This window comes from Mirounga angustirostris, unplaced genomic scaffold, assembly GCF_029215605.1.
Source record: "Mirounga angustirostris isolate CCGP_5_RB_7025 unplaced genomic scaffold, mMirAng1.0.hap1 SCAF_13, whole genome shotgun sequence".
NCBI classification, from domain to species: Eukaryota; Metazoa; Chordata; class Mammalia; order Carnivora; family Phocidae; genus Mirounga; species Mirounga angustirostris.
Window position 1 is genome coordinate 85,975,827 of NW_026991721.1, and position 228,398 is coordinate 86,204,224.

Consider the following 228,398-nt stretch of genomic DNA (forward strand, 5'->3'; position numbering starts at 1 on the left):
AGGTCCTCACAGTAAATCTCCATCAATACTGTGTATCTTATCAGTTCTTTTTCTCTGGAGAACATTAACTAATACAAACAACAATAAAAACCACACAGATTTTGTGCTTTCTGCTTTCCAGCAGCACATACACGTGAAAAAGTCTTTACGGTGCAAGAGTTTCAATCGGGAACTTCCCCTGGGAAAACCTTTGGCCTAATGAGGGGTAAATAAGAAGACGATGTCCTCAGTTCTGAGAGAAGAAGGCACAATTTATTTAGTCAAATTATTTTACAACATAGTCTTCATTGACAATTGTCAGCTTAACACTTAATATAGTTTTAAAAAAGTCAATGATTACCTGAAAAATTATATATATTTTAATATCTAAAAAATATATTGCATATATAGGGCAGGAAAATCCCTCGTATCCACAAGGGAAAGTTTGCTTGTTCTTTTCAAAGTTGTGATTATTGCATTATGGTTATTTACAAACATTTCCAAAGCATTAAAGATTTGAATGGATTGCCTTTACCTGCTTGTGCAAGCCCATTAAATACTGCACGGTGCTTCTCTTTCTAGTAAAGTCAGTGACTCAAACGTCCTGTTTTCTTTTTAGCAATAGTCACATTATGCTTTTTAAAAACCAGCTATAAAAACGTACAAACAGCCCAAATGTACAGATTGACAAAAGATGTACAAATTACATTTAAAAAAATAACGACTGATTTGATAGTAAAATTGTCTTTGTGACCGAGGTCAACTCGTTTATTTATTCTTTTTACTTTTTTTTAATTATCTATTTTTAATACTGTGAGATATAGGAAAATAACTCTGCATAATTTATACAGTAAGTTGCCTTCTGATTGGTTGACCCTGGACTGGTGGTCTGACAAACGCACAGCGCTTGCGAATCTGTTTGTGTTCAGAAATCCCTAAGACTTTTCAAAGTTCTGGGACCCACTGTCATTACTTAAAAAAAAAAAATTATTTAATTCTCTGTCTTTCAGTAATGTCTGCATTTGCATTAACATTTTTTAAGTTCATATCTTGACTATTTCTAGAGAGGATGGTCAGCCTAGTGCATACTGCCCACTGGGAGGGATTTTGCAATGCCCACGGCTTCTTAAATACACACACGTTCTTTCTTTTAAATTCCAGTTGGGTGAAAACTTCACTGGCCTTACAACCAGTGTTCCAGTTGCCATCCACTGAATCAGGTCCCCCTAAAATAAGGTTACATAAGCTTCCTGCGTCTATTTTCACTCAGTCTCAAACCAGAGCATTAACTGGTTAAGTCCATGATTCTTTATCATACTGAACCCTACAGGGTCCATGATGAGACCCGTGTGTTGATAAGAAACTGCTTTGGTCATAAAAATATAAAGAAAATGTACAGTTTCTTTCCTAGAACCATGATACAACCATTCCAGTAATCTAAATATTCAACTCAGAAGATGATAGCAGATTGAGAATCCAAACTGGTGTACTGGCCCAGAAAATCATCCATCTCTTTGTTCAAGGTAGAGGAAGCAGAAGTTACCAACATTAAAAAAAAAAAAAAAAAAAAAGGATTGTTTTTAAAGAACAAAGGTTCTATCCGACAAGAAAGAACATCCAGTTTTGTTTTCTCTTCAAGGCCACGTATGTCCTTTGGAGTCCAAAGTATCCCAGGAAGTGTGAGGAATGGAGGGGCTTCAGGTAGAAGGCCACCGATGATTAAGCTTCTAGTAGTAGCTGCCTAAGTGGGAGGGCACGTGGGTGTTGGGATGGCGGGGGACATTGGGGTTGGGGTAAATCCCACCCGTGGGGGAGGTCCAGTATTGTGACGCTGCTCCGAAGAAGCTAGAGGAAGTGACAGGCATGGAGGTCGGGTGGGGAGGGACAAAGTTCACCTTCTGCTGATGTGCGTGGTAGGAGGGCATGTAGGAGATATCAGAAGGGTACTTGTACATGGATGACTCGGTGGGATGTGGCTGCAGGGCCTGCGCGATGCCGTGGAAGTCAAATTTGTAGGCATACCTCTTGCCATGCACTTTGGTCATAATGTTTTTGTCGTAGTAGTATCTGAGGGCCCGGCTCAGCTTGTCGTAATTCATGTTGGGCTTGCTTTTCCGCTCCCCCCAGCGCCGGGCCACCTCGTCGGGGTCCGTCATTTTGAACTCCCCATTGGTCCCCTCCCAGGTGATACAGCTTGCGTTGGCACTGTCGGACAGGAGCTCGAGGAGGAACTGCCACAGCTGGATCTGCCCGCTTCCTGCAGGCGGTGAGAGGCAACGGGAGAAAACAGAGCAGCTCAGCCCGCGAAAGTCAGGATCCAATTCCCTAAAACGCCAGGCTCCTCTCGCCCTGTCAGAAACTCATCATTTCCTTCCACATTCAGGATCTCCTGCTTCTGGCAGCCCCTTGGCTGTATGATTTGGGGCAAGCCGCTTCCCTCCCCTTTTGGCAAGAGTTTTGAATCTCTTCTTCTAGAAGGACCTGAATCGCTGTCTAGTCTCTACCCACGGATGAAGTACCTCCCCCCAGTATTCCCTGTCAGTGTAAAAGGGAATCGGGGCCCGGAAACCACAGCGAGGGTCACAGGGAGAAGGTGTGGCCCTGGTGTCAGGCTGAAGGGACATGGAATGTTCCTTAACAGAGCCCTAGTGCTTGGCTCTCAGCTCTAAGTCCGACAGAGAAGAACTTGGGCGGAGAGGAAAATAAGAGGAGAGGGAGCTGCGTGGCTTCTCCCTGCCCCCTCCCCCGTCCCCAAGACCCCAAAACAGGAATGGCCAGGCACTAAAGAATGGGCCTGCAGACATTGGCAACAGGGGTTCCCTGGGATGCGAAGATGTGGGCTTTATTACCGCAAAGGGCCAGTTAGCTCACACGCTTGGTGGCCTTGGTCTAGAACTCATTTGAGGGCTATTTTTAATAATGAACCCATAAACGACATTGTCAGATTTATTTCATCTGCAACTTTTCAGGGACACAGCTCTTTCATAAGGCCAGAAAACTGCAACACTTTCTAAAGTTCAAGAATAAAACGCCTTGGGAACATCTATTCACTTGTGACTTCCATGAGGGCCATAACTGAGAACTCACTGGAATTACTCCCCTGCCCGCCCCCATCTTTCCCTGCAAAAATTTCTACCTGTGCCATTTATTACTGATCTAAGCTTCCATGCAGATAGGCAGTGCTAATATGTTTGTTTTCCAGAAGAAGCCTCAGCTAATGGAACATAACTACCACCTAATAACAAGCTCCAACCTCTCACTTGTATGCTAGAGAAGCAGATGTTGACCATTTCAAGGGAAAGAGTGCATGCTACTTCCTAGTCAGGTGTCTGAACTTAGGACAGAGGTCTCTGTGACCTCACAAAGCTATGGAACATTCTGGAAAGAAAAACCTTGCAGGCCAAAGTAAACTCACCAGGGTTGGCTAGGCGACTGCTGGTCGGGCCCAGGATCTGATATGGATCTAAGGAAGCAAAAAAGGAAATTAGCTTCACCGTTATTAAAAATATAAAAACAACAGTATTAATAATAAGAATACCCCTGGGGTTTATACTTTTATTTCAGTATCATAGAAAAAACTGATTTCAGAGAACTTTACTGCTTTTATGTGCAGACCTCAAAGATCTGGAGCAGTTACGGTTTTCATCCCTATAATTACAGAAACATAGGATACTAGCAGCATCATTTTTTTTTTCATATTCGGTGTCCAAAATTTGTAGATAATGCTGTCATTGCCTAAAACAGAATCATGAAAGAAGCTGGCTAATATTCAATCATCATGACTAAGGTGAAGGATGCCGTATTAAAACGAGTTTAAAGAAAGGTCTAGTGATTCCTGGTCTTTGCAGCTCTGTATACATCTCTGGATTTGTGATGTAGCATAGTGCCTGGAAATCAGGCAGCCTGGGCTGTAGTCCCAGTTACGTTACAAACTAAAATGACTCACTGGACAATCTCTGCTCCCTTCTAGCACCAAATTCCAGCACCTTCAGCTTCAAAATGACAGCCAGAATTTGTATTTTAGCTATAAAATGACTGTTCCTTATATCTCAGTCTCCGTAAAACTTACATGATTATTTAATTATAAAAAGAATCTTTGCAGTATTGATTACATGAGGTTGGTCTTCTTTTTCAGGTTGGGAAATCATGGTACACACTCCGCCAGGTTGTCGAATGTCTGATACAATTTTACTATTTTTGCACTTGTCGTTGCAATTTTTAAAAAATCAACATGATTTGGGGGTTTCTGCTTACAACCATGAATTAACCTGAAAAGTCCTCAAGGCTGCTTCGTCTACCCTTTTGCATCCATATACCCACACAGTACGACAACTGAAACATTTTTAGCAGGTAATGTCTAATTTTGTTGTCGTTGGGAATTCTTTAAATCGGCTATGTCAAATCCTGTTTGGCTTGTGTGTTTCACTCAGCACATCCTTTCTCAACTTTCCCAATGACATGTAGGTCAATTCTCTATTGTTCTGCCTTCGACAGAGATGGAACACAATGTTTATCTGTCTTAAAGCAAGTGGCTTGTCCAGAACTTAATCTCAGCTGTGTCACACAGAGAAAACAGAGCTGGGCTTGGGAGTGGACATGACAGCCGTCTTCAGATACAGGACCTTCCTACAGAACGGGAGGAAGGTTTTCCAGAGGGTAAACCAGAAAGCTGGACAGCAGTTACAATGAGGGGGACTTTGGCTCCAAGAGTGGAAATGAGCTTAGCGAGGTAGTGAACTCCTGGTAGCTATAAATATTCAAGTAGAGGTGAGATAATCATAAGACAGGTGTCATAGAAGGATGTTATAGACCTAGTTTCACTCCAATACCAAGAGTCTCCAATTCCATGGTTTGAGAAGTTCCCCTGCCTAAATTGTTACGCAGATCCATCACGGGATGAGGGTAGTTTTAGGAGAAAGGTTTTGTGAAGCCTAAAAGGTTTGGACAGCAGCTCTGGAGTCTGAGGATTAGAGCTCTAGTTCTCTCATAAACCAGCTGCATGACTTTTGGCAAATTACTTTCCCTCTCTGGGCCTCAGTTTCTTTATTTTACAAAATGAGGCGTTGGAACCTTTAATCTTTACATTCATTTTACCTCCGGTATTTAACAAATCTTTGCCTGGTTCTAGTGCCTGCTACTTTTAATTCACAGAGCTCTTACAGGGAGTCAAATAGGGACCCTCTGTGAAAGAGAAAAATGAGGACAAATACTGTGTATTGACTCAGTTCTCCTCACTTGACCAAATGGAATAAAGAGCAAAGGAGGGATTACCCATCCCAGACAGGTACCTGGTTGGGGCCTTTGTTCGGTATTCTTACTCATTGCTTGTGCTCCTGCAAGTGGGGGACCTGTGGTGGGGAAAGAGATAAGGTGAGTTGGGCCACTCTCCATGAGGGAAGAGAAACGTCTCGTTCACAGCTCTCCACAAGGTGCTCCCTCATTCATTCGCTCATTCACCCACTCTCCAGTCACTCACTTATTCATTTTGTTTTATAAATATTTATCTAGAGGGGCGCCAGGGTGGCTCAGTCAGTTGAGCATCAGACTCTGGGTTTCAGCTCAGGTCATGATCTCAGGGTCATGAGGTCGAGCCCCGGGTCAGGCTCCATGCTCAGTGGGGAGTCTGCTTGAAAGATTCTCTCTCCTTCTGCCCCCCCCCCGGTCTCTCTCTAAAATAAGTAAATAAATCTTATAAATATTTGTCTAGAATCTACTAGTGCTGGCAGTATTCTTGGTGCTAGAGATTTAGCAATGAACCAGCATTTCCAGTAGAACTTACATTTTCACGGGGAGACAATGAGAAATGGCAACAAACATACAGCACAGCATGCCTAATGGTATTGCTGCTGTGAACTGCATTTTTAAGTAGGAATTTTGAGGTTCTTAACGGGATGGTGACATGTGAGTGAATGTCACCTGCTTGTGCGTTTCCATGCTTTGTGAGTTCTCCTCATGGAACCTCTCACATACAGCCTTTCGGCTTCCATCATAGCTTCTCCATCCTAGACCTTTGTGGCTTCTCACACAGTTTATGGCTTAGTCTGACTGTATCCTCACCACTCCCCTCTCTTCCCACTGGTCCACCATATGATATTTAGTCGGTTTCATTTCCCTAAACCATTTCCCTCTACCATCCAAACACCTTGGTGAGTCCTCACTGACTAAAGAATGAAGGTCTACCTTCACAGCAGCCTTTGTGCCCCTTCCTTGCCCTTCCAGACTGTTTTCCCTCTGAGTCCTCCCTAACCATCAGACATGTAAACCCTGATATTGTTCCCTGGTCCCCACCTCTCCCGGGAGGCTCTGTCTTCCCCATCTCTGCAGGGCCAAATCCTGCCTCTCCTTCAGGAGTCAACTCAAATTGTGCCAGGTCCACAGGCCTTCCTTGATACCACCCAAATGAAAAGAACTGTGTGTGTGTAACCCCTCTCCCCAGCTTGACAGACTGGCCTGTGTCTGATTCATCTTTGTGAACCCAAGAGTGCCAAGTCCTGGGCACAGAGGAAACAAATAATGAATACACAGTACTGAAAGAGATCCTAGTAATTGCTTGGGTATCAATTTGTAATCCCAGCCTTCTTGAAAGAAGGCCCTTCACCACCCATGTGCTTGACCCTTTGCTTCCTACAGATAGCAAGGTTCACACATCCTGGTTAGGAGTTTATAGTCATTCTCTTTCCCCACTCCCTGAATGGGAGATTTTGGGTGGGACTTGAACACAAACTGATGTGTCAGACCCCCACCATCGCCTCCAACCCATCCTCCATCCCAGCCCTTCACGAAACCAAGTCAGGGAGGTTGGTATTTATGAGTGAGCTTCAACACTCAGAGGAGGAAAGTCATGAAGGACCATTATCATGACAGAAATGGCTAGATCCAAATCCAGCGACCTTCCATTCATACAGAAAACCCAGTTCTGAGAAGCCTTCTAACTTCAAAAATGTGACAACCAAATGCAATGCAACAAAACCAAAAGATCTGAATGAACATCCCACACCATCTTTCAGGGAACAGGTATCATTGATAGGCCCTACCCTGGCAGTTAATTTTGATGTCCTCCCGACAGGCAAGACAACAGATGCTCACTCCTGCCCTGTTCTAGCTCATGACCCTGTTCTCCATCCGTGTTTGTAGAACAAGTGTTTTCCTCCAAATAATAGCGTGACATTTACTTACTTTTGTTGAGGCCAGAATTCATGTTATTGCCCCATCCTCCTCTCCTGACTGAGTCATAAGAAGGGTCTAATGAAAAACAACAAGTAGAGGTATATCAGCATCTCCAGCTTTTCAGACAGGTGCCATGAGGATTCTCTTTTAGTGATCAGGAGAAATTCGATTTAATCAGCCATGACGTCCTAAGCATGACTAAGCTCCAGAAGAGTACTCTCCTCCTGGGGTATGGGTGGGAAGGAACATTAACACTCATTGGAAGCTGGAGTGAATGGGAAGAATCCTGAATCTGAAGTCAGAGGACTGGTTCAAGTTCTGCCCCTCACCCCTGTTTGTTGTGGGACCTTGGATGAATCACAAGACTTCCCCGAGCTTCAATATTCTTGACTCTGGACATGAAAATTTACACCATTTATCTATTTTATGGAGTTGTAGTAATGCTGTGAGCTGAATGTTTGTGTGGCCTCCCCCCTCTTGCCCCCAAATTCACATGATATCAACATGTGATGTGTTGCAATGTGATGTGATGGTGTTAGGAGGTGCAGGCTTTGGGAGGTAATTAGGTTATGGGGGTGGAGCTCGCATGAAGGGGATCAGTGGCCTTATCAGAAGAGGCCCTAGAGCTAGCTTGCCCTCTTCCTGCCATGTGAGGGTACAGCAAGAAGTGAGCAGTCTCTGATCCAGAAGAGAGCTCCCCACCAGAACCCCACCATGTTGGCGCCCTGATCTCAGACTCCCGGCCTGGAGACGATGTGGTAAATATCTCTTGTTTCTAAGCCACTCAGTCTACGGTACTTTGTTATAGTCGTCTAAGACAGGCAGTACTCAAACGAGGTAACGTATGTGAGGCAACTTATAAAGTCTTCTACAAATATAAACGAATACAAGCTTAGAAAGAAAAAAAAAAAATGCCTGTAGTTCTGTAGCAGAGTCCTTTAAGCAGCTCTGAAGAGATGAGCTAGGTCCAGATTAAAGACTCTATGGGAAGAAGGTCTCAAAGACCAGGCTCGTGATGTTCCTGGCGGCCGACTCTGGCCCCATGCTTCAGCACACTGATATCTCAGACGCACGAGCACATTCTAGGCTCTCCGTGCTCTTCCAGGGAGAGTGGAAGGGCTGGGCCTGACCACCACAGAGAAAGAAAGGAGGCCAGAGTGTGGCTGGAAAGGGGGCAGGAGCAAGAAGCAAGGGCACGGAGGAGCAAGGCTTCACACCTGGAGACGCCTACTGGCTTGCCCTCAGGGTGCCTTGGAGAACCTCCCACTGAACCTGCCCCTTTGTGATCACAACCTCTTTCTTGAAAGAGTCCATGTGCCTCCACAACCGTGTTCAGGACCTGCATAACTAACTGTCTGGAAACTTCCTCTTTTCCCTTCTCGTGGTGTGAGTCCCGCTGAGACACTGAGCAGAAAGGGTAGGAAAGTTGGAGGATTCAGAATGATGACTTTCAAAGTCTTTCCACAAACAACAAAGAAACCATAAAAACCATCCGAACAAATGGAGCTCAAACCTCATCAAGCAGCAGCCTGACAGGGTGGAACACAACACACACCACCCCGCGCCCCCGCCCCCCCAACACCACCCCTCTGAGCCTCCCCAGCAAATTAGAATAAGAACTGAGGAGATGGATGGGCTCATCCCATTGCTTGTTCTCATTGGTTCTGGCTAAGAAGAACCAAAAGACAGGGACAGTTTTCTTGTGGAAAAATCCACGTGCGGATGCACATTCCTCCTGGCTCTGGAAAAGCCAGGGCAGTTTTTAAATTACCATCTGTAGCAACTGGCATGAAAAGCAAAACAGAAAGTGAGGGGGAATGGGGATGGGGAGGAAGGGCAGAGAAGGGGACAAAAGAGAGACAAAGTTCCACGCATTTAAGGCGTCTGTTTTTGGTTTTATTTGGCTTTCCCTCCCCCTTCCCAATTCTCCTGCAAATAGATTCTTCCTCTTGCTTAAAAACAAAACAAAACAAAACAAAACAAAACAAAACAAAACAAAACAAAACAAACATGAACAAAAATCCAAACTTGTTTAGGGGCCTGGAATGCTCTCATGAGCATTGGCTGGGATGTCTTGCAGGGGTCTGCAGACCCCTGCAGTGTGCAAAGCTGGTATAAACAAAACAAAAGGCAAGATTCCTCAAGATTTCTCTTTGGGGCAGGGGCGGGGAGCAAATGCTGCTTAGGCCTCCGGTGATTTATAGTTGGGCCTTGAACCCCACTGTCTGACTGCGTGGGTCTACTTATATGTGGATCATGTATGGTGCAGTACTATAAAGGTCTTCTCTCTTTCTTATGATTTCCTTACTGACATTTTCTTTTCTCTAGCTTACTGTGTTGTAAGAATACAGCATATAATACATCTACCACACAAACTATGTGTTAGACGACTATTTATGTTATTGGCAAGGCTTCTAGTCAACAGTAGACTGCTAGTAGTTAAGTTCTAAACAGTCAAAACTTGACACCGATATTCAACAGTGCAGAGTGTCGGTACCCCTAACCTCCATGTCGTTCAAGGGTCAACTGTAATTGGGAGTGACTTCTACATTGGGTCGCGTGCTTGGCCATAGACTGGGATGAGAAAGTTCCCTGTCCTTGCATTTAAATATGAGAAGAGGAGCAAGACTATGGGGGAAATGCAGGCCATGTGCCAAAGGAGTGGTGGTGGGATATTAAGGTCTACTGGAGGTTAAGGAGGGAGAGGTGAGTGTAATTGGGGCCATCTGCCTTGATTGGGATCCCTTTGGGGAGGATAGAGTGAGTAATGAAGGCAAGCACAAAGCAGAAGTGTCTGGGGTATGAGAAAGTGATGTCTGGGGAACAGCCATGGGTGTCATGAGCACATGACTGAGGTAGAGGGAAGGGAGGGGAGAGAGGGCTGGAAGCGTGAGCGAACGTCATGTTCAAGGCCATGGTGATGGCAGCTAAGCAGCTAGACAAGGGCAGTGACCTTGGGTGGACACCAAGAGAGATTGTGGGCATGCAGCATTACCACGAACAAGGGGGTGGTGGAGAACGGAGCTTGTGAGGATGTGTAGGATGGATCACAGTACCTGGGGAAGGAGGCGATTCTCATAGGAACAGAACAGAAAGTGGGATAGAAAGTGACAAGTTCATGCCAAAAGAAAAAAAACAAATCAGTAGTTCCAGGAACTGGTGTGTGTCATCTGCAGTTCTGACTTGGCTTATGATTTACTGCACTGATAAAATCTCTGGCTCAAAGTTTACTTAGTGTTCTTTTAGTCAGTCGTTACTCTACCGAAGGCTTCCATCCTATCTCAAAGCTATATTCTATCCATTCCGAGGACCAAATCATGACCATGGCTATAGCAACTTATCAACTTTTCCTTCTGTTCTTTTTTACCAGCTCCAGGAACAGACCAAGCACATAAAGGTTACAGAATGCATGGATGAATTCCCTCTAACCAACAGAGGGTGGGTGATGGTTGGATTCTTCTCTAACTCCAAGGGCCCCATCCTGGTTTGAAGTTGATGCCTTATCAGAGAAGTGTTTGGTAGCCCCATCTTTTCTGCCATGTCTCAAGGCCTGTGGAGGGCTGCTGTGGAATGCAATTCCCTCACTGTCCTACCTTGGGGTAAAGCCTGGCTGAGAAGACTTTCGAAATCCTAACCAACCCCCAAGTCCTCTAGTAGGTAAGAAAGGAAGTGACAGAAACAGAGATGTCACCAGCAATCAGCCTGAACTATGTCCTCACTGTGCACATGACAGAGGAATAAAGAGCAAAGGCCATGCCATAAGCTGGTGTCTTTAGCCAATGGTCCCCGAGCAGTGTGTGAACTCAGAGCAACACAGACCACAAAGCCCCTTCCTTTTGCTTTTTCATTCCTATCTACCTACATGGAAAATCCCACCACAGGTACCTGGGTCCACTAAGGATGCCCTGGGTCCGTTAACTGAAGAGTTTAACAAATGCACTCCGGGGGCGCCTGGGTGGCTCAGATGGTTGAGCGTCTGCCTTTGGCTCAGGTCATGATCCCAGGGTCTTGGGATCGAGCCCCACATCGGGCTCCCCTTGGCGGGAAGCCTGCTTCTCCCTCTCCCTCTCCCCCTGCTCATGCTCTCTCTGTGTGTATCTCTGTGTCTCAAATGAATAAATAAAAATCTTTAAAAAACAAAAAGAAAAAAAACCAAATGCACTCCGTGGGCACTGGGGCTCACAGGGACAGTTGCTACATGTAACATTTCAATGAAGACCAGAGTTTTGGGAGTAAGTCCTATTGTAAAGACAAAGGTCCGCTGGAGAAGACCAACGCTAAGAATGAAGGTCTGGCACTTGGCCTCAGAGAGCTGAAGAACCAGGGTAGCCTTTCAGATGAAATGAGATAGCCAAGTAAACGCCTGGTCTAGTGAGAGCATGGAGTCAGCCTCAGCACTTGTTGGCAAGTAATATTATTGGCATCCTTATTATGCACCTAAAAAATGATTAGCCCCAGAGACATGGGTTCGCTAGCCCTACCAAATACTCATTCACTTCTCCTCCCCTCCCCCGACCCCCTTATTCTGCTCACTTATTTATTTGTCTACTTACCACCTAATTTAATCACTGACTCATGTTTGTTGCTTATGGTCTGCATCTCCTACCTGAATGCCAGGTCCACAAGGGTAGCAATCTTCTGTTCCCTGATATAACCAAGCACCTAGAACAGTGTCCTGCACAGGACAGGTGCACAATAATTATTTGTTGAATGAATGAATAGATGGGGCCAATATTTTGTTCTTGCTAAGTATATGCTCTTCCTCTCATTGTTCACTATTTCACTAGTTGAAGAGAACTCAAGGCCCCGACCCTGACTTCTCCCCACTGAAGTCTCTTAGGAGATTTAAGTCTGGGTGATGAGGTGAAGAGACCATATTAGCCCTGGGTACCCTTGAGAAACAATGGACAACAATGCACATATTACAAGGCATAGGCTAAAACCTTGTCCCCACAGCAGACACCACACATTTACGTGCCTGCATTTTATTATATATATTTTTAACAATGTCATTGAAATGAGGGTTTGTTTTTTCCCACCCTAAGTCATGCAAGGGAAAACTTAGCGGTGTGGCAGTTCTCATCCCAGACACACAAACTGAAATATGTCTATAACCCAAATGGAAAAGCCTGGACCTGGGAGTTAACCCAGCAACTCACATTTCTGCGCCAATACCAGCCCTCCCGGGGCCTGAAGCCTGGCTACGTCAGAGTCCCTGACCAAGGCTGCCGGTCAGCACAGGGAGGGTTCTCTGATGGCCTATGCTGGGTCCACGCAGCAGCCTGAGTGTGCGCTGACCCCCGCCCCTGCCCCACAGGCCCCCACTATGGTGCATGCTTCTGCTTTCTGAGAACTGTCTTCTGAAAAGACAAGCTTAAGGTAGCAACAGAGAGCAAAAGTTCCAAAAAAGTGACCGTTAGGAACCAGCAGACTGATTGACAGTCTTCTATGTGGTGGCAGATGGCTTTACCACAGAAAAATCACTCTGACTCTGACCAACTGTCTTTTTGCTTCGGTAAAGGCCGACACTCCCTGGCCTTACAGAATACTGAGATGACACATCTCATTGTGATTCCTTCTCAGACACGGCACCCAAAGGGCTCCAGCTGGAGTCCACGGTTTCGGGAGCTCAATTTTTGCCAAAGCAAAGAGAGACCAGAAGCTCGTTCTGGAGAATCGGGGCACTGGGGGCATTGTAGATACTTCAGCCTCACGTATATAATGGCCCGAACAGTATCTCCATTATGTGATACTCAGTGTGGCTGAATCGGACATGAAATGGCCTCTCAGACTCAGGAGAGCCTCCTGGAGTAGAAAAGGAACATAGAGATTTTTTTTTCTTTTCTTTTCTTTTTCTGAAAAGTCTCTGCTAGAAGGGGAAAGCTCTTTCTGGACATGACCTTCTCATAGACATCTCAGTGTTAACTCAGTTTCTGTGTGAAGCTTTTAAATGGGTTCTAGAAATCTGGCCAACTGACTCAGGAAAGAAAGTTTCTTTCTGCCCTGACACCCACGGTTGGCTGTCTGAAGGCCTTGTGTCCCAGGGAACACACAGCTCTCTACTTTGTCATGACCTCACCTGGAGGCTGAAGACGCAGGGACGCCAGCACACAAGAGCCTCTCTCTTGATCTCTTATGACACAAGGCCATGCTCTCAATTACTTAATGGAAAAAAGATGAATTTTCCCTGAACCTTCTCATCGAATTTCTGGTTGCTGCTGAAAGAGTTGGCAGCACGTAACCCTGTTTATCCGTGGAAAGCCCGGCTTCTGAGTAGACCTTTCAGCGGAAGAATGGACAAGGCTGCTTCTCTCAGTCAGATTCAGACTTCCTTTCTTGAAAGCTTGAGGATGCCAAAGGAGACCCAGAGCCCCGGACTTCCCAAGAAAAAGCCCAACCCACTTGGAGGAAGATTCATCCCCTAGAAGCTCACAGGGAAGAACCGTAGGGGAGCGACCGTGTTTGTCGTGGGTAAACGTTTGGGCCAGATAATCCTCCAAAGTCCCCTCTCCCTCTGAGGTCCTGGGCTTCTGACAGGCCCAGTCTCTGAGGAGCAGGCCCTACTGGCCGACAACCCAGCTCACACTGCTTTCCTCTGGGCTCCCCTTTGTGTTGCCCATGACGCTGCACCTGACCTGTGAAAGCCTGCTCTGCTTCCTGAACCTTCCCGACCCCCACCTCGGGACCAGCTTCTTGTCTGCCACTGTCTCGGCCACAAGGCCTGCCGGCGACCACGCCAGGTGTCTGACCTTCCGGCCTGGCCTCCCGCTTCAAAAACCCTGCACAGGCAGCTAGGACCTGAGAGGTAGCACTTTATGGAGGATGCAGGATGCCCCTGTGGAGGTGTCCTTTCTCTGTGGGAGGCCCTGGCTTTCTTTAGCGGTTATATCACGGTGTGTAGAGTCAGTTAGCCCTGGGTTCAGACCCCAGCTCTGCCATCTACTCATGAGTGATCTTGGCCAAAGGGCTACTCTTCTTTTTTGAACCTCAGGTTCTGCTTCTCTAAAAGAGCTGAAAAACAAGTCCCTTAGAGACTGCCCTGAGGACTAAATCAACATCTGATGATTTAAAATCTACACCGTAGACCCATCACCTATTCTCTCTTCCTTGCACCTCTAAACTGTTTCTCTTGGTGAGTCAAGGTTAAAAAGTTCAAGGAAGGCCTTGAAAAGGAAGAGAAGCCATAAAGGAGAAAGAATCGTTCCACTGCTATGCTCCTAAATCAACGATCCCCCATCGGAATCACGTGTGGCCCTCTTTTGACACAAGAAGTGGATTAGCTGGGACCCCAGTTTGAGAGACACGGTGCTGGGAGACGGTGAGGGACAGTGGCCAAGGGCTGGCTGAGGGTAGAGCAGGCTTGGGTGGTTAAGAGTCCAGTGTCCACCCGACTGCCAGCTCCCCCAGTCCCTTGCCCAGCCGGCCCTGATGCTCAGAGCTGTGTCCTCTTACCTCATTTCAACCCATGCTACTGGGGCAGCCCAGACTTCACCTCGGGGGTATCTTCTGCTCCAAAGAGCAGAGGATCTTGGCTTCCACTGAGAATTCAGGAGGAGGGAAATATCTAGGGAAGGCTTTCCTCAAACTTGGAACTCACAGAAAAAAAAATAAATAAATAACATCCTGGATCAGATTTCCTTTGCTCAAGGATCTTGTCCTGGAATCCAAACAGCCCCTCAGCCTCAGCACCAGCCCTTGCTGTGTGGAATATAATGGAGGTACTGTTTAAGATATTATATGTGCGAAGGGGGAAAAAAAAAAAAAGGACATATGAGAAAAATGCTTGAAAAAAATGGATGGTTTTTAAATATGAAAAGTTCGGACAGGCGAGTGGCACATCGGCCACGCACAACGTTGCCACAGTCACGCGAGGCTCCCCGCTGAGCCTGGACCCTTCGTTCGCTTTGTGTCTCCCATGGGCTCTGTGTCCGAATGACACAGAAGTCTAAATGACCTATTTATTTTGATAAGGCCTCAAAGTGGGATTTTCGGGCCAGCCTTATGTGGAAAAGCAATTCGTACTGACTAGATTAATTGGGTGTTTGCCCAAATTCCCCTCCGCATTGGGCCATGTGGACACAACTAAAGTGCATGCTTTTTGGTCAAATCCGCCTCAGGTTTAAAAGTATTCCACATAGGAAAAAGAAACCCTCACTGTTCACTTAGGTAACAGGGCTTGAGGAGAAATGAGAGGTCGTCTGTGTTCGACTCCCTCCACTCTGCTGAGGACCCCGATCTGAATGGCCGGCGCTGACATTTTCACAGTGAAGCTCTCTTCACTCACTCCAGCCATAGGAGACACAATCCCGTGTCTGCTCCACAAATCAGGTTTTGCATCCTTTTCTTTTCAAGGTCTGCAGGTCAAGGCTCCCTGGTGATAGTCTGACGTTTATTGCCCTGCCCTGTTCTGTCTTCTCGTGTAATTCTATGTGCACATATCCCCCCTTGCTTGGTGATGATCTTTTGGAAGAGAGGGACTGTGTCTTAATCACCTTTGTTTCCCTTGCCCACCCCGAGATTCCTCCCCTCCCCAACACTAGCTTATTGGACTTAATCAATATCTCCTACCCCACAATACATTCATTCATTCAACCACGTTTTAGTGAATGTCTACTATCGTGCCAGACAGCACTCTATGTGCTGAGAACACAACGATAGCTAGACAAACATCCCTGTTCTGTGGGACTTACATTCAAAACAAACAGTAAACTACATTGTATATGAGAAGGTGGTGAGAGCCATGGAAAAAGAGAAAACACTGAAAGCAGAGCAGGCAGTCGAGGGATGGGGAGGGCCTCCCTGAAAACACATCATTGGAGCAAAGACCTGAGCTGTCTGATGTGAGAACAGAGCTCTCCGTAGAGCCATAATTTTCTCACGAAGAGTGACCGGCTCACCCTACGTCGATCTGAAAGCCCCCCTGGAAAGTCGACCCTCTTTATTTAGTGGGAATTACTTTATGTTGGAAGACAACAAAATTAGTGAAAAAACCTGACAGTATCTTTCTGGTGTTTTGGGGTGAGGACAGTACGAGGTGAGATGAATCTAGTCTAGTAAAAGGGTTCACCAGTTTCTGCAGACTTAGAATCAGGCTAATTGGCAACTCTGAGGTCTTCCCCTCACACTGACTTAGGATTGCCATTCAGATCAAGAAACTTAAAATCCCATCACTGCCTAGGATTTTCCTGTTGAGCTGCATCAGAAATGGTTTGCAGGAAAGGGAGATTCTCTGGGGTCAGTGTAGGAGGAGTGGACAGTTCATGGTGAAGGAATACTCCATATTTGTGGCCTGGTAGGTAAGCATGACATGCTTTCATCCCTGTGTCCTGCATCCACACAACAAAAACACAGTAGTTTTAAAGAAAAAGAACCACCAATTCTTGGTAGCTGGAATGTGATCTCACTTATATAACAGAATCAGAAGCTTCTTTTCGGACTGGAAGAGACCTCAGACATTATCTAAACCAGACATGCAAATTAGCACAGGCCTGGAGGCCCAAAGCCTGAGAGAAAGCATATGTGGCCATGTAAGAATTTTAATAGAAATTGAAAGTATGACTCATAGCATAAAAACTGCCATTCTCTAAACTCCTCTAGGATATTGGGCAGGGCTGATAATTATTTTACAGGCAGACTGAAGACTTTTTAAGCTCAAAGATTTTTCAAAATTATGCCAAGAATGATTTTCACCCCTTTGGAAGAGTGGTACCCAAATCTTACCAAGCATAAGGTTGCTTGTGGTGTTAGTAAAGGTGCCTAAAGATTTTCATTAGAAGGAATTCCATAATTTCTCTTTAATCTATTCCATGCAGGGAAACAGCTCATTGCAACGGGAAGAATTCTGGACTGGGCTTCAGAACTCCTTGATTTGCTTCCCATCTCTGCTGGTTACCAGCTGCATGAATCAAGGCAAGCGACTTAATCTCTCTGAATCTCAGTTAACCTGTCTGTAAAAGGTAGGTACTTGGGGGAAAGAAAATGATTCTTCTAAATTTAAGAGTTTGGAAAACCAAATGGCTCCTTTAATCCCCACAGGGTTCTACTGAGGAGAAATGAGATCATGTATGTGAAAATGCTTTATATACTCCGAAGTGTCCTATAGAATTATAGCTGCTATCTTGTTCCAGAGTTTAATTCATGGGAGATAGGAAGTTAATCTTTCTTGTGTCAACCAAAGCTAATTTCTTTTGGTTCTTTCTTTAGTGAAGCAGAAGGATTGGGTAAATATTTAATTAAATTGTCAAAGACTAGATTTTTCTTCCCCAGTGAACCCATCAGCTGTCAATGGTATTTACTAATATCTACAGGGCTGGAAAAAAAGGATGCAGGACTAAACTCACAATTAAAGACTACGAGGTAATCTTACAATTAGGTAATTAGGCTCATAGATAGCTTGTGAGTGTGCTAGGGGTTTGAGAAGAGATTGTCTTTGGGAGTAATGAAGAAATATCTTTTTTTTTTTTTAAGATTTTATTTATTTATTTGGGAGAGAGAATGAGAGACAGAGAGCACGAGAGGGAAGAGGGTCAGAGGGAGAAGCAGACCCCCCCGCTGAGCAGGGAGCCTGATGTGGGACTCGATCCCGGGACTCCAGGATCATGACCTGAGCTGAAGGCAGTCGCTTAACCAACTGAGCCACCCAGGTGCCCAATGAAGAAATACCTTAAAGGCAGGACTTGAATTGGGCTTTGAAAGGTATGTTGAATTTTGTTAGACAAAGTAATAATCCCATTTAATTACCACTTTTTCTTTAGAGTATGCCTGACACGAGAATTTGAACTTTATTGAAGAGGCATGTTTAAACTTTTTCTTGATCCTCCCAGGTGGGAGCTTATAGATCCCTGAGATGAGAGAGGAAAAGCCCACACGAGTCCTGGTTAGTGTTTCTAGCTATAGTATTTCTTCCTCAAAGACTTGATGTTCTCCAAAAGGATAATTCATGAGAAGTAATTTCTTTATTTTCTTAGATAGAGGCTTCTCTAAAGAAAGTTGTTAACATTTATAAAAAGAACTTGGGAAAAGTTTTTATATTAAAATAACAAATGATACTATTGATACTTTGGCTTTTCACTAGAAGATGCCCCAAACCCCTACACCTCTATCTGGCAGGAGAGAAATTTCTCTCTCTCTCTCTCTCTCTCTCTCTCTTTCTCCAGATAGAGGGATAGATAGATAGATAGATGATAGAATTTGGTTTATGAGCATGAGACTAAGCAAGCTTCTTTCAAATACTTTCCAACAACTACCACCCCCCAAACAACCTCCCTGTATAACTTCTCTATCAGTATGTTTTGCAAAACACATGCATTTGGAATATTGTGTGTTGAGGTGGCCACCAGCAGGTCCTCTGGAGCCCTTGTGGACCTAGTATTTTCTTTCCCAAGTACTTTGGGACCTCGCTACTCAAAAATAGCCAACAGGGGTCACTTCTAACTTCTATTACAGACCGAGATCACACGGTAATAGAAATGGAGTTACATCAACCCAAGCCAATCTCACTTTGAGTCTGAGCTCTGTTACCTGGAATGGGATGAAATGTCTGAGTCAAAGTGAAATTTGGTAGAGATGAGAGGCCTAAAATGGTAATAGTCAAGAGTCTGGAGATGAATTGGAAATTCACAACTCAAATGGCCCGCTTAGTAAGTGTGAAATGCTACTAAGAAACTGGCACTAATGGTGGTGGGGGCTGCACCGGCCCCTCCCCCCAGCGCTGTCATGGGAGGCCCCTCCCTGGTGGCGGGGGGGTGGTGGCGGGGTAGGGGGGGAGTTGTTGTCTGGCTGAAGGATCGGGAGGGTGCTCTTGAGGTCAAGTGGCCTCCAAATGCCTTTCCCACAGTTTTGCCCTCTCCCCTCCCCCCACCTCCTGGGCTTACTTAAAGCCATTTTCTCCTCTTAAAATGCAGCAGGGCTCATCCATTCATTGTCACCATCATTAATGTTGCAGGACAAGTTGATGCCTATCCGGTTCTGGATTTCTCCAGGAGCACCTAAGAGCAGCTTCAATAAACATAAAGATATAAAGACAAAAGACATGCCCAAGGAGGGCAGGAAGGCCAAAGTTGGGGGAACTTGTAAGCAGCCAGGAATAGGACTAGGGGCCTGAGTGCCTTCCGGCACAGGGACAGGAAAAGGCCAACACTGTGGTGGCAGGAAAGGGTGCCCATGCAGAGCAAGGAAGGCACATTTCTTCTCCCTTCAGTAGCCAAATAAAGCTCCAGCTCCCAATGGTAGGGATGGCGTCAGGGGACAAGAGTTCAGAAACAGTGGAAGGTGCTTATTCTAAGAAGGCAAATCTCAGCTCTGACTTCCTCTCGGCCTCCTTTGCTCAGCACAGGCATATAGGAATCAAGGAGGGTATGTGGGCTGGGGTGGCTGGAGCATCCTGGCATGTGTCTTTAAAATGCTCCCAGGCAATTCTGCATCTTTCTTTCTCCTCCTTGAGCACCGTGGGTCAATGTAGCTTACAGAGGCAAGGGATTGCTTACCTGTTGCAATGTAAGGGACATTTCACAACTAGATTTACTAGCCTTGTGTCTATCCACCCTCATTGTAAAAATTAAGTTTACAAAACAGAGGAGCATAGGGGAAGGGAGGGAAAGATAAAAGAAGACCAAATGAGAGAGGGAGACAAACCATAAGAGACTCTTAATCATAGGAAACAAACTGAGGGTTGCTGGAGGGGAGGGGGATGGGGGCGGTGAGGTAACTGGGGGATGGGCATTAAGGAGGGCACATGATGTCATGAGTACTGGGTGTGATATGCAATTGATGAATCACTGAACTCTACCTCTGAAACTAATAATACACTATATGCTAATTAACTGAATTTAAATTTAAGAAGATACATTAAAAAAATTAAATTTACTGCAATCCTCGTTGATTGACAGAGTGTTACTCAATATATCATTCCCTTTTCTAAATCTCTTCTCTTTTTCCCTTTATTCGTTTAAGTGTCATATCGAAAATGAAAGAATGTGTAATGTTATATAGATGATAAAGCATGATAATGAAGAGTGCATCTGTGAAACCACCTCACATGCTTCTGGAAATGCAAACACTGAGGATGCCAAGTCAGGTCCCTGATTTTTTGGACCTTAGCCGGAATCCATCATTCTCATCTCATCCTCTCAGCAGCTAGGTGACATCAGCTGCCTGGAAGAAATGGGCCTTTCCGTGGGGTGACGTAAGGACTAGAAGAAGCAAGTGTGGAGCCTTGTCCCCACCTGGCGGGCAGGACGCTGCTGTCAAGGTCCCTGCTGGGCTTCCTACCAGCTTTGTGATGTGGGGTTAACCTCTCTGTGCCCCAGTTTTCTCATATGTGAAGTGAGAAATAACAATAGTGCCAACTAAATAAGGTTGCTTATTTAGTGTAAACGAGTGTAAACGAGAGTGTAAACTAAGTGTAAGCGAGAAGCGAATAGAAAGTTCTTGGCATGTGTCAGACCTCAGTAAGTGCTGGCTCTTATCGTCATGGGGGAAGGCGCTAAGAAAGGAACGGAGGGTTGAAGTGAGCAGGAGGTCCATTTTCCCTGCGAAATTACCTTTCCTTGGCTTGGTGCTCCTCTGCCTCTCTTTGCAAGGGAACATGTAAGCAGAGGGCCCAGATCTGAAGGGTCCCCAAGGGGAATTTGAGCTGATCAAAAAAGGGTGAAGGGGAGCTATCATCTCATGACTGGAATCTGCTCCCGGCAAGCTCTTCCCTCTCCTCACGGATGGAACTGAGCACAGCTTCAGAGGATTCACCTTGGGGTCAAGCGCAGGGGAAATGAGAGGCAAGGGAGAAAGAAAAGGCAGGTTCCATGCCACCTCTGCAGCAGATGAGGCCAAAATATCGCTCTCATATTGGGAAACACCACAAACGGTTAGTTGTACAGCAAGCTCTTGGGGAATAATTGAAGGCACTTTGCCTATAATTTTTATCCATCGACCCAGTGGCCTTGTTGAAGACACAGTCCCCACCTCCGAGATGCTTCAAGTCTTGCAAGAGAAAAGACTATTATGACGGAATCTGTTGAATACTAAATTGGGAAAACAGTGGGTACAAGCAAAGCGTGGCGGGTGTGGGGTCAGGGGAGATTTCAGAATGTGGCTTTCTAGGACATAGACTGGGCTGGGGGTGAGACAGGGAAGAAGGGTGTGTGCCACTGGGCAAGCCTGTCATGTCCCTGCACCCTAAAGGACTGAGACTGTTCTGGGACTTGTGCCTGTGGATCCTGCCTAGCTGAACCTGGACAGCCTGCAAATACACACACACACACACACACACACAGAAAGGCTGGCTTTTGCCGCACAATCCCACCGTGCTGTGGTGGCAAAATCAACTGATCTGAGTAAGTAGAGGAGACAAGAGTGAGAAGCACCCGCTTGGAACTCTAGAAGGTCACCCTAGCCATGTGTGTCTGCCCCGTGCAACCCGGCGGGGGGTCCCATGGTTGACACCCATCCACCTCTGAACTCTCTCCTGCAGTGTGATGTATGATGGTCTCTTTCTCTAAAATAATCAATCAATCAATCAAACACAGACACCGAGGAGAATGATCATGGGAAGATATCTTTGCTTGAATACATTTTTTAAAAAAAACCCTCAAAGGAATAAAACATATAAAATTTGAATTATTCCTGCGACAGAGAAACTCCTTCAAATAAGGGAATGCAGTCCTTAACTGCAACTAAAGGAAAAAAAGAAATGTCCCAACAAAATTCCTCTGTACCTTCCTCCCACAAGGCAAGGGCACAATATTGAAAGTCGCTGGCCTCGTTATTCTGGAACAAATTTACACTTGTCTTAGGAAACAGGCTAAGTGTTTCCAATAATTTAGAGAAACCATGTCTTAGTCGCTGTGTGTAACCCACACATGTCTGATAACAGTGCACGCAGCACACCCACGGAAAAAAAATAACAGTGCTTTTACTTAAGAGAAAGGAAGGATAATGGTTACTTAGAAAGTGTCCCAGACAAGCTGTCAAATTGAATTCAGAGAGCTGGAGTCTGACTCCGGGACAGGGCTGGCTGGCTAAATTCCCTTGGGATTGGGGTTTCCTGCCTGCTACAGTTTGGAGACAACCATTCTTTGTTTCCCAGCTCACTCGCTTTCTCTCTCTCTCTCTCTCTCAATCTCCCTCTGCTGAACACACACACACACACACACACACACACACACATACACACACAAAAACATGTAGCTCTCCAAAGAGGGTCAGATCGAAAGCAGACAAAACATTAACTCTGGAATTTCAAAGAAAAACAGTTTGAAAAAAATAAAATGGAGAGAGCAAGCTACTGTCTATTCTAGAATCATAAATCTTGCCTCTGGACCACAGAAACAGCACAAGCTCACACACACACACACACACATTCAGCAATCACCCCTGCTTTGCTAAAAATGGATTAGGGGTATTCCATCATAAAGGAAAAACATAGAATGACAAAGTTCTTAACGGGCCCTCCTGTGAGGCCTTAATACCCTCAAATTTTAAGTGTACATTAGTTGACACAGACAGAGCCTGTTGGAACCATATAACCTGCTCCATAAGGGATGTTATTTACTCCCTAAAAATAACAGGAGATTACCTCACAGTATTACAGGCCTTTTCCTATGGGTACACATGTTCCAGACCAACCCCCCATGTGCTACCCTATCCAGGGCATGCCCACGCTCAACACCATGCTCACCCACCCTCCTGCAGAGACATCACACTCAGGATGCTGCCCAAAGCCCACCGTCCCCCAAATGCTGAACTCGAACACACATCACCCTCATTCACGATGCGATACACACCGTGCATAGCTTTAGGAATAAATATTCTGAACTCATCTCTGCTTTTTTTTCCCATCGAAACAAAGTTTCTCAAGGCAGCTTTTAAATTATGGAAAATTTCAGAGGTATAGAAAAGCAGAGCGAAAAGTCTATGGAACCCCGGAGGGCCCTTTATCCTGCTTTAACAAGCATGGACTCATGGCCAATCTCATTTCAGCTCTACTCCCACCTACTCCCTCTCTTCAGCCTCCAGTATTTTGAAGCAAATTCCTGGCTCTGGGTTCCTTTTCGGAGCTTCCTGTCCCACAGGGAGACCACCCAACCGGACTCTGTCTTTCAGTTTCACGTAAGCCACCAAGAGGCCACTCAGGGCTTCCGCTTCCCCACACCCCTATCATACACTGAGGCCTTGGTGCTTCCCCAAGGCATGCTCATATACCCCCAGAGAAGCTCACCTGGGCCCCTCCCCCAAATCCCAGCCTGAACCCTTCCGGTCCCCGCACTGTAGCCCCCACAGGTACGCGACAGAGCCAGACACACTGTCTGGTGTCTTTGGGGTTGACCACCTTCCCCTCGTCTCCATACCCACTCCCAGGACTACTATGCTGCATATCTCCAAAGGCCTCCTATCTTTCGCTCCAACCTCTAAAATTCAATCATAAAGGACACCCCAGAGAGGATGTAAATGCAGGGGGAGTGTCAAGATTTGGTGCTATATTCCCCATACTCCAATATACAGCATTTAATGACTTACTGACCTTATCTGTAGTATCTCTGATTATGAGCCCCTTGACGGTAGGTGCTGGTTGCACACCGGATTTCTGGGGCTCAGCCTAGTGTCCCAAACACGGTAGGTTCTTAATAAATGAAGACGTGATTGACTAGGGTGGAGGAAGGCATGAATCACAGAATTTTGGTCCATTCCTGACGAAGGTCCTGAGTGACTTCAGGCTCTGCCCCTTGCCACTCACTGCCTGTGTGGTCTTGGCTGGACCCAGGCTTCTCTGGCCTCACAGCTCTTCTGTCACATGAAAGGTTTGGCGGGGAGGACGTGCAACGTTAGCACAGAATGATTTTTCATCTCTCCATTACTCTCAGAGAACTTCTTGGATGTAGCATGTATTTTTCTGATTGACTATATGCAATTTCCTTTTATTCCTTAAGAGTTCCACGTGTACCTCCTTAGTAAGATTTTAAGCAACTTGGATGTCCCATTGATGGTATTACCGTGCCATATGATGTAGTAAGGTATCCTTCTCAATGTTTGGCACAGTGTCAACCAATGGTCAACCCTCAAAACTATTCTAATTCTTTTGCAATAATACTAATTATTATAATTCATGGAGCTAACATATGGAGCATTTATTGGTGTGTGAGATACCATGCTAAGTGATTGGTGAGTACTGTCTCAGCCCTGAAGGGGTGCTAAAAGTGTCCTCATTTTAGACAGGGGAAATTAATGCAGCAAAAGTAAGTGACTTGTCCAGGGTCACAGAGTCTGAGTCCAGAGCTCGAGTTCCTAATCAATATGTTACAATGTTGAAATGAGAGATGAACACCTGCCTTGGGTAAATTCGGGGCACTAACTGAATAATTTAATTGATTTACATTTAAAATATCATTAGATGCTTGAATTAAATATGTTGAGAGGACGATGTGAGAAACAGCGTGGTGGGAGGAAAGAACCCAGAGACCTATGTGTGAGCCTACTCTACCCTAGGACCTGGGGGGGGACTTCCCATGAACCCCCGTAATCTACAGAATGGGAATAATAATAATAATACCAGCCCTGCTGTCTCAGGGTGATGTTGTGAGGGCGCAAATGAGATAATGGATGTGCAAATGCTTGGCAAACAATAAAGGGCTGCAGAAAAGGGGCTGTTGCTATGTGCGCGAAGGGGGTAGGGGGCGGAGGCTGCCATCTGGAAATCTCCTTGAGAGACACCGGGCTCTTGTTAGCATGATCTTCAGCGCCAGTTAGGCATTTTTCTACAAAGGACGTGGAAAGGTAGTTGCCCACCCCCCCATACTTAGAGTGTAAGCAGACAGACTTTTTTTCCATTAGCCAAAGCAACTGCTAGAGATGGCTACTGTACAGGAAGACACCCTACCCACACTCAGGTTTTGCATTCAGCAGCAGCTTCGGAAAGCCTTCCCTGGCTGGAGCAAACAGCTCAGGGCTACATGGGCCCTTGGCAGGTTTATGAGTTCCAGGAGTTAATAAACAAGGAGCTCAATATCCTCTGACTTTTGGAGAGTCCGAGGTATTTAAACAGATCCAGCATGAGGAGCTAAGGAAATGAGGGTTTAGGCATGCAAAGCAGCTCCAAAGGAGAGATGGTCTGATTATTGCATGCTGATTGTCAGGCTGAGAGCACTGGGAGGCCCTAGGGTTTACCCCAGAAACAAGGTGGAGCTCTGACCTGCACCCCCAAACACATTCCAACCTCAGTGTGGAGGGCAGAGAGAACAGGTTTGGAAAGTCAGCGGTCCTGGCTCCGGGACTCATATGTACTTGGAAAGGCCACTTAACTTCCAGACCTCCAATGTCCTATAAAATCAAGGTACCAGGGCACCTGGGTGGTGCAGTACATTGGGCATCCGACTCTTGATTTTGGCTCAGGTCATGATCTCAGGGTTGGGGGATCGAGCCCTGCGTTGGGCTCAGGGCTGGGCTTGGAGTCCGCTTGGGATTCTCTCTCTCCTTCTCCCTCTGCCCCTCCCCAAATAAAATCAAGGTACCCATACCATGTCTATTATTTAGGTACGTATAATGAGGGCGTATACGAGAGGAGTTTCTGAGATGTGAAGAGAGGTGCTAACGTAAATCTGTCAAATTCTGCGAAAATTATAACATCGTCAATGACAATGATGAAAAGAACAAGTCATGATCACATGGTCCCTCCACTCAACCCGCATCTTCATTGGTGAACCAACAGGTTCTGCTCTTCCTCCACTAGGGGTCAGGAAAGGTCAAGATCACGGCCCAGTGTATCGCTAAGAAAACCTGGGGGCGCTCTGAGCTGGGTCTCCTCCCTCCAGTTTGTGATTGCACTATAGCACAGGGCTTCTTGATTTTGCCTGCAGGTTATGAGAGTAACCTGGAGAGCTTAAAAAAAAATTCCCAATGTCCACGTGTCACTCCTAGCTATTCCGAACCAATTGGTCCTGTGTGGGGCCTGGGCATCAGTATTTAAATAAATTCTTTTAAAGATTTTATTTATTTGACAGAGTGAGAGAGAGAGAGAGAGCACAAGCAGGGGGAGAGGGAGAAACAGACTCCCCGCTGAGCAGAGAGCCCAATGCGGGGCTCGATCCCAGGACCCTGAGATCATGACCTGAGCCAAAGGCAGATGCTTAACCAACTCAGCCACCCAGGCTCCCCTTAAAATTTTTTCAAATGGAAATGTTTCATTTTTTATTGTGATAAAACATCCCTAACAGAATCGACCATTTTGACTATTTCTTGGTGAGCATTTCAGTGGCATTAAGTACGTTCATTATGTAACTAACCCCCACCATCGGAACTTTTTCATCTTTCTCCAAAGTGAAGCTCTGCACCCATTCAACGGCGACTGCCCATTCCCCTCCTCCCAGCCCGAGTAACCACCATCCTATGACCTAAGATCTCTATGGATCTGCCTAATCGAGATGCCTCATGGGAGTGGAGCCATACATTTGTTCTAGGATACCAGCATTTTTAAAAAGCTCTCCAAGTGATTCTCTGTGCAGTGCAGACCAGAAGGTAGTGCCACACAAGAGCTGTGTATGAATTCATCTTTGGGAACAGAGAACAGCACAGGGCGTGCATGGAGACGGTAGGGGGAAAATTGCGGGCAGCAGGGCAAAATAATGGGGGACATTTCAAGGCTCTGCTGAAACAACACTTAGGCCAGATATTGTCTGCATGGACGTCCAGTGAGAAGGGACGAGCTGGACGTGTCAGGGAGACCATCTGGAGCAGGAAATTTTGAACCCTACATCCTGGGTTTGAGTCTTTGCTGTGCGGTTGACTAGCTGGGGGTGCTCTTCAGTGAACTGCTTAATGTTGCTGAATCTCACTCTATCTGCAAACTAGAGAGGATCTTAGCTACCTCTCAGGGATGCCGCCAGGTCAAAAGCAGAGGCAAAGCATGTAAAAGTGTCTACGGTATTACAAAATCCTATCTAGACGAGAGTTGTAGCTGCTATTATAAATGGGTCACAATTGCTTCCATCCTACTTTATTTTTTAAAGTGCGCTAGCCTTTGATAAGTAAAGGTCAAGAGAGCACCACTATTTTAACTGGGGCCAACCTGTGACTATAGAATACTTAATTTAAAGGGGCTTAAAGACTGTTATAAATTAATTTCTAAAATCAAGTCTTACTTCCTGGGCACAAATAACCCTTTGAGAGTGCAATCATTTTCAAGAGACAAGCTGGAAGGGTGATTATGTCATTTTAAAGCAAAAAGGCATTCTAATTTGATAAGTGAATTGAAGAAGCACTAATAGACATCATCTCCTCAACTTCTTTCCTTTGTGCTTGATTCCAGCACCTGCCCTTTGTGAAGCACAACACACACACACACACACACACACACACAGCTCTGGTGCTCTTGATGTGCTCTGGATTTGTTTGGGGCTATGCATGTGTCTTATTCAAACAAGATGGAGCCAGGGTTAAACTGTGTCTTCTCTTTATTTTTCCACTTAATATTTTAAGTAATAAAGATAGCCATTAGAGAAAAAGCATGCACGCGGGAGAGAGAAAGAGAGAGAGAGAGAGAGGCAGAGAGAGAGGGATATGGGGAGGAGGGTGAAAAGGAAGGAGAGAGAAGCCTGATTAGCTTTGTCTTGCTAATGCACTTTGTTTTGTGGATGATGGGCCTTTCAGACAGATTCAGACCACCTCACAAGTGGGGAGGCAACAGAGATGCAAGACAGCTCAAGTGGAAAGCTTTACTGGGGACAAAAGATGCACCTGCAAGCACAGACTTAATGGTCTCTAGAGGCCAGGGCCGATGTTGGGAGATAAATGCCCCGGCACCACCTGAATGAGGTCCTGGCAGCGTGTGTTTGCCTGGATACTACAGTTAATTTATTTCCAAAGACGGTGGTTGCCCAGCAAGAGCGAGCTCTTCCTGCAATAAGCCTGAATAAGCCCAGTGGCATTACAAATGCACGGCCACCTGTATACAAAAGGGCCAAGGGAAGGAAATGCAGTGTGGTAGGTAGAGGCAAGAGGCTGAAAGCTAAGACCCCTGGAGGAGTAATGAGTTGCTTATCAACGCAGTTCAATTCAGACTTGCTTCTAAATGAAAATCTGTATTTTAAGCCCAGTATCAGATATTCTCTCCTTGGCTCTGTCCCAGAGCCTCACTGGTCACCAGCCAGCTTTAGCCTGTAGAACTAAAGAAACTTTGAAGGATCCCCCTTCCTTCTCCTTTCCTCCCCTTCCCTTCCTCCATCCTTCCTTTCCTCTTGCCCGCTTCCTTCCAAGAACCAGATCCCTATCTGCAAATGAAATTAACTCATAGGTACACCAGATCCAAACAGAGGGACCTGAATGAAGGCAGAGCCCTCACCTGTGGCCCTAGGACCTCTCTTTAGAAGCCAAGAGCTCAAGAGCCAGGGCTTGACTCCTCCTGATTTAGTCCTTTTGTTTGACAGGAAACAAAGATTCAGGGCATGAAGTGATTTCCCCAAATGAAACCAAAGGTGCCCTGACCTCCAGTCTAACGTCTGTCACTATAATATATTTCTTTCATGATAGACGTCTGCAACATGACATTAAACAGGTCAGCAAGTAAAATGTGGCTTGGACCGTAGAATGGTCAATATAACTTTAGTTTTCATGGCAAAATCCAAAAAATCTGATTTGGAAAGGAAAAACGGTAGCATAAATAGGACTGACCCTGGGTGGGGCGGGGGGCGGGGGAGAGGAAGCAAACGAAACCACAAAAGTTTAAAAGCAGATTCACCATGTCGTATATTCCTTCCCCCACATTTTCTGGTCATCGTCTGATTAGAAATTGCTAACAGTGAACACAAAGTCCTGTGTAATCAATGGTGTGACCACGGCCAAGACACCCAGGCGTTTTGGGTCTGCTTCCTCCATAACCCATGAGGATTCTTAATCAAATGGTCTCTAAGGCTCTTCCCTTAGAAGAGCTTGAAGTTTCTCTGAAAGATTATGCTGTGCTCTACCACATGGTACCCATATGGAGAACTTCTGCCCTCATTCATTCTCTATTAGAGCAGATGGACATTAAAGAAAAAGTAGTAAAGTAGGGAGCCAAGGAAGAGAGCATGCCTGCCATACTCCTATTCGTTCTTCAAGCCTCCCCTCAAAATTCCCCTCCTCCATGGATTTTTTTTTGCCTTGGGCAGATTTTTTTCACTTAACATTTTTTCTCCCTTAAACCAGGTACTAAGAATTATTCACTTGTTTAAATGCCTGGGATCTAACACAGTATCTGGAGCAATAAATCCTCACAATGTTCCATAAATAAGGTGCTGAGAAATGCTATTATAGTAAAATCCTCACTAGCAAAAATCATTTGTTGAGGTTGTTTTCTGTCTCTCTCAACCAAACCAAACCAAACCAACCAGACCAAATCCCCAAATCACCACTTTAAAAATGACTTGGCATTGCTAAAATTTGTGAGGGGGGAAAAAAAAACGCTTAAAATGTGGCATTGCCAGAATCCTTAAAAAATCTTCATTTCATTATCTTCAGTGGAGGAAAGCCCTGACTTACAGCTCTGAAAGGGAGCAGTGAGCTGAGAGCAACCCCTTTTATTCCATGGTGTAACAACTTCAAGTCCTATCTTTTATATGATTACAAGATATTTAAAAACCTTGCTCTGTTTTTGCAGCTAGTGCAAGTGGGATAAGCTTTGGTTTCTTGCCTTGTATGCTAGAAAAAACAAGAGATTTGGTGCTTGAAAATTCACAGAGGGAAACCTCAATAAATTGAGTTGGGAGGCTAGAAAGGGGAACCCAGAGGAGGGTCACTACCACTCAAATGCCAGCTGCAGGAAGAACTGTCAATTACAGACTTCAACAGATGTGTCAATTACCTACCACAACAGAGGACTCTCCAGCAGGAAAGAATCATGAATTACAGGCCCCCAACAGGGAAAGATGTACCTTGCATCTGTCCTATAAGAAATCCACTACCCCTGCATCTCAGCCAATGAGACAAGCCAGCACCCTGAGCTCTTAACTTTTCTCCAGTGGACTTCCATTCAAACAGCTCCTCCCAACTTCCTCCATCTCCTCCATAAAATGATGTTCCTCTCCTTTGTTTGCTGGGCTTACCTATGGTTTTGCCATAGCTTGTTTATCCAGAATTCCTATTCTTTGTTATTTCCAAATAAACCCATTTTTTTTCCTCGTAAAATAACCACCTGTTCTATTTTTATGGTTAATGGTGCACAGAGTTGGGGTTGCCCGAACCAGTCGTAACAGCACGAAACGGTGCCAAGCCTGGGACTGAAGAAAATGCATGAGAGAACAGACTCACCTTCTTTGACACTCAGTCGTGAGGATTGGTCTGTGTGGGAGGTTGTGTTATAGGCCAGCAGTGAACCTGCAAGGCAAAGCAAAAGCCGGTTATAACAAGATGTTCTTCTGAGATCAAAGGTAGAAGATGGGATGAGAAAGGATGGGGGTAGGGAAGAGGGACAGATGGCTCCTTGAGAGAAAGAAAGAGTTACTGGAATCCATCTTGGGGGGAATGTACTGGATTCCTGGAGTTCCCGTCAGAGTAAGTTAGGGCAGAATACTTGCGGGTGGGACACACACAGCCCTCCCCCAGCAGCCACGTTTACGATTCCGAAGTTCTTGGACATCCCATGCAGGAGCAAGGACGGGGAGTCTCGCTGTGTGACCATGGGTGAGTCTAGATTTTGATTTCTTCAGTCGAAAAATGAAGGAGTTAAACTACAGCCCGAGTTGGTGAGCTTTTCTTATAAAGACCAGATAGTAAATATTTTAGGCTTTGTGGGTTAAATACAGTTTCTGTTGCACATTCTTCTTTGTTTTTGTTTTGTTTTGTCCGTGGGCCAGAGTTGGCCAGATTCGGGCAGGTTTGGCCTGCAGTTTGTAGTTCTACCACACCCTGGAGGAGAAGCTACACAATTCCGGCCTGCTAGGATACCCTGTGGGTTCACAGGCAGGTCCTTTTACTGGTGGGTGAGGTGCTTAGATATTATTCGTTGTCAGTGGAGGGGAGTGTTGGGAAGGGGCAGGGGGTGGCCGGAGTTCCAGTAGCAACTCTTGGCCTTCCTCTGTAAACGTCTAAGAGAATACAACTGAATGCAAGGCATGCTACATTGACTTTTCTGTCATCCCAGAGGGCTGCTATGCAGTCTCTAAAAATTAAACTTGAAGGCGTAACTACTCATTCCACGCCCTAGTCTAGGCATTTTCAGGGATGATAGTTTTTTTTCTGCTGCATGTAAAAACTCCCCCTTGCCCCTAAAACTAAGCTCGTTCCTTAGTTTCAAAAGAATTCAGGAATTTTGTTTTATAAAACGTAGGCATTTTTGCAGTTCTCCTTGAGGTTCTCCGGAAGGGGGGCGGGGAGGACCTCTGAAGGGCTTTCAAAGACCAGGGCTGGAATATGCTTTTACAGCACACGTGATAAGCCTGCCAGAGGTGCTTGAGGCTGGGGAAGTCTTTGAAAATTTTCCCTTCTCTCTGCAGACGGGTGGCTGACTTGGGTGCCAGGGCTGAGGACAGGGGATGGGCTGTCAGACACTCCTATTTTTAGTCTCCAGTCATGGCAGGGACGCCGGAGCGGAGCTGCTTGCTGCCTCACCCAGCTGTGGGCGTTTGGTTGTGTGCCTCAGAGAAAATGTGTCCCTTCCAGGCCAGGTGACGAGGAAGGGAATTGTATAAGAATGCCCCAACTGCCCGGCACCGATGACTTCTGGCTTGGGCAACTGTCACTGCTAGCCCCGAGAAGGGTTCCAAATAAAAAAGAAGAGGAGTGGAGGTGGTATTGAGACCACAATACGCCAAAACGTGGACATGCAGACCGTTTTAGAAATGAGCCAGTCTTGGGCGCCTGGGTGGCTCAGATGGGTTAAGCGTCTGCCTTCGGCTCAGGTCATGATCCCAGGGTCTTGGGATCGAGCCCCGCATCGCATCGGGCTCTCTACTCAGTTGGGAGCCGGCTTCTCTGTCTCCCTCCACCCCTCCCCCCTGCTCTGCTCTCTCTCAAATAAATAAAATCTTAAAAAAAAATAGACACGAGACAGTCACGTGCATGTAATATCCCGAAAACCAGATGCATTTGGTTAGTCCAGTCTCAAAAATACCAAGGACCAAGTGAAGCCGGGACAACCTCATTTCATTATAGTTATTATGCAAATGAGAGTTGAGTTAGACCTGCCTCTTACCACTGACTAGCTTTGTGACCTCCATCAATTTACCTAATCTCGCTAAGCCCCAGGCTCCTTATATATAAAATGGGCTAATAATAAGATCCACTTAACACAGTTGTTGCGAGGATTAAATAAAATAATACGTGTCAAGTGCTCAAAAAAGATCTTGGTTGCTAGTGAGTATGCAGTAAATGCTAGCTGTTATCATTACTATTTTTACATCCTATCTCCCACAGACACCACAATGACATACAATAAACCCTTTATAAAAGAGCTTGCTGAGCATTCGTCGTGTCCTCTGGACCTGGAGTTATGAATGGGTTCTGCTGCAATAAGAAATAATCCTCCATGACTGGAAGGAGGTTAAGAAATAGAACCAAACGTTCCAAGGGAATAGAAAAGTAAAAGTCTCAGCAGTAAGACCAAGAATGTCTGCCTCTCTGTCCCTGACATTCTCTCCCTCAGGCTGAAACCTCACGGCTGGAGCAAATAAAGAAAAATGATGGTCTCAGAGGAGCAAACTGCCTGAGTCATTAGTGTAGATTTAGCTGAGAGCACGAAGCTTAGATAAACCACATTTATTAAATTTTCCCCTTGCTGAAAGTTCTTCTTTGGGCACATATGAATTCCACAGGAAACTCCCAGAAAGCCAAGAGAAAGGGTCGTTTGACCCCTGCAAAGCTTGCATGAAATACATATTTCATGGTAACCTAGGAAAAGGATTTCGCCCTGAAGACCGTTTTGGTTCAAGTTTCACTCCTGGAAGGAGGGGCTGGTTAGGAGCATCTGGCCTCCTTCCCAAGGGACCAACATCCGCTTCTCTTCTCCGATTTTTATTTGACAAGTTCTTCAGGCTACAGAGGATGGCATAGCACACGCTTTTCTTACGGGAATTTGTTCTGATACAAGAAGGTCCTTCCTGGAGTCTGGCCTCCCACTCGGTGGCTCTGGATTTTTTTCTCCCGCTTTCAGGCTCCTTCTGTGCGGGGCTAATGTGAATCCTAATCTTCCCTGACACCATCCTGTCCGAGCGAACAGGCTGTGATGGGCAGAGGGAAGCCAACACTCCTGAATGCAGGAAGCACCACTTTGTATCTAGTCTCTCACTTAATCCTTACCCGAGCCCTGTGAAACCAGTATCATGTGCTTCTTCTTTTACAAATGAGAACATCAGCATTCAGAGAAGTCAAGTAATCTGCTCAGGGTCACACAGCCAGAAAGCCCAGGAAGCAAGATTCCCATTCTTGTCTATCTGCAAAACCTGTTCTCGGTCCAGCAGACCCCGCGGTCCTCAGGCTAAGTCTAAGAAACAGACAAAACTCACGTATGGTGTTGGGAATCAAGACAGTGGTTACCTTTGGGGAGGAAGAAGGGGAGGTGACGGAGAAAGGGTACAAGGGGCCTTCTGATCTCTTCCTTGACCTTGACCTGGGGGTGCTCATACAAGTGAATGGATTCCCTTTGTGATAGTTTCTTGGGTTGTGCATTTATGATTCTTGCTTGACTCTATACTTCCATTAAAATGTGTATTTATTTGCTTATTTACTGTTATTAATGTATGCATGCAGGGATATATATATACATATATATACACACACAGAGTGGTGTATATATACATATGTGTATATATATAGTACACATACACATACAGATACAGGCATGTACATATACACGTACATATATGTGTGTCTGTATATGTATTTATCTGCTAATTTGGGGCCCCGAAAAGCACGAAGTGGCCGCTGCTGAGAATGGAGTGCCCCCCCAACAAGTTGAAAGCATAAGGAAAAAATAATTTTCCATTTTGGAGTCCATCCGTCACTGGATATTGTATTAGGGATCTGAAAGAAGATGGAAATGAACAGAGTGAAGCTCTGCAGGTGTGAAGCAGAGCCCCAACAATGGGGCTTTCTTCAGCTCTCCAGTCCCCCAGCCTAACCTGCTCTTCATCTGGGACACCTGGAGCAGGGGAGACAAGGGTCTGGCCCATGCCAAAGCCTTTGTCTCCTGCCCCGCAGCCTACTGACTGTGGGTCTCCCTTTCTCTGGGCTGCAGTGAGCAGCGGCGGGGGTGGGGGGGGGGTGGGGGGTGGGGGAGGGGGGGTGGGAGGAGGGAGCAGGGAAATAAGGCTCTATGTTCCAACCATAGACCCGGCTGACTACAGAGTCCAGGGGAAATCTGACCTTTTGTTGTGCCCAGATCCTGTGCTCTTTTACTGGTCAGACCCTGGCCTGGAAGGGATAATACCTCACCAGCTTAATTGCCAGGACCCATCACCTTTGCCCGGCCCTCTGAGGCTGCCGGGGGGGAATGCCACAGAATGCAAAATGTGTTTTCCATTAAGTTTAAATTAAAAATGGGAATCAAGATAGATACCTTTTCTGCAGTCTCCCTGTCACGCAATATATTTCTTTCTCTGGTGCCACCACAATTGAAAAACACAGGGTCTTAGTATTTTTCACAGGTCAGACTCAGAAACACTCATGGAGCACAACTTTTTGTAAAATGAAAAAAGACTCTTCCTTCTGCCTCTGGATGCTCCAAGCCCAGGACCTTCTGGGTTCCCAGAAACCCCAAACTCCCCCCCCACCCCGAGAATGAACTGCCAATCCGGACGGCTGTCACTTCCTCTGGGGTCCGGCCCCACTGTGTCTTGTGATGGCCCAATCTCACTTCCCTCAGCCCTCCGACGGTAAATACGGCTCCTGCCAACCGGGGTGTGCCCGACAGAGATACTGGCCGGGCCGCCGGTCAGCTCCAGGGTGTGGGGCGGCGCCGGGAAGAGAGAAGGACAGGGTTAGTGTGGTGATAGGTTTGGCTTTAATCTGCCTCATTCCAGGAGGCCACGGGGAAGTTTCGGAAAGCTTTTATCTCTTGGTACAAATGAACACAGAACATGCTGTGGGGAAAGTGGCCTGGCCCTCCACAGGAAAGCCCCAGGGGACAGAAGGGAGCTCAGCTCGAGGTCTGTCTCGGGTCCTCTCACGTCTGCGCATGAGGCCGTGGGCCCGGCTGCAGACTGGGACTTAAGAGGCCTGGGTCTTACCTACCAGGCTGCTCTCCACTGGCTGTGTATGCCTTTGAACCAGTTTCTAAAGCCCTCCAGACCTCAGTTGCTTTGGCTTTAAAATGGGGATTAGACATGGTTGTCCACGTGGTGTCCACAAGGGGGCGTCCTGCCCATGTGCTGTGAATGCACGCCTGAGTTCTGGTGTCCCTGGGAGACTCCAGAATCATCCCAAGTCCTATGGGCATCCTCCCTGGGCCCCGCCCTCACCAACCTCCTCCAGGGTGGGTGAAGTTACAAAGGGCGGGTGTAGATGGTATGGCCATTCTATCTGGGACTGCTGAAAAGCCAAGGTATGGAGCATAGGCACCTCCAAGGGGGGGGCAGATAAATCCTAGCATGTCAGGCCATTGAGACAGGGCTTAGGGGCACCCGGGACATTGCTATTTTTTCTCTTCCCTGGAAAATAACATTTTAAAATTTAAGTTTGCTATTTAACATTTAAAGGTAGCGCTCGCCTCCAAGGCAACCCAAATCAATACTCAAGCACTGTTTGTGAAAGTGTGAATTGGATGCCCGAGCTTCTTATCCTACAAGGTTTCCCTTTTTTCTACGGAAGTCCAGAAAGATCAGATACTCTGGAGGGACGAGAGGGCCTCCAATGTTCTTCCGTTGACTTTCCTTAGCCCTAAGCACCTCCTCCAACTGTGTCGAGGAACTCAGCTCTTTTCTTTTCACCTCTTGCCAAAGTGGACGTGTTTGAACCCCAACCCCCTCCTCGACAAAAAGACGACAAAGCACAAGGAATTAGCACCCCTTTCCCCTGCCTCAACTCAGCTGCCCCAGCCTCTGTCCCCAAAGCACTGGCCTCCCTGCCTCAGCACAAAACATCCGCTGGAAGTAAGTCTGGAAAAACAATAAAGTGTTTGAAGGCAGGGAGTTCCCATCCTGAGAGCAGACAGCCCCCAGGCACATGGCCTGCTGGCAGGGGTCTCAGCTGGCTAACTACCACCCAACACAGAGGGTCCCAGAGGCTACCATGAGAAGCTAGACACCAGTTGAAAAGAAGCAGAATCAAGTTTTTTTTTTTTTTTCCCCCCATGAAAGTGGATCATTTTAAGTCCAGGTTCCTCAAAAGGTCTTTAGACTATGACAATACTGTGCTGGGGCACGTTTTTTCTTGAACCTTTGCACAGGATTTTAATTTTTGCCTCTGCAGGCAAACATGGTTTTTATATCAACGCTCTCGAAGCACTTTATATTCAGCTGTTTCGTTCAACATTGTATCACATATGTACTTTGTTCCATCTCCTCTCCACCCTGTTTGCTCCACTAATTAGCTCCTCTCTGGAAACTTCATATTTTTATTGCTTTGGGGCATCTTCCTCAATATCTACAAATATTTTTAAAAAAAGAAAGAAGGAAAGCTGCAGCAACACATACTTTTTCTTGCCCTGTTGCCTGTTCCCCCAAAACACCAATCCTCCGGCCTCCACTGCTTCGCCACCTGCTCACTCCTTTGCCCTTTAGTCACCTGTGCCCCTCCGTCATGGTTACATGGACATCCCTATCAAATGACTAGGCCTTTGGGGCAGGTTCTGGTCTCACTTCAGGGTTTGTGGCTTGGGTTCTTCGGTGGTAGGAAATCCTAGCTGGGACTTGAGGGGTTTATGGACCTGCCAGAAAGCAGGCCTGGGAAATCACATGGCATGAATGGCTTTCCTGCACGTCAAGTCAGAATGTGCTCGAACATCTCCCCAACAAAGGTATCTGCCATGGAGCCCCAAACTACTGGTCCCTTAAAGTGTTCGGACATGCTGTCCCTGGTGCTGCTGGCCCTCTCTTCTCCCACAAAGGAAGTAAAGGGGCCAGTGATTCTGGACCACTGATGCCTGAAGAAGCCAAAAAGCAGGCTTCATGGGCCTTCTTGCTTTGCCGGTCTCTGCTCCTCTCACCCAGCTTCTGTCGCTCACTCCCACCCCCGGCCCTGCCTGGCTAGCATCGTGGCAGGACTCTGTGCAAAGAATCTTTTAAAAAAAAATTCCGTAAAAACGTGAAAGCTGAGAAATACCGATCATTAGAAAATGTTAATTCTCCAAAGCTCAGGAAAAACTGGGTAGAGAATCGCCCCCTTTTCTGAACTTGTTGTTTCTTGGGCTGACCTCATGTTGCAGCAAGACTCAGACATGAGGTAACTGCTCTGGTGTTAACATATACTGCATCATCCACACTCTCTCACTGGCTACCAGACGCCTCGGAGAGGTGACCAGAGAGCCCGGAGGCACCAGTGGAAACTTCCAAAGGCATTTTTAAAATTTTTAAATTTTATAACCAGCGTGTGTTGCTCCCACATCATGCACTGTTGTAGAATGAGGCAGAAGGTTACAGAGACGGTGACTCTAAAGACCCACTGAAAGATAGGGAGCGAAAGAAGAACTAACCAACCCAGAGCCCAGGAGGCCAGGAAAGCAGCCTGTAGGCTGTAGTATCCAAAGATCTCGGCTTGGAAAGCGTTTGAAAATCATCACGCTCCTTCATTCCAAAGCTTAACTCCTGCAAGATGCCAGGCAGCCTCGGCTATGGACAGCAGATACTGCATCCTGATGTTGCCCGTCTCTCCCTGCTCAGGGCTGACTGTTACAAAGCTTCCTTGTAGAAAGAGCCCACATCTGTTTTCCTGCAGCTTCAACTCCCTGATCTCAGTCCGATCTTTTCTGGCCACAGACAAATCCTTCAATACTTGGGGTCATTGATATACCACTGGGCCTGGATTTCTGGTGAAGCCTTCGGCTGAGGTTATTAGCATGCCTGAAACAATTCCGTTCCTATCTCTGTGTATGTTTAAGACCAAATGAAATTCACATGAAATTGATGGGAGCTTGGTGCCTGAGAACTCTCATACTGGATAAATCTTTTGAGCGATGACATACTTTCTTTCATAAAATCTTGTCCGAAGCTCTTTTCCTTCTGGCTGTGCCAGAAGAAAGTGTCCCAGAGACCCTTGCATGCCCAGGACCTCTGCTGTGCTCCCTGTTTGGCTAGCAAGGGTGTGTAGCTAGCAGCCGGCAAAGGTGGGGTTCGGGTGCGCCAGAGTGACCCCAAGAATAAGAGGAAGTTAATGTGTAAATTTTCAAAACCTTAAATCCTAAATCCATGGATCTAGAGTTTACTGGAGGAACTTTAAATCATTGTGCAGGAAAAATCCCAGCCAGGGTATCTATCTATTTATAATTACAGGGCAAGGCAGTTTCTGGAAAGGGATTCTCATAGAAACAGGATGACTACACTCTGGCAGACCCCACTGGGTCACAGCTCCCTACTTTTTCTCCATTCCTTACTGTGTTTCCCTTGACACTACAGGACTGGGTCGGCCCCCTTGCAGAGTCCATAGGAGCCAAAGTGACCTTGGCAACCTCACAGGCCCGGAGGTGGGTCTCCTGCAGCCCCTGCCCAGCCTACCCTGACTGTGGAGGGTGGCGGGGGGGGGGGGGGGGAGGAGGAGGAATCCTCTTCCTGGATTGGCTGCATGGGAAATCAGTCTTCATTTGGGGCGGGCCTTGCAGAGTCTTGTCCCAGCCCTGGGGACTTGGGTTCCACGCATGCGCAGCACAGCGGGGCTCCCCGGCCCACACACAGACAGGACACTTACTTTCCCTGAGATAACTGAGATGTGACAGCAGCACTTCGGTGTTGTAGAGGGAGGTGGCTCGGAGGAAGTCCTCCTTGCTCATTTTACACAGTTCCTTGCCATCCATGTTTTGGAAAAAGGACGTGTCGATCTCCATCAAGCCATACTCCTTTATCGCCCACTCCAGCCACTGCCGTACGTGCTCCTGAGTCCACAGCGTGGGGTCTGCAGGGGAGATGACCTGTTAGCAAGGGCTTGGCCGGCCAGGACCCCCTCCCCTTCACGAAGGCTGGGTAGACCCTCTCTCTCCCCCTCCCTCCCTCTCCTCCTCCCCCCTGCACCTCTCTGGCTCCCTCTCCCCCTCTGTCCCCCAGTGGGAAAGTGGGTTCCCTCCCAGATGGTTCCCTCCTAGAACTCCCATCTGGCTGCTCCACATCTGGCAGTGCCTGAATCACTCAGCCCCCTGGGGAGGTTCTTAGATGTCTCCTGAGGCATCCTGACAGAACATTCTCTCTAAAGTTTTTAGGGGGCAATTAAAACCTTTGCCTGAGAAATGATGGCATCAAAATGAAAGTATACACAGTTGCATGGACCCAGGGACCAAAGTCTCTGGAAAGGGAAACCATCTGTATCTTAAGAACATTAGTGATTTCAAGGAAGAACACGGATCTCTCCGATGGCTACAGTAAAGATCGCATATGTATACACTTTTACTGCAATTTCATCTGTATAGTTGGAAAACCCAGTGGTGTTAGCATTTAACATAAATCCAACCTGGGTTTTTCTCCTTGTGGAAACAGCTGTGCTGAAATCTCTACCAGATCATCCTCAAAACATTTTTATGATATTGAAGTCCCCAAAGATGAGAAAAAGTATTGGAGAAAGAAAACCTTTCAGGCCTTTAGCCTTTGAGTGAACATAAATAATGTAATGATTGAGGTCATCTCCAGCTAGGACCCTCACAGCTCCTTTTTGGCTAGGTGTGTGTGTCAGGAGGTGTGTATAATACTTTGAGTGCTAGTGATGAGTTCCAGCAAATTCCATAGCAGGTAGAGCACTTGTATCTTATCACTTATCACTTATCACAGGCTGGAAGCCATCTCTTTCCTTGGCGACCAATTGTTAGCAAATCCAATAAACACCTTAGATATGCCCATCATAAAAAAAATACCCATCATACAAGAAAACTACCTGGCTCTTGGTCACATGAAAGATCTGTCCGTATGAAACATTTAGGCGGGAAACCACATACTTAAGCAACAGATTTTGTGGTGGTAGTTAAAGGAATCATGGGTGGAGGGAAATAGTGTGAACTTGGAGAGTCTCGGAAGGCTTCCTGGAGGAGGGGAGGAGACTTGACATTGTAGGTCTGCTGTCAGCTCCCGGCTTCTACTGGGCCTGCTTTATTAGCATGTTTACTTGGTAGGAATATCTATGCTGCTTCTCAACCTCCTCACCCTCCCATTCTAAGAGTCTGTGAATGTTCTTGGCAAAAATGGGGACCAGGTTTGAATGATGAGGAGTGACCATGGGAAAGGAAGCAAGGTTCTGTTGCCTTCCTCACACCAGATGCAAATTCCCCAGCACTTTTACTCAGAGCTTCTGCTGATTGCCCTCGTTTGCCATGGGTTCTCCATTCCTCCTTGGTTTTTATATGTGAGTATGTGGGTGGCAGGGGCTGAGTCCGCTTTGCAAAGCGCCCAGCCTCCGCCCAGGTGTGGGAGGGGGGTTGCCATATTGGTGCTGGAGGGAGAGGAGCTGGCCAGAGAGGAGAGAGTAGAATGTGGAGTTACGGGTCACAGGCTGCTGTGACCCCAGATTTGGGGTGCCTACTGTGTGCAGCTGCCCCACATGTCCCATTTTTCACATATCTAGAAAACCCAGCAAAATGGCTTTTATCTTCACTTTGCGATAGCGGAGTTTTGAAAGATGCAGTCCCTAGCTCAAACTTAAGTCTTCCTAGGACTTCGCTTAGTGGATGGGGTGGGTCCCCCTGACCCAAAGCCCCTCCTCTTGCCTTTTCATGATCCTGCTTTAACTCATCTGTGAACTGCTCTGCTATTATGCCAAATAACAGAGCTCCTCCTAAAGGTTCGTTGTACATTGTACAAGTTCAAGTCCATATGCATCTCTCTCTCTCTCACATAAATTTCTTGGTTTGTTTTCCTCTTTTACTCTCCAGAAACAATTAGGCACGGACCATTGGTAAACAGAAATATTTTGTACCATTTCAGAATTCTAAAGAAAAATGGCAAAGGTAGGGCTTGGGTTACACAGCATTTTATTTCATCTGATCTCCTTTGCTTCTCCTAATTCCTCACTTTTAGTATTCGAGGTCTCAAATTCAATTTTACACCATATATTTAATTATTTTATTATTTCCTCTCTTGCTTTGGGCTCTATCACAATATTATTTCTCTCCCTTTACAGCACAATGAATTATAAATCTTCTACTCTGGATCATGCTAAACTCTTCCAAATGTATTTCCTGGATGATTTAGTCCTAGTTTCTTCCCATCTGAACCTGAAACTGGTGATTAACCAGGGCCCTCATTTATACTTGTCTTAAAAATCCCACCATAAATTCAATCAGTTGTTCCACAAATGTTTTATTGCCTTGATTTGTGGACTCACCCAAATGAGACTTTCCCTCATGTCCAGGAGGCTGGCCTGGAGGAATCCAAAATGTCTAAGGATAATGTTTAAAGATCTCACCAGAGGTAAAATAATGAAGCAAATCCATAGCTAGTGAATTCGTGACAAGAAATGCTTTAAAGACCCTGTGGTATGAATTTACACTATCATCACGATTACTGCTACGGTTACCTTGGTCCACTGAGGACTGACATTTTGATATTTCTTTTGAAAGCATTTCGATACCAGTTCAGAGTTGAAGGGTCAACTGAGCATTGTGGCCATATCTGCCCCCTCTCACCTCCCAAAAGTGACTGCAGAAATGAGATGGTTATCGACGTTTGGTTCAGAGACAATCTCTGATCCCCTAAGTCTTCGGTGCTCAAGACTGCCTTCCCATGCTGGCCACGGTTGGGGCGAAGCAGGGCAGCTTGATGCCAGGTGAGCAAAGGCCTGGTGAGGTCTGGCTCTGCTTAGGGGAGAACAGGGAAGTTCCTACCACATCAGCTCTACTATTGTTTCATCGTTTGCTTTTTTGATGAGAAGGGAGAAACATGGTTTTCTTGGACCTTACCAATGCACCTGAGCTAAACTTTCCTGCTGTCCTGAAGGAGGGAGGAGATTAAATGTTAAATGATAGAAGTAATGGAATGTAGAGAAAGCAGTTCACATGGTGCCTGGCACCTGCAAAGTGCTCAGAGAATGGGAGCTATTCTTCCTCTTCCTTTGTGAAGTCACATGCTTGTGGAAGAAGGAAATTCAAACTCCTTTGCGAACAGTTTTCAAGTCCTACGGGGCACTGTAGGAAGAGGCCCCATTAGCCCAGCTTCTCCTGCCTCACTGGCTCTCACACCTCGCACCCCCCGCCCCCACCATCTTGCATTTGGCCCAGAGCACAGGGATGCGGCCGTGGTCCTCAGAGATGATGAGACACAGCTTGCCGTGGAAAATAAATACAAAAGGGCATCGGGAGGAGAGGCTCATTACAAAACCATGCCTTCCAGACCAACAAGCAAATTCCTTTGCATTACCTCAAAGAGATATCTAATCCTTTGCCCTCAGACACAACTGCATTTACACTTTTCCAAATGGAAGGGGTTTTGCCTTTTTGGTCATGCTATTTTGGTAAGATTAGTTGTAATCCCTGCCCTGTAATTCACTTTGCTTAAGATTTGGACGTTCTTGCTCCTTCCACCTGGCACCAACTCTACATGTTGTAGTTTTCAAACCCCCTTTCTGACCAGGCTGCTGAGCTTGCTGCTCTAGCCCAGGTGGAGTGTCCAGCCAGGGGACTGAAGGCTTGAACAAGGATTTTATTTTCTGTAACCAACAGCACCAATACCTAGGAAAAATAGGCTATTTTTACATAATGACCTAACTTGCTGCACACGTTAAGGCGCTCCATTTGTTAAATATAGTTATTTCCATTTTGAAACTGAAAAAACTGGTTGTAATTTTGGAAAGGTGGGACCCTGCGGATGCCAGGAAGTACATGCCTGATGGACATGACAGACCTCTGGAGCCATCCTTCTCCTTCAAGGCGAGGGCGGGCCCGCCGGGAGTTCCTGGGACTCCTTTGGGATTCAGACGGCCTTGCCTCTGTCCCCTTTTGCAGGCCTCCTCCTGGGGGACCAGGCCCCCGGGGGAGAGTCTGTGCTGTGACCTGTTTGAGGGTGCTGGTGACCCGGGGGATGCTATCTTGAAGGACAGCTGGAAGGAAGTGAGAAATGTAAGTAGGCATTTCCATAGGGAAGAGGGTACCAGGTGAAGGTCTAGATGCCCACTGGACAAGCCTGCCCTCCAACTCCTAGCGCAGAAAAGGGAGGACACGGATGCCAGCCGGCAGCCTGGTTCCCAAAGTACCTGCGGGGACGATGACTCTCCTCTCGTTGGTGGTCATGTTCGGAGGAGGGGGGCCGTTCTTCTCGTCCATGTAGCTGTTGTAGTTCATGGCGTTGGGCTCGTTTCCACCAACTAGCTTGCTGCATTTGCTAACACTGCAGTCCACCGGAGACTCCCTGGAGTGAGAGGACACAAAGCCCAGAGGAAGTCATCACTGCAGCTTCCATCAGCCCAGCGTGGGCAGACAACCGTGGCGCCGTGTCCCAGCCCCACCTGGTGTAATGCTGTCGCCGCTGCCTTACTTCTCTCCTCCACGCCGCCACCAGAGTCTTCTTCGAATCCCAGCCCAGTCCTATAATTACGGTACTCAAAAGCTTTTGGCAGATCCTCACTGGCCTCGGACTACAGTCTGGACTTCTTAGGACGGTGCTGCAACCCTCCCAATCTGACTGCGGCTGACATTTTTAACCTTGTCGCCAGGCAACCTGCACTCTGGCCGCATGTGCCCCCACCCGGCCCCCAGGTGGCCCCCAGGTAGGCCTCCGCACCCCGCATGGTGCTCTGTCTGCCTTGGTTCTAGCACTGGTCACACCGTGGGATCACTAGCGTGGCGGGAGCTCTTCCCCTGGCTGGATTGGGAATTTCTGAGAGGTTGACATTCCTTTCTCCTTTAAACCTCAGGGTGTTAGGTAGAGCCTTCCAGAGGAGATGAGTGATCGATGTTTTCTGAGTGGACTCTATCTATTGCATGTATATGATTTTAATGCATTTCTCGTACACTGTTCTATCTGAATTTCCCAATACCCCTCCAAGGTAGCCATGGCAAGGGTTCATATCTCCACTTTATGGTTAAGGAAATTGAGAGGTGAGGTGACTGGCCCAGGGTCACAGAGCTAGTAAAAGTGGACACAGAACTCAGGTCTTTGGTGTTAAGCTTTCCTATCAAAACACACATGCAGGCATGCCTGGCTGGCTCAGCTGGTAAAGCATATGACTCTCGATCTTGGGGTCCTGAGTTTGAGCCCCACATTGGGCAGAGAGTTTACTTTAAAACACACACATACACATGCACGCACGCCCACAAATGAGCTGGTTGCTGCACGAAGGAATAGAATTCAAGAACTTCAACCTGATAGGTTGTGGCCCCGGTGGCAGGTTGCAGCTCTGGCCACCATGCTCACAGAAGAACCATAAGGAATTGCAGAAGGGAAAAATCATCCAACCCAGCCTTGATGTCCGTAGCCCAGTTGGAGGCCGTTCCCTGGCATCAGCCCAGCCCTGAGCAGCTGTCTGGAGATCTAAGCTGACACCCCACTTGTGGCCCCCCAGAGCCCCCCAGAGCCCGGGGGTAGGCTGGCAGAATGCTCCACACCGCCCCCCGCCAAGCCCGGTATCATGGTCCCCGCCCCCCTCCAGCGTGCCCAGGGGAAGTGCCATCCCACCTTTCCATTCAGCCACTGCAGCTGGGGACGACTGGAAGGCCCCGGAGAGGCTGCTGCCGCGGTCACACAGTGCAGGAAGCATCAGACCTGGGACGCAGCCAGTTCTCTCAAGAGCACCAAACCAGGCCTTTCAGACCAAGGAGTTCAGATAAGGTTCAGATTACAGCGGCCCAACCTTGGGCCGCAGAAAGACTCCAGGCTTTCCAAAGCCCTGGCCGCTGCCCTCCTTACTCTGCCCTGGGCAGGGACCAACCATCCTGAGGACTTAAGGAGCCAGGTTGTGCCAGGAGGGCCTCGCCCATCCCGTGGCTGGTGGCCGCACTCCAGAGGCAGGGAGGGCAGTCCTGATCGCCGAGGAGAGGAGGAACAGCACCCGGGGGGGCGGGCGCTCAGGCAGGGCAGGGGGGCCAGAGCACAGTCAATAAAGACAATTAAACGAATTTGTTTCTTAATCTGAAAGGAAAAAAAATATTGAAGATCACTTATCATAGCTGGGAGATAAATGGTCCACTGAGATATTAGAAGTCAGACGGTAATTTTTTCCTGATGTCTTACAGAGGGGAACATGGGCTGAAAATGAAAATAAGATGTATAACTTACACATGTTAGAATTTAAGGTTTTACTATTCGCCTACTGTTTTTCCAGGCAGAGAACCAAGAACCAGCCGTCAGAGCCCCAGATTGTTGAAGGTTTAATGTCCCCATGGCAGTCTGAGGGGAGGCAGTAGCACATCAGGGCTTTTCACCAGTTTGGCCCTCTGGCTTCTGCCGCTGAAGGCCTTGGCCGGCCGCGAAGCGGACCCAGCAAGACCCTGGGGGGGTGTCCGAGCGGAGCCCGCGCCCCCGCGCGCCGCGCTCCGCCCCCCACGCCCTCCTTTAGGCTAACCGCGGGCGCGCGCCTGCGCACACACGCCCACACGCCCACAGCGCGCCCACGCACCCATGCGTGCACGCCCACGCACCCATGCGTGCACGCCCACGCACCCATGCGTGCACGCCCACGCAGACACGGGCACACCCCCGGCATGCGTGTGCACGCGCGCGCACGCACACACACACATACACCCGAGACGCACACGCACACCCGACATACACACACACACACCCGACACACACACACACACACCACCACGGCCTGGCAGCCTTCACACTTACACACATACACACACACACACCCGCCACGGCCTGGCAGCCTTTCCCAACATCCTTGTCCATTGTGAAACAGCCCAAGGGCAGCAGGAGGCTGAGGATTAAGCTGGCCTTCCACCAAGGGAGCAGCGCTTTCATTGGCTGGGAACCCCCGCGGCCGAGGGTGGGGTGGCCCGAGCACACACTTCCTCTGGCGGATGCCGGAGTGCAAGGGCCGTGGGCAGGGGCGAGAAAACTCTCAGAGAGGAGAGCAAGGTCCAACGTGGGGGAGGGATGGCGGGCGTGACGGGAGAGGGGGTGCTGCTCAGCAGCCTGCGCTTCCCGTGAGGAACATCAAGGAGTCGAGGTTTGGAAAATGATTTCCAGTGTCGGCCGGGCCTCTGGCGGTTGCCAAGCCGAAAACTGACCTCTCGCCGTGCAGAGGTGAAAAGCCAGAGCCTCAGAAATTGCCGAAGTGGGGCGACCCTTTATGCCATAGGCACCTATGGCGGGGCCAGGCCTTGGTGCCAGGAAGAGAGAGAAATAAGTTTGAAAAGAGGAAACATTTGGTAAGAGCCACCTGGTCTGGGACGGGGTAAGAAGAGGAGCCAGGAGCACCAAGGTGGGATGGGCACCTGCCGGGGAGGTGGGCGCCCAGGTCACAGGATCGGCGGGCTCCCGGAGGAGGACATCAAAACCACCGTCGGGACCAGGGTTCTTTTGCTGGGGTGACCCCTGGGGGCTGTACGCGAGTGGGAACCTCCTCATTTCCTATCCCACAGAAGTTCTCATCTTTCTGCTTCCTCCTGTCTCCTTCCTCCGGCACCTCTGTAGGCTCCTACTCCCCAGCTGTGCAAGGTGATGCGTCTGGACGCCCACTCTTGGGTGCTCCTCCTCTGGAATAAGGCCCTGTTCTCGCTCCCAGTCCCCGCCGCCAGGGGTGCCCTCAGAGAAGCCTGGCACCACCCTGGACCACCACACTTGCCCAGGCCAGCCCTCCCCTGACTGCGCAGGGAGAAAAGGAAGGAAAGCCGTACCTTTACCGCCGGCCTGCCGCCCTCCCCTCTTGGCAAGCTCTTGGGCGCTGTGCCTCCAGCAGACAGCAAACGCCTCGCGTGCGGCGCTGGGGCTTGACAGCTATGCTAAGGGTGGGCACAGGTGAAGCACAGACTAAAGGCTGCTCTTTAATGAGACAGCTGGCCCTGTGAAGAGGCCCAATGAAAACAAGAGGGGGGGGCAAGGGGGAGCACGGAGGGGAAGAGGTTCTGCCATTCAGCTTGCCGGCGCTCCTGCTAATTTGTATTGAGACCTGCACTTACAGCTAGCATGAGGTTGGGGCCCACAGGCAGCTGAGAGCCCTGGGACAGGAGACAAGAGGGCCTGGGGCGGCCACAATAGAGCAGGGAGGCCGTGCCCGCTCCAAGCGTGGAGCTCAGAGCATCTCCATAAGCCATGGCAGGAGAGGCCCCAGCAAAGGTGACGTGGACCCTGCAACCGTCTCCTTTAGTTTCACCATGGGACAGGAGCTCTTTATTCTTCCCCTTCTATTTTCATATGTTCAGTGAACGCTGCTTTAAAAATCCTGCCAGTGATTTGCAAGGGTGCCTTGCAATGTGTTAAGCAATTTAAAACAAGGTGAGAATGCTTGGGTATTTGGGTGAGAGAAGATCTCAAAGACTCCTCCCAAAGATGACCCCTTTAGCCTGTAACAGACGTCTTCTCTGCCTTCCCGCTCAGCCCCGAGCAACTCAGACGGCACCACCCCGAGCCACAAGTGTGCAGCCCAGGCTTGTGGTCAGTGGATTCTCTGTATTCACATAGCTCATGCGAGGTCCCAGAGGCCACCCAAGCCACACAGTCGCCTTAGGACCTATCATGTGTGTCTTCTATGCGGTGTGCACACTATGCACCATTGTGCGATCCGTGTTGTCTTTAGGATTTCTGTAGGAGCCATGCCTAGATGTGTGCCTTGTTGTTTTTAAAAAGGAATACTCAATAAGTGAGAAGCAAATTCCAAGGAAAGGAAAAAAAAGCACCCATAATCTAGCCCTTCGCCCTAACCCCATAGCTGTTTTCACCTCCGTACATAGTAGGTGCTCACAACTTCTCCAGAAGCCTGAGGACAGCTTCCTGCCCAGCTTGTGTGACATGCTCCGTACTGCAAGGTTCAGAACCGAAGGAAGCACCTGAGAAAGCTGCTCAGCAGTCTTAGAGGCAGAAGTTACAGCGTGTGCGAAGGTTGATCTTCCTGTAGATGGAATGTGAAGTCTCCACGTGTGTCCTAAGAGCATCCAGAGCCCACTGGCCAGTGCTAGGGGGTGTTGGGGTAGACTAACGCCGACTCAGGTCCTGCATGCCGGGAACACAAGGCAAGCAGGTCCTTGCATTCCCCTCCCCTCCATAAAATAATACTCTTTCCCTCATGGGATGTTTCTCCCCCGATCCCCGAGGTTGAGGCAGGATGCAGCTGAGAGTTATTTGCAGACCACAGCCCGGGGTCAAGTTGCTGAAGTCTACATACATCACAGAACCTACAGGCCTTGCTGTTCCAAGAACAACTCATCCTAACAGATTCAACCAAGACAGGAAGATACGGAGAAAGAGCAAACCTCCCACAATATGGGCCAGCTAGGCTTTCCCTGAGCTCCCCAGACCTCAGTCTCTCCACGTGACCCCATGCCCCTGGTCCAAATGACTTAATAGTGGGATAAAAAGCAAGAGGGGCATTGTAGCTTTAGGCACAGAGAATACCTCCTCCAGAGACACGATATCTACAGGGTCTCCAGTAAGCATGAAGTAACTCGGAAACCCAAGGGGGATGGTCCAGAGCATTCTGGTCCAGCGCTCTCTGGTGGTACAATGTGAGCCACATATATAATTTTGAACTTTCTAGTAGCCACATTTTTAAAATGAAAAAACCAGGTGAAATGAACTTTAAAATATATTAATATATTAACTCACTACAGCCAAAAGAAAATGATCCAAAAGAAATTATCATTCAGCCAAAAGAAATGATCATTTCAACATAATCAATATAAAAATAATTAATGAGCTATTTTACTTTTCTTCCCCATACTCTTAGAAGTCTGGTGCATATTTTGCATTTCGAGCACATGTCGGTTTTGGATTTCAAGTGCTCAAATGTAATGTGTGTCTGGTAGCTCCTGCATTGGATGCCACAAATCTAGTCCATGAGCCGAAAGACCCCAAATGGGATAGATACGCTGCTTTGGTTTTCTCATCTGAAGTTAGGAATTCTTGGGTATTAAAGGGGTCATTTCAATAATACTCAGGGGGTCAGGGAAACACAGTGTCGATGATGAGAGATTTAAATTGCCTGGCATCTTTTTCATTGTGTCCTTTGTTTTTGTGTGATCAAATAATAGAATCTGACATAGTTCTACCCTCAGCAAAGACATTTTTCTGAAAACCCTTGTTCCCTGCTGCCCACCAGGCCAGATTCCATGTGAGCTCTTGGAGAATATTTATGGGGTGCTGGCAATGGCTCTGAGAGTCCACTGGACCTTTTTTGTTTCCCCGGGGCGGGTGAGACTACATCAGTCCTTCTGCGCCTACTCTGTCACCTGCGGATGGTCTGGGGCAGGACTGGCCAATCAAAAGCAGGGACTGCTCTGTGCTACCAGAACCCCATAAATACCACGTCTGCTCTTTGAGGGTGATCACACAGCTCTCCTCCAGCTGGCCTCTGGTGTGATGGCAGCCAGGGATGGCTGGCAAGTGGGTTCTGCAAATTGACTTCCCTGGGGGACCCTCTTTGGCCAGGATTAGTATGTTGCAGGGGAGATAGCAGTCAGCTCATAAATGCAGCCTCCCCTGAGCACAAACGCAGGCTGCAGCTGAGGCAATGTCCGCAGACCTTGGCTGTCCTGGCTTATACACTGATGACCTATATGGTTTTGAATAAGCAGCTTCACCTTTGAGTCTGCTTAGCCATGCATCCCTTCACTTGTTAATTTCACAACTATCTACTGAGCACCTATCACGCACCAGGCATCGCTCGGTAGACAGAATAAGGCCCTACCCGCATTTTAGTGAAGGCTGTGTTAAGAGCCAGGAAGAACTAAGAAGAATCTAAGCAAGGTAAAGAGCGCTGGGTGCTGTTTCAGATCAGGTGGTCAGGGAAGGCCTCTGAGAAGGTGATATTCAGGCAGAGAGCTGAAACAAGTAGGAGAGAGAGTCATATGACTTGATGGAATAGGAATGTTCCAGAAAGAAGGAACACAGGCCCGAGACTCTGAGGCAGGAGTGTGCTTGGGATCCGGAGTCTTGGGTGGCTGATGCAGAAGGAAAGAGTAAGGAGGGATAAAAAGGGTTTCATATGGATGAGGGGGATGGGGCGTGTGGAAGACTGTGGATTTTGTCACAAGAGAGTTAAATATTCTGAAAGGTTGACTCTAGCCACTGTGTGAAGAACAGACTTCAGGAAGGCAAGCAGAAGTGGGGCGAACAGGGTGCTACCGCGGTGGCCTAGCAGGACAGATGCTGCTGGTCTGGGTTAGGGTGAGGTTACAAGAGTGGTTGGGATTCAGGCTACAACAGACCAAAGACGTTCCAAGCGTGGAATCTGGATTTTCAATAAGCATCAGGAAGGTCCGTCCAGTGGTTGGGCCAGTTTGGGAGGCACTGCCAGGTTGGGGGTTGTCAGGAACTGGACCATGAACCCCAGAGCACAATGTACAGGCAGAGAGGGAGGGGACAGAAAGGAGGCCCACAGGCCAGGAATCAGAAGGCCTGGCTCTGGTGCCGGTTTTGCCTCCTCTAAATCCTTGGACAAAGCATCAAGCACCCCCCTGCCCACCCCCCCAAAGCCCAATCTGCCTTTAAATGTCAAAATGTAATTGCAACATTTATCTCCTAGCCTCATGGTGGGGAGCAAATGATAAGATAATATGGAAAAAGTGTTTAACAAACTATTACCGCCCCCCGCCCCCGACACAGTGAGGAGCTCATTATCCTTATTATCTATGTGGAGAGATGCTCTTGTGAGGGGCTCCTGGTTTAGAACTCTGAGCCTTCCTAAAATGCTAGACTCTGGGATGGGGGTTGGGATCCCAGTGGCTGGTTCTTGTTAGTGGGATTGAAAAGTGTAGGGCTGGGTGTTCCCACAGGCAGGTCTGAGACCGGCGGTTGTCTGGGGGAGATCTCCTTCCCAGCTGCACGCTCACCCCCTTCTCTCTCCTTCTCTAGCCTTGTTTCCTGAGTGACCTCATCCCCTCTTAGTGACAATTCTTTAGAGATGATGCCCAAACCTGTGTTCCAGCCCCCAAATATTACCTCAGCCTTAGTTTCCAACGCCTAGCAGACATTTTTATCTGGATGTTCTACTGATTGCTCACAGGAATCTCAGAGGGAACATTGACATCTATTCTCAAAGCATTTCCTTTCCTACCTCCCATGCCTAATGGCACCGTCCTTGCTAAAAACAGGGAAACTCCAGCCATTTTTTAATTCTTTCCTCTCATATACCCTCTGTCCCCCCAAATAGGCTTCAATATGTGTCCACCTCAGCCCCGCTAATTATCCCTTTGATTTGTCCTTCCTGTGGCTATCCCTTTTATCCCTTTAATTAGGGAAATTAGGATTTCCCTAATCATTACCATCACTCAAATTCAGAACGGGATCATATCTTACTGGGATATTTCACTAACTTCTTATCTTTCTGACGCTCCCTTCCTTCCCCACCCTCTGTATATGATTGCCAGCTCTGGAAATCAAGCTCTGAAGATGTTACATGCCAAGTCTATAAAGTCGTTATCTGCATATGGAATAAATTCTGCATTTTCTTAGTGTGCCATTCAGGGCCCTGTCTTAATTTTCATTTTTTTCTCCTTGTGCTGTAAGGCCCATTGGCTGGCCTGATAGTTCATGAATGAGACTAACGTTTTCTCTCTTTTAAACCTTTGCTCAGGATGATCGTTATCACTATCGAGCACCTTCTGAGTCTTGGGCACTGTCCTGGGTCCTTCCTTCACAGCATCACGGTTAACCATCAACACAAGCCTATGAAGAAGCACGTCCTGCCGCCCCAGTTCTGAAAGGAGGAAGCTGGTGCTCAGACAGCTAGATAGCTCGTCCAAGGGCAGAGCTGGGAATGAAACCTGGGCTACCCGTCCCCCAGGTGTGCCCTTCCTTGTTCCTGTGAATCGTCTCTCCTTGGGCTCTCCTCCCTGCATTTCCACAAGGAAAGTCTTCCTGCCCTGGGCACCACCAAGTTCTAATACACCTCCCAAGTGTGATGTGTTCTCCCTGGCACAGTGAGCGCCAGATGCACTCACCTTTATCACCACTTCTGGACTTTTACTGCAAGAATGTTTTGGTCATCTCTGACACCCACCCAGAGAGGTCAGATATCTTCGACAGGACAAAGGATGGTATGTTCTCACTAAGTTATCCCCAAGAGGGACTCTACCTGGGCCTCACACAAAAGAGTGTCTGCATTGGGTCATGAGCCTGACTCTGACCTGGCCTTTGAGGGCTATACCAAGGCTCAGAGGGCTAGGTGGGCTTCCTGGCCCTGCTCCACCCCCAGCCCTCCGTCGTATCACCCTCTTTTGTCTCAGCTCTCTAGGGACTGACTCAGGCTCCCCGGCCCAGCACCAGAGCCCCACCTGCTGCAGGCACCCTGAGCGCCAGAAGCTGCGTAGGTCAGATCTGCTCAACTCAGACCCCTGGGGAGCGTGCCTCAAGCCTCCACCAGCCCCGCACCTGGCAGCTGCTGTGCCTACCCCTGGAGCAGCGCAGGCCTGGCGGGCTTACCTGGATCCATTCATGTGGTCATACTCCCGCTTGACATTGACCCTCACCGGCTGATTAATCCACTCTTGCTGCGGTGGGAGGGGGTTGATTTTGTGGGGCTGGCCATAGTCAGGGCTCCCTGAGGCGGTCATGTCGGCCTTGGGGAGATGGGCCGCCGCTCCGTAGGCAGAGTCGAAGAGGGACTGGTCGTCGCTCACCACTGACAGAGCCTCCTGGAGGGTCAGAGAAGGAGACCGAAAGCCCAGTGTCAGTTCATCCTGTGTCACTCTTCACCTACTCTCCTTCTGAGCTGGCAGGGTGGCCCAGGGCTACCCCCGGGGGCGGTCCAGATTGCTGATCGACTCACACTCTGGGGGGCAAGTTTACCCTTATGCAAACTCAATGGGTTTTTGCAGGTTACCCTGGGTGAGGAGGGATTTGGGACAGTCGGGTGGGGATGGGGGAGCCGACGGAGCACGTTCCTTGTTGGGTCTGTAGAGAGGAGCATGGGGAACAGGGGAGGCCGTGAGGAGTGGTTACCCAGGGCGCATGTGCAGTGTTCTGATGGAGCTTGAGCGCTGGGCTCTTTGAGGCCTCAGCAGAAATGCCCCTGACTAGCCGTGCGGAGCTGGCAGGCTGGAAGGGGATATGAAAGTGAGCATTTATTTTATAGGTGAGGCCAGTGAGACCCACCCAGAGAGGTTAAGCATCCAGCTCAAGGTCACACAAGGGAAGGGTGGGGCCCAGAGCTGTGGTTGCCTCTAATTTCAGTTTCCTTATCTGTAAACAGGTATAAGAATAGCTTTTTCAGAGCTGATAGGTGGGCTAAATGAGAAAAATCTTGGTACAGGTGTCTAGCTCGAAGAAATGCCCAGCAGTTTTCATATGGGTTCTCCAGGATGTGCTGGTGCATCTTACACAGCCATGACTCAGTTGGGAGGCTGCCCGCCTCCTGGGGACCGTGCTCTGTCATGCTTTCTTGCCTGACTCCTGAAGATGAGAGCTTCCTGTCTAAATTCTGATGATTCAGCTTGCCTAGGAACAAGGGCAGAATGTCAGCTCTGCGGATGGGGGAGTCCCTATGTAAGACCCTCAGTCTGCCCATTCATACTGTCCCATCCCCTGGTGCAAGTCTGGCTTGTGGAGAGATATGGATGGAAGAAAGGAAGCCTTGCACTTGTCAGAGATCTCCTCCCCGCCAAAGCACCGTAATAAGATGCTCCCGCTATTTCAACCCCCATCAAATCACAGAAGCCCCGGGTCACAGACTGGGGTGTGATGTTCCCTATATCACATAATTACACCAAAGTAAGTTGTCTGCTTTTCAGAAAAGAAGGGAGCACTCTATAACCCAGAATCAATTTATAATCTACGTAATCTATAATTATACAATCTATCATTGTGAAGATGAGATGGAATACTATACGAAAAATGCTTAGAACAGTCTCTGGCACTTAGTGCCGCCTGATAAATGTCAGCTATGATGATTCCTAGTGCTCGAGGACAGGTTTTCTTAGGCTACTTGTTAGGGGCTGAATTGTTCCCTCAAATTCACATGTTAAAGCCCTAATTCCAATTCCTCAGAATCTGATGTATTTGGAGAAAGGGCCTCTAAAGAGGTGATTCAGTTGACGTGAGGCTCTTCGGGTGGGCCCTAATCCAATCTGACTGGTGTCCTTATAAGAAGAGGATATCTGGACACATAGAGTCCACCATGTGGCGAGGCGGCAAGCCATCTGCAGCCAAGGAGAAGAGCCCGCCAGCACCCTGACCTTGGACTTCCAGCCTCCAGAACGGTGAGAAAATAAATTTCTGTTGCTTAAGCCACCCAGTCTGTGGTACTTTGTTATGGTGGCCTGAATACACCACCTTTACTTAAGCCCTCCCAATACCTATAAAATTACAATTTGCTCCACCAGCTAACCATCGCTGTTTCTCCCAGGGCCATTCACAACCCTGGCAGGAGGACAGCCAGATTTCAAAGAAAAAGGCTTTTCTGTGGCTGCTTCTGGCTGAGATCAGGGAAGAATTACTGGAACCTACTCCAGGAAGTCTGCTCTTGCACCAGAAGGCTTTGGATCATATAGATATGGCCAGAGATGGCAGTTTCCAAGCTGAGCTGCCTGCACAATATTGAAAGGCTCACATGCCCCAACCAAGTGGGTATCCCTTGATCCCGACCTAAAATATGCTGGGATCCTTCTTCACTTTCCACCTTCACTTTCCACCATCCTTCTGCTTTCCACCTTGTTCATGCTCAGAGGAAAGCTGGGCTTCCTGGAACCACTGTCTTTTGGTTATTAGACCCATTCTCCATGTCAGTTAGGGAGCAGACCTGGCTCCATATCCCAAACCAGTTTTGAGTTGCCATCCAGGCCCTCGGTGTTACAATTCCAAGTTGAAAAACGAGACATTGTAACCGTCCAGAGAGTTGAGCTTGAGTCCCTGAAATTCTGGGGGTTCTACACTAGGAGCAGAGATGCATTACCCCCTAGGACCTCTAAGTGCGCTTTTGGTGATAAAGGGGAACACTCACCAGTTCGGCTACAAAAAGAGACGATATACATGTAAGGAATCAGGTATCATCTTCTACTATGGAGAGGGGCTTTATGCTTGGTCAATCATGCACCAATCTTGGAGTTTCCAATTAAAGAATTTCTTATCTCCCTTCCTCTAGGTTAGGAGAAAAGACGGTGGAATAATGGAAGGAAAGAGGCAGGACTGGGGATAGTGATGCTCTGGGGAAGCAGGAAAGATCCCTCCCCTCATTATCCCCAAAGAGAGTGGGCCAGGAAACAAGAGAAGGCAGGGTTTCAAGTCCAAGGGGACCAAACAGGTGGCAAAACCAAGGTTCGCAGCAACAGAAAACAGATGAGACAAAGCAGGGGTGCTGGTGGCAGACCATGGAGAGGCTTCTTAGAGAAATGAGAATAAAGAGCTTACAGGACAAAGGGTAGGGGTGGTAGAGGGCACAAAACCTGTTTGAACTCATTTTGGAATGTAGTTCACAATCAAAGGAAACTTCAGCCAAGTGGCAACATCAAGGAGGAGAGATCCCTGATTTCCTCCGGAACGTCGCTGGTTCCTCCTGCCAACTAGTCTTCGTCCTGTGGTCCAGGCACGGATGCTTCCTTGCCTTCTCTGTCAGACTCTTCCCTCTCTGACAACACGCTTGCACACTCTGCCCTCATGCAGCCCACCGTGCACATCCCCTGGTCAGGTGGAGCTCCCTCGAAATTTGTAAATACATCCTGCCACGACCCCGGCTCAACGGCCTCGAGAGCTCTCTCGATGTTGGCCACAGCAAATCTACTCTCATCTCCTTGTGTTCCCACTACTCAGTTTTGCCCCAGCAGCCCCGCTTAGGTGTCACGACCCCCCAACTGCCACAATTCCTGCCTGAAGCTAACTGTCCCCACTGTTCCCCTCAGCAGGCCCTGCTCACATACGCTTTGTCAGCCCCTCTGTTGTGGGCACCCTTTCTTTGTCCTTTCCACCTGCACGCACGTCTGATGCTTCCCATTTTCTAAGGTAAATGAGATCTTCGTCACCCCATGAAACCTTCCCTGATAATTCCCTCTGACTCATTTGAGCTTTTAAAAGCCCAGTGAGAAGGGGCGCCTGGGTGGCTCAGTCAGTTAAGCATCTGCCTTTGCTCAGGTCACGATCCCGGGGTCCTGGGATCGAGCCCTGAATTGGGCGCCCTGTTCAGCGGGCAGTCTGCTTCTCCCTCTTCCTCCCTCCCCCTCGCTCATGCTCACTCTCTCTCGCAAATAAATAAATAAAAATCTTAAAAAAAAAAAAGCCCAGTGAGAATACTGCTCAGGTAGGTGTGTGCATGCACACACACACACTTTCTCTCTTTTCTATTTCCAGTCATTGATAGAAAAGGGCTTTTATTTTTTTTTTCTTATAACAATATGGAGAAAAGAATTTGTAGTTGAGGGAGGCTGGGAAGAGAGAGAAGATGAAGGAGAACGACTCTGTGTCTAGCTTGCTGGACAGAATTAAGAAACCTAATAAGAGCTGGATGCCAGAGATGAGAGCCCCTAGGTGGGAATAATAGATCTGGGCAGCCAAACAAGCTGATTGAAGACCCTGGTGAAAACTTAAAGTTGGGGAGGAGAACATTCTCACCGTCTCTGAAAGGAAATAACACCCCTCTTGACATTCAAGGCTGAAGGCTATAGGAGCATCCCAAGACCCCATCCCTGGCAAGTATGCTTCTGTCTTGAAGATGGGGAGCCTTCTCTAAATAGCTTTGGTGGCAGTGGGCGCAGTGAGGGGGGACAGGCCTAGAGGAAAAGGCAAACGGGGAACACGGCGCTGAGCATCTGTGGCTGACAGACTTGTGTGAGAGCATCATGTTACTGCTGGGGACTCATGGGGGCCACTGGGGGCGGGTAACAGATATGGGTGTAAGCACCAAGGTACTGCTTTTATCACGTGAGAAGCTATTGAGCTGGTCGATGTTTTGATCACATACTTATAGCTTTTACACATGTGCAGCTCTTACTATTTTATGTCTTATAAAGTTGTTTGCTTTTACTTAAACTCTTAAAATTTCTAAAAGTTTAAACATGAAACTTACTTGTACTAAAAACTCTTTACAGGAAGGACTTGTTGTGTTCAAGAACTTTTCACTGATGATTTGTTGATAAGAATTTAATTTTGGGATGAGAGACTGAATTTAGAAAGACCTTCAGCATGAAATTCACCAACCATTCTCAGAGTGACTAAGTTCCTTCAGTTTGTAACGACTTCACTTTTTCTATTGACTTTGGACATGACAGAGAAGACAAGTTATTCTTTTGAAGACTGTTAAAATCCAGGTTGCTTTAGAACATGCTACATAAAAATTGACTTCAAAGTGAAAAAGACAGAAGGTATGGCCCTCAGTGGCCCTCAGGTCTAAGGTTAATCCTTTGTCCTCATAGTCCTCACTGAGAAAGCAAGCCCTGGATTGGCTTAGTAATTGGGTTCTGAGAAGCATCTTTCCTTTGCTCTGCTAATTGCTGGGAGGCAAGGCCTATAATTCAGGATGCTCTGGTCCCTCAACCACTGAGTTCCTAGGCCCAGAGGGAGGCCCATGGTCCCTCGATTCCAAGCACATCTGTACCCTACTTGACCCATTTGCCAGAGAGCTCAGGCAAGGTCAGCTACTGGGAGTGGCAGCTGGAGTTCTGAGCTAAGTGTTTGGCCCTATTTGCCCATAGAAATGCTGCTCAAACTGTGTCAACCTTCCTTCCCATGATCCCCTGCTGGTCCAGGCAGCCAGCAGAGGTATATGGCCAACGGGGCACTTGTCTCGGTATGGGGCACTCCTTACCCAATTTGGGTGAGGTGCTTTTAGCACATCACTTATAATATATCCCATGGTCTCATTATTGAAAAGAGGTCATAGCAGATAATTATCATAGCATTTAGTAAGTGCAAGACACTGTTTATATGAGTAATCCAATTTAATCCTTTTAGCAATTCTATGAGGGATGCACGATATATTATTACCTCCATTTTTTTCAGATGGGAAAATGGCTATTCAGGGAAGTGAAAGAACTCGCTCAGGTCACACAGCAAGTGAGTGTGATCTGGGATTCAAATTCAAGTCTGCTGCCTGGTCACCTCCCAGGGAGACTGTGCGCGCTTTGAGGACAACTCTTGAGTTCATTGTACCTTAGAGCCCAATCTTTGGAGTTGGAGAAATACTAATTCCAATCTGAGCTCCATCAATTGCTCATTAGCGCATCACCGATTGTGATTCATGTATACTCTCTGAACTTCCTGTCCTTATCCGTAGAACGCGGATAATAACAGTACCTCACCTGGTAGATTTTGAATAAAGGTAAAATGAGATAATATAAGTGAATGTCCCAAATCAAGTGTCTAGAGTTCTTAGAATATAGTAAATACTCAAATATAAAAGCAGCCCCAATGCTGAGAGATGGCATTGGGATTTTGAACAAAGGTAAGATGAGATAATATAAGTGAATGTCCCAAATCAAGTGTCTAAAGTTCTTAGAATATAGTAAATAATCAAATTTAAAAGAAGCCCCAATGCTGAGAGATGGCACTGGGACCTTTGTATTGGAGTTGTGAGATGGAGCTGGGGGGGTGGGTGGGGCAGGGAGGGGGATGCAGATAAAACCAAAGATATATCTCCTTCTCCCCTGTGTGGGTTACTTCAACGGAAGTTGCTTAAGGTTCAAAATTAGCAAGTTCGGAGATAATAGTTAGATTCTGAAATGCAAATTCCATGGGTTTCTGAGAACAGAGTCTGCTTTGCTAATGTTTCCACTCTTCTTTTTCGAACCATGGATGTTGTTCCATTGCAGCTTGAAACCTCTCTTTCTGGCTTCTGAATTGAGGCTTCTAGATGGCACAGATAGCATTCTGTTAAATAGCCATGCAAGGGAGAGGAAGAGCCATTTATTGCTGAGCTAATCAAAATAGAGGTGGCCAGCATTTACTCACATTGCCATTCATACATCATACGTGCAATAACCATCAGAAAAATGCCATGTGTATGTCTGTGAATTCACTAATAAAAAAAAACTTTCTTCATTTTGGAATGTGTCATATATATATATATATTTCTTTCTTTCTTCTTTTTAAAAAAATACTAGCAGACGTGTCTTCCCAAATTTGTTTTCCTTAGATTAAGGCAAATGTTCTCCGTGTGCACGTCAGTTGAGTGATAGGGGCATGTGGTCAGAGCACTGCCACATGATGGCCTGGCTGATATTAATGATGAGCAAACATTTACATCTCTGAAAAAGCTTTGCTGAAACAGAGATGGAAAAGCCGCCAGAGTAGCAAAAAAAAAAAAAAGTTTAAGACGGTGCCTGGACCATCTCCCCCTTCTATCCAGGAACACACGAAAGAAATTTCTGCCATGGTCCTGTCCACAGAAGAATACACATATAATCCACATTTATGAACCAAACAGAGGCAGGGGAGGAAAAGTCCCAGATGCCACCATGGAGGGGAGAACCCTTTTCTTTGCTCATCCTTACAGTTAGGTTGAGTTTTTACGCTCGCATAGTGAATGAACCAAGACATGGGACCCCAAGAAGCACGAATTCTATAGTGTTTCCTCCCCCTTCCTTTCCCTCTCTCCTGCCCTGAACTCTTCAAGGACAGGTCTCTGTGGCCAGTGAGCTTTCTGGAGGTGGGTGAAAGGGCTGTCAAAAGCAACCCCACCAAGTTCCCTGCTGCTTGCTGCCCTGCTCAGCGGGCTGCTTGACTCCCAGACCAGGCCTCTGGAAAGCTCATCTCTGCACGGCAGGGAGCATACCAGCTTTGGCTTTTTATTACATTCTTTGCATAATGACATGAAGTCCCTCTTCTTGCCAGCCAGAGAGCATACAAAATTCAGACAAGATTCTAAGAAGCAAAATGCTTTGTCTTCTCTGCTTTCGGAAATCAGCAAGCTCTGCAGCAGTGGGAGCATCCAGCTCGGGGTGGTGGGGCAGGGGGTCCTCATCATAGTCACATCTAAAGCTGTTAGTTCAAGCATTTTGCTTCTCTCTCTTCTCTAATTGCTGGCCACGTACCCACTTCTTCCCCATTATTTTGGTCCCACAGAGGGCAGGTGGACAAAGAGAAAAGAAGACAAACTATATGACAAGTTGGATAAGGAAGAAGATGGAAAACATCAGTCAGTCATCAAATATTAAGCAGCAGCCCCTTGGCACGTGGTAAGTCCCGGAACTGCCTGGACTCATATCTGCCCAGTTGTCTTTTCCCAAAAGGGCCATGATAATATTTCCAATCTTTGCCACTGCCCATCAGCATACAGGCTCTGTTTCCCTTCCTCTTGAACCCAGATGGGACTTTATGACTGTCTCAACAAACGAAAGGTGGCAGAAGTGACCTTGCAGGACTTCCAAGGCGAGGTGATAAAGGGCATTATGACTTCCATCTGCTTCTTGGTCTCTCTTGGGCCTCCAGTCCTTGGAAACCAGCTGCCATGCCACAAGGAAGCCCAAACCGGCCCAAGCAGAGAAACTATGTGCATGGAGAGGCCCACATGGAGAGGGACCCAGGGCCACCAGCCACCAGCCACCAGCCAGCATAGACCTCCAGACTTGGGGGTGATGAGCCTGCAGATGTAGGTTATGCCCACGAGCATCATAGTTGTTGTATGCCGCAAAGTTTTGGTATAATTTCTTACGTAGCCATAGTAACTGGAACATTTCCTACCACTTTAATCAGCAACAAGAGAACCCAGATTCAGAGGATGCAGAGCATGATCGTCTGCATATCCTTTTCACTATGGTTACTGACACTGGCTATAGGAATCAGCGCCAGGACTCACTAGATGGGGAAACTGAGGCACAAAGCACAAGCTCTCTGGGTTCACACAGTGAGGGAGAGTCAGTCTCAGCCTTCAAGCCTAACTCCTCTGATAACCACCTAGTGGAAGTAACCCTACACAACAAGAAAACACAAAGGAGAAGCGAACCAGGGCTACATTTTTTTTTTATTAGAAAGAATAAATAGAACAAGTACTATCTGATACTCTGAAGCTCACGAGGGACTTTTACAGTCGTTACCTCATTTAGCCTTTTAAGAGGTTTGTTAGGATCCTTATATTATTAAAAAGGAAACTGAGGCTTAAAGAGGTTCATATTGCCTTAGGTCCCTCAACTAGCGAATGGCCCAACTAGTAGCCTGTGCATAAAACGTACACTCTTCCCCCAAACTCCTTCCAGCCCACTGACTATAATCCTAGGTTGGGCCACAGAGCCAAACCTGCCATAGAAACTCAGAGCGCTTCGCTGATTTCTAAGGTATTTTATGGAACTCTGTCCCCTCCCTCCCCCTCTCTCCATCCCCTTCCCCCCAACCCCACTTAAATCTTCACTTACTGGGGAAGGGGCTTCTGCAGCGGGCGACCCAGGGAAAGGCAGCCAGCCAAGTTCCTAGACAATGGAATTAGAATCCTTTGCAGATGAAAGTACTTTATTTAATGGAGTTTAATAAATTAAGGGAATGAGCCTAAATGAGTTCAGAGAAGAGGGTCTCTGTGTTCTATAAAGGCATGCCTTGTAACAGAATCCAGAGCTGTGGCCTGTGTTAATCATGGTCCCCATTAGATACTTCTCCAGCTCTCCCGTGGTATCTACCTTTGCCTGTTGACTTTGAGTTTTCACAGTCACTATTTTGACCATAACCACATTTAAAGGGCATCTCTAAACATCAAAGTTAAATTCTCCTCCCACAGAGAATGATTTTACTGCTGAAAAGAAAAAAGTGCTGAATATGGAAACTGACAGGAAGGGGATATAAGGTTAGTCTGAACCCCAAGACGGGAACATATTATAGTATGCTTTACTTTCTGTTTCTTTACAATGGGTCTGACTGCTCTTCAACCTGCTTTTTCTCAATGACACTGGGGGTAGCCAAAGGGTCAGCAAAGATCCGTTGTGTAGTGTTTGTTACCTTTGACCATCCAGGGGGTCGAGCTCCTCTCCCATAATAGGGGGTGACCTGGGGTCTGAGGTGGAGCCCACAGTGTTGGAGGGGTAGGACCGAATGGGGTTGGGAAGCTGAGGTTCACTAAGGTTAGGAAGCTTGGATGCTCTCCTCCGTGAAATGGAGCCCATGTTCTCCTGCGTGTTCAGATGGGCCAAAAGGGGGAAATTAAGCCCTTGCTGGTGCAATAGGGCAATGAACGAATGAGCTGTCAACCAGCAAAGCAGAACCCCAGACGCCATGAGGAAAAGCAGACAGGGAAGACAGAAGTCCTGGAAGGCCGTCCAGATACACCAGCGGAAGTCATTCCTTACGTATGTATTTCACTGCTCATCACTTGCATCGGGACTGCATTCTGCCTGCTTTCACAGAGCTGGCTATTTCAGTCATCAAACATACTGGAATACTTCCACACCAGTGACTCCTTTCCCCTCTCTGCCCGGGGACACCTAATGGGTCAATGATTGGCACAGCAGGTCCTCCAGGACCCCGCTCTAAAACAAGGGCACCCTGGTACCCACGGCATAGGGATGGTGACATATCTGCATGTTTTCCCGGACCTGGAGGGGGGTTTTCTGATGACAGAGGTGGTGGCAAGTGAGGACCAGTGAAGATCCAGCCTGGGTCGGGAGCAGTCTCTCTCCCCCCAAGAGGATCCTTGAGCATGTTTGCCTCAGAAGGGGTCAAAAGGTGAAGGGCAGAAGAAACAAACCACTTCGTCTCTCTCCTCACTCTGTAGCATGCTGTTTTAAAAATGTGTTCCAATAAAAGACACCGGTTGCAGGCTGGGTCAATGCAGAGCTTTACCGGCTGTGTGAGTTTGGGCAAACTAGCTACGCTCTTGGTTCCTGGAAAATTTTAAAACTGTCTTGCACCAAATGTGGAATGCTCTCTGACGATGATGAACGGCCACGCTGCCCCGACCACAGAGAGCTGAAAGCTTGGAAGACGTGTCCTCCGAGGGGACTGGCTGCAGTGTTTCCCCACAGAGCCTGCATGTCCCCCCACACGGGGCTGATCGAATAGCCTGGGAGCTGGGAAAACGTTCTTGACCGGTCCTGTTGCTTGAGAGTGGGAGCGCTACGAATTGTCCTTTGGAGCCTTGTCTTTATGGGTCTGACTTGGTAGGGGGACCAGGAGGATCTCAATCTGGTCTGTGGTGACGAGAGGGGACTCTGAGTGACAAAGGGAAGGGGGCAGTGAGGCAGTTCAGCTCTGAAAGGATGGGCTCCCCCCAGGGGCAGACAGTTGTCCAGCAGGGGTGAAATGGCACTTTCTGCCAAGTTTGTCAGTGCTGGGGAGAGGAGGAAGTGTTGGTGGCGGTTGCCCTTGGGTGTTTCTTTGACTCCTGGGGTCATGGGAACTTTCCCATCCTTTTTCTCAAAAACCAGTTCGGCTGCTGGCGGCACCCCATCCATCTTATTCTTTCTTTTCACTCCCAGTTGCTTGCTCAGTTTCCAACACCCAGTAGGGGCGCAGTGACCTCTTCTAATGGATCAAAGCCCCAGAGCTGATAAGAAACACGGAGTCCCCCTGCCCCCGCCCCGCCCAGCACCTTTTACCACCAGTTGGATTTCTCGTTCTGTCTCTTGGCTGTGGGCTATTTCCATTAAGCCTCGCACCCCAGGCTTGTCCAGTTTCTTTTTAAACAGCCACACCCAGTGTCCAGTTTAAACACAAAGCCACTGACTGCTCCTTCTCAACAGCCACTTGAGGTCCTATTCCTAGAAGCTGTGATCTTATCTGACAATTTCCTCGTGTGACAGTTTCCGTGGCAACTGCGGCCCTCATAATCACAGGAAGCCCATGAGGAAGCATGCACACGGCAGGGTGCCCTTTGCTCTATTCCCTGCAGCTGTACCCCGGGAGCATCCCGGCAGGGGGATGAAAGCAAAACCGGCCTCAAGAAGCAGGGTGTCTGGTCTCATGTGCCCAAGTTGGGAAATGTCTGCAAGCCACGGCTGGTACCGGCCAGGGCCAATGCCACTTCACCGTGATGGGCAGCAAGGCGTAGCAAGAGACTCTATTTTCTTTCATCTCCTCACAGGGCCCTGAGCAAATATGGTCTCCTGAATCCATTTCACAGTTCTCAATGGCTGTCTCCTTTCCATGACTCACGCCCGAAGAGCCACGTCTGGTGACCCTATGCCCATCTAGACCTGAGTGTGCAGCATTTCCAACTTTCACATCTGGATGACCTATCTATCCTAGCCAAGGTGCTTTGTTGTGTTGTGGTCCCATGGCATCTGGTTACCATATTGTTGCAGCGATGTGCGGCCAGGTCCCTGAGGATGGAGGTCACCGAAGGAGGTGGTGCCTAAGGAGGTCTGTCTCTCGGCCGGCTCAGCAGCCCTGACCCCATCTCTGCCCAGCTCCTGTGCTTTACATTATCCTGCTTTTCCATTCCTTGGTGCCTTCTGCTCACGTTTCCCTTCTGTCTTCTTCACTCTTCCTGCGTCCGGCTCCCATTCCTTCTCTTTCTCTTGCTCCTTCTCTTGCATTTCAATGTTCTGTTTTAAATGGATTCTCCTCTTGTTATATAAGACCCCGCACTCCATACCTTTAGACTCCTATTTGATATACATTTCTTGACTGCTCTCTGGGTGTCTGCAAATACCTATGTGAAAACCAGCTTCCTTTTCCCTTTGCTCAAACCAGCTGTCCCTGCATAGCCCTGCCTTCCACATCCCCTCTGTCTCATCAGATCTCATTTACTCACCAAACTTTTATGGAGGACCTAACTAGGGGTCAGGCATTCGGCTAGGCAACAGGGGTCACAAAGATAAATGAGACTCTAAAATCACACACTTGCCCTTAAGGAGTTCAAGTCTGGGCAGAAGACTAAGGCAAACATCGATACTTGTGTGGGGGTGGGAAGACAGGCAGTGAGTGAGGGGCTTAGGGGCGGCCTCCTGGAGGAGGTGGAGCCCGAGATGGGTGAAGGGGGCCTTCTGGAACACCGCAAGTGCCACCACCTTCAGGAAGTTTCCCTGGACCCTCCAGCCCACCACAGTCACCTGTTCCACTGCTGAAACTGGTAGTACTTTCTATCTCCACCACCCAGTCAGCATTTTATTCTAGACTGCTTTGTCACATTGCTTTTCTTTTTCTTTCACTCCTGCCATATGTGGTAGGTTTCCGTAGGTTCACCTTCTGTCTCTCCCACCAGATTGTAAATCCCTCGAGGATGGATTTTCTTTGCCATTTTCCCTAGACATCATTTACACTGACTGAGTGCCTTGATTCCCTCATCCCGAAAACGGGCACAGTGACTGAACCCACTTGAGACTGAGCGTGTTCACGGATGGCAAGGGCTCTTCACTGAGTCCCTGCTGGCTTCTTGGAGATGTTGCTTACGGAGCCAGAATGACAGGATCTGAGTTCCACATCTACCACTCATAAGTTCTGTGACCTTAAACAAGTTCTTTAATCTCTCCGTGCCATCGTTTCTTTTTTGGTAAAACAGCAACGATAATAATTGTATTCTAACTCATGCCTGTCACATAGTAAGCACTCTGAATTTAATCATCTTCCTAGGAGTCACAGATTCTAACATAAGAAAAGCACTTCATTTCTCTGGGCCTGTTTCTTTACTTGCAAAATCAAAGGACCGAACTAGACAATCTGCCAGATCCTCTCCAGGGCTTCAATCCTAAAATCTATTAGTGGGTTGGTCCTACAGCCCCATTTGCCTGCGACAGTCACAGTTTAGGCCTACTGTTCCAGAAAATGTTAAATAACACCTCCCTTCACTCTCAGAATTATTCCCGTTTGAATGACACATTATATGGATGAGCAAGCTGGGCTATCTCAGTGTATCTTAGCTTCATGGGACCGTGGGTTGTCTTCCTTGCTCTTCCTTCCAGGGAGGAGGTAAGGGGAACCAAGGACAGCCTGGTCTATACAAAAAGCCAAGCATCCGCTCCTCTTGGAGCTCAGGCTCCATCTCCGGGACACAGCTGGTCTTTCGGTTGGCAGCCACCCTCAAAGCGGTCGCCCACTGGGTTGGCCTTCATCCTTGTTTGACTTGAGTGCCAAACCTAGGCAGTCTGGCACTGGGCCTCCTGTCTCTCGGCATCCATCTATAGGAAAAGCAGATATTTTGTGAACAAGTCCTGCCATGGCCTTCCAATGAAAACATCTCAGTGGGATTACATGGAGATATTTTCTTTGTCAATCTCAGTAAAGCTATTAGAACAGAAAACCGAGCTGAAGCCCACTGACAGTTCCTGGGGACTTGGGACTGATTTAGTTACTCTATAAAGGGTACTTAGTGTTCTGCTCTTGGAAGCTTCTGAAGGTATTGGCCTTGACCAGTAGGAGCCTGTCTGTCTCTCTCAGGGACATATGTCATGGTGGCGGTATGGCTTAATCCTTGACGGTTCCAAAACTTAGGGGAAATGGGAAACTAGCCCACCAGGTGCGGATGCCCTGAGATGTCCAAAAACTTCATCAGCAACTTTTTCCTTCTCGTTCCCTTTACTCCAGGCTCCATTGTCAAAGGCTGTCAAGTTCTTACGCAGTCACATCTGCTTAGGTTTCTGCGTGGTTGAGATCTCCCACGTTCACTATGGCCTTGGTGATCTCCACGAGAAGGCCAACATCAGTGATGTCAACCTTCCCAACCCTGCACTTCTTGGGAAGCTGTGGAAGCATGATGTCCCTGGGGGAACCTTGTGGTCACCTTTCTCCTTCTAATCCCGACCCAAGGAAGGTTTCAGGTCTGACAGCCTGAATGACTTTTTGAAAGTGTTAAGGAATTTTGGAAAAGAATAAGAACACGTTCTTTAGCCTCAGTCTGACCACAGAATCAGAATTAAGAAACAATATGTTTCTCTAAACATATTCTTCTTTTATGTGGAAAGAAATTGGACTCATAAATTGGTCTTCTAGACCAGCACTGTCCAACAGAAATTTCTGTGATAGGGAATATTCTAAAATCTGCCCTGTGCAGTAGAGAAAGCACTAGCCATGTGTGACTACTGAGCATTTGAAATGTGGCTGAAGAACGGAATTTTAAAATTTTACTGAATATTGTATTTAATTTCAATTTAAATAGCCACGTGTTCCTAGTTGTTGAATACAGTGACCATCATAGGCTCTAGACACTTAACGCTTGGTGGCCAGACTATGGGCTACTCAAAACATGCTTAAGTCACTTCAGCTATTCCCTTAACACGTCCTGTCTCATTATGGGATCATGAACGTATTCGCCACCAAAAAAACCCCCCATTCTTTCATTCATGGATGCATTCATTCATTTAACCAATATTTACTGGACAGGTGCTAGGTACCAAGCACTGTCATAAAACTCAGGAATATGTCAATGGAAAAATGGCATTCACAGTATTAACAGCCTTATTGTTACTATAGAATTAGGAGATTTGTAGAAACCTCCCTCCACCCCCGGTCTGACTCTATCTCTGGGGTGAACTAAATATTTAACAAGTATGCAGATGACTTTGTGAATAAGAGGTCACCCTGGGCAGGTAAGTAGCAGCTCCCAATCTGCTGTGTAATCAGCCTGTGCTCTTGGAGTGGAAGGTGTGCTAAGAGAGGGAGGAGGGGGGGTAGATCCTGAATTCATGACAGCAGGAATTCTGGTCTGTAGTGAGGATTACAGTAAATAAGAACAAGGCTCACCAAAGAACTCTGGGAAGTGTAAGTTGTGTGTGTTGTTAATTTGCCGTAGCGCGTGAAAGGGTCTGGGCCAATGGCTTCCGCAGGCCCCCTCCCCCGGGCAGCATCTCAGAGAGCAAGGAAGCAGCTGAGCCACTGCCTCAGGAGAAGGTGACAGGACATGAAGCACAGAAAGATGGCACAACCAACTGTCAAGGCAGGGGGATTTCAGAGGAGAGGAGAGCAGTGAACTGAACAGGAATGTGGCCGAGGGGCAGGGCGTTAACACTTCATTGATGATGAACACATGTACTGCAGGGACTTTCCTGGTTGTAAATAGCCAGCTAGGACCTCAGGTAAACATTTGGTTTCATCCTCTGAAGAGCATACAGCAGGGAGAAGGGGGCGTAGACTCCCAGCCACCACCTTCAAAGGCTGGTCCCCAGGGACTTGGAAGGGCACTGCCCTCCATTCAGTAAAATGCTGTGGTTCTCCCTGCATGGTCCTAAAACAGTACGAAGGTCTCCAGTGATCTGGAAGAGCAGCGTTCAGATCCTTCTGTAAGGTGCGCCCCCGCCCCCGGCATCCTACTGGCCTGGAGGGCAAACTCTGTTTCTCCAGCCCCAGAGCCCAAGTCTGAGTGGAAGGGCCATTGATTGTATATTCAACTGGAGCTCGCAGACTGGGGCTCCCGGCCCGTAACACAGGCCTGGTGCTTCTCAGAGCTTCAGCCCTTAGGAGAGCAGCGGTTGACTAGTTGACTAGTAGAGCCTGGGGGCTCTGGCAAGCCAAACACCTCTGCCCAGTAGCCCTTCTCTCTTTCCCTCTAGGTTAACAACAACATTTGCATGAAAACAGGATCTTTTCGGCTGCACATTCTCTCCCTCCTCTCCACCTCCCTTTCTTTCTGGTCACCCTATCCCCATCCCTCCCAGGCCTTGGTTCAGACACCATCTAAGCAAGGACCCACCACCCTAATTCCAAGAAGGGGCCCTGCATGACCATTAGGATGCTTCACATGACCTCACCCCTCTGAAGGGAGGACTGTATAATATTAACTCTCTCCAAGTCCCAACTGTCAACATTCGAAGGTCTGGTCTAATTGAGAAAGACTTGCTCTAAAACATTCACTCTTCGAACCCAAAGCGATCACCACACTGTGGTTTGAGAGAGGTTTCTCCTTCTCTCTCCCAGGAGATCAGTCCTCCTAATTATTTTAATATAGGCTTATATGAAAAAAAAAATTGCAACCTCTAGGCACACAGAAAATTAACTGGGGCAAGTAGGGGAAGAGGAGGGGGTCAAAGTGCAGCAGGGCTGTGTCAGGCCAGGCCAGGAGAGACCAGATGGACCATTATTTACCAGGTCTTTGTCTTTGGCAACCCAACGTTGTTCTGAGATTGCTCTGACCTGATTCCAGCACTCCCAATGGGCCACTACTTCTATAAGAACCAAAGGTAAGCTCTAAAAGGAAAAGTGAATAGATAAGAAATTGTTCTCTTTAAATACCATTGTTTGCTGTGATAACAGATTTACTCTTTCAGTAAATCGTTCAGACCCTATGTGGGTCCCTCGAGAGCTTTATGGACAGCTCCCTTGTGTTTAGAGAGAGTCTGACTGTTCTCCCTTCGTGTGCATGTGCATACTCATTCCCAAATACGTGTGTCAATATACGGCTTCTCTTCCAAACCCCGCTTCGGGTCCAAGGGTTACTTGGGAGATTACTCGCCGCGCTCACAGAGCGCAGACGCGCCTAGACGTTGATAGCAAGGAGGCATCTACTTCCTTCTAATATCAGGGCAAGTGAATCGGCCCACGTGTCCTTCACATGCAGGGACAAGAGGCCCAGCTGGAGGGTCTGGCCAGACCTGATGCAGCTCAGACGTGGCCCTTTGCTCCTGCAGCAAGAGGAAAATCCTGTCAAAATGGCTTAACGATCTTCTAATATTTCCATGCAATTAAGGCCACATCTGTCTCCCAGGCCCCCACACTCCTTTGCTAGTGCACAGACATGAACCAAACAGTCTGTCTTGTCGATCTGGAAGGTAACAAAGAGCTCCATTCATAACTGTAGGCACTTGCACCGTTTTTTTTTTTCAAAGTAAAATAGAGTTTTCACTTTGAGAATAACCTGTGTGGCAAGCAAGCGAAGGATTTTTCTCCCCTAATAAATCAAATTCAACAGCCTAATAAAATGCTGGCTCCCCCATTGCCCCCACCACCGCCTCCCCCTCCCACTGTCCCACTCCCTGCCAACAATTGCTCAGAACACAGACTAGTGGGCGCACCCGAAGATGGTAGGGGAAGGTGAGCTGGGAGCATGAAGGGAATTCAAACACCTTTTGAAGGTGGGATGGGTTTGTTCGGCAGATGAACAACTGAAATGGGTGCGGGGAGGGCTGGGTAAGTAGGTAGGTAGCCTGCCGTCCCCTCCCCCACTTTACCTCCTTTCTCAGCCTTTCTGGGCTGGTTTCAAAACATTCCTTTTCTTGGCCTGCTCCCTTTTCCCCACTACCCATCCCCAGGCATTGGGTAAACCTGCTTCCTTCTTTTGCATGGGGAGGAACAAGAGAACAAGGTTCCTAGGGATGGAGCAAGGGCTCTTGGACCACACCTGCTGCTGAGCCCTGCAGGAGCTTGCTGCTCCTCAGAACAAGGCTGAGAGATCTCCCTGGTCTTTGAAGCCTCCAGAGAGTGAGTTTGCAGGAGATAAGTGCTGATAAACATCGAGTTTGGTGCTTATCTGCAGCAAACACAATCTTTTGAGGTTCTCTCTGAGCTCACAGGCCATAGAGACTCTAATCAGAAAACAGAAGGGAAAATGCAAAACCAAGCAGTATTTGCTGCTGCTTTTTCTTCTTCTTTTTTGTTTTGTTTTGTTTCAACCTACACACTGGAAAGCCCAACGTAGATACTATACTACAGGGGACTCCAGAGTAGAAACACAGCCCTGGGTCTTTGCTCTGTTCAATTTTTGTTGTTGTCATTCAGCCGTCAACAGAGGAGATATTTTCAGTCCTGGACGTGAGAAGATGAGCCAGTGTTGACAACGACAATCTGCCCATAGCATTCACTTTCCTAAAATGCTTTCACAGGTGTTGTGTTATCTGGGCCTCATGACAGCACCCTAAGGTAAGCCCAATGGTTGACAAGTAAAGAAACTGAGCCTGAGCTAGGTTATGTGATTTGTCCAATGTCACACAGCTTGAAGTGGGGGTTCCAGCAGCACAAGCCAGATTTTTCTGTTCATCTTAGCTCACGCAGAGGCTCAGCAGGTAGAAGAATACCCAGAAATCGAAATGGCTTTGAATCTGGGCATCCGCCCCAGAAGCATTTGGAAAGCTTGGGGGGCAGGGGATCAACCGGGTTAGCCAGGGTCTCTGAGTTTTGAGGCACTTGAGTGTTGCAAAAAAGGCAGAGACTTGGCTGTCTTATATTTCAATGCATTGTTGATACCTCACTTCTTAGGATGGCATACTAGCAAGAGGCACAGGTAAAAAAAAAGTAGCTTAGAGTAGAAAGAGCAGCAGAACAGGAACAAGGGATCTAGAGCTCGGGTCTCTGCTCCACCACTGACCTGCCATGAGCCCTTAAGGAAGGATTACTTCTCTGAGTTTCCATTTCCCCTTCCATAAAATGAAGGAGTGGGATCGATGGTACATAAGGCAGAAGGGTGAGGGAAGATGAGGGAAGCACGGAGAGTGTTTGCTCCCCCATGAGTACACTCCTTAAAAATTACATGACCACAATGACAGTTTTAGGGTAAACTGTGGATGCTCCTTGGGAAGACTAAGAGGGAAAGCTCAAGGGTAGAACCTGGCTACAGGTATCTCTCCCAGCTCCAGAATTTGACGGTGCTGATGGGGGAGTCTTCAGCTCAGGGATCTACTGATGGTTATTTATATGCCTAAAGACAGCAAGGTATCTCCACACAAGGTTCTATTGAGCCATTCTGCTCCTTACTGCCAAGCCCTCCATACTATGTATATAATATTGACCATCTGCAGTTGGGTAGAAAGTATTCCCTCCACAAAAGCCTCACCAGTAACATTAAAGCAAAAGTAACTGCAACTCGGCCTGAAAGATCATTTCCTGAGAGTAAAGGTGATACATCATTCACATGATCTCTCCTAGGAACCTCAATAAACCGTCCATGGCCACATGTAGGATGAGGAGTAAGACTTGGGGCGGGGGGTGTGGTGAAGCAAGGCGGCTCTTACTTTATCTCTATTTGAATTTGTTAAAAGGAAGTATTCACGTGTTATCTATTTCATTAAAAATCCATTTTAAAGGATGGGTTAAAAAAAAGAACAATTGTGTTCATGGTGAGGTCATGGTTGAGAGACAGGGGGCTGGATGGAATTCCCCACCCAGGGCTCATTCAAGCTGTAGAACTCACTGACGTTGAAGAGGCACCATATTGTAGACGGCCAGTGCTCAGGTGTGTGTGGTGGAGGGCATCCAGAGAGACGTGAAACATGCCCCTTTGGTGCCTGTCCTATGAGTCTCATTTGGGAATACCTTACTTCACGCTGTGTGTTCTGTTTTTTTCAGCTCCCAGGTAGCATGGTCCTGAAGATAACACTCTGAGGTAGGTCAGAGAGTACAGCGTCATTTTACAGATGAGGGGCTAGAATTGTGCTAGCCCCCAGGTCTCACTCTTTCTTTCTGTTCTATATCAAGAGGGCTTTCTCCTGCTCCTGGGGTGGGGCGGGGGCGGGGGGCAGGGCACACCATCATCACTACATAGCCAGCTAGATTTAACAAATTCAGTTTGGAAAGGGTCTTCAGAAGTTCTTGTCCGTTTAAGAGTCAAATTTGTTGGAGAAATATGCCTCTTGAGCTCAGAAAGCTATCCACACTCTTTCATATACACTTAAAGAACCTTCAGAAGATACCCACTTGAGGCATAGGGGGGAAGGCTCAGTATTAGCATCTGGTTACTACTACCCTTTGGAACACAGACTGGGGTCTGGACTGGTGTGGGGCGCTGAGTCAGGCTCTTCTCCCAATGGCAAGACATCTTAGTCTTTTTCATGGTCCCTCACACACACCTGCATACGCACAAATACCCACAAATTACAATGCATTTTGAAAACTACTAAATATTGCACTATAAATATTTAACTTATGCAAATAGTATGATAGCAGAAAATGCGCACATAGACAACACGGTAGCTATCTGTCTCTTCCAGAATCAGAAAAATAACCATTCTTTCTAGTTTTCTGATCACATATACAGTATTTGACAAACATTTGCTTTGGAAACCAGTGAACAACATGGTTTATTGATATACTATTAGCCCTGAGCTCTGTTTTTAGATGTTTTAGCTCCAGTGGAGATTTTTATCTGTACCTGGCATATCTTGAGTTTGTCTGAAATGGGTGCATCTCACAAAACCTCTCCAGGTTCCCACATTCTCAAAGTTGCTGGAGTGACAAAGGGATTCAGGATATCAAGCCAACGATTAGAATTTCAAGCATAAGACTCTGCTACAGGTACATATATTAAGGGTTTCAGAACTCAGAGTGCTAATGTCACCAACAAAAGCTGTAGTTTATCAAGGCATATCACCCCTTTTTTGTTGGAAGTTTCCTGAGTCTAAGGTTCCTGAGTGTGAAGAATTATTACCAGGTCTTCTTTTTCTAGCAATTTCTAACTGACTGCCCTGCACATATTAACTGAATGTGTACAGCTCATCATAATGGAAAGGAAGAACAATGCACTGATGCTGGGCGGCAGTGGGGGTTGGGGACCTGAAGAGTGGTTGCATGGCAAGCTCAAGCAGCTTGCATTTCCTGTTTAGTGGGGTTGGGTGAAGGTTTTCAGTAGTAAGGTCTCAATGCTAACCCGAATAGATAGCCTCCTTGGTCATGCCCAAGGAACTGAGATTTGGCCTCTGGATACCAGGTGGAGGTTTTAGTATTAGGGAACTTCAGGATCAACTGCTCCCCATTTCCAGCTGTTTGTTTCCATTGTCCTTTGTCCTTCCTTCCAAGGTTCTCCCTTTAAAGTCGGGTTAAACAATTTCTCAGACCAGCACATGAGACCCTCAAAGGATAATGTCCAAAACATCTTATTCTTAATACTCTTTTCTGTTTGCAGGAATCCTATGAATTTCCAAGGGGACCTGGCATGTAAGGGTGGGGATGACTCAGAAAGGCCTATGAAATTCAGAAGCACTTGACAATTCATTCTCCAAATACAGCCAAATTCAGACTCTGGGTTCATTCAACTAATGAGTAAATCACAATCACACAGGTGTTATAATGTGACTTGTTATTTGCCTATCTTATCTAGAGCCCTAATAATACTGATCACCGCTATGATTATTTCTTAACCATCAAACTGATCTGTCAAGGAATTACACCGACTGCACATGCACAGAGTTCTTCTAAATTAGAGGTCAGCTCCCTGAAAATGAAAACCAAATGGTATCTTAGGAAATACTTCATTTTCTTGGATTTCTCCAAATCTTAGAAATAAGTGTACCTTAAATCCTTCGATACAAATAATGACCATTATTAATTACCTTTAAGTTATTACAGAGGAATTTAAGCATATTAGCAAGGGACCAGAACAAAGTCCTGGGCTGGTTTAATTCCTGTACACTGCTCAGTCTTTGTCCCTTTCTTTCTTTCTTTCCTTTCTTTCTTTCTTTCTTTCTTTCTTTCTTTCTTTCTTTCTTTCTTTCTTTCTTTCTTTCTTTCTTTCTTTTTCTTTCTTTCTTCCAAGATTTATTCATTTATTTAGAGAGAGAGAGCAAGCAAGAGCGGGAGGAACAAAGGGAGAGGGAGAATCCCAAGAGGACTCTGAGCTCAGCGTTGAGCTCAATGTGGGACTCGATCTCACCACCCTGAGATCACGACCTGAGCTGAAGCCAAGAGTCAGATGTTCAACCCACTGTGCCATCCAGTCACCCCTCTCTTTAATGGAAATGGCAGAAGATGTATCTTCTAGACTTATTTCCCTCTATACTGTGATTATAGCAATAATAATAACTGAGATTGTTAGACTGCTCTATAGTTCAAGACATTTATCTTAATAGGACACTTCCCACACCTATAATCTTACTTAATCACCATGATTAATGGGGAAGTAGGTAGTATTATTCGCCTTCCCCATTTTGCTGGTGAAGAAAGGAAGGTTCTGCAAGGGTAAGACTTCATTCCTGGTCACAAAGCTGCCCAGTAGAAGAATGTGAGCCCAGCCCCCCAGACTCCAGACACCCAATCTTTTCCATGGGGCCACCCTGTCTCTAATCCACTCTTTGTCCCAAAACGCTGCAGCAGTGAGTACATTTCGTTTTTCATATTGATGCCATTATTCTTTGCCTTTTGATCTTGCCCCCTTGGTTAGACTGTAGGCAGTTATAAGGCGAGATCTTTATCTGTCAGCTACCATTTTAACTTGCGGTGGGCTCATTAGAGTTCCAGAGACACTTGCTGATTGATGGCATGCACTGGGCACGAGGCTGCTGGCTTTGACATTTTATAACTGCACACTTCCTTCAGTGACACAGCATGCCCAAGCAACAGGCCTCACTGCCATTTTCTCAAAACCAGGAAACGAAACTGGCCACCGAGAGCAAATGACCACCAGTCTGAGCATTAGTGCAAACCAAGCAAAACACGCCAAGATGCAGACCTCATGGCTCAGGAGGACAAAGGCATTCCATCTACAGTTGTCGCTGCAGAAATGTCACCCATTTTTCCTTTCATCCTGGTTTCGGTGACAATCATCCTCAACTTGTTGACAGGTTAAACGGGGCACCTTTATATATGTTCTTACACAACACTCACCCCCAGACCCGCCTTTTGTGAAAATCCCAGTCTCCGCATGCACACAAGGACGGCCATCCCTAAATTTTTTGGCTGAAGAATGTTCTGAGAAGGACAAGCAAGGCAGGGCTGTTTAACGTGCAGGAGAACACTATTTTTTTTTTTTTCTCACATTCTCCTTTTTCTGTAGCCTCCTTCTCATGTCCTGTCTCTCCTCTAACCTGGGCAGATCTCTGGCTTATGGTATTACAGGGTTTTTTTGGTATGTGACTGCAAAGGTGTTTTCTGTCTACAGCGAGTGTGGAGCTCTGGGGGGCTGCCAGGGCACAGGTAATAGTAATCTGAACCCCTGCGTCTCAACAGCGAGTTCCGATCACAATCACGCGCTCGGCTCCCCCCTCCCCCACCCCCGCACCACCTTCCACCCCCATTATGCTGATTGCAACCCAGATAGGGGGAGCTTGTAGGAGCCCACGCCTCTCTGAAAAAAGCCTGTTCCTCCAGGCTTTTCCATTCTGATGGGCTAGGACAAGAGGGAGAGAAAATAAGGCACAAACTTCTTTGCATATGAATGCAACAAGATGTGTCTTTCTGGGTATCTTTGTTCCATTTGAAAGGCCGCGAGGCTGCCAAAGAGACATGGCTCATTAGACTAAGACAGATGGGCACATCAGAAAACATTCTGCCGGATCCTGCATTTGCACCAGGTCAGGAATTTTCAGTCTTCTGCCACACATGATGGTCCTGCCAACCCAGTCCAAAGGACAAACGTGGTCTTTGTAGCTGGACATGAGACACCCCACAGATTCTAGACCGAGGTCGGATTTGCGATCTGTGACTCACTTTGCTTATTATTATTATTATTATTATTATTGCTGTTGTTGTGACTTTTTTCTTTCTAGATAACCAACAACTTAGCTCTGTTCACTCAGCATCAACCAGGTTAAAAGGAATGAGGGGAAGCCAAGGAAGCTTGTCGTGGAAATGAGTAGAGCTGCTACAGATGCTTCTTGGGATCCCAGCCTGGTTTGTTTTTCTTGACGTGTGGTGCCTGGACTTGGTGGATTTTATTTTAAAAATAAAAGCCTCCTGAGACCATGCTAGATCTAGTGAATTACGATCTCAGGAGCCAAGCCCATGAACCAGGATTCTTTACATACACACCCCAAGTCAGTCCAAGGCAGATGTAAGTGTCAAAACCTATGTTAGGTGCTCAGTGACAAAACCTTCCACCATCACATTTGTTTGGAAAATGCTGCAGAAGATGTTGCTCTTCTCCTTTCCTTGAAGGCTCATGATCATATTAGCTATTAGCAGATGCAAGGTTCTGATAAATCCTGAGGCAAAGAGGCTTTTGTATGTTTCTATAACCCAGCATTTCCCACACTATTTTGAACACAGAATCCGGGTGCATAAAGCACCTTTGAACATCCCTCAGACATGTTTTGGAAGCAATGAAATACCCTAATAGTGCCTTTACCACACGTCATTGGAGGACCCTACCTCCCTAGGTCTCACTTTTCTTCTTTCCTGCCACAGACCACCCAAACTATTGCAAGAGGGAAGTAAGCTCAAGAAAGACAGCAGTTACTTTTCTCTCTCTCTCTCTCTCTCTTTTTTTTTTTTTTTGAACTAGTTGCTTTTTAGAATCATAACTTGCTTCCGTTATGTGTTGGAAGCAATGTTGCATATTCCTTCCTCCATCTCCATCATTTATGTGGAAATATCACATCTTCACAGGGGCTTTCCTTGAATCATCCCATCCAAATGATATCCAGCCTTAAGTCCCTTTTCAGGACACTTTCGTTTTTCTTCTTCGCCCCTACCACATTTCTACTTATATATTCATTTGTGCAAAAGGGTGATTAATGTCTCCCCTGGCTAGACTAAGCTCTCTGAAGGCAGGGTGTCTGGTCTCATTTGTTCGGCTGGGGAGCCAGGACTCAGCCTGGCAGACAGTAAGCACTCAATAAATATTTGTTGCCTGAGTGCATTCCAGACTTTTAATCTAGAGAATCATGTAGAACACGTAGGTCCAGGTGATGGAGACTCGCAGTGGTTCTGTCTACACCTCAGAGTTTCCTGAGAAGCCTCTCAACAGTGCAAGTTTGCACGCCCCCCCCCCCCCCATCTCCTCCAGGAGAAGGAGGGTGTGGCAGGATACCATGCTGGCCGCTGGCTGGGTGGGTGGAGAAAGGAGGGTGCCCTGAGCTTTATTCTGGTCTCTTAGGACTTACTCTAGGTTGTGGACAAGTCTCTCCATGTTTGGGTGCCTTGATTCACTGTTTAGTGCAGCGGGTGTCCCATTTGCCACTCCAAAATTACACTGTGAGCTGTCTACTCGAGCATTTTGAAATCCCGAAATGAGAGGTGATTCTGAAGTTCAAATCATGGTTGCTATTTCCAGCACTGTGGGTTTCTAGCACGTGGCCGTGACCCTTGGGTTTTGCCAAGCGATTTTTAATGCGACTGCGCTCAGGAAGTATTTTACTTGACACTGGCCCTTTAACAGAAAGAGGACTGCTCAGTTTGTTAACCATGCTTTCTTACTTGACCTCTTGTTTTGTGGTACAAAAATTACACAAGCAGACCGTTGGACACGCATGCTGGCCCGGTGGTGTTTTTCTCAGCAGCCTGAGCATCTCAGTACCCAGAGATGGGAACACACTGCGGAGACACCCCGCAGTCAGGGCTCGGGGGGCTCCATCCCCCTGGGCAGCCCCAGAGGCGTGCGGGGCGAATCCAGCCCAGGCTGTCAGCAGCACAGGAAGCAGAGGGCATGGCTGATGTACATGTCACCGTGTGGCTTATGGTCACAGCCTCACCCCTACCTTAGAGCCTGCACAAGTTGCAAGAGCAACAGGAAACGGCCGAGGGTATATATATAGCCACATTGTGTTTCTCCAGAGGTGCTGTTTTGTACAGATTATTATGAACTTTTTTACCGGGAGAAGGACAAGGCATCTGCCTTTTCCGCAGGGCCTCCAGATCCCTCCACCTGAGAAGGAAGAGGGACATTACGCCTTTTGGGTTTCTTCCTTTTCAAGGTGAACAGACCGGTGCATTTTCTTTTCCAAAGGATTTCCGGATCCATTCAGCCAAGGCTTAGAAAGGATGGGAAACAGCAATGGAAAAACGCAGGATTTTCATGAACCTCTAAATACAATCCATCTGGGAAAATCATTCATTCCATAGATTGAGTTTCCCTTGCAACACATTAATTAGACTTCTCTTCCCCCCCCCCACCCCCCACCCCGCCCTTACACTCTTCTGGCAAATGAATATGTCCATCCCTTCCTAGTATAACCATCACAGAGTCCTTGGTCTAGCTCCCTCGGGTCCTACCGGGGCAGAGCCCACAGAAAAGTTGTGGGTGCCCAGGCTCGCAGGGCCTGGCCCCACAGACCACCTTTGTTCTCAAACAGGTGCAGTCAGAAGGAAAGGAAAAACGGTCCTCGTTCCAGCCCCTCCCTCAGAGCAGAGCCATTCAGCACCGCTTTGGATGTGACTTCCTTGGCGCGCCAGTTTATTTATCAAATTCTAGACTAAAATGCCTATTCTCGAGCCGGCCGTGGCTTTAGCAGCTCTGATTGGCCCTGTACCCCCGGCTGAAGAAACTCAGGGATGAGCCTTAGGAGCAGTGGGTCACTGACATGCTGGTCTCACAAAAGTGGGCCTAAATGCTTTGGTCTAATGCGCAAGCTTGAGGGACTTGGGGCATTAGGAAACTGCTCTGAGATTCGGGTTTTCATCTGTAAAATGGGAATAATGAGGTTGTGAGCAGTAGATGAGGGAATCTGAGTACTTGTTAGCCTTGTACCCACGTGAGTGAGTATGTAACATCACAGTCAGAACTGAGGTAGTAAGAATATGAAATCAGAGCAGGACTGTGGAGCAGAAGAATCATGAGGAGTAGAGACCCCGATTTCAAAATTTTCAACTTTTTGTGCTAACTCAGTTGGCTACCTCATTCAGCACGAACAGACTCTGTATTCTGAGGCTGGACCTGCCCAGAGGCTGGGTTCACTACCGTTCCTCAGAGCAGGCTCTAAGAGAATGCCACTTCATAAATGCGGTCTTGGTTCTTCCTATTCTGAGAAGACGTTAAACTTGTATGATGCATTGTGAAAAAATAGGCACCAACATTCTGGAGGACAGTTTCAACGTTTCTTCAACCTCCCGGTCCCACCAGCCAAGGCCTGGGACGCGGGCCTCCAGGCTGGTTCAGAAGGACCCAGCTCCAGAAGCAGAGGCGAATGCTTCTGCTTCCCAGCCTTTCAGAAAGGGGGTAGGTATCTGAGGCTATTTTGGATGCTTTCTACCTGGCACAAGGAGGCCAAAGGCAGTCGGAGGGACCCAGGCTATACTGAGCCTGGAGCCCGGTACTTGTTCAGGAGCCTTTCGTGGGTGCAGATGGCCCATGGAAACCCCCATCCACCTCTGGCCCGATCCTTTTCTTTCCCACCTCTTTCACTGCTAGGAGTCCCAAACCATTGTTCAGTCTCATTACTGAAAGCTGAGCACGCAGTGGCAGGGTCCAAAGCCTGCGGCTATGTGTGCTTGAGATTAAGACTTTTATCTGATCTTCGGCAACTTGCAGAGGAAATCCTGTTCCAGAACTCAGAGCCCTGAGCGAAAGGTTGCCGGCAGTTCTTCCCTCCCACCTGCGAGATAAATCAGGACACCTGAAATGCTTAACATGGGCTCATTGTTTATAAATATAATCGTCTCACTTCCTGTAACGCCATTAGTCCCACCTTCTCCCTTTTTTCTTTGAAACCTGGCATAGCAAAGTCTCTTGGCTGAGTCTGGCCAGGTGTCCTTAGCATCCTCATCTATAGAGGCGGCCAGCAGTAGATGCTCCCTGCAGATGAAACTCCACGGCGACCCCGTCTTTAGGATTTAGATTCACGCAGAGGCCCAGCAAGTTCTTCAGGAACCAGACAGGCACAGGCCGCTCTATCCCCAATGTGAAGGCTCAATGTGGGTCTCACCTCCTTGAACCAGAGAACCCCGGGCAGAAGGGCACATTCTCTGGTGGTTGGAGTCGAGGCTGTGGAGAGCTGTGGGTTCCTTTCATTTCCTTCACCCCACTCCGGAGCCAGAGGGCTAACTGAATGAGGTTTGTTTGACATGGTTTATGATATCCTGCCCCGTGATGTGAGTAATGCAGGATTCCCTCCTCTTCAGGAAAAGTTGGTGATGCCCGCTTGTGTGAAGTGTGAATTGGGGAGGGGAAAGAGGATACTCCCTGTAGCTGAAGGAGGGACTCCCCAAGATGGAATCTTCTGGAGGGTCTGCCCTGGTTCTGCTCCTTCTCCTACCACTCCTTCTATCATTTCCTTCACTGCCCAGCATGAGCAGATCTGCTGATCGGCTCGCCCCCCAACTCCGCCCAGAGCTGTGCTGGGTGCCTGTGGGCAATACACCAGAAAGAAAAGGCATAGAACTTGCCTGAGGGACCTCATCCTCCCAGGGGCCGCAGGAATTACAGAGGTGATGATGTGAGAAGCGTGTAAGAGCATCAGCTCACTAGAGAACTGCCCAGAAGCAGGCAAGAAGGGGAAGTCCGGTTCTAGATCTGACACAGCTCAGGGGTCTGACCTCAGCACCCTCACCTGGGCAGCAAGGGGGCTCCCAGACAATTCCTAAGCTCTTTCTGGATCTGGCATTCCATGAGAGTCTGTGACAGCCCCTGCCAGATGATAACCCACTAAGGATGAAGCCAGACCCTGCTGCCACCTCACGGGAAACTGGGGGTGCACCGCCTCCTTTGTTCCCTGGCGCCCGGGGGCGGGGGGGAGGGGAATGGTGGCCACTGTGCTTGCAGGGAAGACCGAGTCCCTGCATGCCTGGCTCCCTCCTGATTCGTCTCACTGCAGAGCTGCTCTGCTGAAGGCCCACTGAACGGAGCCCCGTTTTTGTTCTGTTTTGTTTCAGCTTGTGAGGAAAACGAACTCGCTAGTCAGTATGGAACTGTCCTGAGGGGAAGTGGGTGCTGGGAGGGAACGTTTGCTTCTGCCCACTGCAGGCCTGAGAAGAGAGCGGGAATGCTGCTCCTTGGCCCCGTCAGCTCTGCACCCTTCGACGCCACAAACAAGCCAGGCGGGGAGGTCAGGCGTCCGTCCTGCTGAGAGCTGGCCACGGCCGCTGGCTGCAGGGAGGAGCCCGAACTCGCGGCATCCCTCTCTCCCCAGCTGTACCTTCAGTGACCTCCTCTGGGGATCGAGAAGTCCACCCTGGTGGGAATATTTACATCATGGAACTAGGGAGAGCTGGGTGTTGAACATTTATCAGCACACGTGGTTAGATGTACCTGCTTCCCAAGCAAACGACCACTACCCAGGACCAAGCACCGGGATGTGCTCAGGTCTTGACTGACTTCATCACCCCTGGATGGCTGCGATAGGGCCTGGCTGCTGAGAGGAGCACCCAGGCCTCCCGGTCTCTTATTCTCTTTCCCTTGGAGACTTCGAGCAATTTTCTGTGGCTGCTTTTCTAACCAGTAAGCAATAAAATAGATACTACGAGTCACTAGGGATTGAGGAGCTCCCATCTGCCAGGGGCAAAACTGAGCACCTTGTGTTAAGTTTTGTCATCCAGTTGTACCCCCACCATAGCCTGAGGATGTCCTTTCCCCATCTCCTAGTTCAGGAAGCTGAAGCTTGGGAGGGTTACCCAGCTCATAGGGGGCAGAGCTAAGATCTGAACTCAGATCTGTCTGATTCCAAACTGTGCTCCTTCCAAAGGCTTTCCACTATACAACCTGCCTATTGTTAGTCAATAATATTATTCTTCCTCCTTGAAAATATATCCAAGTGATGTTACCTCGAGGTAGGACCTCAAGTATGGCACAGCTCCTGGGGCCACCGTACAATCAATATTACCCTTTCCAAAGACAAACCACCCTCCCCCACAGGACACACTTCCTCTTCCCCCTCCTCTACCCCAGCCGTTGTCCCTCCCTTCCTTCAACCTCTACGCAGAACTTACTTCCTCCTTGAAGCTTTCTCTCATTAACCCCACCCAGTTTTGATCACTTCACCAACTTTGCTTCTCCTCAAATACTCACACTCAAATTTGCACTAGATTTTGTTTGCCTTATTTTTACAACTGGAGTCCATCTGGGTCTTCTTCATTGAGCTGTACCTTGCCCCTCTCTTTTGTACTCTTCCCATGGTGCCTGGCAATGGGGCTGTCCACAGGGGCCTCTTGGGGTGGGCCTCCTTTGTCTGTGTCTGTGGGCCTCTGAACGGCCTGTTCTTCCCATCCCCAGTGGGGCACAAGGACATTCTCTCAATGATCCGGCCAAATGACTCAAGCACACTCTTTGTTCTGGCTAAGATGGTGAGTGTGGAGCTTGGGCAAGATGTCAGGAGAAAGAACCTCAGCCAGTTCCATGTCACTCTGGGAATTCTCCTTTCCAGACCTAACATCCCGTGAAACTTCGGAAGATTTTCTTGAGCCAAGACAAGGACTTGATTCTCTCTAGAAGGGTCTTAGGATTTCTCCTCAGGTCCTTTCTACTCTCCACTCCCTCATATTGACTTGTTGGTTGAAACTAGCAATGGAGTAGGAGTTTGGGGCTGGGGCTGGGGAGGTATCTTCTGTTTGATCGGTGGTGTCTGAAGGGTGTGAGTACATAGGTGAGTATGAGTGGGTATTCGCTGGGGAGATCAGGGCTGAGACAGGAGCTGGGACACAGTTACATAGGTTACTTCGTGCTTCAGAAGTTCCCCAGTGGACTCAGAGTGGACGCTGGATCTTGGGTCTTCTGGGAGAAGATACCAGTAATGTGGTAGTAACAGCTGGTCTGATTTGCATTTGGGAAGCCAGACTGTTTCAGACAGCTCAGCTGATGCAGGGAGCCATTCCTCTGAGGGCCTTTCTGGACAGTGAGGGGTCCTCTCTCCTCCCAGACTCCTCTGCTGCCCTGGCCCCTGCTCCCCCCAAGCCCTGAATGCCTTGTGATTCCTCTCCACTCTGAAGACCCGGCTGTGATCATCACACCCCTGCTTCTGTCTTCCTGACACGTTCACAGGCGTTCCTCCCGCATGGCCTACTGCATTTAGACTGGCACACAGTTGTCACAAGAAGAGTTTTTGTGGTTTGGGTTTTCTTCCTTCATAAGTTTGCAGCTGCTAGTTTTGGAACCATCAGCCCTGGGGCAACTCAGTCAAATAGAGAGCAAGAGAGAAAGAAGAGGAGAGAGAAGAAAAGGAAGGATGAAAGATGTCCGTAACTCACGTATTACATGCCAAAGGTCTGTGCGGTCGCCTCGTCCTTGCCTTGCCTTGCCTTCTCAGCCAGGCTTGTGTGAGTGGAAGGCCCTTGGGCACCTTGAGGTGGATTTGACGGAGGGTGCTCCTTATCCCAGGGCCCCTGGGTGCCTGTGCTCACAGGTGAGATGCGAGGGGCTGACATCTTTGGTCCTGCTCTGAAGCGGACCCGCCAGCTTCCCTCGTCCTGCTTGAAGATGTGCCCTCGTGTGGACACACAGTGCATGCGTGCTGGGGACAGAGCAGAGGAGAGGAGGCAGGAGACACAGGGAGACCCTGACTGAGTTTCTGAGTATTCTGTAGGGGTCAAGTTCAGGCTCACCTCGTGGGTTACTAGGTGACCCTCGAACAACGTGGAGGTTAGGGGCGCAGAACCCTGCACAGTTGGAAATCCACCTCTAGCTTTCGACTCCCCCAAAACTTAACTACTAACAGCCTACTCTTGACCAGAAGCCTCACCAGTAACATCAACAGCGATTAGCACCTGTTTTGTACGTTATATGCATTATACACTGTGTCCTTACAATAAAGTCAGCTACAGAAAAGACAACGTCACTAAGAAAATCCTCAGGAAGCGAGAACACTTGTACACTGCTTTACTGTAAGCCATCCGAGTCGCAGTGGGCCCGCGCAGTTCAAACGCGTGTTGCTCAAGGGTCAGCTGTATTTAGCTGAACACAGACTCGAGGCAAGAAGAGGAGCCAGAAATAAATGAATCCAGAAAAACCTTCACATTCAGGTCTCCCCTTGCCCCTCCCACATTCACTGCATTTGTGGCAGCTAATTATAGTTTTTATCTAAACCAACAGAACACCTAGAGGCATGGCCTAGAGTCATACCTCCGGGCAGAGCATGGCAGCCAGTCAGGACGGCGAGCTGGCAAGCTTATTCTGGGTGGCTTTTGTGTGTCCCCTATTCGCTGGCATCTGGCCTTGAACCCCATAGCTCTCTGTGGACCCGGATGAAAGCACTTTTGCTGATAGTCAGAGGGAGAATTGTGGTCATATTACCAAGGAAATGAGAAAGGGTTGGTCCTCCAAATCAGGCCTGCTTTGACTGAGAAGGCCGGGACAAATCTGGGCTGTCGAGAATCTCTGGGGGTCTCTTAAGGACTGGGATATGTTCTCTTTGCATGACCTATAAAGATACCCAGCACAGTGAGTGCCTTGCCTGGAGGAGGAGCTCTACACAGATGCTTATTCAATGACATTGAATGGACTATTGGTTGCCATACTGTCTTATAAAAACATGTACTGATTTTCCTGTCACCTGCAACCTAAAATCTAATTCTGTACAGCCTGATATAAAAGTTTTTGAAGGGTCAAGTCCTAACTATTTTCCAGCTTTCCTCCATACTTGTGGCTCCCTTATTAATATGGCGCGCTCTTCCCCACATTCATGTTCCCGTTCACGCCTCTTCCCTCTCCCTGGAACACCCTGTCCGGTAAATTCCAGATCATTGTAGAAATCAATTCCATTGTTACCTGCGCCCTGTGAAGCCAACCCCAAATCCCTTAACTCTTTCTAGCAGAGTTTGTTGTGCCTTCAGTTGGTTTCCTGGGACACTTTGTATGTATCGTGAAAGCACTTTCTGGTCTTTAGTGTGGGAGTGTCCATATATACCTGTTTCCTTCAGGAGACTCTGAGTCAATCAAAGACAGGGACCCTGTCTAAGTCATAATTGCATTCACAATGCAGCAGTGTGAATAGTAGGTGCTCAGTAAATGTCTGATCACTAAATTATTGAGAGAAGGAATGGGCTCCATTCATCTCTCCCTTGGAATCTCAAGCAAAGATCCTTCTTGCCTTCTTTCCCACACGTGGCCACCTCCTGATGCTCAGCCCATCTATGGCGCTAGGAATGCAGTTCTTTTATTTCCATTTCTGAAATGCCTGGCCTCGTGCATAAGTTCTGTAACATTAACCATAGCCATTTGCTGCTCATCATGCTCCTGGGCCTCCAATGTTTGTAAAGATACTGATTCAGGTCCAAAGATGTAGACACCCACGAAGATGAGCCTTCCTGGATCACAACGTACCTCCTCCATGAAGACTCTCCATACCACTCCAAACCCACAGCCATTTTCCTTTCCTTCTGAATTTTTTCTTTTCTTTTTGGCTTTTCTTGCTTATGCTGCCTGATCCTTCACTCGCTTCTCTGTTCTCTTTAATTACTCCACTGTTGTTTTGGACTTGTATGCAGTTGTCACAGATATTTTTTTCTCCTGATTTTCTGGAGACTCCCCCATGCTTCAAATTACCGGATACATGATCAGAATACAAAGTGAATGACTGCCTTAGATGTTCTGACATGGGCTCTCTGCATCCTGCATCACTCCCCAGACCTGGGTTTTCCCAAGGGAACTTCACCTCGCTTGACTAGCTGCTGCTGAAGTAATATTAATTAGCCACATCTCAAGGACTATAGTTTCTGTGATGGACCAGATCTCCAATACTTTACACATTTTTGGCCCACATCATTTCACTTGACTGTGGGAGCTATACCACCCGGTTTCTTGGTTCGAATATTGATAAAAATTGTAGAATTCTTCCCAGCAGAGAGAGCTGTCTCCCCAGAGCCTGAACAGGCATATACCCGCAGAGTTTGCTCCTACCCCAGGGCCACAGATAAGAAAATGAATGCTCTACGTGAAGGTCAACTGTAGGATAAGTAGGCCGGGTGGGTTTTTTAGATGTCTACAATCACCAAATTGGGGTCTGCAGCCTGTCCTGGCTCTTGTCTGAACATCGTCCTCCTCCTGCACTCCTACCGTGGTGCCTTCTCCTCCGTGGGTTGAGCCTTTCTAAAAAGCATCCCTTCATAAATTCTCCTCTGCCTTGTCTCCTTCCCCTCCCCCACACGCTGTCAAAACTTGCCAGGTCTGCCACAACCACAGGACCTTGGGAAGCTAAGCTCATATAGTAAATGCAGTCACTCAAGTCATGTCAATCAGTGACTTTTGCATGTTGACATGAGGTTCCTGGAGGCTCAAAGAAATGAGCTCAGTATGACCATTTCAGGCAAATAGGTTACTGGTGGTGGAGTCTTGTGGGGGTGAATCTTTCAGAGCCTCTCACTACGGCTACATCTAAGGCTAACCATGGGCACGGGAAAGCTCCTCCCACCCCTCTCTGCTCCAGGATGACCAGGGAGCCTCTGACTCTAAAGCTGGTTGGTGGGGTTTTAGGCTGGAAGGGTAGGAAAGGAGGCCCCCCGATAAATACCTGGCCTGAGTCACCTGGCTTGGAATTCAGGGTTTGGAACGTCATTCAATTCCTTCATTCCTAAAGCCGACCTTCTAGAGAGTTTGGAGCTACGAAGTTTCAGATTCATTTGCGTCAACATGTTGTTTGGTTAATGCAGCTGAGCATCTAAGCTCATTTTCTTAGAAACAGGAAATCCCAGTGTGCCAAGAGTAAACAGATCCCAGCCCCCGAAGGTTCGAGCTCATTTAGGAACTCCCTGACCACAAGGGTCTGTGAGGCTGTGTGTTCAAGCGAGGCTCGCTACTCCTGCCCATAACTGATTTTGCACAAAGAGATGGTCTCTCTTCAGCTCAGCAGCTGGAAGAGCTGTGAGCAGAGCCATGCTCAAGAGAGGCTGGGGATAGGTTAAGGACAGGATCCCAATGTCAAACATAGCATACAAGAGTATCAAGGGTCTCTTATAACTCAGCAGGTGTTTCCCCTGAGACCCCCACCACAGACTCTTTGACTCTAGGTGCTTCCTTTTTATTCTTTGTATCTTTCAGGACAGCAGGGATCTTGTCTTTTTTTTTTTTTTAAGGTTTTATTTATTTATTTGAGAGAGAGAGCAAGCACAGCACAGGTAGCCGCAGAGGGAGAGGCAGAGGGAGAAGCAGACTCCCCACTGAGCAGGGAGCCCGATGCGGGGCTCGATCCCAGGACCACAAGGTCATGACCTGAGCCGAAGGCAGACGCTTAACCGACTGAGCCACCCAGGCGCCCGGGGATCTTTCTCCATCCTACTGCTACCTCCAGCACAGAGCCCGAACAGGACGTACTAAGAACATATTAGTGGGATGAATGAATGATTAACTAAGTGGCACCATGTGAGTCAAGGCATTAATGAAGAGCTTGACTGTCCCAGCTTTGCAAGGCACTGTGCAGGAGTGCGCCAACGCGGGGCTGGTTCTGAGGGGCTCATAGAGGATTCTCCTTCACACACTTGTCAGCACCCGACTGGGAAGGACTGATTCTACCAGAGTTTCTAGGAGGTTCCAACCTCTCCAGGTTAGTTGAGCGAGCTCAGGTTAATGGGGGATGGAGGAGAAGAAAATCATTGGCTGGGTGGCGGGGGAAGGGCAGGGGTGGCCAGAAGGGCCCCCACTGCCGAGGTCCCACTCCCTCGCCAGACAAAGAGCCCTCAGAAAGCTACCTTCCCCACCTCTGCCACACACGGAGAAGGCAAGAGGGCCTGGCCTCTTGCTGACAAGGAGCCGGTGACCCTGTTGCTGTGAGGGGCAGGGAAGTGGCAGGCTGCTGGGCCAGACGCTGGGCTTGCTGAGCAGTAACAGGGGAGTCTGGCAACGGAAGAAAAGAGGCAGCTCTTCTATTATTAGTAGTTGCTTTCCACGTATGTGTAAGTCAAACAGCCTATGCAAAAAGAGGCCTCGTGGCAGCAGGAAATTCAGAGTTGTGGCTGTCTTTGTGCTATCAGATCAGGTCCTGGGTTTGCCTGTAATCCAGTCTCCGCGGGCTTCCATGGGGCGAGGCCTGGGAGGTGAGCTAAGGCTGGCCCCGCCCCCAGGGCCTCCAGTTTTATGACTCAAGTGGGACTCTGTGACTTTTTTAACATCTCCTTTTCAGCATTTCATGTGGCTTTCTTTCTAAAGGCTATAAAGAATATTTTATTGAAATAAAAAGGAAAGAAGTTTAACTCCGTTACAAAATGCCATCACCGGTCCAGAAACTGGGGAGAGCCAAAGTGACATATACTTAAAGCCTGGAGCTTAACACTCTTTTAGTGATTTACTGTACATCCATTAGAAGTAGGGATGTAGAGGAATATTTAATGTTATAGGAAATATCCATAATTTAGTAATAAGAGAATAAAAGGAGGTTGCAAAACAATATGATTCTGGTTATATAAAAATAAGGCATATATGGGGGCACCTGGGTGGCTCAGTAGGTTAAGCGTCTGCCTTCGGCTCAGGTCATGATTCCAGGGTCCTGGAATCAAGCCCTATGTCTGGCTCCCTGCTCAATGGGGAGTCTGCTTATCCCTCTGCCCCTCCCCTTGCTCGTGCTCTCTCTTTCTCTTGAATAAATAAATAAAATCTTTTTAAAAAAATAAGGCATGTATATCTATATATTTACATTAAAGGGACTGGAAGGAAACACATCAACACTTTAACAGGTCCTTTCTGGGTTGTGGGATGATGGGTGCTTTTGCATTTTTCTATATTTTCCCAATTTCATACACAGCTGATATATTACTTTGGAAATCATTGCTTTAAAAAAATACTTTAAAAAGCCACAATGCATTTAATGAGCAAAAGAAAATTTTAAGCCACAACATGGAAAAGGAAAGAAGTTGCAGCGTCCGCGGGGCCGGCCTGCTGGGAGAGCCAGCTCTCTCAGCGTTGGGTAGATGTTGATGGACCTTCCCTTCTGTCCCTGACTCTCTGTTTCTCCTCCTTTCTCATCTCTACACAGCTCTGCTCCTTCCAACCAATCACTGGGCACTGCTCCCACAGCACCCTGCTTCCCGTGGCACCTGTCTGCCTGGCATTCCTGTTGGCTTGTTTGAGGAAAGCAAGAGAAGCTCTGGAAGCAAAAGCGGCTGTGATGAACATAGCTTAGCTTCCAAAGTCCAGGGTGAGTCTCGCTGGTCCCCGGAGAGCGCCTGAGATCTGCCCAGTTCCACAGAGCTCACGCTTTCTGCACCCAGAGCCCTCGCTGCCTTGGCATAAAGCGCCATTTGACCTTTATTGGGAAGATGTCAGCGACTCCCAAGTGCGCACCTATCGGAAACTGGCTGCCTTAGTCTCCCAGGAGAACTTATTTAAGTTGTAAGTAAATACTATATATACACACACGTGTGCTTTGTATAGATGTACACAGAGATACACATATACACACATACATACGGAGATGCACCTACCGTACACATACATATGAGAGAAGGGGGGACAGATCAAGCACACACACACACACCCCATTTTGTCCTCACGGCATTATGAAATGGTACATTTTCTTCATCTAACTGATGAGGAAACCTAGAGTCTAAGAGGTTAAGTCACAGGCCCAGAAGTGGCTAGAATTCGAACCCAGTCCTGCCTGTCTCCAAAGCTCTTAGCCAGAGTGTCTCTCTCCCTCTAGCGTTGCTGTCCTGGCAGCCTGCTGTGGTCATGGTGGGTCCTAAAGCTCCATGATTATTGGGCTCGACCTGGCCTCCAGAATAACCATGACAGAAGTTGTGGAAATGTTCACAACAGCTCTTTACTTCCAGGTTCTGAGATCAGAAACGGAAGTTTCAAAATACCGAAAGTTCGTTTATGTTGAACATACTGCTTCGGCTAAAAGCAGGAAGTCCAAGAAAGCCTGATCTCATGAGATTTTTCAGCCCAATTTGGATCCACATCTGCACTTCTGGATTTTCCACTGAGTCCAACCAACCTCAGCTGCTCTGCAGCCTCTCCCCTTTCAAGGACCCTCCACATCCTGCCCGCGCGTGGGGTACAGATAAGTAATACAATCTGTTGCTATTAACTAAGATGTATCCAGTGATCAGCCGTTGCAAGGCGGTGAACTGGGTTAGTCAGCTTGAAATTTGAAAAATATGCAAGGTTCTTTTTGTAAAGTTAAAAAAAAAAACACCAAAACAAACAAAAGCTTAAACAATAAGTCATCCAAATGATGGGCTCTGTTCTTGTCTCCAGGTGCAGGAAACAAGTGGAAAGGACTCTTTCCACCTCCTCCTTCCCATAGACCTGGCCTCCCCATTGGCTAGACTCCAGCCAGGCTGGAAGACAAAGGGCAGGTAGTGGTACTCGGCAGTGGCTTTGCATGCGCAGCTTTGGGGGAGCCTCAGAAGGCTGGGAAGGATCGTTTCTGTGTCCCAAATCCCAGGGGGAGTCTGTTCCCTCATGTTGTACATGAGAAATCTGAGACTAGGAGAAGTGCAGTGATTTGCTCAGGGTCACACGTCTAGTTGAGGACAGGAGCTGGGATTAGAACTCCAGGCTACTCCAGCAGGCTCCTTTTTCCAGTTCCAATTGCTGGCCTGCCTGTGTTTCAGCTTTCACACGACTTAGTAGGTATCATAGAGTTTTTAAATGACAAGTTTAGAGTCAGTGTTTTCTGGGGACGCCATTATAAATGAGGCTTCCCTGTTCAGAGGCCCCCAGGAACAGTCCCCTGCCACCCCCCCCACCATCTGGGCACCACCTTAGACACCCCTGTGGGAACATCGGAGGGCTTTTGGAGAACAAGAATCCTCAATGCATGGTGGTGTGGGCTCCTCCACTCACAGACTGGAGTGAATTCTCTTGAAGCATGACTTTAACCCAGCCACACCCAACTGAAACCATCCAGGAGAGGTGACGGACTGCCTCTTAGGGCCACCGTCCACTTCAGCCTGAGGGGCACAAGGACACAGGGGGTGACTGTCTTGCCTTGTAAACCCTAGAAACTGAGTGCAAAAGAGATGGGGGGCATGACGCATCGAGCAGCTGTGTGACCTTGAGTAAATTACTTAACATCTCTGGGCCTCAAATTTCCTCATCACAAGATGGGTAATTGCAATATATACCTCATGGGTCGGTGTGGGAACTAAAGGGAACACCGGTGGATGCGGGCTCTTTCCTCCCTCCCCTGCAGTCCAACACCGCCCTTTGGGATCCACCCCGGGGGGCCTAAATGTCTCGGAAGCAGCCCCTCTGAGCCCCCGGAAGAACTGCCAGAACCTGGAAGAAGTCTTCAGATTCACAGAATCCCTTCTTCGGGAGGCATTTCTGACACTTAGCCATCACTGAATAAAGGCCACCTGACAGCAGAAGCTCATTGAGCTTGTCTCTTCGAAGGAACCTTCTGGGAATTTCCTCCCTCCTTTACACGGGCCCTGCACTGTTTCCTCAGCCACATCACAGGTGCAGGTTCTTCGCCGGGCACTCTGGTTTGGGGTGCACTTGGAGCAGGGGTGCGCTCGGAGTGGCAGCAGGAGGAAACAGGGCCTTTCATGTGGCAGGCTCGGGCATTCTCCCCAGAGCGGGACGTTCCCCGGAAGCCGAGCCGGTGGGCAGAGGCCCGGGCCGCCTCGCTGCTTCCTCCCCACCTTGGAAAATTACACAGAGGGCCGCGGTGCCCGCTGGCTGCCGGGCAGATGCCCTGCTGCTTTCTGAAACTAGCCTACCTCCTTAGGATGAAAAACAACAATGTGCCATGCCCACAGTGACGAGCATGCCCTTTCCTCTTCCTCCTCCCTGCCCTGGAAAAAGTACAGGATCTGTAAACAAGTCATTAGATTCGAGATCCTGCCCAATTTAGACTCTTTGTCTCAGTTTTCTCCAGAGTAAACTCGTGGTCACACCCACCCAAACCAAGCAAAGCCCAGAAGGAATGCAGAGCCCTGTGGCCAGGCTAACCACAGCTGACCCCACGATGCCCAGGGCTCGGCGCGCTCCCTGCGCTGGGAGAGGCCCGAAGGAAGTCCAGAGATCTCGGGTTCCAGCGGGAGAAGAGCAGTGCCCTCGGACGGGCAAACAGCTAAGATCTCCGCCTCTGGGTTCAATTCCCCAAAAGCAGTTTTAATTTTGCAAATGCCTCCCCAAACTATCAAAAATCCCAAATCCACCTCCTTTGAAGTCTGGCAAGAAAACCCCCAAGATCAGCTTCTCTTTTATTCCTGTACTTCCCGTACAGGCAGTCTTCTAGAAAACAGAGGTTGGAGAAAATGAAAGTCAATGCCAAATACTAACCAGACAGAAGACTAACTGCTTTTCCCCACGGCCCCCCACCCCCAGCTCTGGCATTATGGGCTGGGGAACTGGGCCCCTCTCCTGCTGCTGAAGATCTGTTTATTTTGCACTCCATAAAGGGAAACCAGGCCCTTTTCTGACATTTTGGCTTGGAGGGGGTGGGGAGAAAAAGAGGTCCAGAATTTAAACTCAAAACCAGATCAACTTCTCTAAATCTCCTGGTGCTTTTTCTGTGATTCTTCAATGGGCCACATTGTAGGAATGGGGCTTTTAACTCTCCCAGCCCATGATGCCTCCCACTCCAACCCCCTGGGAATGCCATAAACTGCAATGACCCCTTCTTGACTTCCAACCACGCCAGTGCGCCCCAGATGAAATTAGGGACAGACGTGCTCACGAGCCGCTTGGCAGCTCCCCATTCCACCACCAGCCTTACTCTGCCTCTCCTGCCCGTCAGCAGGGAAGTCCGTGCCTCTCTGCCCGAAACCCTGTTCTCCTAAGCTGGCCCGTGGCTTCCTTTAAACAATGAAACAGGGAATTTCCTTTGTCCTGGAAATGTTCCGCTTGTCATCCGAGTTATCCTTATCAGCAGACCACAGTGCAGCCAGGAGAGGCCCGGTGTGCTCAGGACCCGTGGGGTATCAGGGCAAAATGTTTTCTTCGCTTTTTCCTCTGCCTTGAATTCAAAGCCTGACCTCTACGAGTGGAATTCAATCAGGTCAGCTCCCAGATTCCCCAGTGGGGAAATAAAAGTAGCACAGGCAAAGTCTATTGTTTCGATCTCAAGAAGGTAGAAGCGTTGTTTTCTCTCTTCTGCATCAAAGTAAATGAGGTGGGATGGGGGGCAGGGGAGGTAATAAAAGGCCCCTCGAACACTGTTTAAGATCTCGGGAATAAAACAGTGCCTGGATCCCACATTCCCTCTGCAATGACAGAAGGTTCTCCCCGGAATGTGCTTGGCATCTGCACGTCAGTCCTTTGCCGGGGCGCTGGCTAGGGTGAATGCGATTCATTTTCTATTTGGACATGTTGGAAACTGGATTTTTTTTTCTCTCCCTTTAAACAACAGGAGAGCAATACAGTTAGGAAAAGGGGTAGAGGCATGTGGAAACACCAGAAGGACAGAGGAATTGCAAAAATAAACTTCTGCTAATGTTAACACTCTTGTATTCCAAGGCAGGCATAATTAATTGTATATGTTTAGTCACTTAGCAACCCCGAGCTCTTATTCTGAAAAGCTCAAAAATATTTCACATATGTAGTGAGCAAAGTCTTTGGGATCAGACAGACCCTACTAGCTGCGTAACTTCTGGCAAGTCGCTAAGTTTCCTATGCCTCGGTTCCTTCTCATTGGTAAAGCGTGTCTAATAATAGAGGTATTCCATGGGCTGTGGTGGGAAAGAAGTGCTAAAATGCATTTCAGTGCTCAGGACAGCGTCTGGCTCATCATAATGTTGTTATCGTTACTGTTATTATTACTATCGACATTACAGATAGCTCCTGCCAATGGTTGTTTTGAAATAATGATGAGGTAAAGGGCACAGTAATTCCAGAAAAGACCTTGAAAGCCAATCCCAGTTCTTAATCATAGAGCTTTCTCTGAAATTCTAGCAAACACCAAATATAGATAGCAGGCCTCCTCAGTAGGCGTTTTGTTGTGTTTTTTAATCTTGCAAGAGGCTTTCGTGGCCATCTTTATTACAACATCGCTTTGAGTTGAAATTATCACTGGCACAATCTCCCCGTTCTGCCGTTGAAGAAACTGAAGCACGGGGAGACCCAGGCCCTTGGTGAAGGACAGACAGCCCTTGGTTTCAAAGCCAGTGAGCATGGTTTCCAGAGCTCTGTCTGCCAAAGAGCTGCCTGGCTTTACAGGTGAGGAGTTATACAGGCTGACACCAAGCTGATTGCCCCAACCCGAATTCTCAGCTGGAAGTCAACCTTCCCGAACCTTCTTGCCCTCGACCTTTCTGGACGCACTGTACATGAGACGTATACCAGCCAAAACACATGTATTCTATGCACTCAGTAAAACACTGGTCTGGTAATGCCTCCAGAGGTCATTGTCCTCTCACAATATTCTTTATTACACTTTACTTGCCTTGACTGCAAAGGACCGTGGCTCAGAAAACGGCTCATGGCCGCACCGAAAATGCCTGGAGGGACCCTGGGCAGAGAGCCGAAGCTCGTGATGCTGAACTTGGCAGTGCTGCGGAGCGGATGGGTAGGAGAGCAGCAACTTCATTCATTCGCTCATTCTGCAGAGACTTATTGCGGGCCTGTTTCATGCTTGCTCCTTCTTATCATTCAGGGTTCAGCCTAAATGTCACTTCCTTAGGGAAGCCTTTGAACTCTGAGGCCAGGCCATGTCCCCATATTATGCTCTCCTGATGCACCCTGCACTTCCCTTTCCAGTCTCTGCACTTACGACAAGTGGCTCAGTATCTGTCTTCCCTCCTTCACTAGAATGTGGCCCAGCAGCAGCCCTGCCTGCCTGCCTTTACGCCTGTATCCCACCACCTCGCATAGAGATGGTGCTCAATAAATGCATGAATCCATGCCAGCGGCTGCTTCTCAAAGAAAAATTGGCAGAGAGTCTGCCCTCAAGGAGCTTGTACAGACATTAAAAACCCACACTTGGATGCTTATTAAAACAATGTAACAGGAGTAACTAAATTACCATGGTCACAGAATTGTATTCTACGCACACTTCCTCACCTCATTCCAGATAAAATCTGAAAAGAACAGGGCGCCTGGGTGGCTCAGTTGGTTAAGCGACTGCCTTCGGCTCAGGTCATGATCCTGGAGTCCCTGGATCGAATCCCGCATCGGGCTCCCTGCTCAGCAGGGAGTCTGCTTCTCCCTCTGACCCTCCTCCCTCTCATGCTCTCTGTCTCTCATTCTCTCTCTCAAATAAATAAATAAAATCTTTAAAAAAAAAAAATCTGAAAAGAACAGAGGGGGAGGTTTCAAGCTGAAGAGAAATTCTTCTGAAAATGCAGGAGCCACAGAAATATTGAGCTAATGATGGAATCTACGTAATCAGGATGAGACTATTAAAGATTCTAATTGGACTTTCCCTGGGGTCTGGGGATTGATCTTTATTTTATACTTTCTGTAGGGCAGGTGTGAGTGGGAGCTGACCACAGTGGTCCATCACTCCTAAAACCATCCTGACGCATTAGGCTTTAGGGAACTCTGTCTTGTTTTCTCTGTGGCATCCATCCATCTTGGTTTTAAACAATTCAACTCAGAAATGCATGCCAAAGGGTCAGTGATGGTCACAGGACTGACCTTCACAGTGATGCTAACCTTGAAGACTTTCTAGGTGAATACCGCCGTCCACCTGCTCATTAGTTCTCCCCTGGAGAAGGACTAAGGTGTTTATTCCTCATGGTGATTCCAAAGCCACATCAGATATAGCATGTCATTCCCATTATCCATGGGTGAGGGTCACAGAGGAAAGAGAGAACTTGCTTCATGTCTCGGAGATAGCGAGCATTTGGATCTTGGTAACCGAGAGTACCACAGAACAGTACAAACCTAGGGAATACTCACTGGAGGGAAATTGGGGTGCAAAGATCACCACTCCAGCTAGTTATTTGTTAAATGAAGTTGGTTTGTTCATATTTATACTGAAGGGGAAATCTTCCTACAACAAATTATAGGGATCTGGGAACTAGAATTCTAGCCAACCATCTGTTAATAGGATGGAGTTCTACGTAATAGAAAATCATATATGCACAGCAACACAAAGCATTAGAACTGAAAATGACCTTCAAAATAATTTAGCACAATGTGGGTATTTTAAAACGAGGAAACCAAAATCACCATGTTGTACAGGATTCTCTTTGGCTCAGGTCATTTTTTCAATGAAAAATTTCAATGAAAAAAGCCCATACCTTTCTTTGATAAGTCCAGTATACATTTAATCACAATTTGTGAATATCCCTGCGATAAATTCCAAATGCCTCCATTTTATTGAAAGGAAAAGAAAGCATTATATTCTTAAAGATCAGCATAGGATTGGTGAAGAAGCCAGGAGATTACAGGATAACCTTACTTTCGGCTCCAGGTCAACACGGATAGTACCTGGATAATGCTGGACATTTACTTTTCGTTTGGTTCAATGTTGGTCATGTAGAGTTAGTGGAAGCACTAGCCTCCATGTGAACAACACATCGCTGACTCAATAAAAATAATCCAGGTAAATATATCCTCTGACTGAATGCACGTTTTAAGATGCTTTTGATCTGAATTATATAGACTTGTACTGTCTGATCAGGAGTCACTAGCTGCATGTGGCTATTTAAATTTAGGTTAACAAAAGTCAACTGAAATGAAATTAAAAATTTAGTCCCTCTTTGCACCAGCCACATTTGAAGTGCTCAGGAGCTACTTGAATACCAGGCTTGTGGCTGCCATATTGGACAGGGCAAAACAGGGCATTCTACCTTTACAGGGAATCCTACTGGACAAGTCCAATAAAAACAGGTCTCTAGATCTGCCACTTTCCTCTGCCTTTGAGATAAGGCTAAGGAAGATGAGAACTACTGATGACTTTTCCCAAATCCTTTATCCTAAAAACTGTGCAAGAACCGTATCTGTCATGAAGCTTCCTACACATCAGTACTCTCTCGAGAGATGTTTGTACCTTCCACAGTCCAAGAAAATACTGCTCCCTTCTACCCAAATCGAATTTAAAACCAGAAGTTTAGAGTTACTTGGAAAAGATCAGACATTAGCTCTTCCCAAATGTGTAAATGGTTAGGCAAGACATAGGACGTAGTTAAGACAGCAGCATGATGAGTTTGTACAGAACCATTATATGATCCAACCTCACAGAGATAGACACCACTGTTAAACAAAATGAGTTTCATGCAAGGTGGCATTTATTTCCATTGTGTGAGATGTTCTTCATAATTTGAAATACATATTCGAGATGCTCTCTCATCTCTTTACCTTCACTGTATGGCTTTGGTCTAGAAAACACAGACTGCTCCTTGAGTACTACATCAAGATCTTGGTGGTCATTTGTTTTCAAATGGGCAAAGAAACGGCCAGACTGATCTTAGCTAAACTGTGGTTCCTAAAGAACTATAGATCGCTATCTGAGCAACTCAGTGTCCAGCCCCATGGACCCTGAAATCCCAATTCTGTTGGCTAGGAATAAAACTAATATATAATTCAACACGTTCAGAAAAAAGATTTAAGGAGCAGCTCTGAATCTCAATCCTAAATGTCTGGGTGAGCACTTTAAAATGAACAGTCAACTTCATTTTCCCTTCTTTATGTCATTATGTAACTACTTCAGTGTGGGTAAAAAATGTTCTTCCTCTTCACTTCTGGTCACATAATCCTATTTGGTTACATGGTACAGCCTGGAAGGCAGAGATACAATCTTTCCTAAAATAGCGATGATGTACAATGAGAATAAAGACCAAGTCTGTTTTGTCTAATCTCCTGTGGGAAAAGAGCCGGGATTCTTCCCGACTTCAACACTAACAGAGGGCCATCGTCGAGGCAAATTACTTTCATTCTGCTGGTCCTTCCCTCACACTTAAATCAGTGAAGCCTATTGGCAGCTCTGCCACTTAAGACAGACCAACATGACCCCAACAAATTCACAGCCCTTGATCGAGGGAGTTAAGTTCTTCAGTTCCTGCCAGGTTGGAAAACTCTGTTCTCTGGAAGGGGATGGTAAAGCGGAGCATAAAGCAAGACTGAAATGTTAGCTCCACTCTGAATGAACCGAGTTACTGCCTTCACTCATGACCGCAAGGACACGGAGACATGAGAGGAGGCGGCACAAGTGAATCAGTCAGGAGAGCTGGTGGAGGGTCTGGCTAGCTGGGTGAGCATTTTAAAACTGTTCCCAAGGGAATATTATAAAAGATAATGTGTTTCATATTCCAGGGCGACTCTTGACTCTTTAAAAGCAGAGACAAACTTAAAAAAGACAAAAACAAAAACAAAAAACCACAAAAAACCTGAGCATAGGTTGGACAGGAGAATTTTGTTTCTCTGGTATTTTCAGTGTGACACACTCTTTTTATCAGCAGCACAAGCCTGGAATTCCTGAGGCTGCACTCATATCCTGAATTCAGTTTTTACGTAAAACCTCCATTGATTGGGATGGGAGTTTCACGAGTATAACAATGGCCGGATACGAGGGAGGGAAAGGAGGAATATGTGATGTTTGGTCTGTACTGATGGATTCAGAGGGGAGCGTGTCTTTATAAGCAATGAGATAGGAGTAAGTAGCTAATTTGCAAAATTAACCAAATGCAATTAAGTCTTGGGAATCATTAAAGGCAGAAAAAAGCAACCCCATAGATTCAATTTAAGCAACCTTTATCATCTGTTATTTTCAAACACTGGCTTGGATGGGAATAAGAGCGAAGGTAACCATAACTAACATTTGCACAGTGCTTTGTAATTACAAAATGCTTTTACCGCCGTACTTCTTTTGATTCGTACAATTAGCCAGTACGGCAGCTGGAAAACTTAATATTACTTATTATTATTATCATTAGTATTCCTATTTTACAGATAGGAAAGGAGAAGATTAGAGAAATTAATAACTGGCCCAAGATCACAACTAATAAGTGGGTTTAAATCTAGATTTTCACACTTCAAGTGGCACATGACTTTCATGGAACCATTCTGCCACTGTCATAATGGTTTACAAAACCCTCCAGCATCTCACTGCGAGCCTTCACAAGATTTTTGTGTCCCCCATCTTAGGCAAGAAGCACCACACAGCACACAAGCATTTCCACATTACATAGTGTGAGCACAAAGTTGTATTTTGTAACTCAGGCTGACTGAATACTATTAACCAGCCCCTGACAATAAAGAGAGAAGGAAGATCCCCTAGTAAAAAGTTCAAATAAGGCCCCAGAAATGAAAATGTTGCATGATTTACAACTGACAAGAACAACCATATAATGAGCCACCCAAAAGTCAAGCTGTAGCAATTAATTAATGCCTTTCTTCAAGAAATTCAGAGCAACTCATCACTCCAGAATTTTTACCAAATCCGTGGGAGAAGAGGGTTACTGCTAGTAGTTTTAATCCTTTTGGGTGGATGGAGAAGCTGAGGTTAAGAAAGGGAGAGTAACTTGCCCAAAGTCATCCAGCCAGCCTAAGGCCAAACCGGGACCAGAACTGAAATTATCCAACCCTGGTGCCCACTTTGGCGTTTCAAAGGGATGCATCGATAGGGTAGGGGGCCCCTTTCCTGGGGAGCACAGATCTGCTCCATCAGACACTTCTGCATTTAGTGCAGAGGTGTACAGATAAGCTCATCATCAAAGCTTATTAATGTCTATGTGGAAGGGGCAGAGAACAAGGCTTGCTGTTGCAAGAACACTAACCCCCTCCAATCAGAAGGGAGTTGAAAGCAACATTAGCATCTGGAAAATGCCACTCCACCTGGCGTACCTCCCATGAGACGGACCACTCCACTGACAGCTTGTCGATGCTGACTGGCTGCATTAGGAAGGACTCCTGTGTTTCATGTAATGCTCCCCTGACCCTTCTAGAAGACCTGAGCTCAGGGCCAACTCTCCCTCCTTCAGTGATGGGCCCACCTTCAATGATACCCCTTCTTTTTCCACAGGAGTTCCCCTTCACTGAGGCATCAGTCTCTTTCCCCTTGGAAATGCGTATGTTTTTGGCACACTAGTTAAACATTCTCTCCTGTTTCCAATTATTTTTAACAATTAAGCATGCAAATGTCTAAGCAAAATTTATTAAACTTCTGTGGGCTTTAAGGAGGGAAGAAAAAAAAAAAAGATGAACCAACATGAATCCGAATCATCAAAGAGCTCTTACAAAACCAGCATTTTGAGGCTTTAATTGGAAGTGAATCAGAAACAGGCGTGTGAAATTTCCCATGAAATGCACACAGGGTTTAAAAATCTAGGAGAGAAAAAAACGGTGCTCTGGGCAGAGAAGAGTCTGGGTCATATCCATTCCAAAGTGATGGGAAGAATTGGTTAATTCTGATAAGCTCCAAACCCAGCCGGACTGCCTGATCCTGGCTAGTCTGTAAGACTTTCCAGTGGGAAACTCTAAGAAGGCAGTGACTATGACCATGGTACTCCTTTACCACACTACAGACCCAGTAAGGATATGGAGATCCACCGATCTCCAGAAGGAAGGGCTCAGAGGCCCTAGCGTCCAGAGACCCAAAGCCATGCCTCTCAACCTTCACAGAGGCACCCTGGAAAATTCTTCTCAGGCCAGTTTTCTTGAAATGACATTTCCAGAAAAGTAGTCTGCTCTTTCTCCCTCCCCTTTCTAGAAAGAGCACAGAAAGTACAGGTGCCCCTCAAGTTCTTGACCTCTGGGGAAGTCCTGTGTTGAGCCAAAGACCCTATCTGAGCAAGGTTACTTGTGCCCTTTGGCCCAATATGCTCTTATGGAGGAGAATTCCAAGGTCCGTATAAGGTTCTCTACAGACAGGATTATCAAGGCTGGGGGAGCTGCAGGAGGTAAGTCATGGATCTGTGTTCTAGGATTCCTCCCTGGCCACGGACCTGGTACAGAGTTCGTGACAGAGTACAATGCCAGGAAAAGAGAGGGCTCCTGCTCACACATGGTGGCGCAGTCACTCCCTTCCCTTTGGCAGATGATGTGAGGCTTAGCACCCCAATCATGCCTCACACATGCCCCTCGCGCCATGTAGTTTCTGAGTTACTTTCCTCTTTCAAGTACCCTCTCAATCCCTTTTTTTTGGTAAAGATTTATTTATTTATTTATTTGAGACAGAATGAGAAAGAGAGCTCAAGCAGGGCAGAGAGGCAGAGCGAGAGGGAGAAGCAGACTCCTTGCTGAGCAGGGAGCCCGATGCGGAGCTCGATCCCAGGACCCTGGGATCATGACCTGAGCCGAAGCCAGACGCTTAACTGACTGAGCCACCCAGGCGTCCCTCAATCCCTTTTCATCTAGAGACGATTACCTTGAGGACTGGGGTGGGAGAAATCAGTGTGAATTAACAATGGTGAATTAACCCTCTCCTCTTAGAAGTATCTTGCTTGCCTGGGGAGGTACATTTCAGTTTCAATTTGATTTCCATTTCAAATCAGTGATCTTTGTTAAAAAAAAAAAAAAGAGAGAGAGCCAAAAAAGATGACTAGTAACATTTGGGTGGTTGCACTATTTCTTAGATGCCTAGCTGGTTTCTATGGAAAGTGCCATCTTCAATTCCCCAGGAGGATTATACAGTTGTAAGGAAATAAGACAGGTGAACAAAGAAAGCATGAATTCATGAAGTCTTGATAACTTAGCTCCTGGAAACACCCTTATCGCAAATGTGTTGTTTGGGCACAGGAATACCCGAGTTCTGCTCTGAGTATCTTTTGCCTAGTTCTCATCTTCGGACACATCCCATCCTGAAGCTTCAATGATCTCTCCTGTGCATTGGCCTCTTATCTTCTAAGAGTACGGGGGCGTACTATCAGTTGACAGCTTGTGATATTTGCTTTCGGCGATATGACAGGGGTGCAGACAGTTCCCCCAGTCGTGTTCCCTATTTCTCTGGATTATGCCTAAAGGTTTGTCAGAAATAACGTGCACAGCAGGTGGTGAGGCCAAGTGGTACGGAGTGATATGGCATCCTCCAGGCAAGAGAGGAAAGCAACGCCTTCATCCCCATTTCTGGAATTTCTTCTTCGACTGACGTCAATGCCCATTTGGATAGAGTTCAAAGCTTCTTTTCTTATGGGCAGGTTTCTAGAGTTAGAACTTCAAACACAGCTAGAATGAAATTTCGAAAGAAGAGGGTTTCTTTGCTGGCCTGTGGGGTTGAGTTAGGTTATCAAAAGAGTAAACCCTCAATACAGAGGCATTCCATGTAACCCTTGAAGGTGTGCCTGTGTGTATGGGGTTGGGGGGTGCTCATGTGGTGTTAGTGAGGAGAATGGGCTCAATTTCCCCCCTTTGAATGAAATCCATCTACAACTAGGATGAGTTCAAGTGGCTCGTTGACCCCTGATAATTGCACATGGGGTCCATCATGCTACTCTGCAGCACGTTGTGGAAAACTGCAAAGGCAGGTCCTCGGCCCCGTGCACTGAGAGTGAACATTTTTTAAATAATAGCTTCTTCGGTGCTAAATTATGTTTGGTCCCAAGTATCCTTGGAGCTCTGGTTTTCTTTGTTCTGCCAAAGGAAAAAGGAAATAAATCAGGAAGCTGGGCCAGTCCACAGGAAGTCTCACTCGGGCTGATAAAGGAACCGATGTGAGCTAGCTGTGGATGCAGTTATAAGTCAATCAGCCTTGAAATAACAAGAAAGACTATTCAGGAGAAACTGGAGCTCCAGCTAGCCTTTCTTGATGGCTTCCTTTTAACCTTACAAAACGCTCCCTTCTTTGTGTTTTGTATAAGCCCCCAATCTGGGTTTGTGTGTTTTTTAAGCGTGTGTGTGTGTGTGTATGAGTGAAAGAGCATGAGAAGGAAAGGAAGAGTTAGAACAAGAGAGAAAAGGGGGGTAAAGGAGGAAGCATTGTCAAGGCAAAGAATATGCTATTCTCTATGGAGCTACAACACTCTGTCTTTTTATCATCTCGTTAGCTCATGAAAGTAAAACAGAACCTGTTGGTTTCATGCTTGCTTTTGCCTACCATCCACTACACCTGCTGGCAAAGTCAGGCAGGGACTCTTACCTGGGGAAAATATGGGGCTTAGGCCTTCTTGAGTAAAGGGTGGGAGAGAGTTGAGATGCACCGCGAATCTGACCCGTGCAGGCTAAGGGTGGGGTCACTTAGACTAATGGACACGACAAACAACAAAACCTACGTGGTAGATGGGTTCGACTTGGAGCCTAAACTTCATGGATGTATGTGTCAATCCGGCAAACTATCACTGTGGCTAAGCTCTATGAGCTTTGTAGGCAAACAGGATTAGGTTCAAATCATTGCTTTTCCACTTTCTACCTTTTATGACCCTGGGTAAGTGACTCCACCTCTCCAAAACGGAAGCGATACATACATCATAGGGTTGGTACAAGGATCAAAGGTGGGTATGTCTGTAAAGGTTAACACAGATATTGGCACAAAATAAGAGCTAGAGAAATAGCTTTTTTTCCTTCTGATGACTCTGATTGTTCCTCCTTCCTCCTCACGCTATTCCTCCTCAGATGGAAGGCGAGTGAGTCTCTTGCTCTTAAGTAAGAAGTAGGGAAAGACAGGCCTTAGCTAGGGCCATTGGGGTTCATGTAAAATAGTGGGTGATACAGTTTCAAACTGAATTGGGGCCTTTTTGGGGTTGACTGTGTTTTTGCCCATAGCATAGCACCACTTCCTGTTTTAAGAAGAAGAAAAAAAGCCTTCCAGAAAACTCATTAAGAGGCTCAAAATTCTTCTTGGACATCAAATAAGTCCTCAAAATATTGTTTTTTTAAGAGTTAAGTGTAAATGAATCAAAACCAGACGAATTCAATTTCCCTTCAATTAAACAGGATTTTTTAAAAGTCCAGGGGAAAGGCGCTTGGGGCCAAATGTGTTTTGGGTTTTAAATGAGACCAACTTTTGGAAAAGAGTGTAAGACCCCATAGCAGAATCAGGCCCTATTCTTAGTTTGCATTAATGCAAAGGGATTAGCACAGCTCCAGTGTCACTTGGTAATAAAAACAACCAGCTCACAGAAAGTCACAAAGCACCTCCTAAGAGCCCCAGGCTTCAACTGGCCTCAAAGATCACTCTAGAATTCAGCCCCAAGATTGTGGGGAAGAGCCACATGGGCCCAGATAGAATGTCTATGAAAGGCTTAGTCATCCGTGCCCCCAAATAAGAAATGTCTTTAAAGACTGCCAGCGATCAGAGTTTTATGAGCATGGAAGCTGAAAGGAAAATTTGAAATTATACCCTTACTGTATACACCAGAAGACATTTAGCATGAGAAATTTTACATGAATTCTGAAGGACTGAAGTGACTTGCCCTAAGACCCCATTGCTCATTTATGGCAGAGCTGGGCTGGAATTCAGGTCTCTGGATCCTAGGCTGGACAATTTTTCTCTGTATTTATTACAAAGTGGGACCCAAAAGTGTCTGAGATCAGCACATTTGGGTTAGAATGTTGGTGCTCAGGCCATTTTTTACAAATTTGTTTCTAAAGTCCTTCTTTATTTTTTATGTCCACTTTTTAAAAATTTATAAAAGTAATATATACTAGTGATTAAAAAAAATCAAAGACTACCTAAGTTTATAGTGTGAAAAATAAAAGTCTATTTCTCTCTGCCCAGAGGCAACCACTGTTAATAGCCTCTTGTATATTCTTCTAGAAATTGTCAATGCATAACCATGCATATGTGTGCATTTTCAATTTTTTTTTTTTTTTTTTACAAAAATGGGACCACACATTTTGTAACTTGCTTTTTTCCATGTGACAATATACCCTAGGGAACTTTCTAAATCAGGGTGTATAGACAATTGATTTTATTCCACAGAATAGTTGCATGGTATTTTCTTATAAGCATCATCCATAATGTATTTAACAAGTCCCCTGTTGATGGATATTTAGAATTCTTTCCAGTTTTTGCCATTACGATGGTACAATAAACATCATGTGCATACGTATTTCATATGTGACTGACCATGTCTGTAAGCTAAATTTTTAGAAATTGGACTTGATATCGAATTTCTGTGAATATTTAACATCTCAATCGATGTTTCCAATTGATGTGTCCTCCAGAATGACTGTACCAAGCTAGACTCCCACCCATAAGGTAAGGCAGTGACATTTCTGCTTACTCTAACATGAGGCATTATTAAGCTGTTTTAATCTTTGTTATACTGCACTCATAGGTGATAAATGTGGGAATTTCATGATTTTCATTTGAATATCATTAGGCACATGCTTGAAATTCTTTTCATATGTCTATTGGCCATTTGTATTTCTTTTTCTAGCATTGCCTATCATAGCATTTTTGCCTACTTTTCTGCTAACTGTTCTACCTTTTTCTTATTAACTTGTAAGAAACCTAGTATCCTGGGACATTTGCTTTTTGTTTTAATCCCTAGAAATATTCTTCCTCAGTTTCTCTTTTATCTTTGCACTTGATTTATGGTATTTTTCTCTGTGTTAAAATATATATGTAGAGGACCTACAGCTGAGAAAGGGAGAATAAGAAGTCCTTTCCTTGGCTGAAGCCCTGGTTTTTCAAAAATGTCCATACAACAGACTAGTATCACCAAGAGTGAAGGGGCGATGGAAATTATAAGCTGGATGTTATCCTTGGGAAAAATGTTCCTACATTTCTTTATAGTAAAAAGCCACAAATAAAGATTCACCCAATGAGTATTGCTGCTTTTGGAATCTCCAATAGTCAGAGCTTAAAATCCAAAAGCAGAGAAAGCTCTATTCTCTAGAAGTTCAGAAGAAATACTATAGGCATCTTGTTCTTGTTCATGTACACGGAGTTCTCTTGGGAACTGTGCCTGGCTGTATCATTCAATTTGGGGTTGAATGAATAAATGAATGAGTATGAATTAAGTGATGAATGCCTAAAGGCAAAATGACTCTTCAGGCATAAGAATTTAGATTTAACTCTATGCATTTACCCAGATGGTAACAGCATTAACTTAAAGACAACTCGAAAGCTGAGTAATTTTATAATAATAACTGTTGTCACATTTCTGCTACATGAACAATAGTACAAAACTGTTTATTCTCAGACCCCTTCACACCTAAAATCAATGAATACCCATATATCCAGACCCAACAAGTCTGCTACTGGAATGTTAGATTCCAGGAGACGGTGAAACCCACATGTGTCTAGAAACGCAGGGTTAGAGCTCCCATGGCACCTGTAATTCTGGCCTCCTGCATGTGTGCACTGCGATGTGACGTAGGTCTTGCATTACCTTGGACACATAAATGGGCCCTGCTCTTGCTAAAACATTTCAGTTTTCAAGTCTACATTCTCTAGGAGGTAACTTGAAAAATGTACATGTTCTGGGATTTTGATCATGAACTAAATGGCAGGTACCTTGTTTCCCAAAGATGGGAACTATCTTAAATATGTTGGCATTCTGGTTCATTTTTGTAGGTATAAGTGACTCGGAAACTGCCGTAAAGTGGGACTGAGTGATCTGGAAATGCATCTGAACACTTAATCTCTGATCCTGTTTGGAATGATGGTAATATCTGAGTTTGTGGTGTGCTTGGGTGAAATTTCAGCAGGAGGTGAAATTTCAGCAAGAGGTGATGGGCACACCCGAACTACGACAGTCTATCAGGCCTGTTTGACTTTCTATCGAAATTTGATTTGAGTCTCAGGGAAACAACCTTTCCTTTTGTCTCTTCTCAATTACTATCTGCTGACTCATTCTCAAAAGGAACTAAACTAAAGTTGTACCCCAGGATAGACTGCCCAATTGAAAAGATGGCTTGTGGTGTAACCTCTAGAACACAGAGACAGAGGACACATTTAAATGAGTGAAGGGAAAAATCACATTTTTATGAGCTCTGGTGAAATAGAGTCTCTTCTCCTTCCCCTGACTCCATATTTAATAAACAGGTGTCTTTAAAGACAGCTGAGAGCATGGTCTGGTTGCCTGGCCTATCACTGGCAGTCGAATCCTGTCGACTATTCACTTCTTGTGGATTCTGACAAATGATGGAGTCACTCCTTTCTTGATTTCCTAAGGAGTTGGGTGTGGACAAGAAGGGTGCCGTTCCTAAGAGATTTGTACAGCTGTGTTGGTTATCCTTCTCTTCAAAAGTTTGTGATTCCTCCTTTCTAGACCTCAATTCTTTGTTATGGTATTGAAGGTCCTCCAGAATCCAATTCCATCCAATCTTTCCACTCCTACCTTTTCCGTCATATGCATCCCTCCACCCACCACCTCACCAAAGTATTCTGATTTCTGAGAAAGCCCCTGAACCCTATCTTCTTGTGCAAGTCCTGCCCATCCTTCATAGCCAAGGTCCAGGTCACACCTATGCCAAGAGGCTGTGTGTATAGAAAAAGCAAGTATTCTGGAATCAGAAACCCCGGGCTCGAAACCCAACTCTGTCATCGATTAGCTGTCATCTTAGATAACTTACCTAACCTCCCTGAACTTTTCTCTCATCCAAAATGGAGGGACAGATGAGATGGTATTATCTCCCACGGGGCTGTTGTGAGGATTAATGATGAGGGTTTATGCAAAAGTGCTTTGTAAATAGAAGGGACCATATAAATAACTATTGGTGTTATGTCTTCCTGTGTCTCTCCAGTTGAACTTGCTCTTTCCTTCCTTGTGGCTAGCGGAACACTTAGTGCATTCAGCAGTGCACACCCCGGCTTATCCTCCTGCTCTGTCTCCAGAACAGCAGTTCTTATACCACTGGCATTTATCTTGACCCTGCATTACAGTCACGCAAAAGACCTTACTGATTTACAAGGTTGCTGACTTGCATTAATATGGCTGGCATGCGTTTATGATGCCAAAGAGGCTAAGGTTGTAGATCCCCATAGAGCCAACCAGCTTCACACAGAATAGGGACTGTCTAATCCTGTCAGACTTCCACGATATCAGCGCTCAGGGTGACAATATGGGGATAAGCAAAACCCCACCCATTGCCTCTGGCAAACACGTCAGAGTACATAGGCTACTGCTGTTGGGTCTAGGAGGTCAGTAGAAGAATCAGAGTGACATCACTTAGTAGTACCATCCCACCGATGAACTGATTCATGAATGGGATGAGCACTGTAGATAGAAGTCATGAAAGCGACAGAAAATGAAGCAGAGTATAGTCTTCCGCAAGGAAAATACACCTGCACAGATCTGAGGTTACTAGAAAAGCTGTTATTCTGGTTGATGATTTTGTGAGATTGTGAGTGTGTGTGTGTGTGTGTACATAGTGACCAGTGTCCTTTAGCCTTCTCAATTTGTCACAAAACAACAAGCCAAAGATAGAAAGACTGTTTTAAACACAGGCCAAAAAAAAAGAAAGTCATGTTATTTAAAACAAAATAAAACAAAAACATTATTCTAGACCTACATAATGTAGCTAATCGTCTAAAATGAATGAAAATAGTAGATTTTCAAATTCTCACCCTAGACAGTTGGTCCCTAATCTGAAAACCTGTCTATCAAGCTTCGGATAGAATAAGACTTCTTTCAGAGACGAATAGGATGGCCTGAGTATTGACTTAACAATTTGAGGATATTTTTGAAGTTGGAGGTAAGATAAAGGCCTCAGTCCATTAGAAATCCTGCCTGGTGATTCATCATCATAAAATTTTTCCTAATTTTTTTTTTTTTTTTTTTTTTTGCTGGGACAACTCAATACTAGCATTAGACTAATGTTACAGTTCTAGAAAATAGACTTGGTTTAAATCAATCACTTTTTAAAACCAAATGCCAAGTTAACTGGTTAACTCCAAACAGAAGCAGACATTGAAATCTGAAATCTTATTTAATGCAGTTGTTATTTAAGACCTACTTACTACACAGTCTGAAAGATGGGTCTATAAGTTATATTATAATGCACTGAATATATTTTGCTTAAATCATCAAATATTCGTTATTAAAGGAACTGAAATAGGAATTCAGCCCACCTTCCCCCAGTCTGTGGAGAGACCTATTGGCTATTTAAGCAAAATCCTCTATTTTTTTGTTGTCTCCTGGTAACAGAGACCTTGTTTGTCTATAGGAAAAGTAGGATTTATTTTGGAAAACAGCCATGTAAAAATCCTATTTGAGAATTTGGAATTTTTTTTTTAAGTATGGACATAATTCAGGATGGTAAGAATATATTTTTCATTAAATAACAGATATGTCTTTAGTTCAAAGTGCCAGATTCCTCATGGTTTTTCTTTTAAAGTCTTCTCTCTCTGTCTTTCTCTCTCTCTGCCTCTGTCTCTCATACACATGATCTCCAGGATTCTATAATTCCTGGTATTGTAATGAAAGCAAATGAAATCTTCACGGTATGGTGGAAAGAACACTAGCCTGAGGGTTAGGATCCCTGAATTCTCCTCTTGACTTTGTCAATAGTTAGCTGTGTGATCTTAGGTCATTCATTAAATAACTGGGCCTCAGTTTCCCCACCCACAAAATGAGAATATTGAGTTCAATAATCTCGAAAGTTCTCAAGTTGCAAACCTATGAACTTGACTTTGAATGGAAGGAGAAGTGGAAGGAAGATTTTTGTGGGATTTATTCGCCAAGGAAAGAGGATTCACCATTTGGTAACTAACTGAGGGAAGCAATTCTATGTGGTCATGGGGACAGAGAAACTGACAAAGTGCTGTCTTTCCTGGAGTTCTCATGACGCCAGGCCATAGGAGGGTTAAAAGGTGGTGTTGGTGAAGGGGGAGGCAATTCACTCTTCAAAGTCAAGGCAGCATCCTTTTTTGAGGACAGACGTAGAGTCTTTGTTCCCAGTGTTCCTCACTCTGCTGGTTTCTACTCAGATACCATCCGGAAGTTTCCTGACTGGAAAGCACTGTCCTGTCTGCCATAACCTACCCTCCTGGCCTCGTCTGCCACACACACTCTCTACTGACTTACAGAACCCAGCGGGGACCTCCACCTACCTTCCGATTTTGTTCTCCCATCATTTAGGGGTTTGAAGAGTACTGCCATTTCCCAAGGCAAAGGATGAAGACTGATAGTATCTCTGCTCCATTTTGAGTTTATCTGAAGCATCCTCCCTGGTCATCGGGGCTGACAGAACCACATCACCTTTTATCCCATAACCTGCCTCCTTGCTCTTCAGGAGGTGCATCAGCCCTGGACACACAATTATTTACTTAGGTGTCTGCCCCCTCTACAAGAGTATACGTTCTAGCAGGGTTTTGATAACCTGCTTTCTTCTCAACACAGAAAGCAGAGCCTTGGAACATAATAGGCACATAATCAATATTGGTTGAATTAATAAAACATATATTATGGGACATCCAGACCTGTGATCTAATGTTCTGACCAATCGATCCCCACAAGCCCCTATCCCCAAGGAGAAATTCAACGAATGTGCATTCCACTAAGGTACCAGACTTTATTTAATCCTCACTGTGATTTCTGGCAAGGGGGTATTTTGGCCCCATTTTACAGATGAGAAAACTGACATTTAAGGAGCTGAAGGGCCTTGCTATAGGGCACACGGCAACTAAGTAGCAGCTCTGAATGAACTCAGGCTTTCTGACTTCGAGTCCGCTGTGCATTTCCCTGTTTCATTCACCACGTTTGCATCTTCTCTGATTGTTTCCCCGTCTTTAATGGTACCATGTGCATTGAATCAAGCTTTCATAGATGGAGTAACTAGATTCAATGGAAGACTGCCTAGAACTAAGATGCAGGTTTTGAAACCAGGTCATCTCTTAAGCAGCAACCAGGATCACGTGATTTTCAACACTGATAATATCAACTGTGGGGAGCAGGGGTGGGGTAGGTGTTGTTTAATATCGCAGGTTAACTTGTCTGTGGCCAAAGAAGAGTGAAACGGCTCCTGAAAATTTTGGTATTCCCAACGTGATGCTCAGAGCCTTCCCAGGAGACATTCTTGGAAAGGAGGAGAGAACATGACACGGAAGGACTTATAACAAGGGCAGCAAGATTAAGATTTTGAAATCAAAATGAGTTGTGCAAATTATGCACAGAATAAAAACCTTCTGCAAAGCAATCCAGACTTCCCTGGCATCCTGGACCAAATACCTCCGCAGTGTGGAGACCCACGTATTTTGAAATATAGACATGCCTTATATTTGAGGAAGAAACATGCAGGTGCATAAAAATCACATTCCAGAATTACTCAAAGATGATTTGTCAAGGTCACTCAAACTGGAGACACACATTCTAGATTTCTGTCTACAGACCTCAATCTGTATAGAACTGGATTTCGTGGACATGCAAGTACAGGTCCTTAGAAATTCATATAAACATGATATTTTAGGAACAGAAGATTGGAAAGATATGCTGTAGAGGTAATTTAGTCCCACTGTCTCATTTGTACAAAGATTTTGAAGTTCAAACAGGTTCAATGGACTGTGCATTCTCACATGGAGGCTAGAAATCCACTGGCCTCCCCTTGTCCACTGTGCCCTCCAAACACAGCGTTTGAACCCTTGCAGGAATAGGGTCTAGGAACCTCAAGATCCAAAGGTCACACAGGAACAGGAAATTGTGTGGCTTTCACACAATTTAAATACTGAAGTATACACTAACAACTCAATCCTTCAGCATTTTGGGGACTGCAGTCCCTTCTCAGGACTTGAGAAGCCACTACTCTCACTGTGGGTGGGTCTGCAGAACCAGGTCACCTGGATGAGAGACGAAGGTGCTCCTGAGGAGGGTTTGGAGGGACTCAGAGGCTCCCACCACCCACCTGAAAAAGAAGACCTTCACCTCCATCCTTAGCGTGAAGGACCAGGGGCCTCTCCTAAGCCTGTTCTCACTGCCTGCCATGCCAATCCTTGTGTGTGTCTCTAAAGAGGTTAGCACATCCTGGGTACACAGACCACAGCTTCCTCCATTTGCTCAGGGCCTTAGAGGTCTGAGCATCATGGAGATATTGCTTCACTTCTCCTTAGGGTGTCCACATCAAGACCCCGGAGCCATCTTACCACCCTTCCGGATCAGAGGGACTGCCTCTGGGTAAGTGGTAAGTGTCCTAATGAGGGGAGTTTTCTAGAGTCGAGCATCCTTTTTACCAAACCAGGGATACACAAACACTTGCAGGCACACACCAGCGTGAAGAGAAACAAGCATAAATGACCGATGGCCACCTCCACCCTCGCCATAGGAACACTCCTCACCCCCACACACTTTAAACTGGACGAACCCAGACTCGCACTGGCTCCCCTTAACTCAGTACAATCAGTTATCTCATCTCCAGATTTTCAAGTTCCTTCTGTTGGTGCCTTTTACCTCAGTCAGCATGTTTCAAACTTTCAGAAAAAAACCTTAGAAAATAAAAACCACTACTTCACCCAAATGATAAAAATCTCCTAAATTCTCCAAGCACAACATCTTCCTCTCCTCTTAACTCAGCCCTGAGTGAGGAGTTGATTCCTTTGGGTTCTGGGGAATGGCGGGTTCTGCCACTCCCCACCTCACCAGCCTAATAGTTTTTCCAGACTGACTCCTGCTTGATGTTGCGGGACAGCCTGGAAGCCGACCCCAGGTCCCATTCATTCCTCTCGGTCCTCTAAGGTCAGTCACTTTAGGGGGTGCCCCTCCTCTCGGCTCCCGGCCCCACTTCCCGCTTCCAGAAGGAGAAGGCAATCAACACTCCTGAAGTCTAACACGAAACCCAGACCCTCATCCATCCCTCTGGGCTGCATTTTGCAACTTAGAGCCTGGCGTGAGGTGTGGGGTGAGGGCGGGGTAGGGGGGGTGGATTTGGCAGGGCGGTCGCCGGGGCCGTCGGCTCAGACCCGGCCACCGCAGGAGAAGCGGCTCTGCAGGGCGCGGGACCCTCTTGGGGAGGACGGTGGTGTCCTTGCGCTGGAGCCTGCGCACGCCTGGGCGCGAAGAGCCGGGGCCGGGCGCGGAGAGCCGGGGCCGGGCGCGGGGCAGCGGCGCCGACCGAGGCTGCAGAGAGATCCCCGGCCCGCGGAGCGCAGAGGCCGGCCCGTCAGTCCCGGGAAGCCGGCCGCTCTGAAGCGCCGAGAGCTCAGCAACACAAGTACCCAGAGGAAGGGAAACCAGCCCGCGCTGACATGTAAACAGGGACTTCCATCCGAGGAGCCCGCTCAGACAGACCCCCAAGCACACTCACTTGCACCCCGAGCCTCCTGCAACCCGTCCATTTGCCCGCCCCAGGGCCCTCCAGGCCGGGGGACCCGAGCGGGTGGCGGCTGCCGCTCCCTCCCCCGTCGCCCTCGGCCTCGGGTAAGAGGAAGCCGGCCGCCAGGCGAGTGCCCAGCGCCGGGGCCAAGGCGCCCAGCTTGCCGGGTGGGAGTGGTGGACCCGGAGGTGTCCGGCCCCAGGCTTGGATCCGCGCCCGAGGTCCCTAGGTTTCCCGCGGACCCCCGCCCGCAGCCCGGCCCGCAGCGCGTAGGTGGGGGGCCGGACGCGGCTTTGCGACAAGGGGTGCGGGGGAGATCGCTGTCTGTGGTGAGCCCGGAGGGTCGCCCCCGCGAGTGAGAGTCGCCACCCGAGCGCGGGAGCAGACGGCGCGAAGCCGGGGCACGGAAGGAAGGGAGAGTGGCCACGTCTTCCGGGACCCCGGCGCCCCGCGCCAAGCCTGCCCGCTGCCTCGCCGCCCCGGCCGGCCCCGCCGCTCCCGCGCCCACTGTCCCATCGCTTACCTTAATAGTCCCGTCCATTTGGCCAAGTCTGCAGCCGAGCCCCCCAATATTCCACACATTGACCCGGTTACAGCCTGACCTCGCAGCCCCTTCGGATTAGCCCGGCGCGGCCTCCCTGGCGCCCTGGGCCCTCCCTGCGTGCCCCCCACGAGCGCCCTGCCCTCGCTCCCCTGTGCACGTTTGTTGTTGTAGCGGAGCGAAAAAGAGACAGTTAACCGGATGAAACTTTTTTTCAGCTAATTTTGGGAAGTGACTTCACTTTGCGAATCGGGGAGGAAGTCCTATCTCTCTCTCTCTCTCTCTCTCTCTCTCTCTCTCTCTCTCTGTCTCGCGCTCTCCTCTCCTCTCCCCTCTGCTCTCCCTCGTCTTCCCTCCCCCCACACCCCCTCTTCCTCCCCTCTGCTGGTCCTGCTTTTCGCATCACACACACTATATAAATATACCCGGAGATGCCCAGATACATTCATGCGCTGCGCACACAGGATACTTGCTCCTGGGAGATAAGAGCGAGCTGGGAACAATGCCGGGGTCCACGCCCGGCGCCCGCGCCCTGATTCCCGCAGTCTGCACCCCCACCCCCTTCCCCAAAAGTCCAAAACCAAATGTCTTTCTGGCCTCCTTCCTTTTCCCGGGGCCTTTGGCCCGAAGGTGGCCCTCCTGACTCATTCACTTTCCGTTTCTTCCCACAGATACGTTCATTAATGCTTTTTCCAGCCGGAGTCAAACTTATTGGGGGGGCGGGGGGGAGAGTTTACTCGGGCTGGGGATAACCTGGAGCCTACTGCCCGGGAAGATCGGGACGCAGACCGACGCAAACCAACCATTAAAAAAATGCATCCAGTGGGAATTTTTCCACTCGGGCCCTGGGCTGCCGAGGGGCGGCAGACTCGGAGCGATTCACCGGTCGACGCGGACTCGGGGCGGTTTCGGAAGGATCCCACCGTCGGGGGCGCGGACTAGGCTCCCAGCGCATTGTTAGCAGAAGGGCGCCCCCGGACAGCGCGCCTCGGCCCTTTGCTCCTGGAGAGCTCCCGGCGCCCTCCCGGGGCCGGGACCGGCGGCACCCTAGGCCACCTATCCGCGCCTTCTAGGGTCAGACCCCTCGCACTTTACCTGGACCGGATGGCCCAAGTCCCGGCGCTCGGCCAGAGCCGCCTATGCAGTGCTACTCCGAGCGCCGAGAAACCTACACTACCGCAGGACGTTCCCTCCACGCTGGTCCGCAGGTCTCCAAAGCGCAGCACGCAAGATCGCCGCACAGACTCAGACTTCCCCCCGGGTGAGCCCCCGGGGTCAGCGCTCGGGACCACCATCCCCACCCGGCCAGGAGGCCAGCCGGCCCTCGGCCCGCCTTGTCGGTCCCCGCCATCCGGAGACCTCCCCCCGTCCCCCCGCAGTGCCGCCGAACGCTCCAGTTGGGGCAGCCTCAGGAGTCCAGGCGCAGCGAGGGGACCCCACCCCACCCCCGGGCGCTCTCGGCCTGACTCCCTTCTCCCCAACCTCCAAGACAGGTTACCTTTTCCACGCTCTCCAGACCACGCTTTGGACTTTTTCACTTTTATTTAAGAGTCCACCCGGGGAAGGAGGAAAAAAAAAATCCAGAGGAGATCCGAGTCAATTGGAAAGAAAAAAAAAAAAAAAAAAAAAAATTCATAAGGGTGTCCACAGCGGCGAAAAAGGTGACTTATCAATTCTTTATTTCTTCTGGAGCAATTGAGCCAGAAAGCTAGCTCGCCTCCCTCCCTCCCTCCTCCCACCCCCCTCTCGAAATTAGTCTCATCAATTCAGCTCCAATTTTGGGTTCGAATACAGACGCGGGTCTGAACGTGACCAGACCTGGAGTGGCGGGTGCAGCCTGCCAGCAATTGAGACTCGGTGTGCTTATGGGGGAGTGGGGTGGGGGTGGGGTGGGGGTGGGATGGGGGCCGGGCCGACCCCCCCCACCTCCTGTCTGCTTCTCAATCCAGGGGTCTGCTCCGGGGCTCCCCTGGGACCGCCACATCTGGTTACCGCTAGCGGGGTCAGTCCCCCCCCCCCTTTGCCTGGGGCCACCAGTTCTGGAGTTCAATTAAAAGAAATCAGGCTTAACCCTTTCCTTCCCTCGGCCGGCCGCCTGCCCTCTCCCTCTTCCCTTCAGCTTTTCCACATGCTTTCCAGAGAGGAAAGAGGTTAAAGGGAAAGGAAGAATGAATTACATCCTTTCAAACCCCAAATTGTTTCCTTTTCAGCCCAGACTCTGCCGGCCTTCAAACGACAACAGGGCTTTCAGGAGGGTGCGGGGAGACCGCTTCCCACCCAGACCTGGCCAGAAACCCTGCACCCCCAGCCACACTGCCCCTCTTTCAGGCAGAAGGGATTTCAACTCCACCACCGGGAGGCCCCCTTCCTGGTCCTGGGCAAGCACTGAGGTTGTTAATGGCCACCCCACACCAGCCGGACGCTCCCCCTTCCTTCCACACTCCTCCTAGTGCTGGAGAAGGCACCTCCATGGCAGAAATACTGGCTAGGTTTCTCTTCCCTACTCCTAGGAGGCCTGGCCAAGAGCATATTCTTACCTTCACTGCACTGATCAGGACATTCACCCTCACACCCCTAGCACCCCCAACTCCTTTCAGCAGGAGCTTCCTCTCCCATTGAGAGTTGCTCAGTGGGAAACTACATTACAATGAGGACTTGCCCTCCTGTTTTAGCTGTGGAACTCAATAGCACTTTCTGTTTCTCCCAGGAAAACCAAAGCTATGGCTATTTCATAATTTTGAAGATGGGGGGGAGAGGGTGACATTGGCATAACTGTCACCCCTTTGTGACTCATTGACTAGCACTGACGCCATGCCTTTTGCTATTTACCAGCCCCTCCGTGAGGAGCTCCTGTCCATTCACGAGGTCCTCCACCTAGAAAGAACCCCCCCCCAACCGGGAACAACAGCTCTCTGAGGGATTTGAGGCTCCCTTCACCCCATATTGACATGCTGGTGGGCAAGTTTGCCCCACTTACGTAACTCTGGGTTTGAAGCTCAACTCCTCCTGCTGCTTCTATTTTAAATCCCGAAGGGGGAAAAAGCCCTAACCAAACACAACAGTCAACAAGTCTGCCCTGTTTCATGTGGTTACCACCAGACATCTGGAAAGATGGTTTGATCCTGGCAGCTCACATTGTTTTCACGAGCAGCCAAAGAGAATATTTTGAATGTTTGCATTGAGACAAATTGATAGAGAGCCTGTGGTAAGGCCCGCTACGAATGAAAACTGTCTTTGCGTTGGGGAGGTGCAACCCCTCCCCTTCTCCCCACTCTCCCTCCCCTTTCTCTCTCCCTCTCCCTTCTTTTAGCTTAGCTGGGGACTGGTTACCCCAGCCCACACGCTTGCACACACCCTCTTTCCTGGCTCACCAGACTGTCCTGCCTGCCTTTCCCAGACTGGGCAAGGCTGGTGCCCAGGAGCTGGTGCCTGCGACCATCAGCGCCCATTCCACCAGCGCCGACTGGCTTTCAAGTCGGGGAGCTCTCGCAGCCAAGGAAGCCCGGCCAGCTTTTAAAACAAAAGCTACCAATTGGGGGACCCACAAAACAACTCATGACACATTTCTAAGCCTAGGGTCACGTACAGAAAGCATGCACATGGAGGGCGAATATTTAGGAAATATTTGGATTTCGAGCATTTTCGCTGGAACTTTGGTCGGACGGCTTGCCTCGCACCGTCCGCACTTGACAGTATTTTCAAAGATGCGGAAGTCCTGCTTCCCCCCGGGAGGGGTGCGGCGGGGTGAAACGTGTCTTGGCTCGCTCAAAGTCAGCCCCTTTGACCCGGTCAAGACTTTCCAGACGCGACTTCCTGGGCTTCTTTGGTCCCAGCCCAGGTTGGGGGTGGGAGGACGCGACAATCGGAGCCGGGTCCCCGGGGTGCCTCCAGCCCCGGGGACTGCTCCGTCACTTGAAACCCCGAAAGATGCCAGGCCTGGCAGAGCGTCTCGGGCGGATCCTTTCCCCTCCGTCCTCCCTCCTCTCCCGCCCCTCGGGTCCAGCGCGGCCTCGGCTGGTATTCGAGCTGGCAACGGGGGGATGGGGGGGGGCGAAGGGGGGGGAGGCGGGAGCGCGGGGGAGGGACGGGCGAGCGAGCGCCAAAACTCCAGACTGCACAACTGCAGCTTCAAGTGTCTGGCCCCTCGCTCGAGGCCATAATTAATTTGAGATTTATTTTTATTGGAGAACTCGAGTCTCGTCTGACCTTAGCCAAACAAGGCAGCTCGAGCCGCCCCTGGATGCGCTTGAATGCCGGGGAATATTTCTGCAGGAAGGCTCTGCAGGCGCGCCTGCTTTGAATTTGTTTCTCAGACTTCATCTACTCAGAGATTGAAGGAAGATTTAGAGCCTCTGCTCGCCCTGCCCGCTCCCCACGCTCGTTCTTGCCTTAGCGCCAAGCGGGTTCAAAACGCTACGTGGGAGGCCGCGGCGGCGGGAGGGCCGGGGGTCGGCTGGCCCGGCTGGGGGAGGGTCTCTGCGCCCCGAGCCCCAGGCGCTCGGGGCCGGGTCCCCAGACCACGCGGCGTCGACGAGGAAATCCCGAGGGAGTCCGAGAGCGCAGAGAGCGCAGGCTGACAAGAGGTAGAGACCAGCCAGGTGCCGGGACTCTCACCCAGCGGCGGCGCCTAGACCGGGGCCTGGGGCGGGGACCGGAGCATTTCAGCCTCTCGGATCTCCGTCAGCCCCAAACGGCATTTATTCTAAGTACAGACCTGCGTCCTTGAAACGCCGCTGCAGGACCTGCCGGCCAGATGCTGCTCCTGAGCCGTGTCGCTGTGAACATTCTGGGGCTATAAGCCTCCTTTGGTCTGGTTTGGGGGGGGGGGTGTCTCCTCCAGAATGCAGCATGGGCTGAATCAGCAGGCTACGTGGTGAGGCAGCGGGAGCAAGGAGTCTGGGAGACTCGCAAAGAGGGAAAGTCGAGGACCCAGCCAGTCTTCGTGGGGTGGGCGAGGGGCTTTCCGGGTTGTGCTCCCCGCGCTGGGATTGACAAGGGATTTGCACAGTGCGGGGGCAGGATGAATCCCCATATCTGCAAGTGGAATATCCAGGTCGAAAGTCTCACTGAGGGACCTAGGGTTTGAATTCCCGCTCTGCATGGACCAGCTCTGTGGCCTCGAACAAGTTCCTTAACCTCTCTGTGCCTCAATCTGTACATTGGTGTTGTAATAGGACCTAACCCTCAAAGGGCTGTCGTAAACCTGAAATGAGTGTCTGGAACTTGCCTGACAGCACAATTTTGCCCTTATTATTTGTATTTTGGCCCCATCCCTTACAAGCTGTGTTACCTTAACCTCTCAATACCTCAGTTTCTCATCTGCAAAATAGCTTACCTCCTAGGGTTGTTATTAATATTGAGTTAGTACAAATGCAATATTTAGAACAGGGCCTGGCAAAGGTAAGGGCTACCTTAACGTTACCACCATTATTCACCTACTGCGATGTCATTGTCCTAAAGAGTCACCCCGTTCCCTCTCTCCCTTTCCCTTGCTCTTTCCAGCCTCAGACCCGCCCTCACCGCTCCCCTGCGGAAACTCCCAGAGCACTCTGTGGGTTCTCAGAACCCAGATCGCTGCCGGGTGGAGTGGGCACCCTTTGCTGCTGCGGCCCGGCTGGGCTCCAGGCTCCGGGCCTGGGCGCCTGGGCCCGCGCGGTGTTTGTCAACAACCTCGGAGGTTCCTGACGCAGAATGGCAGGGGCTTGGCAGCAGGGAACTGTTTGTGCCCCTCTGGCAAATGGTCGATGTAGGGAGCCGGAGGAACAGACCCAAGATTGTCCCTGCTACGCAGACCTTTCGCCGCCATCAATGCACCCCTTTGTGCAACAATACAAACTTTGTGGCTGCTGAAAAATCCATTTTTTGCCCCTTGAAAAGAGCTCCTGCGGCGAGCGGCTCCTTTGGCTGACCACAGCTCCTAGACTGCCGCCTCTCTCCCTGCTGCCCACTCCGGACCTCTCTGCTCTCCTGGGCCGGTTTGCTTTCTCTCTGACTCTCGGCCTGGGTCAGTCTCCTGGGCTCCAACTTGCCCCTCTGGGGTTCGTCATCCCGAGGTTTTGGGTCCGCGGGTGTGTGCAGACAGGGCTTGGGGTGGGGGTGGGAGGGCTGTGGGTGGGAGAGAGACTGCCCCTCCCCACCCCGGGGCCACTTGCAGCCTTTGGGGCAGAGCTGGAAGTGAGAGCTCCCTTAGCTCGGAGTACTGGGAGTGGCGGGGTGGGAGGGGTCACGGCCTGCCTAACCTCTCCGGACACCCGGACGCCGCGAACCCCAGCGCGCTTTAGTCTCCCACTGTACGCTCCACCACCTCCTGGGAGCCGTCTGTCCAGCCATCCATTGACTGATTGTCGATACATTGATTCACTTATTTTTCGTTCATTCATTACAGATTAAACACCTCTTACCCGCGCCAAGGCTCCAGGACCTGTCCTCCCCAAAGTGACTATAAAACTCCTTTAGACCTCGGGAGGGGGTGGGGATGGGGGCCTTGCTACCCTGTCTCAACAAATTTCCCTTTAGAGAAATGAGACGAGGGCCGAACGCAAAAGTGGCGCTTCCTGAGAGTCGCACCCCATCGCGGTGGCCACGTGCCGGCAGACGGTCCCACACTTCGGTGGCATTCGCGGACGCAGGAGGGAGCTCGGCGCGGGCACGCAGGTGGGGGTGGGGGGCCCCTCGGGGGCGGAGCTTCAGGGAGAAGGGGGCGGGGCCAGGACCAGACGGGTGGGTTTGCAGAAGCGCGGTGGGCCCCTCCTCCTCGGAACTAGGGAAGGCTCCGACAGTCCCGGCTCCCGGCTGCTACCCGGAAGGAGGGAGGTCGCGCCGGAGTCCCTACCCCGGGCACCCTCGGCCCCGCCCCGCCGGCGGATTTTCCTTTAAACGTGTAACCCAGATGTCCCGGCCTCGGTTTGTTTACATTCTTGGGAACTGTTGTGAGTGAAAAAAAACAACAAAAAAACCCAACGTTCTATATGTTGTCAAATATAGCAATCTGCGCTTTGGACGGGCGGGTGGGGCCGAGGAAGGTGGGCTTGAGGACCGACGGGGTGTCGAACCGGTGGGAGGAGAGCGTCGCATTCACACACCCGCGCACACACGCCCACGGGCTCACATGCACACTCCCAAGTACACGCAGACCCTTAACTTGAAACCTGCTGCGCGCCCGCGGCGCGAGCGCAAGACCCACTGGGATCGGACACTGGCTCTCCGTTCCCTGCCCAGCCTTCACCAGGCTCACCCACTTCCAGTCTTCCAAACAGTACCGGCCCGAGAGCGTGCCTCCTCAGTCAAGGGTTCCCGAGGGTCTGTGCCACCCTCATCTGGTTGGGAGCGCCCCGGGCTCCAGATCCACCCGCTGACCCGGGAAAGGGGATGGAGGGACCACAGGCCTGGGTGGCAGAGTGGCGGCGTGGGGAGGAGGTGGGGGGTCATTACCTGTTTAAAGACGCTGTCATGTCTTACCTTGACGTAAGACGATGTGTCTGGGACTGTCTGAAACATCCTCGGTTGGTGAGGAAGGGTCGGGAAGGCCCAAGGACCAATCTGGGTAGGAGAAACCTCAGTCACCGACAGTACCACACGGGTGAGACGGTGGGGGAGTGGGGTGGGGTTGGTGATGGAGGAGGAACGCAAAGGGAGAGGACGCGAGAGTTGGGAGGCTCGGATCCTCCTGGGCCAGCTAGGGAGGATCTGAATGGTTGCGTACTGGGCACCTGCCCTGCGCCTCTGCCTCCAGACCTCGGGTTACGAGATGGTGAAGGTTGAGAGCCAGCTGACGCCACTGGGTCTCTTTCCCACAGCCCCGTAACCCTCCCCTACCCACAATCGGAGACACGCATTTCCCCCGGGCCTGGGTGGCTTCACACCTGCGGACACCGGGGCCGGGGGCCCGTCCGAGCCAGAAGAGAGAACGCTGCCGGGATAGAGGTAGGTCTCCCCACGGATGCAGCCCAAGACCCCAGGGAACCAGATATTTACGGAGCTGCCAAGCTCGGGCCCTCAGGGCACAGATCTTCTGCCTGGCTCCCCTAGGACCCTAGGGCTCCTCCAGTGTCCAGCTGCCCCCCTCTTCCCTGTTACTGGCTTGGGGAGGAAGACTTGGGCAGAAGCTTCTGGAGGTCTAGGGAGGCCCTTTCCCCCAGCCCCTGCTTCTTAAAGAAAACAGTTTTACGGCAGAGTGACACAGCCTTATTTCTAGAGGCAGAGGAGATGGTGTCTGAGTCTGAAAATTTGGGCTGGCGGGTGCAAAAACCACCCTAGGATGCCAGGTGCCTCTGCGTGAGTCTCTCCCTGCCTTGCCAAGTCCAGCGGCTGTCTCTTCCCTCTCCCCTTCCTTCTCTTAAACCATCTTTAACGTGGCAATGTGCAGCTTCTCCCGCAGCCAATGTGTTTCTGATAAAGCACTTTTTCTCTCCACTAACAAATTCCAGCTTTTTGGCTCCTGAAGCCACAACATACATACACGAGTTCAGGGACCAGGTATGTTCCTTTGGGCTCCTAGATTCCCATTCCCTGCCTCTATCCCGGGGTCCTTGCTGAGAGTGTCCCCCATTTTCTTTGAAAGTTGGAGTGAAATTTGCAAGGGAAGTGAGAGGGAGAGGGGGAAAGAGGAGAGAAAAGAAAGCTCCCCGGAGAGAATGAAAGAAAAAGTTCCAGAAAGCCTCCCATTTCTCTGCTGCAACTGGAGCATGTAGCCGTTGGCGAGAGAGGCACCACCCCCGACCCCCGCATTCCCCTAGGGATCCCGCACACATGAACACTCACCTTAGACACCTTTTCCTGTTCAGCCAGCAGGAGCGGAACTCCAGCAACTCCAGGATGTTCGAGGTCTGAGTGCTAGTTCTCTGCGCCCAGAGTCCCCCGATCCTCGGTGCCCAATTAAACCTGCTGGCTGCCGGGAATCAAAATGTGCTTTTCTCTGCAGCGTATCCACCCAGCCAGCCTCAGTCCCTACTTGAGCTGGGGGGGTGGGAGGGTGTAGAAACGACTCCTTGGTCTGTGCGCCCTGCAGCCCTGCAGCTTTCCTCCCTGATGCCTCTCTTCATCCCACTCCCCCTTCCTCTCTCTTTTCCCGTCTTTTAATTTGATTTCCGTTTTCTTATCAATATTTCAACTGCTGTCTGATGAATTGTTCTAATAGACAGCCACCCATCTGCCCCTTGCTGCTTTTCCAGAAACCTCACGGCGGTGCTAGGAAATGTCAAGGAACACTGGGAACCACACACATATCACAAATGTAAAGCCAAGAGGAGACATTGAGACCCAGGCCTGCTTTTATGTGATTAGTTTTAAGTGGTTGCTGTGCAAATAATTATTTCTCAGACTTAAACAATATGATGGAAATCCTCTAGGCTCTTTCAAGCCCTTAAGTTCGGCTTACTTACAGGTGACTCTTCCCTTTATTTGGACCTCCCCTAGAATACATCCTTTTCTGACCCACATTTTCCAGGCATCATCTATAAGAGCTAGGAGATTTGCAAATGTCAGAAGCAACCCTATTATTGAGTTCCAATTTTAAAACATTTAACAAGACCCTCACTCAGGAGTCGTTTCTGGGTCCTCGAGTTTGTGTTTTTTTAATAAAATTTTGGAATCTGGCTCATTTCTTCACTTCAAGCCCTGGTCTTGAATGGGGCTCAGATTTCTGAGTCCCTATCCACATTCACTGTTTTAGTTGCCCAATCCAGGGCCATTCTCCACAAAACAGCTGGGCCTTGCCATGCTGATGAGTTGCCTGTGTGCTCCCTCCTGGGTGGGTGGTTTCCACACCCTTCCATGACTTTGCTTCTCCTGAGTCTCCAGTAACCAGGAGCTGCGCACCAGGCTTCTGCCCAGAACACTTGGCAGGGACCAGAGTAGCTGAACTTGGGTATGTGTGTTGGGGGGGGGGGGCAAAGTAGGGGGAAGCAGGGGGTGACAGGTAAGGGTAGAGAGTGTGTCAGTTTGTGAGAACAAAACCATAGCTTTGTCACCTCTGAGAATTAGCCTCAGTTTCTCAAGCTTTCCCCTGTCCGTTCTTTCTTGGGTACCCAGACCCCTGACTGCTTTGGTTCCGGACACTGAGAAAATTAACTTGGTACCTGCTCCCTCTTCTCCGCCTCCCCACTCCCCACCCCTCAACTGGCTCTGGAAATTTCTGACCAAAAGCAATTGCTAGGATTCCATTTCTGGAGAAAGCACACTTATCACCCAGATCTCCCCACGTGGGGGGTATGAAGACTGGCGGCAGGGTTATTCATTATTTCCTTCTCAACAATATCCCGATTTTTCTCTCTGTCCCTCCCCCAAAGCTCAACATATTGAAACATTTTGCTGCTTAATAAGAGCAGCAGGGAGAGCTCTGGGGTGAAAGGCCAGCCTGGGACCGTGACTGGGGCTGCCTGGGCTCGGGGCTGAGGGCCAGGCTACCCCCGCCCAGCACATTCCTGACCATTGCTTAGGAAAACAAGACAGGCTTGGGGAGGGGAGGGGACTGAAGTACGTGAGTGAGTTCCCCCAATATTTTTATTCCTGGGATACGGTGGAGAGGTCCTCTTCCTTCCCAAAGGGAACAAACACTATTCCGAACAACCACAAATAAAACAGAAGGTGCTCCTCTGTCGGACAATACATCCCACACAGGTGTCATGCTCTTTAAAGAGAGGTTCTTTTCAGGACAGCTGGAGATTTGAAGTTGTTTTCTTTTCACCCCCCTGTCTCCTTTCTTTTCTTGAAAGGGACTTCTAGGAGACCACTTGAGTACCTGCTTCAGATTTTAAACTCTCATCCTTATCTGTAGACCTATCTATCCAAGGTTGGCCTCCCTTCCTTAGATTGTCAGCTCCCTGAAGGCAGGTGTTGAGATGTTTCTTTTTCTGGGGGAATCCCCGTGTCCACACTGAAATTGACAGTCAGAGAAGGGGGACAATTACTTAACTCTGGCTCTTCTTTCTGAACAATAAGGGAATATAAAACAAACAAAACAAAACCATCACATTGTTATTAGGGGTAAACGGACAGGCACATTTCACCTGAGTGTCGTTAATTCATTTTCTGCTTTGCAGGGTTGGAGGAAGTCAGTGCTCATGTGTGGACTTCCTTTTTACATAAATGGTTTAACCAGGGATCAAGAGATCCTCCCTCTCCCCAGGCACCATGGGTGTGGTCTACTGATGGAGGTGTCCTCTGTTAGTTCTGTACCAAACTCTTCAGCGTTGTGTGTGTGTGTGCACGCGTGCATGTGTTTGTGCACACGCACGCATGGATGCCTCCTATTTCCTTCTCTTCCTGTAATTTTAAGAGCCAGAATGGGTATTTGTGCCGAGGATCATGCAAATAATAAAATCTTGGTGGTCCTGGAGAAACAGATGAGCTGAGAATGAAGTGAGGACTGATCTGGACTCCCTTTCAGCTAGGGTTTCTGAGCTGGACCTGTTTGCACACACGACGCACGGGGTAGGGAGGCTTGTGGATGCCCACCCGGGGAGTGCCGGCAGCCCTAACCACCCTGTCTGGGAGCAGGGGTGGGGTGGGATTAGGACCCAGGCTATCTCATCCTCCAGGAGGATACAGCCAACTCCCTTTGTCACCTGGAGCCTTCAATTTGCCAGAAGAAAATTGCTGAAATTGGTAACAGCTGCCATAAGGAGGAGCCTAAGAAAGGAGAGAATGAAGGGAAAGGGGCAGGAAGACTCATTAAAGCCAGCTTATCCCTCTAACTGCTTCCAAAGGGAAAGGGGTGGGGGCTTTCTTGCTCCATGGTTATTGCTCCCTCACCAGCCCCTACCAGGCTGCTTCCTTGGGCCATCGATTTGCAATCCAGAGCCTGGTCATTAGCAATTGACTCTGGTGTTGAGTTTAGGAGCTTGGGAGATTGGAATCCAAGAAACACCCCCAGTAGGGGAGAGGGGTTAGTTGGGGGGGGGGTGCCACCTTGGGTTCTATGATTCTCAGCAAGACCATGAGGACTCAGCTTCCTTATTTGGCTAATGAGAGCTACAACTAGATCACCATGAGATGCCTTCCAATTAGCATAAACTACAATTCTGTGAGATTATTTAACCTGGGAAAGGATGTGAATCAAAGGCAAATTAATGTTCTAGGGTTAGAAACTTTGGGTTCCAGTTTTAGTTCTGCTTCTAATGGACAGTGTTATGAACTGAACTGTGTCCCTCTGAAATTCATATATTAAAGCCCTCAGCACCAGTAATTCGGAATGTGAATGCATTTGGAGACAGGGACTGTAAAGAGGTAAATAAGGTAAAATGGGTGGGCCCTAATCCCATAGTACTGGTGTCCTTATAAGAACAGGAGATTAGTACACAGAAATGTGGGAGCACAGAAGGAAGACCATGTTTAGGCACAATGAGAAGGCCACCCACTGCAAGCCAAGGAGAGAGGCCTCAGGAGAGGGCAAGCCTGCTGGGACCTTGACCTTGGATTTCTGATCTCTAGAACAATGAGAAAACAAATTTCTGTTGTTTAAGCCACTAATACTTTGGTATATATTATGGCAGCCCTAGCAAACTAATACAACCAGGGAATAGTATTTTGCCATGATTTGGTTTCTGCAAGCAAGTAAAAGAATTGACAATGTTGACACACTTTACTCAACTTTTCTGGAACCTGCTATGATGATCAATATCTATTTATTGCACATCCACCATGTTTTTGGCCCTGTGTAGCCTTGTGTATAAAGTAGTGTTCTGGTCTTTGTGGTTCTTTCCACCCCAAATAAAGACTTAAACCACACTGAGTTTCAATGTCCTCTACATTTTCTATTCCCTTTACTTTTAATGATGGGAAGGAAGGAAGTTGCTTCCTGCTCTTCTAACAAGCAATTTCAGATTTTAAAGGGTAGCCAACAAGATGTCATGCTCCTTATCTCTCATTATTTGTGTCCTCTTGTAGTCCTTGAAGGCTGCAAACCTAGAATGATCTCCTGGAAATTACAAGGAGAGAGAAGAAGTGGGAAATCTGCTCAGGGAGATAAGTCCAGGAAATGGAGGCAGTGAGTAGAACAGGGTCCATGAGAAGAGCTGTCGGACTGGGGCACTTTGGATTCTGACGTGTGTGAGCGGGTCAGTCCTTTGATTCCCATCACATACCAACATACACACACACACACACACACACACACCCATTCATGCGTATTCTCAGTGTAACAGAGGACCTTAGGACGGGGTAGCATGGGGTGCAAAATAAGGAGCACTCAGAGCAAGGATGGAGAACTGCTGGACCGAGAGATCTGTGATCTGAACAGGTGCAAAAGAATGGGCCTCTCCTAGGCTAACAGATTCATCCCTCACCCCCGCCTACAGATCAAACATACATAAAGTTTCCAAGGATGGGGGTGCCTGGGTGGCTCAGTTGGTTATGTGTCCCACTCTCAATTTCAGCTCAGGCCATGATCTCAGGGTCCTGGGATTGAGCCCTGCACTTAGTGTGGAGTCTGCTTGGGATTCTCTCTCTCCCTCTGCCCCTATCTCCTACCCCCACCTCACCCCCCACCCACTCAAATGCTCTTGCGCTCTCTCTCTCTCTCTAAGAAAAAAAAAAAAAGTTTCCCAGGGCTGTGGATGAAGAGGTGAGGTTACTGGAGAATGAATAAGACCAAGCATTAAGGCAAAGAGGAGCTCTTAAGACCAAAGATTTTTATATACATTATATTCTTTCCTTCAACCCCCTTAGCAAATTTTTCTCTCCTTATCTCTTCATGAATATTAATTGATTAATTTTATTAGATAATCCTTGAATACTGTTCTATCTTAATTTTTATAACTCTAAAGAGCATATTACTAGTCTCATCTATGATTATATTTTTCTAGGTTATTGGGAGACATTGTTCATCCTTGCTCCTATTTAAAAGAGAAAAGAAGAAAACCGAGACAAAAGTTAGCTGGGCCAATGCCAATCCTTCATAATAATTCCAGTATGGTTCCAGGTTGGGTGACGCTTTTTCTGATTGAATGGAATAATTCATTCATGTATCCATTCATTCATTTGTTTGCCAGGGGCGGGAGGATGGGTCTTGGGAAGGACCTGAGTAATATCACTTTGCTATCTCTGAGAAGGCAAAGATTTGCAAAGACTATGTTATCTTTGCTCTATCAACCTGGACTGACTCAACCCTCAAGAAGAGGGAAGAGAACAGAATTAATGAAAAGCATCAAATTCAGAACTGCTTGTAGAAGGAGTTGCCATCACAGTGTTAGGGAGGATGAATCAGGGATTTTAAAGGATTCAAAACATAACTGCATAGAGTGGGACAACTGGTGCGTCCACTGCAACTTTGAGGTGGAGGATGACCATGTTAGTTGAAAACAAAGCAACCCTTTGGGATGCTGATGAGAAAAATGCCCCGGAAGTAAAAGTATGCTTACTCTGGCTACCAAGGACACCAGAGCAGCATTGTCTGAAATATCGATGCTATATTAGTTGTTCCCCACCTGCCTTCATAACCCCAATTTAAAAAAGAAAAAAGAAAAAAACCTAGGCAAAAGTCGAGCTGGGCCCATGCCAATTATATCTGACACAAAGGTCTTTGGGGTATATATTTTTTTAATGGAGGTGGTAGGAGTGGGGTGAGGTGTGGGAGATATTTGAATGGGGACAGATAATCAGTAATATCCCTATTACTAATACCTAAGGATAGTCTTTTGAGAATTGAGATGCTTTCAACCAAGCGCTTCCAACTTCTAGATGGAAAAGACGCTGTGTACAGATTTGTCTGATCGAATACTGGTCTGATGTGTCATTATTATTATTTTGGTAACCCTCAACTTTAATAGATGGGGACAGTGGGGTCCTGGAGAGAGCACGGTGGCTCACTATTACTTCAATGCACGTCATAGCTGAACACAAAACAATGTCCCCCCACTTAACACAATAAACACTGGGGACTGACTGCCTTGTGAGTTCCTCTCAAAGAACCTGCTTTCCCTAGATAAGAGATCAAAAGTCGAGGGTGTGTTTTCATTTTCTTGGTGTATGTTTTTAAATCAGACTTTGTGAAGTAAGGTGTCTCCTAGATTTTTGGCTGAGTTCAAGGGGAACATAGGTTTATTCCGAATCTTCGTTTCTCTTTTTAAAAGGTCAGATTTGTGAGGGATGCACGGATGAACTGAGTATATGACCGTGAAATTCTCATTGCTTCAGAGTGATTGGTAATGTGGAGATGGGCAGAATAGGAATTCTTTTTTTTTAAAAAAAATATTTTATTTATTTATTCATGAGAGACAGAGAGAGAGAGGCAGAGGGAGAAGCAGGCTCCCAAGGAGCAGGGAGCCCGATGTGGGACTCGATCCCAGGACCCTGGGATCATGACCTGAGCCGAAGGCAGACGCTTAACCATCTGAGCCACCCAGGTGCCCCAGAATAGGAATTCTGTTGCACACCCTGTGAAGCCTGCTTGCTGCTTCTGCGGGTGATGATTTTGGTTCTATTTTATAAGAATTGACGAGAAGGGGAGGGGTGGAATGAAGTGGATCTTGAAGAAATAGGTAAGTGTGTAATGCCCCCTCCAATCCTTACCACTCCCTTCTCCAAGTTCTGACCCAAGGGTGGGTCGGCCTGTGAGGATCCCAGAGTGTGCTTGACTTCAAACGGAGCTAGTTCCGTGTGTCCTTTTTTGACTCAGCTAACATCTTAGCTAGCTAGCTGTCTATGCTTTTGAGATCCCTATCCTTTGCATTCTGCTAAACCATTTATAGAAGCAATATCAGCAGTGAAAAAGCAAAGCCAGGGAGGAGGGTTCCTGCTGAACATTTCATGGGTCAGTTGAGACAAGAGGCAAATGGGTACCATGACTTCGGCTATGAGCTTGGGGAGCCAGCTACCCCAAGCTTTTTTTTTTTTACTGCACCCCTAGATGATTCTCTTAATTTGCTTAGGGATTCCTGGGGTGAGAATACCACTCATGGTCAGACTTCAGCAAGCTGTCTGCAATGGTTTTCTCTAAGGGCTGACAAGGGTGGATGGTCAAATTTTTCAGTTGGGGAGGCTTTTCAATTTGCAACCAAACTGAATTTTGGCTTGCATCTCTAGAAAAGCAACTGGTCATGGCTGTGGGGCCCAGAACCCTGAGAGATGATAAGCATTTGCAATCTTGAGTGCTTATCTCCTGCTGTATCTGGCCTTCTTGCCTTTATAAAGTAAATCGGGAAATCTCACCACAACAGGCTTTCCTGTGAGGAGGCTGGCATTTCCTGTCTGCCCCACTGGGGACAGGAATGGAGGGAACACGTTGTTGATGTCAGGTTTCCTCATTTCAGGCCCGCAGCTGCTGCTGTGGAGAGTGGGGGGCAGGGGAGGAAGAAGGCACCCTCCGAGATCAGCCAAGGTGTGAGTTAGAGCGAAGGAGGTCATTGTTTTCCTGATACACTTTTCATACAGCTTTCTGACACATAAAATAAGAAAAGAACCCACCCATCATTATGTGTTTGAATACACGTACACATACACACGTACACATTGTGCATATGTGTGTTGCATGGATACTAGGCTGACGTGCTTTGATGAAAGCGATACACTTCTGACAATCTACCATTAAATTTGGTTATATTAAAACTAGGTTGCATTTTCATGCACCAGGGAAAAGTTCCTATGCATTCCATAGTCTTACCTTTTAAAGATTTCATAAACAAATAATGCTTTTATAAAGAGAAGTGCCTCTCCCCACTTCTTACATCTATCTTTAAGGTAAATTTTATTCCAGTTTTCATATATGTGCTATTGAAAAGATAACTTGTGTTAATAAAAAATTCCACATATTGTTGCTGTCAAAGAAAGATATGAATGTATGTAGAAAACCTGATCTTGTTCTACTATTATAACGTCTATATAATATATTTTATGTTGCACTTACAGTCCTGTGTGTTTGGACAGACCCTAGAGAAATTCATTCTCAATTTCCAGATGAAGAAACAGAATCTGAAACAGAAATTACTTCTTTTTTCATGGCAACATTTAAATATGCTATTTCATTAAGCAACATGATTATTGTTATCACCACCTTTTTCATGGTGAAACTGAATCATATGTGAGAAACCTGAATCTATTAGAATCATCTCTTATGTATTATCTAAGTAAAGTGTTACAGATATTATCTATAATTATGTAAGTATTTTGCCAAACTTTGCAGGGCGAACCACAGGGCCTGGCTAGAACTTAGGTCTTTTGCCTTCTAATCTTCTATTTCTTTGTTGAGTTTCCATCAACATGGCTCATGAACTTTCCATCTCCTTTAAGTGCTTAACATCAGTGCAAATCCACTGATTTCAGAACTCCCTTCTCTCTTCTTCCACGTTTAAAACACTTAGTGTTGCTTTCTCTTTCCCTTCTTTTCATCCCAGGAGTAAGGGTTGCAAAGATAGGAGAGAGAGATAGTTCGTGCATACTCACCCAACTTTTCTTAATGTTACCATATTACATAACCATGGTACAATTACCAAAACCTAGCATTAATGCAATACTATTAACTAAACTTCAGACTATTCAGATTTCATTGTTTTCCCTGCAGTAAGTATCCTTATTCTGTTCCAGGGTCCAGTCCAGGACCCTGAGCTGTATTTTATTGTTCGGTGTCCTTAGCCTCTTTCCATCGGAAGTAGTTCCTTGGTCTTAACTTCTGTTGCATGACTTTGATGCTTTTGAAGAGTATTGGTGAGGTGTGATGTAGAATGCCTTTCAATTTGGGTTTGTCTGAAGCCTTACCATGATTAGATAGAGTTATGTATTTTGGTGAAGAATACGATTGAGGTGATATGCCTTTTACAGCACATCATCCTGGAGGGTACATGACACTGATGTCTTCTTACTAGTGATGCTGACCTTGAGCACTTGATCAAAGTGGTGTTGGCCAGGGTACTCCATTGCAAAGTTACTTTATTTTCCCTTCACAATTAACAAGAATTGGGTGGGGGGAGATCTTTTGTCATTAACGACTTTTTTTTTGTGGGGGGGGGGGATACTTTGAGACCATGCAAATATCCTGTTTTTCCTTACCCTTTTGCTCACTAATTTTAGCATCCATTGGTGGATTTCACCTTAGGCAATAATTACTGTGGTGTTCTAATGGTGATTTCACTCATTCCTTCTATGGTTATTTATTGGAATTCTTTTTCAAAAAAGAGTTTTTCCTTCTCCTTTCTCTCTCTTTCTCTCTATCCCTCCCTCCCTTCCCTCCTTTCCTTTCTTCCTTCCTTTTTGAGTATGATCTCATGGATATTTATTTTATTATTTGGATTGTCATCTATTACTATAATTTATTTTGTTGCTCAAATTTCAAATTGTTCCACTTGGGCCATTGGGAGCTCTTTCAGGTTGATCCCTGCATCCTTTTTGCCATACCAACCCAGTCTGAATTTTTCCCTTTAGCACCTCCTTACTTTCTGGCCCCACACAGTGCTTCAGGATGATCTTATGTTTTCCCTGCCCCAGCCCTGGAATTATCTGCTTCTCCAAGGATCCCTGGTTCCTTGGATTGAGAATGTATTTAGAAACCAAGATTAGAGGATTAGTTGTGCTACTTGCTAGGAGGGGCTCCAGCTTCTAGTCCCTCTCAGCAGACAAAGCAAGGAAATAAACCTAATTATACACATATATCTAGATTTCTTTCTGTATCGCTCTGTATCCTAGTCTGCTAGGGCTGCCATAATGGAATACCATAGAAAGGGTGGCTAAACACAGAAATTTATTTCTCACAGTTCTGGAGGCTGGAAGTACAGGATTAAGGTGCAGGTTAGTTTCTTCTGAGGCTTCTCTCCTTGGCTTGCAGGATTGCTCACTTGGCCATGATCTCTCTTGCTTTCTCTTCCTATAAGGACACCAGTCATCTTGGATTAGGGCCCCATCCTAATGAGTCACTTAACTTCAGGACTTCAACATGTGAATTACATAGTCCATAACAATCTATATATTTATTTTTAAATGAGTTAATGCTGATACCTCCAATGCCAACCCAGTGCCACAGGATTTATTCTGGAATTTCCTCTTTGCTTATTTGTAATTTCTTTCTCCCACAGTGAGAAATCTGGCTCTTATTATCTACGATATATTTATTTATTTGTTCAACCATAGTATACCTATGAAGCCCTTCCAGAATTGTTATTCCATACCCTTGGTAGAAACAGATTCACGCAATTAAAGTGTAGTGGTTTGATTCTTTTTATGTATGGTTCTTTTTATTTCTAGCTTTACGGTATTTGGTCAACACACTGTTTCCCAAAGGTGCTAGGTCCCCTTTCTTCCTCAACCTTTTGGTATGGTTGTGTCAATCATTTTAATGCAGTTAGGTTCAGTTGTCATGGTCTGAATTTCATCTGGGGTTCTCCTGAAATTGGGGTTGAGTTTTTAAATTTATATACAATAAAATTTGCTCTTTGTGGTGTATAGTTCTATGATTCTGAGAAATGTATCACATCACCACAGTACTACACAACAGTTCCATGACCCCCCAAATTCTCTTGTGTTGCCCCTCCTCCCACCCCCAATCCCTGACAAACACTGGAATTTGCTTTTTATCCCCAGAGTTTTGTCGGTTTCATAATGTCATATAAATGGAATCACACAATATGTAACCTTTGGATCTAGCTTCCTTCACTTGGCAAAGTGTATTTCAGATTTATTCATGTTGGTGTGTGAACTAGTAGTGTGTTCCTTTTCATTTCTGAGTAGTATTCCTTTGTTGATAGTACTCGTTATATGGATGCACCATGTTTTAGTGATCCATTCACCTACTGAAGGACATCTAGGCCATTTCCAATTTTTGGTGAATATGAATAAAGCTATAAATATTTGTGTATAGGTTTTTGGTTGTATGTAAGTTTTCAATTTGCTTGGGTAAATATCTAGGAGTGGATTTCTGGGCTTTATGGTAAATGAACATCTAGCTTTATAAGAAATTGCCAAACTCTTTTCCCAAGTGGTTGTGCCATTTTGCCTTCCTAGCAGTGGGTTTGAGAGCTTCACTTGCTTTTAATACTTCTGAGCACTTGGGCACTTGGTTGTAATTTGCACATCCCTAATAACTAGCCAAGTTACTTGCTTGCACCCACACATCTTCTTTGGTGAAGTGCGTTTTCATGTCTTTTGTCTAGCATTTTATTGTTTAGTTCTTGTTGAGTTTTTATTTTTTTTATTTTTTATTTTATTTTTTAAGTAGGCTCCACACCCAGCATGGAGCCCAACATTGGGCCTGAACTCACAATCCTGAAATCAAGACCTGAACTGAGACCAAGAGTTGCGCACTTAACCGACTGAGCCACCCAGGTGCCCCTAGCTCTTATTGAGTTTTGGGAGTTCTTCATATTCTCTGGAAACACATCCGTTATCACCTTATTTATTTTTTATTTACTCATTTGTTATTTATTTTTTGAATGATTTTATTTATTTATTTGAGAGAGAGAGAGAAAGAGCACGAGAGAGAGCACAGGTGTGGTGAGGGGCAAAGGGTAAAGCAGACTCCCCACGGAGCAGGAAGCCCGATGCAGGGCTGGATCCCAGGACTCCAGGATCATGACCTGAGCCGAAGGCAGATACTAACTGATTGAGCCACCCAGGCATCCCTATCACATTTATGTTTGCAAATATTTTTTCCATTTTGTGTCTTGTCTTTTGATTCTCTTAATGTCTTTCTCTGAGCAAAAGTTTTAAATTTTGATAAAGTCTGGTTTATATTTTTTCTTTTATGAATCTTGCTTTGGTCGTCGTATCTAAAAACTCTTTGCCATACCTAAAGTCATGCAGGTATTCTCCTATGTTTTCTTCTAGAATTTGGATAGCTTTAAATTTTATATTTCAGCCTCTGATGTATTTTGAATTAGTTTTTGTATAAGATGTGAGATATTTGTAATGGTTCATTATTTAATTACTTCATATTTTGCATATAGACATCTAAATGTTCCAGCATTATTTGTTGAAAAGACTATCTTTTCTTTATTGAATTGCCTTTGTACCTGTCTCAAAAATCAGTTGACTGTAGACAAAACCAAAAGACAGCCTACAGAACAGGAGGAGATATTTGCAAAAGTTGCATCAGATAAAGGGTTAGTATCCAAAATCTATAAAGAATTTATCAAACTCAACACACAAAGAACAAATCATCCAGTCAAGAAATGGGCAGAAAACATGAACAGACATTTCTCCAAATAAGACATACAAATGGCCAACAGACACAGGAAAAAATGCTCAACATCACTCGGCATCAGGGAAATACAAATCAAAACCACAATGAGATACCACCTCACACCAGTCACCAGTCAGAATGGCTAAAATTAACAAGTCAGGAAACAACAAATGTTGGCAAGGATGTGGAGAAAGGGGAACCCTCTTACACTGTTGGTGGGAATGCAAGCTGGTGCAGCCACTCTGGAAAACAGTATGGAGGTTCCTCAAAAGGTTAAAAATAGAGCTACCCTATGACTCAGCAATTGCTCTACTGCGTATTTACCCCAAAGATACAAATGTAGTGATCCAAAGGAGCACCTGCACCCCAATGTTTATAACAGCAATGTCCACAATAACCAAACTATGGAAAAAGCCCAGAGGTCCATTGACAGATGAATGGATAAAGATGTTGTGTATGTGTGTATATAAATATACACACATATATATGCATATATACACACACACACATATATATACAATGGAATATTACTCAGTGATCAAAAAATGAAATCTTGTCATTTGCAATGACGTGGATGGAACTGGAGGGTATTATACTAAGAGAAATAAGCCAATCAGAGAAAGACAATTATCATATGATTTCACTCGTATGTGGAATTTAAGAAACAAAATAGAGGAGTGATAGAAGAGGAGAGGGAAAAGTAAAACAAGATGTAATCAGAGAGGGAGACAAACCATAAGAGACTCTTAACCATAGGAAACAAACTGAGGGTTGCTGGAGGGGAGGGGGGTAAAGGGATGGGGTAACTGGGTGATGGACATTAAGGAGGACATGTGATGTAATGAGCACTGGGTATTATATACAACTGAGGAATCACGGAACTCTACCTCTGAAACTAATAATACACTATATGTTAATTAATTAATTTTAAATTAAAAAAAACAGTTGACTGTATTTGTGTGGGTATATTTGTGAATTCTCTATTCTGTTCCATTGATCTATATGTCTAACCTTTTGCCAATACACATTGCCTTGATTCTGGTAGCTTTGTAGTGAGTCTTAAAATGATAGTATGTAAAATAACGTGAGTCATGTGACTTTGTTCTTTTGCAGGATTGTTTTGGCTACTCTACTACCTTTGTCTTTCCATATAAATTTTAGAATCACCTTGTTGACATCTCAACAAGACTGCTGAAGTTGTGTTTGGGATTGTCATTAACCTAGAGTAAAACTGAGGGAACTGACATTTTAACAATACCAAGAAACATAAAATTTGCATGCATCTTGTTCTTTTTTTGTTTGTTAAAGATTTTATTTATTTATTTGAGAGAGAGAGAACATGAACAGGGAGAAGGCTGGAGGGAGAAGCAGGCTCCCTGGGGAGCAGGGACCCTGACCGGGGCTGGATCCCAGGACCCTGCAATCATGACCCGAGCTGAAGGCAGCCGCTCAACCAACTGAGCCACCAGGCGCCCCTGGCATGCATCTTCTAAAGAATTTATACAACATGGCATTTATTGCTGCATCTGACCTTGTTGTATTATTTTTGCTCAACTTTGTCACTAGTGGCTAAGATGAGCCACAAATATCAGTATTTAACATTACATAAATGGTTCAGTACTGAGACATAAAATATAAACATAACTATACCCTTGATAATTAAGGGATTAGGGTAATAATTCTCCAAAAAATCATGCAATGCTGTACATACACAAACACTTATTTGCACCTATATTTTGATTGTATTTGCAATTAAAAAGATACCCTTTTTTTTTAACTACTGGAAAACTCCAAAAAATCAATTATGTAGAAATTTGAGTACCTATTAAGGGCCCAGAAATTTGATTGACTAACAGTGCTGTCAAGAATGATTTCACAATTACAATTAAACTTCCACCACTAACTGTACTATGAGGCAATATAGTGTGGTGGTTAAGAGTCTAGCTTTGGGTCAAATAGACCCAGGTTTGTGTAATGGTTCCTCATTAACAAAGAGTTCTAATATGTCAAAAAATTCTAATAAAGATTAACTTATTTTCTGTATTAAAGTACTCAGCACAATGTCTAGAACTTGATTCTCAATAAATATTAGCTATACTAACAAACAGCTTTATATCTTAAATGTTTCAATATTTTTTATTATCACTGGATAAATTTGCTTATGCCAAACTCTAAAGAATTCAGTAGCTCCCATTGCTAAAATGTATCTATTTTGGGAGCGCCTGGCTGGCTCAGTCGGAAGAGCATGGGACTCTTAATCTTGGAGTCATGAGTTCAAGCCCCACATGGGGTGTAGAGCTTACTTAAATAAATAAGACTTAAAAACAGTGTACCTATTCTGAAATGTAGTAACATCCCCAGAAAAACTTCTAATAAAAAAAAATCACTGAATTATTTCCATTGAAATCAGTCTACATACAAGGGATATATTAATAAATTGCTGTTTTTCAGAAAAACCGAAAGTATAAGTGACTGAATGCTGACTGATTTTTAAACAGAGTTGGCAGTCTCATAATCTAACAGTATTCATGAACTAATTATTAAGGTAAGAAAGCTTTCTTCAGGTTACAGGTGCGCGCACGCACACACACACGCACATTGTGGTAGGTTGAAAAATGAGATGTTTGGCTTTAGAAATTCATCCAGTTCAGCTTATAAACAATTCTGTTTAGTGACTTTAAAAAAATCCTTTACTCTGTTCTTGCATGATTGTAAGAAAAGCTCCCTCTGCTGTGCCCCTGAATTTAAAAAACTTAGGTGGATGAGTGTCCAGACATGGGGGCTAAATATCAGATCAGAAGCAACACTGGCCACAGAAAGGAGCCTCTGAATGTAAGGTGTTGGTAAAAGGGGTCTCCATCACCACCTCCAGAGGATTGTGTCCTACTTTTAGATCCATAACGTGTCAGAGTTGCTGGAAACTGAGGACAAAAGGGAAGCGGGTTGCAGTCTGATTTTTCCGTTTGGGTAAGGAGCAAGGACAGGACCACACCACCTGATTCTCAGGCCAGGCGGTGGCTCACAACTGGACCCTATCGAGTCAGTTTTTCAGGAAATTCAGGACAGCTCCTCAAAAGCCACTGGGCAACACCAACTGGTGGGGACCGAGACCCAGGTTCACAAAGAGTTCAGGAAAGGCGATGGGCCATCTGAGCCCTAGAGGATTTGTTCAGGTGCACCCGGGCTGGGGGCTCAGGGACCTGGAAAAGCTCGAAGCACCCTGGGCTCTCCATGGTGGGTAACTTCGAGTCTCTCTTCTCCGATTCCATTTCCTGCCTCTAACTGCCACAGCTTGATCGTTGAGACTTAGCCACCCGTGACTGTGGAGGGAAATAGAGGGAAAATTGAGCTGCTGCCTGCATCTCTTCTCCTGGCACCAGCGGTAGGGTCTGAGATAACTGAACCCCAGCCAGAACTCGTCACTCACTGTCACCCTTTGTGTTCAAACCATTCCGTGAGGATCCGGGACAGAGATTCTGAGAACCTTGCCAAAGAACTCCTTCTGCACGGAATTTTTTTTTTCTTTGAGCTTAGGGATGAGGAACTTGGTCTGTAATGGAGAAAGACGAAAGTGATGCACAATAAAAGGGCCCTATTTAATTCTAGGGAGGGGGCCGGCGAGTGGCTATTGAGAAATGGAGATTGGGCATGATGGATGGAGAGGTGTAGTTATCAAGGGCTTGTCCTGTGTAGACATTCATCTCTGCTCTTCACTCACCAGGAACTTCTGCCAGTCATTCTCCCCTGCGCTGGGCCTCTGTTTTCCTAGTCTTTTAAGTGGGGATACTCTCCACTTAAAGAGGATAAAAATGAGGTGAGGGTAGCCATGGTTGCGGAGGTCCTAAAAAATACACATCCCAGGTCCATGTGTAAAGAACCATGTCTTAAAACTTGATTCTAAAAATTCACTGATAGCTAAAAATACCCTGTTGACACAGGCCTGTCGGCACCCTCTGATTTTTCATTTTACGTGCACAAATTTATGTTTTTCCATTTTCGTTGGCTAAGGTTCTGTTATTTGAAGGTAAGGTGTGGGAAGTCCTTCAGAGGTTCAATGGGAGAGGGGAATCGGATATAGTTTTTCTCTCTGGAAGAAACTTTCATCGAGATTTAAAAAAAAAAAAAATGTTTAGGCTCCACTTGCTACTGTAACCTCTAGTCTTCTGCCAAATGGCAATACAACAAAGAAAGCCTCCTTTTCAAGTCTCTGGTTAATAAAACAACACAACGCAAGACAAATAAACAGAAACAGAAGGCTGGAGCTCGCATAACTCAGGGAGCACATGTGTGGAGCGAGGAGGCGCACTCTGCTCCGCAGGCCCGGCGATGTCTCTGGTGGACCACCAGACCTCAGCCCCGGCCCGGGATCCCAGACCCACTGTGCAGGTCCCCAAACAGAGAGGTGACCTGGAAAAATCTCACAAGCAAGGAGCTTTTCTTTCTGTCCTTTGGCCGTCCTGTCTCCCCCTCCTGCCACCCTCAACTTTGGGTTTTCTGCTCATGGAGATTTGAAGGGGTGACTGAGTTTCGGGGCCATGCTGGAAAGTGTGGGCGTGCCTGGAGGACATTTGGGAATGTTTGGGTAGCACTTAGGGGGCAGCTGACTTACTTGAACTGGAAGATCAGCCTGCTCGGGCTTCTGTTCTTTTCTCTCAGGGGTATGACTTGTCAGGACTCACCTGGGAGTGCGTGAGGGCTGGGGATCTCGCGCTGGGCTGAAGGGGAGGGTGGGTGTGGCAGAGGAACTGGGCGCACACGGGGCCATGGTCTGGGCATGGTGCAGGGCCTGGAAGGTTCACACCGTGCTTGCTGCAATCCCTTCCCCCCGCAGTGTGGGCTCTGGGTGGGGAGCTGGGTACGGCTCAGGAAGCAGGGAAGGTGCAGGACACCCACCCATTGTGTGTTTCCCTCTTGCTCTCTCTTCTTCTTTGACCTGTAAGAAGGCTGTCTCACCTCCACCTTCCACCGGAGATGCGCACTGAGCGGTCGCTTCCACCTCAGCACTGCACAAAAGGCCCGAGCCCATGAGGAAAGCACATCCCAGTAGTCCTCTTCCCCAGGCGGGCCTGCAAGGGCTTCTCAGCTCTCCAGCTCTCTCTCGGGCCTCCAGGGACGGCCTCAGGCCAGTACGAGGCGGTATCTGTGAATCAGCTGCTGCTAGAAGCTGGAAACAAAGAGCGAGCCCAACACTTGAAGAACTGCTAAGGATTTATGATGTTTCAGAGGAGGAACTGTTCATAAAAAAACGGACGAGCCAGCTTCTCGGCAATGTGTTAAATAACAAACCGAGGGTGTAGAGCTGCTTTTTGTTAACTCGGAGCAAATGAAATGTCAGGGAAGACCGTGAAGCTGTTGGTGGGATGTTTGAGGCTTTGGAAGGAAACTACATGGGATTTTCATCTTTTTGAGGATTTCAGGCAGTGAGCTCCTCTTCATTCAGACCTGCTGCATCTCTTTGTTTTGGATATAAATGCCTCTAGGAGAGCTGTAGGAGTCCCCCAGTTGTCTCAAAGCCTCCTTAAATCTCACTTCCTTGTTGAGAGCTTTATTAGATGGATCTAGAACTCTTTTTTGGATGATCACCACAAAGGAAGTGGAAACTGGACAATGCCCTCGTTAGGAAGTTGTAAGTCCTAAACACCGCAGCGTGTTTGGTGGCGGCCTACCTGTTCTTCCTTCCTTCCCGAGCAAACAGTGCACCTCTTCACACCCTGGCCCAGCTTCTCAGGGATGCCTCAGCCACCCTCGGCTCCAGGGCTGGGCTATGACTCAACAACATAAATCAGGGCAATGCCATTCTCCTTGAACACATTTAGTTCAAGAGTGGCCATGTGGCCTTATTCTGCTTGAGGCAAAGATGGCAGAGGCATTGAGGCAAGAACATCTGGAATGTTCTTTCTCACTTTTAGGAGAAGCACTAACCACTTTCTCTTTCTCCACCTTCGTTTCTTCTGGTGGCCGTTTTATGGCCACAGGGGGAGCCGCCCTGAGAACAAGGTCAATACCACGAGGGAGGCCACTCGAGAGCATCTCAGGGAAATGCAGCCAGAGTCCTGACTGCATGTTCTTGGAATCTTCCCAACCTCTGGATGTCCAGTTATATGAGCAGATAGAATTCTTTATTTGAAGGAATCTTAAGCCATCTGAGTCCGCTGAAAGCATCCTGACCTAGGGGTTTCCACTCTCAGCATGGTGTGGAGCTGTCTGGTGGAAGGGAACTCAGGTAGGAACCGAAGGATCTAGCCTAAAGTCTTAGGCTACCATGTACTAGTGATGTGTCCGGGAGCGAGTCTGGCCGAGCTCCAGCACTTGATATCTGTGTTAAAGGGGTGTGATGATCACTGTATCTATGTCACCAGGCTGAGTGAGAATTAGACAAGTCAGAGCTTCAAAACGTCTAAAATGTTGTTATTAGCATCATTTGCCAGTTCAGTTCATTATTCTGTTATGATGAAAAGAATACCGGCTAACTCTATTAAGATATTATTAAATGTCCGGCCCTGTGCCAATTGCTTTTATGACTTAATTCACTTAATCTGTATTGCAATCTTATAAAGTATGTTATTATATTCTGGTTTTGCAGGTGAATAAAAAGCATTAGAAAAATTAACGTTCTTTACCAATATTATACATCTACTAAGTGGGGGAGCTTGCTAACATATATTTGAGCATAATGTTAATTATGCAAGCAATGTCAGGTCCACAGCCATTGCCAGCAGCCCCAAATCCTGTATTAGACTTGTTCGCATTTTCGGGATTTCACCACTTGTGCCATTGTTATCTACCTTCCTTTTATTGCTCCCCAAGTCCTTAGCTAATAAAAATCTCCCCTTCATAATTAACTACTGAACTTATTTACCGCACTCAGAAATCATTTGCACGGAGTTGGTTTTTTTTTTAAAGATTTTCTTTATTTATTTGAGAGAGAGAGAGAGCACGCAGAGAGAGAGAGGGAGAAACAGGTTCCCCGCTGAGCAGGGAGCCCAACGGGGGGGCTCGATTCCAGGACCCTGAGATCATGACCCGAGCTGAAGGCAGATGCTTAACCGACTGAACCACCAAGGCGCACCATGTGCTGGAGTTGTTCACACCAGACCTTTAAAAGTTTGCGTGTGTGTGTGTTCTTGTAAGAATGGTATGTTGGGATTAATAATTATTTAAGAATTATTACCAATTAATAATTACTAATAACTAATAATTCTTAATAGTAGTAGTTAGTACTTTAAATATGTTGAGACTATTAAAATAAATGCACTTATTGGGGTTGCATCTGAGATAGTGGCTTGCCAGTCACACATTGTAGCTATAAATGGGTATCACTGATGTCTTGGACTGGAATATTGAGGGTAGGTACAGATTCACAGTAATTAGGGAGGGTTTCCTTCTTGTCCAGACCAATAGTTTTCACATGGGGACAGTTTTGCATGCCTCGCCCCTGCAGGGGGTGTCTGGACATGGTTTGGTTGTCACAACTAGGAAGTATTGGTGTGCTATTGGCATTTAGTGACTATAGTCCAGGGACGCTACTGAGTACCCCCCAGTGCACAGAACAGCCCATACCACAAAGAATTATCCAGCTCCGGGGTGCCTGGGTGCCTCAGTCAGTTAAGCGGCTGCCTTCAGCTCGGGTCATGATCCCAGGGTCCTGGGATCAAGCCCCACGTCAGGCTCCCTGCTCAGAGGGGAGCCTGCTTCTCCTTTTCCCTCTGCCATTCCCCACCCCGGCTTGCGCTCTCTGGCTCTCTCTAGCTCTCTGTCAAATAAATAAAATCTTAAAAAAAAAAAAAAAAAGGAATTATCCAGCTCCAAATAAGAGTAGTACCGGGGTTGAAAGATCTTGGTCCAGACTACCCAAGGAATGGCGCTGAGCTTTCCTTTCCATACCATTCTTGGTGGGCTAGGAGTCAGGCAACCTATCCTGTTCTAAGAGGTCCACATGAGGTTCCTGGAATATTCACAGATTGGCCCCCACACTGAGGCTTAGCAGGGTCTTGGAGCTTAACCAGGATGTCCTTCTACTGGAGACGCCACAGGTTTCTTGCAAGAAACTGATGCCAGAAGACTCTTCCCTGAAAGAATTGAGGTCAGCTGGTATACCTCTTGAACAGTGCGAGAGGGTCTTCAGGCATTTCGTGTCTACTGGGGCCCCCAGTGTGGTGAGCTGACGTGCTGCCTGTCTCTATGTGGACTCCTTCCCCTCTGACATATCCCCTCCGGTTTACTTCTACTGTCTCAGCCCCTGATGTGTTCTAACCTTGACCTCAGCATGTTCACTCCTCTACTGCCAGCCTAGGTTACCATGATCAGGTCTCTCTAGGCTGGAGGGTATGATCAGCTTCCTCTCCTCCTTTTCTCTTGCTTCTTTGCTCTGGCATACACATTACCTCCAGTTACACTTACGACCTTCCCTTTTGATTCGCAAGAGCTGAGGTTAGAACTTGAAAAAGAATATTAGAATTTCTTTTCTTTGAGTCCTCTTGCTGTAGAAGTCAAACTTTTCCTTATGGCCATGTGGATGCCTCTGAATGACAGAGGAGAGAGTCGGGGCATACAACAAAGAAAGAAAAAAATCACAAAGATGAACCTGTCAAGATCTTATTTCACTACATCAGAGATTTCATAAGCTTCTTTCCCCCCCTACACTTTGGAGTTTAGGAAGGAGGTAGTGGTGGTAGAGGATAGTTTTATGGGCTTAGCCAGATGTTAGGGACATCTGGTGACTAGATGTTTGTTTTCTAAGCATTTCTGAATGTTATGTGCCGAGGATGGGAATCGGGAATAGAACGGTGGCTGCTCTGGCCACTTTAATAAGCAGGGTTTGCTTTGAGAGTAGAGATTAGGGGCAGGAGTAGGAGAGGAGGGTTTGGCCTGGGAGAAGGTAGCTTTTTCCTCTCCGTGCCTCCATGTCTTTATTTGAAGACAGGACTCTACCTATCCCTAATATAATGACCATAATGATTCTAGCTCTAATTTATAGAGCACTTATTATATGAAGGGCACTGTACTGGATGCTTTGTTTATGTTTTCTTAGTTACATTCAGTTTTCATAAGCTAGAATCTGGGATGCGCTATAGAGATGGCTCCTAACTCTTCTAGAGTCTACATCATTCTTTATCTCCATTTTTTGGGGATGGATGTTATTCTTTAGACTTAAACATACAGTTCTCACATTTGAGAATTTTGGTGTTACCAAACCCAGTGTATTTTTTTGTCTTCCATGTGGTGCTGATGGATTGTCTTAATTTACCCACATCCATTAGTCCAATTTTGCTGGATGACTGGTGTTACTAGTGACTAAAAGTCTTTATGTGAAATGAATTTGCCAACCCCAAAGTCAAAACATGGGACCTTTGTTTCATAAACTGCAGGCTCCAACTAGGTGAATCAATTGATATTTTTGAAGAAAGGACCAGATCTTCTGAAAGAAATACCTCTTGGACTTGAGTCTTTGTATTTGGTGTATAAATTTATACTTCAGAAAAGGAAACGCTGCCATGAGAATATACTGGATGTGTGTATTTGAAGGCTGATGGAAGAAGATTGTGAACAGAAATTCTACCTCTTCCCAAACACTAAGACCAACACAATGGGACAATTGTCCCAGGGAACTATGGGTGGCTTCTAATGGGAGAATTTCTAACATTAGACAGACACTGTTAGGGGAGTAGGGAAAAAGTTCTGAAGTAAATAGGAAAGAAGCAAATTTGAATGACAAATGTAGAGGGAAACAAAAATCTAGTCTTTCAAAGAAAAGAGTAGGGGGTTGAATATTTGTAGGAGGAAAAATTTTAAAGTTCACCAGGTAGGGAAAGATCTTGACTTGGGGGCCAGAGACCAGTGGTTTAGCTAGGGTCTGGAAAAATCTGGGAGATGCAGATCCAGAATAAAGCCCTTGTTGGTGGTTCAGATCATGCTGGCCTTCCAGATACTATTCCCCTGCCCCAGTTGGTACAGTGGAGCAACCTTGACATGATTTAGTGCAGAATCTGATATGATCAGTGATAAAAGGCTGGGGAGTTGGTGGTACAAAGGAGCAAGCCTGTGTCCCGAGGGCTCTCTTGACCTCTGTGCTCCAAGAGGGTATCTCCGTTACTTGAAGACTAGAGACTTATCACAGCTTAGCGGATTTGCAAGGGATTTGACCGCTGGATTGGAGTGGGCAGGCTTACTGTGCTCAGATGGGCACCGCTGGGCCATGACATCTTGTTCTCTTAAACTGGGGGGAAGGATTTGATTTGCCAGGAAGGTCCTCAGCTTCAGAGAGTGGGAAGGGTGTAGAGTGGGGTGAATAGGAATAAGGCATACAGTGGAAGACTGGAAGTTTCTCTGTATAATGACATGAGCATACCTCTTCTGCTTTTGGGGAAGGAAATTAATCTTAAGAAAAAAGAACTAGCGTAAGGAGTTTTGAAAAAGTTTATAAAATGGGGCACCCAGGTGGCTCAGTTGGTCGAGCGCCAGGCTCTTGATTTCAGGTCAAGTCATGATCTCGGGGTCATGGGATCGAGTCCTGCATTGGGCTCTGCGCTTGGTTGGGAGTCTGCTTGGGATTCTCTCTCTTCTCTCCCTTTGCCCCTCCCCCCAACTGTCTCTCTCTTTCAAATAAATAAATAAATCTTTAAAGAAAAAAAAGAAAAAGTTTATGAAGCAACTCTGAAGACTAAAAAAACCATAAATAATTCACATCTTACTTCTGTTTTTCTAAGATCCTTGCTTTCAGTGTTGGGCAGCCAGAGATACCAAAAATTGATTGTAAACCAGGACCCCCTTCTTTTGTCATCCTATAAAGGAGAAAGTTTTTTTCAAATTTGGAAATCTTAAAAATAAAGAGAATAGTTTGCGAATGGATCCTTAAATAAAGAAAACAGAATGATTACTTTTTGTGATATCAAATTTCATATACAGTATATTCTTACCACTTAGAACCAACCAAATACTTTTGGCTCTATAAAGTTTCCATTATTTCACTTAACCATAGAAATCTGCCAGCTAATATTTTACTAAGCCTGAAAATATTTTAACTAGCCCTTTCCATATCTATCAAGTTCAAAGGGATGATATAATTTATGTATCAATACTCCATAAAGTTTAGTCCTAGAAATGTGGGTTATATTTTCAGTATTTATTAAAATTTTTTGTCTATTGGCTGACTTATTTTAAGCCCATGGGCATGTGCTTTTATTGCATGGTAAGCTTAATTCATACTCTCGGTCTAGATGACTCTAGCATCTTGCCGTTCATGAAGATCATTTAAGATGAAAGGCATTAAAATAAGGTAGACTTCAGATATCTAAGCATCTGTTTAATTCAGCCCTTCTTCTCTATTACTTAGTTCTGGTGCTGGGCATCAAAGAAAAAAAATAAAAAGTCGGCACTGTTCTCTTAAAAATACGTCAAGGCCCCCAACTCTTTAACAACACAGGAAATGTCAAATATTATATGGATATAAATAACTCAGTTAAACAGGGTTACAGGAACATCTGGCTTTGCACAGTTCCACGCACTCGGCTGGTGCAAAGATATTTCAGTAATACTATCCAGTCATAGGGCTGTGTGACATTGTGGGGCACAGAAGGGAATTTGAGTGTCGAGTGAAAAATGTGCTTGTAAAAGGGTCTGAGTTGTTATCTGTCTAATCCGTCCTAATCTGTTCAGTTATTTGCTCTGGAGGCTCTTCAGAGGGGATACTGACCCCCTCTGGAAGCCGGTCTCTTAGACAGATACCCCCAGTGCCCCAGGGTTAGGGATGGAGGGCAGAAGGTTAACGACCCTCGGGACACAGGCTGTTCTGATGATCACTGGAGAGATCATTTTTAAAAGGGACATCTTAATTTTCTGGGGAACATGCCGCTTTATTTCAGTTCTAACGTCTTCTTTGTTCCTGCCAGCTTTGTCTTTAGCCCTGTTCTCCTCCACTGCTTGGTCTCCCTTCTCTCTTTATGGCATCACGTTCTCCACCTTGGGCTTTCCTTTTATTTTTAAGATCTGCCTTCCTTGGGTGTTGGGCTAACTACCATTTGGGGAAGGCAGTTTGTGCAATCCAGACTATTTGGTGTTCATTTCACTTACACACACTGAAAAGAGAAAGTAAAACCCCCAAACAGATATGCACAAGAGCTTCACACAAGGCACTAAAGTCTACGGTTTTCCTCTATGTCTAAATTATGATGGTCAGCGTCATTAAGAGTAAGAGAGAGCAACAGTATCCACCTCAAAAGGAGGCAAAGCCCAATATAAATTAGGGCTATATCTTAGATCCCTTTGGGCTCATTCCCAAACAAACTTTTTACTTTCTTTATTCCGCAAATATTGAGCAACCACCGTGTGCCAAGCACGTGGCAGGTAAAAAGTCAAGGCCCTTCCTTGTCTTCAAGGAGCTTAGAGTCTCCATGGAAATAAACAGTAGACTAGCTCAGACTACAGTATAATATGTCCTAAAATAAAGTGAACCACTGAAAGAAAATAAATTCCAGGTAATGATAACTTGCTTAAATATCTCCTATGAAACTTTTGAGTATCTAACTATATTGATATGTTTCTATCCCTTCAAGAGACTTTCTGGAAATCACTTGACCCTTCGTTAAAATCAAGTCTACATAGGGCAAGCACGGGTAGCTGAATGTCAATGCTGCCCAGCACTGGAATAGGAGGTGGAGGGGAAGCTGATCTCTTTCTGAAGCACTTGGGGGCAATTGTATTGTGTTGAAAGATATCCCTTTATTTGGAGTATGGCGGGTAAGGGCCAAGGTGCGTGGTAATCTGGTTCCCAGAGACTTCAAAGTGCTACCCCCAAGGCATATCTTTTTGTGTTCTTTCTCAAATGACCTTATTTTATTCATTAATTAATTGGTTAATTCAACTGCCATCTATTTATAGAGCACCTTCTAGGAATGAAGATGTGCAGGAGAAAACACTTCTAGCTTTCAAGGCGCTCCATCAGGTGGAGGAAATCCATGTAAGCACTCAACTACAGCAGAGTGCAGTAAGTGTTAGGGATCTGTGCTAGAGATTAGCAGGAGATAAAGATCAGGTTAGAACGACAAACCCCAAGGTGGGTGGGTTGGGAATCATCCGATGGGTCAGAGTAATTCTCACACTAAATACTCAAGTAATAAATTGCATTTTCATTCAAAACTATCCTGATGGGTGACATAATTTACTTACATTAATTGGATAATTTCCCAATTCCTTTTCACTCTGTTCTTCGTAGACTTGGCTTTAAAGGAATGATCAGAGTCACCTGAATTCCAGACTCTGCCTAGGCTATGTGTTTGGTTCTCTAGAACCTTGAGAGGGTGCTTTCTTAGGTTTATTCATTCGTGGGGTCCCAGCCCCCGCACACGCAGCCCAGCCCTAGCCGAACACTGTTGAATATCATTTACCAACCTGCTTTTCTGCCGCTTTCTAAGGCTCACTTTCTCCTTTCCCTTCCCATTCTGTTCCAGGGATTTGAGAGAACAGACTGCCCTCAGACACCATTGAGATCGTGACACAGGCCAGTACACTTCAGGAAATTCAAACTGACAGAAACCCTGCCTTCTGCTATTGCAAAAGTGGCTTGGTGTAGCAAGACGCCCGCTCAGAGTCATGGGCTGCAAAGAAAGGTTCTTGACCCTCTCTGCAGAGAAGGGAGTGCCTAGGGGGCTGAAAGCTTTGGCAGGGTTGAGATAAACACTCAGGTTAAGGCATTTTTCATCTGTTTAACCAGATCTCATTATATTGTCAAACAAGACTGCCAGGCTCACAAGAAACAGCTCCGGTATTCTTGTTGAGAGTTGGGGCAAGAAGTAAGAACGTAATTTTTTTCCACTAAGGTTAATTCCCTGGTGCTGGGATGCCAGGCAAAGTTTTCACTGGGATGAAAATGACAGCTGAAGAGAGTAAGCTCTGGGAGCCTTTGAAGGGAAGCCTGATGGCACCTTATATAGCCCCGCCCTGCCTGGTGGGGGGGGGGGAAGAGGACTTAGTAATAATCTTGCCTACATCTTAGGCAGAGAATCCCTTTCTTAGGACACCTACATAACATAAACATAACATAAGCTATCCCTAATTGCATATTCCCTTGCTATGTCATTGTCTTACATATCCCTTTGTCGACTCCAGGAAAATTCCACTTTGCTTTTTTTTTTTTTTTTAAATAGCTTCTCTTACCTTGTCCAGGTTGAGTTAAATTTAATAATTGTTTAGTCCTGATGATGTTCAAGTTAGCTAAATTACCGTGCTACCCAGCCATGAGTCCAAATTGTATAGGAATAGTGGTGATCCATGTGAAAATACTTATAGTTTGTCCTATAAAGTGGTCTTACTGAAATAGAACATCTGCATTTGAGAAAATCCAAAGCAAATGTCTGGTAAGTGAATTCTTTTATTAGCCACTAACTTCAATCATAATATTATTTTATATTTGGATAGCACATTCATTCTTCTAGCTCATCTTTGTTTTCATCATACAATGCTGCTTTACAATTTTTAAAACTATTCTTTATTTAGAGATATTTACTGAGTTACTAGTTTGTGAGGATGATCTTACTACATTCCTCTCCCACTTTTGCAGCAATGATTTTATACCTTTTCTGCACTCCCCGTACCTCAACTACTCCCACTTCATCTCCTGCTCTGTAGGTGATGCCTATCTCACTCACTGAAAAAATGGAAGCCATCAGCTGGGAAAGCCTTTAACTTCCTGCCACCAGATCTTCATCCTATATCTGCCTCCATGTTACCCTTCTTCCTTTCTATGACAGGTCTTTTAGGTAGATATTTTACAGAGCAGGAAACATGCAGAATGACCTGGAGAACTGTCCAATATCTTACAGAGAATAAAAGGTGGTAGCAGAATTTGAACTCAGGTCTCCTGATTTTTGGTCCCAGAGCCCTTCCCCCTCTTCCCATTGTTTAATAGACTTTATCTTTTTGGTTATTTTTTTTTTAAGATTTTTATTTATTTGTCAGAGAGAGAGAGAGAGTGTGTGTGTGTGCCCAAGCAGAGGGAGTGGCAGGCAGAGGGAGAAGCAGACTTCCTGATGAGCAAGGAGCCCGATGTGGAGCTCAATCCCAGGACCCTAGGATCACGACCTAAGCTGAAGGTAGACACTTAACCAACTGAGCCACCCAGGTGTCCTGACTTTATTTATTTATTTATTTATTTATTTATTTATTTATTTATTTATTATTTTTTTAAAAAATTTTTTATTTATTTGCGAGAGAGAGAATGAGAGACAGAGAGCATGAGAGGGAGGAGGGTCAGAGGGAGAAGCAGACTCCCTGCTGAGCAGGGAGCCCGACGTGGGACTCGATCCCGGGACTCCAGGATCATGACCTGAGCCGAAGGTAGCCACTCAACCAACTGAGCCACCCAGGTGCCCTATTTTTTTTTTAAAGAACAGTTTTAGGTTTACAATAAAATTGAGAGGAAGGCACAACAATTTCCATATACCTTCTGCTCCCACAATTATTGACATCATTTACCAGAATGGTACTTTTTTTTTTTTTTTAACCAAGGATGAACCTTCATTGACACATAATTATTCAGAGTCCATAATTTACCTAAGGGTTCATGCTTGGTATTGTGTATTCATTGGGTTGAGACTAATGTATAATGACATACATCGAATGTTATGATATTATATAGAGTATTTTCATTGTCCTAAAAATCCTCTGTGCTCTGCCTAATTCATCTCCCCCCTCCTCCACCTGGCAACCACTGATTTTTTATTGTCTCCATAGTTTTGCCTTTTTCAGAATGTCATCTGGTTGGAATCATGGTATGTGACCTCAGATTGGCATCTCTCACTTAGAAATATGCATTTAAGCTTTCTTCATGTCTTTTCATGGCTCACAGTCATTTCTTTTTAGGGCTGAATGATATTCCATTGTCTGGATGTACCACAGTTCATCCATTCACCTACTGGAGGGTATCTTGGTTGTTATCACTATTATGAACAAAGCTACTATAAACATCTGGGCAGGTTGTATGTTTTCAACTCCTTGGGGTAAATACCACAATTGCTAGACTGCATGGTAAGAGTATATATAGCTTTTTTTTTTTTTAACATTTTATTTATTTATTTGACAGAGAGAGACACAGCGAGAGAAGGAACACAAGCAGAGGGAGTGGGAGAGGGAGAAGCAGGCTTCCCGCTGAGCAGGGAGCCCGATGCGGGGCTCGATCCCAGGACTCTGGGATCATGACCTGAGCCGAAGGCAGACACTTAATGACTGAGCCACCCAGCGCCCCAAGAGTTTATATGGTTTTGTAAGAAACTGCCTAAATGTCTCTCAAAGTTCTGTATCATTTTACATTCCCACTAGCAATTAATGAGAGAGCCTATTTCTCCACATCCTTGCCAGCATTAGGTTTTGTCAGTGTTTTGGATTTTGGCCATTCATCGGGTCTGTAGTTGTATTGTTTTTTAATTTGCATTTCCCTGATGACTTATGAAGTGGAGCATCCCTCCATATGCTTACTTGCCATCTGTATATCTTCTTTGGTGGGATGTCTGTTAAGGTCTTTGGCCTATTTTTAAAATTCAGGTTGTTTTCTCATTGTTGAGTTTTATTTTTTATTTTTATTATTATTATTTATTTATTTATTTCAGACAGAGAGAGAGCACATGAGAGAGAGCATGAGTGTGGGGGGAGGCACAGAGGGAGAAGCAGACTCCCCACTGAGCAGGGAGCCCAAAGTGGGGCTCGATCCCAGGACCCTGGGATCATGACCTGAGCCTAAGGCAGACGTTTAACTGACTGAGCCACCCAGGCACCCCTCATTGTTGAGTTTTAGGAGTTATTTGTATGTATTAGGTAACGGTCCTTTATCAGATGTGTCTTTTGCCAATGTTTTCTCCCTATCTGGAGCTTGTCTTCTCATTCTCTTGTTACTTTCACAGAGCAGCAGGTTTTAATTTTAATTAAGCCCAGGTTATCAATGATCTCTTTTATGCATTGTGCCCTTGTGATGTATCTAAAAAAGCATTCCCATACCCAAGATCATTTAGGTTTTCTCCTGTCTTATCCTCTAGGAGCTTATAGTTTTGCATTTAAGTCTATGATCCATTTTGAGTTAATTTTTGTGAAGGGTGCAAAGTCTGTGTCTAGATTCACTGTTTTGCCTGTGGACGTCCACTTGTTCTAGCACCATTATTGAAGAGACTATTTTTGCTCCATTGTATTCCCTTTGTGCCTTTGTCAAAGTTTAGCTCACTGTACTTATGTGGGTCTATTTTTGGGCTCTCTATTCTGTCCCATTGATAATTTGTCTATTCTTTTGCCAGTACCACACTGTTTTGATTACTGTAGCTTTTTTAAAAAGATTTTATTTATTTATTTGAGAGAGACAGAGAGAGATAGTGAGAGAGAGCATGAGCAGGGGGAAAGGGAGAGGGAGAAGCAGGCTCCCCGCTGAGCAGGGAGGCCAGTGCAAGCAGGGCTTGATCCCAGGACCCTGGGATCATGACCTGAGCTCAAGGCAGATGCTTGACAGACTGAGCCACCCAGGTGCCCCTGATTACTGTAACTTTATAGTAAGTCTTGAGGTTGAGTAATGTCAGTCCTCCAACTTTGTTCTTCTTCTTCCACATTATGTTGGCTATTCTGGGTCTTTTGCTTCTCCATAGAAACCTTAGAATCAATTTGTTGATCTCCACAATATAACCTGTAGGGATTTTGATTGGGATTGCACTGAATCTAGAGATCAAGTTGGGAAGAGTTGACACCTTGGCAATATTGAGTCTTCCTATCCATGGATATTTCTCCATTTATTTTATTCTTTGGCTTTATTCATCAAAGTTTTATAGTTTTCCCCATATAGATTTTATATATGTGTATATATCTATATATCTATCTATATATATATCAGATTTATACCTAAGTATTTTAGTTTGTTGGGCACGAATGTAAATGATTTGTGTTTCTAATTTAAATCCAACTTGTTTGTTGTTGGTATATAGGAAAGCAACTGACTTTTGTTTATTAACCTTATATCGTGTAGTCTTGCTTTAATCTTTTATTAGTTCCAGGAGTTTTTCCCTTGATTCTTTTGGATGTTCTACAGAGACAATCATGTCATCTGGGAACAAAGATAGTTTTATGTCTTGCTTCCCAATCTGTATACCTTTTCCTTTCTTATTGCATTAGTATTGTATCCAGTATGATGTTGCAAAGGATTGGTAAGAAGGGAACATCCTTGTCTTGTCCCAGTGCCTTTTTCGCTGCCCTGTAGTGCCTTTTAATCTTTTAAATTAGGTAAGCAAGTGTTTTATTTTTAAATGTTTACAGCAGACATGTCCATCAAGCATCCATTCCCTCCTTGGCCATTTCCAATGGCCCTGAATTTGTGTTTGGTGGTCCATATGGTTCTAGGGCATCTGACTACAGCTCCAACTCTAGCTATTGAGAAATGGACTAGCAGCATCCTTAAGCCACAGTGACTGGTTCAAAAATAAGTCCATGTCCTAAGCGGGTCCAATCTGAGTGGCACACAGATGGGTTTTTTTCCTTCTATAAAGCTATAAAGACAGAAAGGCTATAAAGATGGAAAACCTGGAGCCACTGCAGCCATTTTGCCATTATGAGGGAAGTCAATCTAGGGATGAAGCTAAACACAGAAATAGACCAAACACAAAGTATTTGCAGGAAATGAAGCCAGGGTCCTGATTAAACCATAACCAAACATTCTCAGTTATGTTACCCATAAATTCTGTCATTTCTAAGCCACTTTGAATTGAATTTTCTGTCACCTATAACAGAAAACATAATTGGATGATACAACTTTCGCTGATTAGTATATTTTTCTTACAAACAATTAAGAAAATTCTGAAAAATATTAAGAAGAAAAAAAAATCCATAATTCTACAACCCAGAATAATTGCTATTAACATTTTGGGGAATCCTTTTCAGTTTTTATTGAGGACAAATTAGAAATTAAGATTATACAAAAAAAGCCTTATCTCTTGATTTTTTTTCCTGAACATTATATGATATGAAAATTTACATGGCCCTATGTAATCATTACGAAAATTTTTTTTTAAAGATTTTATTTATTTATTTGAGAGAGAGAGAATGAGAGACAGAGAGCATGAGAGGGAGGAGGGTCAGAGGGAGAAGCAGACTCCCTGCCGAGCAGGGAGCCCGATGTGGGACTCGATCCCGGGACTCCAGGATCATGACCTGAGCTGAAGGCAGTCGCTTAACCAATGGAGCCACCCAGGCGCCCATGAAAAATTTTTTAAATGGCAACATGTTTCAACCATTTGTATATTTTTTTCAAAGCTATTGGATGGAACTTAGTATTTAGGTGTACATTTTATTTATTTATTTATTTATTTGAGAGAGAGAATGAGAGAGAGAGAGCTTGAGATGGGGGAGGGTCAGAGGGAGAAGCAGACTCCCCGCTGAGCAGGGAGCCCGATGCGGGACTCGATCCCGGGACTCCAGGATCATGACCTGAGCCGAAGGCAGTCGCTTAGCCAACTGAGCCACCCAGGCGCCCCTAGATGTACATTTTATGTATTCCTTTGTAATGTCTTGTAATTTCACTTTTTATCACTTGTGTTATATAAGATAGATTTAGTTTTCATTAAACAATCATTTATTGGGCACTTACTACATGCCAGGGATAGGTTGTGGGGCTGATGCATCAAATCCAACACCAGTCCCTGCCCTCATGGGGCTCACAGTCTGGGGGCGGGGGCGGCAGGCACCTGTCAGAAACCACAAAGATAAATGCATTATTACACAGTGAGGCTTATGTTAAAGGAGAGGAAATGTGCCGGATGCTAGAATGCTGTAGAATACAGGTAGACCTGTGCACAGACAGGAAGGAGAGGTGTAAAGTGAAGGGAAGTGTTCCATGCAGAAATCATGTTTGAGTGGATTATGCAAAGAAAGCTGGAGTGAAGGAGGGGATGGGGTAGGGGAGACTCCTCCCCAGAGGAAAAGGAATGGGTAAAGGCCATGGGTCAGAAGATAAGTATGCACATTTGAGGAACTGGAAGGTCACCATGGTTGAGATAAGTGGAAGGGAGAAGAGGGGCATGAGGCTGAGAGAGAAGACTGAGATGAGGCTAAGAAGGGAAAGTGGGGGTGAGGCTGCTGAGGGGAGGTGAGGTGGAGAGGGAGAGTGGGAAAAAAGTTGATAGGAGGGCAAGGACCAGACCAGGAATGACCTTCTTTTTTCTCTAAAAATTTTTTTTCTTGGGGTCTTGGGTGGCTCAGTCGGTACAGCATCTGCCTTCAGCTCTGGTCATGATCCTGGAGTCCTGGGATCGAGCCCCACATCAGGGTCCCTGCTCAGGGAAGAGTCTACTTGTCCCTCTCCCTCTGCTCTTCCCCCCACCCACCCGTGCTCTCTTTGGCTCGCTCTCGCTCTCTCTCTCAAATAGGTAAGTAAAATCTTTTTAAAAAAATAATAATAATATTTTTTTTTCTGTTTTATACTAATTGAGACAAATGGGAGTCATCAAAGACTTTTGGTGGGGAGCTGATAGCATTGATCTGGGGCTAGCGAAGCTCACTTAATGGCAGGGCAGGAGGGAGGATACCGGGTGGCAAGCTCCACCACCATCTAGAGAGATGTGGCTGCTGGTTTGGGTGGGTGGTGGAGAAGGTGAAGAGAAGCTGTGGGTAGGAGATGTTGATCCCTAAGGAGGGGGCCTAGTGACAGGTGGATGTGGTGCGTGGAAGAGACACCTTGTTTCTGGGTTCATGGGAATGGAGGGAGGGGCACACTGACAGAGAAGGTCTGAGTATAGTGCTGGCCAGGAGAGCCTGAGGCAATGGGGCCATCACGTGGCATGGACAGTGTGGCCTGCAGCTCACAGGAAAGGTCTAGGCTGGAGAAACACTTTGGAAATCATCAAAGACAAGATGGAAATTGCGGTCATGGGCATGGAGGAGATTGTCCTTCATGAAGGAGGATATAAATGAGATTGCTAGTCACAAAATGGTCCAGGGTAGGTCTTCAGGCGCACCAACTTTTTTTTTTTAACTGAAGTATAGTTAGTATAGGATGTTAGTTAGTTAGTTAGTTAGGAAGTATAGTTAGTATAGGATGAACTGTACTACTGTTCATCCCGGCAACTTACTGATTTTATAACTGGGAGTTTGTATCTCTTAATCTCCATCTATTTCACCCATCAGCTGCTTCTCCCCCTGTGGCAACCACCAATTTGTTCTCTGTATTTATGAGTCTGTTTCTGTTTTGGTTTTTGTTCGTTTGGCTTTTTTTTTTTTGATTCCACATATAAGTGGGCTCTTTTAGCATTTGTTTTTCTCTGTCTGACTTAGTTTACTTAGCATAATACCCTCTAGGTCCATCCATATTGTCACAAATGGCAAGATCTCATGCTTTTTTTTTTTTATGGCTGAGTAATACTCCTTTGTGTGTGTATGTGTGTCTGTGTTTGTGTGCCCATGCGTGCTTTGTCCACTCATCTCTCAATGGACATTTGGTTGCTCAGGAGCATCAGCTTTTGATGGCTGGGTGGGGAGGATAAATCTCCAAGAAGCAGCAGAGAAATCCAAGAACAAGCTGAACAGTGCAGAGTCTCGGCATCTAAAGGAAGAGAGTGTGTCAAGAAACGTGGGGTCATAATAAACATCTAAAGCTGCAGAGAGGGGTACCTGGGTGGCTCAGTCGTTAAGCATCTGTCTTCGGCTCAGGTCATGATCCCAGGCTCCTGGGATCGAGCCCCACATCAGGCTCCCTGCTCGCCAGGAAGCCTGCTTCTCCCTCTCCCACTCCCCCTGCTTGTGTTCCTGCTCTCGCGCGCTCTCTCTCTGTCAAATAAATAAATAATAAAATCTTTAAAAAAAAGTAAAGCTGCAGAGAGATCTGCAGAGATGAGCACTGAAACATGCTGTTGGATTTTGTGGCATTTGGGCTTTTAGTGACTCTCACAAGACCTATTTCAGAGATGTGATGAGGACAGAGCCTGGTTGTGGTTTGAGGAAAGGTTAGGAGAAAAAGGAATGGAAGCAGGTTTTATGAAAAACTTCTAGGAATTTTGCTGGGGGCGGCGGGGAGAGAGGGCTCATGTGGTTCTCAACCTTGTCTATATGCTAGAATCATGTGAAATTCTTTTAAAAATCCCAATGCCAAGGCCATTCTCCAGACCAATTAAATCAGAATCTCTGGGAGTTGGACCCAAGCACCGGGACAGTTTAAAATCTCTCAGGTGACTCTAATATGCAACCCAAACTGACAATCTCCAGGATAGAAGGAGATGTGGGGTTGAAATTATAAACAAATATATTTTAAGGATTGCATAGACTTGAAGGTGCTTAATTGTTGATAGGAGGCGTCTAGGTGGGAGGGAAGAGAAAGCACAGTTGTTTTTGTAATCCTGAGCTGCAGGGGAAAGAAACATATAGAAGCAGTGGAATGCGTTATACTTTTAACTGCACCATCCTTCGGTTACCTTGACATTTATAAAAATATTTTAATCCGCATTTTTTTAAATTATACGAAGTCAAGAATAAAGTTGCTTCTTGAAGCATTTCCTATAGAAAATAATGCAACTAAGCATTTTCCATACACTTTTTTCCTTTTCCTGAGTTTTTAATCCAGAGGATGGTTGCAAAAGAATTATTTTTTACACTCTGCATTTTCCTTTTAAAAAACCACTTCTGACATTTGCATTTAATTTTGTAATCCTGGTTTAGGGCAATTGTTTAGATTTAATTCTAGATGTAATTCATTTAAAAGACATCCCCACTCCTGAGTTTTGAAATTCCTCCCTCATTTGGTATGTGTGTTCAAAAAAGGTATATAGCATGATATTTTCTGAACTCTTTAATACCTGAAAATATTTTCTCATTTCCTTCACAAGTGAAAGACAACAGCACTGAGCATGGAATTCTTGTATTTCAATATTCTCCATAAATACTCTGACAATATTATTTACTGTTCCACCATAGGTAAGTTGATTTTCTACCTGTATACTTGCAGGGTTTTTTTTCCTGTTATCTTGTTTATAATTTCCAGAACATGCCTCTTTGTTGTTGATTTAGCTTGGGACATGGTGAACACTTTTGGTTTCAAGGACATTTTTTTCCTCCTCAAAAAAGTGTTCTTTAGTTATGATTCCGATTATTACTCTGGCTTGAGCAGTTTTGGTTTATTCCTTGGGGTCACTGTCAGCCTTGGACACAAACTTCACTCTTTGTCCTCTGTGTTTCTTATTTTTTCTCTGTTTTCATTTGACTGTTTTCCTTTGTAGTCTGGAAGAACTTTCCAAGTCTATTCCCCAGTTACCAATTGTGTTTTTTTCTGCAATTTCCATTCTCCTTTTTCTTGCTTTCAATGTAATTCTGCGACTGTATCTTTCATTAGTTTGTAATCTTCCATATTCTGACTCATCTCCTTTTTATCTTTTGTATTCTTTTAAAAATAATTTTATTTATTTATTAGAGAGAGACAGAGAGAGTGAGAGAGAGAGAGAGCATGAGCAGGGTGAGGGGCAGAGGGAGAAGCAGGCTCCCCGCCGAGCAGGGAGCCCGATGCGGGACTCGATCCCGGGACTCCAGGATCATGACCTGAGCCGAAGGCAGATGCTTAACCAAATGAGCCACCCAGGTGCCCCTCTTTTGTATTCTTTTAAAAATCATATCCTGCCTCTCCTTCGGCATTCTGTTACTATGTCAAAGGACCATATCTTCTGGCAATCTACTGAAGCTACCATTTTAGAAGTCTGCTATTTTCCAGAGCCGTTAAGATGATGTACCTTTTTTCATGCTCTGTAACCTTTTTTCCCCATAAGACCCATGGCTAACCAAGGGTGCCTGGGTGGTTCAGTCGGTTAAGCATCTGCCTTCGGCTCAGGTCATGATCTCAGGTCCTGGGATTGAGCTCCGTGTTGGGCTCCCTGCTTAGTGGGGAGCCTCCTTCTCCCTCTCTCTCTGCCCTTCCCCCTGCTTGTGCTCTCTCTCTCTTTATCTCTCTCAAATTAATAAATAAAATCTTTAAAAAAAAAAAAAAAAGAAAAGACCCATGGCTAACCAAACAAAATGTTTGCAAATATTCAGTATGTAGATTACCTGTATATGCCCTCTGTGTCCTTAGGCACATGTTCGATTCCCTGTTTATTTCAACAGGTACATATGTCCAGCTGATAGAGACTCAGAGTCTGCTGGCTTTTCAGCCAGCTTGCTCAGTTACTGCCTGCTCTGTCAAGCTGAACACAGAGGTTGCATGAACATCTTGAAGCTCCAGCATTTGCAGCCCTGGGGACTCCCCCTGCTTCTGTTGCTCTACGTTCCGCCACTGGGCTTCTCTGGCTTTTGTTCTGATGCTCAGGCCTCGCAGGAGACAATGGGCTGCTGCTAGTCCCCACACCCAGCTTCTGTCCAGTTTCTTTTCTCGGATGTGCAGCCTCGAAGTAGCTGTGGAAGCAAGTCCTGATCTGAGAGTGAGAGAGGGCTGAGGAAGTGGCACAGTTGGGGACGGAAGTGCCCTCACGACAGAGGGACAGCCTGTTGGCTTCCCGACTGTTGCTGATCCTGTGGCCTGAAGCGAAGCAGAGCAATGAGCAGATCTGCCTTGTTCCCCACCTGATCGGCTGCTTTTTAGCAGCCAAGTTCTATAGGGTCTGTAGCTGGTGGGTCTTCTTGGATTTATCAGTAGTCCTAAATGTTGGTATCATGAATTTTTGTCTTTTTCTATCTTAATAAGAATGGTAAATGGGAGGCTCGCAGAGTTTTCAATGAAGGTCTTAAATTGAGGCCAGATGCCATTTTGTACTTTTCTTTTACAATTTGAGTGGTGGTACGGTAGAAATAAATCTTAATCAAGGAAGATGAAAGCTTTGGGCAAAGGTGAGGACAAGGTGAGAGCCAGCCTGATGATATGCAGCAGGTGGCTTGTGGACTATGCCCCTCAGCATGGGATTAACTATTCTTTTTGCTGCACTCTGAAGGACTTACAATTCCAGACTCTCTCGCGCCTCTTAGACTTCGAAGATCTCCACTCTCTGGGGGTCCTGAGATCTCATCCGTCTCCTAAAACTGTTCCATTCCTTCTAATAGGGTGTTTATAGCATGCTTAGAAATGAGTGCTACAGCCCAATGTTTATAGCAGTGATGTCCACAATAGCCAAAATATGGAAAGAGCCCAGATGTCCATAGACAGAAGAATGGATAAAGAAGATGCTGTGTATATATATATACACAAAGGAATATTACTCAGCCATCAAAAAGAATGAAATCTTACCATTTGCAATGACATGGATGGAACTAGAGGGTATTATGTGAAGCAAAATAAGTCAGAGAAAGACAAATACTGTATGATTTCATTCATATATGGAGTTTAAGAAACAAAGCAGATGAACAAGGGGAAGGGACAGAAAAATAAAATAAGATGAAATCAGAGAGGGAGACAAACCATAAGAGACTTTTAACTCTAGGAAACAAACTGAAGGTTACTGGAGGGGAGGTGGGTGGGGGGTGGGATAGCTGGGGGATGGGCATTAAAGAGGGCCCTTGATGTCGTGAACACTGGGTGTTATATGTAACTGATGAATCACTAAACTCTACCTCTGAAAGTAGAAAGAAAGAAAGAAAGAAAGAAAGAAAGAAAGAAAGAAAGAAAGAAAGAAAGAAAGAAAGATAGGAATGAGTGCTGTAGAATCTAATTGCATGGGAAAAGCTTAGAGGGGAGGGTGCTGGCAGACTGAGACCCTTAGGTGTCCCCCAACAAGACCTATGGGTACCCCCAGACATTGCATAGACTTAGCTGGCTCCCTGATAGAAGTACCTATGGATCAACAGAAGGGAGTTGCCTGGAAGTCTTGCTGGAATATTTGCCAGCAACGCCTACTGTATTTGGAAGTCAGAGCCGATTTCATTCATTTAATAGTAGCCAGTATTTCCTGAGAACCTACCATGTATCGGGCACTGAAATGGGTATTGGGGATACAACAGTGAACATGACACATTCTCTGCCCTTAAGCAGCCTGCAGTTCATTGGTGGGTAGAGACAAGTAGCCAGGAAATGATATGTGTTGAGACCTGAATTTGAGGTAAGTGCATGGTACTATGAGAGAGCAAAGGAGGAGACTATTTAACTAATCTCAGTAGATGAAGGAAGAATTCCTGAAGGAAGTGATGCATAAACTCTAGAAAGAAAAAGGACACATAAGAGAGAGTCAGTATTTTAAAAAGCTCTAGTATGGAAGGATATATTCCTGAGTTGAAAGAAGACCTCAATCTGCAAAATCAAAGGAGACACCCAGATCCACTCAAGTTAATTTTTTAAAAGATTTATTTGTTTATTTTTGAGAGAGGAAGAGAGAGAGAGAGAAGGGGGGAGGGGCAGAGGGAGAGGGAGAGAGAGAACCTCAAGCAGACTCCCCGCTGAGCATGGAGCCAGATGCGGGGCTCGATCCCATGACCCTGAGATCATGACCTGAGCCGAAACCAAGAGTTGGACACTTAACTGACTGAGCCACCCAGGTGTCCCCAATTTATTTTTTTTTAAAAAGGTACACATGGGGTGAGCAATGAACAGCACAGTTTCTGGAGCCAGACCATTTGCCTTTGGAGTCTGGCTCCATCACTTATGCGCTGTTTGAATTTAGGCCACCAACTTCATCACCAGGCCTCAGTTTTCCCGTCTGTAAAATGGAAATAATAATAATATTTACTTCAAAATGTTGTTGCAAGCATTAAATGAGTTAATACATGAAAGTTGCTTAGATCAGTGCCCAGCATATAGTAAATGCTCAGTAAATATTAGGTGCTGGTAGGTACATTCTTATATAATTACAGAGCTTCAAAGTAAAGGAGAAACTGTATCGAATTTCCAGATGAAAAGAACACATGACACGTAAGTGAGAAGTGATCAGACTCTCATCTGACTTCTTACCTGCACCAGTGGACCTTAGGAGATGGTCAAATAACCCAACAACTAACAAATCTGAGCAGAACCCAAATGGATTAATAGTCATCTGTTTGGACATGTATAGTAAACACTAAATAACGATTCAGACAAGAAAGTGTAGATCATACGGACTGTAAGGGACATTCTAACAACGTCCTGAAACTAATATTTTTAACAAAATGAACTGGTAAAATGGGGAAGGAAAAATGTCATAAAAAGATCACTTTTGGAGTAAAGAGGAGTAAGGAGAAGGAAAATGTTTCAAATATCTCCTATCGGAATTTGGAGAGAGGTAGGGGAAAAGGCAGTTTTGGCAAGAGAAATAGTTTTTTTTTTTTTTTAAAGATTTTATTTATCCATTCGACAGAGAGAGACACAGCGAGAGAGGGAACAAAAGCAGGGGGAGTGGGACAGGGAGAAGCAGGCTTCCCATGGCGGAGCAGGGAGCCCGATGAGCCCCAAAGGCAGACGCTTAAAGACTGAACCACCCAGGTGCCCCAATAGTTGGTGTTTTGACTGATGTGATGATAAGGAAGTATATGCCAGATGAAGGACACTGGGGGAAAAAAATCATTGATTTTCTCCTTTTAGCATTCACTTTAATTTAGGGTTTTGATAGGATACATTCAAAATGTTTACACTTTGAGTACGATTACCTTTTTTCTATATAAGTAGGCTCCATGCCCAGCATGGAGCCCAAAGTGGGACTTGAACCCATGACCCTGAGATCAAGACCTGAACTGAGATCAAGAGTCAGATGCTTAAGCCACTGAGCCACCCAGGAGCCCTAAGTACAATTACCTTTTCTTTTTAAGTTAGCATTGTCGATAGGACATAAATTATTTGAAAATTCTGATTATAACAATATAATTAATGATTTGACCAAAATGTAGACATGAGCAATAAAGTTTATGGAGTAAATATATAGAACAACTTATTATTTATATTTGTCTTTATCCTCAGCCAAACATTGTTGTTCCATTATATCAATCAAGCCTTTGAAATAATAACTAAATTCAGACATCTTTGGTATTTTGCTGACTCTCAGTATTATAAAGACTGTAGCTTGGGGCGCCTGGGTGGCTCAGTCGGTTAAGCATCTGCCTTGGGCTCAGGTCATGATCTCAGGGTCCTGGGTTCGAGTCCCGGGGTCAGGCTCCCTGCTCAGTGGGGAGCCAGCTTCTCTGTCTCCCTCTGCTGCACCTCTTGCTTGGGCTCCGTCTCTCTCTAATAAATAAATAAAATCTAAAATGTGCTAGTATATTGCTCCACAGGCTCTCTCCAGTGTTCGAGGAGGTTCACTGATAAATATTTTGGCGTAGCCCTGACCCTGCTGGACATGAGATGTTCCTGTCAATTCCTTATAGGCATCGTGGTTTGCTCCTTGGTCTCCCGCCAGGTCTGGAGTCGTTGATGGCAAGTGTTTGTTGAATTGGAAGTTTTTCTAAAAGTTGCAAGAGGCAGCTTTGCATAATGGTGAGAGCAGGGGTTCTGGAGCCAGAGGGCCTTGGGTCCAGAGCCTCTTTGTGACACCAAGTTCCTGGGTGTCCCTGTACAGAAACTCCATTTCTTTGTGTGTCAGTTCTTTTGACTGGAAAATACTAGTACATACCTCAGAGTGTTCTGGTAAAAATGAAATGAGTTAATATGTTCAAAGTATGCAGATAAGCAGGAGTTGGCTAAACATTTGCTGTTATTATTAAGGAGGGCTAATATGTGATTCAATTCAACGCATATTAATTGAATATGTGTCCTGTGCCGGGGTACAGAGGGCCCATGCGGGCCTGAGTGTGCCAGGCCTTGTGCTTAGCTGTGGATATCAGAGCACACAGGACCTAGGCTCTGCCTTATTTGGGTTTATAGAGTAAGGGATTCAGATAAGTCATCAGGCGATTACAAAACAGATTATTTTATAACAGGGTCCTGGAAACCAGGAGCACGCAGGAGGGGATCCCTTCCCTGGTCTTGGGCAGTCAGAAATTATTTCCTAAAAAAGTGGAGTCGAAAGTGATAGAAACTCTTTATGCTTATAAAAGAAGGGAGGAATGGAGGTCCATTGAGGTTATAACGGCATTAGATTTTGTTTGCTTAAAATGCTAGGTATTTAAGGGAAAGCAATTGCGGGTTTGGGGGTCATCATGCCTGACCGGTGGCAACAGCCCACAGCCTTGGGGTCCCTGTTCGCGGTCTGCTAAGCTCTGTGTTTTCAGGATCATTTGGTGTCTTGTTTGTCTTAGCTTGTGTCCAAACAAGCACCATTACCGGGTTTACAGAGTGTTGATTTATCTTTTGAAACATTTCTTCCTCTTCTAGATACTTCTTCACAAGTTTCCTGTTTCCATCAGGACCAACACATCCTGTAGAGACTTCCGGCTCAGGGATACAGTATGTGCAACAGGAGAGTCAAATCGCATTGGATGCTTCCCAAAGGAGTTCTTTTTTCCCCTTCTTGCTGGCTTCCTTCTTTTCTCTTATCTCTGCTCCGTTCCCCACTTGCCCCAAATCCTCGGACTTCCTCTGTAAATTCCAAATGATGATTTCAGAGACCGTGAGCTCCAGAGCCTGCCTTTGGCCAGGACCCTCATGGGCCTCCTTCAGCTCTGGGTAAAGCAGTTATGTTGGCCCAGTCATACAAGCAGTATAAAATCTGTAGGTAATTAAAGAGCTCCCAACTCTCCCTCCTGCCCTACAAATACATCCCCCCTGGGAGAGGGATCAGCATTTCATAACCCTCACTCACTGAGGTCAGGGCAATAAAGGCTGCTGGAATTCCAAATGTTAAATGAGAGGAGGTAAATATTACTCATTGATACCACAGTATGCATTAGCCTCTCTGCTCCCCCTGCTCCCCCCAAGGGTCCTACAGGCATGGGACCCCAAACATGTGACTTTAGGAACTAAGGAACCTGGAGAATGGGGGATATTACCTGAAGGACACAGGTATATGCCACAGTAAAGAGTCTCTGTTGACATGGGCTTTAAGCATCTGAAAATGGAGTCAGCCCAGTTCCTTCCCTTCCTTCCTCCCTCCCTCCCACCCCTCCCTCCCTCCCTTCCTTCCTTCCTTCCTTCCTTCCTTCCTTCTTCCCTCCCTCCCTTCCTTCCTTCCTTCCCTCCCTCCTTCCCTTTTCTTCCTTCCTCCTTCCTCCCTCCCCCCTTTCTTTTTTCCTCCCTCTGCTGATTACCTGTCATTCCAGCCTGTGGCTATATGAAAATAGCCATCCAACAGAGTGAAGATATGACAAATAAGAAACACATAGTCAACATGATCATTAAAATCCAAATCCAATAACTCAGGTTTTATTTTTTCTTGGATTTTCCTGTTTGGCTTTGACAATGATGGAATGAAATATAATTTGCAGAGCCTCCTTTCTCATTGACTGCCTGTACCAATCTTAGCCTCCCTGGGATCCATCCTTTTGTAGGAGAGCAATGAAAAGGAAGCTGGAAGATTCTGCCAGGGGCCAGAGCTGCATAGGGCACAGAGATTCATCTGCGGGGTCCGTCCTTACCTGTTCCATTTTCCTTAAGACACCATTTTTTTTTTTTTTAATGAGAGAACCAGGAGGGTCTTCCGTGGGCCCACTTGAAGCGTGTGGAAATATGGCCCAAGCTTGTCATTCTCCAGAGTTTGCCAGTAGAGTTTGCCTGCTTCCTGTGGGCCCTCAAGCTGGAGGTGATGGGAAAATAATCCAGCGGGAAAAGGAGGGGAAGAAGCACACGTATTTCTGGTCGGCGGCTCCTGTTACTCTTGGCACCTCAAGAGTGAGATTCCCAAGCTGCCTGTGGCCGGCTCCCATGGGCAGGAAGGCCAAGGGGACACTCAGTAGCTCTCTCAGGTTCTTCGGTTGTTCCTGCTACGATTTGTTATTTATTTACTTTTACATTTCAGTGGCTTCTAATTCGTGGAAACAGGTGGGGAGAAAGGGAAAGGAAGGGGCAGCAGCTTAGGTGGGGCTTCGCGGTCTGTCGGAATGACAGCTTTCTCACGTGCTTGGGGGGCGGGCTCGCACGGTGCAGGCAGGGCGTGTGGCCACCAGGGGGCGGGCTCTCGGAGCCACCGGCCAGTAGCTGCTTCCCGCGGTGGGAGTCCTGCACGGGACGGCTCCTGGGTTGCCCCGGGCTGGACTCGCCGAACTGAAAACTTCCAGAAACGAAGGACCCTGGTTGGGATTAGAACCCCTGGCTCATGAGAACTGTTCAGGAAATGCTTGTTGGTGGTGTTGGGAGTAGATTCTGGAGCCCAGGCTGATGGTGGTTCAGGCTCTCACAGCCCCATCATTTATAGACAGCAAAAACAACGTGAATGTACTGGATTCCTAAATCATCTCCTGGCAAAAGCAGGACATGTTTGTATCATGCTGATTCTGTTTAGTAATTTATTTTTTAAGAGTTTGTGCAGGTTTTTTTTTTTTTTTTTTTGCCTGTTTCTAAAATACTGCCCGTGTTAGTCTGCAAGTTCAAGTTCAAGACTGGGCAGCGTGTTTGTTTCATTCTTTTTACACCCTGGAGCTCAGCCGAGCTGAGTACAGTCGTTTTTGCAGGGTAATGGGCAGCTATGACCTGAACTTGCACATCACCCAGAGCGAGTATTCCTTGTGCTTTATGCCCTGGGCCCCTGGCTTGCCTAGCCCCTGCCCTGGTCCCTCAGCATGACTCCCAACAAGGAGACAGCTCATCAGGAGCAGGTTCTAGGAGATAGGGCGTGCGCGGAATGGGAGGATGTTCCCTGAGTGACTGACAGGCAGCCTGAACAGCCAGCCCTCTTGCTTCCCCGAAGTGAAGTTTAGTTCTGTCTCAGATCTGAGGTGAGTTTTGGCTCCAAACACATTTGGACCAAAGCTCAGGTATTTGAGATCGGCTACGTTCGGCCATGCTGCTTATCCCTGTGGCATTGGGCCATCGCAGGGGCACCCCTTCCTGCCCCTCTACCCACTGCCCATTTTCTCTCCCTCGTCCCATCAAGTCCCTGCTCCCCCATGTCCCCCACCCCCACCCCCAGTGGAGCTGCAGGAGTCCTCTGTATGACTTTTCATGATCCTCTGCCGTTTTTTAACTACTTTTTGTTTTTAAGTGTAATTTTACAACTAAACTTCACAGTCTCCTAACTCAGCTAGAACTCGGAGCTTCCCATCAGCTCTTTTACCTGCTTTTAATCACCCCCTTCTTCCATGACCCCCATTCGGGGTTCAAACCTCAAATCTTCTCCCCGCCCCCCCCCCCCCACCTCAAGCTTCCTTTAAATATTTCACTTTCTGGTCTTTGCAGTGGCTCTTACTCCAGTTTCATAGAAAATAAAGGGGGTGGGGGGGTACGATCAGGAAGTACCATTCCCATGTGTCTACCAGCTACTTCCGTGCTTCTCTCTACCTTTCCACATCTGTACAGCTCATCCAAGAGCCCCTAAGGGGAAATTATTTTACAGCTGTGAACTGAGGTTCAGCAAGGTCATCAGTTAGGGAATGGTGAAACTGGAATTCAGACTTAGGTTTTATTTGTTCTAATATCTATGCTTTTCCCACAACTCGATGCTAGTGGGCAGGGGCTGACAGCAGGTACCTGAGATAGCTCTCTGGATGTCATCTAGGAAGGCAGGCGTGGGCGGTCGGTGGTTGTGAGGGCAGCAGATGTTAGAGGCAAGGAGACTAGATAGATACAGGGGTTTTCTGGTTGTTGTAACTCCTGCTCATCCCTGTCTTCAGCCCTCACTCCCCACTGGCCTCAGTAACACACACAGACACTCACCTACACAGACCCACATGTGTCATGGGCACTAGTTATCTCAGGTGCTCAGCAGACCACACTGTAGGCACCCCAAAATTCTTTGCTGCGTGAATGGAAGACGAGGGGGAAGAGGACGATGCCAACAATATTTCCTGGGTTTGCAAATGGGGAGGAAGTGCCCTCCTGGCTGTCATCCCTTTGGCTGGGAGGGAGACCATTGTTGAGGCATGGTCTCAGGGATTCCTGGGGCTGGGGACCGGGCAAGGAGAAGGGTGCCTTTGAGAGGCAGTGACCTGTGCACGCGCTGCAGGTCGGCCAGGCCGGGGGCGCAGCCCGACTCTGCTAGCGCCCAGCCCTAATCTGGAAAATGGGCTGATAACGGGGTCCACCTCATGGGGTTGCTGGAGATGGTAGGGTGGGGGCGCCCGAAGTGCTCAGACGGCTGTTGCTGCTGTTTTTTGGGTGGTGACAGTGATGATGGGGATGGAGGTGATGAAGAAGATGTAATTCTGCTATCAACTCAGTGCACTCGGTAAACAATGCATGCCCAAGAAGTGTGCCAGGCAGGGGCAGCCTAGGGACAAACAAGGGAGGCCCCTGCCCTTGAGAGGTAGGAGCCTGGACTTCTTTATACCTGGGGGGTCACCGTGAAGCCCCCAGGCTCTGTGGCTTTAATCAGATGGCCCTTCTTCACAAGGGGATGCCCCTGGCCTTGCAAGGGCCTTTGAGGAGAGACCCCTCCAGGATCTCGGGGAGCCCCATTTCCTGCTTTTTTCCAGAAAGAGGACTGCCAGCAGCTTTTGAGTCTGTCTGCCCAGGGCAGCCAGGGTTATGAGAAAGCCACGGGGTGGGGCCCCGGGGGAAGGCTCACGTTACCCGACTTAGAGCCCCTGCTTGGTAACAGGAGCTTGGGAGGCCATCGCTTTCCGCTGCCGACCTTGTGGAGAGGGCAGACGCTTGAGGGGCTTTCGGGCAAAGCCCCAGGCTTTGGAATATTCCCTGGGCTTGGGATCAGTTCAGCAGCTCCAGGGGCTTTAGGACAATGATGCCGCTTTCTGGATCAACAGAGCAATCCCCCCGTTTACTCCTTGTTGCCAAACGGACTTTTCACATCTTCTCTGTACCCAGGACTCGCAGATGGCAGGAGGTGGAGCCCAGAACCCAGGGTGGCCCCAGATGTCTGTCCGGGAGAGCCACCTAGGTCCAGGCTCTGCTTGAGCAGGAATTCAGGCTTCTGATTTCTGGTCAGTTATTCTTTTTTTTTTTTTTTTAAAGATTTTATTTATTTATTTGAGAGAGAGAGAATGAGAGAGAGCACATGAGAGGCGGGAGGGCCAGAGGGAGAAGCAGACTCCCCGCTGAGCAGGGAGCCCGATGCGGGACTCGATCCAGGGACTCCAGGATCATGACCTGAGCCGAAGGCAGTCGCTTAACCAACTGAGCCACCCAGGCGCCCCTGGTCAGTTATTCTATTTGGGCCTTGTCGGGAGCATTGTTTTATGGGCATTAAAAAAAAAAAATTGCAGAGATGCTAAAGGTCTGGGCCATTTGGGACACGAGTCATTACTGACCTCTTCCATCACAAGGGCCACCCAGTGACTAGGGTGATGTGATTTATCTTTCTTAAAAAACTCATGCACTCTAAAGGTAAATTTAGTAATGCCTTTCTTTCTTATATTTGTTTTTTCATCTCTTTACCGCTGCTTTTCTCTAAGTTAGATTCTAGTTGCCTCAGAAGTCCCATGCAGGGATAGACACTTTTCTGTTGTTGTGATTATGTGCTTTAAATTAGGAATTGGTATGGGCCTCCATAGCCAGCCCCTCTGGTCATAAATGCATCACACCGTCCTCAGGAAAGAGGTGATAAATGATGTTTAGGCAGTAAAATGGAGGCTAAGTAAGGGAAGATGTCTCTGGCTCCTTGGGAGGCCACTGTCTTGTCACTTTGTCCCTGTGTCATTCCAAACCCAGGTCAGGTGTGCATCCTGGAGGACTCCCGGGTTTCCTTTCTAAATCTTGAGCATTCACTAAAATCCTACAAGGCCACACATTGCTTACAGGACAAACCGCAAACCCTCCGTGGGGCCCACAGGACCCTTCCACATCCCCTCATCCTGCCTTTCCAGCCTTGGCTTTTTCCCATTCTCGGCTTCCCACTGCAAGCCCCAGCCCCGGAAAAAACCCTGGGGTCCCACGGTGCCAGGCCTCCCTCCACCAGGCCTCTGAGAAAGTTCTGTGTGTTCCTCCAAAAGGATCATCACTGCCCTTGCTACGCCCTCCATTAAAGACCCTCCACCCACATTATAGTCACACGTGCCCGTGTTCTCCTGCGGCGGGCTCCGAGCGTTTCATGGAAAGGGCCAGCAATGTGCCCACCTTTGTCCCCCCGCCCCCAGCTGTCACGGGAGCTGGGAAGAGCTGGCTGGATGACATGGGGGCCCAGGGTGTGCGCAGTGAGGGGCAGCGGGGTGCTCTGGCTCGCGGGGCGGCCCAGACCCCAGCCGGGTTTGGGCATCTCCTGTTTCTCCACATCTCCTGTGAGGTCTCTGTGGTTGGTCGCCTTGCACCAGCAGCATTTGAGCAGAAGGGGTCTCTCTAGCCGCAGAGCACAGGTTCCCAATGCTGCAGTCCAGGGAAGCTGCCGAGAGGGCCATCTTCTAGTAAGGGACAAAAGCCAGACTTCCTTGAAAATCTGGCTCATGCTAGTTAGTTGCTATATCGGGAGGAACCTCAACCCCCTTCTCCCTTCTCCAAAGAAATGCCCCTATATTTGGCCTCCCTCTGGAAGGCACGTTTCAAGACAGCTTCTCTCTTCTCGCCTCTTATCCCTCGAGTCAACTGTCCTTTTCTTTAGAAATGCAGACAGGGAGTTTCTTTGTATAATAACATTGTACGTGTGTGTGTGTGTGTGTGTGTAACAGATATAATTGGGAAGTCCTCCCTGAACTGAATTTTTCTATTGTCACAAGTTAATAACAATAAGAAGGCCAAGAATTTAAAGTAAGAGTTAACCGTATTATTTGATGTATGCATCACTTATTTTCTGATGTGGTATGCCTATTGCCCCAATACTTACTTACTGGTTTCTTTACCTATTAATGTGACAACTCGTTTTCCTGTTTCCCCACCATGAGATATCACCTCACGTCTGTCTGGCTGGCTGTTGTGAGAAAAGAAAGGCAGCACGCAATGGCGAGGATGTGGAGAAATTGGAACCTTTGCACATTGTTGGTGGAAATGCAAAATGGCGCAGCTGCGGACGACAGCATGGAGGTACCTCAAAAAATAAAAAATAGAGCTACCCGATGAGCCAGCAATCCCGCTTCTGGGCCTTTATTCAAAAGAATTGATATCAGGATCTTAAAGAGATATCTGCACTCCCATGTTCACGGCAGCACTGGTCACAGTAGCCAAGATCTGGAAACAATCTAAATGTCCATTGACAGATGAGTGGGCAAAGATAGGTGGCGCGCACACACACACACAAACACACACACTGGAATATTACTCAGCCTCCAAAAAGAAGGAAATTCTTCCATATGTGACAGTATGGAGGAAACTGGAAGATGTTACGCTGAGTGAAAAAAGCAGTCACCCAAGATCTAATTGAGTTTTAAAATGCAGCAAGCATCCTCTTAGTTGTCTCTTTTAACCGATTCCCTGCATGTATGATAATTTTTACTGTGAGGTGCTAAATCATTTTGGATTCTCTCCCACCTAACGGTGGGAAGTAGAGTTCAGCCCAGCTAATCAGAGACCCCACTGTATCCTACATTCATTCTTCCTTCTTTCGCTATTTCTAATTGAGTGAGGTAGAGATTAGACGCGCTGTGTCACTGGATGGACAAGTGAGCCCAAAGGGTGGGTCAGAACACTAGAAAGCCTTCGGAATACCTCTTAGCTTCCAAGCCTGTTTGCTGATCACATTGTAGACTCACCCAGCCTTTCTGTTAAGAGGGCTCCAGAACGTTCCCTCAGCAAGGGCAGCACTGAGGGGGAGCCCATGGATCTTGGCTCTCATGCCTCCAGTCCTCAATACTCTTTGTCTCTCTCAGTGGTTCACAGAAATGACCTCACTCTCTTTGAACCAGTATAGTGTTCAGTGACCCTACTGGTGTTCTTAAGGATCACCAACCACTTCTATTCATGGATGAGGAAATGTCCTGAGGGGTGAAGTGAGTGATTTATCTTGTAGATTCTCTGAGACTCAGGTTAGCATTGAATACCTAAATAGTGCCTGGAGGACATTTCCACAGACCTATTCTCCATATGGGAAAACTGAGGCACAGAGAAGTCACCGTGTTTTGCCTCCGGTCATGCATATGGAAGTGGCTCAAAGAAGGAGAACTTGATTATAGCTACTATTTCTTGGGTGTTTATGTTGTGCGAGGCTCAGAGTTCAACAGCGGCCATTTTCCCAGCGGCCATTTCCCCAGCTGGGGAGGCATGGGCGGCTCTGCGATGCGTGATGAGTCCGGGCTCCCGGTTACACCAAGAGGCTGCAAACCTGGTTCTGCCGAGTACCAGGGGTGAAAGTTTGTAACTCACTCTGGGCCTCAGTTTCCTCCTCTGTATAACACAGATAACAGCATGTAAGCCATAGGGTTTTTGTGAACACACTCGGAGCCTGCCACTCGGTAAGCACCTAAAAAAATATTGCTTTGCATTCCGTATTATACAGAAAGGGAAACTGAGTCGGGGGATGCAATAACTCATCTTAACTGGAAGTCAATCCAAGGCCTGTTTTATGCCAAAGCCCAATCTCTTTTCATCTAGGTGGGCACGTACGTAAACAGTTGCATCTACTTGGTTTTGTCGACTCTGCCTTTGGGCCTGCCTAGATACTGACTTTTCTGGGTGGATGGGACAGGGCTCCGGGTTCCTCACCTCCTCCTCTTTCACTGCACCCCTCCCCATTGGCCTTCAGGGGGCGCCATTGAGCTGTATTCACCAAGTTCCAGGCAGATGGAACCTCAGCGCAATTTGAAATTACATACCACAGAAAGAAAAGAAAAACTCAAAAGCTGAAATCCAAACTGCTAAGACTTTTGTCTTTATGAAGAAACAGCTCTTAAAAAACAAAATTGCTCCCTACAAGAATGAGAGGACTTTTCAGAAGTCAAGTTTATTGCGATGTGTGTTGTTTCTTTTTTTTGCCCCGTATACTTTAAACAGAAAACTATAAAGCTACCTTAAAACACACACACACATACACACATGGGCACACACACACACATTCACACAACTCAAGATAGTATCAGTGTCAGACTCTGTGGCCTTAACCTTGTCAGGAAAGGTGTTTTATAGCCCAACGGCCCATCGACAGAATAAAACAAATGTTTGCCTCTGGTTAATGCTAACGGGAATCTAACACGTCAGAGAGAATGGATGCCCTGGAAAATTATTGGGACCAATGTTCCCTTTGCTTATTTGCCAGATCTGAATTTCCAAACTGGGTGGCTTCCCTGAAAGCTCGCAACAGGAGAGACCCAGGGCCTGACGTGCGGAACGCGGGCCGTGCCCACCTGGGGCCTTGCCACATCCACTTCCCTGCTCCCTGGCCTGACCCCGTGGCCCACGTCTGCGGTCAGCCTCCCTGTGCTCACGCTCTGGGCTCCTGGAGAATTGTCCAAGGCCCCGTGATTGCCCTTCTATCCCAGAAACGGTGTGCACTGGGGTGCTTGCTCTTTCTGGCAGGCATCAGCCAAGTGTGGAAGAGAGCTACTTTGCTCAGAGAAAACACGGCCAGTCCCGCTGCTTCTGGAGGTCACTGGGCAAAACCATCTCTAAATGGAGCATCTTCAAGGGTATCAGCCCATTTCGTTACCCACAATCGCTTGTGTTTTACAGGGTACAGAGGGGGACAGTGGCTGAAATGTCTGTCCCCCGCTGCTAGCGGGACTTTGAGGAGGTTCCAGGTCTTTTGAAGTAAGTCCAGAGGTCTTTCAACAACCAGATCCTCAGCTCTTGCTGAGTAGCACCGGGCTGAAGATCAAATCCACTCAGCTTCGTTGGCCGTCTCCCCACCCTGTCTGCAGGACTTCCCAGGGGAGGGTGATAAGATCACATTTTGCTCTGTCTCCCCCCCCCCCCCAACTCACTCTCTAAAGGTCATCTTTATCCAAAAGGTCTTCACTTCCGGCCTGACGATCAGGGCCAATCTGGTAGCATCGGAGGTATACTGGGAAAGCCTCGCCAGACACCCCCACCCCCAACCCCGGCCTCCCCCTATTCTGGTCTTGGCCTTCCTGGCTCTACGTCCACCATCCTCTCCTGCAGCTCTGGTCCAGAGAATTCTTCTGCTGTGGAAAATGCAAACACCTCCATAAGGGATGGCTAATTTAGTCTCGAATGTCTGTGATCTAGCTGACAGCTCCTTTTTTTTGAAAAGAAACAAGGAGTGGGAGCAGAAGCAGGAGGGTCAGCAAAAAAAAAAGAAGAGATGAGGTGTTGCCTTGTGGGGTTCCCTGCCCCCAGTCCTGCGTGGAGGGTTCTGACACCGCCCTTGAAAAAATGAAGTGTGTTCAGATACAGGTGTTGCTGCTTGTTTCAAAACACGGGTCCCACCCTCCACGTCTACCCAAGAAAGCAGATCTCCACAGAGTAAGGTGGAGCCCTGAAATGAGTATGAATTATCTGCCTTCCACACACCCTGATGGCATCTGTGCTGGAACATTCGGGCCATTTCAACCACGTGGTGTGGCTGATCCCCGCCGCACCTCGGGATGATGTTGACAGGATCAGCTTCGACTCCAGAAAACACCTAGGCCTGTTCTCAGAAGGAAAAATGGAGTTTCCTTAAAAAGAACTTTAAAGAGGAAAGAAAAAATCTCAGCCTTTAATTTATTAAAAAAAAAGCAAGCGGAGTCCATCTACTTTTTTGAAATAAACCAAGATACAGTTAATAGTTTACAGACGTTGGCTGGGGCTTTTCCTCTTTCATGTGTTTATGAAATGTTTTCTGCTCTTCACCTTTAAGAGCTTTCACACCTCCCTCTGAATTTGTCATTACTTTGAATGCCGAGCCGAAGGATCTCTCATCAAATGCAATCCCTAGGACTTGCATCCTGGAGGATCCGAGGGCAGCAAACCCCACTCCATGGGCAACGCCACTTCGAAAAGCGCACCCCTCTGCGGGCCATGGAGGTGTGGCCATGCGTGAGGCAGCTGAGCAATGTCCAGGGTCACTGGGCAACCCCAAACACACACAGCCTGGCTAGAAGTGGCCTGGTGTATTTTTTTCCCCAGGCAGGAGGCAGCTGGATTCTAACTTACTACAAACAGGTCTCTTTCAGTGACTTGGAGCCCAGATGAGGCATTACAATGTCAAGCACACTCTTTCCTCATCACTGTCCCTATTTCTTCCTTGAGTGTTCAGCCAGGGTGGTCCTGATAAGAGCTCTGTTGCCAACAGAGAGCTCTCTACTTACAGCCTGCATGTAAGTGGTGGTGGCTCCTGGGCTCCCTGGGGGGTGCAGGAGGAAGTGAGTAGGTTCCAGAATGTTCTGGGGCAGCCTCCCCTTCATTCTTCTCTCTCTTTCCCCCACCTTTCCTTTTCACTGTTCCCTTGTGGGTGGCTTTCCCTGTTAATCTCCTTCCCCTGGAGGTGATAAAGCCCCCCACCCCCACTCCTCATAGCATCTTCCATCAGGATGAAGGAGGACAGGCAGACTCCTTCTGGTGGTCATTCTCTGCAGGACACTAGCAAAGACTGTTACTCAAATAGCAAGAAGAGTGGAAATTTCTTTGATTTCTGGGATGGGCCCGGTGCTGAGTGGGCTGGCCTTGAGGACGTGGCCAGGTTCGCAGCCTCCACTGGGTCCCAGGGCATCTCCAGATCCCAGAGGGTCTCCCTGTGGCCCACCAGCAGCACTAACAGCACCAGTTGGGCTGGAGAGGTGGACTGCAGAGGGGGGTGGGGAGGGGGGCTGGCAAACCCGAGTGCCTTGTTCCTGGCTTTTTTCTGTGGCATCTGCTGGAGTACAGCCTTGGCAACCAACCCTGTCCGCCTGACAACAATTCATGGCATCTAATTGCTCTTTCCTTTTCATTTTATTTAGTAACTGGGTTCAGCCCAGGAAACTCTGGCTTCCAATCCTTGAGTGTTTTGACTCAGGGACCGTAAACTGTCTGATTTCTTGGACAAACACAATCTTGAGGAATTTTTCTCTTTATACAATGGCAGGGATCTGTGAATGTCAGCCTTCTCCACTCAGGCCTTGGCAGGTTTTTTTTCCCCTTCCTACAGACGTCAATCTCCTTAAAATAAATATTCCCTTTGGTTTTGGGGGCCCTTTCCTTTGGATTACTCACCTTTATCTCTGGGATTACAAAGCAGCTGGGAAGCAGAGATAGAGTTCACAGTGACTTTCACACAGAGCAGGAGAAAAAGAGCATGCTGGGCGATCCAACTCATATTTTAGATTTTAACAACTCTGGAATTCACCTTTGGCTTTGGAGATTCTACTCCTTTGCCCTGGGGGGCCATCTACCTGTATGCTTTCCTACGTGGTGTGGCTGCACACCGTCTCCCTGGTCCAGCTTCCCCTCAGCTGTGACATCCACCACCACCCCCCACCCCGCCCCGCCGACACACACACAACCACCTGAGTCATCTTTCTGAAGCAAATCCGGTCACGTCTCCCCCACCCGCCAACGGAGGACTCCGATAAAGTCCCACTACTCAGTCAGGCAAACTGAGTCCTTCACTGTCTGGCCTTGCCTGCCTCTTTGGTCTCATTTCTCATTACTTCCCCTGGGTACTCCATGGGGCAGGCCACCAGGAGGGGAGGCCTTTCACCTTGGTTCTTTGGCATGTGTGATCCCTTCTGCCTGGAATGCCTTTCTGCTCCTTGTTGGATTCTTTCTTGTCCATTCTGACCGTGTGAGGCCATCCTATACGAAGAGAATCTCCCCTCACTCACCCGGCCCCCTTCGGCCATCCAAAGAGCTGCGAGCTTACGATTACCCTCATTATTCCTTCCACTCAAATACACTGCTAACCACTCTTAAGTCTTCTTTTCCTTTTTGTCCTTCTCCCTTGTCTTCCCTCCCCTCTTCATCTCTTTCTCCTCTTTTTAAAGATCGGATAATATCTTTGAAATCTCTGCTGGGCCTTGTATGGTACCTGGCGTTCTACCCAAACCAAAAGGGTCGCATGCGAATTTTGGTCTTATCAAATATCTGCGATGCCTGGACGCCAACTGGGCACCTTATGTCAGCTCCCTCACTTAAATAGCACACCACCCTGTGACGTACATGTGATTTTCTCATTTTCACGTCACATAGACCGAGGCTCCGTGAGTTCAAATTGCTTTTGGGGGGCGCCTGTATGGCTCAGTCTGTTAAGTGTCTGCCTTCGGCTCAGGTCATGATCCCAGGGTCCTGGGATCGAGCCCTACATTGGGCTCCTTGCTCAGTGGGGAGCCTGCTTCTCCCTCTCCCTCTGCCCTCCCCCTGCTTGTGTGCTCTCTCTCTATCAAATAAATAAAAAAAAAAATGTTTTTGCAAGGTCACACTGCTGGCAAAATGGTATCGTTCATGTTCAGGCCTCTCTGACCCCAAAGCCTGGGCTCTTTTGTACTGCCCCTTAGTGCCTGTGCGGGTACTCGGTGTGTGCATGCAGGGCCCGAGGACCAGGATCCCGAGTTTGGTTCTCCCCGATGCTCCCTGTGAGCTCCTGACTTTTCTGCATCTCCCTCCTCTGTGAGTGAGGTGAAAATGGAAGTGCTCACTGCCATCCTCAGGGTGGTTGCTAAGCACAGCAGGTTGTGGTAAATCATCTGCAATGAGCAGGCATTCCCCCCAAAAGAGTAAGGTAAGGAGGACTCTTACACCCTTCCCCGCTCTGATTTCTTTCCTATCCCATCCTGAATTTACTGTGCTTTCCTGGCAAAAGAAACTCATCCCCGGGGAAAGTTAGCTGCCATGGTTCTGGGGTGCTAGGTAAAACTGGGGGATTTTGTGTCTTTCAACTGGGGTCAGGCAGAGGTGGGTCTGGTTGATTTGGGTATAGTAATGCCTGGAGACCCCGAGTGACCAGGTCCCGCTGAGTGTAAGGTGGAAAATTATGTAAACAGAGCACTGGAGGAAAAGGGAAGCCTGCAGGGGAGGGGAGCAAGGAGAGACCCAGGCAGAGGGGCGCTGAGCGAGTCCCCAAGGTGGAGGGTCCGATAATGTGTGCACTCTGGGAGCTGCTTGGCAGAGCCCCTTGTGGGGCCTCCCACCCTCTTGTCTTCCCTCCTTTCTTCCAGAGATAGAATCCACTAGAACCGGTCAGCATAGGTTTATGAGAGCACCTTCTCCTCCCAAGGCACTAAAGAAGTGCAGAATTGTTAGACACGGACCATGTCCTTGAGAAGCATAGCCTAAGAAGGGGTAAATAAGAGGTTCCTTCAAGTGCTCGCTAATTTAAACAGTACTTATCAGAGGCTTTACTATGTTGCGAGGGTGAGACGGGGAAGACCCGAGGGGATGAACAACGTGTCAGGTGGGGATCGTCGCTGTTATTCAGAGCAAGAGCTTGGGGTGGAGGGGACTAGGGTGAAGCCCCTGTGCTGCCTTTGGCGGAGTGGTCGGGGAAGGTCTCAGTGAGCAGGGCGCAGGCCTGACCCGAAGGGAGATGCGGCGTGCCCCACCCCCATCTAGTGCTGTCCATGGTCATGGTGACTTTGCTCCCTCGCCGCGAGAAGGTGCGCTGTCTCACAGCTCGGTTCGACATCCAGACACCTTCGGATCAGCAACTGGAAACCGAGTCTTGCCCAGAAAATCCCGAGCGGGCTGTTGTCCTACTGACCGGCCAGTGCACTTCGGTCCCATGCACCTGCTCGGCAGCCCTGCCCGGTGAGTAAACAAGGGACACACAGCAAGAAAGCCAGCCCCTAGCAGCAGAAGTTGGCACTTGTCTCTGGCTCTCTTGTCACTCTCGGTCCTGCTTTCTTTCTTTGGTGCCGAGAGAAGGCAGCCGAAGCTGAAGCCGGCCAGCCTGTGAGCTCATGGAATGCCTGCGCCCGCCCAGGTCAGATCCCCAAAGCCCAGCCCTCAAGCTGGCATCTTTCTTCCCCTTTCCTCAGAACAGAGCCCACCTGGTTTTAAAACCTTCTGGCCCAGGGAGTAATTTTATCTTGCCATATCTGCCCCAGTAAAGCTGAAGTCAGGAGAGGTGTGTTTTGTCAAAGCCGCCTGGTGCCCAGAATATGTCTCTGAGCTCCTACCCACCCCCTTTCTTCAAAAACAGGAAATCACCTCAGGCCAGTGTCAATCAGCCCCCACGCCCAGGGGTTTAGATTGCACTGGTGCTCAGAAAGTCGGTTTAAGACTTGGCAAGTGAGGCCTCTTGAGGGCCCAGCCATTTTCCTTTTGTCCTCTTCCAGTCTTCTAGATTTCTCTCCCTGCCCTCCCCTTCAGCTTGGGATTCAGACTCTTGCTTCTTGGATGAGACGTGGGTTCTGCAGGTGGGCAGTTGTCTGTGCTGGTTGGAATAAAGGATGAGGCCTTTGATTCTGGAACCCACTGTGGTTTCTGTTATTGGACTGATGGGTTGATTCTACTGCCTTGCGGCCGATCTGGTACATTCACGTATGTCATCCTCAAGAGCGAAAATACCCATAAAATACCACTTTCGCTTTTTAGGAGGAATGCTTTGGGCTTCATCTTGAGTTGCTAGTGTTATTTTAGGGTAGAGAAGACACAGACGTGGGGACTCAGGTGGCTGGGGATGGGGGGCAGGAAGAAAGGAGTGCCACCAGGAAGTCATTCCTGCAAGGCGTCTGGCTGTGCTGATCCCAGAGTATGAACCGCCCGTGTCAGGCACGGCAGCCAGGCCTGAGCCACCTCCTTGCACATCCCGCCATCTAGCTGGCATAGCTCGTCCTCCTTGTCTGTCACCTGGCCACGTTCCCCCCCTCCTTCCTCTCTTCTCCCAACGTCTGCTCCTTCTGATCTTGCTTCCTCTTCTAAATCGGAATTCCTTCCTGCAGACATCGGAGGCCCGTAGTACTGAGGGATGGAATGGGTCATGCGTGAATGTGCTCTCTTGCTCTGTCACTGCTTTATTGGGTCATCGGTGACAGAAAACTGTAATACCACGGAAAGGAATCCAAAGATGAAATTGGTTGCTGGGGAGGGAAGAGAGGCGTTGAAGCCAGGAGCCGACAAATCCCAGAATGGGATGCTGTGGGAGGGATTCAGGCTGAGTCATCTTTGAGGGCTGCTCCCAGAGGCTGTGTTTCCTGTACCTCCGGCTCCTGAGGGGCGGACTTCCTCCTCCCAGCTCTTAGCTGCCACCTCGTCTGCCCTAAGACCATCTCTGGGACTCCCAGAGTGTGCCTTCTTGGAAACACATGTGGCAAGGACTCTGGATTCCTCCAGGCTCGGAAATGCCCGGTGGCCAGGAGGAGGGTGACCTGATGGGTTGCAGAGCTCCCACTGGGAGAGAAGTTGAGAAAGTTTACAGCTTTGTCTTGGGACATTTACTAAGTCATGTTTTAAGAGAAATCCCATCCGATGCAACATGAACCCACCGCCGAGCGGTGAGATGCATAGGTTCTCAGGCTCTGAGACCCTATGGGAGATTGCCTATAGGGCCCCATAGCCTGGGAAACTGGCCTAGAGGTTTTATAGAGTGACTAATATCCTACAGGGATCATTTGGGTCCCAGGACTTGCAGCGGGGTCAGCAGCCCAGCCCCACTTTGAGCAACACCCCTGGGACTGTTCATGTCCATCTGGAAGAAACTCGTCTCTGAGTCTGGTTCAGGGCTTATTTCTCTTTCCCACCTCTCACCCGGCCGTGTGATTTACACATCATTTTACATTTTATGTTGGGAAATCCCAAAGCATCTGAAAGGCAAGCAGAGATACTCAAGCTGCAGCCAGAGGTAAATGTGTGTTGGGTTGGGGGGAAGGGAGGGGCTGCAAGGAAAGGAGAGAGAGAATGAAAAAGGGAGAGAGACACACACACACACATAGAGATGGAGACAGAGACAGAAACAGAGAGAGAAGAATGTGGAAGGAAAATGGCCAGGAAGAAGCCGGGTGTCTAAGACTTACTACTGTAATATTATAATTAATAATTCTGTCATATTTGCTACTGCATGGCAACACTGTAGATGTTTGGATTATAGAATTGGACGAAACAGTATCACAAGAACAAAAATCCCTTCTCCCTCATTTGGGGACATTGTCTAGCAGGGGATGTTCTATGTTCAGAGGAGTAATCAGTTGGTTCTGACCTGGAGCTTGTTCACCATTGTCTGGCTAAACATGGCACCTGCTCGGTTACTGTCATCCAGGGGGAGAAGGAGCACCAAATCCTTAATCACCATGCATGCGCCACTATAACTCCTGATTTCACCCCACCAGCCTGAGTCCCTGGCAAGTGGATACATTTGATACATTTACAAGACTTGGTTGCTATTCTTTTGTGTTAATGACAGGTAAAGCTTGGAGCCGGTCCAAGGAGGCAGAGTGGTGGCGTGGAAATGCCTGGGATTTGCATGACACTTAAATGATTTTAAATCCTGACTTGTTGGCCATATGGCTCTATTAAAGCCCTTTGAGGGGAACCTAGGGGGCTCAGTCGTTAAGCGTCTGCCTTCGGCTCAGGTCATGATCCTGGGATCCTGGGATCGAGCCCCTCATTGGGGTCCCTGTTCAGCAGGAAGTCTGCTTTTCCCTCTGCCTCTGCCCCTTCCCCAGCTTGCTGGCACTCTCTCTCTCTTCCTCCCTCCCTCTCTCAAATAAATAAATAATTTTTTTTTTCTTAAAGTGCTTTGAGATTCAACTTCTCCCTATGGATAGTGTCAGAGTGCCCCTGAGGATCTCATATATTGCACTGCTTATAGTAATTATTCGATAGATAGAAGCCTTTCTTATAATCTAGTGTAATTGTCTAATTTTGTCGGGTGAATCTAGAACCCAGACTGGCACTTTACACAGGGAAGGGATTCTGTAAATACTTGTTGGGTAGAACTGTCAAGCTACTCAGGGTCCTAAAACCCAAGTCTCTGCACTCAAATTCAGGGCTCTTTAGAATTGATTTTACCTGTTCCTTTTCTTTCTTTCTTTCTTTCTTTTTTTTTTTTTTTTAAAGATTTTATTTGTTTATTTGAGGTAGAGAGAGAGAGAGAGAGAGCGCACAAGCAGGGGGAGCAGCAAGTTCTCCACTAAGCAGGAAGCCCGCCATGGGGCTCGATCCCAGGACTCCAAGATCATGACCTGAGCTAAAGGCAGACACTCAACCGACTGAGCCACCCAGGCGCCCCTCACATGTTCTTTTCTGAACAGGCTTCTTCTCTGCTTTCAATCCCACAGACCACAGAGGCTCCGACATGGTCCTTCTTCCTGAGATGGGCTCGGTGGAGGATGCGCTGTGGATGCAGTGAGTTTAGCTCAAGGTGCTTCTCTGGGAACAGCAGGAGCTTCTCTAAGAGGCTGAGTTGGGGGTTCCATCCAGAAGAGGAACTGGCAGATGATGCTCTCTCCACTGCATGCCTGGCTGGGGGTTGATAAGTGATCTTCAGAGACGTCGAGGGAGCTCTCTCTTTCTGCTTCCTTGCAAAACCATGACTCAGGAATATTGTTCACATCCTCAGGATGGCATGGGAGCTAAAAATAAACCATGACCAAACAGACCCCAGTGAGGAGCAGTGGGGTGGGGGTGGCGAAGAGCTGAGAGCAGGGAGATAGGAGATGGAAAGATGCCAGTGGAGCCGTAGGGCGGAGAGCAAGGGGAGGAAGAGGGGGAAGAGGGGAGGGGAATGGACGTTGGACAAGACACACGCCTTGACACAGGACAGAGGAGAGCGAGGTGGAGAGTCTTGGAAAGAAGACATGTCTATTGCATACATGAACTACAAACGTGAATTTAACGTTTGAAATAACAAAGGCAGTATGGAGTCTTGGCTCAAGGTCACCAGCCGCTCTCCTTGATCCTACCCAGGGCATTCCCACTGCTCTCTCTTCCTGAGAGATGTCGTAAATGTCTTCAGTTATCAGTTCTATGCTGGGAACCCCAAATCTTCATCTCTGACTCTAATCTCTCACCCGAGTTTGGTCAGTATCTTCAACTGCCTATAGCAGTGGATTTCCCATGTAATTCTGAGGAGCCCCGAGGATCTGAGAGGCAGGTGGAGGGGTGCTGAGGGGCTAGGGCTCCCAGCATGCCTGCTTTTAAACTAGCACATCTCCCTTTCAATCTACCATATGTATTAGGTTCCTCCTAAGATTTTGCTTGCTGCTTAAAATAAATTTGGCAACCATTGGACTTTAGGTTGAAACCATCTTTGCTAAAATTTAAAATGTCCCCAATTAGGGGTGCCGGGGTGGCTCAGTAAGTGTCCAGTATCCGACTCTTGATTTCTTGATCCCAGAGTCGTGAGATCGAGCCTTGCAACGGGCTCTGCTCTGCGCATGGAGCCTGCTTAAGATTCTCTCTCTCTCTCTCCCTCTGCCCCACCCCCCTCTGAAAAAAAATGTCCCCAATTAAACGTGCCCCTCCCCCATCTGTTCTCCATTTTCCTCTTCCCTCCTTTCCTTTGCTATTACAACCATCCTCCCAGTCCTTCAGACTCCCGAGCTTGGGGTACACTGAGGTGCCTAATTCCCACCTCCTCAGGAGATCTCGTCTATGGCCTTGGAAATGCCTCTCGGATTCGTCACTTTCTCCTCCACCTGCTGTGGCACCCTTGGTCCCATTGTCTCAGGGCCGAGATTGCCGTGGCATCTAACCATCTTTTCTCTCCTCTCCTTCTATGCCACACAGCCCTGTCTAACTAAACTTCTTTTTCCATCTTTGTTAGTTTGCTGCTCACTTTTTGGAACCCTTCAGTGCTCCCATGGCCTTTCCTGGAAACCCTCCACCCAGAATTCTGAAGGCCCTGCTGGCGCAGAGGTTGACCAGTTGGATCCATCACTCCGACTCACTCTCCCATCAGACTTTCTTCTCTATGTGAGGTGCACACCTCCTTCAGCTCTGCTCTTTTTTTCCCCACCTGGGAATATGCCCCACTCTTTGTTAACTGTCCCATTGTTGCCTATCCTTTGAATTTCCTCAAATCTAACCTTTGCCACTTTTCTTCTCTAAGACTCCCAAATTATTTTAGCCCATTCTTTTTTCTGAATCTGTGCGATCTCTTCAGTCTGTAATGCTTAGCTTAGTATTTGTTTATACTCAGGTTAACCCCACTCCTGGCTCAGGGCCTGGCCCCATCCCCTTACGCTGCCAGTGCCCTCCATACCCCACCTGGGGGCCCTGGGCTTCTGGGTCTGTCATGCCCAACTCTTTTTATTGCCTCACCTTTCCTAAGGACCTCTTAGGCAGACCCATCTTGTCCCTGAGCCACAGGTGTTGCGGGCCTGGACTTCACAGATATGTCGATCTATTGCTTTGGATGACTTTCAATATCCAGGGTTTTGACTCTACAAGCAAGAATGGAGTGTCCCCAGCCTTTTTGTTTTCCCATCCTCAGTGGGGCAACCTGGACACATTCTTATTCACTGCACTGCCGCTATACCGGCCTTTTTGTCTCTGGGACATGACAGGCTATTCCAGCCTCTGCACTTGACATCCCCTGCCACCATCTTTGGCAGGGTTGCTCCTACTCACCCTTCACTTCCTAGGGGAACACTAAAAGTCACTTCGTAGGGGGACACTTGGCTGACGGAGGCGGATGGCCCTGCAATATGCTCTCAGTGCATCTTATGCTTTTCTTTCATGGTGCTTTGTGCACCTGCAACCATATGATTAGTTCTTTACTGACACACTTTCTCCAGTGGCCCATATGTCCCATTTGGACAGGGACCTATTGTGTAGTATTTTCTGCTTTGCTCCTGACACTGAGTATACGTAGTGCCTGGCTCAGAGCAGGATATGTTTGTAGAAGACGTACTTTGGATTTGACTTGGAGTTAGAAGCCAGTTGGTACAGGACCCAAGGAGTCTACCTCCCAGACACACTGTGGAAGTTGTTCGTCTTTTCTTCTTGTGTTGAGCCCCGGGTCAGCCTGGAGAGGACATCCCTGCCCTACTGCATTTTCTTGCATTCCTTGCAATAAAAAAAAAAAAAAAATCCCTCTCTGGCTTCAATTCTCCTTGTCCACCCCGAGCCTGACCCTCCCCCCGCCTCCCCCAACCCTGGCACAGATCGGAGGCTGGCAGGCAAAGGAACACAGAAGACAACCCTTGTGCCCATCCCTCCTGTCCCAGTGCTGGGCCAGGTCCTTCCCTGTCTCCTGGCTCCACAGGAGGCTTCTCACACTCCCTGTGGGGAAAGTCATGGACAGGGACGGATGAACTGACAGTCAGCACGGGGAAGACAGCAGCCTCCTCAGCAGGACGTGGCTCTGGGAAATGCAGCTGGAGCCCAGGGGGCACAGGGGTGGCACGTCTGAGAGAGAGCCCAGCAGAGGACCAGTCACACGAGGCAGAGAAGGTCCATCCCGCATTAGTCCACCCAACCCTGTGTTCACTGAGCGCCTGCCATCCTTCCTGTCCTCATCGAGCTCCTGTCTAGCGGGGGGCCTCAGATCCCCTCCCATGGTTACAGATGGATCTCAGGGCCAGGAAGGAGCCAACAGTGTCCTGAGGTGGGGAGCTATGTGACCCCTGCTTTGGACCTGAAGGCCAATGTCAGGAATAAGGTTAGGTGATGAGATTTTCCTCCTCCATCCCGCTGATTGTTCTGTCGGTCAGTGACTTTTCTTTCTTTGCTCAGCTTGGGTCCACTCCGTTTTTCCCATCCCTGTTCTCTCCCTGCTGGTTCTTGTCAATCTTTGGTTTCTATTTATCAGGAGCTTTGATAGCCGAAAAGCTTTCCTTTTCTTTTGCCCTTGGCTTTTTCCAGTGAATCTCTGCAGCCCTAGGTTCTGGGTCATCGCCGCAAATCACCAGATCTCACAGACTTGGAGGGGCGGAAAAGACCTAAAAAGTAAGCGGACCCAGTACTTTGCTCTCTGGTTCTCTCTAGATCTGTGTGTCTCATTGTTCTCTCTGCCTCTCTTCCCCTCATTCACTATTGCCCCTTCTTCTCTCCAGTTCTGTCCTTCTTCCTGGTATTTTATCCCATCGGTCCTGCAGGATGACAAGTGGTCACAAGGTAGGAAGGAGAGCCTCTCTCTGAGGTCAGCTCATCTTTTCACCCAGCCACATGGAAAGATCTTGTTTTAATTATGGTCTTCTGATGGGGGCCAAGTCAATGCGCCACAGTTATACACCTGTCATCTCATCCCTCCCTGCTTTTGTCCTATGCTTCTTTGTTCTGTCAAACTCAGGGGAGAAGGAACTAGGCAATTTACTTTTCCTTTTCTGGAGAAGGGAGAATGCAGGGATGGCAGGACCCAGAAACATCGGGACTGTGCTTTTTGGTATGTGGTACTTCACTTTTGTTAAATCCTTCCTGGTTCCCTTTCTTTCTTGATGTCAAATACTTGAGGAGTAGAAAAATGACATGTCAGATGTGAGTGGTCTTTCTCCCCTGATTATCAAGGAAGCTAGGCTCTGTGGCAGGCTACGTGCACAAACACAGGGATGCTATGGTGATTGCTTGGGGGGGGATGTGAGCCACAGCGTGGCCACTTATTAGCTGTGTGACCTTGGGGAAGTGACTTCATCTTTCTGAGCCTCATTTTCTCATTTGTCAAATGGAGACAATATAATAATTACTTCCTAGATGGTATGTGAGGATTGAATCTATTCAAGTATCTAAAGCACCGGGCATGGTGCCGGATGCAGATTCCTCATTTCAATTACGAAGCACATACTGCACACCTCATTTGTACAGAGCCTGGACCGTGCCTTTGGGGGGTATAGAGAAGAAGTGGCCAGGACTGGGGAGATCTGGTTACAGACCTGGTCCCCTCCCCTGCCTGGGGGGGCCTGGGTCTGAGCTGGAGATGGGGGCGGCCAGCAGCCAGGCCCCTCTCCCCAGGAGCTGGGGCGCACATGAAAGCCTGTCATACCTCAGGAACCCGCCGCTGTGCGGAGCATCTGGATGTTCTTAGATCTCTGTCTGGATTCCTTCTGCTTGTCTTGTAGAATCACTTATCAGCAGCAAGCAGACCAGGGCTTTGGCTTTCCTCTCTGTGGCCCAGCCCCGCTGCCTTCCTATCCATAAACACCGTGGAGCAGGGGACAGGAAGGTGGCTCCGGGGCCTGCAGATGAGGCTGCCCTGGGCGCTGTCCCTCCTCGCCCCCACTGACCACAGATGCTACAGCCGGGCCTCCTCTTGTGTCCAGCTGCCTTTAGCTGCCCACCCAGTCAGTGGAGAGGGGCTTAGGGATCGGGTAGAAATTTCAAAATTGTTCAGAGAGTGTGAATATTGAGAGTGGCCTGTAGTCTCCATTCACCACACCATTCCCACAAGAAGAGTCCTCAGTCAACCCTCTTCCGTCAGGGTGCGGTGCCACTTTCTGAGCGTAGACCGACCCCGTCTCTTCCTCACCCGAAGGAACTTATGAATCTGTGGGGAAGGCTGGTTGCAGCTTGGGGAACAAGCCATTCCACTGTGGTGTCCCCCCAGACTAGAGGAGGCCTTGGCCTTTGTGGTTCTGTCCCCAGGGGGCCTTCTAGGCCGGGTTCCAGGCCGGGAGCAGGAAGGGAAACTACCTGGGGGATGAGGCTTTGGACACCCCTTCAGGTCACTCTGAGGTAAGATTGTTCATTGTCTGTCCTCGGTTTTGTTTCCCTCTCAAGCAGCAGAAGACACCATCATCCCTCCCTCCTGGTGATGCTTTGCTTGCAGGGCCTTCCAGAAGACCTTCTTTCCGGTTTTATCCCTACTCTGCGGTCTTTACTCAGCCCCTTCTGTTGGCTCCTTGCCCTCCCGCCACCTCAACACTGGAGGGTCCTTGGCTCTCGGTTCTGGGTTCTTCTTTCCTCCCTGGTGAACTCATCCAGTCTTGTGGCCTTAAGAGGCAGTGATATGGGAGGTCAACCTCATGTTTGTATCTCCAGCCCAAACCCCCTTCTGACTCCAGACACACAGGGGACACCCACAGAGCAGACCCCCTGGAATGTGGCCACAATGGGACTCCTGACTCCAGCCTTCTCCCCACAGCAGGGCTCCCATGCTTCCAGATTCTGAGGCCCAGATCCTTAGAGGGTGCTTGACTCCCCAGTTTCTTAGAGCCACATCCAGCCTGTCGACAAATCCTGTTGGCTCTACTTTTAAACTCTGTCCATTATCCACCAGCTTCCTTTCCCCCACATTGCCACCCGGCCCGTCGGAGCCACATCATGTCTCGCCAGAGCTCCGCACTGGCTGCCTCCTCCACCCAGTCCGTGCTGTCCTCCCGGCAGTTTGCCTCGCAAGGAGCCAGAGGGGACAGACCACTCTGTCAGGTTCTCCTCTACCCCCACCTTGCTCATGTCTAGCCGAACGTCACTTCTGCCATCCGTCCTGCTCTGAGCCTTCAGTATGAAAGAACACCCACCCCCCATCCCCTTCCCGGCACCCCCATCCCCGTATTGCCCCATGGTGCTTCCATCGTTTTTTTTTTTTTTTTAAGATTTTATTTATTTATTTGACAGAGAGAGACACAGTGAGAGAGGGAACACAAGCAGGGGGAGTGGGAGAGGGAGAATCAGACTCCCTGCCAAGCAGGGAGTCCAATGCAGGACTTGATCCCAGGACCCTGGAATCATGACCTGAGCCGAAGGCAGACGCTTAACAACTGAGCCACCCAGGCGCCCCCATCATTATTTCTTAGGCTCTCTGTTTACCGGCTCTGTCCCCTCACCAGGTTGTAAACCCCACTAGGGCAGGGACCTCTGTCTTTGTGTCCCAAGAGCCTGTTGACACATCACAGCTTCTGTGTAATGGACAGAGCATTGCTGGGCTTGAAGGTTGGTTCCTTCTCACCCTCAGCCTGTGGGCTGGACACCACTTCCTTAGGGATCGTCCCAGATAGAAGGGGGAGCCTCTAGCCCTCTCTGCTGCTCTCTGTCAGGACCTTCCTCCAGAGCTTGTTGTCACAATGTGTAAAATGCATATTTACTTGGGTCCTTGCTGGTTTGTAATCTGTCTCTCCCTGGACATCAGTAGTGTGTTTGCTTTATTTTCCATGGTGTTCCTAGTAACTGGCAGAGACCTATCAAGAGCACAATATCGGGCGCCTGGGTGGCTCAGTTGGTTAAGCGACTGCCTTCGGCTCAGGTCATGATCCTGGAGTCCCGGGATCGAGTCCCGCATCGGGCTCCCTGCTCGGCAGGGAGTCTGCTTTGCCCTCTGACCCTATCCCCTCTCATGTGTTCTCTCTCATTCTCTCTCTCTCAAAATAAATAAATAAAAATCTTTAAAATAAAAAAAAAGAGCACAATATCTATCTATCATTTATCTATCTATCTCTCGTCAGGTAAGATAATCTAGCTATCTGTCATCTGTCTATCTATCTATCTTGAATGAAGGATTTGAGGCTCAGGGATGCCCATAGACACAGAGCTAGGAGGGGGAGCCAACCTTGAACCTGGGTCTGTCTGCGTGTGTGTATGCACATGCACGTGTGTGTGCATGTGCGTGTCAGGATCCACGTTTGTCCTCCAGTACTGCCCTGTGCGGGCATCTGCTCCCCCCATAGGGAGGCCGGTCCACGGCTGCCATACCTAGTGCTTCAGGAGACCCCTCTATTCTTCAGGCTTCTGTATTCTCAAGAAACCTACTCTGAGCCCCACTGCCCAGGCCTGTGAGGTCCCATGACTGCCTACTGGCCTCTGAGCCCTACCAAACCCGTGGCTTCCTAGGGAACAAAGGGCCCAAAGTCCTGTCTGTGTGAACACAGAGCCCGTGGCCTTGGGAGGTTTTGAATATGACATGGCAGCACCTGAACGACCTCCAAGCGCAGGGTCCCTCCTGTCCAGATGCCGCCGAGCAGGAGCCAGCCGCACCGGGCCTGGCTCGGCAACGCGAGCCCCTGTGGGCACAGCTGAGGGCCCCCCAACGGTCCTCCCCGCCGTTCCCCGCCCAAGCAGGTGCAATGCTCACATCTGCCTCCCACGAGGAATCCACTGCTCTTTTCTACAGGAAGGGAAAGGGAAAGAGGAAGCAAAACGAGGTCCTCTCTAAAAGCAGAAGGAGAGAAACCAGGGGCTGCGCTTCCAAGCCAACTGGAAAGTGCCTTGAATTCGCTGACGAGGCCGGACTGGGGAGGATGGGCACCTCACCCCGCGGCCACAGGCAGACCCTGATCTGGCTGTGTAGCCCCCAGCAGCCCCCAGAGAAGGAGCAGCCGCCTTTCCAGAGAGGCTCGGGCCTGCCCCCTTGGAGCTCCGTGCTGGCTCCAGGCAGATGTCTCCTGATGCTGCAGCCGAGCCTCCAGGGGCTGGGCGGTCGGGTGGGACAGCCAGAGACACCCCATCCTGGGCTTAGGGGTCCCGGCAAACCCAGGAGTCTGCTGGTCACTGCCCCACCCTGGTAGCACATGCCCGGATATACGGCTTATCTTTTGCCTCCCTGGGCAGGCAGGATAAGACTAGAATGGCAAGCTGAGTGGAATCGTTTAAAAAAAATTATGAAGCTTTTTTCCACGGTTATAGTACGGGACATGACGATGATGACCCACTGAGGTTCAGCGACTTTCGTGTTTCTACTTGTGTGTGGTTTTGTTTCACTAGCAGGAGGCACATTTTGCTCATCGGCAACATGACAGAGGGCCAAGCCCGGGACTGGGCTTCTGTGTGCGGTGGCTGGGAAACAGGGCCGGTGGCTCGGGGACTCGGGAGCCGCGAGCACAGCCTGAGCTAGCCATTATTATTGCTTCCCAGCTTGGCGTGCGCGCGTGCACTCACACACAAATACACACGTATGTACGCATACATGCATGTACACAAACACGCACACACACTTAATTTGCAACAGGCAAACCCTAAAGCAGCCCATTCACTGCTGTTGCTATTCTATCAAATAAATATAGATCTATAAATAGACTTTGCATTCTACTTCAAAAAGTGAAAAGTGTGCAGAAATGATCTTACAAACAAGCTGAAATGTTGGCTTGCTTTGCGTTGTTTGCTTGGTTGTTGTAGGTATCTCCTGGATTGTGGGCTTTCAGGATTTGGGGAGGGTTTCCCAACTGTATTAGGATGGATTCTTCATCTTAAATGGCTTTTGGTTTCATGTTTTGGATAAAATATGAATCTATATCTTTTTTATTAGATACTTCTTAGCGCATTACTAGTGTTACCTGGCATCTAGACAGAGAGGGGAGGAAAAGAGGAAGGGAGGGACGGAGGGAGGACAGGAGGAAGGAAGGAAGGAAGGAAGGAAGGAGCCGGAAAGACAACGAGCCCACCTCTCTCCTGGCATGACCATCCTTTGGCTATGGTCAGGGTAAGCCTACAAACAATGGGAAGGACTCACCAGCTCTCACTTCTGGTTCTGCCCTCACAATCACAGACATGGGATCCACCTAACTGTGCCCACAGATGAGATGGACTAACCTCCATTGCCTTCTGATCTCATCACAAATTACCACGGGCATGAAACATGGAAACCAGTTTCCACCAGAACATGCTGGGGCCATTTTCACAAACAGAGAGACAGCACATGGCATCAGAGAGAGCTGAATCTGGGAGGAGGGTGACAACTCATTAAGTCCAGCCTTGTACTCTTGGCTCCCCGCATCCCCTGTTCACACCTGTGCTTACGTGTAGGTCCTGGGGTCCCCCTCTGTTCTGAGCTGGCCCCGACAATGGAACAGAGTATGCCCTGAATTTGGCTTCATCACCATTTTCAGACCGTATTGTCTTGAGGCCCAAATGATGTGCTATGTAGGGCCTTTGACACAAGCTATAGATGAATCCTTCGTGCCTTGTGGTCTTATTGTCACGTGTCCCTCTCCTGTTGTGCCTTGAGTTTTTTCACCTACCCCTCAAGTCAGCTGCACAGACCGAAGGCATGTCCTAGAGAGAGAAGGTGTCCAGGGGACTGGACCCGGTTTTATGTGTGCCCGGCCCCTGACCGGGCCTTGTCCAGGATGTCTCAGCTCTCAGCACTGCTGTCGACGCAGGATCTGCCCACGTCGGCCCCTCGGCCGACCTTTAGCGCCGAGCTCACCACTCTGCTGCTGGGCAGAGCCAGCCCCGGCCGTGGGCACTTTCCCAGACTGCATCACCCCGGGCTTCCTCCTCCTGCTGCCATCTGCCGTAGTTGCGAGGCCCAGGGGTTCGTGTACCAATGCTCTCGTTCACATGAGGGCAGCCTGCAGATCAGCGCGGTCAGAGGGGAAGAGAGGGGAGATGCCTTGCCAAGCACCCTCAGCTGGTTGGAAGCATATCTGGACAGCACCTACTAGCTCTTTAGACCTCCTGTCTCTGAGTTTTCCCCTGGGACCAGCAAACATCCCTGGATCACGTTGTGCTTGGGCCGGGGATGGGCTATACCAGTTGCAAGAGGCAGCTCTAACTAGGAGTTCAATGTCAGTAGATAATGAGCCAGATTCTCTCTGGTCACAAGCTTTGCCCCGGAAGCAAGGTCAGCATCGTTGTTGGTTATTCCAGATGCTTTCTGGATGGTGCAAACTCCCAGCTTCCGTGCCACGGGAGCCAGCGGGAGCCCCGCAAATACTCAGCCGTGGCTCAGAAGCGAGGCGGCCACATGACACAAACACACAGCCAGCCACCAAGCAGCTCACGCTCCGCTCCACACGCGGCTGTCCCTGACAACCGGCCACAGCAGCCCCACCGCTGCAGGTGCGGATTTGCATGGTGCAGCCTAGCCTCTGCCACGAGGTTTTGCCTATCCAAGTTTCTTTTCTGCTCTTGGGAGATGAACAGCCTCTTTAAAAAGAAAGAAAAACAAGACACTAGTAACTCTCTTCTTGGACCCGGGCCTCAAGGTGTTTCAAAGCCTCCTGTGGCTATTTCTGGCCCCATTGTCGTCGGGGTCTGAGAGGAAGGTCTCATGGCAATTCTTTGCTTTAAAGGCAGAAACAGATCATTGTTTCTCCCGGCTTTGATTTAATGGCCAAAAACAGTTATAGGAAACTGTTCAGCAGATGTTTTATGAAACTCAGAAAAGATTGGGTCTTTTAGAAGGGCTATTTTTAGACAAATGTTTCCTACCATTGGAGGTTTGGTGCTCACAAAAGGGACAGAAAACAGGAGAGGGAGAGAGAGGGAGAGAGAGAGACTTGGAGGAGGCTTTGAACATTTTGATGATCACACTTTGTTCTTCCTTCCATGTTCAGCATGGATTAAGTGGACCTGGGAATGTGTGGAGGACAGGCTGTAGACTGGTTCCAGGAGGAGGGCTTCACTTTATGGCTTCCTTTCTAAAATGAAAGTTTGTTGGGTGAGAGGAACATCTATATTTTTCATAACTCTCCACCTCCTACTAAATATGGCAGCAAAAGGGAAATGCTTTTTCTCCTTGCCCACGTCCCTGTCTTGCCTCCCTTTGCTTGAGTTAACCTTTGCCCCTCTCACCCCATCCCTGCTTGCCTCTCCTTGTGCCTCTTTTCCCTGTTGCTCTCTTGGCCACGGTTCACGCTCAGGTCGGGCACAGCCTGCCCTGCGAAGCCTTCCCCGAACTCTCTAGAGTGAATCGGTGTTCCTCCTTTGCAATATGCTGACCATATTGCAAACATGGCATTTGCTGCTTTGCCTTATGATCTATTTCTGTCCCTGGCCCCTTCCCCAGGTCGTAAGCGTGATGAGGTTGGGGACTCTGCCTTAACGTACCCTTTCATGCTCTTTACTTGCACTGTTTAGTACACTCGGAGGTACCAAATAGATGTGTATTGAGTGAAAGGGTTGAGGGTAAAATAAGTGGAACAGGCCGGTTAAGGACTTTTATCCCCTAAATTTTACTTCACCTGCAAGAGTAGCAATGAATCTGTCTTTGTCTCTGCTGTTCAAATCAACCCCAAATCTGTTACTGCTGGAAGATAATAAAATAATTAATTATTATTTGGGCCAATACTTAAAAGCTGCTGTGAGAGCATTCAGCGTCAGATATTTTATTCCAAAACTTTTCTTTTCTCCAGCCTACCGGGGGTGGGGGGAGATAGTGTTCTCAGGGGCGGAGAGTTAAGGGTGCGTGGGCCCAGGTAAAAACTCTGGTTAAGGGAGAGGGCCCAGAAGGAGGGAGGTGGGGAAAACTCAGAGCAAGCTTTTCTTCCTTCACTGCTTTTTCTGGAACCACATCCACCTGGAATAAGAAGACAAGGGTGGCCACCGTCGATGAAGATGGACAAAAGACCTCCCATGTTCTTCTTGTCCTGGGGCCTCTGGCCAGTGTCTCAGAGTAAGGTGGGCAGAACAAAAGCCAATCACCTCCAAAGTTCTGGCTACCCCTGCAACTCAGCCCAGGAAGAATGAGCTGCTCATTTCATTCTACCCCTCACTCTCCATGGTCGCCTAAGCTTCTCAAGAAGCTAACTGAGCACTGTTCAGAGAGCACTTTTAACTGCTGAAGCTTAGGCAAGTTCTGATATCTGGAAAATGAATCATCATGGTGTGGGTGAGGGCCAGTGCCTGCATCGCTGTGCTCTGGGCAAGCACTTTAGAATTTCCTGGAAGCTGAACCCTGGCAGAGCTCCCTTTTATGTCCCACTGCCCGGAATGAATGCATCCTCATCCTTTTGTTTTCTTAGAGTTATCTTTCTTTTTGGAGACTTACTGTGTTCTAGTTACTGTGCTAAGTGCATGAGAAAATGATCTCACTTATCTTGAAGCTACTTTTAAAAGCACAAAATATAAAGATGCTTCCTTATTATTAAGGAACATTACCTTTTTATGTCCTCAATAACCCTCAGAACGGAGTTCTAGTCTTACCCTTGGTTTCTAGATGAGGAAACCAGAATGGGTAGACAGATTAAGTGAACATCTCAGAAGCAAAGACAGACATTTCCTGCTAAGGTAAAGTGGACTCAAAGTGAAAGAAATGCCAAAAGATATGAAATGTCAATACTTTTCTAAAAACAAGCACAACAGCTTATTGGAGAGAGCTAGCAAAGTTGTTTCCAATGGAGGTGGGCTTTTCCCCAGGGCATAGCTAACCTGATTTATTTACCTTATCTGCTATGATGAAGCCATTGGTCCAGAGCTCAGCGAATATTTGCTGAGCACTCCTGTAGCAGTCAGTCTGGACTAGGTTATGCTGTGGAGGCAAACACCAAACCTCACTGGCTGGAAGCAACACTTCTTACTCATCAACATCACTGCATGAAGGTCACAGGTTGTTGGTGGTTGTGACAGCTGGGGGACTATGTTCAATAGCATCTGAGTGACTCTGGCCCCAGGATGATAAGCAGCTGTCACCTGGCACATGCCAGAGAGAAAAACAGAATGGTTGAAACTGTGCATGGGCTCTCCAAGCTTCTGCCAGAAATGCTCAAATTTCATCAGTGAAAGCAAGTCCTAAGGCTACTCCCAATTTCAAGGGCACAGGGAAGTGAGATTCTACCATGTGCCCAGATTGGGGAAGGACTACAACATTTGGAGAACAGATTTGAGGTGCTTACTATTGGGTTAGGTATTGTGGAACAAATAAAATAGACAAGAGTCCTGATTCTGCCCTCAAGGAGCTATTTATGTAGATGGGGAGCCAGCACTTACCGTAACATCCAGTGGTTGAAGACCATGGTTAGTTGGTGTAAAATAATGTATCCTGTTGAACCACAAAGGAAGGAATAGTAGGATTTCAAATACAGTGTTTCAAGCTGTGAGGAGGCAAATGAGGAGAATCTGATCTGCAAAAAATGCCCTAGATAGTGTGATGTTCAAATAGAAAGAGTAATTACACAAATTTTGGAGATGAAAGGATCCTCAGAGATCATCAGATTTAGTTTCCCTAACTTTTCCCTCGTCTAACACTTGAGAAGCCTCCACTAAAAATGTGGATCATCTAGTTTCTTGTTCCCTGATAAACTGTAAGCTCGAAGAACAGATATTGTTTTATCTTTTATTTTTAGCTCTTATCAAATATCTGGAACATAGAAGGGCTTATTACACGTTGTTTGGATGAGTTAATCCTGCTAAGCCCATTTCATAACAGGTTTCTTAGAAGAAAGAGAGTTGGAGGACCACCCATGGAGAGTCACCAGCATCATCAAGTGGGCTCAAAGCACTCTCCTCAGGGAAGGTTCTCAGCACTCCTGTTCTTTCCCCCACAGACCAGCCCACTCTGGCTCAGCACATGTTCTGTTTCTTGGACACCTTCTTACCTATACGTTTTTGCCTGGCCACTCCATAAAGAAAACAACCAGGTCTTCTACAATAGCAATTGTTTAGAACGAATACACTTCCCTTGCTTAGATCAGGGTCAGCAGGGCCAAGAATCCTAAAAACACTGATTTTTTTTTTTTTAATGCTGAGACTCTACATGAATCGTCTATCCCACCACTGTTTTTACCTTTGCAGAAATGGAGTCTTGGAGAGCTTGCGAGACGCTCTCGAGGTTTCCTAGAATTCACTGGGTCATCTGTGCTAGATTCCAGGTCTTTCGACTTGCATCTCACTGTTCTTTATGCTCTGTAATGATGCACATATTTCCTTTTAGACATGCTGATAGACTTTGTATTGATACCTAAGACCTTATATTTTCCCCTTCATATCAAGACAGTGTTTAAAGCAATACAGAAACAACTAAAAGAAATCAAAATAATGTGATTTACATACAAGGAGAAGAGTGATGCGATGCCCACATAAAATGAGATCTCACAGAAAGCCTTTGCTTACCAAGAAAACCTCACTTACATGAATGACATCAGTGCTGCCTGGGTTGGACCTTGAAATCCCGGAGGGAGCAGATCACCTCTTTAAGATATCATGAACAGGCAGGCTCAATTCTCATTAGAGATTAGTTTGGCGGGAAACAGATGAGATTTGAAATTAGATTTGACACCATTTGATTTCTGAGCTTCAGTTTTGTTATCTGTAAAATAGGTTAATAATCCCACCTGGCCTAATGTATATGTTGTCTTGTTTATCCAATAAGACATTGAGAGTCTGGATGAACTGCATGCAAATATTAATTGTTGCTAGACCCTCCGCCATGGAAGGTAACACCCAAGAGATGATTTCTTCTCCTGAACTTGAGGCAGGAATGGAAAGAAAGTGGAGTTAGCCTAGGTTATTGACCATGACTGCTTCTAGTTCACCCATCATGTAGTGTTATAATAGGAAAGAGGCTAAAAGGAGAAAGTGGAAGAGTAGAGCAATGGGAGACCTGGTGAGGGTCAGTTGAGGACCAAGGAGGGTGGAAAAGGAAAACAACCACCTCTCAGAAATGGCAGAAGAGTTAAAATTATCTCATGAATAGCAACAATGGTATCGCCTCTCACTTCTCTTCTCTGAAAGCACAGGTTCTCCAAAAATAAACCAAGGGCAGAAAGGTAGTATAACACTGTGGTCACTAATATGGGCTTCAGCCAGTCAGATTGACTTGAATTTGAATTCAGATTTACTTGTATGTGACCTTAGGCAAATTGTTTAACTTCTTGTGGCTTCATTTTTTTCTTTCAGCAAAATGAGAATAATAATATCACCTCCCTTAAGTGTTGTTAACTGAGATAATGCATGCCAAGGGTTTAGTTCAGGGCTGGACAAAGTAGTAAGTATGCAGTGTTAGCTCTTATTCTTGTTAAGAATGTAGTAATTAGTAGGGGAAATGATTCTTGAATTTGAGCTGAGATATTACCTACCCAGGCTTCTCCCATACAAAGGAACCCAGAATCCTTGTGCACTTTCTCTTTCCCTTCTTCTATGATAAACCAGGGCTCCTTTTCAATCAGTCTTAACTAATTAAAACTGTCTTAAGCATTTCTTAAGTATTGGCCACAATCACAGGCAAATGAGACAATTTGCCCACAGGGAGCTCAGTAAATTAGGACCAATTTAAGAACTGCACAAACAGATATAATTTTCTTTATTTCTGATGGCCCTATGAAATGTAATGGTAGGACTAGGCAATATTCCCAAGGTCCTATTAGAGTTATCACAGCTGCACTCTCCAGCTCTCTGATAGTAGATGAGGTTCCAACACAGCCTTGTATGGAAGTGCAAGTTTTGCTTCCAGAAAGCCTCCACTATGTTGTTATAACTGGTATCATAATTAACTAAGATGAGACTTTATTTCCTGTTTTTTGAAGCCATGTTTGCTGTAACCTAGGATAAATAAACCCTGAAGCAGTCATTAGACCAGGAAGCATTTTTAGGGCCTATATCCTGTCCTGGCAGGGAGACGGGATCAGATGAGCTAATGGGTCTTTCCATGGCTAACTGCTATGACAGCTGCCATGTTAATAATGGCAGGAGCATCAAAACAGCAAGCTGTCCAGTGAGAGAGGGGCTGGATTTTAATTTCCATCAGCACAGGAAAATGAGATATCAAGGCAGCCATGTTTATTCCGTTCATGTAGAAATTAAAATTAGAATGGAAGCTATACGAACCCACCTGTTCTAGGATGTGTAGCAGACTCATGACCAGAGAGGCTTAAGTAACAACAGCAACAACAACAAAATAAAACATACTAACAATAGAAAAATAAACCCCTTGGAATTATATTTTAAATCTGGAGGGAAAACATGTGGTCCAACACCTCCATTTTGAGGGTAGTGGGGCTTCACTGAGATAGAAGATCTGAGCGGCAGTGAGGTGTCATTGAGTGTCCAAGAGAAAGGAAATAAGATGTTGGGAGATCATATGAAATCTAGTCCTCCAGCTCTGTGTAGGGAAGACAAGTCTCAAGCCTTTCTGATTCTGGCAAAGCTCCCCCTGAACCTTGCCTTCCCACCAAGTGGCTAGAATTTCTATTGTCAAGCATTTATCTGCTGGTCAGATAATGACATCTACTGGTAATATGCTCTGGGGAAAACACCACAATACAAGAAGGCCAAGAGATAGTCTTATCTGTGCAGAATGGCTATGAACCAAATCAAATCTGAACTTCTCTGTCAAAATTTATTAAATGGGGAAAATCGACTTGCCCCACAAATTTATCTGGAGGACAAATGAGTTAAAAGGGCAAGCATTTTGAACTTCAAAATGGATCTACACATGTATTTACCTTTCTCTCTTTCAACCCCATGGTCTTGTACACAGTCAAACTCCTTTGCTTGCCTGGGCTGTAATATTTTCTGGCTGCCTTCTCAAGCTACACTTTGGCTGCAGGGTGACTGGGAAGGGCAGTTTTGGCATTCAGAGAAAATATCCAGCCCATGGATGTGGGTGGCATCTAACAGAGCCAGGAGAACTATTACTCTTATTGGCTCCCTTTCTCTGTTCTCAGGTCCCTCCATGGGACCATTTTCTCATCTCTTTTCCAGATTTTTTGAGGAGTACATAGGCACTGCTTAGAGTTTGCCCCTTTCATAAGCCAGACCACAGGGGATCCAGCTGTGTGGCCACCTTCTCCTACTCTTTCTGGCCTGGTGGGAGGAGAAAGGGCGTTGGACACATTTTGAAGCCATTTCTATAATATTGATGCTGCAAGTCAATGAGAAGGCTGAACTCAGCTTTCCAGGCAGGAATTGCCAAAGAACAAAGATCTGATTCATACTAACTCATTGACTGCCTTATTTGTAATTTCCCCCTTAATATTATAAATGCAGGCAACCAGGAATGCCGGCTTCCCAGATGAGAATTTGCACAAATCATTTTTGTTTTCTATTTTCTGTAGATTTCCTGTCCACCCCCACCCCAACCCCATGTACCCCTTGGAAACACCACCACTCTGGAGAGAGAAACTGGAGAGCCCTTTGTTTAAGAGAGAGGAAAGCCATGCATGTGAGGGTGGGGGGGAGAGAGGAATTTTGCAAGGCACCTTCCACTGTCCTCTCAGAGCCTGATGCAACAGAGTGGGTGGTTATCCAGAGCCCGTTGAAAAATGCCAAAAATCCAGGTCTTTGAGATAGGAAGATGAGGCTGGCTACAGGTCTCTGTGAAGACAGTTCTCCATCCACCACCTCACCCCACTTGAGTGTTTTTGAGGTGTGTTGTGAGCTGGGTGGGTGGCTGCAGAGTGTTCAGTAAGTCAGCTCTTCATGCAGTAATTTGATTATGCCACAAAGAGCATGGACGCTGTTGACTTAGAAATCACACCGTGTAATTTAAACAATGTTTGGCACATTCATTTGCGTGCTGAAAATTCATAAAAACTGCCCCGTTCTTTTCCACAATTCCTGGTTCACACAGTCTGAAAACAACCACCAGCAGTGCTTCCTATGGTTTAGGATTTGAACTTATCTCCTTGGGACACTGAATAAAGGAGTAAAACATCGGCAAGGACCCCACTGAAAGATGAGAAGATGGAGACATGGAAATTTATTAAGAGATATATCTAAGATCTCTGTTTTTTTTTTTTAAATACCAAATTCTGTTGTCTTTCCAAAGGTCCTCATAACACTTGTAAACAAAATCAGAAAAATAAAATCAAATATTCATTCGTAGGATTTTCTTGCTTAGATTTATCTCATGCTGACATATCAAATATCATAAGGGAGAAGATTATAGGCCAGTATCTTCCAACACAAATGGTCTCTTTTTAAAAAGCAGAGATTTTTAATATATATATATATATATATATATATATATATATATATATATGAGATAATGAAAAGCCAAACCGAACAGATATTATGAAATGAGAAGTGGAAGTTGACATTCCCATTTCACAGTGAGTCACACTCCCAGAAGGTAGCCACTTATACTATTTCTTTTTTTTTTTAAGATTTTATTTATTTATTTGAGAGAGAGAGAATGAGAGACAGAGAGCACGAGAGGGAAGAGGGTCAGAGGGAGAAGCAGACCCCCAGCTGAGCAGGGAGCCCGATGTGGGACTCGATCCCGGGACTCCAGGATCATGACCTGAGCCGAAGGCAGTCGCTTAACCAACTGAGCCACCCAGGCGCCCCGCCCCTTATACTATTTCTATTTTTAGTATTTTGGTAGTTAATTCCATATTTTATGTAATATAGTTCTGTTATTTCTTGACTTAATCACTTTAAACCATGCCAATTAACCTTCAATACAAAACATAAAATATGTAGTTCATTTATACTATGCCTAACCCCATCAGCTTCCTAATCTTTAAGTGATTTTTCAGTTTTTAGGTTTGTTTTTTTTTTAGTTATCATTGTAACTTTGAATAATACATCTCAAATTTTTGTTTCTTGATGCATCATCTTTAGATAACATCTCTGATCTCATGTCATGTGAAATGAGGAAAATAGCATTCCTATGTTTCTCTCTACCTTTCTACATACTCTACCTCCTCATATCATTCAATTTTGTAACCATAATTAAGTCAGTCACGCTCTGTCTGTAGACTGATTCTAAAAATCAAAATCCCATTTGTATTAAGACTATGTATTCATATTAAGATGGTTCACCACAGAACCAAATTGCATGATTAGACTTCATAGAATGAGGTATAATTCTATATCATACACGTGTGCCAATGAAAACCATGCCAAATTTTAGGATCAAATGAATTATCTTTCTTATATTCCATAAATTGGTTAAAATCAGATCACATTTTGATTTTCATCATATGACTTTCTTATGTGGATTTTTGTTTTTCCTGGTGTTTCTGATTGCTTTTTTTCCTTATTAATTAAAGCAATTTATGTTTTCACCTTTCATCCAACTTTTTATTAATTATATGTTACAAGGGAATCTACCTTCTTTTAAAGATGTTTTCCTGTTCTAGGATTGATTTTAAAACCTGCTGTAAACCTGTCTCCTGGATAAGGTCCACTGTTGCCTGGATCTTATTTTCTCCTCTTTTTTTTGTTTCTATTTTTATTTTGCTAAAGTACATCTTATTTTTTGTTTCAGAAAGGCTTCATGGAAGGTAACTTTTCACATTCTTTGTATGCCTGAAACTGTTTTTATTTTGTTATAAATACTTGCTTGATAGTTTAGGTATACACTTTTAGTTTCAAAATAATTTTTCTTCAAAGTCTTTAAGACATGACTTTATTACCCTTTAGCATCCAATGCTGGTAATTTGAAGACTAACGCCAATCTTACTCTCATTCTTTTGTAAATGACTTGCTACTTTCTTTCTAAAAGCTTTTTGAATCTTATCTTATCCTTGGATGAAACTTCAATTTTAAGATTGGTGACTCTCAGGCACCTGGCTGGATCAGTCAGTTGAGCATGCGACTCTTGATCTCCTTGAGCCCCATTTTGGGTGTAGAGATTACTTAAAATATAAATAAAAATTAAAATTAAAAAAAAAGATTGTGACTTTCTTCAGCTCTCATAAATTTTCCTCTGATACTTTCTATCCTTTATTTTCTCTCTTCTCTTTTGGGAAACCTCTTGAGGTGAATGTTGGACATCCTAGATTGATCTATGTCTCTAAACTTATATTATTTGATATTTTGCATCTCTTTACATTTTGCTCTTTGTCCCAAGAGAGTTCTTTGACTTTTTCCAGGTATGTTGTTAAATTTTTATTGGGAAATTATATTTTTTATTTTCAACAATTCATTCATTTATCATTCACATGTTTAGTAAACACATATTGAGCCCTTGTTATATGCCAAGCATTCTTCTGTGGGATACAGCCACGAACCAAACCTACAAAGTGTCTTTCCTTTCGATGAGAGAGGAGGCAAACAATAAACAAATGCACAAGTAGATACAGAATAAGTAAGTGCTTTGGAGAAAAATAAAACAGAGTAAGGTGGATAGGGAGTGCTGAGGATGGGGATGGATGGTTTTATTTTATACAATATAGTCCAGCAAGACTTCACTGATAAGTTAATATTTCCATGTGACACGTATGAAGTGGCAGCAGCAACTATGTAGAACTGTAGCAGAAAGGGCAAATACAAAGGCACTGAGGTAGGAACTTTCTCGCTCTTTGACCCTTCTCCATAGTAGATCAAAAAGGTGTTTTGGGACATTCCTAACTATATCTAAACTTTTAAGATACTCATATCTTGTTGCTTGGGAGGCTGCCACAGGATCCATTTGTAACTAACCTTCTAGGCTCTAAAATAAATTAAAGCCTACATATATTTTCAATCAAACAAGCTTACAAGGAGAGGCTCCTGAGGGCCAAGTACCAGGTGAGATGCTGGAGTTACAAAGATAAATAAGTCACCGTCCTTACCCTGAAGGTAAACAAATAGCTAATGTGTAAGGCAGCAAATACATTGGATTTATGTACAAAGTAATTGAAAATGCAAATAGGGCATGTGAACACCTGAGCTCACAGTGCAGCTGCTGGTGAGAATAAAAGTCAGGCAGGTAAGATCCATAGAGGAGATGAAGCTGAATAGGGTTGCGTTATGGGGGCATTCCAAATGGTAGGAACCACATGAACACCTAACAACACATAGAAAATTCCCATCAAGAGTTTTTACTCAATTAAATCTAGTTTCTGGAGGTCTGGAGGTCTGAGAGTAGCACAAGCATATTAACTTAATCCCCCCACACACACACTCCCCACCGAGAGAGAAAGAGTCTAAGAAAGGAAGAGGTTATAAGGCAGCAAGACCATGTGAGGACTCTTAACGAATGGTCACCAACACATGGCTTTCTTCTGATTTTTAAAATACGAGTTTTCCAAGTATGTGTGGCCTTGGACTGGAAGAGGCATGAGACAGAAACCAAGAACTGGACCAAACATCAGGAGTTTGTGGTCTAAAACTGGTGGGTTAGCTTTGGTCATGTTACTCATCCGTAGTTACATCTACTCAAGTTTGAATCAATTAATTAACTATAAAGGCTTGAATATTGTCTCTCTGTTGTGCCAAAGCTCAGCTTCTTATAACTTCTATCAACGAGGCCTAGTTTGATGTTTTTGGAATAAAACACTTCATCTTCTCCATTACAGCCCTTTACATATTTAAAAATAGCAGGAGAGATCACCATAATAGTGGCTTCACAGATTCTCTGAGCCGGATGGAACCTTAGCTATCTGGTGCAATGAGGCGAACTTCTCTACAGCATCCCTGCTGGTTGGCTCTACAGCTCTATTTCAACTTACCAGTGTTTTTCCAGGCACTCATTTCTTTTTTGAATGACTCCAAATGTTCAAAAGCTCTCTAAATGTTCAAAAGCACTTCATCATTTTGATCTAAAATATGCTTCCCTTAATGTTTATCTACTGATTCAAGTTCTATGACACTTGTCTATTATGAGGCAATTTCAATTCTAACAATGAAATATTATAACAGACTGCTGCAATGAGACAAGGCAGGATTCATCGGAGCTATCATAAACAAAATCTCTAATCCCTTTCATATGCAAAGCATTTGACTTTCAAAGCATTTTCTGTCCCTATTATCTCATTTTATTTTTCAACATCTCAATGAGAAAAGACCTGCTAGGAGCCTAGGCAGCAGTAGGGAGTGGTGCCTCGTTCCATGAATATTATTGCTGTGTTTAGTAACACTGAAAAGGATGGGAGAGAAATAATCAAGAAGGAAATGTCTCCGAAGATGCTCAGTGATCTGATGCCATCATCCTTTGGAATCCTGCTTGCTGATATGTGGGAATATCAGCACCTTCCGAGATAATGAAATGTGCCAGGACTATTCCTCACTCTCCTCCTACTTCACACCAGAATCACAAGTCTCTGCGGTCAATGGAATTCATGATAAAAGCAAAACATCAGAGCCTTCTTCACATCTTCTCTATGGATGGGCTACAGAAAGCTCTCTGGTAAGATGTTGGCTCTTCTGGAGATACCCAAGTTGACAGACTCCAGAAATATACAGAGATAATATTCAGATCTGTACTTAATCTCTTGATCTTTGTCATTCTTGGGCCAATTACATGGATAGTTTGGTGAGACTTGAAGGGGCAGGGATGGGGGAGGAGGACGCCTTTCCTTTCAGGCAATGGGCATGAAAAATACCTTTGTGAACTCCGTGGTATAGGATTGCAGGCAGAAGTTTCAGGAAACCTGACAAATCTTTCTCCGAACTACTGTATCAGACCTCAGGAATTCCTTTAGACTCCAACTCATGGGCAAATTGAGTTCCCCATCCATTTTCATAAGTTACAGTGGAAAAACATTGTCTCTTCCTAGCTTCTCTTTGATGTGGAACACAAAATCCTTACTGGCCCCTTTAAAAGCAATAGAGAGATTAACATTTCTGTTCTTGGTCCAAAGAAAATGAATGTGCCTTTTATATTTTCGTATAGTCTGGCTGGAGACTTCAAGAAAGCAAAGACTTACTTGAAGCTCTAGGACTTGATTTTCTACACCAGGGGCATGGAGCTCCAAGGATCCTGGTGGCAGGAGCACTTGTAGAAGTACCTGTCTGGTCCCTGGGGCTCAAAACAGACCTTACAGTTCACAGCAGGAGAGTGGTGCCAAGTTTGCAGAAGTGTGGAAGAAGAATCCAGCCATCCTTCTTCTGATGAGCAGATCAAAGGCATCACATTTCATTGTTTCAGGAGAAGAGAAATGGAAAAATAAAAGGAAAGCAAATCAAAGGATGAAGAAAAGGGGAAATCCCTTTCATATGGAGTAGACGTAGTAGGCAAAGTGGAAGAGTTAAGAAACTATGCATTATATGATTTATGTACCAGAAGTCCTTCTCTTGGACTTTCTAGAAATTACCTATATAATCTTTTACTTCATAGTTGAGAAAACTGATGCCCAGAGACCTTGCCCCCAAACATAACAGGCAGTTAGTAGAACTAGGAATTGCATCCAGGTCTCGTGATTCTTTCACTACCGGTAGAGTATAAAATGAAGGCTCAGTCCTATGGTAAATTTCTAGACTTTTTAGGAATACGTATAAGCATCCCATGAAGCGTTAAAAATGCTGTATAAGGCAACCATTTAATGGCATTAAAAAGAAGTTAAGATTTATAACTAAGAAAAAATAGGTTAAAATATCATGTGTAATATGACTATTATATTTTATATAAATTAAAAATACTTATCTATGTAGAAAAACTAGAAAAACATTGTCCTTATGAACTATTATCATTTGCTACCTCTGAATGGAGAATTATAGATGAATTTAATCTTGTTTTTACTTTTTCATATTTCCCAAATTTTAAACAGTAAACATGTATTACTTTTGGATTAAAAAAGGTAATTATTGGGGCACCCCTAGTGGTTCAGTCAGTTAATTGTCTGACTCTTGATTTTGGCTCAGGTCATGATCTCAGGGTCATGGTCTCAGGGTCACGAGATGAGCCTCTCATCAGTCTCCTTGCTCAGTGCAGAGTCTGCTTGAGATTTTCTCTCTTTCTCTGCCTCTGCCCCTCCCCTTGCTCTCTCTCTCTTTCAGAATAAATAAAAAAGTAAAATCCTAAAAAAAATAGAAAAATAAAAAAGGTAATTATTTGGAAAAAGAGGTAGAAGGCAGAATTGTTCTTGGATTCAAGATTAAAGTTCTTGAATTTCAATCTTGGGAAGTGATTTAAGAGGAAGAACATGATTTCAATATAAATTCTTCACTCCAAGCTTCCTTGAATTTTGGTCATCTTTAGAGCTGACTTCTACAATCTGGACAAGTACTAGACCTTCTGTAACTCTGACCCATCCGAGGATTTTTTTGCCTTACACTAAGCAAGGAACAATAATACTTGTTTTCACTTTTACTCTTTTTGGGGGCTTTTTGGCCCTCTTTAGAAGTATCTATTATCCAAACACCCAGAATTTCTAAAAATCCATGTTCGAAGTGCTTCTCCCTGGGAGCAAGGTCAGCATTGTTGGCTATCCCAGATGTTTTCTGGTTGGTGCAAAGTTTGAGTTCAAGCTTATGCGATTTCCTTAGCTGCCCCTTTAAAAAAAAAGAAAGAAAGAAATTAGTATAGTAGATAACTGATTTGTCTGTAATAAGGGAAGTTAAAAACTAGATTGTACAACCACGGTGTTTCTTTCCATACTCTACACTCAATCAGTCCTGGGATCCCTTTTCTATACACCTATACACTGTGAAGAGTTTTCTGTGACCAACAGCCATTGATAAGAATGAGTAACATATTTCAGGGTTTTTTTCAGACCTGAAACTCTTGGCAAACAAATGAGGAGGGACACAAAACCCAAAAGTCTAGATTCAGTCCAGCAATCACAAGTCAATTGCTTCTATTTTTCTCATCCTTAAGGAAAAATAAGATGAAGGATGTACTGATGCCAGTACTCAAATAGTAAAGGAAAAACACTCCAGATGTCGGCTGAATTACCCAGATAACAGACAAAAAGAAATCTGGTGTGAAGTGGTGACTCATTCTGCCTGTTTACACAGCCTGAATTTTCTGGTTAATTGTCAGTTCTTCACTTCACTTTGTGCTATGTAAAAGATAAATTATTCTCCTGACAGGTTTATTTTTATGTTGATTGGGAAAGAGTTCATACTGAAACAGTTGTGTGATGTGTTTTCTGGGGACAGAGTTGGGTGCTAGAGTTGGTAAAGCGTGTGACACCAGCAGGAGCAATGAAAGGAGGATTAAAGACCAAAGAACCAAAGTTAAGAAATTATAGGTAGATTGGAGAGTGTATAACCAACATTCAAATATCCATCCATCCATCCATCCATCCATCCATCCATCCATCCATCCATCCATCCACTCATTCATCCACCCATCAAATATTTATACAGCCTTTACTTTAGGTCTTAGGTATAATGATAAGAGCTACAGGAACAACGGTAAACCAGACTGATACATTTCTTCCCCACCCCCCACCCATGATTTTACAATAAACAAAGGAGATGGATGTTACACAAGTAATTACAACATCATTTTTGCTACAAAAGCGAAAGTAGTATGTTATTAAAACATGTAATGAGAAGACAATCTAGTGAGAGAGGGGGAGGGGTGATCAGAGAAAGCCTCCTCACAGAGGTGGAATTCAGGTTGAAACCAGGCATGTGTGAATGGCTGAGACATACAGATCACCTTAGTTTGTCTCCCTGGTCCCTGGGTTCAGGAATCATCTTGGCTATGTTGAGTAGAAAGGGAAGTATCAAGGATAAGGATGTCAACAGCAAACCTGGTAGTTGATTGAAATGGTGTTCCAAAAAGCACAAAAACAAACCAATCTACTTCTAATCATTCATCAGCACCAGGCCAAAATAAGAGGGCACATTAATAACTGATGAATGTGGCTTTCTGTAAATCTCTCAACGCGTTTATGGCTATAGCTGACTGCGGTTAATGGACTTCTGGTCCTCAGCATGTTTCGAAACAGCAAATCCATGGTGATGTTTTGCTGGTACATTGGATTGCTCTTTCCTCTCCCTGGTTTACTGGGGACTGAGCTGTCTACTGAGTCCCCAGGTATCTGATGTGAAAATGGGAGAATAACTCCATCAACCATTCAATTAATCTGAATTTTGCTCCTATAGTGCTGGTTCTCTTAGCTTCAAACATAGACCTATAGACTCACCCAGGATGCTCAATATGCAGCTGACAATGGTTCCTACAAATAGGTTAACCATTTAGCTTTGAAGAGATGTCACAAATTTATTTATTAGCTTCCTTAACTTAAAGATTGATCTCCTTGACTCAGTTTACTTATTTGAAAGGTGATGAGATTGCAGAATCCCTAAAGATTCTTCCCAGCTCACAAGCTCATGGCTGCTAGAACTGTTGTCATGATGGTGCTGTTCTGGGAAGCATATCTTGTCTGAGCAGATGCTCTTGATTTGGTCCAGGGGAAGAACATGGATAGGGAGATGCCCAAGGCACAGAGAATGTAGAGTTGGAACAGAGGCAGCCAATCTTGAGCACCTAGAGAAAGCAGAGCTCAGACTGCCTCCCAGAAGCCCAAACAGCCTCCCATGAAGGGGAGGGAGTTTAGGACCACTCTATCCAATATGAATCAGGAAATACATTAATGGTCTCAGTGTCCCTCCATTGAAAGTGGTTTGCCTTCTAAATGGGGACTAGAAAACCTGCTTGGGAAAATTCAAAAGGACGGCCCTGTTGTCATCTTGGGGAAGAGGGCCTGACCCCAAGAGTGGGCTCAATCTGTAATCAGTGGACTATTTCTAAAGGGAAAATTAACACAAGCAACATTGCTTGGTGTGAGCCACCAAGAAGCTGGGGCTGGTCTTCTACAAACCCAGCAGGACCCCCTTTGTCAGCAAGCATTATTGAGTGCTGCGTCAGGCTCTCCTGTCCTGAGCAGCAGACCAACACTCCAGCCACGAGGCAGGAGCAGCTCCCGCATTCTCAAGATTCATGGAGCATGGTGGCCAGGAAATGGAAGCCTGCACTGCCATTGATAACAATGGTTCATATTCATCAAGTGCAAACTTAATGAATTAAATACTTAGCACTCAATGCCTCTTTAATTCTCACAATAATCCCTGAGGTGTATGTATCCTTATCCTCATTTTCCATAGGAGGAACTAAAAGTCAGAAAGCCTAAAACGCCCAAGGTAACATAATAAGAAGTGGGGCTAGGATTCAAGATGGGACAGTTTAATCTCAAGTCTATAGCACTGTGCTAGAACACGGTGCTCTACTGTAATCATGATCAGACCAATAAAGTCACACACTTAAAAAGAAAATTTTGCTTTATTTCATAATACAAGTGGAGCACAAGTTTGTACGAAAAGCAGAAAACAGAAACATATAACAAGAATAAAACAAACATCTCCCATGCCACCAGAAATGACCTAGGTGATTAGTGCTTTCAGATTTCAAACAAATGGTGTCATGCTGTACGTACTATATTTTGACCTGTCAAGCCATAACCTGTTAGACTCATAACATTCATATTCACGTGCAATGTGATAGAGGAGTAGGCTTGCTTGCTGAAATGAATGAGGTAGCTCCACCAAGCAACGAGCAACGTAGAGACAACACCAGTAAATGAACTGCAAGTCTCAAAACAATGCATATAACATAATCCCTTGAGAAAGGTGTAGGAACAAGTGTGTGTGGGAGGGGGCTGCATATCAAACCATAAACAATAGTTACCTTTTTGGTGTGAGACCGGGTGGAAGGGGGCAGGCGTGGTGATTTTTAGTTTTTATCCTTACTCCTTTGTATTGTTTGAATATACTACAACCCCCTATTAATTTTATAATTAAAAATTGAGATTTAACACTAACCGTGTTGGAGTCGATTGACAGAAAAAGGAAAGGTATTTTGAGGGAGGAGGGAACAAGGGGCACAGTGACAAAGGAACAGAAAAAGGAATAGAGTCAAAAAGGGGGTGATTAGAGATGGGTTTCAGTGAGCTATCATATACCCCATCATCATCTGCTCTGCTCTGTTGGAACTTTTTGAATTTGTGGAATTCAAAGGATGTTCTGCGAACCCAAGAGAACCAGGATGGAGGAGCATCTTTCACAAACCTGATCTAAGCTACTTTGCAGGGTATCCATCTGGGGCCCTCTCCCCAGCCCATTTCACAATGGAGAGAGGAGGGAAACAAGAGAGCTGGTTCGAGCAGTATGGGGTCCTGGGAGGGCTATGCCAAGAACTCTAGCTTCTCCATCGGCCGGCTGGCACAGAGAAAGACCAGCACCTGGGCGCCAGATGTGTGCATGCATGTATGTGTGCCACTGTTGATCCATCTGGGGCTCAAGACACAGGCTTGGCTTTTGATCACTGAAAGGAGATAGATTCATTACAGAGTGTAGGATAAGAAGTTCCAGAGCTGGAGCGTGAATAGACAAAGGTTCTCTGTTCCTTGCTCTCCTTTCATCTTATCTTTTGGGGCCCTTCTGATATTTGGTGACAACTGAACTTGTAACGGTATCTGGATTTTACCTCCCCTCAGTTTTGATAATTTGTTTAGATGCTGCTTTCCTGCATCATATGGAGTCTTCTGAAACATCAGAGGTTTTTTTCAGTGAGTTGGAAGGAGAAAAGAGGTAGCATTTACAATGCAATAAATGATGATTTTGCTTTGTTTCTCATTAAATTTAATGCCATTGCTGAGTTTAAACTTGTTTTGTGTGCAGACAGTGGTGTAAAATATGGATTGCTGGGGCGCCTGGGTGGCGTAGTTGGTTAAGCGTTTGACTCTTGGTTTCAGCTCAAGTCCTGATCTCTGGGTCGCAAGATCGAGCCCCACGTGGAGGCTCTGTGCTCAGCCGGGAGTCTGCTTCTCTCCCTCTCTCTCTCCCTCTCCCTCTGCCCCTCGCCACCCGTGGAAGGGTTGAGCACCCTTGCAAGGCTAAGATTCTGGGAATTCATCTTCTCCATTTTTCCTCTTAGGAAATATTAACTTGTAATGTCATTTGTCATGCTGAGAAAAGGAAAAAGATATCTTCACAGTTAAGAGCAGCAAATCGCTTGGTGGTAATTATTCTAGAAATTCATTCAGGCTCTATTCCAAATGTGTCTAAACTATATTGAAACTACCATCCTTCAGGCTGGGCTGTGGAGATATTCAGAGAAGCAAACAATTCTTTCAACTTAACTCTTTCACAGAGGAGCCCAAAGATATATATGTCCTCTAGATTTGCAATTTTTTTTTTCTTGAGCATCTTGAAATATATAGTCATCTTCCCTGAGGTCCTTCTCCATAGAATTTGATATCAAATAGCATGGAAAAGAACAACCAGCTTTGCCTTTTGCAGTTAATTGTTTATATCCGATCATCCAATTATCCAGTAATCTAAACAACCTCATGAAATTGGGCTGGTATATTATCCCCTCTTTGACAGATAACTTGACTGAGGGGCTCTGTGTAGGGGATCAGAAAGCATCCCTTCTGTGGATGGCCTAATTTACCCTGGTGTTCTACATTTTTTTTCATCAGGGCGGTGTATTCTTTTTTTTTTTAACTTTAGTATAGGGGCACCTGGGAGGCTCAGTTGGATTAAGCATCTTTCTTAGGCTCAGGTCATGATCTTGGGGTCCTGAGATCTAACCTCGAGTCCAGCTCCCTGCTCAACAGGGAGCTTGCTTCTCCCTCTCCCTCTGCCATTCCCCCAGCTTATGCTCTCTCACTCTCTCTCTGTGTCAAGTAAATAAATAAATAAAATCTTTAAAAAATAAACTTTAGCATGATACACATAACATAAAATTTATCACTTAACCATCTTTTGTTTAAAAGGTTTTATTTTTAAGGAATCTCTACACCCAATGTGGGGCTTGAGCTTACAACACCAAGATCAAGAATCACATGCTCTACTGACTGAGGCAGTGGGTGCCCCACCATTTTAACCATCTTAAATGTATATTTCAGTGGCATTAAGTAATGACCACCACCATGCATGTCCAGAACTTTTCATCATCCTAAACTGAAAACCTGTCCCCATTAAACACTAACTCCCCATTTCCCACTCCCCTCTGACCCTGCTAACCTCATTCTACTTTCAGTCCCCAGGAATTTTATTATTTTAGGTACCTCGTAGAAGTAGAATCATACAATATTTGTCTTTTTGGGTCTGGTTTATTTTGTCTAACATTCTATCCTTAAGGTGTATCCATGTTCTAGTATTTGTCAGAATCTCATTTTTCTAAAGCTGAATAATATTCCATTGTCTGTATCTACCACATTGTGTTTATACATTCATGTCTTGATGGACATTTGGGTGGTTTCCGCATTTTGGCTACTGTCAATAATGCTACAGTGAACATTGGTGTACAAATATCTGCTTGAGTCCCTGCTCTCGATTCTTTGGGCTGTATACTTAGAAATGAATTCTGAATCCTATGATGATTCCATGTTTAATTTTAGGAGGAACCACCATACTGTTTTCCATAGTGGGCATACTGGTTTTATGTTCTCACCGGGATTTGTGGAAGGGTTCCAATTTCTCCACATTCTGACTAACACTTGTTCTTTTCTAGTGCTGTTTTGTTTTGTTTTTTTTGGATAAGAGCTGTCCTAATAGGTGTGAAATGGCATCTCATTGTGATTTTGATTTACATTTCCCTGATGATGAGTGATGTGGACCATCTCTTCATGTGCTTATTGGTCATTTGTATATCTTTGCAGTCTATTCTATCTATGTCTATTCAAGTCCTTCACCCATTCTGTAATGGGTTATTTGTTTTGTTTGGAGTTCTTATGTACTCTGAATATTAATTCCTTATCAGGGATTTGCAAATATTTTTTTCCATTCTGTGGGTTGCCTTTTTACTTTCTTAATAGTGTCCTTAAAAGCACAAAAGGTTTTAATTTTAGTGAATTCCAACTTACCTATTTTTGTTTTTATTGCCTGGGCTTTTGGTGTCCTATCCAATAAATCGTTGCCAAATCCGATGTCATGAAGTTTCCCCCTATGTTTTCTTTTAAGAATTTTATAGTTTTAGCTCTTATGTTTAGGTCTTTGATCTATTTTGGGTTAATTTTTGTATATGGTGTAAGATAAGGATTCAACTTTATTTATTGATTTATTGTATGTGGATACTGATCTAATGCTGCATTTTAGAAAATGCCATTTTAAACAACACTTCCTGCTTTCTTGGGCATTCTCCTGGCAATTTACAACAGTACTGACTTATTTGGCACCATTCAGATTTCTAGCTTATGCTCTTTCTCACCATGACAGGTAGTGGTAGTGGATGGAGCTAAGGTCCTAAAGGGTTGCTGTCTGTATGAACTCTCATGTAGACAACGTCCAACTCCAGAACTTCTTAATAATCACACTGTACCCCTTTGGAGGACAAGAATTCAAGTCTTCTCTGCATTTTTCAAGTCTCTTGCAAACATAGTAAATACAATTATAATTAGTTGCAATTGGTTTAATTGACCATGAGCTTTTTAAATAGCATGCATTATACTGTATTGCAATGGTGGATTTATGTCTCTCTTCCCACGACAGTGCAAACTTGTTATTTTTCTAGCGTCTAGCACAGTGCCTGGCATAGGCATTTATTAAACAAAACTGCACCAATGGCACTATCTCTTCCTTTCTTCGAAGCCATATTAAAGTGCATAGGCAAAAGATGAGCAGTAAAATCCTGTTTTAATTACAACACCATCTCAACTGCACTGCTAGCTTTATATAGTGAAGGATAATGATGATGTTGCTCTGAGTGACATTTATTAGATTTTCATAGACTTTCCAAGTTGAGCATTTGTGACTTCATTAGAAGGGAAAAGGAGCCAACCATGACAAATCCTAACTCCCATCTATTCCTCAAAAAAAAAAAAAAAGAAAAGAAAAGGAATCTTTTAGGATAAAAGTCTTAAATTAAGCAGCCAAATAATGACTTTTCAAAAAAATTCTCTAACAAAATAACCGTATTCATAGAAATGATGGTACATGAATGTAACATTTTTACCGTGGTTCTGAATATGTGAATAAAAGATGCTGTATATTTTCATCTAAAACTAATGTATGATTTTCACATTGCTCACGTTTTCTCTAAATGGGAAATATATGAACATTTCTGTCTTTTAATTGCTGTGTCAGAGTCAGGGCCACTGAAACTAATCTATTTTAGACATCACCTAAGCCAGACTTACATGACTAGGGTATTTTAACTTTATTTTTAAGAATTCCCAAGGCTCGGGGCGCCTGGGTGGCTCAGTTGGTTAAGCAACTGCCTTCGGCTCAGGTCATGATCCTGGAGTCCCGGGATCGAGTCCCGCATCGGGCTCCCTCCTCGGCAGGGAGTCTGCTTCTCCCTCTGACCCTCCTCCCTCTCATGCTCTCTGTCTCTCATTCTCTCTGTCTCAAATAAATAAATAAAATCTTAAAAAAAAAAAAAAGAATTCCCAAGGCTCTATTTGGTCAGCTCTGTTCCATATAATTATTTTCTTCTCCTTAGGAAATACCGCATTTCACATCAGGTTAACAGAGGATAAATAAATAAGGCTGAGCAGGTGACTTGTTGGTAGATATCCTGCTTTCTGACAGCCTTGTGGGACCTGATTCTACAGCAAGCTTTGGCTCTCCAGACCCCTTGCCTAGGTTAAATGGGACTCCATTGAATCCATGAATATTTACATATTCAGTAGAAAGTAAATCTAATGCATCAGCAGAGGATGAGACACCTTATCCCACAGAGCTAATTCCTTTAGGCTCATCTCCCTCCTCATTACTCTCCATGGCTGAGTTATATTTAATTGAAGGATAATTTGAAGGATAGAAAATAAGGTGTGGTTTAGTGTTACCCCAGCCAGTAACAACATTTGCTTTTCCACCTGGACCAAAGAGCCTGTCCTAGTGGCTGCCTCCACGGTGTCAGGGGCTAGGGCACATGGCCTTTTTTTCCAGCTTTCCCGGTCTTGACCACACCCCCCAATTTAAGAAGGCAGCTCTATTAGAAACATTATGGTCTTTGCATCCTCTATAGCCATCCAGCGGAGCATTCCCGCAGGTAGTTGGAAAGAGACCACAGACATTGAGGGAAGCTCACTCAGGACCTTTTCTTCACCGAGGCTCTCCGGCAAAGCAGTAAGTGAAGTGTGAGTTTCTGCCTAAAACTTTGCTATTTTTCTTTTCCCTTTTTTTTTGTTTCATTCTGGGGGATTAAACAGTAAATTGATGGGGACTTTCAGGATACAGGCGGGTTTTCTCTTTCTCTTTTCACATTTTTCTATATATTCCATTCAATTACTTAATAACAATTTTCAAAAATACTTCTTAACATTCTTAAAATAGTCTGAAATCAAGAGTGTTTCACTCTTTTCCCTGCTTTATAAAAGCAAAATCACACACGTTTTAGAGACTCGCAGATTACTTGTCAGAAACTCTGAATTTTCCTCGCATATTGGAGCAGTTCCAAAGAAATAAAGCTGTAGTTAAACATAGAAATTCCTTTTTTTTTCTTTTTCACTCCTAGCAAGCCTATTGCTTTCCCTTTTTTTTTTTTTTTTTTTTTTGCCTGGCTCCTTAATGAATTTTTATAGAGAGGAAATTGCTACAGGTTTGAATCTTGCAAGCCAAAGTAGCCAATTTTTTTTTTTTTGGTATTTTTTTGGGTGCTTTTCCTGTTTTGTGACTCCTATTCCTCCAATATTCTACCTGTTTTGGGGGGCTGTAGCTGAGACAGGGAGAGTCTCAAAGTCACGGGGGGATTTCTTCTCTCCCCCGCAGAGCCGGACTTCAGTGGCGCTGCAGCTGAACAGCAGGGGGTGTGGACATCCCCCTCCATTCGGTGATTTTTCTCCTGTAATGCCACTTTGTGGCTTCTCAGCTGCTTTAACAAGCCCCTGTTATCCCACTTTTTAAAGTAGCATTATACGTGGACGAACTGTTCAAAAAATTCTGGGTTATTGAGATCAAGGCATTCACTTGTAGCTTTTCCTTACTGCTTTTTGGGTAAGATTTTTTTTTAAACCATTTCCCCCCTTATTTCATACCATTGCTGAGCAACTGAAAAGAGAGGTATCGGCTAAACAACAGGAAAAACAGATTCTAAAATGATAACTCTGGCAGTTCCATTTGATTTGTAAAATGACTGACATTTTGACTCTTCATCAGTTGTGGCTCTGGATTGCTCGTCTCCTTTTTATCTAAAAAGAAAACCCTTTGTTTCTGCAGGCAGGGGCTATGCGTGGAGGGTTTGCTGGGTGGCCACTGTTGCTGATGAGATTCTTACTTACCTGTTGTTGTTCCTGAATGGAGGGAAGGGACAGCTAATGAGTTAATGTCTGCAAAGTGCTTTGAAGATGAAAAGCCCTTTTCATGTGTTCAGTATTGTAGTTATTAATATTAATATTTGAAGAAGCATGCTGCTTCTAATTGTAAATCAACAACTTCCATCCTTGCCAACTCAGTAGTGAAAAAACAAACATTCAAAAGCAGCCTCACAGCCTCTTCCGTCCTGGTTCCGCTGCTGAGGAGGAGGGAGGCAGAGAGTCTGATTACAGAGGGCATCTTTGCTACCAGGCCCCTTATACCGATGTGCTGGTGGGTAGAGGGGCCACGAGGTCTAAGAGTAGAGCCTGGAAGAAGGTGGGTTAAAGGTGTCATCCTTCAACACCTGGTAATCTGTGGCCCTGGAGCGCTGGTTGAGAGCATGGACCTGGGCCAATTGCCTGCCTCAGATTACAATGAAGTTCAAAGGCAAGCGGGGTCAGAACTGGAACCAGCCGCTGGATTTGGCATCGAGAAAGTGGATGTGCATTTGGGTCCCATTAGGGACTGGCTTGGTAACTGAGAACAGGTATTTAACCTGACTGTTCTTAAAATGTGAACGATGATTTGCGCCCCACCTATTCCACAAAGATGAGTAAACAGCATAAAGAATAAAAGTGCCGATCCTGTTGAGGGACGGTCTGAAGTAATATTGTAACAAATTGGGTGTGTGGGTGCGGGTCCCTTGGGGAGGGTGAGGCAGAAGACAGACACATGGTAGGGAAACATATGATTAGCCCTGACATTCCTCTCTTTGATTACACCCAGAGCCTCAGTGTACTACTGAATTTCTCACCGATAATTCCCATTCTGCCATACCTCCTGATTTTATTCATTGATGAACAGATCTGTTTTCCACAGCAACTCTCCTTTTCTAATTACCCATTGAAAATTCCCATTTCTGCATCAAGTAGCAGAAGGAAGGGTTACATCTTAGAAGCTGGGACACCCCCCACACTCCCAGCTTTCTTTCTTTCTATATGGAAATTAAAAATTATTTAGTATTTGAGCAAACTAAATGTGGTATGCAGCAATTTAGTGGCATGGGAGGCAAATTTTGTGAGTATTCAATCCTGGGGAAACTCAGACATGAAAACAACTCATTTTATGTCTGTTCATCTCCTTTGTCCCTGCTCTACTGAAAATGTAGCTTTAGGGAACTCCACCTTTTAAACTTGGTGATTCTCCGGGTATCACACCTGGTTTCCTCCACTTTACCAGCAGGAGGATAATAATTCCTAATATTTATCGAGCACTTAGCATGCTCCGGGGCCCTTGCTGAGTGCTTTGCACAGACTACTTCATTTAATCCACATCGAAGTATTTGAGGTGGGCACTCTTGTTATTCCCATTTAACAGATGAAGACACGGAGGCTTGGTAATATGACCAGTTTAGAGGTGGGACCTGATTAGAACCCAGGGGCTGTGAGTCCAGACCTTGGGGCTGGCATTGGATCTCAAAGGAACCTTCGTAGCTTTCAGATACTTACGCGAGTTTAGTCTGGATTTTTCTGCTTTGACTCATGATTTACTCTTATTTGGGAGGATACTGTGGAATAGGCCTCTTTTCCAAAGGGGGGATCTGTGAATCAACCATTCATTGTCAGAGAGATACTCACTGTGTGGAAAAGTTACAAGGTCTGGTTGACTGGATCAGCATATATCTCCTCCAGTGTCTCTTGTGACCAATATTGACTGAATTTCTATGCTGTCTCCAGCCTTGTGTTGGGTGATGTGACAGATACAGAAAGAATAATAATGGAAGTTCCATTTTAAAATCAGCATAATTTGGGGCGCCTGGGTGGCTCAGTTGGTTAAGCGACTGCCTTCGGCTCAGGTCATGATCCTGGAGTCCCGGGATCGAGTCCCGCATCGGGCTACCTGCTCGGCAAGGAGTCTGCTTCTCCCTCTCCTGCTCCCCCCTCTTGTGCTCTTTCTCTCTCTCACTCTCTCTCTCAAATAAACAAATAAAATCTTTAAAAAAAATAAAAAAAAAATAAAATCAGCATAATTTTATTTTAGAACGCAAGATCTTACCTGAAGAGAGGTTGAAAATAAAAGACCATATAAGTGCTAAGCTATGTGACACAGTCTATGAGTGTTTTGGGACTTCAGATAGCAAGAAATCGTGTCTAGAGAAGGGAGTGAAATCTATTTCTGATCAATTTCATTTCTCATAGAAGAGGATAGATTTGATATTCCATTGACCAAGGCCTGCCACTGTCTCAAGACCTTAGAGGAGAAGGCTGGGATAGTACTTACTACAAGGAGAGTCAAGAAGCAACTTCTTAGTGAAGATGTCAAGAAAATATTCTCAATGGGGGAAATAAAATCTAGAAATTTTCAAGCGATGTGGAAAAGTAGAAACCCCCAGAATTTTAGCATTTTTTTTGCATTTAAATTTTTTGAACTTTTCATTTTGAACTCATCTCCAATGCATCAGAAGTTGCAAAACACAAATCAGAGAGTTTCCAAAAGTTTTAGGTCATTTAAAACTGTGAAAAATATAACGCAAATTATTTTCCTTGATCACCTTTTGGTGCTCCCAGTGAGCTTTTTAATCCAAAAGGGTTCCAGTCAATGGGGAGAGAATAGCGATGCCAGTTTCTTGACATTAGAGGCTAAGACCACAAGTTCCTAGGAAAGGCAAGAAGCCTTGTCAGATGTGGCCATCCTCGGGCGCGTGGCTTGAGAGGCATGGACAGGTCCTGAGCTGCAGGTTCCCCTGGCCAGGCTTGTATTGTAGCTAAGATAAAAAGATCAAACTTCTGCTCAGCCTGTGCCACAGATGTCTTCTTGCCTGGTCCTCAGTGGGCTTTGCCTCCTAAACACCTGCCTTGTTGTAATCACTCCATACATTTAACCAAGTTTTTCCAGACGCTTCTTTGCTCCTCAAAGTGAGGTCCTCTGAGTCACAGCATCAGCATCACGTGGGATCTTGCTGGAAATGCAGATCGTCCTCCGGCTGTACCTCAGAGCTGCTGACTCAGGCTTTGCATTGTAACACCATTCCCAGGTGATTCCTATGCAAATCAGTTGGGGAAGTGCGGCTCTAAAGGAAAAAAAAAAAAAAAAAGCCAAAACACACAAAAAATTAAAAACGTGAACAAACAAAAACTCTTGCAGTATTTTCTGTAGCAGCTTACTACTTCCTTATGTTTGTATCTAGTCGCTGAAGTGTTACTCCACAAAAGATAGACATTTATATCAAAAAGATGTTGGTTTAACTCGAGAAAGGCTACAATATTTCCCCCTATGTGCCATGCAATCTTTCAATGGGTTTGCTCCTCACTGTAAGAAAAATGCTTACTTCTTGGTTTTATGCATAACAATGGTACAAATAGACTACCATTCAACAGAAATTGTGGTTCTTTTCTCCAGTGAAATTCTTAACTAATGCCTACTCAACCCCTGCTTACGGAAGAGAATCCTTTTCTGATTATTTAAATGCAAGTCCTTTAGAAAAAGAGACAAGAGATTTAGGCCATCTGGGTTCTAGCTCTAATACCTGAATGAATAGCCTCTGCTGTTTTGGGCACTGAAAATAATAATTAATAAAACCCACTCTGACTATGAATGCATGAATGCTTACTAATGCCAAGCGCTGTGACAAAATAGCAATAAATAATGACCACTATTTGTTGACCATTTTATCATGTGTAAAGCACTCTGCTAAGCACATTTATTTTATCCAGGCTTTCTCAATGATCCTGAAAGGATGGGTATTATTACCTCCAATTTATTGTTGAGGAAACTAAGACTTTGTGAGGTTAAGAAACTCACCCGTGGCCATACGCTCAGTAAGGAGCTGCAGGTTAACCCACAGTCTGTAACTCCAGAGCTCTTTATTGCTGGTAAACACTTAACCTCTTTGAGCACAGTGTATTCCAAGAAAAAGAAAATGGTGGGTTTGATGGCTCTTTTCCAACTCCAAAATTGACTGACTTTGCAAAATCCCTCTTTCTATAAGAGGGGCAGTAAGCTGTTTAACATTATATCCAGAAATCTGAACCTTACAATTTGGGCAGTAAAACAAATGAAACAACACCATGAAAATCATAATCAGACATAGTCCAAGAAGTTGCTTGCCGGATTTGAGAGATCTAAGGCAGCTGGTGTCCTTTGGTTCAGTTTGAAAAGGGCATTATTCAAATCTATCCTGTTCCCCTTTCATGTTCTCTTAGTATCTACCTCTGTTCATGATGTCTTTCAGTTTTGTTGAGAGCTTCTTAGGATCCCGGACCATATCTAAATTCTAGATTATATCCAACATGCTCCACACACTGTGAGTTGAAAAGTAATTATTCAAAATTCTAGACTCTTTAGGGATTTCTTGGGCAGCATCCATCGGGTTAGAGGTGACATTTTTAGTCTTGCAGACCTTCTTTGGATTCGACTTGGCCAAGAATCTCATATACCATGACCTCCGCTATATCCGTCACTGTGAAGCAGAGTACTTAATGTCATTTCTCTAGCTTACACTTTTTTGTTTCTAGTTTTTTAGTAAAAAACAATTTTAATTTATCTATTCAGTTATTCATAGTAACTACGATGTGCGTGGTGGCCAACTGTGAACATTTGCTGAATTTCATGGTTAAATATAGGATTTGAGGAATGACATCTGGAGACGAGGCTGTGGGCACTTTTACTGTAAAACAGTGTACTGAATGTTACCTTCAGTCTTCCAGAGGATGCTCCCACATGAAGCCTGACTGACTAGAAAAAGTAGACTGCTAGTTTCTGCTAGGTTTCAGAGACTAGGATTGACATCGTGGTCATAAAATTCCTCTCATTTAAGAGCAGGCAGGTTTTAATGTATTCCCTTGATGTTTATAAGAAGCAACTCTATTCTTCCCACTGTTCACAATGCCATTCCAGCAGTGTGACTGGGAAGGATTTGTTTCCATGATGAGGAAACATAAAAGAGTCTACGAGGTACTCCTTATTTCCTAATTGCTATGGTACAGCAGACTAAAACCGTCTTATATTCTCTTTCTTTTTCAGGACATATTAACGAGTTACTCCTTGAGGAAGGGCAAAGCAATATACTCTTGTAATAGTATAACATAAGTGTATTTTTAGTCTTCCAAGAAAGAATGGTTGATCTATGTCAATTTGTACAGAACTTGAAAATGTTATGCTTTAGTTCGGAGCTGGGGGTGGTTTAGAGAAATAGGAGATGGCTATGAGTCATGTTCATGCCTCTCTTCAAGCAAGGCTTGGAGCACTAATTATCAGTGAAGCAGGGGAGAAGTAAGACTGTGATGTTAGCTGTACCCTAAGTGGCTGCTTTGTGAATTTAGTGAAGGTGACGCGTTTAGTTTAAGACACAGAAGGCAACAGCACATAAATCAGACACTGCCTTTATGGGTCAGGGTTGGCTACTTAAAATAAGAAGGAATGTTTACTACTGTAATGTTGAAATACCCAGTCAAGAAAATGAAGTTCTTAAAGATTTGGGAGCAAGGAAGAGAAGCTATCTCCAATTCTTTGAACTATTTCTCTTTTCTCTTTATTGCAACCACAAAGTTTCCTTGGGAAACTGTCTAAATATGCTTAAATTTGAGTTCTTGGGGGAATTGAACTTGGTAGCTTTTGTTACACTGACAGATCAAAGGAGAGATCTACTAAAATGACTGGAAAATTACCAATGAACTACTCATGAGAGTTAAGAGAATGATATAATAGATAAACTTGTCAATCTGGTGCATTCATTAGTTTAAAGAAAAATATGATTCTGGGGCACCTGGGTGCCTCAGTTGGTTAAGTGTCTGCCTTACCACTCAGGTCATGATCCTGGAGTCCCTGAACAGAGCCCCGTGTCAGGCTCCCTGCTCAGTGGGGAGTCTGTTTCTGCCTCCCATCCCGACGTCTCACTCCTACTCTCTCGCTCACTCTCTCTCTCTCTCAAATAAATAAATAAAGTCTGTTTTTAAAAAAGAAAAATATGATTCTGCTTGTAGTTAACATTAAAGAAGTCTAATCTTAGTGTTGCATATGGACGGACATCATCACAGGGGATGGATCTTTTTTTTTGTTCTAGAGATATCTTCACTCTCTTGGAAATACTCAGACCATGAGACATACTGTTGCACAATCTAACTCTATTTCATGGACAGGTTCTTTCATTCAGTCAACAAACCTGTTGCATGTCTACTATGTAGGGTAAAAAAAGCAGTCCTTACTCTCAAGCAACTCAGGATTTGGGAGCAGAAACAGACATCTATACAGGAAGTACTCTGAACCAAATACCAAATACCAAAGTGGGCATATTGTTACAGTGAGTCCCATGGAGGAGGGTCGAGGGTGCCCATCTACTGCCTAGGAGGTTCAGAAAAAGCTTCCCAAAGAGGTAGTGCTCATTCTGAGTCTTTAAAAACAGATTTTCATGGCATTCATAAAGAAGAAATTCAAACTATTCATTGGAGATTCAAGGTGTTGCCTTGAGGACATGGATGGCAATGTCTTTAGTTTGGCAAAGGTTCTGTCATTTTTCTTTGAATGGATAGTCCTTTTGGAAGTCAAATTCTTTCTCTCCTGCATTCTAGGCCAAAAGGGTGTCTTTTTAATACAAATTAATGGGAATCCTAAATTCTTGATATTAGGAGAAATGCTAGTTGCAAATCTATTTAACTTTTGCATAGCAAATTATCTACATTATCTATGTATCATAGCTTTACTCCACAGTTGAATCCTCCACGTGCCATCTTTATACCTAGCATAGATTGTAGCCATGATTCCTGACCTATGAAGTTAACAGGAAGACTGGAGGGTAAGGTCAAAGTTAGAACACAATGCTGTTGTTGGTGGCTGTATAATTTTCACTTCTCTATTATGGAAGGCAGTTTGTACACATTCCTTGTTCCAACAATACCACTTGAAGGTAGTTAATGACAGGAAAAAATATTTTAAGAACTTTTATCATGGCAAGGAATTGGGGACAAATTAATTTTACAGTAATAAGAGGCTCATTAAGAAAAGAATAATGCATACATAAAATACAATACTCAACAGCCATAACTTTGGAACGTAGAGCTATATTTCTTTTTTTTTTTTTTTAAAGATTTTATTTATTTATTTGACAGACGGAGACACAGCGAGAGAGGGAACACAAGCAGGGGGAGTGGGAGAGGGAGAAGCAGGCTTCCCGCCGAGCAGGGAGCCTGATGCGGGGCTCGATCCCAGGACCCTGGGATCATGACCTGAGCCGAAGGCAGACGCTTAACGACTGAGCTACCCAGGCGCCCCCGTAGAGCTATATTTCTTGACATAGAAAAATGTTCATAGCATATGTCAAATGTCAATGAAAAAAGCAGATAACAAAATAGCATGCAGACAATTATATCACGAAGGTAAAATTATGATCCTATGTATATGTTATATCTACATTCGAAAGACATTAAAAAAGACCCAGAGGAACATTGAACCGCGTATTAGGACAATTACCTCTAGATGGTGGGATTTTGGGTGATTCTGGCATTCCTTTTAGACATTTCTGTGTTTTTATTGTAATTTCTTCAATAAATGTATGTTATTTTGCCAAAAAACAATCATTTTCAAAACAAACAAACAAAAGCACCTAAGTGTAGTTTGCTATTTCCCTAAAGGCATAGTGTTTCCTTGAAGAGCCCAGAACCCAAAATGAAAAACAGTGATGTCACAGTGCTCATGTAGAAATGCAGCCAAGGAGGGGCAGAGTTGATGTGTACTGGATTCAGCCTTCATGAAGGCCTCGTCTCTTTGGGATTTCCTACTCCTGCTGCCTCGGCCTGACATACCCCTGCTCCTCCCCAGCCTCTCTGCACTCTGGGCATCCCTCACCCTGCCCTGGAGGGATCTGGGTGAAAGGCAGCATCAACCTGCAGGTCAGGTCCTGTCACTAGGCTTGCGGAGGGTGGAAAGGTCCAGAAACAGTCCACGGGTAGCATGCTTTACGACGGCTAGAGCTCTCCCCAGAGTCCCACAGAAAACTGTTCAAAGTCCATTACTGGACTGATACATCCACATAAACCAAATTGTTATCTTTTTTGTCCTCTGCACGGATTGAGCATTTTTATCTGGAAAATTGAGGAGAGTGAGGAGAGAGAAGCCCAGGAGAAGGTGGCTGAAGTCCTAGAGTCAGATCTCAGCCTGGCCGTTTATAGCATTGCCTGTGTCTTTCTCCTCATCTGTAAAAAAAAAAAGGGTGGGGGGGCTTAGGCGAGTTAAAGGGCGTGTACACATTTTCTAAGTTAACTCCTAGAGTCACCAAGTATAGTGTAGGGCCTGGGGTACAGAGTGAAGATGCGGATGAAATCCTTAAGTTCTAATGGGGTGTGAGTTGGTGAGACAATCAACAAGCAGCTAAGTGTCATATGGGGTGCTGGAGAACACTTCTGTGATAAGGTGACATTAATAGCCAACACTTAGAAATGGATCATGCAACAAACCTATTTTTTTTTTTTTAAAGATTTATTTATTTGAGAGAGAGAGAGTGTGCATTCAGGAGAGAGGGGAGGGCCAGAGGGAGAGGAGAAGCGGACTCCCTGCTGAGTGGCGACTCATGGAACTCCATCTCAGGACCCAGAGACCACGAGGACCTGAGCCGAAACCACGAGTCGGACTCTCAACTGATTGAGCCACCCACCGAGGAGCCCCCACACCTATTATTTCAAGTGGATCTTTATTTAGCTCTGCAATCTATTCAGATTCTCTGATTTGAGAATCAAATGAACATCTGATCCACTTTACATTTTGGTCTTGCGAGACCAAGTCATTCTATTATTCACTAATTTAAAAAAAAAATGAATTCTCTTATGCTGCCTAGTCTGTCTTAAAGTCTGGAAATACAAAGATGAAAAAGGCCTAGTGCCTGCCTTCAAATAGCTCCGAGTTTAGTGGGAGAGGTAAATAGAAACAGATGTTTATAAACCAGTGCGCTGGGCACAGTGATAGAAACACACGTGGGGAACAGAGCGCAAGGGCAGCTAGCCCTGATTGGGGTGAAGGCGAGGGCCTCAGGGGTTCCTGGCAGCGAGAGCTTCTGAGAGGAGCCTCAAAGCTGGAGGAGAAGCGGGTAGATGGCTAAGGAGGAGTACAGGAGGGCACTTCTATCAGAGGGGTTCACATGAGAAGGGCAGGGAAGCGAGGACTGGCCTGGAGAGCTTATGGGAACAGAAGTTCTATGTTTCAGGAGCAGAGGTGCAGTGGGGTGTGGGGAGGCATGAGGGCTGAGAGGCCGGGGCAGGATCCCGAGGATCAAGTCACTTCAGACACATTTATCTGCTACTTGGCCATTGTTGGTCCCATTCAAGAAAAATGAGCTCCGCTTTTCACAACCCTTTCTACATTCTGACAGGCCTATGGATGCTTCTAGGCTAGGGAGTAAATCTTAAATCACACAGTTGTTTTTTACTTAGGTAATAAACATTTATAATGCCAAGACAAAAAAAAAAAAAATTGGTCCAGCTGATGTTTCATGTTATGTGGGAGGGAATTCTCTTTGGCCAACAAGTCAAAAAAAAGTATCACCCAGACACTCCTTTTGCTTTTCCTGAAAGGGTTTATGTCCCAAACAGCTGTTCTGTGTCACAATCTACAAGTGGAAAAAGGGTGAGTTCTTTTTTTCTTTCTCCAAAAAATAATACAGCAGTAATCCATTTCTGTCCCAGAGTTATTTCCTGAGATGAGAGCCCTTGAGTGCCCTGGCAACTCCCTCTGTTCAGCTTCCTCCCTGGGCGAAGGGCTTTTCCCCAAGGGAAGTGTCATTCATCTAACGAAGCCGCAGGAACACAGCCCCGCACTGAATCCACCATATGTGGGGCCCTAGGTTTCCTCCCTCACTCTGTCAGCTGGAAAGAGAAAACATACTTCCACTGAACCTTTCCCCAATCCACGTTGCTCGGAGCGGTGTTGTCTGGCTGGGTGATTGAAACTCTTGATGCCCCTGAGCTGGGCTTCAGGACAAGGCTGCCACTTCCAAAAGTCCTTTTTCTTATTAATACCTAAATAAAATAGGAATTCAGAAGAGGAAAGGTCTTTGCTGCTTGTGGGAGTATAGGGATGACTCATACGGCCACATGGTCACACCTCACACTGTGCAATCTTCCACGATTTCCCATTCCCCACACCTAGCAGAACTGACCGCTTATTTTTTTCTATATTGTTGGTAAACTGCTCGTCACATTATATTATAGTCATATGTAAGTCTGTTTTCTCCACTGTCTGAAGATAGAGACTGTCTTTCTCAGCTTTATTCTGAGTCAGAGAGAATGTAAGGTCCACGAGGTCGGGAATCTTTGTTTACCAAGTGGGTCCCAAATGACCAGAAGGGTGCCTAGCTCAGAACAGGCATGTAGTAACTATTTACTGAATGGATAAGCAAGTTTCTAACAAGGGACGCCTTCACTGTGCTTGTTGCGTGAATGGTTGAGGTCTGTGATGCCTCAGGGGGTCCGTGGGACTTTTTTGGAGGACATTGGAGGGCTGAATGGCTGGCACAAACAGTGCTCCCAAACCTGACATTTCCCAAAGCTATAGGTTGCCCTGTAGGGCCCTGGAGGGAAGACCAAATGTACCCTAGGGAATCTGATCATGGTTAATCCATTCTCAGGATGACACACTCCATGTTGTTAACTTGTAAGTCTCATCCATGAGTAGATCAAAAAAGTTCAAGTAGGGATATACAGGTTGATGATGATTCATTAGGACTTTCGTGTCCGATTTCAAGATTAAAGGTAAGGAATGTTTTAGTAGGAAGGGAACATTGAACTCATTGAGACTGTCTTCATGATATATGGTCAGGACCAGTCCTCATTGACCTATGTTGTATGTACCTTATTCTTATTTCATGCTCAGTGTCCAGCGCAGTCTGACACGCGATCACTGCTCATTATTTTGAGAAATAGGTGATATTAACAGATACAGATTTTAACAAAATCCTTGGACTAGCCTACTTTGATCTTTGTCTCCCCTTCAGCTTCACCAACCGGTGGTTCTTCCAGCTGCCATTTTGCTGCAATGGAGATCAATTCCCCCGAAAAACAAGAGAACAGCATCTTGGTTAACATAGCCTAGCTACCCTTAGTTATTTTATTTTTAAAAATTAATATTATTTTGTCTGCATTTAGTTTTGGAGAAAATGCATCATAAGAAAAGTAAAGTTTTAGTTAAAAATAAGAAGCACAGTTCTGGGTTAAGGTATGTCTTTAGACGGTTTTTAGCTTACTGATCTCAACCATGCAATATTAGCCACTCTGTGAGTGTAGTCCTTAGTTGGTATAATTTCATATTGCTGAGTCAGTTTAACTATATCGTTTAAATACATTTCATAGGAAGGAAGATATGCTCATTGGCTGTCAACTGAATGAAGACAGTGAACCAAAACCACAAATTGAACAAAGACGTATAATACTCTTTTTTTTTTCTTGAAATGTGCCAGTAGCTTTACATATTAGCAAGAATAAAGGAAAAGACAAGTACAATCCAGAAACAGTCAAGTTAAAACTAAAATGTCACTTCTTTTTTTTTTTTTTAAGATTTTATTTGTTTATTTGAGGGAGAGAGTGATCAAGAGCACGAGTGGGGGGAGGGGCAGAGGGGGGCAGGGAGCCTGATGCGGGACTCAAACTCAGGACCCTGAGATCATGACCTGAGCCAAAGGCAGATGCTTAACCAACTGAGCCACCCAGGCACCCCTAAAATGTCACTTCTTAACCATAGGAATTTGGCCTTCGAATGCTGTGCCTAGGAACTAAATCTTCTAAATCACTCGAGAAAGACTTTTTTTTTCAGTATATAATATTGAGTTTATCAAAGTGTGTGAACTAATGCACTTTAGGAAGCATTTAGATTAACAGAGATGTTTGATACATAAATGATTTTCCTGATGACTGACAGCCAGCTGGAAAATCCCTTCAGCCAGAACATTCCTCAAGCGTTCTTGACAGTCAGATTTTTGGTGTAGATAACAGCTCTGGACAAGAATTACTTCATAGTGTTTCTCCTTTTGTTCCAGATGAATAAAGTTCAGTCCCTTTTTCAGGGCTTCTCTCTGTTTATCTGTGTCTCAGGGTCCTGGTTGATGTGTCTCTTCAGTCGGGCTTTTCCATCCTTCTTCCCCTCAGACCTTTCTTTATTTACTCTTTTATCAAATTTATGCTACACCTGGGTGCTGAGTGCACCTGGCTGTGTGTCAGGCCTGGTTGGGG

General features: G+C 46.3%; 1 protein-coding gene and 1 long non-coding RNA gene across 11 annotated transcripts; one reads left to right on the forward strand and one right to left on the reverse strand.

The window, feature by feature from the left end:
- Positions 1 to 230: 230 nt before the first annotated feature.
- FLI1 (Fli-1 proto-oncogene, ETS transcription factor) lies at positions 231 to 123,041 on the reverse strand. Of its 8 annotated transcripts, none has more exons than XM_064577234.1 (10): positions 122,849 to 123,036; positions 121,547 to 121,627; positions 52,740 to 52,951; positions 43,414 to 43,568; positions 38,938 to 39,141; positions 30,415 to 30,480; positions 7,156 to 7,221; positions 5,268 to 5,327; positions 3,395 to 3,442; positions 231 to 2,236 (listed from the first exon to the last, which is right to left on the reverse strand). In XM_064577234.1, exons 2-10 carry the CDS (start codon positions 121,583 to 121,585, stop codon positions 1,707 to 1,709), a joined length of 1,380 nt encoding a protein of 459 aa, XP_064433304.1. In that variant the 5' UTR covers positions 121,586 to 121,627; positions 122,849 to 123,036; the 3' UTR covers positions 231 to 1,706. The 8 variants fall into 8 exon arrangements, with proteins under 8 accessions (XP_064433304.1, XP_064433303.1, XP_064433305.1 ...); XM_064577233.1 differs by having other exon boundaries at positions 121,520 to 121,627; XM_064577235.1 differs by lacking the exon at positions 7,156 to 7,221 and having other exon boundaries at positions 121,520 to 121,627; positions 122,849 to 123,041.
- LOC135362404 (uncharacterized) lies at positions 115,842 to 182,486 on the forward strand. Of its 3 annotated transcripts, none has more exons than XR_010407032.1 (7): positions 115,842 to 120,092; positions 120,474 to 120,523; positions 120,605 to 120,742; positions 121,885 to 122,011; positions 168,916 to 169,031; positions 170,922 to 171,060; positions 182,100 to 182,486. It is a non-coding gene; the product is annotated as an uncharacterized LOC135362404 (long non-coding RNA). The 3 variants fall into 3 exon arrangements; XR_010407033.1 differs by lacking the exon at positions 182,100 to 182,486 and adding an exon at positions 173,638 to 177,294; XR_010407034.1 differs by lacking the exon at positions 182,100 to 182,486 and adding an exon at positions 173,225 to 173,631.
- The last annotated feature ends 45,912 nt before the right edge of the window (positions 182,487 to 228,398 follow it).

Excerpts from the sequence above, each read along its gene's own strand:
- FLI1 (XM_064577233.1), bottom strand. The coding sequence starts at position 121,585 with ATGTTTCAGACAGTCCCAGACACATCGTCTTACGTCAAGGTAAGACAT. Across the intron at positions 7,222-30,414 it reads ACGACTGAGTGTCAAAGAAG|ACCCTTCTTATGACTCAGTC; the intron begins GTGAGTCTGTTC and ends GTTTTTCATTAG. Across the intron at positions 3,443-5,267 it reads CGAACAAAGGCCCCAACCAG|ATCCATATCAGATCCTGGGC; the intron begins GTACCTGTCTGG and ends TTGCTTCCTTAG.